The sequence below is a fragment of the Corvus hawaiiensis genome, chromosome 1 (assembly GCF_020740725.1).
Source record: "Corvus hawaiiensis isolate bCorHaw1 chromosome 1, bCorHaw1.pri.cur, whole genome shotgun sequence".
NCBI lineage: Eukaryota > Metazoa > Chordata > Aves > Passeriformes > Corvidae > Corvus > Corvus hawaiiensis.
This window is the reverse complement of record NC_063213.1, coordinates 16178786-16436343: the sequence shown is the minus strand read 5'-3', so window position 1 is coordinate 16436343 and position 257558 is coordinate 16178786. Positions and strand designations below refer to the sequence as shown.

The 257558-nt window shown below is 40.3% G+C and overlaps 3 protein-coding genes, 1 long non-coding RNA gene and 1 other non-coding gene across 9 annotated transcripts; 1 reads left to right on the top strand and 4 right to left on the bottom strand.

Moving 5' to 3' along the window:
* The first annotated feature begins 39170 nt into the window (after window positions 1-39170).
* On the top strand, window positions 39171-53631 carry RAB18 (RAB18, member RAS oncogene family). Its single transcript, XM_048294629.1, has 7 exons — window positions 39171-39304; window positions 41930-41985; window positions 47207-47268; window positions 48998-49070; window positions 50585-50703; window positions 50784-50850; window positions 52370-53631. Exons 1-7 carry the CDS (start codon window positions 39237-39239, stop codon window positions 52546-52548), a joined length of 624 nt encoding a protein of 207 aa, XP_048150586.1. The 5' UTR covers window positions 39171-39236; the 3' UTR covers window positions 52549-53631.
* Window positions 53632-57690: 4059 nt separating this feature from the next.
* TRNAN-GUU lies at window positions 57691-57764 on the bottom strand. Its single transcript has one exon. It is a non-coding gene; the product is annotated as a tRNA-Asn (tRNA).
* Window positions 57765-113190: 55426 nt separating this feature from the next.
* On the bottom strand, window positions 113191-162731 carry MKX (mohawk homeobox). 4 transcript variants are annotated; one of them, XM_048294582.1, is made up of 7 exons: window positions 162547-162715; window positions 161789-162035; window positions 159596-159755; window positions 151268-151421; window positions 149698-150033; window positions 115911-115944; window positions 113191-115798 (listed from the first exon to the last, which is right to left on the bottom strand). In XM_048294582.1, the coding sequence occupies exons 2-7, from the start codon at window positions 161968-161970 to the stop codon at window positions 115612-115614; spliced, it is 1053 nt and encodes a 350-aa protein (XP_048150539.1). In that variant the 5' UTR covers window positions 161971-162035; window positions 162547-162715; the 3' UTR covers window positions 113191-115611. The 4 variants fall into 4 exon arrangements, with proteins under 4 accessions (XP_048150539.1, XP_048150559.1, XP_048150552.1 ...); XM_048294602.1 differs by lacking the exon at window positions 162547-162715 and adding an exon at window positions 162267-162370; XM_048294595.1 differs by having other exon boundaries at window positions 115708-115793; window positions 162547-162722.
* Window positions 162732-163212: 481 nt separating this feature from the next.
* Window positions 163213-165083, bottom strand: LOC125321583. The gene is made up of 2 exons (XR_007201602.1): window positions 164686-165083; window positions 163213-163922 (listed from the first exon to the last, which is right to left on the bottom strand). It is a non-coding gene; the product is annotated as an uncharacterized LOC125321583 (long non-coding RNA).
* Window positions 165084-181653: 16570 nt separating this feature from the next.
* ODAD2 (outer dynein arm docking complex subunit 2) lies at window positions 181654-256692 on the bottom strand. 2 transcript variants are annotated; one of them, XM_048294206.1, is made up of 20 exons: window positions 256644-256692; window positions 255829-256095; window positions 254512-254669; window positions 252953-253148; window positions 252283-252389; window positions 251691-251827; window positions 250545-250658; window positions 247511-247722; window positions 245956-246090; window positions 245608-245749; window positions 233428-233574; window positions 232933-233142; window positions 232547-232771; window positions 230210-230320; window positions 229566-229720; window positions 225963-226205; window positions 218328-218442; window positions 206753-206941; window positions 205944-206165; window positions 181654-183309 (listed from the first exon to the last, which is right to left on the bottom strand). In XM_048294206.1, the coding sequence occupies exons 2-20, from the start codon at window positions 256050-256052 to the stop codon at window positions 183196-183198; spliced, it is 3156 nt and encodes a 1051-aa protein (XP_048150163.1). In that variant the 5' UTR covers window positions 256053-256095; window positions 256644-256692; the 3' UTR covers window positions 181654-183195. The 2 variants fall into 2 exon arrangements, with proteins under 2 accessions (XP_048150163.1, XP_048150170.1); XM_048294213.1 differs by lacking the exons at window positions 205944-206165; window positions 206753-206941.
* Between the last annotated feature and the right edge of the window lie 866 nt (window positions 256693-257558).

The following is a 257558-nucleotide window of genomic DNA, read 5'->3' as shown; positions in this document are numbered from 1 at the left end:
GTCAGGTTTTCTGGTGCTTTTGGTTTTAGCACTCAGCAGAAGAAATGTCTGTCTTCATCTTTAAATGTCCCAGGTGCATTCCATAGCTTGAATCCACTACTAGAAACTATGGGAAAAGCTCCTGAATTTAAACATATAGGAGTGATTCCTCACTGCCTGGGGTTGCTGCTTCTGCAGAGGAGGTCACTGAGCAATGAATAAAAAACCTGAGGCTGTGTTGGTTTTAGGCAAGCAATAGCACAGAAATAGGAGAAAAAATGGGAATAAACACATCCTCAAGATTACATGATATATAATAGTCACTCTGCAGAAAATAAGGATTACACCTCCTCGTGCACTAACTCTGGATGTCACAAACCTGTTTGATCTGGGGTGTAATCCAGACTGGCAGCCCCTTTGTGCATCATTTGCTCTTTCCCTGAATCATTTCTCTGAGTGTCCCAGTGCCTGTTCCACAGTACCCATTTGATCACAAGAAACTCATGGCCTGGGACAATACAAACAAGGACTGATAAGAAACAAACTAGGATGTTTCAGGCAAAGGGTTAACTTGGTGTTATAGGGTCTGCACTGTGAAATTCAAGGGACACAGCTCCACTGGTCATGGCACCGTGGCTGTGCTTGTAGTCTAAAGGCATCAAGTTTCCCCATTCCTTTCAGTGGGGAGCTCCCAGTCCCCATTTTGAGAGGGGGATTTCTCCCTCATGAGAGCCATTTCTCTCTCATGAGAGCCATTTCTCAGCGATGGTGCCTCCTGTGAGCACTTCCCAAGGCTGACACCCCTGTGCTGTGCAGCTGGGCAGGGCCAAGTGCAGGAGGAAGCCCTCTGCCCATCCCGCCCCGTCGCCAGGGCTGGGTGCAGTGCCTTGTTTCCACCGACCGCAGGAGGTCCCTGCAGTACTGCAGTGGCTCAATGTCTTTGTACCCTTAATGTCTTCAATCCTGGCCCCAGGAGTGCCCTCAAGCTCAACCTGTCCCCCAGCTCTCCTCAGGTGGTCCTCCTTTCTCCCTGAGAGATGAGCAATGGGCTGCAGGGGACAGATACCAGATAAAACATACTTAGTCATGCAGGTTAATTTCCCTTCCCTTCCCTTCCCTTCCCTTCCCTTCCCTTCCCTTCCCTTCCCTTCCCTTCCCTTCCCTTCCCTTCCCTTCCCTTCCCTTCCCTTCCCTTCCCTTCCCTTCCCTTCCCGCAGAGGCCATGCTGGGTGAAGTGTCCCTGCCATGTTCCCTGCTTGGCTCCTGCCTTGGTCTGACAGTTCTGCACCTCTTCCTTGCACCAGCACCAGGCTGGGAGCCTGTCAGCCGGGCAGAAGGATGATGAGATGCCGGCTCCAGGAAACAGAGTTCCTCAAAAACTTCAGCAGCCAGCAGCCTGCTTTGTTTCCCTTTCCCCTTTTTCTTTCCATAAGGCTCATTTGCTGTTTTTAATTGCCATGTTTATTTGTTGCTGAAGCCTTGGCAGCACTTCATCTGATGGCTCAGGTTTGCAGTAACAGTCATGACCACAGTAGCCAGATGAAAAGTGAATACTGAAATGCTGGCTTGGGTCAGAAATGTCAAAACCAGGGAAGCAAAACCAAAATTTGAGCCTGACAGAGGCTTACAACTATGAAACCTCTAAGTGAAAGCAGTTAGCTCTGGACAGTGTGTAGGAAGGTAGGAGAGATTTGTTTGAGGATTTCTATTTCTGTTCAGCATATTGATCAAACTCAAAAAAAAAAAATGCTAAGAGATAATCCAAAGCAGGATGTATCCTCCCAAAACCTTTCTTGGCAAACACTTGTTTAGCGCGATCCTTGAAATATTCCAGCAATGACAATTCCACAGCACTCTTAAGTAACCTGCTTCGGTGCTTTGTTACGCTTAGTGTAAAGAAAGCTTTTCCTGATGCATTGCACTACTTCTTGATACTTCCCTCCTTCCTGTATTTTTGTTTGTTCTAGTGAAATATTTTGGTTCTTTCTTTATGTAGCTCTTCTGAAGCTCTGAAGCTCTTTTTTTGGTTTCTTAAAACTTTGAGGCAACTTGGTTTGTTTCATATTTATCACTTGCTCATGACTCAGTTCCAAAATATGTTTCTATTTTCCAGAATTATTTCACTGATATACATCCATTATGAAACTATTCAGTTTGCATATTTTTAAAGCTTCTCATTGATATAAATATTCTGCTATGAACTGGAGGCAGCTGTCTGTGAACCAGATTGATAAAATTAATACAGTAAAAGTTATCATGTAAGAATTGACCTTGGCTGTTACAGTCTGCACATGCTTACACTTTCCCCTAGTGACTTTCCTGATATTAGTTATAAATTCAGGGCTGGGTTAATATTTTGGAAAAATCTTCAGAGCTTCCCAACTTGGCTGACTAATGAGCACCAAAACCAGATGTTCATCCTGACATTTCAAAGAAGTAGCAAATACGCTTACTGCACAATTAGCAAAAGTGACAGAAATCAGTATTTTTTAACTGTACAATGGACAGTTGTAAAAAAAAAAAGGAAAAGGTGGGAGAGGACCTGTCTTCTTTTACCCAATGACAAGGTGAAATTTTTAGAATGTCCTCCCTTTCTGAAAAGCAGTGCAAAATATTCCCTTTGGCAATATGTGAGAAAAAAAGACCACTGGTTCTCTTCCCTGCAGACAGCTCACAAAGCAAAACAGAAGACATGCATGGAAAAGTTCTAAATATCCTACTTTCTGATGGTCACGGAAATACCTGGAATTTGCTTATGGTGAAGACAGAAGTCTAGTTCCAGATAGAAAGAGGAGTGCATCATGACCTTAGATGTACAATTAATGGCTTTGATTCTTCTGCTTTGAAGGAAAGGACCTAAATCACTGCCAAGTTAAACTGAAATCAGAGGACTTTCCACATCAGTTCATCAAGGAATGAACATGCTGCTGTCTGCTAGAGGCTGCTGGGTCCAGCACAGGGAGGAAACATCCATTTCTTTCTCATCCTTCCGGCTTTAAAATGACCCTGTAAGCAACACTTTTAACCAATTGCTACTTAAAATTTTCATCATGTAAGCCTGTGGGTTGAGTATTCTTTTGGCTTCTTGTTATTATCAGTCCTAATCCTGCCATATTGTTAAAGGCTCCACAGTGTTATTAAGCACTGTGCCAGTACCTCTCAAAAGCTACAACTCCCAGCTTTCCAAACACAGTGGTAAATTTTAAAGTAATGTTTTCAGTCATGCCAAAGTGACTAGGGGCCCTAAGCCAGAAATGACTTAGAGATGTATGTTTGTACTGGCAAAAGCACTTATTCCTTCATTCAGTCTCACTGAGTGTCTGCCTGTGCTTCTACATGCCAAAGGGCAAGAGACAAGGAGATACATCCTTGCAAAGCTTTCAGTTCATCCTTCTTTTAGCGTGCTGCTGAGTTACTTTGCATACATGGGGGAAGTCAAGTGGCAAGAATAGTGTTAGAAATACACACACATATCTATCTTTCCCTGACAGGAACACCCAATTCTTTTTAAGATTTACAGTGAGAAGAGCAAATGTTTTTGGACAGTGACTTCTGGCTTTTCCCTGCCTAGTTCCTGGTGCCTAAGTCATTTATTTACAGAGCAGATCTCTCAAAGCTGTCAGATCCTGATTGCACTAAGCCGATGAAATAAATGCACTTTCCTGCCAGCTAAGAAGATATTTTCCAGATAATCCAGTCTACTGGCAGGACAGTGTCTCTCAAGAATTGTTTCCCAAAGGCATTCCAGTGGATTCTGTGCAGGAACTTGCATGAGCTTCAGGTGGCAGCTGAGACAGGGCAAATCAGCACCATCGGAGCCACATTGTGAGCTAACAGCCCCACAGAGCTGGTGCCCCAAGGCCGACACAGAGAGGTTCAGCTGGGTGTGGGGGGATGCTGAGAACAGCAGCTGGAGAAACAGCTCAGCTTCACTGTATTCAAATGTCTCTTCCCATTCCATGCCACAGTGCCTGAAGTCCCCCCAGTATGCTCCTACCCTAGGAAAGCAAGGTACATGGATATTAGCAAAGGTGCAAGAAGTGAGCTTCTGACACTGTTTTGAGCTATTTTCCAAGAGTAACTGGATCTGTTTTACTTCTCAGCTGCACATACTTCAGTGCAAGTTTATGCGCGAACATTCACTTAGGAGTAAGAATTTCCTATCTTGACTTAATTAAATTTACTTAATTAAAATTACTTAAAAAAAATAAATCTCCTTAAATTAAGTCAGGGGTCTTATTTTTGTCCTCATATAGCTTTGTACCAAGGTTGCTGGAAGCGTAAATTAGACCGGATGTAGTCAGTTCAGTACCAGTATGTGTGAAGAGGAAATGCTCCTGTGAACTGATCATCTGAGGATTTTGCAATACATTTCTTGTCAGCAGTCACAAGCAGCAAAACACTTCAAGGGCTAAGACCACAGTAGCATGGCTGGACAATAGAATCCATAAAAAGCTTACCATGGCCTGTGATTAAAATAGAAAATGGCTTGTTTAACTTCAGGCACAAATCCCATCACAGAACTTGACCCAAACCCACAGGAGTTTTTCCTGGGACTGGGGAGAACTCACCTGGTTTGGGCACCAGTCACACCAATGCCTGGCTTCTTGCCATTACAGTTCATCAGAAAATAATTATAAAAGTCATGTTGGTGATGCTTACAAAGTGCCTGTAAAGACACATCAAGTAAGGTATTCTGCTCTCTCTCCTACTTACTTCTGTACACAGAGAGCTGCTATTTCTCAGCCCATTGGCTGCTCATTCTTTTACACAGAAAAAAGAAATTCCAGCTCTTAGTCTAAAGACAGCAAAAATTCTGGAGAAATGCAGCAACTAATATTTACTAATCTACTAGGAGCAGTTTTTCTTTGCTGGTCTCCAAAGGAAAGAGAGAGAAGATAGAAGGGCCAGCTTCTCAGGCCAGATTTAAAAATCACAATTCTCTTCACATGCCTACATAGGCATTTATGCTAGGAGATATTTCCATGTTTGGTCCTGGAACACCACGTGAACAGATATGTGCTTTTATACTTACAAATTCAACCCTTAGAGATTTCCATTAGGCATGCACACAGAAATGCAAGCCATTTTGAGGTGTAGATGGTAGAAAAGAAGCAAGTAAATAAGCTGTCTATTAATCTCTGATGGGGGAATCACTTTCAAGCCTATGTTCTGATAGGAGTAATTAGCAGTTAAATACAATGAAGGCACAGGGAAGATAGGAAAACTTTAACCCCCAGGAAAATATACATAACTTCTTGTCATGATTAATATGGAGGTTTCTTTGGCTGATATCTTCAACAGCAGAGTTACAATACTTATAGAAAGACATGTGCCATCTTTTAAGTGTTCTATAATTTAGCAAAGCCCCAGGACCTAGAAGCAGAGAATGGTCGATTCCTATTTACCTTCATGTATCATTCTGCCTCCTTTGCTGTTTGTTAAATTTTGAATTAAGATCAAATTACCTGACTTGCTTGGGGCTAAAGGCACCTCAGCAGTTATATTAAGACTCTCAAAACTAAACAAAACAGTCCGTGTTCCAAGAGGAATGAACAGAAGGCTGAATTAAATAATGACTACAGACTATCTTAAAGTGAATTAATGTTAAGAAATTATCAATGGCAAATTTTCTGGGCTTCCTTTTAGCTATTTGAGAAAAAGTTATCCCAGTTCTCTTAGAGAAGAAACTGGTTGTCAGTTGTTTGGCAGCACTTACTTAGAGGAGAGTCCTAGTTGAACATCATGTATTTATTTTCATTTTAAAACCTGTCTTTGTGGAAGGTGGCATTAGATGGTAGTTTCTTCTCAGACTACCTTAATGCCCTTTTCCTGCCATAACCAATCTCCTTCAGGTTCTCTTCTCATAATTCCTAGATCTCCCTTATGATTCATGCCTTCTCTCAAAGTCAAAAGGATTTTCCTTTCACAACTTTCCCTACCATTCTTTGATTAGCTAAATTGTATGATAACCTCTTGGGATTAAACTAGTCACCCAATTTACAAGACATAAGGCATAAGGTGCTTTTTCACTGTAAAATTGCAATTTTCTGGCAGCTGAAAAGGAATTCTCAGTGTCACACAAAGATCTGAAATTCTGAAAATAGGAATCTCTCTCTGCTTCAGACATCTCCATCACCCTGCCTTCCTAACTCACCTGATCAAGGTGCCATTTGCTGCTCACTTGCACAGACTGGTGACCATGGCACCTCAAACATTGCCACTATCACATCTTTGAGTTGAAAGTCAGGAGGCAGAGCTGAGAGAGAGATAAGAAAGAAGAAATAGATGTGAAAATGATTTATCCAACTAGGTTTCAATTCATTTCCTCTGTTGAGATTTTAGGAGGAAGCTGTGATTGCCATTCTCATCTGCCCACAGAGGAAGAAAACAGCAGTGCCACTGACAGTACAGCCAGTTTGATTGCCTGTAGGAACTGCTTCCTTGCAGGTGTTTTTCTTGATGTCTGCCAGACTAGAGCACTGGCACGGCCTTCCTTTTGGGCATTAGTTTATTTGAAATTATGTTCCAAAATGCATACCAAAAAAGAGCTGTGAAAGGGAAAAACTTCCCTTTACTTTCTTGATGTGGAGGAGAATCATTCCCTTTCCAGAGTCCTCATTGATGCTCTTCCCGAACATTGTTACCTTCTTTCCCCTTTTTTCTCTTGCTCTTTCTAAGGGTATGGTGAAATCTGCAATACCATCAAATGCTTTCTGAGTGTCCATGAATGATATTAGCAGCAGGAACACTTGTGAGGAGAGAACGGAAATGGTATGGAACAGGTTGGAGTAGGATCTATTGTCTCTGTTTCTGGCACTGGAAAAGAAGGAGTGGCAACAGCAAAGTTTCCTTACTTGGAGATTCCAGAAACATATATATATAGAGAGAAAGTGTTCATATTTAATTCTGGAAATGGAAGCCAGTCAGAGGATATGGAAGGAAAGAGCATGAGGTGGACAATGTCTTAAAACTTTGTATTGCCTTCAAGCACTTCAAATATGTTCTCATTAAGGGTACAGTAGAACTTTCCAAATCTGATACTGATTTTTGAACTTGCAAATTAATGTTTCAATGTCTATATGACACAGGTTATGATTTATTTAACAACCATTAGTTGTGAACTTCAAGTAGATATTGTTCCTGCTTTTATCACATATATCAAGCCATATAATTTTTTTTCCTTTTCTTAAGGGCCTGTGTTTCTTTAATTGTAAAGAATATGCGTGAATTTCAATTTTTGTAATAAAACAATATTCTAATACTTACCCTGAAAGCTTGAAAATCAAAACAAACACATGAATATCAGGAAGCAAAATTTTGAATAATGGTTTTTAATATTGTTTCTGGTGATGCTGGGACTGTAAATGGGAAACCAGGTTTCAAATCAGGTCTTTAAATCCACATCTATCCCCAAGAGTCTGTAGGTGGTAAGTGTTACCGAATAGAATCACTAAGGTTGGAAAAGACCTCTAAGATCATTGACTTTGACCATTAACCCAGCATTGCCCTGTTCATGACTAAACTGTGCCCCCAGGTGCCACATCTATATGTCTTTGTACACCGTCAGGAACGATGATTCCATCACTTCTACGGGTAGCCTCTTCCAGGGCCTGACCACCCTTTCAGTGAAGACATTTTTCCTTATATCCAAATTCTCCCCTGACGCTACTTGAGGCTGTTTCCTCTTGTCCTATTGCTTGTTACCCAGAGAAGAGGCAAATCCGCACCTGGCTGCACCCTCCTTTCAGGCAGTTGTAGAAGGCGATAAGGACCCCCCTGAGCCTCCTTTTCTCCAGGCTAAACTCCCCCAGCTCCATCAGCTGTTTCTCATCGGACTTGTGCTCCAGACCCTTCACCAGCCTCATTGCCCTTCTCTGGACATGAAAACATCGTATATAATTATTCTGCATATAAAGTCCTTTAGCAGTGAGTTTGTCCACTCAAAAGACGAAGGCTCTTTCCAATAACATCCCCTGAATCCGCGCTTGCCTTCCCGGCGCGATGCCGGCGCATTCCCGGCGCTCCCGTCGGGCAGCCGGGAGCGCTGCGGTACCGGCAGCGCGCGGCAGGAGGCGCGCGCAGGACGCGCTCGCCTGCTCGGCATTCCCAGCGCCAATCCCGGCAGGACAGCGGCGGCCGGGAGGGGCCGGGCACAGGCGGGGATGTTCATTCGCTGGGCTCAGTGTCGGCCACGCTGAGGATCATCATCAGCGCTGATGGTGTTGGGGGCACGTTTTGCTGCCGCTCAGGAGACCTGTCAGCTTTACTTCGGGCTTGATGATCTTAGAGGTCTTTTCCAGCCTAAATTATTCCGTGATTCGGTAGCACTGAAAGCTGGAGTGGCTGTTTCAAGGGCTGTATCACACACACCTGCGACACTGAGGGTGGGTTTTGGGAAAAAACTGGGCCCTGGGGAACTCCTTGCTATGGCCGGTTAAAAGGTCAGCGACTTTTTGCTTGCCAAGGGTGGTATAAAACCTTGAGCAGATCCTGTTGTGAAGCTCTTGCTCAGGCAATGTATAAAGTGTTTGGTTAATGTAAAACACATATTTATAGTGATTTCTTTTAAGTGTGCTATAATTTAGTAGTTAAGAGCCTGCCTAGTGATGACATGTGGGAATGGATGATAGCACACAAATATTAGAAAGACTATTGTAATAGCTGTGGAGGAATTATGAGGACCCTGAGTTCCTATAGCATTAAGTTTTATTTTAAGGGAAGGGTTTGATTTGTTGGCTTGTGTTTTTTTGTTGTTATTTTCCTTTTTTTTTTTTTTTAACAGACAGTATAGAATTCAAAATGGAAAATCTAAGATTAAATCTAAAGCTTCTAGCTTACAAGTGAGAGGTAAAAAAGTGTCAGTCTTCAAAGTAATACTATTCCACATGGCAACCAGCAATATTTTCCATTCCTGTTTTTCTTTTCAAATGTTTTTTTCTGGTGCTGCTGAACTTCTTGCCCTCTTGAATGCTTTGCTTTCTGAAACTAGAAGCACTGCAAGCTCATCCTTTTTGAAAAGGGCTATTTATTCAGTAAAGCTTTTATCAGACCACTTATGTAACTTCAAAACCAATTCCCAGTGCTTTCCTTTTGCTGCCTCTTTGTGAGAAGCATATGGATTCTTGGACTGAATGGATATTATATAAACACTGTACACTGTGCTGCCCTATCAACATCAAATGCTGCCGTTGGATTGCCGATGCTGTACAGATGCAGAAAGGAAATGGTCTTGACAAATAGGATACATGGGATTTTTCCAGTACAGTATTTCGAAAGAGCTGCCACATGAAATCCCCATTAGACAGCAGCATGACAAAGATACAGGCAAACTACATGAAGCACCACAGCAGCAAATGTGAATCTCTCCCTTTCTTACTGAATTGGTGCAATCATCACCATGCCTAAGCGTAGAAGAGCAAAATGTATTGCATTATTACGCATAGGAAAGCTGATGGCTGATAGAGAAAAGCAGCTTCACTCCAAGGCACAGATGGGAAGCACATACTGTCCTGAATTTGTCTGCTTTTCCTTTAGGAAATGACAGGTATTTAGCATTATACATCCCCTGGGTATCAGTGTTGAACCATGAGTGTTAGACACATATAACATTTCAAAGCAGTGGTACCGCTGGCACAGTTACAAACACACTTGATTAAACCATCCTACACTATGAAAAGAGGTTAAAAACAATAGATTCAGGGTCAGCTTTTCTTCTTGGCATAGACCTGCTCTGAAGGCTTCAAGTAGGTCAATTTACTGGCCTCTGAGAGAACTGGTGAAATGAACTGTTTTATTGAATGATTAAATTATATTCTGTTGTTAAATTATTTTTGCTCTTCCCTCTTTGTTTATCCTAGCACTAAGCAGTGAGGTTTGCATTATTTATACAAAATAGTAGGGAGACTTTGCAATACAAAAGTACTGACATTACTCAAACATGCAGTAATATGTTGAGATTATTCCATGCTCTTCCCACTAAGGATGATGGCACCCAACTCCATCAAATAAGCCATACATTGGCCCATTGCTAGTAAAAATACTCTTTTTCCGTTAATAGAACCTGACAGGAGGAAGACAAGACACAGCCCACAATCTGCTGTCTTGAGGTTGCCATTGACAAAACATTTTACCCAAATATTTTCAGGCATTTGATGAGGATCCAGTGTCAGATGGATTGGAAAAGGAAATGACAGGGAGATTGTGAAGATTTTTGGGACAGACCTGAAAAGTGAAAATGTCTTTTCCAGATCTTTCCAACATTCCTCAAGCTGGCCAAAAAAGGGAAGGCATTTTGCATCTAAAGGCTATTTTAGTAGAGAATCCAGAAAGTGCTACTGGAGGAAAAAAACTTACCTTTGAAAACATCTTGGCCATCAAAGGAAAGAATTAGACTGTCACTGGGCTATTAAATTATTTGAAATATGAAGGATACTATTGAAAGGGGTATTGGAAATGATGGATTATACCTATTTGCTAGACAGTGGCAAAATAGATGCATAGTAATACAGTTTCTAGTGTGCCTCTTTTTTATTTCTAGTGATTTATTGGCAGGAGGCCTGTAAAAGTAATGGAAAATCAAACAAAGCAACTGGTTAGTTTAAAAATGATAGCATTAATACTCTTAATCTGTTTGAAAGCCATATTTTCATTTTTAATAATAATAGTAACTTTTAAAATAGGGTATTGTATGCTGTGTCTGAGGTCAGAGCAGGTACATGGTGTTTGCATAACTCACGGGGTACAAAGATCTCTCTGCTATTTCGGGATGCTCAGAGCACCACTGAACCAAGACTGTGTACTTATAATGCACATTTTCTTATCGAAATTCATGTGTGTCTCTGATCATAATTCCTACATAATTACTTGAATGTCTCTGTGCAGTTTAAAGTCATGTGTCAGAGTCTTTTTAACAAAGTGATTTGCACAAAATGAAAATACACTAAGCCCTTTTATCTTAAACCTTATCCTCCTAGCAGAAGAAATGGATTTGAGTAGAAGAATACTTACTGTTCATATGAAAAACTGGAAAATGTATAAAAGGAAAAAAATACATTAGCTGTTAACATTGGCGATTTAAATCTTTTGGATGCTCTAATTCTGAGAACTAAGAGAATGTGTGTTCTGCTGATGAGGTATCTCCAGTGATGGAGAAGGAACAGCCTGAAAATGTATGAGAATTTACAGGGTACAGTCTAAAAATAATTTATCAGAAAAACAAATTTTGAAAAGCACCATTTCAAAAGTCTGTTTTTACAATGAAGGATACAAAATTACTCATCAAGTGCTTAATCACAATTTTCTATAGTTTCTTGGCTGCTTTCTAATATGAGTATTACCATCCAGACTGATTTAGTTGGCCTCTTCCCTTGATGGCTTAAATGATTTACTATCCATCCTTCTGAGAAAACAGACTCCAGGAACACTTGTTTCAATCTCTAGGACATGTCTGCTCTAAAGAAGGCTTTGGAGTTGCTTGGGGGTTTTTTGGGCATTGTTTGGTTTTTTGGGTGGGTTGGTTTTTTTTGGGGGGGCGGGGGGGAGGTGTTTGTTTTCTTGTTTCCTTTCTGTGTGTTTTTTGGTTTTGGTTTTTGGCTTTTTTTGGTTGGTTGGTTTGGTTTTTTTAGGTTTTATGTTTGGTTGGTTTTTTCTTTTTCTTTTGGTTGGTCAGTTTCATTTTTGGTTGTAGCATTTTTGCTGGGGTTTTTTTGGAGGGGAGGGAGAGGTTTGGATATGGTTTTTTTTGGTCTTCTTACCCTTTGGATGAAACTGCTGACAAAAACACACCCGTAGGTTGTGAGGTGGGTGTTGCACGTGCCATTTGGACCTGTTCAAATACTAGACACATAATAACTCTTGCTGAATACTGAATATCCTCTTGCATAAGGGAAGATGAGAGTAAAGAGACTGAGTAAATTTATCAACTTTTGCAACAGATAGTAGGTCAGTGATAGCTGAGATGGGAGAGCATGAATATAGTAGGGTATATATCATATTTTTTGAGAAATAAGTGCAACATGCTTACACATGTTCAGAAGCAACTCTAGTGTCTTCTCTGTCTCTTTAGCCATCCTTTGGTAGGTTTGTTTAATATTATAGAGTTCAAAAGACTTGAACTGTGTGTATCGGGTTAAAGTTTAAGCAGTCCCTACTCTGTGCTTGCCTTTCCCTGCCTGGAAACCTCCTAGTTTGCTCCAGACCACCCTGCCAGTATCTGTGCAGTGGGAATCACCAGGCAGCCTGGGCTCAGGTGACCATCTGCTGGGGAGGGGATTCCACTACCTCTAGGTGGAGGGATTTCTGCTCTATTCTCACTCTTGGTTTATGGTGCAGTGCCTTTGGTTTCAGTCCTCTTCTTCCCTTCAGTTGGGTAGAAACTGTGAGGAACAGAGGGAGCACGCAGATTTCTTTAATTGAAGCATTGTTTTGTATTGACAATAGCAGCATAATAACACGTAAGAGGAAAGGATTTTGAGTAGCAGTTTTATATCACATGTGTGCACCTGCCATCCTGATCTCAAGCAAGCTTGACTTCCCGAAAGACTGTGGGCTGTTGCCCTGCTCCAAATCACTCCACTCTGCCTGCCTTGCTTTTAACAGTCTCTAACCTGCTTATAGCATGTCCTTTCAATTTGCTGTGCTCATCAATTTGCTGATCTCTTTCTGCTGTGTCCACAAGAAAACCTATTTCAGTGAGTTCTGCAGGGGCTTAAGTGTAAAACACTCAAGTGAATACCCTTTCTATCAGTAGTTCTGTAGATTTGCAGTCTTCAGCCACTGTCATATGTCCTGCTTATTCTTCCAGGGTGCTGTTACACTAAATGGACAGAGTTTTGCAAAAATACACCAGCAATAGGCCCACAGCCATGCCCTACCCAGAAAATAGCAGAGAGCAGCTGTGATACAGGAAGATAACCTGAAACTGCTGGATCATTCTTTAACCTGAGGAATGAAATAACCAAACAATAACTCCTTTGGGCTGAATTTTGTGTTTTTCATAATTAAGACTTTTCTGTTTAATGGGAGTTTTGACTTAGGAGCCCAGTCCCACATCTTCACTTTATTAGAGAGAAAGTGAAATTTAATGTTGAAATAGAAGCAGATGGGTAACTGTAATGTTGGATTTTCTCCTCTAGACTTTGCTTTCCTGACTAACATGTCTGTATTTAGTTATTGAAATATAACGTATGTGTAAATACATATATAAATAATGTGTTATTCTGTACCATTTGAGTACATCCATTGTTTTGTCTTCTTTTTATCTTTTTTCATGTATTAGAGATGCTCAAAATGATACAGTCAGAAAAGCTAATCTGTTTTATATTTTATGTGTGTAACATAGGAGAGCCAAAGGCTATACCAGTTTTTCCACTTGCACACACTAATGTTTGAAGAATGTAGCCATAACATTTTCTTTGATCACTGTAATACATTTTGCATGCACACTGTTTGATATCAGCAGCAGAATACACTGCTTTTGTAACCAAGGCACCTTACATGCAGTCTCTAAGTAGCTCTTTCAATAGGCAGAATTAATCCAAGTTACTGTGTGACTGGAAAGATCTCTAGAGAACAAGCTTAGGCAATGGCACGGGTGATGTGATAGACTGGGCTCTACCAACAGAGCAGACTGAATGAGCACCCCAGTTCTATACTGAGAGGTCTTTTCTGAGGAAGGCCCTCACTGTATTTTAGATAAGACATAAAACTGAGACTCTCACTGCTTGTGGTCATCAGAGAGCTTAAACTACTTTTGTAGTGTCAACACTAGCACTGTGGGCAAGGGCCACATGTGTCATTGCTTTCCACCCAGTCAAGCCCCCCAGCTGTTTCAGTGTATGAGACCGTTTTTGATTTCCAACTCTCAGCTTGCATTCCAAATCATTCCAAATTCCAAATTCACTGTTAGGCAGCTGCTGTGCTCCTTCTTGGGGTGGGATCCCTAACTCTTGGGGCTACTGTACAACATTTAATATTTCATCCTCCATCATCTTCTGAAAGAAGGAGATACAGAAAGCCAGAAGTACATGAATGTGTATGTATTTGAAAGCTTGTTTCATAACTCCAGAAGTGAACGCCTCTCATGACTGGCAGTAGTTTAAATCTTGAGCAGAACTTTGCAGGAGACTCACAGTTGTGATACAAGAAAATTCTCTGAAACTTTGACAATGAGGCAAAGTTCTGGATTCTGCACCTGGGATGGGGCAACCCTGGTTGTTTGCATAGACTGGGGAATGAGAGGCTGGAGAGCAGTGACGGGGAAAGGGACCTGGGGGTCCTGGTCCACGGCAAGTTGAACATGAGCCAGCAGTGCCCTGGCAGCCAGGAGGGCCAGCTGTGTCCTGGGGTGCATCAGGCACAGCATCACCAGCCGGGCAAGGGAGGGATTGTCCTGCTCCGCTCTTTACTGGGGTGGCCTCACTCGAGGGCTGGGGGCAGTTTTGGGTGCCACAATACAAAAAAGACATTGAGCTGTTAGAGAGTGCCCAAAGCAGGCCCCTGAGCATGGTGAGGGGTCTGGAGGGGAAGCCGTGTGATGAGTGGCTGAAATCACTTGGTTTGTTCAGCTGGAGAAGAGGAGACTGAGGGGAGACCTCGCTGTGGTCTTCAACAACCTCACGAGGGGAAGCAGAGGGGCAGGTACTGATCTCTTCACTCTCATGACCAGTGACAGGACATGAGGGAAAGGCATGAGGCTGAGTCAGGGGAGGCTTAGGCTGGATATCTGGAAAAGTTTTTCATTAAGAGGGTGGTTGGGCACTGTAACAGGCTCTCCAGGGAAGTGGTCACAGCACCAAGCTTGACAGAGTTCCAGAAGCCTTTGGACATTGTTGTCAGGCATGTGGTGTGATACTTGGGGTGTCCTGCACAGGGTCAGGAGCTGGATTTGATGATCCTGATGGGTCCCTTCTAATTCAGGATATTCTATGATTCTCTGAAGTTTTAGCTATCAGGTAACTGATATTCAGGGGAAAACACTTTCATTCTTCAGGTAGATAGGGCTGCTATTAATTTCTCATTCCCTTTTTAGTCTCCAATTCTTTTGCCCTTTGCAGTTATTTATTTGTAATGGAAATAAACATTGGAGTAGATTTCTTTGCAAGAAGTAGCAATCCTTAGCAGCAATTACTTGGTTGGAAACTTAGATGGATACTTAGGAACCTTGCTTAAGTGGAATCCAGGATGGAAGACATCCAGGAAAATCTACTGGCGGCTCAGATTGTACTGAATAGTGTTAGAAGATTTAAGTCTCTCCAGAGAGACTTAAATCTCAACTAGATTCGACAGCTGCAGCATCTGCTATAGCTCTGGTTAAAATAAAATAAAAGAATAAAATAAGATAAAAGTTGAATAAAGTTAAGATACTAATATGCCATGCTAAAGTGCAGTATCCATACTCAAATGAAAGATGAAACTAGCAGCATGGAATCTAGAAAAAGAGATGTAACTGAAATCATATCAGAAACAAATGTCACCAATGTCAGTCACCAGGCAAAGATTTTCAAATAGCAGATCCCTGTACAGGTGCATGGGGTATTGGCAACAGAACAAGAAAAGTTCAGCTGTGACTCAATTTCACTGGAAAGGAATGAAAGTTATTGATATAATGAACTCAATGAAAATAGTTATGTTTCAAGACTGTCATTCACTTTTTTTTGTGCATCTGGAACATATTTTTCTTGGAACACAGGTAAAGATAAATCCTCATTTGAAGCCCAAAGAACTCAACAGAATTCTTTAAATTGACTTCAGTTGATTTTTCATCACACCTGTGACTTGCGCACAGTGTAAGCAGAAGCCATAAATGAGAATCAGGTTAATACTTTTGCCTTGCACTGTTGTGGATGCCATTGCAATCATTCTGGATGGGGGAGCAGAAAAAATTTTATTAAAGTATTTTGCTTTCTTGCAATGTTCATGAGGCATTGGTGACAAAACCAACACGAGAACCTTATGAACAGCAAGAAACAACAGGGCTCTGGAGGGATGTAACTCTACCAGAGCTAACCCATCCATTTAATTTAAACCTGGCTCATTTGCTAATCTGGAGCCAGAGTGCCCAATGCCAGGCATTAATAAACCCTCAATGCCCAGTCATCAAGAGGCTGCCACAGGGACTTAAGATACCAATTTCAGGAGCTCAGAGGTTTCATGGTATTTTTCACTATAGTTTTTCCTCATTCAGCAGTGTTTAAGTTTCTTTTGGGCATTCCATGAGTAGGCACTGACCCAGTATTTATCCTTTAATGAGGAACAGAAGCATTAAATGCTGTAAAGTTTTCCAATAAAGATGCAAACCATTACTGAAATTCACTGATTTTATCCTAATAACATTGCATTTCCTGCCAATAGCTTAAAATATGCCGTTATTCTGCCTGAAAAAGAAAAAGGTCTTAACTCTAAAATAAGACTGTGGAAATGATATAATATAAACATGTGCTGACATTAATTACTGTAATATTTATGTGTAAAACAGATGGTAGTGCTTTCAAAAACGTGTGAGCAATGATCAGAATGAATTCATTAGGCATTTGTACCGCTGTCATGTACTCACATAGGTGTTGCCTTGGACCCTGCTATATGCTAAGGGGCTCTTTCTTTTTAAGTGAGGTTTTACCAAACAGATGGAAAACATTATTAACTACTGTTTTCCTTTCTTGTCAAAGATGTTTTGTCTAATCATCACTATAATTACACATCCATATTGTAGTAAATCATGCTGTATAAACATTGAGAACAGAGTGGATTATTAGGGTGAAATGCAAAGTATTCCAGACATTAAAACAAAACAAACATGGACTGGGCTCTGCTGAATAATAACAATTTTTAACATCAAGGACAGACAAAACATAATTTAATAGCTTTGGCTTTTCTTTCTTCCATTTATGCCCCATTATTCTACATACAGTGTATCCTGGGTGCTTTTAAGTGCCTCCCTCCCCTTTCTTTGTGTGAATATTTTAACGAAGAGACATTTTCCTTTATACAGCAGCTTCCTTCCACATCTTGGTGTCACTGTTTTCTTCTTTCCATTTAATATACAACCACAAAAGCATTCAGGAAAAAAGTGGACAACAATGAAATCTGAGGGCCCTTTGTTTCCTGAGATAGCCATGAAATGTCCATTCTAGATGAAGCAAGTGTGTTTGATGAGGGTAACCAACTACTGCAGGACCAGAGCTGAAGTATTCAACTTCTCCATCTGCAGTGTCAGGTTCAGGATCACAAAATATCAGCAGAACAACTGCCTTTCTTTCAGGCTTGTGGCTCCACTCAAATGCTGCACAGCCCCTCTTCGGGTCACAGCCACAGCTTGGGAATGGCTGGCCTGGGTGCTGGTTTGGCACTGTTCACACCACGTGGCCGTGCTTGGCCCTACTTGGCCCTATTTGGCCAAGCAGTGAGTGCAGTGGGGATGGATTTGATTTAACATCTCTGGTGTAGGTGCCTATATTTGTGCTAGTCATCCTCTAAAGTCAGTGTAAAGAAATGAGCTTTTATGGCACTGGATTAATTGACTGTACTGACAGGGTCTGCTTCAAGGCTCTCTGAACTTCTAGGATTTAAAAGTCCTGTTTGAAACTAATATATTCCTATAATCCCAAAGGCTTGTGAATATTGCCTTACAGGGTCAGAAAATCGAGTTATTCTTCTATAGACATCCCGAAAGGCATCTGTTCAATTGTTACAGACAAAATTCAGATTCCATCAGAGACGGGAAAAACATTTATTGCATCTTACATATGGTTCCCACTTGGAAAACAACAAATACCCTGGCACTGTATACAATTCCAGGACAATTTTCACATCTTCTTTTCTAAGAGTCAGACTGCATCGATATTTTTCCCATCTAACTTATTTAAATGTTATTGCACCAGCTGTTTCTTGCAAGACCAAAAATTTATGATAGCTATAGGAGCTATGGCCAGACACTAAAACACAAAAAGGTTTCATTGGATTTAGACCTTTTTTTCATACTGGTACATCCAAAATAGAATAGTGCAGTGTCCTGCTATTTCTGAAAAGACACCATGGCAAGCTGTAGAACTAGCAGACTACCAGTGATACTGGTTAAATAAAATTGACTTATAGGGGAGCTGATATAGTGAAAAAAAAAAAAACCTTGAAAGAGAGATATAAGCAGTTTCTGTGAAAACCAAACTAACTATATTTAATGATAAAAGAATGTCTGTTCAGAATTGATTCAACAGCTTAATACCTTGGTCTTCTCTGATTCAATATCAAAAACTATTTAAAGGATAAACATGCTGGTGTATTTTTAGAAAAGAAAACCAAAATGGTGTAATTTTCCTTTTTGTATCAATGCTGATTTTATTAGTATGCAAAAAAATAATTAAGCAGTACAAAGCAATTTTTTTTCTGCTGCACATCAATATCTTTCTATCTACAAACATTTACATAAAATGTTCCAAGTTCATCATGCCTTAGATTTTATCAGCAACATTCTCTTTTTTGTAATTCCATATGTTGCCTGAGAAAACCAAGGGTACAGAGCTGGCTGTTTCTAGAAGCTGATTACAAAGTCTGCAAGAAATTGTGAGAGTTGGGGCTTGATTAGTGTCTGGTATGATCAAAAACTCATGCAAATTTTTGCTGTATCAAAACAGGTTGATCATAAGTAAATCCATTCCACAGATGCAATATTTTACAACTTCTTTGGGGCATACCTCAAAACCCAGCCTTCTCAGCTCTCCTAGGTGGGTGGCAGAGGATTTACTCAGCTTAATTTCGCTGTGTTGAAATGACCTCGCAGTCCTACCATGCCATTAGCTGGCAAGGCAATAGGTGTTTAATGGTGCTCTTTCAAAGCACATTAAGGCCACTGCAACTTTCCTGGCTCGGGAGATGCATTTCCAGCTGCTGCTTCGCCCTGCCAATACTGGGCAAGGACTGCCCCTGTGTTCACCCTCTGTGTCCAATACCGCACCAAGGTATGATCACAGAGTCACACACAATGTTCTGAGTTGGAAGGGGCCCACAAGGATCACTGAGGTGAGGCTGACCAGATGACAGCTCCTACTTAAATGCTGGTGCATGGTTAGGATCAGTCTGTTTGTAGTGGCACTCTAGGGCTGTATCAGAACACACTTGAACCTTTCATTAAGCACTGTTAAGGACTGCCATGCCATGCAGGGGCCTGGCACATTGTGCCTTCTGGAAAAAGTAGATATTCAGGATTCTTTGTGAAGAACCATGGAAGTCGTGAAAGGAAAGGCTAAGGAATGTCACACCTGGTACACAAATCCATGCCACATGAAGGGTCTCTCATGCTAAGAGAAAGTCAAAGACAAAACCAGACCTCTGGCTGCTTTGAAGCCACCTGTTTGCATTGGAACAGGCTGGAGAATTTGCAGAATCACCCTCGTGTCACATTTTAAAGCTGACATAAGTGAGCTGTCAAAGCTGTCAAGGGCACTGTGACAGAGTGATAACGGCAGGAACTCATTCCTTTCCAGAACATCTTTGATACAAAGTCTACAGCAAAAGGCAAAATCAGCCCTAACCCCTCAGCCGGGCACTCTGATGGGGAAGCCTCCTCTGGTACGTACTGTTTGTGTATCACATACTGGAGCAGATTGTTTGTTTTCCTGGTACTGTGGGAAAAGGATTTCTGTAATGCTCTTAGACTTTTCTATTAATTTGATCTTAAGAGGTAAGATGATGATATATGATGGTAAATATTATAATATATGACTGCTGTTTATGGCTAAAACTCAGGTTTTTGTCGGGGTTTTTTTGGTGCTACCTGGATGTTGTTGTTTTGAGCAGATTTGAGCCACTAAATAGCCCTTTCAATGTTGAAAGTATATAATGGAGGTATCACTTTAAAAAGGGCTGTGACAATGCTGCCTGGCTTTTCCTTTCCACAGACTTCTCCTCATTTCTTTCAGTCAGCTGTCAGCCATAGTGAACTCTTACCACCAAAATGTAGCTGGGCAGGTGGATCAAAAGAGATTACGGGGCAAGGAGCTGTTTAAGAACTGCTACTCAAAGAAACCAAATATCCTCAATCACCCAGCCATGTGTTCCTCTCTCAGTTTGCCATGGATGACACAAAATGGCACATACATTCTTCTTCTCTTCAGTGCACCAACTTCAGTAATATTACCTTACACTGAAAATATATTAAGGGTTGTGGTAATGAGACATATTTTCAGCTTGCTTGTTTAACAGTTGCACTAGTGTCCAACTCAACAGAGAAGGACAGGTTATTGAGTGTAAAAAGATGATCAGATAATCTTATAGATAACCTTCTCTGTAGCCCAAGCAAATATAGGAAAGAAATGGGAGATACTGAGCAAGGTCCTGGGACACAGGAGGATACAAACAGCCTTGACTGAAAACATGTTTGGACAGCACCTTCCTGCATTCATGGTACTTGCTTTACAGCCTGCAGAGTGTAGGTGCTGGGAGCAGCTTCTTCCCACACAGATTATGGAGTTTGGAGAAGAGAGACTCCTAGGGACAGACCTTTGCATTTCCAATCCTACAAAAGGGTTTATGCCTTGTCATTTTACCTTTTGAGTTTCCAGACAGATAGGAAGAAGGAAAACCTAGAGTAAAAGTACTCAGTGCATACACCTCAAATTTTCTAGTTCCGTTCTGCAGGGAGGAGAACCTGGAAGAGTTTAGCTGTTAACCAGAATTATCTGAGCAATGAGGGGGGCGCACCAGTGGCCACTGCAGAGGTGAATTCAGCACCCAGTGCAGCAGAGTGCCAGTGCTTCACTGTCATCAGCCACGTTGCTCCCGCCATGCCAGCAGCAGAGCCCTTTGCTGCCAGCTGAGGACCTCAAAAGTAGGATTACAGAAAAAGCAAGTGAATTAAAAATTATTTCCATACCAGTGTCCAGTCAATGCGCACTTTCCTCGTATTTTCATTACCATTTTCCTACTATTCCCGCTGCTGATGGAGTATGGTCTAGTACCACTGAAAAAACATTACAAACCCCAAACCCAGAAGGTTTTCTCTATTTGCAAAACTTTTGGCAGACTATCAAATACATTGTTAGAAACTGGCAGCTCCAAGAGTATTTTCTCCATGCTAGCCAGCAAGAGATCAATAGCAATGCTAATTATCAAAGCAAGCAGAGATCATAGGAGAGCAGTAAAACAAGGGAAACTGTGAGTTTCACCTGTCATTCCTGTTGATTCTGGATAGTTTCCGCTAGTAATTCCATAATGCATCATGAATTTCCATAAGGCAGAGGGCCCAGCACAAGCATAAAGAACGTTTGGAATTTTTGCCCATAGGGTTGAATGCTTAATAAAGAGAAAAGATTTGATCTATGGAAATACAGGCTGAGATTGCAGCAGGGGACAATTAGCCATCTGGACTCAGGCATTACAGGTTGTCTGGTAAGCCCCAGTGCAGTGCAGATAAATGTAACTTCCACACGGGAGCAGAAAGGTCCTGTGGCTGCTCCAGTAGCCTCTTCAGCTGCTGTTTAGTAACTCCTTAGCATCAGTAAATTGACTCCAAGCTTCTGCCAGTGTGAAACCAGGCACATGTCCTGACAAATGAGTTCAGAGCTTATCTGTACTTATCCTGTGAGTATGCCACGTCTGCAGGAGTCCAGCTCAATTTGCTGACAAAAGGAGATGAACTATGTTACACAGGATTAGACTTATATAGCTGCATTTCAGTATTGCACCAGTGTGTCATGATGCACTGCAGAGACACTGATTTTTCCCAGATGCCAGCCAGTGGGAGAACTGCAGGGACAAGGACATAATCAGGGAGAAGAAAGACTTCTTATTGCCCCTCAGCAGCCTCCTCCAACCTCCTGTACTCAGCATAAGTTGAGAGCAAAAGGTGAAAGACTCTTAAGTGTTTCTCTGCTGGAAGGAAACCTATCAGGAGTTGGGGTTTGTGCCAGGGCTGAGAGGAAGCAACCAGGAAAGAAGCTTCTAGACAGCAATTACAATACAATCCCAAAGAGCAGACTTTAGACAGATAGGTTTAGGTTATAGGAAACAATTTATGAACCTATCATGTTCTGTTTTTCACTAGACTGAATGCTGAGTACACAGACAGTCCATGGTCAGCTTTCTGCACCAATACATGTCTACACACCCCTTGCTGTGATGGAAGGGGATGTGCCGGGCAGCTGGGTTTCAGATGAGGCACATAAAAAAAAAAAAAAGGATGATACTGTTTATACAGTGAAAGGTTCATGAACTAGGAGTAAAAAGTCAGACTTTTAAAAGATAGGGTAGAAAAAGCTACATTATAGTGTTTTTGATAAAAGGATGTAGCACAGACTTTACAGAATTAAGAGGAATATCCCATGTATTTTCACTGAAATATCTTGTTACAGTGCAGATACTGTAACACGTATGTCAAACAACGAGGCCCGTGGAAAAGAAATATATGTGGACCGATTCTTGCTAGCTGTTTCAGAGAGATGTTTATTTCTCCAGCCGCATGGCCGGAGCTCTGCCCAGGAACTGTTCCAGTCACGGGACCAAGGGTCCTTCTGCCCGCGCAGGGAACACAAACCAACCAATGGGAACGAGGCTGAGCAGGGGCAGGGAAACCCCGTGTCTGTGCCCTCAGGGCCCCTCTCCCAGGGCTACACGGCAGGGGAGGGACCTCGACAATATCTTGTGTTGCACTTAATCTGTAATGAAACTAGAGGAACTATGGAAAAAAGTCCAGCCCTTGATTGCTTATTTAGTATTTATATACAGACTGTGTCTCATCGCAGACGTCTTATCTGTGGCATGATCAACATGCATATTGAACCAGCTTTGGAAGAAAAGTGCAAAGTCCAAAAGCTGTGAAAACAATAAATAAAACATGACACTACCAGAAAATGGCAATGCTTATTTTACTTGTTATCCATGCCTCAATTTTCCCCCCAAGAGTTCAAAAAGTGCAAGCAATTTCTATACTTTTAATACTTTTGGAGTCCTGCTGTAGCAGAAAATAATCTGTGACCTTTACAGAGGCTTATTAGTTCAAACTTTCTGAATTCTGTGTGCCTCCTAAACTTGAAATATTTAAATATTCATTGTGAAATTCTTCTTCTGACATCTTTTAGCAAAACAATAGTTAATGATCTAGTTCACAGTGGTGAGAAGTATCTGCATTCTTACCAAGTCATCAGATTTTATCAGTCTTAGAACAATTTTTATAAAAAACTTCTTTCTTTCCTTGAACAATCCTGTTTTGATTTGAATTGTATCAATCTCCACACCACCACTTCAGAAAAATTAAAAGAGACAGCACGCTTGGAGTTGTATATAACCCCCAAGTAATTTGAAAACAAGGGAAGATTGTATCGCCTGTGGATATGTGATCTGCTTGTTATGAACTCCCAGGACACCGCAGTGAACCCAGTAGTGCATGGGATGTCTGGAGAAGATGTCAACCACTATCCAAAGCTGCTAGTTCCTGTTTCATGAACACAAGGGTATTATTAGGCAATATAATTTTGATGATGTAATGTTTGCAATTTTGTATCCTGTTTCCCTGTTTCCATAGTGCTGGTGGGTGGAATTCCTAGACTGAAATTACCTGTGAAATGAATATCTCCCATGAAAAGAGGCTGGTTTCATCAGCTGTCTGCAGAATCTAAAATAGCGGTACTTGAAGCAGATGGCTATATTCTTTGTTACAAGCCAGATTCTGACTTACAGGTTCTGTTTATGAATCAAGATAGATCTTGGTGGTACCTATTTTCTTGTATAAATATTTTCACAAGTTTCCCCAGAAATAAAGCTAAAAGAAAATGGAAGAAAATTGGTAGAGATAGAAAGTCCTTTTTTTTTTTTCTGCTTCATTGACATAATTAACATGGAGAAGTGCAAGCTACTTTAATAACAGATTGCTATTGAAATGAAGGTATTTTCTTATAGACATAAAGCTTATCAATTTCCTGTTGTTTGCATAACCTGAAACAGCCTAAATTCACACTGAGTGGGGACTGTAGGAATGACTCAAGTGGACCTAAAACTTGGGGGGACCTCCTCACACCCTTTGGTTACGTGCGCCTCCCCTGCACCTGTGCCAGCTCTGCCCATACAGTGCAGTCTCAGGGAAGGGAGAACAGCTTGGTGATATGACAGAAACCTTCCTTCTGCACAGTTTTCAATCAGGAGCTGGAGCTTTCCCACTGCTCATGGTCAGGAGGCAGTGGGGGGTACGTAGCTGTAAGTGGGAATAAAGAAAAAGTCCCCGTTTTTGACGGCAGTGTGGTCTCAGAGAGGCTTCTGCAGGCTGTGACACACTCCCTGGGTGCCTGTGCTATGTTTGAGCAGCTGATAAAGCCACCCTTTAGCTTTAGTCAAAACAAGATTGTAGAAGCTATGCAAACTCTTTCCATTGTGTTGCAGCCCCTCAGCCATGTAACTCATTTGTTGTATTGACAAGTATATTTCTATCCTGAAAAAGTGCTGCTGAGTATTAATGGATTAGGAAGGAGGCCTTCATTTTGAGAGGTGAGAGAATAATAACATTACATGCTTCCTAAATTGTAGATGGTTATAATCTCAGCTTTTGCCCTGGACCTAATCAATCTCTTTTACACGTTAATAATTAATTTAGTTTTGGCTTTAGAGTCTATAACCCTTTGAAGCCTGTAGTTCCCTGTAACATCCAGGCAGAGCATGCCAGTTCCTTTAATGATACATATGAATATCTGAATGACAAAGCAGCAGCCTTTTGTTTATACCAGTTGAATCAATAGGATGTTTTTGCTAATAGCCACACATCTTAATTTAGCACATATTTATGAGACTAAGAAAAACGACTCTAATTTTTTTTATTGAAAGGGCAAATCCTGAAACCTACATTCAGCCTGATACCTAATCCTGGTGGAAGGGCCTTTTCATGGAAGCTGTGGGGAAAAAAAATGAACCTTTTCTATGTTGCTACTACAGTCTTGGGGTTACATTGGTTTGTGCAGGTAATCTAGGTAATCTAAAATTAGTTAGGGAATGGCAGCAGACTGGGGCTGCCCTCCCTAGTAGTAATAACATATAGCAGTGTGCCCCTGCACTGTCTGCTCCCAAAGCATAGAGACCATGTACAATCTCCTTTTGCTGTTCTTTAGATGCTACAGGCAGCACAGCAGGACCATGCCTTCAGCTTGGATTAAGGAAGAGGTAGGACCTGAATGAATTTGGCTGGAATATGATCTTAGCAGGCAATGCAACTTTAGAATAAAAGGAAGCTATGAAGTTGTGGACAGTACTGCTTTTGTCTGTAATACGGGAATTGCCTTTCCCATGTTGGCCAGTAATCTTATTACAATAATTAATTAATCTTATTGCAAGCAGAAATCTTATGGCATCTAAAGGTCAAAAGGAAGTTTTCTAATATCAACTTTGCTTCTGTAGTCCTTGTAAGACACAATGCAGCATGCAGAGTCAAAGTTTCACACTGTTTCTGCCTCACAGTATGGTTCTATAGCAATGTCTAGCTCTTCCATTATGCTTTCCATCACTAGAAATGTTCTGTAAAGGAGCTTATTTTTTTGTACTGAATTTACAGATGAAGAAAGGAATGTAACAATAACATAAATACATTGTTTAATTTTTATAGGTCATCCAACTAACTGCCTCAAAATTGCACCCTGGTCACCAAGTCACCATGGTGTGATCTAACTACATAATAGAGCACTGCCTGCGTGTACCCAGCCAGAGTGGTACACCTGTTGTTTGTATGGGAAGTTGTGTATCATGAAACATCCTGTAGCCATGCTCAGGGAGAGATTGTTTACATTGAACACAAAGGGTAACATCATAAGCTTTAAGCAATTTTAAGAGCTGTTGACTTGTACATGTATATAAAAGGTACTAGTATAGAACCTGTGCTTCTTTACTTGGCTAAAAGTTAGGCTGTTCCTAAGATTTCAAGGCAGGAGGAGTTTCTGATCTGTTCAGACCTTTCTGTGTGGCTGAAAAGCATCCTCTGGTTTCCTGACTAGCCTCCTCTGTTCTGTCTCCCCCCCACAAACTAATCTCGACAGACACTCTTGTATCCTGACCTAAGGTCACAACTCTCCCCATTTCCAAGATCCCTTCATCTAGGTGAACTCTGTCCCTGAGAACAGCTCTACACTAATTCTTTACCATGTTCCTATTTCTTTGTACTAAGAAGTTGACATTTTCTGATATATTACATCATCCTTCCTAAAAGAGTACAGGGAAATATTGGAGCATCTCAAATAGCTCAAGATGCTGACTGTTGGTTATCATTAATATATTAGTCTCCAGCCATTTCTGCCTACAGAAGCCCATGAACACATCCTGAATAGCAAAACATTACATAAAGATACTTTCTTTTGTATAGCCCTGAACATTCTCCACTCAACACAACACAACAAATCAGATTAAATGAATAAAAACTTACAGAAAATATAAAAGCTTGCAACTGCTTTTTCAGTGAGTCTTAAAAAACTAAGCAATGTAAGTGATGCACAAAGAAATCACAGCTGAGAACAAATTAAAAAATAGGGAAGACACAAAACCAACAGAAGACTAAAACCACCCAGGAATTCTGTTCAAGAAATCACTGCAGATTGTGAAGGAGGCAGAGCGCATGATTCATGAGAGGAAACCATTATGAATTAGTTCTGATTATACAGAAATTAGCATGAGATTAGTAGTTTTGCAGGAGCAGGACCAAACCCTGTCTAAGTGGGTAGTGAATGAAAACAAGAGATCTGGTACTGAACTGGTGGCAGTTTACATCCTCTCATGCTCAATGCCTGCATTCAGATATTATGGCATACATAGATGCAAAATAACAAAAGCTCATGGTTAAATAGCTCTATAAAAAGTTGCCAGGTTCCTGGAAGGCAATTTAACATCAAAGTTTTTTTGTCCCTATAGGGAAAAAAATCTAGTAATTTCTTAATACCATTTGAGGAATTTCTGTAATTTCACAAACTACACTTGCATATAAATGTATTGAAAGAGACTGTAAAGCTCAGAAATGATCTGCAAGTAAAAAAATCTATATGAACTTTATCATGCTGACATTTCACTGAAGATGAGATTATTTTCACTGATCTTAACAGGAGCTAAGAAAAAGCTAAAATATGAAGTGATCATAGCTGTTTATACTCAGCAATAAAGATGAAAAAGCACCTCTGAGTTGTCTACTAATAGCTAATAACACTATGGACACAAAACTCATGGAAAAACCAACAACCAAACAAACTCAAAAGTTCACAGAAGTCCAGATCCCTGACTGCCCATGGAAATGCCAAATAACATGTTTGCTGAAATGCAATAGTAATACGTATTTGTGCACTGTCAAGTATTAGTCAAGACAGGGACACAGGTGTTGCATCTTGAAAAACGATTTTGTTTGAAGGTGCACAGATTATTCAAAGGCCACCGAAAACAGGAAATTACTGCTGTCATGGGACTTCAGAATAGGGGTGAACATACTGTGCCTCACCAACTCAAATAGTAACAGAGGTGATTTAAACCTGTATTATCTTGTCAAAACAACTGTGAATGCAAGGATTCTTAAGATCAAAGGATCAAATATATATGAGATCTGCAAAAGTGCTTCCAAAGTTCAGTGCCCTTCTAAGACCTCAGGTGGAAAGCTCAAGTGACAAATGGAAACCAAAGGCTTTAAAGTCCTTAGCAAATACTAAGTATCACTTCATAATTGAAATGCATGTGGGAAAAACTACTTTGACACAATGGATGGCAGATGATGGAACAAAAGATCTTAAGGGTTGAATACAAGACCTTAGGGCCTCTAGTCTATCCAAAGACTCAATGACAGATCTAAAAACTGTAACTTCATTCAGGTTACCGGACGCTCCATAAACAGAGTTGAGCAGACGAAACCAGAGAATCAAGGGGAAGTATTACAGTGATGCAGGAAACCCAGTGGAAAAGTAATCTTTTAAAACTCATGGGAAACAAAAAACTACGTGTAACTATATATATTGTATAACAGAGGAGGATTAGGTGAAAGACAAGGAATAATCCTCTCATGCCAGGAAAATGCAGTCATCTAATTCAAACTCCTGATCCAGAAGAAAATATTTTGGTTTATTTGCAAGTGTTTTAGCTTACGTGTTGTCATGAGGAGACGACAGCAGATTATAATTAATGTTGCTATGCAGGACATGTAGCCTGATCACTATCACAAGAGAGATATCACCACAAAAAACTGTTATGTTATAGGAAAAATTCCTGCCTGAATAAGTAGGGATAGTTTTTCTTTTTCAACAGTTTCAGAAGCCTGTGATTTTGCAGAAATGAATACAGTTGGGCTCTGTTCTAATGAAAGTCTCCAGGCATTTGTGCAGTGGAAATATAGAAATAACAGGAAATCAGTACCTCATCTTGATATTAAGGAGATTTGCTCATTTACTGGCATTGTTTCGTATCAGATGAGAAATAGGAAAAAGATTATGAACATGAGCTGTAGATTCCCATTGCAATTTTTGTAACAGTAGAAGGGTACTATTAGCATCATTACATTTTGACTGTGTCCACCTATGTTTTGGCTTCAGTTTCAAATGGATATTGTGTTTTGCCTTGCTTTGTCTTCTAAACCAGACTTCAACGTTGATGTGTCCCACAGATTCTGGCTTCCACCTCAAAGAGCTGCACTTCAGTGGATGTCAAAGATCCTCCTACAAATTTTACAGATAACACTCAGGAGAAAGGGATTATACAAATATATTATATCATCACTGTAACTTTTTATTATAGACTTGATAGCAAGAAGAACCGACTACTACATCTCTTCTTAAAAGGGAGGTGCAATAGATTATCAGCATGTCTCAACAGAATGTTTCAAAATATTAGCATACTCTAAGTGCAAGAGAAACCTGATGAAAGTGCAAGAGAGCTACTCACACACACTGCTGCAAATTCTTCCCAAACTCAGCTGTAGTTCAGTTTTCATAAGGGAAGACCCTAATGATGCACAATGTTTGTTACCATGCTGCCATGGACACCTAGTAAGGAATATGCTACAACCAAAGTCAAATTACACAAAACTTGGCATGGGCCCTCTGTTGGACAAACAAACAAGGGTCCTCTGCCAAATATGTTGGTGGATGAAATAAACTGTGCTCATGAAGGAGGAAAGAATGTCACATTCTTTGTGCTGAATTTCTTTCTAATCCCATGCATTCACAGTGAAGCCCAAACTTAGAAGGTACTCCATCTGCTGGAGATAATGCCAGGGACAGATAGCCCAGCCTCTTCCAAATGGCCATTCCCACATTTGCCACATTCACCACATTCCCAATGTACCATTAAGGAATTGTTACGTGGCTTCTCTCCTAGGTTTGTAAATTCCTGTCTTATCAGCTGTCTTGGGTGTCAGAGCAACCTCTGAGCCACATGGTTATTATGAATATTAGTATTAAGACTTTTCCTGATTGGAAACTGATTAGTTAACAGGCAGACAACAACCATGTAGGATTAGGAGTGTACAATGGACTGCCTGACCAAGGTGACCACAGGGACAATGAAGTGAAGAGCTTCTCAGACATGTGGAAAGGACAAGAAAAATAATAATGAAAAGTTCAGTTAGCTCTAAAATATCATCTCTGGACATGGTCCTAGGAATAAAGGTTTAGATTTAAAAGCATAACTTTATAAACAAGTGAAGACTTGTTGGAATGACTGGTTTAGATCACTTAAAGAATTGATATTGAAGGAATTAGAAAAAGCAGGTTTAATATAAATTTAATGAAAGCACGACTTAACAAAAGGTTCACTCTATTACTTGCTACATGGATGAAACATACAAAGGAAAATCAGATTATAATCAATTTAGAATGGTTTACAGGGAGACCAGAGATGCAAAAGGGTAAAGGAGACCCTTCCACTGAATTATGAGGTTCAGAGGGGAGCCCTTGCTTCCTAAACTCCTGATGGAGTCTAAGTACAGCTACTTAGGTCCAATCTTAGTCTCACACTGTGTCAGTGGTTTATATTTAAAGGATTTAGCAGCACTTAATCAAGGATTAATTGAATGTTTACAAAGTGACTCAATAGGATTTACTACCTACTACTAACCACAACAGTGACTTATTATAGATCTGAGGTGGCAACATTCATACTATACTTGCTATAGGGTATTTAAATCAACTCACACACACATGCACCCAGGCACAAAAAAATATATACATAAATATATAAGGATATACCTGTTAAAAACTCCCTTTGAAATGCTCATATCAAATGCATTGTTATTTCTCAGTGGACAAGGGTTGAGCCTTGAGGACTGGTTGGGAGTATCAGCCCGGGACCTGTCTTCAACTTTCAGTGGCAGTCCTTCGAGTATTGTAAACGTGAGAGTTGGTGAGCTCAGAGATGTGTCCCACTCAGAGGGAGATGCTGGTCACAGTCCACTGCGCCTCGGGAAAACTCAAAGGGTGTCCCCTAGAACCACTGTTTATAGGCTCCCAAAACAATTTGCTTTAGTTATCAGTAAATTTCTATCCTGGCCTCAATACAGATCAATAATTACTGTAATATTCACAAGTCAGTCACAATGGTACCATTCCACTCAGGCTACAAATCGGGTACAGAATGACCCAAGGCTGTCATGGGGTGATGGATTATCTCTTTTCTCCCACCGTAGTCAGGCAACAGGAGTACCTGGTAAGATCAGTGCTGCCCCCACCTTAGCCCTGTAACAGCTCCTGCTGTGGTCAATGGACACTTCTCACAACTTAGGCCAAGGCCTAATGAGAATTCCTGAGATCGTAGAGCGGCCCCAAGGAGGGAGAAAAAGAATACACCACCACATCTCTAAACAGATAGCTATGCACAAGAGGAAGAACAACTATTGATATTGGCCTGGATGATGGGAACAGAATCATAGAATCATAAATGTAACTATGAAAAAGTCTTAGAGTAGCAATTGTATTCAGAGGTCTTGCAGAAATAACAAAAGGAGGAAAATCCTGCACCTAAAAAAAACCCCCCAAAAACCCCAATGAAGAGCACTTTAAAGATGACTAAAGGGTAGAATGGAGGCAAAATGCAGAGACTATATTAAGGACACCATACTTGAAGTTCAGAGTGACTGCATGCCACCTGTGAGTAGTAGCTTTTGAATTATTGAAAAGGCCAACATGGGCAAAGAGCAAGATAAAGGAGAGTTTTGAATCCCTCATGACATCCGTCGTGGCTGTTTACCCTGGAGAACAGATAGCTCAGGGTGGATCTTGTCAGTGTGGATTGACACCTGATGGGAGTGAAGAAGATAGAGCCAGACTCCCCTCAGCAGTACCTAGCAACAGGACAAGTGGCAATGAACAGTAATTAAAATGCAAGAAATTCTCTCCTTCTGCTCTGGGATCCTCTTTTAAAAATATCCTAAAAGTACATTTGTGATGAAGACCACTGACCTGGCTGCTACCACCCCAGAATGAATGGGAGGGCAGGATTTCGAACAGACAAATACTGTTTAAACTGTAGGAGTAAAAGGACAGGAATAAATAGACAAAGGAAGGATTTAGGAAACATTATAATGTACAGATCTATGAAAATCTCAGCTCAGGGCTTATTGGTAACCATTAAAACAAACAGACTACTAGAAAATATTTAAAAACTCTCATAGAATAAACCAGAAACATCTTATTTTCAGCCCCAAGAGCACTAATTTTTTCTGTACTTTCTCTAGTTTAGTCTTTTCATCTGAAAAATGATACATCAGGAAAGCAACTGTACAGCAAAGAGAAAAGATGATAATTAAAGTTTTAATGACTTCCATATGAGGAACCATTAAACAGATCACGATTCCTCTGGCTGAAAAAATTAGAACTATGGGACGGTATGCTGGAGAGCTACAAAACCATGTGTGGTACAGACTAAGCAAATAGACAGTTGCTCACAGTTGTGCCTAATCTGAGATGGGAAATCAAATGAAGGAAGTAGGCAGAAAGAATAAAACAAAATAAGGATGTATATGCAGTTAATCTGTGCAACTCTGCCACAGAAGGCTCTATGTTCTCTTTTGGGTTAAAAATACATGGATGAGAAATTACTTTCTATGAAGAGAAATACTGCTATTCTTTAAGAGAAATATAGCTACTATATATGAAGACACTGTCACAATGGGCTCAAAAAGGCCTGGGTCACAAGTTGCTCAAGTCTGCAGTAACATTCTTGGCAAGTGCTATTTCATGCTTGTCCTGTCTGTATGCTGTTGTCTAAGCAAAGCTAATGTCACTGGTGACAGATGGAGTTTTCTCTGACCTGATAAAACTGGTTGCCATAGTAGGCCCTGATTTGCCCCATATGAATTTACATTTCTGTGTGCATGTCTTCCAAAGATCATTATAGATTTAATACAAATTGTTTTTCAGCTTACTTGGCAATTCCTGCCTTGATATTATGTCTCTGTCCTTTGCCCACCAGATTCTCTGATTTACCAGAATTGCTTCACACAATGTTGTGCAAAGAGCAGGATACTGATGGCAGTGGTTAGTCAATCCACCCTGGCCCGTTCTCACAGCTAATCCTGCAGGCACGTGCAATCTAATGCTGGATGAGGTATGTTATCCCTTCAGAGGGGATTATAGATAAGATGGTCTCACAGCAGGGAAGGGGTTATTCCTTCCCTCCCCCCTTAACATTAACCATATTAAGTACTGAAAACAACTGGAGAAGGAGAAATAAGTTCTTTATTAAATGCAAACTCACTCCATTCCATATTTCCCCCCCTTGAAATGATAACTTAAAGTATATCCTCTTTGAAAACAGGAAGAGATCTTTCAGAACAGCTTTCTGAGAAGGAACCTGAGTTGTTTTGCTTGTGAGAAATACAGACCTTGCTTAATAAGAAAGGTACTGCACACAGATGCATGGCTACTGTGTCTCCTGTAGCAGGTTTATAGTATTCCTAAAAATCCATCTTTAGCTGTCCCTCCATCATAGGAAGTCCAAAGAAAATCCTAGAGTGGTTTTTGAAAAACTGAGACACCAACGTGGAAATAGTAAGATCTGGACATGTATTAGTAGTTTTTATTTCATTAAGATTGAGAGGAAACACTTCCTATTAACTTGGTCTGCCAGATAATCTGTGATTTCTGGTTGAGGGGATTGATTTGTTCACAGATGGCACCAAGTTGGGTGGGAGTGTTGATCTGCTGGGGGGCAGGAAGGCTCTGCAGGGAGATCTGGACAGGCTGTGACATGACCTCAGACTCTGCCAGGGAAGGTTTAGCTTGGACATAAGGAGGAATTTCTTCACAGAAAGGGTTGTTAAACACTGGAATGGGCTGCCCAGGGAGGTGGTAGAGTCCCCATCCCTGGAGGTATTTAAGGAAGACTGGATGTAGCACTCAGTGCCATGGTCTAGTTGACAAGGTGGTGATCACTCAAAGGTTGGACTCAATGATCTCAGAGGTCTTTTCCAATGTAAGTGATTCTGTGATGAGTGGTAAATATATTATAGATTGTGCTCCACTGGATACAATTACACTTGTTATTCACAAGACAAATTCACAGCACTCACAGTTCAGTATGTACATGAAGTGCACATGAAGTGCAACTGTGGGAAAACTTTAACATCCAAACTTTGTTGTTCTTATTGTGTCCTTTGAAATCTGTTGTCTTACCATTTTTATTGTTGATGTACAGTAGATGGTAGATTTAGTTCAGATATCAAAGCTGTTTTCTTATTGTTTAAAATGTAAGTAATGTTTCGTAAGGAATCTAACATTCCTAAACAGTAATCTACTTCTCTATCATTATTGTTTAGAGATTTCAATGGTTGCTTTAGAGACATTTAAAAAATAGTATCTAGGTCTTCCAGTATTAAAAGCTGTCCTTGGTATAAGGTTCATTACACAATGCAGAAAGATAAATTGTTGGTTTTAAGATTACTGCTTGCATTACTTAGGATTAAACGATTAGCCAATTTATCTGAACAAAATTTTATGTAAGTAGGAGGTGGCTAGCCTTTTTCATCATTTTCCAGCAGAGAAGCAAGATGTGGTGTCTCATAAGTTACACCTTGTTTCCAGCAAAATAAAATTCCAAAGCATGTAATAAGTTTTTTATATTATTTTCATCAATCACATTATTCTAGCACAAAACCAGCAATCTACTCATGGTCATTATGCAAGTCTCAGTTAATGATCTTCAAAATATATGTTGGTTTTCCCTGAAAAATACTGGCATATCATTCTCATATACAACCATGGCTCTTTCAGTGGCTGAAACAATATTTTTCTTTTGTTCTTCCCCAAACAGCCAATTCCAGTCACAGCCCCAATGCTTTTTTCAACTGTGTTGACTATAAGCAATGTATTTTAATTGCCCAGAGCTAATGCGCTTATAGTCTTAAATCCCCCTTACTGTTCACAGAAACCAAGCAGACACTGAGAAGATCAACAGATGGGAGAGCCCAACTCTGGCTGCTGTTGAAAGGGGGGAGACAAAGATTATTGTGTAGTTTCTTCATAAAAATAGGGTAGATTCTTTAGAAAAGGAGTGGCCAGACATAGCAGAATCATTTACATTGCAGTGTGGTCTCCAGAAGAATCCTGCCCAGAGTTCTGGGACTGCTGCAGCACTTTCACTCCTCGCTTTTATTAATTGAATGTAAAATCATATAGATATGCTGAGTGTGTTTAAGGATGTCACACAGAAAAGGAACCTCCCTTAATATGACACATATAGTAGTGCCAGTTTTACAAACCTTGCAAATTACTTCATGAAGCAGCAAAAAAGAATGAGCCTGTATATGTGTGTCATCTCTGCTGGGAGGGACGGGTGAGTTTAGCAATCATGCTTGTTTCACTGTGAATCATAACTCCTGACTCACTGCCACAACAACATATAGGTCAGCCTCACAATGTGGAAACGGGACAGCAGGATTAGTCTTTGCAGCAGGAGACCTGTAAATTGCTGTCAACTCCTCTCTGAAGTGGCTGAGCTTCTCAGCTTCTGCTGGACACTGTGCATGATTGGCCTAACTGAGAAAATCTTTGAGAATGCCAATGAATTAAGGACTTTGACACCTAGAGAGGTGCATGCTCCTGAGACTTGTGTGTACCTAGACAGCCCAAACAGAACCTATACATTTCAAGGCCTGTTTTCACTTGTGATGGCATAGAGAGATAGGAGGATAGCCATGTAGTTGAGGGGACACTCCCCCATCGTGAATTTCAGAGCTCATGCTAAACAAAGCAGTGCTGGCAGCTTAGTTCCCTTGACCCGTTGTTGTTTCTGCAGTCTTCTATAGCAAATACCATTATCCCCACATTTAAGCTGTGGAAGTAAGGCAGATGGTTCAAGTGTAATTACCAAAGGCTCCCAGGTGTCTTTCAGATACAGAATGAGACTGAGAGAGCTCTTTATTGTTTATTCCAGGTTGTCTCTCATGGTAATGACTGATTATTACTGACACACTCATCTCTGTTGCCAAGGTTACCCTGCAGCTGGTTCAGCAGGAACAAACTGGATGGAGGTCCTTCTCACCTTTACTCTCAGTGCTGTGTAAGGACACTGCAGTATGCAACTGCTCTACAGTCCCTTGAGGGTACATGAAGTGCAATGGTCCTTTCATTATAGATCCCAGCCCTAAGGGAGTGACTATAAATAGTTTCCCATCTTTTGAGAAAGGTAATCACAGTTACTCAGTCCCAATGACCTGTTTCCATAGTCAAGTATATAGCCAAGTCTGTAACACAGTGGACAGAGAATTTTAGTAGTGAGAGTACAGAATATAATTGTCAAGATGTCTTTCCTTCTTTGTCACATCCCTGAAGTAGTTAAAAGCTCAGGAAGACTGATTGCATACATTTGCATTTGCACAAGCTGAGATGGACCTGACATTTTTCTACTTGTCTGAGCCCTGTATCAAACCAGGAACCAGGCAGACTTCATACAAGAGTGTAAAGCACGAGGGGAAACTCTGAAGTGCAAAGTTGATGTCTGTCTGTCTGTCTCGGTCTCTCTCTCCCCGTAGCAGTGACCTGCCTTGGAATCAGTTATGCTAGTTTTCCACCATCAGACTGCTTCCCTTAGCAGTGTATGTAGAAAAAGGAAAGTATATATGCATAATTATTTATAAATATTATATAAATTGATCTGGTTCGCACCATTCTGTCAGAAATGAAGAGATCACTGAGAAGAAATCAAGAGGAAACAACATAGCATAGAAAGGAAGACTGATTATCAGGGAGGGCTAACCCCACTGCTATGGCTTCATCCTCCCACATCTGAGGTCAGGATCAAATGGAACAATGAATGGTACAAAGAGAAACCCTCCCAGCCTTATTCAAGGGATTGGGCTAGCTGTTAGGAGTAAGCAAGGACTTCTGATGAGTACTGAAAAGCAGGCAAGGAAAAAGGCACCTATGAATTACAACAGGTTAGATGTCTCTCCCAGTTCAGAGATGGCTTCAATGAAGAAACTATACAAAAGTTTGTTGAAAGATGTCCTTATCATTGTACATCTTTCAATGAATAAATAATATTCTTGTTTTGAAGGACTGAGACACCTTAATTCTCCAATGGCTGGTTCCTGCAATAGGCCTGGTTTTCCAGAGTTAAAATAGATGCAGACAGCAAACAGGCTGACTGCAGCACTCAGATCCAATCCCAAAGTGAAAGGACTACATAGTTCCACCTGAAGGAGGACAACCTGGAGAAATACCTGTTCTCAAAGAGCATGCCTAAGAAGGTCTAAAACATCACATCCATAAGCATGAGTTATGGAATTGTTCATTTAGGGCAGGTTTTCCCTCTTCTCTTGCATCTGCTCATCATTAAAGTCAAAGATATGAATGCCATCCTGACCAATCCTTCATTCTGAGTGAGATATAGGATTATGATCTGAATCAGGACTAATATCCAGATCGAATAGTTTAATTATATGGCTGCAGTGGAAAAAACATCAAATCCCAGAATACAAATACTCTCTGACTTCAAGAGATTCAGTAGCCTTAGTGGAATACTTTGCTGTTTGGATATACCTTCCAAATTCAAATCCTCATCCTGATCCACGCTAAGATCCCACAGTTCCTGTACACTTCAACAAAAACTAGGGAGTATAGACATTCTGCTTACTTGCGTGACTGCAAAGCACAATCCAAACTACAAAAACTGTCACACCTTCAACAATTTCAGATTATTCATTGCAAACAGGCACAGTGCTGTTGTAAACACAGCCAGCCATTTGCACATTTAATTATAGAATATGTCTCCAGAGTTTAATAGGATAATTACTGTTATTGTACTCATCTTGGGACTTCTTTTTCTGAGGTAACAGTGTCAGGAGGCCAGATCCTGAAAGTGGAAGGAGCCCGGCAACAGAGAGGTTTACCACAAAAACACAAGAACAGTGTTATGATCCAGTTTTAAGGTTCTTAGAAATGCCTCTGCCCGAATTAAGGTGCAAACGAGACCATATGCCAGTGACAACAGTAAGGGTTTTATTTGATGGTAAATATGAGAGAGAGAGAGAGAGAGAGAAAGAAAGAAAGGAAGAAAGAAGTAGAAGATAGGTGGGGGGGACAGAAAGAGTGACAGGGACAGAATAAGGAAAATATCACCACTCTGTGGATCCCAACAATGTTCATTGATCCTCTCCAGCTAGTCTTCTTGGTGGTGAAGGTCCCCCCAAAAGGTACAGAATCCGATGGGTATGTATGCTCAGGCTAGGTAGGCATGTCCCCTGGAGGTGGGGGGCTGTCTCACAGCAGACTCTGGGTCTGTTGCATCACGTGCAGACCTGTGGGGCAAATCCTCTCACATAAATGTCCTGTGGATGTGCCCTTTGGGGTTGGGGCTTCCACAGCTGGGCCGGTTTGTGTAATCGGAGGATGGGTGTTTATTGCCTCTCACCAGAGGTTGCACCATGCACCCAAACCCTCCTCCTCCGCCCTCGGTTGGGGGGAGTCTGTGTAAACCTGGCTTCTGTGAGTTGTGCTCTCCTCCCACCCTAAATTCAGCTGGGGACAGTTGTAGCTGGTGGCTTTGGCCTTTTGTGGATGCACACCTTTCCCTCAGCCTGAGATGATTGAACAATGCATTTCCCTTTATCTAATCAACAATTTGACTTTCAGTTCAAAGTCCCACTCTTCAGGGAGGCTTCTTCGGTTGTAGCTTCTTTATAATGAGCAAAGCTTTATATCAATGTTTGAGGTATGAACTATTTTCAGTCTCTGACAAACAGTATCTGTATTGACCCTGGAACTCAGGTGAAGGCAACTGCTCAGCAGTCAGGACTCTGCTAGAAGAGCTGTGCCCTCTGCAGCCATTGTTCTGACAGAAACCACGATGACCTCACAAGTGCACCTGCCTTGTACAAACTGCTGACATGGCCTGATCTCTTCCTTTAGTGTGACTGGTTGTGTGACTGATGTGATTATGGAAGAGCCTGAACTTGTTTATGTTTGATGGAGTCAGTCTCTGGCCTAGCCAGAGGCTGCCCAGCTGGGCCAAGGACTACAGCACTGGCCAAGGAATCTCAGACCCACATCTGACATGTACTCTGTTAATTTTAGAAGAGTTGCACTTGTTTACACGTGGCCTGAAGTAGGTTTCAAGCCATAATAACAGGTTAGCTGAATTGGTTATAAAGAGGCTTCCTCATAGGAATCGGTTAAAAAAAACCCAAACCATTTTGGGCTTTTAACGGAGAATGTAAGATGCTGGTAGAGAAGTACGTGGTGCCAGGGACCAACTGGCCTCCAGTGCTGGTTTGTGCCCAAATGAGCCCACATTTCGGTGGCAGGCTCCGGACCAGCTGCTCCCCACGGGAGGCGGCAGCTGGCTCTGCTCCCGCAGCGAGCGCTGGCCGACTGCCTTCGTGTGGCGCAAGAATCCAGAATCAGCGAGGCTGGAAAAGGCCTCTGAGCTCACCGAGCCCAACCTATGACCGATCACCACCGTGTCAACCGCACCGCGGCACTGCATGCCACGTCAAGTCTTTCCTGAAACACCTCCAGGGAAGGGGATTCCATCACCTCCCGGGCAGCCCATTCCAACGTCTAATAACCCGCTCCCATTTCATCTGGTTTCTTTTCTCCCCACGGCTCTCGATTCCGACACCGGTACCAGCTGCAAACCCCACCGGCGTCCCCCGCTCCCCTCAGGCCACGGCCAGGGCGCGCCGCACTCCCCGCGCCGGCCCCGCGCACGCGCACAGTGCCCGGCCCGCCCCTCCCGCTGTAAACAACCCGCGGGCGGCCCCGCGCAGGCGCAGCGCCGCTGCCGCAGCTGCGCAGGGAGCGTCGGGCGGTCGGGGCTGGGTCGGGGGCGCTGCCGGGATGGACGAGGACGTGCTGACCACCCTGAAGATTCTTATCATCGGCGAGAGCGGCGTTGGCAAGTCCAGGTGAGGGGGCGCCCACCAGCCTTCCACAGCTTCTCCTGGCCGGCCGGCCCCAGCCTAGGCCCCTTGTCGGACAACGCCGCCTGGGCGCGGCCTGGGCCCCGCAGGGCTGGGCCCGCGGGGGGAGCTCCTTCGCCCCTTCCCGGCCAGCCCTCCGGTGGGCGAGAGGTTCCCCCTCCTCCTCGTCCTCCCCTCCAGCGCTCCCGCTGCCGACGGCCCTGAGCTAGTGTCTGCCAGGCCCAGCTGCAAACAAATGAAGATGGGGTTCTGTCGGCCTGGCCAGGGTCACTTGGGCCGGCCTGTGCCCGGCGCAGCGTTGCGTCGTGGGGACATAGGTGCCCTTGTACATTTCCGTAGCGCTTTGGGGTCAATGTCTAGTCCCTAATATGTATATATAGAGTCACAAGTGACCCAGCATTGGATGTGTGCGGGGGAGCATGGGGACGCAGCGAAGTGGTTCTAACACAGCTTTTTTTGCTAATTACAGGCTTTATCAAGTACTTTGAGGTTGATTTCTTCCTCCCTGCCCTATTCATGGCTTTGGTTAAGCTGTAAATCCCAGCCCTAAAGGGTTGGGATTTTATTTGTGTGGGGATTTTTTTTTTTTTTTAATTTTTTTTTTGTTGTTTTTTTGTTTTTTTGGTAGTGACATAGTTCTTAGTAAAGGGAGTGGGATATAAATGCAGGAGGACATCTGGGAATGTACCACACCGGTAATTTTGTATTTGATCATTTTATGGCAGTAATCTGTGTCCTCTGCCGTGACCCTAAATTAGATACAGGCTGTTAATTTGGAAAAATAAACGCCTATATTTGTTAAAAATCTCTCAGTTACTCGTTTGAGTTAGCTACTGAATTGATAATTAGTACAGTAGGCCCCTGGTGACAGACATGATCTGAGCAAATTTCTTTTAGTTGAGGTCATCTCTTATATGTGAGTGGCCATACGGAAGAATTTTTCCTGGGGCAGATAAAACACATGGTGGTTTTGCATACCTATTAATATACATGTTTCTTTACATCAGAAAACTTGTTAAAAGAGGAATTACGTGGAGGAGATAAAAATGCTATTAAATGATAACAATGCAGTTGTTCAGGTACAGGAACTTAATATTGAACAATTCCTGAATTTGTGTCTCTTACCTCTTGGTTGACTAGGAAAGGTCACATGTTAAACTGGTATTAGCATGGTGTAGTAAGTGGCTGGAGTCCTGACTTCTGAACAAATGCTGTCTTAAATATAGTCCCTGTGAGGGTGCTGTGCTCTGTGGAAGATTATAGCTACATGTGGAAAAAAAGGTGGGGAAGATAGAAGTTGGCTGGGCTTGGCATGCATGACTGGTAAAGTGATGTTTTTATTCTAGTAGTAGTATAAGGGTTCCATAATTTGTCTGTTCTGAGTGAAACTAGTTTTGGTTGTAACTAAAAATAGCTGCTCTTAAATAGCATCCTGATACAACCATCTGAAAGTACTGGTAAAAACCTACGTGCTATGGTTTTAAAAAAATTACTATTATTTTAATTATTCTTTGATAAATAAAGCTACCATTTGGTTTGGGATTCTGGAGTAAGGAGAGAAAAAATGTTGGTCTTTGGAGTTGTCACTCATCCTTATTGAAATAAAGGAATTTCAGTGGTTACTGTTTTTGTCAAGGCAGGACAAATGCTAAAAAGCACTTGACTCCTGAATTCACATACAAAAAGAGTAGAAAAGAACAAGGCGGGGGAAGACCAAAAGGTAAATAAGGCTTTGTTTTGTTTCTCCAGCCTGGAAATGAGTAGAAGCTGTGGTCATAGCAAACAGCTGCCTGCCACGTGCACTTGCCACAGATACACAGATGATTTTAGAAACTGTGTGCTCAGAATCTTTGTCTCTCACAAAAATATTTGCATTTGACACCAGTGGCATTTTGGGCACTTTTTTAAGGGACGTTGCACTGCTATGGTGTGATGTGCTGTTAAAACTTAGTTGTAACTTTTTCTCTTGGTAGCAAATGCATTCATCAGGATTGGGGGAAATGTTGTGTGCATGAGTCCTTTTATATAAAAAGGTAGGAAATCATAAAACAGTGGGGAGCTAATTCTACTCCTCAGCTTCTGTGTCTTTATTTCTGATGGGTGTTGTCCTTGCTGTTCCTCTGTGTGCCCAGCTCAAGGAGTTATTTCTGGGATGAAAAGCTGACTTGGAATTTATTTCTCAAGCTTACAGAAATACTGCATGAAGCAATATTGAAACAAAACAAAAATTACTACTTTTGTACTGATTTCTGGAAGAAGAAAAATAGAATAAGGTTGAAGTAAAATGCTTTGCGAAGCAGATCACGTGACTGTTCAGGCAACTGATTTGACAACTTGTATGGTACTTTGTTTTCAAAGAGACATTCTGGGTGCTACATGCAGAGAAGAGACATGGGCTCAGGTAGCAGAGCATGTCTGCTCTGTTCTTTCCATGTTCTTCTCTTTTTCCCCTAATTTCTCTCCTACAAAAAAAAAAACAAACAACCCCAGATGTGAGTTTATTTAGCTATGTGGTCTTGCTGTTCCTTTCAGACTTGCAATTTATAGGCTTCCAGCAACGTATGGATATGCTGTAGTAATAGTATCTCTTATTTTTCCTTTCTCTATTAGCCTTCTGCTGCGGTTCACAGATGATACGTTTGACCCAGAACTTGCAGCAACAATTGGTAAGTATGTGCTGATACTACCTCAGAAAAATTGATAACATTTTCAGTGTAGAATTGTGGTTGTTCAGACTTGTCTAACACGTAGTGAAGTTCAGACTTCTGCCTTTCTGTAGGAACTACTACTCTCCTACTGATTTATCTGTGCAAAATAGCCATCAGATTTTTGACTAATAATACTGATGTCCAGACTTTGTGTCCATGTAATATGATAAGCGGTAGCTATCTTAAGACTCTGTAGCAGGTAGTATTAACTCTTCCAGCTTCTGACAGTGCTTGAGTGCACTGAGTTCTGTGTGGCTTCTGCTTTTCCTCCATGGGGAGGAAATTACAATGTGGCTTTTTTTCCTTCTACTTATAGCAATCAGTTCCTTGGCAGTTAGACTCCTGAGAAAAGTGGAAGAGAGCCAAGAATCTAGAGCTGCTTGGGAAAAAGGCAGTGATGTGTCATTGCTGTGCTGGTATTATACCTACCAGCATGGGTCAGTTCTGCTGGAGGAGAGTGACCCAGAATGCGGGATACACTGAGTGGATTGGTTCTCAAAGGAAACAAAATGGAACTTTTAGGAGTGTGGTGCAGCTCTGTGCCAATGTAATAACTGAAATTATGGAAGATAGATACTTTGTCACACCATCATTTCAATTGCATTTTTTACTTTCTCTGTAGGAAGAGGTCTGTCTAAGAGCTTATATAAAATTTTTTCTTTGAGCTCAGCTGTTGGTAAGCAAAACCAGCTCTGTCTAATTTACTAAGAATTAAAAAACTGATCTGTTTTTCATAAATGTTAATAAGATTCAGGAGTACTGTTGCATATAAAGCACTGAGAAGCCAAGGGGAGGAACGTGACCTATTTTTGTTCATTCCATTGCTCATAAAAAATGAAGTTGTGCAAGTAGCCGCACCTCAGTTTATGAGGGAGAATAGCATGGAAGGAAACAGGAATGAAATAGATCAGGTAGTGAAGATAGCAATCTTGGATTCTAATCTAATAGTTTTGGCACTGCATATATACTTCAGGTCCTATTACTTGATATGTCGACCATGTGAGCCGGGAAGTTAGTGCAGAATAGCTACTTCAGCTTTCACAATGTTTTGAATACTTAAAGACTATTTCAGTCTGTGTGGGCATCTTTATTGTTTCAGGATTTTTTTGTTTGTTTTTAATAGTGGGGTTTCTTTTCTTTCGTTCTGGTGTTTGTACATAATATTCTTTATCTGTGTCAAAAACTGGCATCAGTGCGCTGTTTGAGAAACTAAGGAATTACTTGCTGAAGTAATTGGTCTTTGCGTTTGTCAAACTACACAACAGCATGTGTGGTAGCTAATCACTGGTTGTTAAATAGCAACAATTCAAGGTTTACTGCTGGCAAATCTTACCTGGCAGGTCCTCCTCTGCTCTGTTTCTGGTGTGGAAAAGGAGGAAGAGTACTCATTGTAAGCATTATTTCAGATAGAGTTTGAGTTCTGAAACATATATACTAATGTGGAATGAATGTGATCATTTGGCAGGAAAAGTCAGTTTCTAGAGACTGAGCAAAAGCTGGCATAGATCACCCTGTTAGGCCCATCTAGCTGATGTTTGGGGTAGTGCTGTGCAGTAGAGCTGCTGTGACCCCAGCTGTGCAAGTCCTTACAGCATGGCGTGTGGGGCACTCATGGGGGATAGCAGATTCATTTTTTTCCCCACTTAACTGGAAGAGGATGGAATCTGGGTTTTTATTTATTTTCTTGTTTTTCTTTCTGAACTACTATCCAGTGGCATTGCCACTTTTCTGGTGAATGTATTTATGAGAAGCAACATGTTGACTTTAAATTCAGGGCATGATTTGTTGTTCATATAGATAAAGCAGTTGGAGTGAGTTCCTAGAGGTAACTATTCTGCTGCATGAAGACAGACCCTAGATGCCAATTTCAGGTACTTACAAGATGGTAAAGTCTCAAAACACTTTGTGAGTCTTGGCTTGGAGTTCTTCTTGTGCTAATTAAACACTATTTTGCTTTGAGATAGGGGACATAAGAGGTTTTAAAGGCTTTCCTGTTGAAACTGAAGAGTATGGTGCTTTTCCAAAATGAAAGGACTATAAATAATGTCTTCTTTCAGTGTCATCTACATACTGACTGCTGAACTGGCTAAAGTGACTATATTTTTTTTATTTGGATTAGAAAGTGAAGAGAACTGTGGTTGGTTTGGTTTTCTTTAACATATAGCAAGAACTGCACACAAACCCACATTACTGAAGAAAGCCTTGGCTGCAGCACAACTGGTCCCCTGTGATGACCTGTTGAGACATACCTTACCTTCATAGATTGCACAGACCTATTGGGTGCAATTTAAAAGAAACCCTAAATGATTGTTTTGTGTGGGTTTTTCTTCAGACTTACTAAAAATCCTTTGATATTCTCTGCAGAATAAGCTTCTTTTGGCAAATAGTTCAGCTTCAGTAGCTTCAGTTGGATTAAACATATTGTATTTAGTCTAACAAATTACCTGTCCTTGTATTCTCTTGAGGCTGGCTTGTTTGTTGGGCTTCATCACGTGGATCTTACCAGACTGCATGCACCCCAGTATTTTCTGTTGTCCTTATTGCTCGTGCTTGTCTTCACTTGCTTGCTCTTTGTATGAGAGATTCTAGATAAGTGTTCAGTGCAATCCCTTTCATAAATGAAGTGATGTATTGCACAGATCTGACGTCTCTTAACTTTTTTAGCTTTCCTTGCGTTTGGAGTCCTCAAACTCCTAAGCTGTCCAACTTGTCACTTATCTACAACCCAAGTACTACACTGTAGCTGATTGTGCACTTCCTATAAATACAGCGTGGCATTACTGGCCTGAATGTGAGAGCAGTATCAGTGGCAGAGCTGCTTCTTGCAGATTGTAAGTCCATAGTATGTTAGTGTGTAGTGCTGAGGAAGGGGGTGTTAACACACAGGAGTACAGTCTAGTAGTGCTGTCTTGTTTCTGGCTGCCTTCCAAGGCATGGTGGAAAGCACTGTCAGCTTTCTGCTGTCAAGGGTAGACACATCACTCCTGCAAGGTCAGAACTGACACCTGTCACAAACATGTCTGTATTTCACTGTTGGTTTTAGGAAATACAAGTATCCTGTTTGTCAATTCCACAAGATTTTCTTGAGCCTTAATTTTTTTTTTTCTACTTGTCTGCCATTATGGCAGATTGGCAACCAAAAACCTACGTATTTAAAAGCTTTCTTTTTGTTAATTGGCTTTTATATGTGTTGAGCTCCTTTGTTTGTTAGAATTATATTTGACATGCCTCAATCACTTTAAAGGGTATATTTTGGTATGCTATTATTTCATTTTCATACTTTTGCTTTTCAACAGTCCGTTTAACACATGGGGTTTAGTCACTATTTTAGTTTCTTATTTTACTTGCATTGCTCTTGCAAAATGTAAAGTGAATTTTAAACCAGCAGCAAGGCTAACATAAAGGTGTATATATTCATTTCCATTAAATGAAAATTGCAGAACTGTGCAGGCACAAGATAGTTGAATCTGTTTACTGAATGGGAGAAGGATACTGTGGCTTCAGAATACATATATTTATCTTGAGGAAGAAAGTTTTGTTTCTTGAAATTATTATGACGTATTTTGTCATGTTAAGTACCCAGTAGATTTGTAATATTTGCAGTTACAGGTTTGGTACCAGATTAATGGATAAAAGAATGCCCTGTGAACTGTTGGACAGGCTGACTGAACTGAAAATGGTGATTTTTGGAGTTCAGGGGGAGAAACATGCAATTACAGTGGAAGAAAGAAATTCTCTTAGTCTAAAAGTTACTGCTGAGTACTGAAAAGTGGGCAGAACAGAATGTTCTCTAGGATCAAATTGAGTCAAATTGCTAGCATAGCAGACTTCTGTGAACTAGGTAAAGTTCTAAGAACTGGTGTTTAAAATAAAGTTAATAGCAGCTGTTCTTTTCTGTGAACATAACTCTAGAATAATGTACCATCCTTGTACATGGTATCGAGCATTATATTACTGCTATGTTAGGGGCTAGGAGTCCAAGTACATGGAAAAAAATATAAGTTCTGTTCGGTTACTACGAAAGTTGATGTACTTTGAGAAAGTTTTGCTTGAAATAGAGTATGGTCTTCTTCCACTGCAGAATTTTGTCTGCAAAACACCTGACACTTCAGGGAACACTTCAGTGAGCTGAAGCTGTGAAGCACTGGAATAAAAATTGTGTTTATTTTTTTTGAAACAAAGCTCTTTTAAACTTCAGTGCAACTGAAGTCTAAAGCTGCTTATAATATGCACTTTCTTACTCATCCTATATATCCTCTGTGACTTTAAGTTGAATGTATTTTGGCAGCTGTTTGTATTTGTTTGTAATCTGCATAAATTTGGGAATGTAAATGCAGCGCACTCATCCTGAGGCTCTACTCATTTTTTATTAGAATAGTTAAATTCTTTTTCTGGTAAGGAGTGTGATGGTTGACATTGTAATTCCAAGTGCAAAAAGGTTGCTGTTGCACTTGAAAGTTGTTCTCATAAAAGTATCAACTTTCCACACTGCTACTTCATTTCAGAGCTGCTGCCTGGTGGGAAGTGAAAGTTGCTCCAAAATACTTGAAACATATTTCTACTTGCTACTAGTAACCCAAGGGTTAAATTAAAGGATAATGGATCATAACTGTGCTGAGCCTCTCAAACAGATGTGTGTCACTCTATCCTTTAAATTTGCAGTCACTAACATATTGTTCTCCTTGGCCTGAGTTTTGTGCAGCTTGTCCTTGAGCAATTGATAGGCTGCTAGTTCCTGGAGGTGGAGGATGCATGAAGGGGGAAGAGCTGTTACGTGTTGGAGTAGATGACTGAGCAGCAGAACCGTTACCTTGTTGTCTGTTTGGAGAACATGTTTGGAGTAATGAAGAGAAAGTTAATCCATTTGAATTACAAACTTGGAAACTTGTCCTGGCATATGTGCTTTAATACAAGAGATGTAGTATTTGCTTTACTTCCATAAAATATTTTCAGTCAATGACTTAAAAGGCCCTTAGGCTTTTGGAAAAGTCCGTCAGCAAGAAAACCTTGCATTTTGAGCAAGGTTCATAAATAGCTAATGGAACTTATTCTTCTTGCTCATGTCAAAACACAGATTTTTTTCAGAGTTTGATTTTATCTTTTTTACATTTCTCTTTATTTTCTTTTTAAAAGATAGCTGTAGTATGTTTGAAGAACTGAAATATTTTTCCTCCTCTAGGTGTGGACTTCAAGGTGAAAACTATTTCAGTTGATGGGAACAAAGCTAAACTGGCAATATGGGTAAGTCTCTCCTAAGTTCTTCATGTGTTGCTTTCCTTTAGGAATAGCTAGGGTTTGTATAATGTATAGTTTGTATAGAATCCTTTTCTGTTAATATGAAGGTGATTTGGAGAAGTGGGAGGTTAATACTGCAGCATTCAGAAGGTGCAATGAACTGTGGGACAACTGGCTGGTGGGGTGGTTCTGCTGCCTGTGAGCTTCTGCAGTACTAATTCCTGGTCTCGTTGGGATAGAAGTAGAGAAAAAGAGGAATTAAATGGTATTAAATCAGTAGAAGGTTGCACTTCTTTACTAAATTTTGCCTGTAACACTGAGGTTAATAGGTTAAGAATTACAATTCCATGCTCATACATTACCTCTTTAAACCCATTTTTAGTCTAAATTTCATAGCCCTCATACAAAGACTTTTATAGGCTCAATATCAGATTTATTTATAGCAGATGCATTTCAAAGAGAGAGGAGCAGTGTTTGTAATCGTATCTTTAGAGTGTTCAACTTCTGTTCTAGTTAAAAGTAGAACTTCTATTATGGTAAGTGAAGAAAAAGTACTTCCAAGCTTTTTAAAAATATTCTCCATTGTGTAAACCAGCCCCCAGACTTATGTGACTTGAAGCACCTTTTGAATAGCTAGACCCAGTTGTGTCTTCTTGTACCAAGCAAGATTAAAACCTTGTTTCTCATATAAGCAAGATACCAGACCTTCATTTCCTTGGGAAGCAGTAGTAGAACATGAAATGGTGTATTGCAGCGTTTCTGTAGCTTGGAGGGTGTTTCATACCTCACTAACAAACAGGACTTAGGTCTTAGTTATAGTAGTAATCATCCATGAAATAAACAGGTTTGACAAGGAAAATAAATGCAATAGCCTGACAGAAAATAAAAAAGGCATACAGGATGAAAACCAGACTGGTAGGAGAATGAGGAATGTTACATATTGGTAAATATAAAGAAATAATCCTGAGCTAAACTGGAAAATAAAAGCTTGTGAAGGTGCATCATAACACAAAACAAGTTTTAGATGTGTGTCATTGATTGAGTGGCTTGTAGAATGTTGAAGTCGAGTTTGCTTATTCATGTTCTTTGTCAGGGAATCCACAATGTTTCATGTGTCACTTGTAACCTGGGTAAATTGGATAAAGGTGTTTAAATATTCTATGCATAAAGTCTTCAATGAGTGTGCACTATAACTTAATCTCTGATAAGAAAACAGCGTTCTAATTTTAGGATGTAAACTCAACTTTGCTTAAAACCAGAAAAACCTCTTACTTATTTCTGCTTCTGCTGTGTTATGGCATGTTAGTGCATTTATCCAGATACCCAATCAAATTTAATTGGACCAAGTAATTGAAGTGAAGGAACTGGTTTTGTTGTCATGGGCTGTGATGCTTGTTAGAAAATCTTAGTACTGCAGCTGTGCTGCTTTCTTGCTGGTTGCTGCAGCACTAGCTGCAGATCAAATGCCTTTGCAGAAATGGCTATCTAACTGTTATATAATCCAGTTACATACTACATCTAGGTGTTTGTTCAAAGGTGTTTGCCAGGACAGACTACATAAAATCTCAAAGTTAATGTGTAGTAAAACAGCAGGGGATGGAATAAACTCAGCTAGTCTGCTAGCGGAATATAGTTTAAATCTTACTTTGTATGTTCATTAGGAGTAGAATACCTGAAAGCTAAACTACATTCTGCTCAAATTCTAAATAATGGGACTTTTTGAATGGCTTTTTAGGATACTGCAGGTCAGGAGCGGTTCAGAACATTAACCCCCAGTTACTACAGAGGTGCACAAGGTGTTATCCTAGGTAAGTATATTTTTGCATGCTAGTTCAAATGTTTGTGGTTTTCTCATGCATTGGAGTTACACCAACTCATATAGCCTTTATATAATATCTAATTGATATTAAAAATCTTTGTATCTGTGTTGAACAACTCATATTAAAGGATCTTGATGTCTCAACCTCTTTCTCATGTAGTCAGTCTTAACTGGCTTGAGAACTTCTTGATTTTTGCATGAGAATAAAAGCTACTGCTATCTGATAGGATAGCTTGGAGCTGTTGTCCTTGTGCCGTCATGAATTTGTCTTTTATTGCTTTTTGGTTTTGCCTGTGCTTACTAAGTGCAGAGTGGAAAAAAAATCATCACCTCAGTGGGGTCTCTCTGTATCAGTATGATACAGCTTTTTCTTTTTCTTCTCCCTGTTGTTTATTCCTAATGAGATTAATATAAACAGTGTGGAATCTGGCTGGGGTTTTTTATTATTTGTCTCCCAACTGATGGGATGTTACGCAGTCAGAATCACTTAGAAAAGGCTAGCTGGGCACATAGAAAGCACCAATCCGTGTGTGAGAGACCCGGGCAAAACCCATAATTGCAGCTTCACAGTGAAATCTCATTTGTGCTTTTTTTTCATATATGGGAGCCTGTTTGCTAGGCACTGAGCTCTGAAGTTCTGCTTCTCCATTGCTAGGAGTGAGGAGCTGACTGAAGTAAAGGCAGCGAAGTACATTTAATTTTCTTGACTTTAGAGAACCTTGCTAAGATATTGTGTCCCGTTAAATTGTTTAATGTGGAATAACATTTGTCATGTGACCTCCTGGTAGGTTTCTCAAGTCGTGAGTTGCATTATCTTCCTGGAATAGGAAGGTGCTGTCAAAGCATGTTGTGTCAAGTCACTTAGTTGCACTGAACCTGCCACTTACTGTTGAAAGCTGTAAACAAGCACTGTTCGGGAGGTAGAAGGTTCTGCTGTTGAGATTTGCTCTCCCATTTTATTCACTATCTCCTGACTGTTTCTTTGTTTCCTGTCTTCCAAAAAAGAAGGTTGTTCATGCAAGCCAAGTTACAGATTTGATTGAAAGAAGCTGTTTATGCCTGTCTTCACATGGGTTGTGAAAACAAAGGAAAAAACACTTTCATAGCTTCAGTACTGAAGGTCATGCCATCCTCTTTGCATAGCTGTTGTGTAGTGATTTTAAGTATCCTACATCAGGATGTGTAGAATTCCTTGGAGTGTAGAATTCCTGCAAGTGTAGAATTCCTTGGAGAATGATAGTCTCTAGTCTGTAAGCTAGGATGTATCAAGGTGTGTTAATCTGAGAACCGTAGGTGGCTGAAGCTTGGAGTTTTTCTGCATCAGTGATTTGAGCTGGTGGATGTCCTACTTTTTTTTCCAATTGTTCGTATAGAAGGTAAATTTGAATCCTTAGGACTCCTTCAATTTTCTGATTCAAAAAGCCATGATTTTTGCTCCTTCTGTAATGTAAGCTGTAATTCTTGGAAAAATATTGTGGAAATAATATCGCTAATATCTTTCAGTTTATGATGTCACGAGAAGAGATACTTTTGTCAAGCTGGATAACTGGTTAAATGAATTGGAAACATACTGCACAAGGAATGACATAGTGAAAATGTTAGTTGGAAACAAGATTGATAAGGTAAACCAAATTCAACTGCAGTAAGTCATTTGCTGGTGTATTTTGTTAATAATGAATACTAATGTTTTGTTTTATTATAGGAAAACCATGAAGTTGACAGAAATGAAGGCCTCAAATTTGCAAGAAAACATTCCATGTTGTTCATAGGTATGTTACAGATATTTGCAGAGATTTTTCTTGGTTTTTGTTACATAAGGAAAAGTACCACTTCTGTAAGGTTGATAGTCTTTACATGTCCAGTCCAGCTGATACTTCTCACCTGCAGTAGGCACAAAGGTAATGGGTAGTCATGTTTTTTAAAATTGTCCCTATGTTCAGATATCTGTTCTAACTGTAGATGATTATGTAGAAATTCATAAGGATGAAGGGCAGAGTACAGTCTTTCTGTAGCCTGATGAAACCTGTTTTGGGTTTGGGGTTTTGTCTGATTTCTTTTCCCAGCTGACTTGCTAAATTAATTACAGAAGCAAAATGAAAGAGGGAAAACTGGTGCTAGTGGCCAGCCTTCAATATAGCAAAACAGCTGGTACCTGAGAGATATCTGTATTAGAACTGGGATGTAAAAATAGGTAGGTATATAATTAACTTATAAATGGTGGGTGGGATTGAGTAATGACATAATTGTGACTGGAGAAAATATATTGGTCTCATCTTGCTGCAAAATGAAATGGGTCTTGTAGGCAAAGCCATATAATGATAAATTAAAATATGGGTGTAGAAGTGGCTCTTTATGCATATGTTTTTTACGTGTTTTACCTAAGGATCAGAAGGGATTATTTAACAGGATGATGCCAGTTGCAGAGCAGTTCATTGACATGTACTCATTCACTCCTGTACTTAAGACTTACATTCTTTATCTCTGACTAAAGACTTACTTTTGTTTAGTGTCCAGCTGTATTTCTTTTCAGCTACAGTGTCAGATGTGGAAATAAAAGCTCAAAGTTGAGGCACAAGCTATTAAGTGCATGGAAGATGAAAACAAAAATGAGAATTAGACTATAAGTGCACATATATATTTGTATATATGCATGCTGCATATATTAAGTATCTGCATGTCTGCATAGACAAGCAGGGCAAGCCCTTGTGGAAGTGAACAATTTCTGGTGGTGTCTGTTGTTCTCATAATATAACCTGTGGTTAGATGATTTCTTGGTCTTGGTCAAAGTAAGGATCCTGAGTGAAATTACCTAGAATTCTTCTAACTGCAAAAGGAATGAAATCCCTTACTGCTTCTTATCAGATGAGTTTTATCATGGAGATGGACCCAGAATGCTGCAGTATGGAGCCTTGGTTCTTATGGTCTGATGGTACTGCAGTTATGACTAATGTACAGAACTGAAATACAGAATAGCAACCAGGTTTTTCAGACAAGAATCCTAATTTTTCCTACTAGAGTACTTTTCCACAGAAAAATAAAGCTAAGCTATAGCTGTCTCTGTATGTTCTAGTGAAGTTCATCTTGAAAGCTCTTCTATTAGAAATACTTTGAGGTGCTACCTGTGTGGTGACAAATCTGCATACCTGCTCATTTTGGCACTGCTATATTTTTACAGAATATGTTGTAGAAGTTGTAAGTCTGTTGTAGGTTGAAACTTAACTGAAAGAGAAATATAAGCATGTTACCAGAAGTTAGGGTAATGCTTGACTTTTTGTGTCTCCTCTCCAGAGGCAAGTGCAAAAACATGTGATGGTGTGCAGTGCGCCTTTGAAGAACTTGTTGAAAAAATCATTCAGACTCCTGGACTGTGGGAGAGTGAAAGCCAAAACAGAGGTGTAAAGTTATCAAACAAGGAAGAAGGATATGGAGGAGGAGGAGCATGTGGTGGATATTGTTCTATGTTATAAACTTTGGGAAGCTTATTCTTTGCATATTTAAACAGATAGTTACATCTTTCTGTACATAAAGTCATTAAATGCTATTTTTAGGGACCTTGCAGTTTGCACATATTTGTTTTGTATCATGGCAGTGAACACTTGTAGAAAAAAGTTCTGCAGCTTTCCCAGTTTGAAAATGTTACGGTAAGCATGCCCAATTTGCAATCTTCAGGTTTTTATAAGTAGCATAAATAATGTGCAAGAACAAATGCACTAAAAATTTTACAACTGTATACATTAATTGTGTAACTATTCCAAACAAAGCCATCTAACAAACACATTACTGTATTGTCTGCTCTTCGTCTTATTTTTAAATTCTGTTGAAATTATAGAACTATAGTGTGCACAGATCTTGGAAACAGTATGAACTGTAAATGTTACATTTCATCTCTTCTAGTAAATGCTTTTTTAAGGTGTTAAAAGCAGCAGGATTATACAGTTCGTAGACAAATCTGCTAAAACTTTGTCTTACAGCAGTGGAGTCTAAAACACAAATTGGCACAGGCCCTAATTGTTATCAGCACTTTCTTGAAGAGATGCTTTGAAAGCTTCCTTTGCAAAGCTGGGAGATGCCATGTTTTCCTTTTAATCATCACTTCAGTTGATGGCTTAACTGGAGTTTTAATCCTGTGATATTTATATACTAAATGTGTGGTACTCTTGCTCTCTAGGTTATTATGATGGTCTGCTCTAGCTTGCTGCAGAAAGTCTTCATTATTGGCAAGGGGTGTGAGGGATGTCATTGTTCTTTCATTGTGAATCCATTTGCCACACTTCAGTATGGATTCTTAATTTTCTGAAATGTTTGTAATATAAGTTTATCTCAACTGTAGCTCACTGTGGCTGTGAGATCTCTTATCACGTCTGCTTTGTGCAGCTACTTATTCAGAAATAAAACTTCTGTCACAGACACTAAATGGGAAGCTATAGGGCTTCTTGATCTCTGTATGAAAAAATACTATTGCAATGAGTATTCACTTGAATTTACTGTATCAAAGCCAATGGTTTGTTTCAGAAGACTTGTATAGACTTAATAAATTTTTTTCCACAGTATTCAACTTTTTTAACATCTTTCTATTGCAGAGTTCTATATTTTCTAGCACATATGGTTTAAACAAGGTCATTTCGTACGTACAAATTATTTCTGAAGGACAAGATGCTGTGCTCTGTGGGTTTTTTAAAATAATCACTGTAGTGCAGTCGGTAACTGAACTATTAGGCAGTTTCTTGTAAATATAGTGAATGACAGTACCTTTTATTACTGCAGGGTTTTGTCTAAATGTCAGCATACATGATCTGTGTTTTGCAACAGGTCTTGGCTGCTTCTGTTAAAATATGCTTTCCTCTTCATGGTAACTTTGCTTTCTATTCTGTTTTATACTTGATAGAAAACTACCAAAATTTGAAGACTTAACCATGCTAGTTGTTTTTACTAAATATTGTATCTAGTACTGTTAATGTAGTAGGATAATTAAAATATGTAAATGTAATTAATATTAAATATGCATAAACATGATACTAAAAATCATAGATTTGTGTTACTGTTGCATGCAGAGTATGTGGGCTGAGCAAGTCTTGTTTGCTAGCATTGAGGTCAAAGGATTTTTGTTTTTGTAGGCTCACAGTAGAGGAAAGTTGTAGGTGAGTTAAAACTGAATAACTTTATTTTGTCAGCAATAGTTGGCAAGTATCATAGTGCTGGCAGATGCCTGGAATTTATTTCCGTATTTGTTTCCCCCTTAGTTTGGGTGCATCCTTATGCTGAGAAGAGACTTAACTTCTGGTTTCTCACAAAAGGTCCTTTTATCACAGGACCTGGATTCATCTTTTATTCTGCCTTTGCCAGATCTGACAGCTTTTGTCAGAGGAAGGGAATGGCAGAGCACTCTGAATAGTGGGTATTGTTCTGCAAAAGAATTAAGTCATTTATTCCTTGCAAAATATTTCTGGGAGAGAAGTATTCTTAAACAGCATAAGTAGTGAGACTGAGAGCAGTTAGAGGTTTGGTTTTCTTTTTTTTTTAAGTAGATGTTTTCTGATTGACTTGCAGCTAGCTTTTCTGTCTTCATCTTTTAAGCCTGTTTAGTTATGTCTCTGGGGAATGTTTTTCCTAGTGTGTCACTTCATCATTGCTCTGTCAAGAAGCTGTGCACTGGAAGGCTGGGTTCCTGTGCTTTCAGTATTTGTTGAAGCAAATTTAGCAACAGTTACTCTGCTACATTTTTAAATTCTTTCTCTCGCCTTTTTTTTTAATGCGGGGTTGGGTTCTGGAGCTGCCATCTTTCAAATAAATCTGTTCCCATGCTTCCCAAGATTTTTCCCCCCTTTGTAGGTCAGATTATCTCCAAGTGCATATCCACTGTTGTAGTTGTAATACAAGTGTATCTGAAACTGCTACGAGCTGTATCATAAGCTCTGCTCAAAACTGATTTAGCCTATTTGTGGAATAGTGGGTTTTGCATCCAGAGAAGTTACATGTAAGAGGTCCTTCACCATACCTCAGTAGGTTGCAGAGGGATAATGGAGAGAGCTGTTGTCTCTTCATCAAATGAGAATGTGTCCATGTCTGTGGCAGGGAGTTTTATACACTAAAGCACTAAACCACAATGAGGTAACTAAGAAATCTTTCATGATCGTGAAAGGCTGTTAAAACTGAAGTTGCTTCCAGTTCATTTACTCTAGTCAATAAAGTACTGATTAGCAGCTTAGTACTCAGGCCTGGCAGATGTTTTTTGTAGGCTTTACACTATCCTGGAAGAATATGGTACAGCACTTGCATCATCTTAAATTTACACTCGAGAATACTGCTAAGTGTTGTTAAGGTTTTGTCTTGCATTTCTTCTGCTGCTGTTTTAAAAAGGGAGGTGGGACAGGCTTCTGATGGAGGTTTGAAGATGCTGGGATTTTTATTGCTAGTGGGGCTTTTGTCCAAACTACAGCATCACTTTTCCTGTTCTCCTGCTGCAATAATGAGATCAACAGCTGGCTCAAAGTAAGTCTTAACTAAATGAAAACGAGAGTTCAGTGAGTCCCCAGACAATAACAATGATTGCCTCATCAGCCATGGCAGAACTTGAGGGCACGGTGGTCTTGCTGCCATTGTGTACCACAGCGATAACTGCTCTGTATAACTCCTTTTAGTTCCCTTGTTTGCCAGTAAACTGATATATAGTGAACTGTGATAACCCCTTTAATTTTGCCCTGTAGTTTGGTGCAGTAATTCTATGTTTTGAGGCCTAACTAATGCATTTTTTTGATCACTTGCAAAACTTGGGCAGCCTGTGTTGTGATCAGTACAAGTTACTGCTGTTTAGCTACTGGAGGATTGATACAAGTGTTCATGGTAGGAACAGCATGGTATGCATCCAGCCTGTAGGTGCCATCCTGTCCAAAGCCCCTGTGGTAGGTTTGTGTCTTGCTGTCCTTCTGTGTGCCTTGTTGATGCCTTAGTAATGCCTTATTGATGAAAGCATCAATAAGCAACACTAGCATGAGCAGGGCTTGTTCATGTTCCCAGACAAATCACTGCATACATTTCAGACCTAGCTGAGCCTCGAAGGGTGAAATATAAGGTGTTTTTCCTGGCCACTGTCCAGCACTCACTTAATGGAGAGAAAGAGCTCTCCATTAAAACTTCTGAGTTTTTTTTGTTTCTACATCCTTTGTTTGTGAGTACCTGTGGCACCTTAATTAAAAATTTATGAAGAGTCATATAGGCAAAGAACTGTGAAGATTGTGTTTTCAAGCTACTGCATGCATATATTTTGTGATTGATTTTAATGTAATGGAAGTTTTGTCCTTATCCTTGTGCCTGAGTAACATCTGGTCTGTTCTGTTAGAGTAAAAATGGTCACGGTGAGTAAATATTTTTCTTGTGCTCCCAGTTTCTGTAACATCTATGTGCATTTTATGTACAATGATAGCAAAATTCCCAGTCAAGTTCTAGAATTTCTGGGCTTTAGTTCTTTATTTTAGAAGCTTAAAACCACCTCAGAAGAGTTTTAAAATAGAAGTGTCAAATCACGATTGGAAGGAAACTCTTCTAGTATTTTCTGTGTCTCATCAGCTCTGGATTTACTAGCATCTGGTAATAAGTCTGCTTGGATCCTTTTGACAGGAGTGCTTGGTTCCCAGTTCTTAATGCTTGTCAGGCTGGACTTTCTGAGGAATGCAGCTATCCAGATGTTGTTGACAGCACGAAACTTGTTCTTTAACAGTAATGAGAAGGTCCAGATGTAGCTACTTAGGATTAGGAGCGAAGCTGTGTACTGGGGTTCAGGGAAGAGCAGTAGCAGCTCCCCAAACTGTGAAGACAGTTTAAGTAATGTGTAATATATTGTGTACACAAACCAGAAACTATTATAATGCACAGCATAGTAAGCATATTTAATATTGCTTACAACAATACTTTAATATAATTTAATAAAATACATAACTGTGTAAGTATTTTATATCAGGGATTATGTATCATCTCTTGAAATTCAGCTTTAGATGTAATTATCTTAGTTCAGGTTAGGTATGAGAAGATAGATAGATAGATGGATAGATGCATGCTAAGCCTGTGGGCAGGTGTCCTTCAGAAGAACAGGAGTAAGGATGCTTATGGAAGCAAGATGGAGGTAACTTGAGGGACTGGTGTAAAGTTGTCAGGGGAGGCTTAGGTTGGATTTTAGAAAAAGGCTCTTCACCTAGAGGGTGGTTGGGCACTGGAACAGGCTTTCCAGGGAAGTGGTCACAGCACCAAGCTTGACAGAGTTCAAGATGTGTTTGGACAATACTTTCAGGCACTTGGTGTGACTCTTGGGGCTGTCCTGTGCAAGGCAGGAGTTGGATTTTGATGAATCTTTTGGGTCCCTTCCAACTCAGAATATTCTCTGAAGAGCCGGAGTTGAGCTTTCCCCAGAAATGGACCTGGGGCTTCTGGCAGACACTAAGTGAACACAAGGCAGCAAAGTGCCATTGTGACAGGTCCATTTCTGTGAAGCTGCTGTCCAGTGGGGCGGCCACAGCATCTACTGGTGCCTGTGGTTGTTCCTTCCCTGGGGCAGAACTTGGCACTTCCCCTTACTGGGCTTCACAAGGTTCTTTTTGGCCCTTAAAAGAGATCTCTTTCGTCCCTGGGTGGGCTCGAACCACCAACCTTTCAGTTAACAGCCGAACGCGCTCTCCGATTGCGCCACAGAGACTGATGTGTTGTGCTTCCCAGAGGAGCTGAGTTTCTGACTGTGTTTGTTAAGTGCTGCTGGTGGTGCCTGTATGTGCTGAATAGCAACAGAGTGGTACTGCAGGCACGCTGCTGCAGCAAACCTGGTGTGCTATTGTGTCAGAATACAGAGGGAAGAAATGCTGTTACCTCCTGTGGGGAGTGGAAGATGAGATTCTTTTGATTTGAAGTAGCTGTTCCTCACTGCATACCTCTCAGGAGAGGAGGTCTTGGGGTCGTGTCATGCTAGGCCATCTGCTAGCAGTTCTCAGTTAACCTGTGCTTTTTGTGCTTCTGGAAATTTTAGCTATAAGAAGTCTGAAAACCCATGTGACTTGTTAATTGTATGTTAATGCGATTAAAACAAAACACAGGTATGCTTCAGAACATGGATTACAAGACATCAGGCTTACTGATGGGAAAACTCTCAGCAGCTGGGAATTGAGAGAGCTGTTGGGCAGATCTTAATGAACAGGAAAGATTTAATGGTGAAACTCGCATTTTTAAGCTTCATACCTCAAAGAAGCAAGATGTCATCTATGCTAGTTGTGTATATGTATTTTTTTACTGTCAGTCATTAGCCCGGAAAAGGTGGAGCCTCCTGCTCTGTGTGCCCTTTTGTATTGGTGGAAACAAAAGGATATGAACTACTGAGATACATGACAGGAGCTGAGTTCTGTTCAGCTAGTGAATTTGTACCTGGTTTGTCTAGTTTTCTGCCAGAACAAAACTGTTTCAGTATTCCAGCCTTTTTGTTGTTGTTCATTTGGTGAAGGAAATACAGCAAAATGTTGGCTTGAAAATGGTTGAATTGCTTTATGAATTTAGGAAGCTTAACCTCTGCAGGGCTGTGCTTTGAAGTGCTGCTGAGAGCATTGTTGGTGAAGTTCTCTTGTCACTGAGCTGCACAAGCATAGGAAGATGTATAAACTGTAGAAGGAATTACAGCAACTTTCTTTTTGAGAGATAGGAGTTATTAGGTGGAGAAAAACGTACTCTCAGTAGCAGCAGTAGATATAACCTTTCCTAGCGGGGAGTATGACAGCAAGCTTCTTCCTTTCCTGTCCTCAGGTATTTTAAGCTGTACTTTAAAGGAGTCTACACCATGTGCCTCAAAGCTGTGGGGCAGGTCTGTCCCACAGTGTGCACTGGGATCTTACTCCTCCAGCTGCTCCCCTCAGGAGCTAAAGGGGTGGTACTTGGCTGCTGTCTGCCGTGCACACTGGGTTACCTGCCAGGATTCCTCATATAAGACGCAGGTAGAGATCCAGGTTTCATCCTAAGCTTGATTTGGAGGGTAGCTGGGCTGTATGGACCTGGGTTGGCACGTTTAATGTTAGAGAGAATCTGCTCCTTTTTGCCTCCCCCACCCCTCAACTGCTTGCAAGTCAGATGGACATAAAGGTCTCTCTTCTGGACTACACCATTGCTCAAGTGCATGTGTGCACTGCATGAAAAGTGATACCTAATAATGTGTAAAATAACTTTCAGATGTGAGAGTTTGTGTGCGTTCTCGTGCTAACTTCTGCCTCCCTTGCAGCCGAGTCTCCTGTAGGCTTTGCAAGGGTTAGATGAGTTTGCTACTGAGCAGAACTCTTTCTTCCAGAGCTTTTATCTTTTAAATGACCTATTGAAAAACTCTCCCTTTGCCTGTGCACAACAGATTTCTGTCAAGTCCTGTCAAGTCTCCTAATCTGTTTTTATCTTATGGTGCAATTTACTTTTATCCCAAAACACAGCTCTCCAAATTTGCCAAAGAAAACACTGGGCACTATAGAAAGACTTTTTTAAATGAAGGTGTTTGGAGGAATCTGTTAGGGAAGTTAAAAAGTATAAGAAAACGTAAAAAAAAGGCAATGTGTTATATATGTTTAAAACAATCTTTTATGCTCTGATTAGAGACTAAGTGGACCCTTGAAACCACAGCCTCCTTCCTTATTTAAATTTTATATCTCTCAGTTAATAAGGGGCCATGAAAGTGCTGGAATTTTTATTTAAAGGCCAATGTGAACATTATATGATCTTTTCAGACATAACTGAGAAATGCTGCTAAACAAGACTTGCCAAGCTGATACAAGAGAAAGAGGATACTTATCTTGAGCACGTTCAGTTGGCCCTCTCCAAGGCTTGAGTTCTCCATAATCATTAGTCCTCTGCAGTGTGCAGAGAGAGGCTTGCAGAGGCACTGCAAGATGGGTCTTGATTGTTGGGGAAGCATTTAGGTGACAAACTCCATTTGAGTATTTGGGCACAAATTACTTCTGTGAAATCTTGCAAGGACACAGAAACCTGCAGCTTGAACTAACATGACTGCGTTCCCACTTAGTGTCCTTGATCCCTACCACTTATTTCCTCCCAGTTTGGTAGTTGTAGCTTTCCTGTAATAGTTCGCTGGTGCTCTATATAAACTTCATTTAGGTGCATATGGGGAAATAGGGATTATGGCTGTTACGTTGTAGGAGCCTTGGTTGCATAATACCCAAATCTAGCCAGTATAGCTTAATAATGTAAGGATATTGCGTTGTAGCTGTTCATTCCCAGTAGGACTTTTTTAACATCTTCCTTGGTTACTAGGGAGTTGAAAACTATTTCATGAGGAGGAAGAGGAAAAAGAAGAGCTCAGGTCAGATAAAATGAAGAGTGTTTGACCAGTGACTGTATTTTATGGCTTGGTGCAAGCCCCAGAAGGGCTGGAGAAGCTCAGGCTTGCTGGCAGAGTGTCAGTGTTAGCTGCTGTGAGAGGGATGAGGAGGACACTTGGCTCCTCTCGTACTGGTCATACGCCTTCAAAAAATGTTTATGATTTTTGGAATCTAATGATTTAGATGTTCAAGCCGAATATTGCATCCTAGGTCATGATAAGCGTGCTGAACTTGCAGGAGTCCTGTGTTCACACAAACACAGTATCTTGGCCTTGCTGAACACTCCTTTCACAGGCAATCCTTACCTGAAAACTTGCTTTCCTATAAAGCATAACATGGAAACTTGTGGAAGGATTTCCCTTTCAGTACAAAAGCAAAATCTCTCAGCAACTCTCTCCGGTGTTCTGCAAATGCAGTTCTTTGTGACTTACAGATGGAGAAATTGAACCTCTGTGCTGGCTTCAGGCTTAAACTGGCTTATTTTCATTTATTTTAGCATTTTAAAAGTCACACATTTTGTTAAACTGGTTAAAGCTGGCCATGTAGAGAAGTCCAGAGATGGAGCACACTAAATGACTGCCTTAAAACTGGGCAAAACTGATGACTCTCTCCTGTAGTGGCTGAATGGCTCCAGCTGGCTTTTGTTTTATCTTACAAGAAACCTCTGTCTGAGGCAGTGTCAGGATTAACAGCCTGGCTGCTTTGTTCCATTTCTTGGAAAACTACTCCATTTGACTTCCTGGATGTTGTGGAAGTTATTGTAAAATCAGAGGTAAAAGTTACTTCCCCAAAGAATACCTCATCACAACAGGCAGATTTTTGCAAGGCAAGGAAATTCTTAAAAAAAAAGAAGTCATTTATCACAGAGTAAACCAAGTAAGGTGAAGAAATGCAGGAAAGGAGGAAGAGCAGTATTGGTTTTGCACTAAGTGCTTTTCAAGTTCTCTTCCATAAGATGGCAGCAGCTTATTTTGTGAACTGCACTGGGAGACTGATGTGAAGGGGTATCTGCTGGAAGCTCTACAAAACAGGCATTCAGTGTAAGGCTTTAATTCTATTTTCTTGGTACACATCTCTTATAATTGTCCCAGTACAGATCAGTTGTGAGCCTTACTTTATGTGCAAAACCATTTTCTGTTGTTTGGTACAGTGGTAATTTTATTTTATTTTTTTCTAAATACAGTCACAGATGCATTTGCATTTGTAAAGGTTTGGTGTGGTCAGTGTGGATAGAGTGACAGGGTTGTTCGATCTATTTTGATACTTTAAAAGTGTTTCACTTTGTGTGGTTATTTTGCTAATAATTGCCCAAAGCAACTCTGAAGAGAAGAGATAGAAAAACAGTTGGGATTTTTCTCTCCTCAAATAATTGGAATTCAGTTTCATGACACAACTGTTCTCAGTGGAATCAGACACTCATTTTCTCTTGAAGAGGGAGACTGTGGAAAGAGAGGATTTTTTTTTTCCCCCCTAACAGAAAACAGTGGAAGGAAAAACATATGGGAAGAACTATTTTCTGAAGTCTTATGACATAAAGGATTTCATATTTCAGCTATTTCACTTTCCCTTCTAAAGGTTTTCCACATTTTCAGTGACACCCACAGTGGTGTGTGCAATACATTTGGGCAGTTTGACTGTCTCATGTTCTTTCATGTGTTTTTTTTCCTGCAGATGAATGTCAGACATTTATCCTGTTAGTACCAAGTACTTAACAGCCATAAACTGCTGTGATACCCACTAATAGAAGATTCTATTTAAGTACAAATTATGAATAGTCTTCTCAGTGTTTGTGTTTATTCTGAATAGCTGGATAACATGGGAGGAGCAAAAAGCAGCCTGTTTTTGCTTTCCCTGGTGCTTACACTTACTGGCTAAAGTTAGTCATCTGTTTTGGTTTCCTGTGGCCCATTAGTATCCAATCTATCAAGTGTGCAGGAGCCACAGTAACAAAGTTGTAAACTTGAAGACTCAAGGAACAAGACTCTGTGGTATTTGCCTTCTGTTAATCATTAAATGAAACTGTAAGTTCTGTGATTCTGATTTCTGGTGTTGATGTACTGTTGCAGTACAACCCAAATGGGGTCCACCACGAGCCAGTTCTGACATTGCTCCCCTGTCCTCTAGTTTGTGCTCTGGCTTGTTGAGGAACCCAGGTCTGGGTCTTGTCTGGAAGTGAGTGGGCCAAGCACAGCAAGTGTGAGTAGTTTCCACAGAACTGCTGGGACAGGGATGTGCCCAAATTCCTAATGACAGGAGTCTGATAATTTTAGTCCCAAAGGAGCATTTGGGTGTTTAGAGGCCAAGAGCATCTCTCTCTTAACTGTTGGACCTACTTTTCTATTGAAAACATCAAGTGAGATGAATTGCTTTAGCCCTTTTTTCCTTTCTCTGAACTGTGCCCCAAGTTGAACTAGGAAAAGAAGGACTTTGAACTCACAAATTTTGGCCAGTGGTGAAGTTTAAAGTCTTCAAAGAAGTTATGCTTGGCAAGAAATGCAGTATTTTAAGGGGTCATTTCATTGTTACTGGTGTGCAGTGCGTGTGTTGCCTGATTTATACCAAGGAGACTCCTGGAATGTGTGTCCTGGTGACTTCTTTCCTTCTTTCTTTCCAATTAACTTTAAAGAAATAAAAAGAGAGATGAAAGCAAGTTATTTGAATAATATTTGAAATGTATTTATTCTAGAAAGGTTCACATTCTTTTCAAGAGTCCACTTTCTTTCACTTTCAGAATGGAGTCTTTTACACCTCAGATTATTTGCCTTGTGATAGCATCCAGAGACTCTGGTCAGGATGGCTCCAGAGGGCTTGGGGAAACAAAATTGGGGAAATGAAAAGTAATGAGAGCAGTTTGGAGTGCATGAGGAACACTGGGTGTGCGGAGTCGGCTTGTGGCACTGAGCACAGGAACAGATCAACACAGAGCTGGAGCCTGGATAGGGAGGACCAAGTTAAAAGTAGAAAGGTTTATTCAGTTTAGGTGGAGGGAATGAGGCTGAGAGGGCTGGCCCAACATGTAGCTGAGTGTTAGCTTAAGGATGGGGCTTTTTGTGGCCACATACAGTGCCTTCTCTTTTATTTTCTTTCTTGCAAAGTTTTGTTACAGAACAAGTTAATGGCAATAATTTTGGTTAGTAACTAATTCCTTGGAGCAAATACCTTTAAGTCAATTGAGTATCAGATGTTGCCACATATTACTTTGTTTTGGTGTTTAGCCACAAATAACTCATGACAGTTTTTGTATTATAATACACCGTAATTTACTTTAAGCAAGCATGTAATTCTTAAGAGACAGAGTGGCATTGGGCTTATGTGTACTTTGGTCTGCTCTATATTGAATCCAACACAAGGGGTGCAGCTGACTGATTTAATGTCATCCTAAAAGAATTCACACAGGCTGCTGAAAAAGAAAGCAGGCCATGGAAATAAATTGTAACTAAATGTGTTCTTAAATATAGGGCTACAATGCACACAGAGTGTGTATAATGCTATCCCTTGCTGAACTTTTTCAACTGTCTTGAGGCCTTAACCTCCTGTGGGATAAGAGGAAAAAGAAGGAATCCAGTAGAGTAAATTCCATTAAACAGTAAATTCTGTAAAATGCTCCTTTCATGTCAGACAGGTGGAAGTTCAGGATTCCAGTGCAGTTCAGGAGAAATGTGAGATTCATACCAAGCATGAAGGTATTCTGTTTATTGGCACAATGGCTTAAGTAAGAGCGAGAAATTCAATAAATCTGTTAAAATCTCTCTACTAGATGGAGGTAACTTTTGGGGAGTTTTCAAGTCTACTGTATATCAAAGCAGTTTGCTACTTCACTGTCTGTTCATGGGCTGGGTGGGGAAAAAAAGTCATGGAGCTGATCAATAGGTTTAAAATAGGTTGGCCTGCAGTGGTATACATCAGAGCTGATACTTGGTGCAAATATACCTGTTCCTCTGACCAGATCCTGACATGACACTAGCACTAGGTGTTGGTTTGTGTTACAGAAAAACCAATAGAAATGCAGTGTTTTGCTCAATAAGCCCAATTATCTGGGAAACACATGAAGGGTTGATGCTTTTCCCATTAGAGTGGAGAAATAATATCCACAGTCACCTCTGGCTTGCACGACTTTCAGCAAATTGATTTTGTTTTGATTTTCGAGAGGTTGTGTTTTAAAAAGTGTCAGTATTCAACTGAGAGAGGCTATTTACCTTTTATTTACTAGGCAAACCATGTGATTCCTTGCATTAGGATGTTCATTAATTCTACTCTAACTATGTCAGAAATTTACTAAAAAGGGTTCAGAAAAATTCCATGCCAGATATTTCAATGTACTTTAGATGATTTATTTCCTTCTATTTCTAGCTTATTATATTTAAAATTATACTTGAATGCATTCCTGAACATGGGCCTAAATAAATCATTTTTATTTCAAAAACAATGCAAGTAACTTCAACCAATACACAGAAGGATGTCGCTGAGCAAGTGTAATGCTTACTACATGGCTTTGTATGCTGCTCTTGAAATAGTACCTATGGCAACTCTAAATCACATTTTTCTGGTACAATTGTCCCCAGTGCTGCAATAGGATCTGCCTGTTAGGAAGCTTACAGCCCTTGAATCCCGCTGAGCTCCGGGGGACTTTGTGGGAGCTTGAGGATCTGTGCCAGGGTGAACTTTGTTGCAAAGTGGGGGCTGTGGTGTTGAAAATGGAGTGACAAGATGGAATTGAGAAAATGTGAGTCCTCTTGTAGCATCTCCAGCCCAGGGAAATGACATCTTTGTGGCTGCAAGGGTTTAAGCAGGTTGTATTTACTAGTCTTCTAGTATTTAATTAAAATATGGTTAGAAGTGGACTAAAGAGGCAAAACAAACAGAAATTTTCCTTATGGGTTGGTGCAGGTTGATGTCATTTACCTTAGCCTGCCTGTTCTTGGAGAAACTGGTACCAATCAAATATGTACCAGTAAGAAGCCAATTTATGTACCAGAAATGACTACATGTGTTACATAATTAGAATACCTGCCCCAACTTCTGAAACCTATCATTGCTGGGCCTGCTTTTAATCTAGCATCGTCTCTTCAGCTTGCAGGATGAAATGTAGATGGGGAGCCTTATGAGAACCAGATGGGAAGCCTGGCTGGAGGGCTGCTGGGGATGGAGACTACCTTGGCCCACTCCGAGCCAAGTGTACTGTGTACCTTCGAATGATACCTTAATCCATGATAAAGACAGACAGCTCACTTTTCCAAAATCAAAACCATATTCATCAATGGTAGCTTCTTTCCAACACAGTACAGGCTACTGTTCTGAGAGATGCTGTCTGGAACAGCTTGCTACAGGCAGAACTAGATGATTACACATGGATAAGATAAAATCATTCAGCTACCTAATAAATAAAGTTGAAAGATGTTCGAAGATGATACAAATTCAAGTACTAACTTGATTTATTATACCAGAGGGATGTTTGCTCCACCTTTCAGTCACTGAATCCTAATTTATGGTGCACATTTTTAGGCTTGATTTTTTTCCCCCTTTTTAAGAAAGAAAACCTTTAAAATATGGTTAGCTGACCTAGTGCTCTCTGTCACTAGCTTTGTACTGCTTAAATTAATACAACTCATTCAAAACTGTTGTTGAATAGATGGGTTTTTAAGTCAGCAAGGATTCAGTTTTGGTAACTAAATGTTATTCATATATGATAGAATACCAGTAGAAGTAAAGTCAATAAACTCTAAAGGCAAATATATTAAAGAATTCTTATGCAGCATGATTTTCCTCTTGCCATTGAGGGAAAAGATTGTATTTTACACAGGAACTGAGATGTTTCCCTTTCTGTGGTCCTGTGTGGATTTAACTAAAGCAGCAACTAAGAGAAACAGGAGTTTCATAAAGAAAGCCTTGTTGATAATTATAGAGTGGTTGTAAGAGTATGTTCATAGCCTTTATTTTTCTTGTTCAGAACTTTATTATGGATCTTTAAGTTTCAGATGACTCTTGATACTTTGCATGTGGGAGACAGATTTTAGGTAAATAAACATAACTTATTATTTTGAGACAATACTTCCAATATATATTTTCAAGGGCGTGTTCTTTTTTTGACTACATATGACTTCTATAAATCTATAAACTAACTATTTAAACCAGATTATCAGACTGTAAATAGGGTAAGTTGGAGCTAGAGGGAGAAATAAATACCTTTTCTAGTTAACAGTTCTAGTTCTAGCAGATTGCCCATAAATGAAACAGGTATAAATGCTGAATTGGTTGTTCAAGGTTTTCATCATTGTTTGAGTTAAAAAAATTAACCACAAAAACATAAGCTATTGTGTTCATTTAAAAAATCAATTTATATTTGCAGAAAAGTAAGAATCTTTGACAGCCATCTTTTGAACGGCATGATGTGTTTTTCATCTACTTATTCCATCAGGAGCAAAAATTGATTGAGGAAAATGTGAAACTTAGTTTACCTTATGTCTACAAAGCTAAAATACTTTTTCATCTAGGATTCTGCCTGTTACTTTTTTAATATCTCTTGAACTCCAGTGGTAGAGCATTTTATAGCCCTGCACGTGTGAACAACTTGGTGGCACGAATAACCTTCAAAAGTAAGGCATTCATTGATCTGGAAGAAAAACTTTAAGTAACCTCTCTTTGTTGTAACCGTGTGACTCTGCCTAGCAGGCTGCAGCTCCCTGTGAGCACAGCGGGGCTTTCCTAGGGCTGTGCGATCAGTCGCATCCCGGAGTCCATTGCGGACAGCCCCGTGATCTGGCTCCGGCAGCCAGCAGCGTTACAATGCAGTGGTGATAAAAGAGGTAGAGAAGGGTCTCCCATGAAGGTGGTGACATGGCTTTATTCACATCTTGTCCCAGCGCCCTTGGAGGCAGAGAGACAGAGAGACCTCGTGGTCTGGGTGCGGGGTGGTTTTGTCAGGGGCCCAGGGGCGGTCCCTGGGCAGGGTTGGGGTACAGGAGCAAATAGGGAGAGTCTGAGGGAGTGGCCAAGGCTAGGGCAGGGAACAGGGGGAACATGGCATCGCAGAAGCAGTGGATTAACAAGCTACCACTTGTCTTCTTTCCAGGTAATGTTCTCCTTTGGCAAACAATTTGTATTAAACTCACAGCATCCTCAACACTAAGGCTATGATTGATACAGCCAGTACACTGTTATATACCATAGTGCTTGAGCCATTGTGTGTGTTGGTGAATTATTTCCACAAACCATTGATTCAAAAGGCTGTGGACTTCAGAACAGCATGTTTTGAAACTTTGAAGGCTTTACAAATGACTCTCAATCCACTAGAAGAGTGAGTCTTATGGGCACAGTTTGCAGTGCTGCTGCCTGCAGCAGTGGATGAATATCCAGATATAAGAATTGTAGTTCTGTCTTTGCTGTAATTTATTATGTCCACGTTTTGCTGGAACTGGTAGCAAAATTAATCATATCAGTCCTTTTTTTTCTTTTTTTTTTCTTACATTTAAAAGGTTAAGATTTCAGAGAGCCAGGCCTTAAGCTGTATTCCTTCTGTTTTGAACTCATAGTATCTCCATTTGCATATGACACCATTAATTTCTTTGATTTATTATTTTAGTCAAGGAATAAGAAAAACATTCAAAGCCTACTGTAGGTTCTGACAAATGAAATTACTGATTTCTTACATCTGAAAAGCCAAGTACCCATAGTCTGGCTGGTTCAGATTTGTCCAACTGCAAAGGTGTTAGACTGCCCCTTATTCATGCTTCATTTGAGATTCCAACCATTTAAAGAATGTTATCCTACTAGTATATACAATCCATTTATTTTATTGCACATACTTTGTTATTTAATGCCACCCAGAGTTTTCAAGGTGGCTTAGATTAAGTAAAAGGGCTGTGTCAACTACCAACATCTACAACTTAAACCAGACCTGATACAGTAAAGGGAAAAACATTAATCACAAGATGCCTGTGTGCCAACAGTGGAACTTGCCCTTGCATGTTAAGACAAATCCTGCAGCCTGGTAGAGCTTGGTTTTGGTCTGACTCCTCAGAGTACCTTGAGCAGCAATTGGCCATCTGGTACTACTGCACTGATAAAGGTGGTGGACAGTGGTGCCCAGACCCAAACCCAGTGATGGACAGGAGGAAGGGAGGGATGATGCCCTGTGCCAGAAGACCTAACAACAGAGGCACAGTCTTGGGAGTAAATTACACTTAAACCTGAGGCAGTGCAGAAAGAGGAGCTGTGAATGACATCAACTGCAGAGACTCGCAGGGCCAGAGCTAAAAATGGCCTGATTTTTAATTTGTAGCTGTACTGCCTGTGCCTCAAAGAGATGTTTTGCATGGCTCAAGACAATGCTGAAAGTGGGAGATGCTGAGGACATGGGTTAAGTCTCTTCTTCATTTGAGTCAATGTTCTCTGCCACTTTGCTTCATATACAATATGTTTCAGTACAAAGAACCCAGCTAGAGTGCATTGTTCCACAGAGGAAAGCTAAGCTTTTCACCATCTAATCAATATTTCCTGAAGAGTTGCCAATGTCTCCTGAGCAGAGTAATGATGTTTCTACAATAAATCATGCCGTTACTGACCTTAAACTTCCCCTGGACAAATGTCTTCCCTCTTGACAAGTGGCATTTCAAACAGGAATATAAGCATTTAGGACAAGGACAGTGTGTGCTACAAAGCACATTCTTGGTGTTCTGCAGATAATAATCTCTGAGTTACTTTTGATGATAATTTGGGGTGATTTCATAATGCTTCAGTACATATGACAGATTCCTGGATTTTGACCAAGAGGGTGTTATAAATAATAAACATCAGTAACATTGCCATCCACCATAGCTAACTACTGTCATGCATGCAGATTAGTTTGTGCACTTATATTGCACCCAGACATATACAAAGTTTAGATTTCTCTTGAAAACACTTGGTGTTTTGGTAACTATATGAATAAACATATAATCTTTCAGGAACTGGCAGAACAGCATCTAGTTCTCATTACCCTCTTTGTTTCTCTCCACTCTTTGGCTCTCACCATAATTGAAGACAACTGCTCTGGGCACTCAGCTCAGCATCTGCAAGATGAAGTTATACATCTTCCAGATGTGGCACCCAGTTGCCAGCACTTTTCTTACCCTTTGATATGCTTTGGGCCTCTGCTTTGGCCTCAGAGCTGTCTACCTGTCTCCAAGTCTGCTGCTGATGCTCTTTTAACCATGGTGTATAGTACTGGAGTCCTGTGTTGTTCTCTGTCATACTGTGGAAAAGAAAAAGAATGGGGAAATGCTGTGAGACACGATTACATGGAGTTAACAGTATGCTCATTTTATTTGCAAATATATCCAGAGCAATCTAGTTATTTCAGAGCTCATGTCCAGCTTTTTTCTGTGACAGAGATGCAAGCAGAGAAGTATTCTCTGCTATCATGCCATGGATCAGACTACCCGCATATTTCTCTAACAGCAGCAGATGATTTTCTATTTTGTTTTAAATAGAATGGTATTACCAGAAAATTGTTATTGTTAATATTTGCATAGAGCAGGTTAGTTCTTTTAAGTGGCTTCATGCCGTTAAGTACGAATGTAACCACAATATAGCAGTTTGTCCACAGAGAGGAAAAATAGCCCTTCAAACTCCTGGCACCAGTTCCACATTAGAGCTAAATTACTGTAGCAGATTGAAATGACAAGACTCACATTTTTAAATGAGCATGTAAACAAATCATGTGCCCAGACTGGCATGGGACAGGAATCCTAATTTGCACATATGCCTTGGGATTTGTGCACACACACAAAACCAATTGAAAAATAATCAGGCAAAGAATACATAATGCAAGACGGGAGGGATGAGTTTAATATTCTTACATCAGAAGTGTGTGAGAAGACCTACGCAGACTTTCAGTATCCAGTGTTTTCTCTAATAAGTAGTAGCAGGACAGCTCACCACAAATGCCCAAGTAAACCTGTTATGGCATGTATATATAGAGTCTGCCTAGTCGAGGATATTTATGCATAAAAATACTCTAGAACAGAGGCCTCTTAACTGAGTTTTTAAACTTTGTAGATGTGATGCAAGAGACTAGACAGTCTGCATTCATGGGACAGGTCCTTTCCTGTCTCAGCAGGTGGAACATGGGTTGTCAGTTTGTCCTGGACTGCAGCAGAGCAATTCATCAATTGAAACATTTCTTGTTCTCCATCTCAGGTGATGTATCCAGTAGGATTGTTTTATGAGCAGCACTTCAGGGGGCTGTTAGGTGCAGGCAGCCCAATTGTCCTCTCCCCCATGCTTGGTGTGAGAGAAGCAGGGTAACCTCAGCAAAGCTGAGGGTAGCTGGGCTTTGTCAGGCTGTGCCTAGCTGAGGCCACGGTATCCTGCTACACGTTGGGAAGGTTTCTTCTTGACTAGCAAATTCAGGCTTTGTAAAATTATTCGATTTTTCCAGCTGTGAATAAAACACCTGTTTGTGTGGTGGAGATCTGGCTGTCCTGGAGCACAGAGTGTGTGGTGGGGCACAGCGATGGCTGAGGCTGGATGATCAAAGGTTTGAGCCTGGTGCTGGTGCCCTTCTGCCACCACAGCCAGGCTCAGCTGCAATGGGTGTAGCAGTTATTTGGACTGCAATACCAGTGCTGGGGCTGGCTGTATGGCAGCCTCAAATACTAATGAGTTTCTTAGAGGTAGTTTCAGAACTGTACTGTCTTATTTCCACTCTGATTTCATGGAATGCTTTTACATATCTGAAACTTGGGTAATTGGCCAAGTTGAAAGCCCACTTTGAGGTGAAATCCATATATTTCTCAATGTAAAAATTGTGTTTTAATAGTTCACTAACATCATGCTGTCTGATATCATTACGCTTCATTGTTATAGTACCTGACTTTCAAATATGATGACGCTGTGAAGTAATTGTTTGTGTGAGTTAGTAGAAAACTATGAATAGGGGATGGGAGCTCATCAATCTGTGTCTAAGCACAGATGAAGTGACTGACCCTGATCCAAAGGCCTTTCAGTTGAGCAAATTCAAGGGTTGTACTCAGCTGCTGAAAACCAACTTATGTCTCATATTTATGCCTTTTTTTTTCTGTTTTGGGCAAAGTTGCAGATTTTGCTGTTAGTTAAGTGCATATGCATATTTTCACTTCCAGCCCAATTGCTGCCAGTGTTACAATGCACCTAATAATAATTTTTTTAAAGTTGCTTTTTGTTTAAAAAAAAAAAAAGGAAAATCCTCTTCCCCACCCCTGTCCCAAACCATATAAAATGTCATGGGGTGGCTTTTCCAATAACATCTTGAACTTGTAATTCTGCAGTGTTGTCTCTGAGCCATTAATGAAACCCATATTGCAGGGACGGCCTTGAAGTAATGGAGGAAGGAGGAAGCAGCTGTATTTGCTATCCTCAGGCTCTGTGTTTTTCATTATTTCTCTCTTATTTTTGTTTTGGGGTATATTTTCTGGAGAAAACAACCTCCCTGGGAATGGTCTGCTGCAGAGACCAGGTTGAATGCCTGTTGCTGGCTCTCCAAGGGGTGCCAGATGTGACACTACAACCTGTTAAGCAAAGCACCAAGGTGCTTGTAAAGGAGGAGCAGAATTTTCTGTGGGTGAAAGTTCTGGCACAAATATTTGACTGAATGACTGTGAGTATTGTTACTGAAAAACCAACCCAACCAGCATGATACTGCCAGAGTTAGCCTAAAAATCCCAGCACTTCACATAGCTGATGACCATGACAGGTTTATTCCCTCTCAAAATGACACATTGGAATAATATTAGCTAACTGTCTGTAGCCCGGCTGGAGCGTCTCCTTCCAGACACATAATTGGTACTGTCACCTCTCGTGTTGTATGGTATGCAAAGCTGATGCCTGTGAATTTTGCTCATTTGTTTTTTAAGTGCACTGGAGGCAGTCAGCCTTGAATTCTGAACAAATAGTGATGGATCAATTAATAATGGACTGAAAAAGCACAAAATTAAAGCATGTTAGAGTGCGTGCATTAGCAAGATGTTTTTTCAACAAGCTGTCAGCATATGTAAGAAAAGTAAAGCTACTATGGTAGAGATGAAGAGATTCCACTTAGATAACTAAAGCACAACTCATCTTTGATCAGGTTTGCAAAACTGGATTCACTTTGTTTTTTCCTTACTTCATGCAATCGGTGTCTGTGTATAGACATTGTGGTGGAGCAGAGGGTTGAAGATCATATGGATGAAAGACCCCCAGAGAAGGGTTTAATCCCATTGAGCCCTCTATAGTATGCAAAAAAATCTTCCCCCTAATGAAAGACTGCAAAGCTGAAAAAAATTATTAGATATTGGCTACATTTTTAAAGGATCAAAATAATATAGGCACATCACTGCTTGGTTTTTGGCTCTCTAGCAACTAATTTCTCCCAACATGTATCTGCACATTGGTAATGCAAAATGTTTTACTTCACATTAAAGTAAGAGTGTTTATTTATGCAGCTTCATTTCCAATAAAAGCTATGCTTTACAGTGCATTATGCAGAATGACAGCAGTGCACTGAATTGCAAGGTCACGCTATAGATCATACTCACTCTGCCAAACACCCATTAAGGAATTTTGGAGTAAGCTGTAATAAGGGGCTGAGCAGTGAGCAGAGCCAGAAACAATACAGGTTAGAAAAATGTTTGGTTTATTTAGTGAAAGAAGAAAGAGTTCAACTTATTAGAGAGACTTTTCCTACCATATTCATTCTGGGTCCAGGTCCTGGAAAGAAAGTTTGGGATGGAACTTCCTGAAGTTGACTCTAATCTCTCCTCAGAGCCTCATGCGTCTTCCTCTGAACTGAGGGTATGGGGTGTGTTTGAAGATCTAACCAGCAGTTTATGCTCTGAACTGTTACATTACCAGAAACTCTCCTTTTTCCATTTTGTATGTGAGGCTACGTGTCTGGTAAAAGGTGAAGTGTCATCCTCTGCACATAGATTAGGTGTGTGCTACTGTGCAGCTGAAAGTCTAAGTAGTAAGAATGCCTTATTCCAGATGTTTGCAGAAGTAATTTGTCCTACAGAAGAAAAATTTGCCCTTGGACAGAGAGGGTGACAGAAGAAACAATGCACAGTGCAATCACTGTATGGGTTAATGCATTTTCTGCCTGTGGACAATCATTTGAAGATAAAAGATGTCTAGAAGGCCAAGAAGTACCAATGCCAATGTGGCAAATAGCTTCTTTTTAGGAGGTATACAGTTTTCAGGCCCCATTTCAGATTTGGGACAAGAGAAGCAGCACCAATTATGAAAGCAGAGGGCCACAAGAGAAGTTATTGCCACATCCACACAAAACATGAGAGCAAAGTAGAATTTCAGTATGTCAGGCTGTTCTCCAAATGTTGTTGGTGAGCTGTACCAGAAGCATTGAGAATGCCTATAGTAAACTGGCCTCGCAACAAAATCAAAGCTGAGCAACAATGTGGTATTCCCCAGAAGACACGGCTGGTTATTTTGGGGGGACCATAAGTTATTGGTGTGGTTGTACTGCCTGAGGGGGCACATTTTGGACAGCACATAGGTGGTGGTGCCATTTTAGAACTCTTCACTTGTGCTTTACCAGGTTTTTTCTGCAGAAGAAGGAAACTGGTGAAGTGAGGAATATCCCTGGTACAGACCAACTTATGTATCTATTTATTTATGTATTTAGATGCAGAGAGAGCACAGGAAACTCATTTGCAGCAATGAAACAAATTGACAGCAGAAGACATTTCCAAGTCTCACTTACTGACTTTGACAGAACTGCCTGCTCCTTCAGACATACTTTCTTAGGGCTGTAACAGCACTGATTCGTTGACCAGAAGTTCGATTTGTTATTGTCTCTTTGTCTCTGTCAGGAAATCACATTCCTATGGGTGGTTATTATCATCAGGTGCCATTGTAACATGGGATTGATGGCCCCAGGGCCTTATCTCATGGTTAGCAGCACAAATCACTAGTGTGAATTCCTCATCCAGGGGACTTAGTATCTGCACTTAATGCAGATACTTAATGTTCCAGATGTATTTGCCTGAATATTGTCATCATTTTCAGATTAATTAAGGTCAGTCAACAGTGAAAAATGGAAAACTGGGATAGAGACAACCAAAACAGGGTATTAAATGGTTGGTGATGGAAGTCCATAACAATAGAGAAGTGGTAGACATGGGTTTCTTTACATGGGTCCATAAAGAAGCTAAGTGACTTCTGTAGTTGATCCAGAGGAAAGCTGGCTCTTTCACCCTGAACTTCAGCAAACACAAGAAATAGTGATACCAGTGGCCCAAAGTGAGGGGCTTTCATGAAAGTATTTTCTACCTCAGCCTTTCTTGCTATTGTAGTTCTTCACATGGGCTGCACATTGCATCTGTATCCTGAATACAGCAGTCTCCAGGGTGTTATACCAGGTCAGTCTCTCATTCTCCCTAGTCAATACACATCCCCACTCCTCTTGCACTGCAGTGCTTGTCTTCTGTTCAGAGCCTTTCAGTCTCATCATCCAGAAGGGTTCTGTTTATACCCAGCATAAGGGAACTTCAGAGTGTTATTGCTTTTATGGTAAGCATTGCTGCCAGCAGTCTGGTTCAAAGTTTATTTACAGCTCTTCATGGAACCTGTCTTTTAGTTGTTCTTGTTCCAGCCTACCAGATGACTGAGGACTACAATATCAGGTCAGATAAGACACAGCTTTGCTGTTTTAGTCCAGTCATGCTCTGGCAGATCATCATTGTGTCCACCAAGATTTTACATGAAATAACATTTACAGCTTAACACACTGAAGACATTTTCCATGCTGTCTGGCAATACAAGAAGCTATTAAGAAAGGGCAACCTCTGCTCTCTGTGCAGAGCTGGTGTCTCAGATCCATGCTGCAAAAATAGCTGCATTTCTCTCCTGGACCAGATAGTCAGGCTGTGACATTGCTCCCTCTGTGTTCAGCACTGCTGAGGCCTCAGCTTGAGTCCTGTCTCCAGTTCTGGGCCCCTCACCACAAGAAAGGCATTGGGGTGCTGGAGCATGTCCAGAGAAGGGCAACAGAGATGGTGAAGGGTTTGGAGAGTGAGTCGTATGAGGAACAGCTGAGAGAGCTGGGGGTGTTTAGCCTGGAGAAAAGGAGGCTCAGGGAAGACCTTTTCACTCTCTACAGCTGCATGAAAGGAGATCGTAGCCAAGTGGGGGTCAGCCTCTTCCCCCAGGCAACCAGTGACAGGACAAGAGAACATGGCCTCATGTTGTGCCAGGGAAAGTTCAGGAAGAATTTCTTCACTGAAAGGAGGGTTAAGCATTGGAGTGGACTGCCCAGGGAAGTGGTAGAGTCACCATCCTTGGAGGTGTTTAAGAATTATGGATGTGGCCCTCAGTGCTTTGGTTTAGTTGACATGGTGTTCGGTCATCGGTTGGACTTGATGGTCTTGGAAGTCTTTTCCAGTCTAAATGATTCTATGATTTTTATGGTCATTGCCCATCTATGCTGACCATCCCAATGTTGAGCTGTCTATTAATGTGTGACCTATCGAGATTAAGGCTGGTGTTAGGAGCAGCTGGACCCTACTGGATCCTGATTCAAAAGCAGTTGAAAAGTTATTGTTGATGGACTTGTCAGTGTGTACAAGGAAGTGTCTGAACTTTAATGCTTCACTGGGACCTCTGCTCTTGCACAATGTGTAAAGCAAAGGCAGTTAACACAGTGTGTTAACAGTCTGTGTACTGGTTAGGGATGGGTGGCTCTTGCTACTAGAAGTTTCCTTTTGAGGAAGAGTTTCTCTGGACAGATTCATGTTTAAGTCAGTGGTTACTGCTGTAATTTCATCACCTTTTAGTAAGTGAAGAAAAAGTGGATCTGACTGAAACTGAATAGATTGCTTTTATTGAATTCTTCTTTAATTAAAACTCTTACTGCCTTCATGCTATTTTCATGGCGTAGTGTAGATTTCTACATTGAATGACAGGAGAAGGGAGAAAAAAGAGGAAATGTTTATTTAATTCATGCTATAGAATGTAATGACAAGAGATTGTTTCCATACGTACTGTTTTTGTTGACCTTTTAACATTTGGAAATGTCAGGAAATACCATTACTGTAGGTCTATCCAGCTTTAATGCTACAATAACTTTATAGCTATTCACAAGGGAAATTATTATACATTGCCTGAAACAGTGAAGGTGTATGCAAGCATACACACAGATCTCTCTTTCTCCCTTCCTGCCAAGTAGATCTCTGTGGTTGCACGCAGTCTCTGTTAAGAATGCAACTTTTGTGTCCCTGCAATTTTGACTTTACCAGATTTACTGAGACAGCAAAGAGACATGTTTCTGGGAAGTTTAAAGAAGCTTAAAATAATGTATGATGCATTTTGAATTACTGTGATTAGACATTTGCCAAAATTTCACAGCCTCTTCAAACACAGATATTAACCTTTGCTTGGTTTGAATTTTTTTTGAGGGGGCCTGTTAAGATTCACAGAAGTTGAAAAGCTGGTACTTGGATCTATGCGTGTTGTCTTGCCTTTAGAACTGAGGAAGAGATTCTGGTCATGACTTTGCTACTCAAGTCCAAAGAACATGGAAGCAGTGCTGATGAAGCAGTGCTGTCCCTGGCTGTGTGAGCAGTGCAGCACCCAGTTGTGTTGAGTTGTGTGTCGTGGAGCAACCCTGGGTGCAGCCGAGCATGGCAGGATGCCATTACCTTGGACAGCACCAGGCAAACCGCTGATTTATGACGGTCCCCCTGTCTCCCACAGAAACAGATCAACAGAGAGACCCAAGAGAAAATGATTAACATCAAACACGTTGCTTGTCAGATTTTGGCCTAGAACCTGAACCTTCAGTGGTTTGAGAGGGATGGGGATTTTGTCCTTTGGTTAGAAAAAAAGAACACTCTAGCTGATGGGAATTGACTCTTTCCCCTCAAAATCTCAGCCGAGGATTTCAGGTACTAAACAAGGGAAACTGAAACTGACAAACAGAAATATATGTGTTTAAAAATACTCTAAAGTGTTAAAATGAATACTGAGAATGGGCATAATTATTGCATGTTTTACAGAATCAAACCAATAAAATGTTAGGGAATTACCTCTAAGTTTACAATTTACTTGATGCTCAGAAATATCCTGAGCCTTCAACTGGCTGGGGGAGGAAGCTCTTCTGTCTTCAACAGAATCAAAGTCAGTTGTGAATCTGGTTGATTTTACTTATCACATGAACAATTAAAAAACAGCGATAACTCAAACCATTCAAATAGAAATGCCCTACACAAAAATTGTAATCTGAAGTAATGACAAAGTACAGTTACTGCCACTTCACAAGCTTAATTTGATTTCTGAACAAAGCAATTTTGAAATGCAGCAAGTGAGTAGTAATTGTCAGATATCATTTATTACTTTGCAGAAGTTTGGAAATGAGAACTGTGAAAATGTCTACTTGGGAGTATAGACAAATCTCTTCCATTGGCTGAGCTCAAGCTCACAGCTGAAGTTTGTATGTTTTGTTCCAAAGAATACATTAAAAAAGATTTCGATTTTGACAGAATTTATTGAGATTTATTTGTACATAGTATTTTAACTAAACATATATATGTGTGTTTTCATAAATATAATCTCATTCACACAGAGTAATCTGACTATACTGTCTTCCTTTGCCATTCATTTGTATGATATCAGTATAAATAAAAGTTATCTTCCAGATATACTGACCAATAGGCTGAATTTAAGTGTATCGGTCATAATTTGCTAAATGTGTTTTAAAACTATGAATATTATTCAAAACTTTCAATGGTAGTGGATTACCCTGATAATGATTTAAATTGCTTTGTTTGTTATTCATTACATCCATTAGAGAAACATCTAAATAAGCTTTAGAAAATGTCAAAATAAAGAAATATTTTTGTTGGTCTTAGTATTTCTGCATACATACACATGCATGTATACCTATAGTGTGGATACTCACAAAAATACTCATATGGGATTCAGCTCTGTGCTTGATCTCAGCCAGTAGAAGAAATTTCTGCTACATGTGGATAGCCAGTTTTCACAGTTGTTGTTTCCAAAGTTTTGTGAAGTTGTAAACTATACCTGACAGTTTGGACTGCTGTAGTCATACTGGCTCTATGTTAGTCGCTTGCATGTGCTTTATTACTTCGGCTGCATAATTATTTATGGTCTTTAAACATAAACTCAGACACTGTGATGTGTGTGAACACTAACAGACATGCTTCATTTAGAGGTGTAATGTGCTTCCAAATTATTACATGTGATTGCTGGGAGTATCTGTTGTCTTTCTGACACTTCTCCCATCTACATATTGAAAAAGAACTTTCCACTATTTTTTAATCTGGCAGATTTCTGATGAGTAGAATTAAGCACAAAAATGGGCTTTAATACGTCTGATAATCAACCTAGTGGTGACCTACTTTGAGATAAGATTTCGTATGGGTTTTTCTGGTCGATTTTTCATTTGTAAAGGATAGAAGATTTATTGGCTCAGGTTGCTGCTGCTAGTGCCTAAAGCAGAAACAGTCCTTCAGTGTGTTGGCCTGTTGAGAGTCCCCATGTGCTAGGACTGGAGTGATTCCCAGGGTGGGCCTCCTGCTGCAAGATGACCTAAAGGGAAACTATATAAAATAATTGCTTGGTGTGGATGTCTGGTATTCCTTGTGAAAGAAGCTAAAAGTTGGGGTAAGCCTCTGGAGCCCTCCAAATCAGACAGGCAAAGTTTGAAGTTGGGTCATTTATAACATAAGCCAGCTGAGATAACTGCTGGGCTACAGACAGGGGGAGGGAGGGAAGAAGACAAGCCCTCCTTTTCCTCCCCTCTGGGATCCAGTTGATGAACCTTTGCTTCCATATGTGCCCACGCTACCGTGCAAAGAACTGCAGTAGATGTTTAATCATTTTGTACTATTTTGCTTGCTCCAAATCAAGGGGCTCCTTTTTCCTTTACAATCTGCTGAATTGAGCACTTGCTTAGCCATTTGCACAGCCTTGGTAATAGTTTTTGTAAAACTATGCCCAATTTATTGAGGTAACTGCAAAGCCCTTAATCGCACAGAACAAGTACATATCAAGCAGCAGATATATGGGTGAAGTTATCTAAATAGAAGTAGCCTTCAAAGGGTCAAAAAGGCTAATATATTTGAGGTACTCAGGCCTTGGTTTTTTGCACTTTTTTGCAAAAGTGTCAACAAAGTCTGCAGCTGGCTGTGGTGGCAGGGACTAAGTCAGCAATCCACAACAAGGTCATTAAACATGAGGCTTACTCCCTCCTCGCCTGCACTCTCTGTGCTAGTAGAAAAGAGAAGTCCTGCCTCTATGGCAGAAGCTTTGGTCAAGACCTGAACAGTCCTCAGGCACAAGTGGTAGGTGCTAAAAGAGAAAAATGTGCGTGATTTGATGCATACAGATCAGCAATGAGTGCAGTGTTGAAAATTCCTTGCTGTGGGTCAGTTTAGCAAAACATTTGGACAACATTTCCCTGAACTGACGTTTCTTAGTCTGGAAATCCAAACTGGTGATAACAATTAGTTGTTCCCTTTGCTTCTGTCCTTAATTAGATATCAGGGGTGGGGGTGGGGGGGGGGGGGGGGGCGGGGGTGGAGGTGGAGGAATAAATGAAAAACGAACAATCATTTTCAAACCTGTCAGAAGGTGAAGGTCAACCTAAATTTAAGCCATGGCTTATGGTTGATTCGTATTTGATCTGAACCACCACATACCCCTCAGACTTTAATACATCCTGGCAATCAGATGTTCCAGGCCTGCGTTTTTCCCATTACTTGCCAGAGAGTGGCAGGGTGGCTCCTTGCAGAAGGCTTTAAGGAACAGAGAAAGATGAGAGGTCATCAGTGACCACTAAAGGATCAAAGGCAGGGAAGCTGGGTGGTTTCATACAGTCAGTCTCCTATGGAAAATGATTTCATATTGCTCAAAGTCCAAGTCTGGTGCAGTCCATTGTTACTGCTTTTCTAAATATCCTGACTTGTTCAGAAATGCAGTAAAAGGCTTTCATCCCAGCCCATTCAACTTAAAAAATGGAAAACAAAATCCTCTTAATCCCTCCTTGGATCAGCCTGCACAATGAAGTAGCCAAACTGGTAGTCACAGTATTGCTATGGTGCTCAGCCTGCTGCAATTCCTCCACTGTGTCTCTCTCATATCACCAGTAGGATCAGTCATTCTCTATTAGGCTGGTAAAGCTCAGAAAATAAGAACAAGAAAAATGCTAAGCGTGCTGTGGAATTTCATTCCACTTCTATAATGAGCTTAGCAAACCCTCTAGCAGAGAATATGTAATTTTAAACAGATTTTTAAGTAGCTTTTTTGTCAACTCTCTTAGAAGAGAAGCAGAGCCAGATGATGATGCCTTTTTAGGAGCAGAAGCAGACTTTCTGGGCTTGATCCCCATGGTGCTGACTGCCCCTGGCTTCTCCTGCCAAGGGCTGAGCTGCACCTTGTGGGGTTGGTGAGGGAGTTCAGGGTGCTCCTGCTCCCACCCATAGTGCAGTGGTGGCAACACAAGAACTCCTGGTATTTGGGAGTGGAGACAGCCAGCTGGGCCTTGCAAAGGAACTGGCTCCTTTCCACTGGAGAATGACATTGCACAGCCGTAATTGTAGTTTCAATAATTCCTCCACCATCTTCAGCTTCATTTAATTCCCCCCTTAACAAGTGTCTGCTTTGAAGGAGAAGAGGCAAAAAGAGCTTTTCTATTACGGGATTTCATTTGGACACCTTCAAGAGTGGCTATAAAGTAAGGAGGAGGATTGCAACCCAAGACCATCACATCTTCTCTTTGTTCTTAATCTCGTTTGACTGGTAACAGCCCAACAGAGCAATAAGAAAAGCATTTGAAGAATGCCATCAATCCAGCACAGATTTTTAACACAGGCCAGTCCAATTAGACTATAATGGGTGGCTAAAATAAGATCCCCATGCTCTTGATAAGTCACATGAATAAAGTGCTGGATGATCATGCTGTACTGAGCAATTTGAAGCCAAAAGCAAGAACATTTCTGGTCTCAGTTTCTGTCTAGAGAAACAGACAACATGGAAAGGATCTGCTGTTCTTGATTTTAAAAAAATAGAGCTGGAAACGAAACAGATGAAACCATTAGTTTAATTCACTTGAAAGCTTCTGCTTTGAGGAGAGCTATGCCATATTGTTCTGTACAAGGACACCATATTAATCTCCTTTTCTCTCCTTCACCTTTTATAGTGATGCTGCACAAATGCTATCAAGCTGACAGAGAAAATTATAAATATACTGTGGCTGCAATTTAGCAGCATTAATCATACAAATTTAGTAGTTTTAGATGGTAGTAGGTCATCCATTAGCTGAAAAGTTGACAGTAGTAGCATAGGAGCCCGAGTTCAGGCCTCATCTTCCCCTTTCAGGCAATCTATTTCTTTCTCGGCAAAAACATCTGGTCATTTAAAAACTGTAATTTTCATACATTTTAGCTAACAGTGGAATGTTGAAAAGCTGTTCTGAAAAACATAGTTCTTTCCTGTGCCAAACCAGTTGGCCTAGAGTTAGCAAATGTTGTTATAAATCTTCCCTTTGCTTTTTCAACAGCTCTAAAACTACAGAATGAAATGCTTCATAAAGACTAGCCAGTGGACGCAAGTTAGTATGCTGAAGAAGTTGAGCATGCAAAGTCCACAAGACCTTTTGAATGCTGCCCCAGTCACCTCACAGAAAACCCAAGCTGTCTCCAACCCCAAGGAGATGGAGGATCCTTTTGCTTTATTTCCCTCCCCTCAAACATGGCTTAGTATAAGCCTCTGAGTATAGTTGCACTGAGTATAGGCTCAGAAAGAAAATGACAACAGAAAATATGCCTTCTGTCACATGTATCCACTCTTCCCTTAATGTGTATCACTGGAGATGGTCTTTCCCATTGCTTGTCCTCCAAATTTTACCCCAGCCTAGTGTGTAGACTCATAAGCAGTAGGCTGAGGGATTTCCCACCCCAGATCTCATCTATTTGCCCAAAAGAAGAAAAAATCCAGAGAGAAATAGCAGCACAGCGATTTTTGTCAACCCAAAAGAATTAGCAATATGAACTGGTGAGATAATTTTTAACCTTTCCATGGTAAATTTCATGCAGAGGGAACTGAGAACATCTGAGGTTTGTCAGCTGGTGTGCTGCTTTGTCCCACCAAACAACAATCAAAGAGTGTGGGAATGGCAAACCCAACTTCTTCCTCCTCCAACAGATATGTAATGACATATGTCAAATCCAAGGAGAGGGGATTCTGGAAGTGCTCTACCCCCATGGGTCCTATGGTGCATGGCTAGGGTGTGCTGCACACAAACCTGCTTTGGCTGGAAACCATGTTCTTCATTAGTCATAGCGATGTAAAATCCCACCTCCCCTCCTCATACAAACCTCCTGGCTTCAGCTCTGGAGGCTGCTGCAGGAGAGATGCCATCCCATGTGCTGTGAAAGGTGAATGGATCTGTGTTTCCATTGCTATTGCTATGTCTCAATGGCGCTATTTTAAAAAAAACACACTGGGAAACAAGACGACCCATTCAATCAGTGCAGGTTCTTGGTTTGCTGAAAATTCAAGAATTATTGAAACTCCAAGTCTGAGCCAAAGCAATTTTTAAAATTATCATTCCAGTTTTGTGGTCCTGACAAGGACAGCAGGAATGGAATGTTCTCCGCTACCGAGTCCTGACGTGCTAACAGCGCTAGCCCAGAGCAGCAGCCCTGGGACAAAGCAAGAGGAAAATACTGACTGCATGGGGTATTTTCTCAGAGCCATGACAAAATTCCTGGTCAGAGGCAGGCAGCTGTATTTCAGAGAAGCCCAGCAGGCCATAATAGTTGTTAAACATATGGAGGAGGAAAACTCAAATTACTCATCTGTGTGGCAAATCCCAAACAAGTTCTTGGCTGCCAGAAATGCTGGGGTTCACTCTCTCTCTGATGCTCATCATCTGCAGTTAAAGCTGTTCTGCTTTGTGTAAGGATTAGCCAGAGTAAAGATTAAAACTGAACTGCTAAGTTGCAAGCTGGGTGTCTGTGGAGCTGTTCACAAGAGGCACTAGCCAGCAAACAACTATTCTCTTGCTCAGTAGAAGGAGGCAAAGACTTCAAAACCTTTCATTTGACAAAGAACAGGGACTTCAAAATGTGTCTTTCTCAACGTAGGTGAACAGCCTCAAAACTGGTGTTCTGGATCAGAGATCTTGCAGGCTCATTTTTTCTGTTTCCACATAGAATGTGAAATAACCATCTTTTCTTCCTGCGAAAGACATTTTTAGATCTCCCTAAAGTAGTAGATGCTAGGAATCTGAGCAGTACTTTTTGTGGTCACAGAAGACAGGAACCAGTCACACATTGTGTTAAGAGGAAGCGCCATGCAGAAAAGTTATTTTTGGCCCCTTCTGCCACCCCTTAATATGTTGTCTAGCAGCCTGGTACCTAAGCCACTGGCCTGGGATGCTCAGCACACAACAGTGAGAGACCTCTTGAGGAAAACAGCACCAGCAACAAAAGTTGCCTGTTTCTTAACCCTGATATTATGATTTGCTTTCAGACAGATTCCCGCAGCTCAGCCAAGGCCTTCTCTAGTCTTAAAGCTATCAGATAGATAATACCCACCCTTGGCAGGACCAAGAAATAAAGGTACAGAAAGAAAGGTGTGAATCCCAGCCTTTGGCTGGACAAGCTTTCAGGCTCACGTTTCAATAGTGTCCATGTGTAAAAACACTTCTTATTTCCAAGTCCTTCAGCCAGTCATGGTTAAATTGCAAAATAGCTCCTTATGAGCCAATACCTCCTGTCATGTGCTGTCCAGGAATGTGGAAGCCCATTCAATTTCTAATGGAAATGAATTGAGCAATGCTGTTTGCCTTCCTCCAGTCCAGAACTCTCAACACACAGATAATGATATGGGAGAAGGGCTTCTCACCTTTCATTTCTTCTCAGCCTAAGTCAATGAAGCCCTTATGCCTGTACAAACCACTATAAAATATTATTTTGCTGTCATGGTGGTGTTTTATATCAAAACTACGCAGATATATGGTGACTTTGCAAGCTGTAAGTTAGATGGCAACCAGAGTTTTGGTTACCTAAACAACACTTCCGGATCCTAGTTTGCAGATCTGACCATGCAGAAGAGGGACAGGTAAGACATCTGTTATCCAGTCTCCCCCACACCATGCTCCAACTCCTCCACTCTGAAGGGTGGTGTTCAAGGAACTAGCAAAGTTATTTCAATACCACAAAAAGATCTGGCTTTGGTCTTAGCTTGCCACAATTCCCTTCTATCTGAACTAGTTACGCTGTTCTTTTGCGCTTCTGGGCTTTCTGCATGTTTACCTAAAACATGATGACATTGAGGCTGATAGTTATTCTGTAAGAAAAAGTGGTTTTCTGCTCGTCCATCTCACCTTTGCCTTTGCCAGCAGTAGCCACCAAGGCTCCCTTCCTTTTCCACACACTGCTCTTCTCTTAGAATTAAGGTCTCTGCATGCTCTATAGCCAGAAGACCTGCATTGAACTTTAAAAGTTGTATTTGGGAAGCATGGACTTTTTCCCCCCCTTGCTTCCCCAGTGGCTGTAGCCAGTGGCCCATCTATAGCCATATCTGTGCTGTAAGAGCCGTGCTGCCTTTGCCCCTTCTGGTCCGGGGCTGGGGTTTCCTGGCTGGTGCTCGGGGCTGGCAATCACACAGGCTGCAACTGGAAGAGCCAAGGCGCAAAAATTTAGAAAGCTACTTAACAAAGAGATCGCATATGTGTGGCTCAACCTGAGAAATGAACAATTACTTTCCTGACTGGTCTGAAAGGGGACTGCTTTATTTCAGTATTGGAAAAGACATTCTGGCTTTCTCCCCAAGTACAGGCAGAGCAATCCTTCATCAGTGACCCTGTGGGGAGACTTTTATCAGCCTCAGAGCAAGCTCAGCTCCTTCAGCTTCTTGAGCACGTCCCTGGTCATTGCAGTTTTCTCTTGATGCTCTCCATGAGCATGTAATGGCTGTCACAGTTGGTGAGACAGAGGAAGAGGAGAGCCCTTGCTCACATCCCAACACTGTCAGTCAAGGTGATCCAGGGAGGGTGGTCTCATGTGTTGCAAGGAAACTATTGTCACTCCTTTCTCCCGCTTTTTCAGCCATGACCCTACCCACATGGGCAGAGGACACGAAACAAAATCTATCAGACTCAAGGGAAGGAGGTGAAATTCCTTTTTTTCATTACATTTAAACCTGTCACTTTAAGATGTGCTGCTGCTTCTCTCCTCCCAGATTTCTCTGCTGCTCCTCAGGGCAGCTTCTCCCCTAGAGCAGGACACACAAGTGAAAGTGGCCTCAAATCCCAGCCACATCTTAGCATGAGCTATGGGTCCCCTTTTTGTTGGGTGCATCCTCCACCTCTGAACCTCTTGCCTCAGAGACCATCTGTTATACAGCAAATGCCCTGTGATGGGGTCTTGTTTATGGCCAAAGCTCCAAGAGATACTGTTGTGACACGTCAGTGAGAAGGGGCCTGTGGTGACTGCCAAAAAAGTTGTAAAGGTATTCTCTCTGCAAGAGGTGTTAGAAGGGGTGGAAACAGTAAAGAAAGGAGGCTGAAGGGGAAAAGACAGATGAAGTCATGCATTCAGACAATGCCGGAGCCCCTGCAATGAGCTCAGATTGCTTACAAGGCATTCTGTGCAAACTGTTTACAAAGGCCCAAAGTTTAAATTATGGTGATGTCAGCAACCATTAAAATTTGCTGCACTGGAAGTATTTTATACCTGTCAAAATTTACCTTCTGCTCTAATACACTTGAAAGAATTATAGGAATAAAAATAAAAGTAAGATGACTTTATTCTTTTCGTTTTATTACCCTACTCCCCCCCACCGCCAAAAAAAGAAAAAGAGAAAAAAGCATCAAAGAGGTCCTGCACACAAGTTAGTCTCATAATTATGCTTTCACTGATGAATCTACTTTTCCTGTAACAATTAGGCCTGGCTGTGCCATTTAAAGACTTACCTCCATGCTTTCTATGGGGATCTGACCTTTTTTCCTTACAATGACTTCTAAGCATTCCCTGAATGCTGTCAGACACTGTAGAGAGTGACTGCATAGAAAAAAACCCAAACCAAAGAACTAGGTAACTCTCTCAGTAGTTGTCCCGTAGCCCACACTGTTTTATGCAGAAAGAAAGCTGAGTAAACAAGCATTTAGGAACAAATAGTATTTGCATTGTAATAAAAAATGTGCATAATGCCCTCCCACCCCACTTCAAGCATGAAGAAATTGTTAATTAACTGTGCTGAACGGAATTAAGCAAAAACTGTAATTTTGATGTTGTTTTCTTCAGGCAGGATCACCGACCAGAGGATTTATTTGATACTGGAACCTTACTGGGGAGAGGCTGAAGGGCTCACCCTGCAGCACAGTGTTTTTATTAGACCAACATAGTGGGGTCACTGTTGCTCAAGGCTTAATTTTATTCCACTCAAAATGTCTTGAGGCAGGAAACTTTAGGTCTGGTCTCACTGCAGTTTCCAAAAGGCAGAACACAATTTGCCCTCTGGGGTTACTCCCAAACTGCACAGCAGCACAGTTAGACTTGGAGCCCCATCATGCAGGAAACACAGAGATGATTTTCAATACTGGTTCTCAGGTACCTGCCCTCTCCTGCCTAACAAAAGCAGTATTTTACTTCAGTTGACTTGTCCTCCTTTTGTAGAGTTCAAAAATAAACTTTTAGTGTAACTGGGTCTTCCCCAGGTAGCCAACAAGCCTCTCAGAAAATAAACATTTGTAATTATCCTCAGCTGCCACTGGATGTCAGTGATTGCTGGACTTTAGCAGTGGATTTGGTTAAAAAAAACCATAAAGGATAGCATTTTCAGACCTGCCTGAGCCAAACAGGGTCAGAACCAGGCAGTCCAAGTGCAACCAAATGATGGGGCAGCCAAGCTGGGGACCTGAGGAGCTGGTTTTTCTGAGACTGCATTGTTGCCTTTGCACCGACACATGCTTCTGGACACTCATTTGTAAAAATATATTTTAAGAGAGGTAGGAGACTGGTGAAAAAGAGGTGCTCTTTGAGCTGATAGACACATCAAATGGTCTCCATTTGATCTGCTCAGCTTCAGGCTCATGAAAGCTTTTCAGAAATTGTAATTTCTAAATGTGGCATTGGCATATAGAAACAAGGAACCCACTGAGAAAGGAAAGTCCATTAGTTCATGCTGACTGACCCTCCAGAGCAGAGCAAAGGGAGACAGGAGGGCCAAGAGAGAAATACCAAGTCTTAGACAGACAACGCTGGATTTTTGCAGGCATAGACAGCAAAGATATGTGGGCACTTGTGTGTGCTGGGTGCAGTCAGTGTTGATGGTTCCAGACTAAGTGGATCTGTTCCTACACACGAGCTGGTCACAGAAGCAAAACTCTCCACTCTACTGTGCTTTGTGGGCATGCTGGATGTTTCCCCTATAGATTGCTAAGTGTGTAACTGGGGAAAAAGAAGATGTAAATGGAAACACTTGAAGACCAATATGTTAACATGCTATAGCAGCCTTCAAGAGTGGGGAGAAAACCTCTAGAAGCAAACTGGATAACAGGAAGACGGAGAGAAAGGTTGACATGATAAATTTGTTCTGCTCCCATAGTTAAAACGTGAGGAATGTACATAAGGCATGAGTGATAAAGTAAATAACTGCATAAGGCAGTTGCAGTAAGCAGCTTCCCACTGGTGTGGGGAGCTCTGAAGAGGCCATCAGACAGTCCAGGCATGACAAACTCCATGGAGCTCTGCATTTGGCACATAGTCTTTGAGGCTACCAGCAGGCTACCAGCACTGGTTGGGACACTTTGCTGGGTGGGCTTCCCACCCTTCCTTTACAGGGAGTTTCCAGGGACAGGACATGACCGTTCTTTTCCCAGAACTGCTCACTGTCTTGTGCTCCCATTCCCTTCTACCTTTCTGCATCTCTCCTTCACAGACCCCCTCTGTACCTTCCTCTCACAGGGAATGCTCCATTTCAGCAGAAGGAACTGAGTGACCCTCCCAGCAGGGTGACCACACAGTGCTCTTGGTGATCCTGCATACTCATGGGAGAGAACGCAGCAGCATTGCAACTTGGTCCTCCAGTTCCCAGCAAAATGCTCTCACCACTGGACTAGATGGAAGTGTCAGTGGTCATATTGCTGGATATGTTTTAAAGAAAGAACTTCCCATGTTCTGGTATGCACATATGAGAGCCCATGGAATCCTCTGGGGACTTAGAAAAAGAAAAAAGTCAAGCCTGGGGTCCCAAATGGTTTTAGATTTAAGTTAGGACTGACCTAAGTTGGTTCCTTGAGGTACCAAAAAAACAAATGGGAGCTGAAGAGGAGACTTAGGCACTATGAGGGTCTCTTAATAAGGGACCATTTTCAAGATAACCTGTTTTAGACTTAGCTATTTAAATCTTCCTTGGCTTTAGATTTTAAAATAATAAAGTAATAAAGAATCCACCACAGCTTTAGGTAAGTTTCGGTGAAAAAATACCCAAACACTTAAAAAGGAAGTGTATTTTAGTACCTTAAATACATCTTCAGTGAATATCAGCAAATTTCATGGTGATTGGGTAGAAGAAGAAAATGGTTTCATAGCAGCAGCATAGAAGATACCACTGTTACCAGGCTGCTGTCAGTCCGCCTTTATAATTTAGGGCATTTGAGTAGACCTAGGAGATAAACTGATAAATCCACAAGGATCTAGTCACAGTATTCCACTGTCCTTCACAGAAGCTGAAGACTGTGCACACCACGGACCATGACTAGTAGGGCACTACAGTAGGCACCAGATGCCAGCTGTCACTGAGAAGGTAATGGAGGGATCCTATAACAAGTGCCAAGTATGGTGAAGTAACCCACATCCTATGTCAGCTGCCTCTGGGGGTTTCAACCCAGCCAGATACAGAAATTTCACAGTTGTTCCCATACTGTGAAGAACCACATGCTTGAGGCAACATTGAGTGTGCTGCATATGGGACTGCAGGTGAAGAAAATGAAGTAGAGTGAAGGAACTTCAGGCCCTTGCAGCTCCCATCTGAGCAGCTGCTTTACCCTTAAGTGGTGGCCTTGCACTGTACCACAGTTTCCAGCCACATCCTATAGCACAGTGGAACAGCCATGAGAAGCTGAGCTTGCTCCCCTCCATCCTCCCACTGCTGCAACCCCCGCAGGTGAGGTGATGTGCAGGGATGCTGCTGGCAGGCTCCAGGAGCCCAGTACCAGGGCAGTGTGGGGGCTGGCTCTTGGCTCCATGTGCTACCCCATTGGAAAGCCAGCTCGGGCAGCACTGCCTGACACTGCTGTCACTTGAGGGAAGGAGGCCCCAGAACAGCCCTTAAGCTCCTGCTCTACCTACAGAGAACATGTTCTTAATGTTAATTGTAATTCATGCTGAAAAGACCCCTAAAAGCCCATTACAGAAGAAGCCACTGGGGGCACCTAATTTGGGGTAGATAAATATTTCATAACTTACTAGGAAAGCAGGAATAGAGGGTAAAAGTCCTTTGCTCAATCCTGTTCCTGAAAATAAAGGCTTCTTTCACTCTATTGTTAATGTAAGTATTGAGATAGTTGTCTCTTTCTAGAGTCTGGTTTTCCCAGCCCATAGGGGCCTGCAATAGGTCAGTACCCTCCCTTCACCCACCCTCGCTTGCCACCACACCTTTGATACTGTCATTGGTAAGTGCTTTCATTAGATAAGAAACTGTTTGGATTATTTGCCACAATCATGTGCTCAAAATTGCTTGTTTTAAAACTAAGAGTGATCCCTTGTCCTAGCTGTCATCATCTTGCTTGTGAAGCATTTAGAGTGATTATCATGGAATGTGAATGAATGTTGGGCTTGACTTGAGTGCAGGCTCTGCAGAACTTTGTAGCCATGAGGAAACACTCCTGCACTGATGGCCAGCTCTCTCTCACACCAGGTACTGCAAACACAGCAAAATCAGTGGGGACACGTAGATTTCCAGCCTGTCACACGAGGTGTGACTGCTTTGCCTTGAAAAGATAGCTGTAACAAATGAAGTAGTTTTCCTTCATGAGTGTATGCTTTCTGCTTTAATTTTTTGTGAGCAGTATTTTATATTTTCACATATATCCAGAAGCACATTTTAAAAGTCCCTTGGAAAAATGACACACATACTTTATTTCACATTCAGTAATTTTATGTCACGCTACACAGAAACTTCGGTACTTTATAGCAACCGTATTTCTCTGGATGCATTTACCATCACTATTAGTAGGCTAGGGAAAGAAGAGTGAAGAAAGCTGGCAGGTGTAAGGCTAAGAGGAACACACTTCAGAAGGTCTTTTTCAGACTACCAGGCAAAATTCTTATATAAACCCTAATCTTAAAGCTAAAAAATCCAGCATGAAAGAATTTCTCTCCAACATCCCCCAGATAGCCCATGGAGGTAATTACTGCCTTTATCCTTATGGTCAGAGAGCTCTGAAAAAGGGCAGCAGATTAATTTTAGATCTGTCTACTCTGTCCTATCCAACAGCTCATAAAAAATAAAGTTTCCTTTGAAAGCTCTTGCACTCCTTAGCTCTTGGGCAGCTTTAGGAGGCAATATAACAAAAAGGGCTAGGAGCACCTGTACTATTTCAGCAGTGCTCCAGCCAGGTTTTTGGATAAGCTGTTCAACTCACAACAAGAAACATGCCCTAAACCAAGCCAAAGCCCCTAGGCTTAGCTTGATTCTCCATGTGAACTGATTTCACAACCACACATCTTCCAGCCCGGGTGGCAGCATAGGTTTCCTACTGCAGCTGGAGCCCAACAGCAGTGCCAGAGAGAGCTGGAGCAGGCAGGCCTGTTGCTTTCACACAGCAGCTGATTTATTATCTGCTGGGCACACATTGCAGATAATAGACACCACTGGCACAGTGAGAGAAAATAGACTCCCAAAACCGCTGCTGACATTCGCTTGCCTACTGCTCACTGTATCCCATGTGCTTCTCTTGGTCTCCATCATACCCTGCTTAAGCACTTTGCAGTCATTATGAGCATGATTCTCCACTACCCCTCAGCTTGTGCAGTCATTTGCACCTGTGTAAAGTGAGTGCAAAGTGAGTTTACATCTACTTTGCACAGGTGTAAATGATTACACATCTCTGGAAGCTACAACTCTGTATTGAAGCTGCTCTGCCAGAAGTAGCATCTCTGTTAACCATAAAGAATCTGTAGAGGGCAGATGATATAGTTACTCAGTAGGGGAGAATAATGGATATGCCATGGAGAGAGTGTCCTTTTGTTTTAGCATGAACTTGCCACATCTTATAGCACACAACCATCATTCTCAGAGGCACAAAGGTAATATGTAAGTTTGTATTTTATTTTTTTAAAGCAACTCTGACACTTGGTGCTTTGTTACAGGGGAAGGGAGGTGAAGCTGGAAATAAAGGAGCTTATTGAAAGAATTTCAGTGGCTTGAAAGAATTTCTAGATAACACAGTTACTGTCAGCACACAGATGCACATCGCCTCATTTTGGAAAAGGACAGGTTCCTGCCGTGCCTCAGTTAGTGCTACAGAAAACAGGGCTTGGCTGTTCTTTTTGATGGGAAAAAAAGTGAATGGTAGTTCTATCAGCAACCAGTTCATTTTATAATAGAGATTGATTGGTTTGAGGGAGTTTGACATTGAGTTATGTACCTGAAGAGGGTTTTTAAAGACAATGTTATAAATAAGTCTGCTGAATACTTGCATGCAAAGTTCATATATGAACTTTAATGATACTGTAAAAATGTTTAAGAAAAAAATAGGACTATTCCCTTTTAACCTGAGTGGTTGCAACTCACAGTCCTGCAGGTGGGATCTGTTTGGAAAAGAAATTGCTCACTAAATAATGTGGGCTTTATGCTAGCCTCTTTATTCATAGTGATCACTCAAAATTTTTTCTCCTCAACACAGGAGGAATTAAACAGCAAGTGGTCAGCATTCTGCTCATAGTTCCTTTCCCCTTTTTCAGGACACTTGGCCAAAAAATTTCTCTTTTTTTGAGCTTTTCACCTAGTTTTTTTAGTCAAGATATTTCTTTTCTTGTTCTGCTACACGCTGTCCCTGCTAACACCCAAGTTTCACAAAATAGACCAAGAGAGACTTGTCTTTCCATAGATGCCTGTGTAGCATTTTCCATGGTTCATATGGAGGCTGTTGAGGCTTGAGTTCCACAGAAACCTGTCCACAGAAACCTGTTGGAAGACAGCAGCTAGATTTAATCCATTAAAAGCACCTTTGAATCATTCTCACCAGTGTCATGAGTCTATAATGGTAGTAGTCTAAAGAGTATATTCTGGACAAACAGAACAATTGCATCTATCTCAATCATATTTGAAGCAGTTATAGTTAAATAACACATTTTTACATAACTAAGCAACTCTTGTCAGAGTATTTTCATTGTTACTCCACAGTTATTTTATTCCCACCCAATCAGTCTTGAAAATATACAAATAAAACTTTTAAGCCAAGGTGTACTTCAGTAATACAATAAATCAACTCAGAAGCCTGAAATTTTTGCTGCAATCTCTAAACTAGAAGTTCAGTATCTCTTAACATCTGTTTTCTGTATAAAAGGCATTTTAAAATCCAGAAAACAAACTGTGAGTGGTCACAAGAGTCTTAGCAACTCCACAAACACTAAATTATGTTCTGGTGACCATTGCAATTGTTTTCTGCCACAAGCTCACCCAAACCCAGATGTTGTGCAATATCTGCAAGATTAGAAGTAAAGTTCTCGTTAGGAAGCAAAGTCCTCCCTGAACCTGCACATCCAGGAGGAGTGGCTGTTTCAGGACCTCTCCACTGTCATTCTGTCAGCAGAAACTTCTCCTTCACTCCCCATCTGCCCAAAGCAAACTGCTCTTTCATTAGGAAATACTCCCTTTCTTTGGAGTTTTATTGCAGCCTGATAGGCTTAAGCTTGTCTCAGACATCTGCACATCCGCTAGGTAGAGACCATGGGTTTTGATGTGTGCAGCAGAACCGCCCTACCGAGGAGCCAGCGAGGCAGCTCCCTCAGGGCACCTGACCACAAGATGATGGATGTGCCAGTGCCATGTGGAGGTGCTTAGAAGTGGTTTGTGCTTCTGCAGGGCTGTGCTCAAGCTATAACCCCTTGCCCTATGGCAGTGGGGGAGAAGCTACATTCAGTGGCCACTGAGGGATTCATTCTGCCACTGTGTAACAGATCTTCCTGCTGAGGTCCACAGCTGTTTGTCAGATCCAGAGTGGAAAACTAGGCTGCAGTGGTCCTTGCAGACTTGAACAGGATGTGGAGCTGCCCTCCTTCCTCTGAACAACTGGTGATACCCAAGGCAATGTCAGAGCTCAGTCTCACCTTCCTGAAATTCCCAACTGCTCGGAATATCTCCTGTACTTGGCTTCAGTTAAGCAGTGAAGTGGCTGCTCTGTGGCCACCTTTCTATATTACGATCCTGTGCTGCTTTGGCACAAAAGAGGGAGGACAACTCCAGAAACCTCAGCAGCAGAGGTTTGTAAGCCATCCTCACTCAGCACTGAGCACCAAGCTCCCTGCATTTTTCTCCACTCTTCTTTCCCTGCTAGTTTTCATCTGTATATTTGCTACATCTGTTTACTTTATCACTCTTCCTGGCACTTATTCTCTTTTTTCCTCTTTTATTTGCTCATCATCAGAAATGTCTGGCACACAAGGGGGAACAGACTCCTGCTTCCCATATACCAACACTTGAGCAGCTAAAATCCCTTTGAGATCCTAGTCTCAAAACCAGTTTCAGCCTCTGGGAAGCGATTTTTTTGTTTGAAAAGCCCCCATGGCATGTCACTTATAATGATGCCGTTCCCTGCTCTGTGCAAAACAGTTGTCTACATGTCATTTTACTCACCTGTGATTCATATTTTAAAAGAATTTTCACAGGCAGGCTTTGTAAGACATGGTTTCCTGGCACTTACTCAGCTATTAGGCATAATGAAATCCAAACTGTTTATTAGCTCATCCACTATCTTGATTATCCAGAAATAAAGCTCAAATTCCAGATGTCCAATTTTCAAACCCAACTTTCCCAACTGTTGGACAAATGCACATTTCTCTGTCACTGTCTCCATTTGAGACCAATTAGTTGGCTCACTTTTGGACAGTCTACCCCTTGCTGTTTTTAGCATGTCTGCTCTATTAATGGTTATCCTTGAGGCTGTGTCCACTTTTTTCCATGCATTTCACAGATACCCGCAGATGATTTGTAACCAGCCTCCTCCTCCTGTTCTTCAACTGTGAGGATCCAAACAAAAACCTAGGGCCTCATTTGTGTATCTCTGGTATTCAGTGGCATAATGTGGTGTCCTTGCAATCCTCAGACTGGGAAAGAGGCTTTTTAATAGGCTCTTGTGATGTTTTGTTCTGGCCCAGATTCCAATTATAACAAGCTGACATTTTATAGCAAATTTTTTCACTGTACCAGCACTTAACTGCTTTCTTTAGTTTTTGCATTATTGCCAACTTCTCTTGTTTTACAAACCAAATCTATCACTATTTTTAATTGTTCCAAAATGCCACAGACCAGACTAGAGTCACCTTTTCCATTTGACATATCTGTGCTTATGGGGTTCATGGCAATTAATGTCCATCTTGCTAGCAGCTGCTTCCTCTCCTGATTGGCTGCTGCAGAGAAAAACTCAACTGATGGGGCAAATTTCCCAAGCCCTTGGGGCATCTGATTTCCTTTCACTGATGTGACCGTGCAAGCTGAAGTCCAGCTAAATGTGTATGAGTTGTTCCACTGCCCGTTTATCCTGGGAGTCCTTGTTTGCACCAGATTATGCCAAGAACAGGTCTTGTCTGGTCCTCAGCCAGGCCAGAGGATTCAGCTTTCTCCTTGCTGCTAATTTGCTGATCTGGCTCTCTCTGCCTCATGGCTGCCTGTGCACCACATCTCAACAGTTCCTGCAAACTTGGAGCGCTCGGTTGTCTGTCGTGGGCTGCTCTGTAGCACGGACAGGGCTGGCGTGCACAGGCTGCCTGCTGGAAACCTCTCCTGTTCCTCCTCCTGGCCACTCACTTTGGTGAGACGCTGAGCAGAGCCAAGAAGCCTGTCAAGGAGTTTTCTCTCAAAGAAATCAAGTTTTGCATTATTTGAACTGGACAATCTCTCCTCTCCCTGATTGGCCTCTGAGGGTTACAAATGAAGTAGAAAATAGTTTTACTGAGGCCATTTGGCTAACCCACTTGTGCAGCCAGGTGGCTGAGTGAGGTCTGCTCTGACCTCTGCCCCTTTCATTGCTTTCTCAACACACTTTTTGAGATCTGTCATTCCTTGCTGCTGCTCATGTCGTTAGCAGGTTTTGGGTTGTCAGGACACCTTTGAGTCTCCTGGCTCCATGGAAATCCTCCTTATTCACAGCAGACAGGTCTCTGCTTCCAACTATGGGGCTTCCCAGTCTGGCTAGACACTGTATGCAGCATGTGCAGATGTTGCTTCAAAAGCAGTTCCATCTCCATAACCTACAAGTTATCTCTCCACCCATTATCAAGAGACTTCTTGATGATTCTCCCTTCTTTATTTGATACTTTCTCCTTCAATGATGCCTCATGCTTCTGGCTCTAGGCCAAGGAAGACCTTTTTCCTGGGGGAGTTGAATGAGTTCAAATGTGCTGAGGCTTGTCCCAGTCCTTTTCCAGCACCACACTGGAAATACAGGTAACATTTACAGACACACTGACAGCAGAGATGGAGGTGATGATAGAGTCAGGCTTCTTTTATTATGGTTCTCTGTCTACAAGGAATGTGCAGTGACCTCAGACACAGGAGGAATTAGGAGCTGTTTTTTTCAGGTTAAAATTGCCTTTTAATCAGCTTAGTCAAAATTTCTCTCTTCCCCCACCCTGCCTCTGTTCTTGGAGCCATAATCCTGATGTTTGTTTAGGCCAAGTCCTTGGCTTCTCTGATCTGCTCTGCCTTCTTTCCATGAACACACAAAACCGATAACCAGTGAGATATGAGACACCAGTAAGTAGAGGTAATTTCTTTATATTATTTTTGCAGGAATGCATGTGTCTGTGTGGAGGCCGCTTCGCTTTTTCTGGTTACACAAAGCATCTTGAAGGCTTTTGTCTCTTGTATTTATCCCAAAGTCATGGTGGCTCTTACAGGCCTCCTTGACTTGTCTGAGGACAATCTCAGTGCTCATCTGACTGTACAACTGGCACTTTAAAGAAAGGCATGGTTGTGGTTTTTTAGGTTACAGCCATTTAGCTCAGTGTTGCTAATTTCCTTTAGCACTAATTAAAACCGCACAAGGTTAGTACACAGTCAGGCATCTTCATGGTGGCCTTAGTCTAGGGTGGTTAGTTTGATGTCTGCAGACAAATTACTGCCCTAGCTGAGAACTGTCTCGGCACCATTAACAGAAAGCCACAGGGATGTGTAGGTCTTGGCGAAGGAGTACCCTCCTCCACCTGTCTGAGATGGATTAGCACATCACCATCCAAAAGGCAGCTCAGAGGCTTCTTGTGCCTGCTGTGGGCAGCAAATGGAGCCTTCAGTACTTCTGAAGTACTTCTGCCAATGGTAAATTCAATCATTAGGTAAAACGTACTCACTGGAGACCTGTTCAAGTGTGATGCAAAGTAGCTTGGGTGGGAAAGAGAGGTAGAGAACCAAAGAGTGGCTTAATCAAGGCTCTGGCTTTGTAATTCAAATGGAATGAGCTCAAGTCCTTTGAAAGTTGTCCATTTGAAAACATTTCTGCTAACTTTTTTCCTCACATCAATTTGCTTATAGATTAATTTTCATAAGCTTTCCATAGGAGGAAAATTGATAATGTGACCCAAAATATTTCTTTTCCAAAAAATGTCCAAGTTACAGTGGAAAAAAACAGTTCAGCCACATAAAGATGTGATAGTTATAAAAACAATGTGAGGGACTTGCACAGCTCTCCACCTGCAGCAGCTAATTAAGAAGCAGAGGCTGAAGCCAGGTCTTTCCCCTTGCTCGGAAAGGACTGCTTCCTGTCCTCTGGCACGGCAAGAATTGGGGTTTGTTTCTGTGATTATCCATTGCCTCCAGCAGACAGCCAGCATGGGGGAGACTTAAAAGCCCTTTCCCAACAATGATTGTGCTTTCCTGGAGGCAGCAAATAATTGCAGAATTAAGTCCTGATTCTGTTTTTCTCAGAGGGTTGCAGCTAGGTGAGCAATCAAAGCAGCAGAGTCTTAGGAAAGGGTTAAGTATTTATACAGTCAAATAAACTGTATAAAGAATCCACACCAGTGCTTCCATGTTAGGTCTTATATGTGGAGGGACAAAGAAAGAGGAGCTTGTCCTTGGCCGTGCCTCTCTTGTGGTTCATTTCTTCCATCACAGCTGCACTGTCCAGAGTATCACAGAGTCATAGAATTGTTTGGGTTGGAAAGGCCCTTAAGTTCATCTAGCTCTGACCCCCCTGCCATGGGCAGGGAACCTTCCACTAGACCAGGTTACTCAGAGCCCCGTCCAACCTGATCTTGAACGCTTCCAGGGATGGGGCATCCACATCTTCCCTGGGCAACCTGTTCAGTGCCTCACCTCCCTCCCAGTAAAGCATTTCTTCTTAATATGTAATCTAAACTTAACCTCCTGTGTTGCCCTCTTTAACCTTCCATGTACCTCTGTAGGCACATGCTGGTTTCTCATGTTTGATTCTCATACGTCTTTAAGATCAAAGCTAAAGCAGGCCTGCATGCCTTTCCACTTCTCTCTCTGTGCAACATACCTCAAGCTATAACCTAAAGAAAGTCTCTGTGTACAACAATGCAGAATGATCCATCCCAACTCATTTCTCAGCCAGGGTGACCTGAAATGACTGAAATGAAAGAACTTTATAGCTCTGAACACCAAAATTTTGAGGAAGGTTTGCTAGTCCCAGGGGGAAGGGTGTCTGCTCCTTCTTGCCCTGCTCTGGGTGTTGATATCCCTTGCTTCTGCAGCCAGCAGTGCTCAGAGGGCTCTTTTCTTTGTTGGATAGAGCTGGGTGGTACAGGTGATTTGCTGTCACGAGGGGATGGACATGTCCCATCCAAGGGGCAGCACAGGTCTGGGCAGAGCAGCCAGTTTACAGCTGTGATCACAGAGGTGCTGGAAACAGCCTGCTGCTGTGCTGTACCTGTCATGCACCTCTAAGGGCAGGGTTTCACCTGGTGACTGACACCTAAGTGGGGGTTTCCGATAGTAGGTGTCCACAGGTGTCTGAGGTACAGGGGAGGCGTAGGCAGTTTAACAAGAGAACTGTGCTTTAGAGGGGCAGAATCTCTCTGCGTCCTTGCCTGGCGATTTTGGTGAGATCTCCATCATGTCAGTGGAGTTTAGCTGCCTGGTTCACATGGAAAGCTGCATCTTGACTCACAGATCTGAAGTCTTGAACTGAATCACATCTGCAGGGTTCATCAGGATCTGCTCTCAGAAGGAGATGCTCATCCATCTTCGAGTTGCCTCATGGACCTGGAAGCCATTCCCAGAAGTGCTGTGAAAGCCAGACTGCTATCTGTGGTTTGCAGTCAGCCTGCCTTCATAGCTTGGGTTTGGGATATTTGTAGTCCAAGCTTCTTCTGGGCAGGTTCCTAGGAAAATCCTGATGAAGCATGCTTCGTTGGTGATCCAAGCACTCAGTAAATGCCCTGTAAAACTGGTTTGAAGTGTTCCTGTGGGTAAGCAACATGGGATAGCATCAGATTTGGGCTGACTCTTCTATGCAGTCTGCTCTACATGGCAGACTAGTGCAACTAAACCAAAATCTGAGTTCATTTCCTGCCTGAATCAAGCCATTGATTTGAACCTGTCCTTCCCACCTATCCCCTGCAGGCCTTAAACATTAGCATTCATCACTACTTTTGTCCTCATCCCAATGACATTCAGTTGCCTTTAGACAGAGTCTAAAGAGAAAGATGCTACATGGTAGGCTGAGATGTTAGGCTGAACTTAAGTGATGTCCCACAGAGACAGCTTCAGCAGCTGGTCCTGGGGCTGTGTCAGGTCTGTTGCCAACATCTGCCTGGCAGCAGGAGAAAGCACAGTGACAGCTTCCTCCTTCCCATCTTGGGGTTGAACCTGAAGTTCAGCACATGCCCTTGAACTTAGAGAACATATTTCTTGAAAGCTCCAACTGAGCTGCCACAGCTGTGCATGAAAGAGTTGTCCTTGCTGGTTACTGTGGTTCCAGTGTGCAGCACTAGTGTAGGTTTGTTCCTCACTGTCTGCAGGCGCTGTCCCAGTGTGTCCCGGTGCCTTGCACAAAACCAGGCATGACCTCTGCCCAAAGGAATTCCACCAGGCAGCTAGATGTCTAGCTGCTAGAAAATCACCTGCAATTATTCACACCTTCAAAATTGCAGGAGCAAAATGAGAGCCTGCTTTTCAAAATCAGGTCCATTATGTGTCTGCAAAGTATATAATCTCCACATAATTCATCAACACCATTAATCTAAACTCCTAGGTACTGAGCTCAATAGAGCATGTGTTTTCCATGTGTGTGTAATATCAAACAAACCCGTGTTTAACTTGTCAGAATATAATCAACTTCCATTAATTACTTCAGTATGAAGTCTCCAGTACCAACGGCTCTTCATATAATCACTCAAAAAGCTTTTATTGGGGAGCTAAACAGCTCAATAACACTAATTAATTGTGTTTCTTGGACAACTGAGATTGTATAAGTGGAAAGGTGGTTTTGGTACATTTCCCACTACATTGATTTTCACATTTCTGGAACACATTTCCCCATAATAGTCATTAGAGCACAGAGAGAAGAGTTGGAAAGGTGCGGTAGAAGCACGGCATTCCTAAAATATGATTTGAGATTTGTACTGGATCGGTGCTGTTTGCCAGAAATTCAAACTCTGGCAAATAACTTAGCCTTTCTAGGCTGTTTGCCCAATAGGCTGAGTGAAAAAAGCAGCAAACCTAAAAATCTGCCAATATTTATGTACCAGCATGTGATTCAATTGTTTTATTGCAGAGTAAAAGTGACACAAGAAAAAGAGAAGTAGGACAGAAAGTCTGCAAGTCCAAGGGAAAAATAGGAAGCATTTGAATATTAAAGAATTTTAAGACTTTAATTAAACCGCCCCAAAATTCACAAGTTCAACAAAACAAAAAACAAAACAAAACAAAAAAAAAAGAAAAAGGAAAGAAAAACCACAGTTGCTCTCCTGGGGTTTTCAGGGCTTTACTTCTACACATATTTTTCTAATTCCACATAGAGGAACAAAGAATGTGTTTTTCCCACCTGAGAAGTGTTGTTTGGTGATTCATGAAGCCTTCTCCCTTGTCTGAAGCAGAGGTTTCTCAGTTACATACCCCAGGGCTGTGCTGCTGCAGAGTGGAAGAGAACTGGCTGGGAGGGGGATTGCCAGTGGGGAGGGTGTGAGGCCAGGGGAGCATTTCAGATCAGCAGGATATTACTTGGTGCCGTGTGTGCATATATTTATATATAAGGAGTAAATGAATTGTTGCTCTCAATGGCAGGGAAAAGTAAATAAAAAGCCTTTCTCAGCAGGATTGTGAATGCTGGCTGTGGGTTTAGATTCATGTTTCATGACTCCATTCACAACTAGGTTTTATGTTTTCAGGCCCTCTCTGCAGCTCCAGTGTTATCTCAAAAGCACCATCTTTTTGTCTACTGAAATAGCAGCACTCAAATGCAAATCTACTTATCCAGCAGTTCCAGTATCATTTCATAGCTTTTTGCCTTAGAAGTGTTGGCTCCCCCCAACATCACAAAATACAGATACCACTCAGTGGAAGTGGGTGGCACAGCCAGTGGCTTCATAAATCAAGATCAAAATGTGCTTAAACCCTACAAGATTATTCTTATTCAAGATTATTCTTATTCTTATTCAGTAGCTGCTTCTTCTTTGGTAGTAAACATTGTCAAAAAGAAGCTATAACTTAGTCCTGTGCCTATTGAGCCAGACCCCGAACAAGACATGTTATCCCCGAAAAACTTCATCTTCTAGGTGGCAAGGACATACTGGGAAGTGCAAGGAGGGAGGGAGAAAAGTTGCAGACAAAGGTATTGTGATAGTTTAGGACTTCACATTTGCCCTTAGTCTAAAGGGCAGAGTTGATTCCAACCTGAAGGAATGAGGAATGAAGTTCGCATTTTAATTCAGTTCAAAGAAAATAATTAAATAATTAATAATAGTGATTGTTTGGAACTGGAACATCGACTGCTGTGTTGCTTTTGCTGGTAATTTGAAAAGTATCTGGTCTGGCAATTCTAAGAAATAGAGAAAAATACTGTCTTTACATACAATCAGACTATAATTTCTGAAAAGACATGTTCTAATTCTTCATGTTTCATTCTCTTTTATTCAGACTACAGAGTTAATACTTTATTCTCCAGGAAGACCTCTCAAAAGCCATTTGATAAAAAGTTAGTGCCAAAAGACAGACAACAGTATCAGTATTATGCGTTGCTCCTGCAAGGATCTCATGAGACATTTCTGCCATTTCCTTAAGTAAGTAGTTTTCACAAGTCAGTTTTTGCAACATGTGTTAAAGGAGCAGAATCTTAATATAAGAAAATAGATGTTGGTCTAAATAAAGAACTAGACTTGTAGTCTCACTGCAGTATTGGCAAGTGGCAATCAGGGTCTCTTTAATCACTGGCACCATGTGAAGGTAGAGGGAGGAATTCATGTTCTGTCGCTAACAGGTAATTTATTATGTTGGTCCGATCTTTCAGATTTAGGACATTTGACTGGTTTCCATCCTTCAGAGATCAGTAGTTTAGTTTAATAACCAGTTAGCAGTATCTCTGATATTCTTCTTTCCTACCTTGAGAGCCAAAGCCTGTTTCTATTATGCTGTACTTGGATACATTTCAGGTTTCATCATCCTCCTGAACATTTCTGTCCATATATGTAAGTTCTTTGCAACCAGAATAGCTTATTCGGCACAGACAAACAGAGGGACTGTCAGTCTTTTTAGTGAACACCTTGTGAATCATGTAGCTGGCAGAGAAAGGGGATTGAATTTGCTGTATTCACTGGATTTGATACAATGGTAATAAACTTCTTGTCTCTTTTGTATCAAAAGTGACTGTGTATCTCTTTGGCTAATGGAATTGCTGGTGCTTGCAGGAAAAAAACCCTTATCATAATGAATATATGCAAGACTCTTAAATTCTGGTTTACTTTTCCCCCTTTCTACTTCTGGCTCAGTCTCCATCTTTGTATATAGCTTGCTTTGCCTCCTACTTGTATTTCCCCATTTCCCTGTCCCCTAGTTTCTTTCTGAAGTGAGCTGCTCATTCATACCTAGGAATGTATTCAAAGTGTCCCTTTGAGTCAATATACCAAATCTTTACATTCCAAGCAGTCTTCCTTCTGAATGATCCACCTTGTCACATAAGGAACATTCCTGATGTTTTTTCACACATCCTGCCAGCCTGTGTGCACTCGCTGAGCAGTTCTGGGGATTCTCCGGCAGCAATTTCCTTGGCTTTGTGGTGCAGAGTGTGAATCCCTGCTTGGACTATAGGCATTTGTTTTCCTGTTCGTTAGCGGCAGTGACCACAAACCAGCCTGTCCAAAAGGGTGTTGGTTAACATGTTCAGCAACCCCTTTGAAGCTTGAGGCAAACTGTGAAATAATTTCTTCCCCTGTTGGCATCTTTTGTGAAACTAGAATTTCTCAGCATTCACCAGATGCTCTGGAGCAAGCGCTATTTGAAGAAGCTTATAGGATCTGTTCCCGTGTTTTTCTTTGTGGTCTGTCTGCCTGTGTCAGGCTCCAGAAAACAGTGAAAACATTCAGTCTCCCATGACATTGAGTAGAGAGAATATGGGCTAATCCTGCAACACAGCCTTCAGAGAGCTCTGTGCAGGAACTCCAGGTTCTGCTCAAAACAAACATATCTTCTGGAGGGTTTCTGCCCAAGTATTTTCTGTGGAGGCCAAAAGCACTTACAGATCCTTCAGGAGCTGTTCCATTGCACCTAGTTGGAAATTTCCTTGCTTTCGTCTGGCAATTTGAACTAACATGTTAAATGCACATCCCTCTCTGTCAAACTTTCATGTTTTTCAAGTCTGTTGTCTTCCATCTGGGAGCCACCTTTGTCCCTTATGTTAGGCTCTGAAAGGCTGTGAAATTTAAACTGCCGCCAATGGATGGCTGCCCGGTCTCCTCTGCTGGCTGGCTGGTGGGATCAGAACTTGCTGTCCTTCCCCTTCACTCTTACGCCTGGAATGTAAACACACCTCACAAAAACAGAGGAATAAACCAGCTGCTATTCACTCTTTTAATCGTCTATTGAGCAACAGACCATGCCATGTTTATAAGGCAGACTGCTGAAATGGAAAATCAGGGTGGAGAGGTGACCTCAAGAGGCCATGCTGTCTCAAAGTAGGATCAATGATACCTATTTAATTCCTGATTAATACATCTCTAACTTGTTCTTTAAAAGCTTCATTGATGGAAGGTCTGCTACCCACACAGAATATGTATTCCAGTGCTTCCCTATCTGATCCCCCTTCTGTTGGCATGTCCTACCCAGGAACTCACCTACCATCTCCTTTGCTGCAATTAAAACCCATTATTACTCAAGTGTACTACTGTACAAAGAAGAGATTATTCCCTTTGGGTCTCTGCTGGCCACATATACCTGAAGTTCATTATCTTTTCTCCACTTAATAACCCCAGATCAATCAGATTTCCTGTCCAGAACATGTTCACTCCTAGTATGTTAACTGGGTGCCTCCAGTTGGTCCTTATTTCTTGTAAGTGCAGCCCCAACAGAGCTCAGCAGAGCAGAAGACATTCAATTACACATCATATAGTCCAACACCTTCATATATATATACAGCTCAGCGTGTCATTTCGTTTTGCACAATAACAGAATAGTTTTGGATCATCTTGATCAGCCTTCATCTTCTACAGAACTCCTGTCATGGTTTTAAGGAAACCAGGACACTACCTTACCATGCTCTGTGTAGTTCACCACTTTTGTTCACAGGTCCTTGCAATACAGTTGATGAATTCTGTTATTTTTCAGGCCATTTCTCCAATGTATCGAGGTAATTTAGAATTCTAACCCTAGCCTCTGATATACTTACAAGGAGAACCAAGCTGACAACAAAAAATGTATCAGGATTCTGCACTGCAAGAGTTCCACTTTTTTTCTGCTCGAGACCACCATGAAGAACAGTGGAGGCAGGGGGAGCACGCCCCAGCAGCAGCAGCCAGGCGCCTTGTCTGGGCTATATGCCCCCTAGGAACTGGTTGTATAAAGCTAATAGCACATATTGTACAGCTGGGGAACCTTTCCTTTATTCCTTTAGACAAACTATTGATGAAAATACTGAACACAAACTGCCAAGGACAAACCCCAGTGGAAGTCCTTGATGGATACTTTCACTTTGACAATGAGTCCCTAATAATTTCCCTGAATTTTCCATGTTTTTTACACATTCTCAATGGTAATTTTAGCTCCATGATATTTCCTCTGCTTATTTATAATGTCATATAAGAAGTTGCCAGAAGTCTAGCTAGAGTCCCAGTAGCTGTCTGATCTATTGTGTATCTTCCATACATGCAGTTTGCTCTACTGTCACAGAAGGAAATCAAATTGGTTTATGTGATATGTTTATAAGAAGTTCATCCTGACTGTTACTTTCAGTACCTTCCTGCCTTGTGCACAGCTTGACTGGCTGTTCCTGCAGATCCCTGAGATGTCAGCCAACTGCCTGGAATTCCACAATTTGTCCCTTATATGGCTGGGCAGCACATGTTTTGGTGGATCAGTTGACACCCCTGTACAGTGCAAATATCCAGAAATGGGGCTGCCTATCCTGCCCTATGCGATCAAGAGCAGCTGTGCCTCTTACTGCCCTGCTATGGTGAAGAATGTGTGGCCAGGATCAAGGCACAAGTGAGCCTCAAGTGTTTGTTTTGGTGGTTTCCTGGTTGATTTACAGGCCCTGGAGAAGTGGGTAAAAGACACGTACCTTGCTTGTGTCTTAGAACACTCTGCCCTTCTGTCTGGGTTGGTGTAGCAGTGTCTCAGGCTAGAGCAGTGCTGAATCACCAGCACCCCAGGGCTCAGTGTGTCTGAGCTACAGTTTCTCTGAAGTTTACTTCCTACCTGAGCAACAGGAGCCATCATGACAAACTACTGAAAGCAAGACATTGGAGTACGTTGCCAGGATTCTCAGTAAAAGGTGAAAAATGAAGTCTCTGGGATCTTTCATGCTTGAGTGAAAACCGGTATCAAAGCTCCACTGGTTTTGATGAAAGCAGAGTTCGGCCCAGGGTCTGTGACATTTAAGACTTCACAGATGAAAAAGTAATGGCTTCTCCTGGTTCAGCATGGAACAGGTTTTTTTTCCTTCTCACAGAACAAGCTAAAAAATTACACTTGGCCTTTGGTTTCCATGCTACTATTTTGTTGCTGTTGAGGGAATGCAGCAAGAAGCAGCTCAGTATTAGTTTACATAATAATGTTTCCACATGCCTGTATTTAATTTCAAGTTGTAAATCCAGGTACCACCAAATTCCACTCTCATGCTGGTACAGGTCCTTGTGAAACAGATACAGGGAATATTTCATTTTATAAATTGTGTATAGAGTTCCCACCCCAGCTGCCCATTAGGAAATCTCAAAAAGATTGCAACCTTCTTGTATTTTTGTTCCTGAAAGGGAATCTTATTGATGCTTTTTAGAAGATGTTTGATATTGACTGCATTATACAGCAATGCCTCTGTTGTTTTCATAGTAAACACTTGTTGCAAGTAGGCTTGTTTGAGATAGCAGTAAGAGAGATGTGGTTTTCCAGGAACTCAGACCATAAAGGAAAGGCTTTTAAATAAAAAGGTGAGAGAAGGTGGATAAATATAACTTGTAACTATGTAACACTTCACATACTTTAAAGTGACAAAAGCACCAGACTTTCCAGCCGAGTCTCGTCCAGTTTGGCACTGGGCATGGCCTGATGGGGTTACACCAGTCTGGGCAGGCTGCTCTTGAAAAGACTTTTCTGCTGCCCACCTACAGACACCCTGCTTAGCAGATGTCAGCTTCAGGACTGTAGTCAAGAGTTTAAAAGACTGGAAATTACTAAGATTTTCTTTGTTCTACATCTTGAAGTGTGGTGAGGCACTCTTGGCTGTTTGCTGGGTTTTTTCCTCACTTTTTTTTGCATGTGGTTTCACTGCCAGTAAAAGGTTGGTGCAAAACTTGGAGCACTCTGAGTTTTCTGGTTGCCATTACACTGCTCACTGAGAAATATATTATTATTGCTGTTGCAGTCTCTTTTTAAGTGATGGAGATACCTTTTTCAGTCTGATCCCCTTGCTTTCTCTTGCTTGCTCTATTATTTGTAATCAACATGCATGAATGAACAACATAGATTCTTCCGTTACTGTAGTGGATATCTGCTCTCCAAGGCTGAGAAGTACCAGCTAATGCTATGCTTGCTAGCTTCATTTTCCATCTGAATGCAAATTCCTTTCAATATCCCAGACAGCAGAATAAACCTCACAGTTTATCTTAAACCCTATTTTTTTTGAAGGCAACAGAACACTGATACAATGGTGACCTACAGCATTGTGCTGGCTGAAATGACTCAGCATAAAAACTAGTACTCTCAGATGAAGTACTGAGACACAGACTTTTATATCCACAAGTCATCATGCAAAAGTACTCTTGTTTCCAAGACAATGAGCATTAAAAGTTCTTCAGTGCAACTATGGAGAATGTATTTTCCCAGCCTGTAGATATTTTTGAGACCGTAAAACTTTATTTTTTGGTTATTTTAAAATGGGTTAGAAAGTGTAAATACATAAACAAATGAAGATAAATAGCCAAAATGACACTTTCAAAAAGTCAGTAAACATCATTTGGAAACCTCAATATTTTTGAAAGTTTCAATCATTTCTATTTTGGTGTTGATTTCAATCTTTTTTACTATAATTATCTTACATTTCAAGACAACAAAAGTAAATCTGAAAAACTAGGCTTCTTCATTAAAAAAAAAAATATAAATTGGGGATTTGATCATCTCCAAGATTTCTTAAAAGAAATCCAAAGAAATTAAACACAGTTGTCCTGTTCCACAAAATTTTTCCAATTTGCTGACGTGGCATTTAATTCACAAAGATTTAGCTGAAATGCTGCTGACCATTTTTCATGACTACACTGGCTGCCACTGAGTACTTGGAACATTTTAAAATCCGGCCACATATTTTGTGGCCATTTCACAAGATTCCCAAAGTTAAGATTAACATTTTAAGTGCTGCCCAAAGCATTTAACCATGTACTTCAGTTATACACTCTCACTCTCCCCTATGAATAGAATTTTTTCTCTGTGTGTGAAGGCAGCAAACATGAATAGGGAATTTACTGTTGAAAAGGAACCCATTTGTGCAGTGCAGTGAGGGCACTGAAGACCCCAGCATGGTGTCTATGTGTCTGCTGTCCTTTTCCACCTTGACAACACAGGGCAGGGTTTCTTTGTGCTGCCTGACTTCTGGATTTCTTCTGATCCTTATGAGCACATTCTCCAGTTCTCAGACCTGGGAGAAAAATTCTTTAAAAGGTGCAAAACTAGAGCTTTAAACCCTTTAGAGTGAAGATTCTCATGCCTGCACCAGTTAATATGAGGAAAATCAGACTGCTCTTATGAACATTCCCAAGTCACAGGGATGGTCCTAAATGAAACATCTTATCTTACACCTGAACTTGTACATCCACGAATTCCCAGACTGCAGGAAGTCTTTCTTAAAGACAAATTTCACACTTCCTAGGATGAGGTTATCCATGTGCTTCAGTGTGGTCCTCAGCTGATAATGCAAAGGTAGTAGTGGTGGCCTGGGCCCACCAGGAGCCTTCGTGGTGTGGGTCCCAATGGCTTGTTTCTTGAGAGTGTAGTTTGTCTTCCCCAACTTTAGCTGTGTCAGATTTGGGCTTTCGTTCTCAGTAGTTCAGTCTGCTGCTGCAGTCAGTGAAGAGCTGGAAGTGCTGCAGAAGGTGATGCCTGCACTGGGACATGTGACTAGATGAAATTTTAAATTACACTTAACATCAGATCCTACAGTTCCTTAAGTGCATCAAACAGAGTGTGTCACTTATGAAACAGCACTGCTGTCTCCTACGGCAGTGAGGGACATCTCAAGATGGGATCCTCATCCCACATTCCCTGGTGTTTAGAGCATTCCCAGGGAAGAGTCAGCTTTTCTGCATGGACCAAACTCAGGATAAGGCTTACCTGGACTCACACAGGAAGCCTGTGGCAGAAAAGGGCCTGCACTCCAGTTCTTTACCAACAAACTATCTTTCTTATGCTCAAGATAATGTGCCTTTACTGTAAAGAAAGAAATGTCCTTAATTTGTGGTTATTTACAGCACTGTAAATCAGGCACATGCCACGAAGTACCAATAAAAATTGTTTAAAATCAGCCTTAAATAGCTAAACTCTCAAAAGCAGCTCATAAAATGAGACTTGGCAGTTCTTAGGTAGTTATGGTTAAATTGACAGTCCTTCTGGGAGTTAAGATAGCCAAAAGCAGTAGTAGTTAGGAGTGAAGTGATGGTGAGCTTGTTGGTTGAAGAGCCTCTATTGCACATTCCTGAGGCTTCATATATTCATTGGCCCTGGACTGTGAGAAGGAAGATACCAAACTTTGTCATTGAACACCAGCTTGTTGAATCATACATCGTTCACCTATATGGCCCTAGAAACTGCGAAGCCAGAAGAATGAGCTTTGGTGTGAAGGATCCCATTGCTGTCTGCATGTAACAGGAGACTTTTCAGGCAGGCAGGAAGACAGAAGGACAATCAAGTCCAAAGCAGGCTGAAAGGAAAGTTAAGGAAATCTGGAGAAGGGACCGATACCATGAACAAAAAAAGCCCATCCATACAGAAACCAGATCTCAGCTCCTTTTAAAAAGTCAGGTGCACAAGTTATATTAGCCTTGAGCCAGGTCTAACTTCCGCTGCCAATAACCACTTCCACTGCCAATAACCCAAGCTGACATAACAGCAACATTAAGGAGGCTTGGGGCTTTTTTTTCTGTTGCATTAGGCATTCATGTCTCTTTTCCACTTCTTCTTTTTTTTCCTCTTCATTTTTTTCCCCCGCAAGGTACTTGTATTTTAGCCAACTGCCTCCCTTCTTGTTAAACAAGAGGAGTTTCAAGATGGGGCCCAAACCTAAACACTGGCTCAGCAACCCAGCACTGTGAAAGCTTTGGGTTTGGGTCTCAATTCTGCTGCTAATGAGAATCAAGCACACCTAGGCACTTGCAAATCAGCTCGTAAGACATGAACTGGCATCAAGGCTGGATTCCTGTAGCTTCCCTTGCAGTGCGTCAGTGCAGTGCTCTCAGGCAATTCAGCCCTTTGCATCATGCTTCATCTTCCTTTCCTGCCCTACCTAACTAGGCTGGGCAGGGGTGTCACCAGAGCACCTTCCAACTATTAACATCCTCCTACACACAACAACTCAGCCACACAAAGCTGCATTATTGTCCTCTTTGAAATACTGCACTAAAGCACAAAGAAATTTGTGGACATTGTGAATAAGACATAGAACAATCAATGACCCCAAAGCTGCACAGACATAGTCACACAATACTAAGTCCAGTTCATGCTCTGTGGAGGATCTCGGTATGGCAGCTCAGACTTGATGCCAAACTTGGTTACCCAAGTTTCTGTCCAGCTGGCTCAGAGCAGGCAAGCAACTGCCTGCACTTGGCCATGGAAACATGATTTGGCCCTTGGACCTTCAGAAGTGCTTTGATTTGTTAGGTTAGGATCCTGAAACCCTCTGAGGTTCTTTCTGATTCCCTAAGAGTCTCACAGATTGTTCATAGTAGCACAGGAATGAGAACAGGGAGCTGTCATGCTTAAAGCTGTCACTGTGACCACTGAACTTGTGCCCACTGAACTTCAGAGCTGGTTGTGGAACACTGGAGAATCTGGTATTCTCAGTCTGTGCCAACTCCAGGCTCTATTTTCCTGCAAGTACCTGGCTCAGGTTTAAGAAAGTGTGGTCACACGAGGGACTGAATGGAAGCACATTTTTCTTGAAGGTTTCATAGAAGAACATGAGGTTTCACAGCAAGAAAAGTTGGTTTGTGTGAGAAAACCATTGAATCTGGCCAGAACTGTGAGGGACACTAAAAAGATTTTTGCAAATATATTAATGGTAATAGACAGTGCAAAACCAACAATGGCCCATTACAGGATGAGGATGTTCACCTCACAAACAGGGAGGGACATGGAAAAGGCAGAGGTGTTTAATGCATTCTTTGCTTCTATCTTCAACACAGATGGTGGGCCAAGGGGGTCTCAGTGCCCTGAGCTGGAGGACCCTGATTGCAAGAATTATCAATTCCCAGTCAACCCCAAAACTGTGCCGGTTTTGCTTCTCCAGCTGGATCCCTACAAATCTATGGAATCTGATGGGATTCATCCAAGAATCCTGAAAGAGCTGGCTGGTGTCACTGCAAAACCTCTCTAGATGATGTTTGAGCAGTCTTGGGAATCTGGAGAGGTCCCAGCTGATTGGAAGCTGGTGAACATTGTCCCAGTTTTCAAGAAGAGCTAGGAGAAGGACCCCGGAAACTACAGGCCTGTCAGTCTCACTTCAGTGCCCGATAAAGTTAGGGAGATCATTCTGGGAGGTATTGAAAAACACCTGAAAGACAACATAATCATTTGGTCACAGCATGAAGTCTGACAGAGTTCAAGAAGTGTTTGGACAACGCTTTCGGGCACATGGTGTGATTCTTGGGAATGGTGCTGTGCAGGGATGGGACCTGGACTCAATCCTTGTGGGTCCCTCCCAACTTAACTTACTCTGTGATTCTGTGATTCTGTGAAAGTCAAACATGATAGAAACAGCTGCACATACTCTCATCTTCAACCCCAGACAGGGGATTCACCAGCAGATACAGTCATATTCTCCAGCACTTAGAAGCCATGTGGGGAATATGGCCCAGGACTTCTGCAAGACTGAAAGATACAGAGGCATGATGGAACCTGAAAGCCTCTGGAAGGATTCCTGAAGGAGGATCTGAGCTTGGTGGCTGTAGTCCCACTACTTGGCAGTGCCTTAGTAGGCAGGGTGAATTGTGCCCCACCTGCATGCTCCCTGACTGGGCCTGAGTAATTTCTCATGCCAGTGATTTCTCATTCACCACTCACTGTGAGCATCCAGGGCAGCCACCAAGTCCTTTCCCTGGTGCAGGGCCCCTTTTTACTAATGCAAAACAATTCCCACACTCTCTCCTATTGCTGGGGATGACACAGGGAGTAAAAAGAAGGACTTTCTGAGCATTAAGAGTACAGTGAATTACAGAAGCTCATGATTATTTTTATAATCAAAGCTGCTTCCTGTAATAGCATCTCACATTTGGTGGTGTTGATCTCCACTGATGGATAATTTAGGTAGATAAAAACATAATTCATCAAAGCCAGGGAACATAATGAAAATCTGAGTAAAGAGAGAATGAAGAAACGGGTTTAAGCCCACATAGCCATTCGAGTAGCCAAAGCTAAATCCATTCTTCCTTTCACAGTACAGATGTATTATCAACCTCCTTCCCCATCTTCTCCTTCTAGCTCATAGTGCAGTGGCTACTTCATGCACTTGCGTGTGGGTATCCAAGCCTAGCCGCCATCCTTTGCCAAACTCTGTCAAAACTTAAGCCACCAAGTTATCAAATGTACTCAAAATGGTCTATGTATTGTCCTGGGACTTGCTCTCAGTCTCCCTGGTGGAATGCGTCACCTGGCACAGGTATTTATTATACATGAGGCCACCAATGGAGGATATAAGGCTACAAAGTGAGAGCTATAGCTCAGTGGTTGCTGCAGTTGTGTGGTGCTAGGAGAGGAGACTGCAATCCTGAGCCCAATGTATATTCTAACTACTGAAGTGAAAATTGGAGCTCCTCTTACTCAGTGGTTTATAAGAGTTTGTGAGTGCTCAGCTCTGGAAAATGATGTGACAGAGTAGGTGGGAGCAGATTGAGTTGGTGTCTTCATGTCAGACTCGGGTACAAAGTAGGTGCCAAGTAGCTCAGCGTCATTAAGATGTGGGTGTTTTTACACATTCCCAACAGCAAAAGTCAGGCTGTACATACTCCCTCAGGAACTCACGTATCAGCTGAATATCCAGATCCCTACTGACACGTTGGATGGCCCGAGGTGTTGCAGCACCATGTTTATCACAGATCAGCAGGACATAAAACCTTGAAGTGCTGATTGCCCACCAAATCTTAGCTATCACCCTCCCATGCAAGTGCAGTAGCTTTGCGGAGGCACAAAAGTTAACAGACCACTTGCACTGGGCTCTCTACTATGAGCACTGAGCTTCTGGATGGGCTGATTGCATCTCCTCCACCAAGGTTCCACAGCCAAGCATCCGCACAGGGTAATGTACGTAAATGTAGCCTGTAGTGCCAAAAAACCCTAAATGACCAAAGTCTTTCCCAACTGATAGACCTTCTCCAGTGACTCAGGTCAGTGATTAGCTATGGCTTCCCCCTGCGCTCCTCCAGTGTGGAGGATTTATTATCATCATGCCATAGCATGTCATCATGACATAGCAGTCATTCCTCAAACCTTGCTGCAGTTATTTTCACTGGGGATGAGCTGAACTACTTCACACAACTATGTACCACGAGGTGTATTGATCAGACTAACTTTTCTGTTTCGTCCTTGCCTATCACATGCTTGTGTCCCCGTACAAGGAAACCCTGACTATTACAGGAAACCAGAAATGCAAATGCCTAAGGACAGATAAATGAATATTTAATTCAAACCAGCAAAACGTTGTTTGCAGTTATTTATTTTACTAAAATGGTTACATATGTTGAAACAAAGAGCAATAGTAATAATGTTTGTTTTTCCAATATCATAAATAATTACTGAGTTTTCATTAGCTGTTGGCTCAGCACTGATCATGACTTTTGTTATTTAAAAAAGACACACACATATTTCATCAGAACTTGTGTTTTCAGAAAACTCTAAAGCAGCAGTAGAAAAAAAAATAAATTAAAGGAAACAGTAACAAGAAATTAGGCCAAGTATTTCTTAAATTTAAAACCCATTTGATATGTTTTACAGATTATTCTTGTGCTTTGATCATTGGAAAGGAGAACCATTAGCAAATTGTTTATACAATGGCTTGCCTTCTCCAGTTCTACTTCAGAGGAGTCCCCAAAAGTACCCTTTTTACAAGACAAATTTTGTTGTTGCTTATACAGACAAAAACACTGAATATTTCTAACAGAAGAGTTTGTCAAAACCATGAATTTATTGTCACAAAATATTTAATACCAGAATAACTTACAATAGTATGAACGAAAGTGAAGTATTAACTCTCTGCTATTAGTTATAAACTCACATTATTATGCCAAAATCCAGTAAAGTATTAAAAATTAATGTCACAGAATCTTAAGACATATAATGATGCAAGTCAGTAAAACATACTTCAACTGTTCATACAGTCACAACATACATTTCTTGCTTGGCACTTTAAGTCAATGCAAATCAGCAATTTAGAAAACAAAGTAAAAATATATATGTACAAAATATTTTCATATCAAATAATTTTCATTGTACACTAAATAAAACCAACAACGTTATGTTACATCAAGAAGTTTCCTAAGAAGTCACACCAAGGCTGATATTTGCAATGTGTCTTGACTATTTTAGTGCAACTGAAACAGCCTCTATTTGCAAGTTAGTTACATCATTAGCATAGTCCTGCTTCCATTGATGTGGGAGTTCTGCCATTACACTCAGCAGGAGCAGAACTAAACTCTTGCCTTGTTCATTGATGGCTCACCACAAAGAGAAGCAAGGAAAGGGATAAGTAGGAAAAAACCTGACAGGATACCCACAGGAAAAAATCCAAATCCTAGCAACAATCAGCTCTTTTCCAGTTTTCTGTAACTGATTCAGCATAAATTGGTTTTGGCTTTGCCACTGTTTATTCAAGCACTGTAAACTTCATTAGACTATTGTTATATGACTTAAGAATAACTTGTACACCTCCAGATAAAATTTAAAAATAAACCTGCTTTTATGATAGTTATTACACTCAATAGCAGTCAATTTTAGAGACATGACATTTAATACATGGTTTAGTATCTTCTTAAAACCCTCCTGCCTTAAATGCTGAGATTTTTCAATGTTTCAGTTCCCTTGTGATTCTTGTTTGGGCTTTGATAGTTTATATTATAGACTTTTCTTACTGAAATGTGAAATGTCAATCAACTGTCCTCATTTATGCAGTACATACAAAATAAAAATGTTTAAACCACGATAAAGTAATAAGTTCCACCATGGAAACATTTCTGAATGGCATTATAGTTTTAGTTTTGTACAAGAAGAAACCAATTTTACTTCTATCAAAACTTCAGTAAATCACTAGTAAAGCTTTAAATTTATAGAAATTCAACTTGAATTTACAGCTAGTCTGGCTAAAACCTTCTCAACTAGAAATTTTTAAAGAGCAACACAGCTGAGATCATATGTATAAGTTCAAAATAATCTGAACAATTAACTTATTTCCTAAATTTGTGTGTTCTAGAGTATTGCACTTTTCAAAGGAATGATTTTGGTATTTTAATATACTGCATATACAGGTAAGAAACATGCATTAACAACCTTATCGTCACTTTGACAAAACATACTGTACAATTTTTATAACACTGTTGATTAAAAAAAGAGAGTGAGAATGATGTAACAATTTCATTAAGACTCATCAATTTGTACAAGTCAAATAAGCACAACTCTCCAGGGCCTTCAGCAGTAATGTGTTTAGCCCTCGGCTGCTTAAGCCCACTTGGAATAATATACAAAGTTTAAGCATTATGGCATTGTCATTTTGAGGCATAACACTGTTGTACTATGCCCACGTTATAGCTTATTTTTTCAAAGCAAGGCACTTACTGTAATAGCAATGCAAACATCTTATGCGCACTTTGATTAACATAAAATAAGTTAATGTTTTGATAAAAACAGGGTTTTTATAATTTACATGACTTTTATAGAAGCAATTGAACATTTCATTTAATACAATGAAAACATCTGGGTCAGAAGGGACCTTAATTTTTTTAACTGACCATTCTGTAAAAGGGGACCTATTTTCCACATTTTCCTCATATCAGTGAATCTGATTTTGCTGAAAACCAATCCTGTGAGGAAAATGTCCGTTTGATGTGAAAAAGAAAGAGGACCCATCTCTTAAAACTGCTGAACTAATGGCACTTTAACAGTCTTTACTTCTGATATATGTGATGATTTCTGAATGATGCAGCTGGTAGTTCCCTGAAGTTTATCCTTCCCCTGGGCAAGGTTCGTTAGGGCCATAGCTGCGTTGATCTCCTTCCAGTATGTTTCATCTTTGCTGGATCCCTTTCTGTTAGCTGCGCTAGATACAAGCAACAACAAATATTTACGCACACATCTTACATAGCTACATGGTATCAGGAAAACTGTAATAACAGCAATAATTTTGGAAAATTGTGAAGTCCCTTACTCACCTTTCACACTTATTTGGTCCATTCTCCAGATTTTCTGTAAACAGGAAAAAAAAAGTCTATTTTATTTTAATAGTTTTAAAAACAAGCATGTTCAGGGAATAGGCATATTGAAAAATAACGCAAGGCTTATTCCAAAATTGATACCAGATTTAAAACAAAATCTTTGCTTTGACACATACAAAGGACAAGCTTCATGCAGGCATCTGCCTAGAGAAAGCTACACTGAAGGTGTAGCTGTTCTTGAAGGTTCACCTACATTTGGCAGGGTAATAGAGCTGTGTTTCAAAACATAAATACCAAAGACATAAGTAATTGCAAAACCTAAAAATAAAAATCTGCTTCATTGCCTTTCAGTGAATGCCTTTCAGTATGCACTAAAAATAGGACTCTCACCCATGCACACATGATGTGTGGGAGTTTTAATGTGCCCCTTGCCCAAGCAGTGCCTCAGTCACAGGGGCAGCTGAGAGGGACACAAGTAACAAGCACACCTGGTTAACAGCCCTCAAAGATGAAATTGCATCACAGGCATAAACTGCACTTCCTCATCAAGAGTCATATTTGTTCATTCACTAAGTCCTCACGTCCCAGAGAAGCCAAAAATATTTACCAGGCAGAAATGTATAAGCTTTATTCAGTGGGTTTGCTATCCTGACACAGAAATACATTATAGAGGAGCAAGAAGCCGCTGCCCAAATGCAATACCTATGCAAAACAAGTCAACCAAAGAAACAGCAATGGCATGAGCGCTAATGACTACAAGACCCAAAAAGCATCTAAACACAACATAAATCTCATCAAGGAATGCACATCTTTGCAACACCAGATTCCCAAATACAAATCAACCTTATTGCTAGATTTCCATCAGATTATTAAAGTTGATCTTGTCTTTAAACAGAGCTTCCAGTGGAATAACCGTTGGTAGCCCTCCACTTAGGAGCAACCTTGCCCACCACAACCAGCAGCCCATTGTCTCCTACAGCCAATAATTCAGCTCAGCTGCACTGCACAGTACTTGGAAGTGACTGCTGGAGACCACAGTCCCACTAAAGAAATGCAGGGACACCAGCTGTAATTTCAGAGATCAGCTGTTTGTCAAACTGTTTGATCTAGCAGGCCTCCATCCTTTCGCAAAATAGCTTTATAAATAAATGCTCACAGGTGACCAAGGTTTAAGTTTTGTTCCAAAAGTGCACATCTTAAATCAGTATCTCTTAAGCTCTCCTAGATCAATGCTTGAATGGGATTCAAGATGGGAAGTCCAGCCTATGCAGAGGACAAGGAACCAAGGAAAAAAGAAACATTTGATCCAGAAAGAGGTACTGAATGACACAAAAATTCTCCTTCTTCATGCCATACTTGGCTATGAAGAATTCTTCAGCCCTGCTTCATTGTTTTCTTAATTAGAGACAATTTTAAAGAAGAGGTTGAGGACTGAATAGGTCAGTAGGTATAGAAATGGAAATGGCAAGTAATAGAGAACATCATTGCCAGAGCAAACCTGGATATAAATACACCTCTCTCAAGCATTTGTCAGTTTCTTTTGCAGTTGGAAAATATTTCCTATGAACAAAAAAATTGCTTGTACAAACTTCTGAGGGAAGTAGGTGTGAATGGTGACACACATTCCAATTCCAGCGTTTATTTGAAGGAGTATTTGCAAATATTTTTTACTGGTGTTTAGCCAGCTCTAAAAGAAAGCATCTTGCCCATGGTATATAATAGCAGTAGCAAAGCTAAAAAATAAAATCCAGGAGGAAAGAGCTGCCCATTCTTTAACTTTGCTGAAGATTTTTCCTGAATCACACATATTTTCTTATTCTGTTCAGATTTTATGTTTTTTTCAAACAAATAATTTATGTCAAAGAAACTCAAAACTGGGTTACAATAAAACCATCACTGACAATTTGCAAAAGCGCTTGCTAATAACTGCTCTAAAAGCACATTAGTACAATGAAGTCTGAAAATCCATCATTTCAAAGCACAGGCCTTTTTTCCTTGCCAAAAATCCTTTTCTCCTATACCAAACCTCTGACAGCATATCCCAGTTTGCATTACCATAGCATCCAAGCAGCTCCCACGTGTCTGAACAGCTCTTAGCAAAGGAAGTAAGTATTACCATATTTTTTTGGTTGGGGATAACCACAGTGAGAGACACAACGACCTTTCCTTATGCTCTCCTTGACATCTTGCCAGTCAAACCAACCTAATGTGACTCAAAGCAAAAGTGAGGTTCACTTCACATGCCATGAATCTGCCATCTAAGTTATGTATCTTTGTATCTTGTCCAGACTCCATTCATAAACAACAGATATCTCCTCCAAGAAGTGGTTTCAGCCATTCTATTTAACACTGCAGTCCAATGTCCCTGACTGCTGCTGTGAAGCCAAATACATAGGTTCTGTTCTATGGTCCCTTCCCCACACTTTGTCCTTGGACAGCATTATCATCCATGTGGATATGCTGAGAGCTGGATGAGGAGAGGACCATATCTCTCCTTTGGATATTCAGTATGTCTATGATTCATATCTATATTTATTTAGAGAGATTTAGTACACTGCTAGCATAACTACAGCCTTAATGGCTTAGCTCAGCCTGGAAGAAATGCGGGCTGGTCATGTCTGGTTCTTCACTGGCCAAAGAACATAGATGACAAAATGTTATCAAATGTATAAAAAACCCCACAAAATTCTGAGTCTTACCCAGTATTTTGCTCTTTCTTCATCTTTTGTAATCTATCCGCTCTGCCCCCAACTACTAATTAAAGATTTTGATAATTAAAGCATTTGATATTTGAGATATCTGCACAAGAATTGCAAGGTATATTTCAACTGTAAAAGCAATATTTTCGTGAGATTGCTTCATGGAAGTGATCAAAGAACTTCATTCTCAAAATGGAAAGTGTTCAGTTTCTTGACCATCACACATGTTCCTAGATTTCATCTCTGAGGCAATAAGGAAATGGCACTGGGGCTGGGTAACCTCTCTGGCAATGGGGTTGGAAGGAATGGAAAAACGATGGAGCATACTGAATCTCACTGAGTAGCTTCATCTGAGGACTAGCCCCAGAGTAAGTGCTGATGGGCACTCCACTCATGACTCACTCCACTCTACTACATGAGAAGCAGCACTTTACCAGCCTTGAGGTACCAAGGTTGCTGCAGAGCTGTTCTCTCCAAGCACTGTGGTTACCTTTAATCTCACACACCTTTGGTGGCAGCACCTCTGGTCTCCTCTTAAAGAGTGTGGCTCTTTCAGTAGTTGGATCAAGGCAGGCTGTCACACAAATTTAAACCCCTACAGACTTGCCAAGCTTAGATCAGTGTGTCAAGTGACTCTAGGGAAAGCCAACGCTGATGAATTACTGTATTCCACATCGTTCCCAAGACTCATTTGATAGGTTAAACAATGATGTTTACCCTACTGCATACAGACATAAATACATTTCAACAGCATACAACTGGCCAGCACAAATAATTTTGCTAAACAAACAACAGTAGTGTTCAATATCATATTTAGTAATTGAAACCAAGCTGCTGCTGAAAGTGTTTTGTAGTGTCTCAGAAAGGATTACGCTTCTTGTCAAAGGATGGTAGTAGGCTTTTAATGTATATTGAGATTGTATAATAAATATATTTAATACTAAACATCAGAAATACCTATTTGCTCCAGGTCTGGAAATCACTTAAAACAGTGGTCATTGCTCTGTAACCATAAAGTTTTAAACACTGTGAAAATGGAAACTCAGTCATTTAAAATTAGGGGTTGTCATTTATACTTCACTTTCTGGTGCTTCATTCTGCTCCCAGTTGCAAGCATCCAGAGAATCAGCTTTTGCCTACCCAAGAATGTCTCATTCTGCTCTCAACATCCGCCCAAAGAAACCAGCAAGGCAGGATATTTGTTCCCTCTTGTTTATAATAGGAAGTCACTATAAATCACCTACCAATGGAATCCTGTATACCTTTCCATTAGTATGAGTTTTCAGTATACAGTTTACTGTAGGACATAGTGCCAAGAGTGTAGACACCAGACAATACCAGCTTTGTGATACATGGTATTTTAGCATGGTATTTTTCAGGACTCACATTATTAATAATATACATGGCATCTTTTTTTCACCATGAAATTTCCTCATAAATATTAACTGGCTGATCCTGACAACTCTCTTGCAAGGTAGCCTGCAGTCCCTTTTTAGTAGAGACGGAAATGAGTCTCAGAAATCCAAAGACAAAATACTGCCTAGGCAATATTTTGATAATTTCAGAAGCATTTAAAAACAGATTTTTCCAGGATTTCTCTTATATTTAAAATGTTTTCCTTTGTTCTTCTGCTATCAGAAAGGACCAGCCAAAGAAAATTAACCCCAGGGTTCTTGCAGGCAAACCATCCTTAAACTGCACAATAGCATCACACACCTCTAATTTACTGTGCACAAAGGCTGTCTGGCTACACAGAGCTTGCAGCACATCCAGATATTTCAGAACAGTTCAGATGCTTACTGCTCACTGCACCCAGACTAATAACTTTTATATACTTGGACAACTTCAGAGGTGTGCTAAATAATGTTAATTACATTTTATCCTTTGGATATAAGAATTCTGACCTAAGAATATCATGTGTGTGGTGATGAACCAACTTCACCCAAGGCCCTGCAGGGAACAGCGAAGGCAAGACTGACCCCTTACGTGGCACCAAGCAGCCTCCACATTGCTCCCCCACTCACTGTGGTATCTGGCTCAAGCTGAGCCACAGTAACTGGCTTAAACCCTGCTTTGTGTTATCAGGTAACACTGACAAAGCAAAGATGGCTTGAAACCAATAGGGGAAAGAATGTGTGAATGAGGGAACAAGACAGAGAGGGAAGGGTACAGAACATTATGTAGTGGGGAAAAAATGGGAATGCAAGTCAAGACACAGTAGGTCAGTCTCACATGACCGTCATACTTTTTGAAGCTACTTAAACATGTACAGATTCCTGATGAATTACACATCTTCTAGTCTAGCTTAAAATGGAGAGAAAGAAAAGAACTGCTGGCCTCAAATGGTGAACACCATAAAACATTTGTTGGTTCAATAAAAGGTCCTGTATAACTTATCTTCATTTTAAAATTGGCAACATTATTCAGTTGTTTCTCTCACTGCCTCTCCTGAACTTTCTTTTGTTGGTTTTGGAGACTCTGGCTTAACATGTGTTGACCAGCATTTTCAAAACAAGCAAGAAGAGGAAAAAGAAGGAGAAACAGGAAATAAACTGGGGCAGCTGAAAAGAAAAATGAACATTACATGTGTGAGTAAATTAGTGGTGAGATGAGGTATTTCTGTAGGTCACATACTTACACACACCTTGACTCCAGTATTTTCCAAACCACAATTTCAGGGCACGTAAGACTTTCAGATCTCTGTTTCTCCAAGGAAAAAGCTAGGTTAATTTGAGTTAATATTCCTTTACTCTTCTGCATTGATACAGCTCCTTTACCCCAAAGGATCCCAAAGTAAACCATGAATCACACAACACCACTAATACTCACCCACATCTGGGGAGGGAACGTGGCTTAGCCCAGGCTGCTCAGCGATGCAAGGGAGGGGAAACTGTAGCCCAGAGCTGCAGGCCAGGCCCTTTGCTCTTATAAAAAATGTCATTTAATCTTGGTGCAAAGACTGTAGCATCAAGAAAACCTCAGCTTCTCTAACCTTAATTGGAGGCAGCAGGAGCTGGCCATCCCAAATTTACACTCGCAGGCTCCCGTTTTGAGCCTGATGTAAACAGACAAATGAGTTTGTAAACATGGATACTGCTCAGCCAGTGACCCACACTACCACAGGCTTTCTACACACAGGCAGGACTCATCCCACCTAGCACTGAAACTCCTAAAATCCTTTTCCTTTTGCACCATCCTCCCTGTTTCCTCCTCAGGGACAATAGACCTATTAAGGATGAATTACGGAGAAGTGCAGACAGGAAAGCTCATGCTGGAAGAGACTCCAAACCGCAGAGTCTCTTACAGAAAAATTCCCCAAACACGCCCCGGTGGCTGATCTCCTGCTGACCCCAGGCCACCTCCACATGGGATCCCTTCACTGTTGTCCCTTGTGAGGCCACTCCTGCCCAAAGCAGGTCCTGGACTGGGAAGGTCTGTGTGAAACCATCTGGTTGGGACTGGCAGCACTCATGCAGCAGAACCTTTTGGTGGAGGAATGAAAGTCCCTGTTGGAGTTTCAGGTGACCTGTGGCTGCAGACACAGCATGGCAGTGTGACCTGGGAGACTGCATGATACCAATCTCAGCTGGTCTGATCTCAGGGGCGTACTGGATTTCTACTGACAAAGATTTATTACCATGTCCTTTAGCTGGGTGGGAGGAGGAAGCTGTCAGAAACTTGCAGGAATGAGCTCTGGGCCCAGGCTCTAGAGAAAGCTCCTTTTCAGCAAAGCTTTATTTTACCACTGCTCTCTTTCTTCCAGGAGGAGGTTACAGAGCAGCTTGTAATGAAGTCAACCCCACAACTCTGTTACCTCACTCTTTGGCTTCACAGGGACACCAAGTATAACAACTGACCTGTCATCAGCTGTTACGCCCTTTCAGATGAACAAACTGCATAATGACAATTTATGTTCACAGTGACCGCCAGAGAGAATATTTTTTTTCCCTGTTCACCCCGTGGGTTTTTTTCCAGGAACAGCTATAGCCCTGGTCTGACATCTTCTATTAAGATCCATACAGTGGGTCTTGCCAGTGTTAGAAACATCCCTTTGCCATCATGCCCTAGACCAAACCTTTTCTGTGAAAACACTTCACTGCAATTTGTTTCTTGCATCAAACTTCACATATAAGCTTTAAGTGTGAAGGACTGCTATCACTCAAGTTATTTCCTGAATACCTGAGAACCTGAAGACATTTTTACCTCATGCAGCCTGGAGCCTGATGCAGTGGGAGTAGGCATCTAATTACATTTTAATACATGTGATTTTTATAAAATGAGTGTACAAGCCCACAGAGACTGTGATAGGTATATTTTATAAATCGTAAAAGAGAACTTGAGTTTGCAAGTCTATATTAATATTTGCATTAATAAGTGCACTGAAAGCCCCACATAATAGTAGGCATGGTGCAAATGGTCTTACAGTCTTGAACTATGCACATGAATGTAAGAATTCATGAGTTAGCAAAATAGATAAAAACCTGGTGTAAATCGCTTCACTGTTCAGTCACAGCTGACTCTAAATTTCTCCTGACCACTGACAGTGTGTTCTCCTTGGTGAGATTCAGGGCACTGTGTGAGTCTTGTTTTCTTAGCCAGAACTTAGCAGAGCCTAAAATGGGAGCTGGGGCTGTGAGCACTGAGGTGAGCTGTTAACAAACTGGTGCTTATATGGTTTTATTTTCTTTTCATGTTTGCCGCAAAGCTGACTGAAATCAAATTTTTTCTTATTGAGCTGGCATGTTTCTCGTTGAGTCGTGCAATGTTGTCAGATTCCTTGGTGAGAGTCTCCCACATGCATTTCAGAATGCATAAAGAAACATCTGACCTAGGCTTCTTTTTTTTTTGTGTGTGTGTGTGTGTGTGTGTGTTATTTGGGAAGGGATTTACAACATGTGCTGTGCTGACTCATCAGATGAAGTGGTTTGCCCTTCTGTTGCAAACCATTAGGGGTTAACACTGAAAACCATGTTAGGCAGCAGGTAAGGGGGAGGCTGAAATAAAGAAAAGAGGAGAAAGGAGAAGGGGAAGAGAAAAAATAAATAAAGAGTATGGGAGATGTTACAAAAAAAGAAAATGACAAAATGGAAAATGAAGATTCACCAGGAAAAAGAAGAGTAAGTAATATGAAGGGAGAAAACATACCACTATGTCAATTTTCTTTATTTTTAATACAAAAATATCCTTTTCCCACCCAGGAAAGTTGCTGTTGTGCAGGCAGGCACGTTCAGTCTTTCACTCTGGATCTAAAGAGTTTAATTGGGAGCTCTTAAAGACTAAAATAAGGCTTTAAAAATAAAAAGCTAAAGTCAAATGCAGCCAGGGTAAGCACTACTACACTCCAGCACGATTGTTTTTCATTAAAAAAGCAGGGTGAAAGGGAGGGTTTCAAAGCCGTATTTCAACCCTAGGCTGACACGACAGCAGTAAAATCTGATTTTGTTATGCTAGTTGGCTGTGGGTTTGGGAGCAGACCCTATATATGCAGTGTAATGTTATGATATGAATGCATGCACACAGGATATTTTCAGAAGCCTCTTGCAGAATATAGAGGAACATGCCACCCATTCCTGTGGCCCCACTTGCAGGAGCCAGCTCCTCTCCTGCTCCTGGGAGCCAAGCAGGCTCAGACATGGCATGTGCTGTACAACGAAAATTTAAATTATAAGGTGCTGTATTTTCAGGCAAGTGGAGGAACTTCTTAGTGAATGTCAGAACTGATTTCCATGGCATGTTTAGCCAGAAGCATGGAGTAAAGAATGGGTAAGTCTATCTGAGAGACAAAATCCAGTTTCTTTCCCTTGCCTGTAAGATAAAGAACTAACAAATATGGTCTCTTTAAACATCCACTTTCTTCCATCCACTGCATGGGGTACTGAAATGTGCACAAAACTTCCCACAGAATCATAGAATACCCTGAGCTGCATCCACAAGGATCATCAAAGTTCAACTCCTGGCCCTGAACAGGCAGCCCCAAGAACTGCACCATGAGCCTGAGAGCATTGTCCAAATGCTTCTGGAACTTCAGCAGGCTTGGTGCTGTGACCGCTTCCCTGGGGAGCCTGTTCCAGTGCTCAGCCACCCTCTGGGTGAAGAACCTTTTCCTAATATCCAACCTTAACCACCCTGACACCTGTGCAAATACTAAACCCCAGATACCTAAGTAGTGTCCCAAACTTACTGTGCTCTGTGAGATCATAAGCACACAAATTCAAGCAGCTTGTAAGAAAAGTGCATCATCAGGGCTCCAGCAATCAAATAGCCATAAAAATGACTGTAAGCTGCAAAAGACCCTCACGGTAACCCAGACAACTGTTGCACAACAGATCCTGCAAATCCAGGGATTACATGTGAAATTTAAAACATTGTTTATATCTCCAGGGAGATACAGATATTTTCAAATATATACCTACCTGTATCTGCTTCTAAATTATGTTTGTATAAAAATGGGAATGGCTAAGCAATCTGCCTTCACACTAAGTATACTATGAGATACAGCAGTACAATCACACATGGTATTTTCTGTGGTCACCACTTCCTGAAGGGACATGATGAAGCTGTGCCAGGGCTGAACCTGGAGCAGTTGGTGACACCTTTCCCTGCACAACCTCGGTGCCATGACACAGCAGCTCTGATGCTGTTGCCGGAAGAGGACACAAGAAGAGAAAAGACAGGTGGACATAGCACATTAAGTAAATCACGTTAGTGACTGACAGTCTCTCTGCTTGTGCTACAGGTTTGCGTGGGGCTCAATAAGTCATTCTAACTGACCTTTTCACAGTACAGTGCCACAGTACATTCTTCGGTCTCTAGACTCTGACTTGAGAGCCTGAGCTTTCAACTTCAGCAGTGCTGAGCACTCACAGGTGCAAAGGAGGTTAAATGAGGTTTTTATGCTGCTTTACATGCATAAAAAGCCATGAAATCATGAGCATCCACAAGGTCTTACGTATCTAAAATTAATTTAAATTGTAATTGTTTGGTGCCTTACTTATCCATTTGTGAAATCCTACAGATGTCTTATGGAAACACCTTCATTAAAGTTTGAAACGGGCCAGATAGAATGTATCAAGTTGCACTGAACAGCACATCATGAAAACAATCATCCTGTCCTCAGAGGGGGTCAGATGTGTTCATGCTATGGCTTTGGTGGTACAGAACCAGCACTGAGCACCCAATGAGGATATAAGATGGGTTTTGAGGCATCTTTCCAACCAGGCCAGGTTACATATGTCAGAAAAGTATCTCTTTCCTCATCTAGCTTGAAATGTGATGGGAACCCCTTTATTCAGCATCCTGAGGAATTACCACAACATACATAGAAAGCTGTCGTCACACACCTCCCTGACCATATGCAGAATAACCACAGAAAGAAGTTGCTGATTGAGCTGCAGGAAAAAGAGCTGCCTGTGGATTATTCTCATCTCCAGCTGCACAAAAGTGATTTTAGTGTTTGATAACATTATTTTTGAGTCAACTCTTCAGTTCTGTTTCCTCTGCTTTACCTTGTAAAGCTATTGCAGTCTTCATGCTCCTGCTCACCACAACTTGCACTGTTATTATTTCCATTATGGGATTTCTTCCGAAACCTAAATATTCCCTGGCAGCTTTTAAACAGGCCCTCAGAGATTCTAGTAAATTGGGAGGTATCTCAGGAAGGGTTGTGTTTTCAGTTTTCCTATTCACCGAGTGAGTGAGAGGCAGCGCACCAAAAGGCAGAAGGCTCTTGGAGCAGAACTGCATGCCCAGAATTATTCAGGAAGATGTACCTATTTGCCAAGAGCTTTTGAAGAAGCAGAAACACCTCCTTCTACTCCAAACATCATGTTGTGTTTAAAATGGTTTGAGTCCCAGTGCAGTGCAATTCCAGTAACTCTGCAGAAGAATCATACTTAGAAGAGCTGAAAGCCTGTGCGGGATATCATGGAGAATGATGCAGTGTAATGAATCAGCCAGACTGTGCTTGAATTCTCAAGGAGCAGCTAAACCTGAACACTGCAGATGCTCACTAACTGAAAGTTGTAAGCGCCCTTCACAGCAGAGTCTTTGCCTAAGACAGATGAGGCTCCTGCACTCTGAAGGAGCACGTGTGGGAGGTCTGAAACAGTAGTAGGCCAGCACTTAACATTGCAAAGGCCTTGGATGTGAACAGCTTTGTGGAAGAAGGAGGAATTGCTTCTCTGGCAAAAGGTATGAAACAGTCTGTGATAACAGGAATGAGAGCAAGGATGACTGAACAAATATTTGCACTGAATGCCTTGTCAGGATAGGGGAATTGCTACTGATATGATCTTTACTTTCAATGTTACTGTTTCTGACAGTCTTACAGACTTTGCAGATGTTTATTGGCCACTAAATCATTCTTCAAGAATGTTGGCTCTGTTCCCAAACCTGAAGAGCCTGAATGTGAAGGGGTTTGTTATTCAACACACACTGCTGCTTTTGGAGACAGTGATTTTCAAGAGACCAGCAGGGAAGCATCGTCAACTGATAACAAGACAGGGACTGGATTCAGATTTCCCTGCACTCCGGGCCTCAGCTGCTAAGGCAGGCTGAGTAAATGAGCACCACGTAGCAGGGCACTGAGTATCCACGTGGCAGAGAGCACTGCCTGAGCCGTGACAGCAACGCTGCGCCACAAGAATGGACCTGCATTGCAACAAACATTGCTGCTGAGAGACAGGGCTTACCAGCTCATCCCGACCTTGACGTACTGCCTGCTCTTCTTGGTATAGCACAGTTGCATGAATTTTAGAGCCTTTATAAAGCTCGCTCCATGGTGCTGCAGAGATTAGTTCTGTTCTGCTCGGCTCCTCTAACTGCAGGACACGCTGCATAACAACGAGGCTCATTCAAACCCTTTGCCATTCATCTCAGGAAGAGCAGCTCGCAAAGACGCAATTGCTGAGCTGTGGAGGACCCTAAGCCACTTTATTTCAAGGCAAACAGATTTGCTTTCAAACAGAGTTTTTGAACTACAGGCAATATGCTCAGGCTAGTTTCTCTTGAGTGAAGATGCTGATTCTCTGAGATCACTGCCAACAGTTCTCACCTGAAAAAGCTACACTAGCCACTGGAAGCTGTACCTAAATAGAGACTGGACTAAAATAGTAGTAATAATAATTGTGACAGTAATAATACATATCTTTTAAATAACGAGTGATAAAAAGTAATCCATTCCCTTTGTATGAATAAAATTATGAATTATTGGCACACAGTGTATTATTACCAAAGGAAAGATGTACTATCCATAGGTATTAAATATATTTCTCCCAAAAAGGCACCAACACATTGACCAGTGCATGTGATCTAAAAGCATTTAAAGCCAATTCCCTCCTCTAAAACCTAATTGAATTGCTGGCTATCAGCTTCCAAGATGAAAGACAGTGGTATCCAAAATAGCCCCTAGTAACATTTTCCCCCCAAATAGGGCAAATATTGTTTAAAAATGTCAGGTTGCTGCAGAGATAATGTGCTTCAAAAATATGTAAGACAGGTGCAGAAAGCAATAATGTCATCTTTACTATGTATTTGTTTTACATTAGCTCATACATGTTTTCCTGGAAGCCAGGAGATTTCTGCTGGGGAATTCTCTCCTGCAACTGTTTGCTGTATCAGACATAAAACACATACATATTTATGGCAAAGCCACATGGTATCTATGGTTAAATCAACTGACATACTTCAAAAAATATGACTTTTGATTAATTTGGAAGCTCTATAGGTCAAAACCAGCTCAGAAGCTTTATTAGCATGTATAAATCACTGGTCTTCCCTCATGTTACCATTAAAAAAAAAACCGAACAACCCTTCACCCAACAAGGTTTGCAATGGGAAACTGAGCTATAGATATATGTGAATAAAAATTTGGAAAATACCTGCATTCTTACAAAGCAATTCCTTACACAGATGCAGTTGGAAATCACTGTGAACTTCTTGTTCAAGGAGCAATTTAATTAATTTTATCTCAGAGTAATTCACACTTAAGGAATTTTTATATGGGTCTTCCCTGACCTACTTAGATGTTTTCCTAAGCATCTGCAACAATCATATATTTGTACAGATACCCTCGCATTCTCACCTGCTTTTTAAGAATTAAGATCCTGAATTTCCACTTCTATAGAGAAAATCAGTAAGACAGGAAGCCACGGTTCCAGACATAAAGAACATCCACATTTCTCAGAAAATAACTATGGTGAAAGAAAGAGAGATCCTTTGATCCCTCCAACACAGTTCAACTCTAAGCTTTGAGCTTTTGGATGGAGGATAAAGGGAAGACTCTTAGCAGCCAAGCAAGCCAGGCAGCTACAACACAAACTCTCTAAGCTCTGTGAACTGTTTCATGTTTTCTAATTAACTTGCTGCTATTATTAGTAGTACTTCTGTTTCCACTTCTATAACAACAAAGGCTTTTTCTTTCATTTCACAAGAATTTTTTATTTTTGCCCGTGAGCCAAAGCTTTACCATAGAACGATTGCGTATACATCACAGTCTGTGAAGTTTATGGGGATCTGCAGAGGGCCTGCAAAGCAGACACAGCAAATCCCATGTGTGGACAGCCGCCTGCATTCCTGCCCACCATCCTTCTCCAGCAATGAGCAAACAGACATTGCACCACCAGCTGTATTTGAAAGTACAGGTTTCATCAGGATGCACAAACACCACCCTAGCTGGGTGGCACCGTCATGTTACTTCAGACAAACTAGTAAGGTGTTGGCAAAACCAGCCCCGCTGAGCACCACTGGGAGGGGCTCATCCAGCTCTCAGGCAGGGCTTGGCTAGTGTTGGCAGACACCATCAACCCCAACTGCAACTCCAGGTTCAGCAAATCTTTTTAAAATACTCTCTGGACAGCACTTCCTAGGCAACTACTGTCTCAGGTAGGAGCATCCTGAGAGCTGCTCAAAGCACCCTGAAGGCTGCTGACCACCCAAAGCCCCATCTGCAGAGACACTCTCCCTTCCTCTCACACCTCAAACACAGCTGGCTGCCTCAAGCTGTTACAACACGAGCCTTGCACCCTTCAAACACCCAGAGGCCCAATTTGGGGCTTAAATGACACCTGCCCCATTCCTTTATTTTTGTTTTTATAAGACTCATTAGCCTTTGTGCTGAAGCAGAAATTCCAGAATACAAACCAGGACACTGACAATGTATCTGTACCCTCAGATTCCAAGGAGGAACTGCCTACAAGAAACAACAAAATGTCTAAAAACCCTGGCATCAAGGACTTTTCCATTTGATTTTGGTTAATGTTAGGAAGCCACATTACTCAGATAGGCCTGGGTGAAACACCCTCTGCTTCATTTGTGAAATCTGCATTTCAGTAGAGAGAACAAAGTATAGGAACATATAGGAATGTTCAGCCATATCCAGTGATTGCAATTCTCAATCAAAATTGCTTCTCAATCGTGTTGTCTTCTTTTCTATCATATCTGTCTTTTTCCACTTCCTCCCCATTTCCAACTGGATCCTCATTTTTCTTTCTCTGCTATGACAGGGGATGAGAAAAGCAAGAAGAGACTTTGCTGCAGTTCTTTCAAGAAACATTCAAGACTACCCATTGGGAAGGCACTTGGCTTGCAAAGCCAAAGTCACACTGTAGCAACCCATCAAATATGAGGTGCTGTGTGTGTTCAACTGCTGGCATTAAACTCTTGTTCTGTAAGATTTGGGTAGAAATTGGTAGTTGCTGCCCCCCAAAGAGGCAGACTGGGAAGTATGACTTGTGAATACGAAGCACAAAGACTTTGGGGAAGTTTCCCCTGGCCACAATTGTGTGCACATATCCTACCCCTGAGTTTAGTAAGCTGGTTTCTATACAGCACTTAAAATGGAAAAAAAAAAAATCCCTTTGAAAGAAGTGCCTTGAAACACTGATATTGGCAAGGGATGACACTCACTTGCTGTAATTACTGAAAGACAAAATTTTTGATCAGGACTCCTTATTCAATTCTCTCCAAAGCCTCTCCGAGCTCCAAGTGCCGTGACCTTTAAAATCAAGGGAGCAAAATGTTCTCTGTTCTAATGACTGGTACTGTAAAAGCAGAAAATCCACATGCTAAAACTGAGATTTAAATTGTACTGTTTGGCAATAAAATCAGACTTGTTTCTTTTTGGGTATCAGAGTAAAACATGGTCTGTATAAAATGTTTAGAAGGATACTAAACTTTAGAAAAATTGGCTAAAGTTATAAACAGGGGTCCTACATTTTCAAGGATGGTGAAAACAGTATCTATGTAATGGCACAAAATCTATTGCTTAAATTCTACATTTACTTGCACAGAACACAAAAAAAAAAAAAAAAGGAAAATTTTCTCTGATTATATAATGAAGTTTCAGATGAGTTTACAGCTCTATCTCTAACTTTTGTTCTTTTTCTCAAAGACACATGCAGGAAACACTTCTGTACAAAACATCCCTACCTTCTAAGCAGCAGAAAGGATGCCCTACTTCGGACAAATACACACTTTTCATTTATTTGGACAAAAATATTAAAATTAAACAGAACAAATTTTCAATCAACACTTGTTAATTTGAAACACTAAAACTTCTCCCATATTGAAAGCAGATTGCTCTGAAAAAACATTCATTTTCAAGGTCATAATGGTGCTGGCAGAACTCAAAAAATTGTAGTCCAACTTGCTTGTGTTCAGCTGTGTTTACTTAGTCTCAATTTGACAAAAGTCTGCCTCTGATTATACATAGCAGTCATCTGCCCACAGATAAATAGATATTACACAAACGTTTGGAGGGAATGACATTTGGCTACCATTATTTTTGGAATAATTTAGCCTGCATCCTGAACTTAAAACACCAAAATGATTCATAATGGTTTCTGGACCCAAGTATTTCCACTTAATAAATAAATTTACCTCTATGACCTTTGTGGACTTTATATTGTACATGTTAGTGATTAAAAAAAAAAGGACAATTTATTGTTAAATAGTCTGTATGCTTGGGAAGGGTGGATTTACCCAGAACTCAGACCCAAGTCAGTGGCAAACCTAGTGCAACTCACTGCAGCAGCTCAGAGCCAGCACATGCAGTGCAAAGGGCTCAGGGTGCTGCTGGAGACAGGGCTCTAACTCAGCTCTACAAGACATCCCACCCCATGACCACCTGCAAGCACAGGGGCATTGCTCAGCTCTCTGCAGAGCACGCACCTGCAGTGGAAGCCCACACTAGCAGAAACTATAACAGCACTGCCTGAGATAGAAACGTGTTTTCTATTTCAAATGTACCTACCTCAAATGTAAACTTAATAGTTCTCTGCCTATTATTTTTAGGAGAGAAAGTTAATACCTATTGGATGCCAAACTGAAATTTTGCTTTATCCAAGGGAAACAGTTGTTTTGTGACATTTATGGAATAGCTTATATTTTAAAGGAGACATGCAGTATTTCTCTGATGTGGATAGAAATTTCATCCAGTTAAAGATACTACTTAGTCTAGGGTATTTTGTGTTATAAATTATCCATGAATAAGGCAAAAAACTTATGAATAAATTATAGTCCCTACTCCCATTCCTTCCCTCATGCCTCTTCCTAATTCTCTCCCGTTTAAGCAACCTGCTGTCAGTTCCCCAACATCAACTACCCCAAATGATGTTTCCACATCACACACTGGAAGTATTGAGGACAATTCAAAGTCCATGAGGGATATTGTTACTGTTGCACGTTTAAAGTGGAAAATGTTTCCAGAGTGTGGGGATAGATGGAAGAATAAAGCCTAGACCCGACAGAGTCAGATAGATTAGTTTCTGTGAAGTTAGCATGCTTTCAAATTGTCTCTTCAATTAGAACACCAAAATTAAGAAAGCCCCTGATGCAATAGGAACCATATGTGTTTGATGTACTCAGCTTCTCTAACATAACATCTAAATATTCAGTTTAAAGAAAATTAGGAGACTTGTTTACAAAGAACTAGTTTATGTATTTACAAGACTAAGCCGAATATTTTTAGATAGAACGATTGCATACAAGTCATTTCCCCTCATTTTCCCTTGTTTCATGAAGGAATATTACTGTGAAGAAGGAATGTGTTTTTAATGTGGACAGCTGGAGGTATAGAAAACAGATTTCTGCCACATGAAACAAATGCAGCAAATTTCTTCTTTACAGGGTGTTTCCTTACAGAGATTAAATATTAGAGGTCATCACACTATGATGCAAAGCCCCACTCATTCAGAAGTGTGCTAATGACTGTGACCCAAAGAAGAGTTAATTCAGATGGAATCCAGGAAAATAAGGCAGCACAGAAACCTCATCAGCAGTCCAATCACATGACAAAATGCGACGCATCTCCAAAGCCACTGCCTGCCAAAAAAAGAAAGGCTGCTGCAAGAAAAATACTTTCACAGCTTGATATCTGGGTCTTGTGACTGCTATCCAAACAAGGAGTAGAAGTGGTACTATATAATGTGGCAGGGCAAACAGAACCACCCACTCACCATCACCAATTATGTTTTTAATTCAGATAAATTCTGTTTCTTTAAAAAATGATGAGGGAAAAAGAAACAAAACCTTTTGTTGAACTTGAAAATTATATGTGTAATTATCAGATCTGGCATGACATATTTTAGATTCATATATACCATGAACTGTATAGGAACACATGTTTTGACATACAGGATCAAACTATCAGTCCATCCCAGGTGATGTCCTTTCTACACTACTGACAGCTACTCATCTCGAGGAGCACAAAGACACTGCCCCCAGCCAACTATGCATTAGGTTAAGAAGATTTCTCTCTGTAACTTACAGATGATGACTTGAAAAATTTTCAAAGAGAGTATCTGATTTGAAAAATTTACAGAAAGGAGCAGACCTAAAAGAAGTTAAAACTTTCAGGAACACTGGGCCAAGGAAGCCTCCACACTTGGCCAGTTGTCTCACAGTAGCCTGAAAACTACTTAGAGTTTTCAAAACAGGTCTTGGTGGAATCTGCCAAAGTCTGGATTGGGTATGATTAAGCCAAAGTATGAGAAGCATTCTATACTTTTGTGTCCAGCTTAGTCAGGGATTGTGGATGCACCAAGAGACTGGGTAATTAATAACCACATACCTCACACAGACACCTCCATCACTACCACCACTGCCACCAGCACTAGAGTATTTCCCAGTGCCAGACTAAGCTGTCTTTTTGCCCTAAATTGTGGAGCAACGGTTAGGATTAATTTGCTTGTACTCTAAGCAAGGTCATACTCTTTTCTGGAAGTGTACTTTCTCTTAGCCTGTGTAACATGGAAAAAAATGCCAAGACACAGTAATTAGACTCAAAGGTTCCTTCCAAGAAGGGTGGCAGTATCTTGAATGCTTATCTACCCTCATTTCTCAAACACTTTGAAAAGGTAAATATGAAACTTCTAATTTTGGACTGTGAAAAATGCTAGTATTTCCTATACTTCTCTAATTTATTCTAGAACCCTTCCCTGTTACGCTCCAGATTCCTACCATTATTTCCATACCTGCTTCCTCAGTATTTTATCTTCTTGCCTTCATCCCTTTGATCCCTTTTCTTTCCTTTTCCTTTTTGTTCTTGTCCTGCATTCCCCTTTCCGCGTCTCTCCCAGCACTATCTTCTCATTACAATCTTCTAAAAGTTTCCGCTCTTTTATTTTCCTACCTGTATTTATTTCCTGGCTGTGAGTTTTTATTTTTCCCTTCAATCCCCCTCCTTTCTTAGATCTTTTCCCTTCTCGAGCTAAAATGATACTCCAGCTATGACCTACCTGAAAAGAGAGTTACATCTTTTAAGTCCATTGTCAGTACTAAAGGGATGGAAAATATCTCAAAAAGAGCTAAATGACTATTCCAGTCACTGTCCTGGACAAACAAGTGTAACTCCCATCAACAGCTGGAGGAGTTCAGCACCTGAGTCAAGTTATTTCCCATCTGCCACCAGTGACTGCTTGGGGTGGGAGTCCTGCTATAGCAATCTGTCCTCACACTAGGGCAGGGAGACAGACAGAATTTCATGCAGTGGCTGCAGGGTGTTGGTGATGAGAAAAACAACTCTGATAACAGAAGTCCTTTCTTCACTCTTAACTGAGAACAGCACCTAACTGAAGTGAAAACTTTGTTGAAACTTAAAAAGTAAGGAAGAGGCCTGTATAAATACGGAGACGGCTATGCACCACTTCACCCCAGTATTCTGCTGAATCTCTAACAAAATACCAAAACATCACAAGGAAAGTTCCTTGCATGGCATAAACTGTGTAATCAATATCACTAGTAATGAAAGTCTTTCTCCTGGCTTCAAATGAAGTGGTGTAACATCCTGTGTAAGGACAGAATTACCACACAAGCAATTAGATCGAGAGGATAAAAAGACTAAGAAGCATTATTCCCTGAACTTCTTCAGATCTGCCCCTCAAAACAGTAAATGCTTGCTTCTCAAGACAAAACAAGCTAACAGAAACATGCACTAGAAATCATCTTTATGGCCAACACTACAGAGAAGATACTGGGGAACACTTTTGTTTTTCATGGTGAATGAATTGCCCCTGTAACACTCCCTAGTCGAAAGCCTAGTTTCCCCTCCAGCTGGTGTTGCCTGGACAAGCTGGAGCTGTCTGTGCAGGGCTCAATCTAACTTGCACACCAGATCTTACAAAATATTCTCTGTTTTCTTTGTCTCACTCTTTTTATATTGCTTCTGGTGGTTTTCTCTGTGTGTTTTTGTTGCTGCTTGCTTCCCACCCTTACCACTCTCCAACTGCTTGCTGGGCAGGCACAGCAATTCCATGTAAGGAACGCAGGAAAGAGAAGCATTCCTTGATTTTTCTGTGCACAGTAACTTGCACGACATTTGATCATAGACAGAGATTAAGTCATTCATGAACAGGGCCCAAAGGGAGGAACAACTCCAGAAAAACAACCCTCCTCACTGTTAGTGAAGCATCCAGGACTCCACAATCATTACTGCCACACTTACAGTTCATAGCCGATCTGGCAAAGCAAGGAATCCAACTGCAGGCTCTGTGGTTTAAATAAAATGTATCTACAGCAGCCTGGACCAATGTTTAAAAAAGTTCCATGTTGTTTTAGTCCAAGGACAAGCTTTTAAAACTAAAAGAAAACTTTGGCTTTAATTACAGATTAAAAGTGAAAGTTGTTTAAAAAGAATGCATATTCTAAGAACAGTAATATAAGTTATTTAATATTTAAAACTCATTTTTCTCTCTTCCAGAGTGTGACAAGTCTCCTTGTAAATATTTAAAACACAAGTTTGAAAGCTATTAATTTGTGGACAATATTTAGGGTGCTTCTGCCTTGCTGTTGTGAATCTTTGGCATAGCTCAACTTTTTCCTACATTTATATTTTCAATCTAAAATAAGTGTCAGATTTTGATACATGTTTCAATGGCCAAAAAATAACTACAACTGTAACTTTTACCGCCTTTTCCCCTAAATTTTGTCACCACATATGTGTGATGCAGCAAATGTCACCACCCTATATATAAATGCAAAGGGTTTATTCCAGAGCAGCTACAAGCAATGTGATCCCAAAGTGGTGAGGTGCTACACTGGAGAAGCTGCTGCTCTTGGGATGATTTTCAGCAACAATTGCCCATCTGAAAATCATTAGTGCATAGCAGTGGATTTTCCACATGTTCATATGCTGGACAAGCAGGTTGCCCTTGAAGTATGGTTCCCCGGGGGAAGAAGGAAAGCCCAGAGAAAAGTATTGTATTGTCAGATCACGGTTTCACTAGAGCCAGACAAAAATATGGTCAAGCATTCACTTGGCTGCTCTGCTGGCAAAACGATAGGGTACCGAAATGGAGACAGCTAATGAGGAAGGCAAAGAATGAATCTCAGGAAGAAGACCTTAAAGGAGTACAGATTTTTTTTTCATTTAAAAACTCAGAAATAGGGGTAAGTATGCAAATGTAATGACATTCAGATTACTGACCTTTATTTTTATAAGGTCAAAAAGGTTTAGAAAGGGTAGTATTTTCCCAACAAAACATCTCATCTTTTAATTCAGCTGTTTGAAGCATCAATAAGAAAGTATTGAAAGAGCCTAAGCAAAAAAGTGTATGATTCTAACTAGGCAGTATTTGTTATTTAATGCCCCATTAATCGATAATTTGGCCTGAAGGAAGAAAAAAAAGCTGGCAAAAGGGAATGGAATTCTTTAGCTCCTTGTTTTACTTAAGAAAAATTCCCAACGGGCTTCACTTAAACAAAGAACTTTAGTTTTCCACTGGAAAGACAAAAAGAAAATCTTGGTCTAGCATGTCCTGCCACATGCTTTAACTACACAGTAAAAGAGTATGTACTTGGATCCCAGGCACATTTCAAAAGTGCAGTATTTATTAGCTGCTCTGTTGCCAAGTTCCACTATTATCATTTTATTATAACTAAGGTATATTTTTACTAACTAAATTATATTTAGGTTTTTAGTTTAAGTATTTTAAGGTCTTGGAGTGTCACGTACAGATGACATACAATATATCAAAGGCCTTTGTTGATTTTCTCTCTCCTCTCCTCTCCTCTCCTCTCCTCTCCTCTCCTCTCCTCTCCTCTCCTCTCCTCTCCTCTCCTCTCCTCTCCTCTCCTCTCCTCTCCTCTCCTCTCCTCTCCTCACAGTTACCCTGTATTTGTGAACTCAGGGCGTCTGATTTACCTAAACCCATATTCCAGCTGCAAAGATATGCACGGGCCAAGAGAGCAAAATCCTTGGATGAAGCAGAGCTCGCCAAGGATGAAGGTGAGCCCTGTTACCGGATAACCCACCGCACGCATGTCCCTCACACCCTGAGGGGCAGGACAATTCCCTCTCTCCCTACTACTCCCTTCAGACACCTTGCTCCAACACTCCTCTCCCGCCCTTTGGCCAGCTCACCTAGACCTGGCTTTATGCCAAGACCTCCTGTTCCCAGCTGGGCCTGGAGGCGTTACGTGGTGGGACATGGGCTCCCCATGGCCAAGGGTGGGCAGGAGCCAGCGGCTCATGGGGAGTTTACTTCAGAAGACCCATCTCCCACACCACCTGTAAAAGGATTTTTGTCCTGTGGGGAATGTGGAGCCTCTGTCTGGAGGGTGTCCAGACAGGATGGAAAGATGACATGGCCATGAGGCAGGAGAGGGTTTTGGTCACATCAGGCTGGGTACTGCCACTGCTCTGGACAGGGAAGGGGTGTTTCTGAGCAGCCATAAAGCCCATGGAGAGATGACAGAGCTCCTCAAACCTCAGCAAATGCAGCAGTACCGCAGCACTGAACACAGCCTTTATTCTTCCTATTTTGTGCAAGGAATGAAGGATGAGGAGTACCCAAATATGACCAGTTACATTCTCCGAGGGTCACAGTCTTTGATGTGTGAGCAAAGATCCCACTGAAAGCAGCAGGAGTTCACAAAATGAAGTTTGGAAAGCCTTGCAAATACATGAACATTGTGTGTCAAATCATGTAGCATGATTTGGGGCCAAAACACTTAAAACCCAGACCACATCTTGGCAGATTGGATTTTTGCACTTGCAAGCACTTCGAAAGGGTTGGTTTTAAAACATATCTGAGTGTCTGTCCATCACTTATCAGGTGAAGGTAAAGGCACTTTGACTTGGGTATCAGATATAATTATTGGCCCCTTCTGAAATAAGAGGGAAAGAGAATCAGGGGTGTGAATCTTTGAGTCGAATGAGGTATAGAGGAATGAGAAATATTAATGACCTTTTCCCTATGTAGATTCACAGCAAAGGCAATAAACACAAATTAATGCTCATGTGCCCTTGTAGCAAGGAGGAATTATCACTCAGTCTCATTAGACAAGGAGTGAAAACAGCAGTAGAAAGGCTGTGACACAATATTAAAAGGAAAACAGGCTTATAAAGACACATGCTATTTTTATTCACTTAAAATGTTTAAACAAGCATTTCTTCATTTTGGCTTAGACAGCAAAAATAAGCCTTTGCATAAAACAAAGGATTACTGGGATCAATACCTGCAGGTCAGCCTTGTCTTCTCTGCTGACTTCTGTGAAAAGGATTTTCAGCTTTGCAGGGGCAATCTGGAGTAAGCAAGTCAGTGAGGTATGGGATTTGAAAGTAAGATATGTCACTGTTTGTAGACAACAGAGCTGGGAGCCTCTTTTCCTCTGCCTTTGCAAAGGTCACTGCCATGGTGAGCTACTGCACAGCTCTGAGCTGAAGGAGTAAGCATAGCAAAACAGCAAGAGAACGCAATTGTATTCCACAGATATCATCATCGTAATAGAGCACTAAGGAAATATATGTGTGTCTCTGTGTATATACAGTTGAAAGACTGCATGTCTTACAAACACCACTACAATCTCAGGTGCTGGCCCTTCAAAAAGTGTCACTAAACATCCAGCACTACTGAGATTCAACAAGCAGGAAGCCCAGAACTATTGTAATTATGATATTGCAGACAGAGAAAGGCTCCAGGCTTCACCCAGCACCCCTGCTCCCGCAGCTGACGTAAGTTTCACAGGCTGCACTGGGCTCTCTCTGACAGTGCTGGCACAAACAGTGCTGCAGACACTCAGAGCTCTCTCTGACAAAGGAACAAAGACTGTTGTCTTCTGGAGGAAGCTCCTGTTTGAAGATGACCCTGGGGAAATGAATTAGTGACACAGAAATCAACAAGTACACCAGCTAGACAGCATAAGAGGGAGAAAAGCAGGACAATGAATTTTAGTGTGTCTGTGTAATGGACAATCCACCACAGTACAAAGCTGCCATAAATAGTCAGGAGCAGACCATTTAATTTGCACACCAGTTCCAGAACCGGCTCCCTGAGCAGCTGCCAGTTCAGACCCCTTATGGTGCAGCCTGCAATGGGAATAGCCAGACCCTGCTCCTTGGGGTAGGAAGAGCAATTAGACAAACAGGGACCTGGGATGAAAGTCTCCCTGAAATCAATGGCTGAGACAAATTCTCCAGCACACCAAGACCTCATTAAAACTGCCCGCAGTGTCTAGCCCACAAAGTACATCTAGTGAAAGGAGAGCGATCCTGCTGGTGTTTTGCAACACATTACAAAATACCTTGGCTAGCAGAAAGAATTTGAGGCAATTTGCTCCTGAAGAGCCAGGTCGTGAGGAGCCTTCATTTTTCCAGCAAACTGGATTTAAGTTGACAAATAGTAACTGAGACAGAAAAAAACCCCTGACAAAGTTAGGGGAGATGGAGAAACCGACAACATTTAACTTGATCTTCAAGGGTGTAAATCTGTCAATACCCACAAATGACCACAAGGCCACATGCCAGTTTTCACTCTGAGATATCGTAACTACGACATTTGGCTGGTACCTCACATTGGAAAGAAAGTTTTTACATTTAGAAATGTAAAACATTGTAACATTTAAGGAATTTTGGCTACAGCCCACTAGCCAGCCTTCCCCCAGCCTCAGCTAAGGGATTATTTTGAATATTGCTTTGCTTTTCACGCATCTGTTGCCTAAATCAATGTGGAGGCATGAGGGAGGGACTGAAAATTGGCTCTTGAAATAGCGGTATATTTTAGTGTCATAACTGAGAGTCTTGGCAATCCCTTTTAACTTGAAATGTCAGTGCCATACCAAACGATCTGGTCATCATAACCTCAATTTCTGGCCATCAGTGAAAGAACAGAGATAGAGTCTCTGACATCAGGTTTCAAGGCCACTGTGAAAAATTAAGGAAAACAAATTTCATGGCTCACTGGAATTTTGCTTTACCTACTTTTGTGTGTTTCTTTTCAGCTGTTCCAGCTTCAGCTGTTTATCTGATCTCTTTCTGTTTGAATTCTTTTTACGCTTTTCCAGATTTTCTACAATGTAGTTTACCTCTCCAACTTTCTTCCCTGCTTTAAACTCCTGCTCCTTTTTTTTTTTTTTTTTTTTTTGTAGCTCACATAAAACTCACTCATACAAGCCTTTTGCATGTTTTGACTGTTAGGACATATTTCTCCTTTAGCAGATCTAAATTGGTGATTTGATGCCAATTTAATGCCATAAAGCATAAAAGACCTCAACAGGTCTTCAGTAATCACTGGTTACTTCCACATCTGCCTCTTTATCTCATACCCAAATTTTTAAGTCTGTAGTGAAGTGGATTTAATATTACTGAATCCAACTCTGCTTTTCTGGATAATTAGAAATTGAATTTTACAGATGAACATTAGACAAGGTTTTCCAGAACAGGTGTTTCTCCTTCAAGATGACAAAACTCTCATTCACAAAGAGTATCTGGAAGTTCCTGACATTTCCTGAATTGCAGGTGCAAACTCATCCACAGCCCAGCATTAGTCCATGCAGATATCCCTTCAGCTCACTTCTCAAATTGTGTCAAAACCCTCCCAAAAGCTTCTCTGTGAATACACATGGAAGATCAGAAGTCTGGTCTCACTAAAACTGCTTTCATCATTATGTTTCTGGTATTCACATTACAGACAAATGACCTAAAAAAATTTCAGTTAAACACACAAAGGAGTTTTGGGGTTTTTTTTCAAATTACAGAATTACTTTCAAAACCCACAAACCTGCAAAGGGAAATAGGATTTGCTGCATCAGATAAGATTACTAGTCTATCTGGTCAGCCACATTCAGTGTGTAGCTTTTTAGAAAAGAAAATTAAAATGGAAGGAAGAAATGGTGAATAAAACTAATTTTGCAGTTCAATACTGTATCAGTTTTTACAGTAGTTTAAGAAGAATAAAAAAAAAAATCTCACCCAAAAGAAAGCAATCCGGTCTTCTTATTTCCCTAACTTTTTCTATTACAATCAAGAGATAAATTCTACCATTTGCACCAGCATGAATACAATTTCTTAACCTACTTGAGAATCATCAAACACTGCTTTGGTGCAAGACCCTGAAGACTTTCAAATGTTCATATCAAAATTTGCCATGGTAAGGAAAATGCATGTGCTTGTGCATATAAGCAAACACAGAAAGACCCAAACACTTTCCTTTATTTACTGCTGTATGACTGAACACAAACAAGCTGCTTTTCACTAGTTTCACCACAGGCATAAAATATTTCAAACTCCAGGACTACTGAGAAGCTCACAGTTTTTTTCACCAGTCATCATGCTCCAAATTTACAAGCCTAACTCAGATGGTTATTACTGGGATGTACCTGCTTAAATCCCTTCCACAGATGGGAGAGTGAACACTGTTCATGCCAAGTTTCAGTCTGGATTGAATTTTTACAGCTGGGTCATAAATTTGCAGATTAAAAGGGTTCTAATGGAAACACAGGTACAACCTTAACTACAGCAACATGAACAGCAGCAATGTAACACTGCACGAGGGACAGTCTGTGCTACAAGCAGAATCCATCAGGAGTTACCCAAAGTCGCATTATTTCTCCCCAGCAGTGGCGGAAGGAGGCTGGGACATGCGGAAAACCCATGCCAGGTGTGAAGTTTCAATTCAGATGTTTTTCCAGAAAGAAGTGAAACTTTTATGGGCTTGCCATTCCTTTAAGTTTACTGCCCCAGCCAGAATGTGAAAAGTCCAGCTCTTTTTTTCCTCCTGCTACTACCCTGTCTCGCCTGTGCCTGCCTTGTCTGCACCCTGTCCTCTTGTGGTCACATTTCTTGCACTGCACACAGATTAATATATTAGTAAGAATCACCAAAGGCAGTGGTTACTAGTGATGAAGATTATAGATTTTGTATGTAAAAGTGATCCACTGGGCAATAAAGAAGAAGTTTGTCCCTGTAATTTCTTTTTCTTCATGCAGGTACCATGGGCAGATGTCTTGGTGCAGGAGCAGAGTCAGCTGCAGTCGCACAAGAGCTCTGAGGAGCAGAACAGGCACATTTCAGCGTTGGAGCCAGCACAAGTCTTGCTCGCAACTCAGTGATCTGCCTCCAGCCATGGCTTTGTCTGCTCAAAAGTGCTTCCCCATCACTGATATATAAATTTAGGTGTGGACTTCAAAGCCACATCTAATGAGGTGACAGCCCACATCCCTGTCTTTGCAAACACTCTTGTGTTTTGTTCCTCTTTTTTGCTCTTCCATGTATAAAATCATCCCATATTTTTCAAGTTCATTGGCCCCTATCTCCTCTTTGGCACTAACAGCTGATACTCGCATTTTGCCACTGGGTTTCCTGGGTAGGGGACAGAGCAGATACACGCTCCTTTGTGCTTTCAGAAGCATGCTGGGGTACAGCTGCAGTGCCAAGGCCCCTCTGCATGCACACCAAGGCAGCGTGAGGCAGCCAGGCTACAGAGACATTCCACAGGATGCAAACCACTGCTCCTGCCTGGTGCTGCCCCACTCTGTCCCTGGCTCTTACACCAGCGCTGCAGCACCCAGGGCTTTCTGATGCTGTGCTTGAGCTGGTACATTGCTGGTTACCTCATCTCATTATGTCCTCTGAGCCCCACTCTGCCCTCCTCTCTGAGCAGTGTTTCTTTTTGCAACACATGCAGTGCTTCTTTTTGCAGCAATGGCTGCAGCTGGCTGACGTTCAGGCTGAGGGACCCCTGAATCAGGGCAGAAGCCATGGCAAGGCAGCACGTGAGCCGGGTTTCTCCTGCAAGAGATGTGCACACAAATTTGGCTACTGGGGAAAATCCTGCTCAGGCAATGGAAGGGGAGAAGGAGTCCTCCATTTTACTTAATGAGTTTTCCCAAGCTGTAGTTTCACACTCTTTAAATATACTTAAATTAACTGCTAATTTTCTAACTAATTTCCCTATTATATTCATTACTAACCATGCAGTCTACAGCTAAAACTGGAAAACATTCTGATTTATGACTATGTGCTTTTCCATGCACATAATTTCCTGAAACATTCACATTTTGGCTGGCCCCAGGTTTTAAGACCAAGCATAATTCTGAAGACATTCAGAACAATGGGAAAATGGGGATAAATATTTTTTTCTCCTTGAAAACACCTTCACTAAATGAGTGAGGCCTAAGGCTTGTCAGGGAACAGCCCTTGCTGAGGCCTGGAGCATTGACTAACTCTAAAGAGGAATATTAAAATATATAGTTGTTAGAGATTGGTGACAGCACCACACATTTTTCCTGCTGTGTCTGAGAGAGGTCTTGGGCAAGCACAGGGGTCTGATGCTTTTTTGGCCACTGCTGTGAATATTTACATCGGGAAAATTTTAATGGTCTTGGAGAAACAAAGGCAGGCTTGCTGCATTGGCATGGACAGTGACAACATGTGGCCATGGAAACATGGCTGGTGCCCTGATTTTTTTGGTGTCTCTGATTTTTCAGTCAGATGTTGTAATCTTTTCCATTTCAAATCATTCATGCAAGAACACCTCATTCTCTACAATGATAAAGCTATCAGGAGTCCTGACACGTGCTGCTCTGAAGCAAGCTGATTTGAAGAAAATCCTCTGAAGCCAAACAACTGGCTCAAGATAGTTTTTACTGAAGCATATGGAAAATTTGCCATGACATCAACAGAAGCAAAACCAGAAGACATGCCCACAGTCTCTGCTCTGCGGGTTCTCCACAGCAATGATACCTGAATTATAGAACAGGCACAAATATGCTGCTATTTGAAGCACATCTTACCTGCATAGAGGCCAGTCTCTGGGATCTTCAGTATTTTGGGTTTAAAGGGGAAAAAAAGCCTTAAACATTCATAACCTTTTGCATCTGAAAACAAATAGATAAAACAAGGAAGCATAGTTTGTGCATCCAGCACCTGTGAGAAAACAAATACTCTCTTTTCCCATAACACTAACCACTAAAAGAAGGGAGTGGAGAGAAGTGGCACAGGAAAGTTGACACTGCTGGGAGTGCTGCTTCCCCTCTCAGCAGGGCTCGCTCCAGGCAAAGCTCTTCCTAGCCGGCTGGCAGTCCCTGGGTGCCCAGGCTTTTGGGACAGTGCTCTACCCTCAGCTGTTGTTGTTCCCAGCCTACCCAGTGCTCTCTTCCTCCATCCCCCAACGTGAAAGAGGTTGGAACTTCTACCTTCCCACAAAAAAGATTCAGTTCAGATGAAGCACTGTTTTTCAGGGTCATGTGGAAATAATCCTGACCAATTCCCCTTGCAACTCAGATACTGAGAAACCAAGAAACTAAAGAGAATTAAAAAAATAGCTTATTTGATTTTTGGTGTTTGAACTGAAAGAAATGCAGAAAGTGAACCAAACTAGCAGGGAATGGGTAGGATCTTTAAAGTTCTCAGGTTTGGGCTATCACATCTGGTATATTAAACCTGACACTTCCTGTGTTGTAAAGACATTTCCTTTTATTCTTTCTTTAGAAAAAACAACAGAACAGTAAATTAAACATAATCTTCTCCTCAATTCTCAATTCCATGCTATTTTAGTGTTGACAAATCAGGTCATGTAATAATAAAATTCCTGCAGAAATACGATCTTAACTGTGTAACCTTCAAATTGCAGTTATGCTGCTGTGTGCATTTAACACTGTACTTGACATTCACCTTTTACATTTCACTTCTGGATGATATTAGGATCTGCAAAAAAGACCTCCTTCAGCTCTCCCAGGTTACCGTTTATTTCAAAGTATCCCCAAGGTCTCCAGCACCGTTTAGATCAAACTTACAAAAGTCACTGCTGTGAGCACTATTTGCGGGTCCCTTGAGTTGTTTCTGAAAACAGGTTCCATTGTGTTTGTATTACGCTCTCAAATTTTACGGCTTATTTTTAAATTACATGTTAATTTCTAAAAATGTTCAGTTGTGAGGAAAAGTTGGCAAGGACCACACAAAATCACAGCACTGTTCTGCAGCTCGTGTGTCTCTCAATAGTACTTATGTGCATGGCTACACCCTTACATTTAAGTGCTCTGTAGAAATGTGGGCCTGATCCTGCAGTATGCCAAAGGTCTCATCAGAGGTGCTCAGCATGCTGGAATAAACGACCCAGGATCATGCCTTATGAATCACCAACTTTGCAGGCTCCAAAGGAAAGAAAGAAAGGAAGGTGAGAGGAAAGAAAAAGTCAGTAGTAATGAAAACATCAGAAACAGAGCGCACTCCTGAGTATAAATGTCTAAAAATAGAGATCAAACATCTTCAAAAATCAGCCAGTCATTCAAGCATTTGTTTAAAACCACCCTCTCTTCCAGGCCTGCAAGTCTTTAGTTTCCTCACTGTTTTTATTTGTCCTGGCTTTTCTACTGTGCTAAATAACATATAAAGTGAAATTAATGAAAAATCTGCCTAGAGAAAAAGGACTTCCTGTCCTGCCATTTCGTCTCTTTTTCTCGTTTTAATTTTTGCTTTCCTTCACTAGACAACAGTATGCCAGAGAGCTGCTAATTTTTCATTTCCTTGTGCTACAATGATGCAGGACATTTTGTTTCTGCAGGTGACTGATGATAGGGTACTCAGGGAGCACTGCAGCGTGATTACAGAAAAGCCAGCGTTTCAGTGTTCTGTAAACCAAAGACTGACATTGCCTCTTTAGATTTATATTCAGCCTCACTACAAACATTATTAGATCTTTTCCTTGTAGATTTCTGGAGTGCCCGTTGCAGTCAAGACTGTTGTTTCTGCATGCATTTGTACAACAAATAAAGGTAGACAAGTCTGGTTTCAGTTATTCCTGTCACACAGAGAACCCGCTGTGAGTGACAGCATGGCAAGCAGTCAGTGAAAACTACTTCTCCGACACAGCTTTTTAACTAAACAAAAACACTGAACCAAGCCTTTCACTCATCAGTTTAAGATGCACATTTGACCAACTATATCTATTTATATTATACCTGCACCAGGATTAATCTGAACTGAAATTTTCTGCTTTAAGTGAATACACCTGTGTATATGTTATATACATAAGAGTATCAGCTTACGACAGAAAGACTTGCAGAAACCTGTGACACACCCGAGGGCAGCTGCACTCTTCCCTGGCTGCTCTGCTCTCCCTGCACTGTCTGCCCACGCCGCCTCCCGCAGCAGCTCCCTGGCTGCCCAGGCCCGGGGGAATGGCAGCGAGGGCACCGCACCTGCGAGGGCTCCGACTCGGGGGTTTGCTGCCCCTCTCCAGCACTGAAACTCTTTCCCATGAGCTCACCATAATTGTGTGGAGGTAGAAAACGAGGCTGCTCTGCCGACAGTCAGTTATATAGCCTGTCCTTGATCTTTATGTGGGATTTCCCAGTTGCATGAAGCTGGAGTAGCATATGGTCCCGTGTTTATAAGCATGTTAATGACTGAAATGGGAAATTCTACAACCCGTTTTCCTTATAAACTTTAAACTGCAATTTCTTGTTTTTGTTATTGGACACTGCCCTCGTATGCTGTTAATTTGACGCAGGCTGTTGAGACACACATGGCCACACTGACCCCGGGTGCTGTGTGAACAAAGTAGCTCCAGACACACTGATGTACCTGAAATCAGGGTCCAGCCCATAATCAGAACCAGACAGGGTGAGTAAGCTTTCTACTTATGATCTGCCACGGAAAGTTACCCTTCCAGGGAAGTACAATAAAGAATTAGTTTAAACTCCAGTGACTGCCCGTCCTTAGAGGCACAACGACCTTGCCAAAAGTTTCTCAAAAATAAAACATCAATCAGTTTTCACTCTGTGCTTTTTGAAATACTGCTTAAAATGTCTTCATAAATGAAAACATCTAGTAGGGACTTGACAATCCTGCAACATCTCCTTTGTGTTAAAAATCAGCCGTTTTGCTCTACAAAAAATTGCCATGGCGAACTCCTTCTAAGAGGAGACATCTCACTTAAAAATACACTTGCCACTTTCAGGAGGGTAAGGGTGGTAAAGTCAGCCATACCCCATTATTTGCTTAATCAAAATGTATTACAGCTATTTTTGAAAACACAGATACAGGTCTGGTTCACAACTGCACTGAGAACTGCCAACCCAGGTATTCAAATTACAAATAAAAAACATTTTAAGAAGTAAATCATCCTTATTTATCTCTCCCTAACATTCATGTCAATAATTTCATCTATTTGAAGGTAAGTTTCATAAATGGACAATAACTTGAAAATATCTGCTTAGTTCATGAAAAGCTTAATTCCTGCGCGTTATAAGATCATCAGAAAATCATTAATGGGAACTGTAATCTTGTAACTGAAAAAAAGCCCATTTTTACCTATATTTCCTGAATGTACGCACATATATAGCAATGATATAACAAAAAATATCACGTATACACATGATCTTTTTTTCTTTCTATATACTACATCTCTAATTTCGAAGTGCAAAAAGAATAAAACTATAACCTAAGAGCTGCTGGTCTGTTCTCAACATTTGTGAAAATGTTAAGGAAGATATTTAGGAACTGACTTAAATACAGTCTCAAGAGGAGTTCCAGGAATGTCACGAACTTAAGGACAAATATACTAGGTTTTTAGTCATTCCAGCACAGCTGGTGAATTTACACAGTTACAATGGGCCTCTCTCAGCCTTCACATTAATGACCATATTTTTCAGTGCAGCTTGAAACTTGTCAAGAAGAACTTAATCCAGTAGCAAATTTATTATAAATTTTAAAAAGTCATTTTGTCCATTTCTAGGTTATGGTATAAAGTACAGAAAAACAGAAGTTTACATATCTGAGCTGCTGCATCTGTTCTTGAGTAACTTCTCACTTAAAAATAAAAATTGGCAGACAATATGCTTGTAATGAAGACCAAATGCATTTGGTATGTTGAGAAAAACGAAATTAAATGAACGGAGAAAGTTAATTTTGAAATTTATGAATTGTGCATGCACTATTCTTCCTCCCCACGAGACCCCATTTCTCTACAGGGCCCCCACTATCTCCTTGGTCATTTCCAACAACCTGTGCACACAAACATCCTCCTAATCCCCACCACAGAACTCAGCCTTGTGGCCTCTCCACATGGACAAAAAAACCCCACAGGAAACGTGCCAGAAAAGAGAGAGCAAAGGCTGAAAACTTGAGAGGTTGCAAAGGCACCCGAACCTGCCTGCCAGGGAAGCCAAGGGGAGCCAAGTACAAAATCTAAATCTGTGTTAACTTTATGGCAAAATCCTCCAGTACTTTTCAGCAATATCCATCCCTAAGTGATGCTCACCTCAGGGGGGTCCCTGGCAGAATAACCTGACAAGAAAGGCCCAGAACAACACACGGGTTGCTGCACTGGGTGGAAACCCTGAGACACTGGTGGAGACCTTCAGAGACTGGGGTGCAAAACTTCATTTTTTTCAATTTTTTTTTTTTGCCTTATGTCCCAAAGAAATACAGAAGAAGCTTCACAAGAGGAGCCTTCCAGCATTCCCTGCCCCACAGGGACTTGAGCAAGTCCTGATCTTGCCCTGATTTACAGCAATTTACTGGCATAAACCAGGCAGTCCCATGTGCCTTGCTCTGACTGGTAACACAGTGGATGATATTACATCATGTTTTTATGTTTTTATTGATAAGATTAAAATAATAAACTATGTGTAACCCTTCAAAAACCAGTAAGACAAGGTATTTAATGGCCAAGTCTGTGTCCCCTTAGCTCAGTGCACTGTATCTGGAGAGTGATGCAGAAATTAGTCTACAGCAATGCCTATATTCCTAAGAGATGCATGAGCACCAAAGGGTCACATACTGGACAAGGCACTCTGAGGACAGAAAAGGTGCAGTACAACAGGGCAAGGGGTTCACATGCACTCCATTGAAGAGCATATAACTCATGTAAGTGCCACAAACAGCCACCTTGAAATTTCAAAGCCCTCCTCTTCCTCCCAGCTGGGGCCATGAAGAACTTCAGTCCTTCTCTTCTAGTCCCCACATATTTTAATAGAATGCTGAAGAGTTTTCTCCTTCCTTAGGCTCGTCTTAGTGCTGGCAAAAGGTGCCCTGTAAATGTCATTTCAAAAACTATCCCCATTGCTCCATTTGAAAAGCAAACCAGCTTCATTAGTGGTCAGTAACAGCACTCAACTGTTATACTGCAGGTAGAACTTCTCCAGAGAATGAAAGGGCGGACAGGATTTATCCACTCTGATATGAGAGGATGTATAGGAATCATCTACTCTCATGCAAGAAGACAGACAGGAATTATCCACTGTCATATAAGAGAATGGACAGAAGTTACCCAGTCTCATAAAAGGCACAATCAGGTGACACTTATTCCAGGAGACACTGTCTACTGAAGTTCTCTGTAATAGAAATCAAGCAGAAAAATATCCCTTACCTGTCCGATAGACAAAATTGCCTTCTGTCTCTGATGATGATGGAGACACCAGTTCTTCCTCAAATTCATTGGAACTAAATGAACCGGAATGATTCCTTTGCCTTGTTTTTTCCATCATAGCTGCATTAGTAGCCATGACATGTCTCAGTGAGTCATTTAGGTAACGATTCAGTAAGCTGCTTTTGTATTTGGGGGGTGACACATAATCCTCATTGGCACTTGTTTCTGGTCTCACTCCTGTTTTTATTACTGAACTTTCAGTTTTAATCACAGTGTGATGAACTGGTTTGTTATATCCCCCTTCATTCATAAGGTTTCTTGGAGGATTTTCTCCATCTGAAAACAAAAGAACAAAGATACAGTAATACACTGAGTACCTAATATTTAACATGAGGCTTTCTTTACGTATTTTGAATTGTGATAAATATAACTAAAACTAGACAGTAACTTCAGCATTAGACAGCGATTTTCATTTTCTTCTGTTCACACATTGCTCATAGTAGCTCCCATGGCTCTCAGATGTTACAGCTATTCTAAATTAATTAGCTGTAGAAAGCAGTCTTTGAGTCTAATTTGTTCATGAGTAACACAAGGCGGGTAGAAAAAATCTGAAAAGTGCCCTAACTCAACAATAAGCATTTAAAAAGCTGTGTGAATAAGCTGAATTCTTACTATCATATCTTGTAATCTGGTTCGCCTGAATACCACAGCATATTTAGGTGCATCGTCTTAAACTGTACTCTTTAAATTGTTCTGCAAGCAATCTTTTCAAGGGAAGTGAGTAGAAATGTGAATATATTCTCACATTTTTCAAGAAATGTGAGTACAGACTGAAATTGGAACAAAGATATTTGAAACTGAGTACAAATTGAGACATACTCTTCTAAAAATTCACATACAGATTTCTGACAATGTTCTGTAGGATTTGTTCTTGTCATTGTATCTCCATGTCACAACTGTCTAAAAAAAGTACCCACAGACATAATTAATACAAGAGCTCTATTAAAAATACAGGGTACTTTAAAAAAAAATCCTGCATTTGTTAATTTGAGTAAGAAAGAGAATTCCAGTGCACCGTTTATGGAAAACAGTTGCTAGCAAAATACATTAAATAAATAACAGTAATATTCTGTTTACCATCTAATAAGCCCTGCTGAAGTTAATCAGATTGTCCTGTTAAAGATGTATATTGCTATAACACTTCCATCAAGGAAAGTAGCAGTCAAGTGATTTCTCATTTCTTTATACCAACAAATGTAATCAGTCTTTTTCCTTTGATACAGATTAAAGGAACAGGCTTGTAGAATGTAATGAACTAACAATTATCTTTCTAGCAAAAATGAAATATAACAACATGCAGCCAGATTGTCACCTTGAACAACTTACACAATCCTGCTTTGCAAGGCTGCATAGTAGTTGGGAGCCAATATAGGCACCTAATTCACAAAAGAAATAAAGGCAGATCCACTGAGGGTATTTTGTGATTAAAAATTAGAGCTAACTCAGGGTATCTAATACTTTCTAAATATATTTTAATCAGTTCAAAATCGATAAAAGAGCATCAACAAACCTTCAGAGCATGAGTCATCGCTGCTCACGCTGAGTCGCTCAGCATTTCCCTGAACATATTTGTTGTACAGTTTTATTCGTAAAGCCCAGCTAAGATCTGGTTGCCTGACAGTGTTCTTCAGGCGACGTCTTGCATTGGCAAACCAGTTTGATACCTGCATACAAATGAGTGTATTAGTTTCCCTTGAAAATGACACAAATAAAAAAATCTATAGAGCTCTCAAGAGTTTTATGTATGATTCAAGGATACAGCAAATGAGAAATATGAACAGAAGTCCATGAAATTACCACTGAGCAGAGCAGGAACCTCATACAAGAAGGCAAGCTCAGGCATCCCACCCTTCCCAAGTGTTAGCAAAACCACATTATCACAAGATTTCAATTAAGATGTCCCAAATACTGGTTCTGTATTCTTCTTCTTTTTTTTTTTTTTAAAGATAAAGCCCTGAACTTTCAATATGAACCTTCAATATATCACCAACTTTCTAAATTAAAACTATTATCTAATATTCAGGAGTTTCCTTGGGTATTTATATAGGCTACAATAAGGCTGTGGAAGAGAAAAAGACATTCTGAATCTGTATATTAAAAAGCCCGAATTTTCCCTTGTACTTTAACAGAACTCTGACAAGCCATGGGCATCAGGAAAGTCTTACAGAGTACAACATACTTTGACTCACTGCAGATATCAACCCCTTGGTCTACAGAGCAGCAGATTTTACAAACTCTTTTTGTTGTGGACACCCTAAAAACCAGTGAAGATGCAGACTCCTCTCAAGGTGACTATTAAACAATAGTCTGGTTTGTCTTCCTTCCCAGCTGCAGAGCATTTTCTAGAGTTTGACATAGCAAAATGGATACATGTTAGTACCCCTCTAGCATACAGGCTCATCACAAAGTCAGGCTCAAACACAAGTATTTCACAGTGCTTTAGGCACTGAATGAGCAAAAGGGCACACTCTACCCTTCTGTGCCAGCAGTGCTAATTAAATCACTAAATGGGATGCATGTTCTTGCAGTGACTTTGCATGAAAGCACACCTAAGAAAATGATGGCCTTGATTCTACTTCAACTCAAAAAGATAGAAAATAGAAAATATTGACAACTGTATCTTTACTATGAGCAAGAACAGAGGCAAGCGACCTACATTCTAACAATGTTTGCTTAATGATAAATAAGGTGTTAAAAGTGCTATTTACCCCCTTGCAGGAGTAAGTGCATTTTGACATGACCTCTGCAAGAAGGGGGCAGAGTAGCACCACTTGCAAAGGAGAATGTAAAGGATGTTAGCAGCCTACAGCCCTGCTCACATCTTTGTGTTGTAAACATGCACGCAGAGGAAGCCAGACTAGGGTCATCATATTCTGACCTGGGAATGATCATACCATTTAATTTACATCAACCTGCAAAGCAAGTTCATACACGTTTTATCAATACATGCTACCTCACCTAGAAGAGAGCCAGACTATAGACCTTAGTGTCGGATTTTGGCCCTAGTTTTGTCATCTGTCTATTGTAGCTAAGGTTACTGTATAAATCACACAGAAGTATGTCTAATTATTCTGGATCAATAATCTCTTCTAAAGTGATTATGAGAAAAATAAACACTATCTGCCTAAAAAAAAAGCAAAGCTTCAGTTCAGAATCCCAGCTAAAACTTAGCAGTGGTGCCTTATGCCTGTCACTTTGATTTTACTTAAAATCACATTTACATGAAACAGGGTTCCACTGAGAATACAGTGAGCCCTGGATCAGTGCTCAGATGCCAAACACGTAACTTTATAAGCCTTGTAGTTTACTACAACAGGTTAGAAAACCAAAAATGTAGCTGGCAGAGTAAGTAATTTTCATTCTTTTCTGAGGCTACTTGCTTATAATCATCATATTGACACAGAAATTTTTACAGTATATGAGATTGGGTGGGCTGGAATCCATGCACTTTCTAATGCTGTTAACAAACTCACTCCAGACTGCTCATCTGAAGCAGCAGTCACCTGCTGCATGACAGTGTAATTCTGAAATCAAGTGTTTAACAGCAGAGATGGATCAATCCAGGGTCCCAGTGAACAGGATTACAGTTACTGCAGCATTTTACCAAACTGACAGCTTTCCAACCTCTCACAAGAAAGATTTCATTATGCTTCATTTTATTACATACTGAAATTTTTCATCAGTGAAATGCCACTTACAGAAAAGAAAGATAGGGTAGTATTAGTGTGATTCATACACAAAAGCAATTAAATTTAGCAGGAGTGATTTCTGCATGGTACTCTTGGTTTATTTTGAGCTCATTCTTCCCATGCCATTGCTTTGCTTTCTGCATATCAATATGAAAATATGAGTCATATTTTAAGTCTTCTGCTATGAGAGAAGGGAATAGTAGTATTTGATTGTTATTTCATAATGAGATAAATATATTGCACCTTGTTCTCCTGCTCTTTATAGAGCAGATGATTTTAAGTGCCATCACACAGCATGTACAAGACAATCAGGGGATCAGGCCCAGGCAGCAAGGATGTGTGAAAGACAGGTCCTGCTTGACCAACTTGATCTTCACCTATGACAGTGTGACTCACTTAGTAGATGAGGGAAAAGGCTGTAGATGCGTCTACCTGGACATCAGTAAAACCTTTGACACCATTTCCCACAGCATCTCCTGGAGAAACTGGCTGCTCGTGGCTTGGATGAGTGTGCTCTTTGCTGGGTAAAAACCAGTTTGGGTGGCTGGGCCAAGAGAGTGTTGGTGAATGGAATTACATCCAGCTGGTCACCGGTCACTAGTGGTGTCCCCCAGGGCTTGGTACTGAGGCCAGTCCTGTTTAGTATCTTTATCATTAATCTGGAGGGGATTAAGGGCACCCTCAGTCAGTTTGCAGAGACACCAAGTTGGGTGGGAGGGTTGATCTGCTGGAGGGAAGGAAGGCTCCACGAGGGATCTGGACAGGCTGAATCCATGGGCCAAGGCCAGTGGTATGAGGCTCAACAAGGCCAAGAGCCTGCCCCTGGGTCACAACAATTCCTGCAATGCTACAGGCTGGGGGAAGAGTGGCTGGAAAGATGCCTGGTGGAAAAGGACCCGAGGGTACTGGTTGACATCAGCTGAACGTGAGCCACGTGCCCAGGTGGCCAAGAAGGCCAATGGCATCCTGGCCTGGATCAGGAAGTGTGATGTCAGAGACTGGAATCCTTTGGCATATGGTCTCGTTTGCACCTTAATTCAGGCAGAGGAATTTCTAATAATTTTAAGAACTGGACCGTAACATGTGGCCAGCAGGAGCAGGGCAGTGATTGTACCTTTGCACTTACTCAGCACTGGTGAGGTCACAACTCGAATGCTGTGTTCTGGGCCCCTCAATTCAGGAAGGACACTGAGATGCTGGATAGAGTCCAGAGAAGGGCAGCAAAGCTGGTGAAGGGTCTGGAACACAAGTCTGATGAGGAGCAGCTGAGGGAGCTGAGGGGGTTTATCCTGGAGTAAAGGAGGCTCAGGGAAGACCTTACTGCTCTCTACAACTACCTGAAAGGAGGCTGTAGCCAGATGGAGTCAGTCTGTTCTCCCAAGTGACAAGTGATAGGACAAGAGGAAATGGCCTCAGGTTGAATCAGGGGAGGTTTAGATTAGATATTAGGAAAAATTTCTTTACAGAAAGGATTGCCAGGCATTGGAACAAGCTGCCCAGTGAAAGTCACCATGGTTGACTCACTGTCCGTGGAGGTATTTAAAGAAATGTAGACGTGGTGCTCAGGAACATGGTTTAGCAGTGGACTTGGCAGTGCTGGGTTAATGGCTGGACTTGATGATTATAAAGGTCTTTTCCAACCTGAACGACTCTATGATTTTGAAAGAACCTCAAGTCAGCTATACTAAAGCACAAAGCAGCAAATCCACTCTAGAAACTCTGATCTCAAATGCAATTACAACAAGGCTCACTAAAGCCTTGGATGAAAGGAAAGTTAGTCCAATCCATTTAAGAGATTTTTAGGCTTAATCTATGATGTGGTAATCTCTAGGTGCTTTCCTGCTCTTGGGCACTGGTGCATGTTGCTGGAAAATCCTGATTTCTAAGACATCATGAGATTCAACACCTCTCTCACTCCTCAGTCTCGGACAACCTCCAGGTGTGTGGACTGGAACAGGCTGCACGGCCACAGGCTGCACCAGTCAGCACGCTCACCCTGACCTCCAGCCACCACCTGTCTCCTTCAAAGACAACAACAGTTTTACCACCCATTTCAACCAGCCCCAAATGTTACATTGTCTATCCATGTGGTCTTTAAAAACTTGCCTACTGCTGTAGGTCCCACTCACAAAGAGTGCCAGTTTGCACCACTTACCTAAACCATTACAAAAAGAAACAACCAAAGCTGCCAAAAACATCCAACCTTTCCCACAGTCCCAAGCTGAGCTACTCTGATCTCCAAAAATAATTTAAAAAAACCCCAATAAATGATTTAGATAAAAGCCAGTGGGAAAATCTTTGTCACATAAACCTCCCAAGATCTAAGAATCTTGAAAAAACACATGATGAAACTCACTATTCTTGTAAAGTAACAATCCTGTAGTTCTTTGAGAAGTAAAAAGACAAAACCCAAGGGGAACAATAATAGATGTGCTTTCCAGCATTCATTTTTTTACAGCAGTTCAGTCGTTCCCTAAGAGCATCAGGTACTTATATCAACATCATGAAAATACTGACCCTCTGGCTTTACTTCTGAAGACACATCTTCAATTTTATTGTAATTTGTTCTGCTTCAGTGGTTAAGAGTGGCCAAACTTTCAGAAAGGGAACAGACATCAAGCGATTCTCCTCCTCCAGTAATCCAGATATGCCTTTATAAATCTGAATACTATTAAATCCATAGCAGCACATGACTGATATATTAATTCTTGTATTGAAAAAACCTTCTTTTCAACAATATACCCATTCATATTTCTTTCTGGAAGGAATATACAGCCATTTTTCTTTTTTATTTCACAAGAACATCTAAACAAAAATTTAAAATAAAATAAATGAAGCACTGTGGTAATAATACAAATGAAAATGTAGCATATTAATAGGACAAATTATTGGATTCTGAATTGAAATCTAATTGGAGTAAAATATAAAATGCCTTTTCAAACTATATTGCTTTTTTGGTTTCCTGCTTTGGCAGTTGTGGAAGTAGAAAACTTTGGACTGTTGGACTGAAATCTGCAATAACATTTGCCTTGAGGACTCCCAAAGACCTTGTTGGCCTGCATAGGAGTAAGTCAGCCCAGAATTTGCCCCAAGTTTTGCTCCTACTACTCAAAAAACAAGATGATTTATGATTCCTGCAAAATCCTTGGAAGAGTCTTGACTTTTCTTTGACTGAGCACTGCAGTCGGACATGCATCTGGAACAGTCCCCTTGCTGTCCCACTGCACCGAAGAACAGGGGGGTAGGCTGAAGTATTACTGAAGTAGAACAAATTAATTTAAAATCAGTCAACTGCGTGATAGCAAAACTAACAAAAATAAAGTTGTGGAAGATTTGACATGCAGATACTAATAACAACAATTATTAGTATCTGCATGTTATTAGTTTGTCCCAGTAACAAAAGTAAAAAACAGAGCTGGATGTTCACCTCTTTGTCTCACAGAAGAATTGGCTTTATCTACACCATGGTCCCGAAAAAGCTCCTTTGGATAGATGGTACATATTGGAATAAGGTTCATTAGATGAAAGAAAAGCATAGGGAGAAGAGTTACATCTGTATTACCAATATTACTGTGACCAACATCATCTTCCTGGCAGCTGCTGAAGACCTTTTCCAAGGTCATCAGTCAGGTGAAAAACAAAAAAAACCCCAACCATTCATTCCCTAAATGGCATTTTGTCAGAAACTCAAACGGATATTCAACAGTATCTTTTGCCTTTCCTAGGGCTTGTGACGACAAGGTGTCAGCACATGAGGGATGCTGGGAAGAGGTAGCAGCTGTCAGCAGACAACAGCCTCCACAGGAGTGGAAATCTGTGGGAGCAAACACCACGGGACAGCACTGAGAAATGTAAAAAGTGTGGTAAATATGAGACAGGTCAGCAAACATGAAGGCATTTAACCCAGAGGAAACATCATACACTGGTTCCTGGTTCTCCAACAATGTCTAACAATATTACTAGATTAGAAAAACAATTTATAGGCAACCCTCGTTGATGCTTTTGCTAAGTGCCCCTCCTGGGACAGAAGTAAAGCTTTCCAACAGACACCAAAGCCCAGTCCCAAACCTGCTCTTGGTTATACCACTTGTCTGAAAGAGCACAGCCTTCAGGAAAGCTATGTCAGATGTACCCAGCGTGACTGAGATCACACCCTGGCATGCTCTCTCTCACTCTTAGAGAACAAAAATTTTGAACTGGATTACAATCTTGTTCTTTTTTGAGCATCCAAAAAGTAGGTGTGGGGTGTGTGTTGTTCAGCTCTTTGAGACTCAGGAATTAGTGCTGGTGCCAGAGATATGTATTTACATCTCCTACAGATGCTATCGTATTCCTGGATTAAAAGAGCATTGCACACAAATGATGGAAAAAACAACTGGGATTTCTCTTTGATGTTGTGCTTCTGTAAATGAAGATAGATGTGCCTGTTTGCACAGTTCTTTCAAATATTACAGTTCATAGAAACAGAACTGGTCAAATTCAGGTTCAGCGTAAACCCACTAGAGTCACAGGGGTCTAACAGAGCTAAAGGCAGCCCTTCCTGATTCTTCTTAATTTTATTCTACACCTTACATAGATCATAAAACTCTGTGGAGTAGTGGCCATGGCTCACTTGATGCTTTTATAAAGGCTAATACATCTTATCCCTATCAGGATTTATCAAAGCTGCCACAAGAGAAATTCTGCAAAAACCCACCAGATTTTTTCCCTTCTCTGTTCATTCTAATGCATTTTTAAAAGAACAGCAGAACTCCTCAAGATGTTGTTAATGTGAAAGTGTCCCAACACACATTCTGGATATATATTTTAAATCTCATGTAAAAATACAGGGATATTCTAAGAGCCATAGTCCAATAAAGTACTCCTACTGAATTGTGCCATTGACGGGACAGTGTTTATTTAATCATAGTTAAACCTTTCTAGTATATTTTTTAAAGCAAGAGAAGTTTTTTTAACTATATCTTCCAGTTATAACTGGCATTTTCTGAGACATGAATATTATTTTTGTCAAAGCTATAGTGTTTTTCCTAGTGCAATATGTTCATAGTGAGGTACTGAAGTGTAAAAATTTCCCATTTTGCCATTACTAGAATTGAAGTTCATAGCACAGGTTTTTTTGAAGGAGCACTCAAAATAATAAAGTTGAATTACCACCTGCTTTTTTCTAATACTTTAGTTTACTTTGATCTCTTCGTGTCCTTTGCAAAGTGACACATAATGTGTTAGGCAGAGTGATGAGGACCCAACCTGCAAACACATGGGTTTCATTTTACACACCTACCAGTAGCTTGCAGTAAGGAAATTAGATTATTCACAATGCATAAATCTTTGCAGCATCCAGACCTGAGATAGCATCACTCGGCAACTGATAGCATTGAACCACATATTTCAGTAGAGTGCCAGATGGCAAAGAGAACAAAGAAGTGAGATTTATAAACATTTGCAGCAAACTTTATGCCTCTTATGGCAAGACAATTGCCAGTCACTTCAGGGGAGTATTACCTGAGAACAAAACAATTACTCCCCATGTCTAATTACATTACAATAATTCCTGCAAGACTGTGAAGCACATCCACCGTGAGCTGAGCCACTGCACACAGTGTGTATGGTAATGCTGATATCTGTGCAACAGGTGATGACAATTACTATCAGAACAGTAGAACAGTTTCCATCCTAGCCCCTTTTCAAAAGGAAAGAGTAGCTCCCTGCAATTTCCTCAACAATTCCTATTCTGTGCTGAAATCTCCTACGACTGACTTTTTTTACTTGAGAATTTTTAAAGACTAAGCAAAAATGCTTTCATTGTATTTATTAATGAGATGAAAGGATGAGGGCATCTATTCCTAAGAGGGCAAGCACACACTTTTTGCTGATTGTCTGTAGCACTTCTCCACCCACAATAGCTCAGATGCAGTAATTCTTGCTTGAGGGAGACAGTCCTGCTGGGGTGGGGGAGCCCATGGGAGAGTGGAAGAAGGATGTGCACAGGACCCTTCGTCTGGCTGGCTGCACGGATGCTCCCCAACACCCAGCACTGTCCCTTGCTCAGCTCACAGAGGAGCTTTGGCGGATGTTGTCCCCATCCCTCCCGTCCATGAAACGTCTCAGAGCGGCGTTTGGAGGTGCGGGTAAGGGGTTCCCCTCCTTACCTGCACCAGGGTCATCTGGGAGCCGAGGGCCAGCAGAATCTTCTCGGTCTTGGTGGGGTATGGGTTGTCGCGGTGCTTGTAGAGCCACTGCTTGAGCGGCCGCGCCATGTCCTGCAGCGCCTGTCGCTTGTGCCGCACCTTCCCGCCGCTCTGCCGCGCCCTGCCGCGGAGAAGGGGCGCTGAGGACCGGAGCGGCGGGACACCCGCCTGCTCCCCGCCCCCGGCCCCGGGCCCTGCCCGCTCCCCCCGCCTGGCCCCGGGCTCCCCTGCGCGGGTGCGGTAGATGCGCCCTGTTCGAGGGGGGACCCAGCTCGGGGGTGCCGCAGCTCCGGGGTGCGCCCTGCCTGGAGGAGCCGAGCCCCGTCCTCGCGGGGGACGTTCAGGGACTTTCCACAGCCGCAACCCTCGGCGCAGACGACTGCTCAAGAGAAGGTGATGCCACCAGCTCCCCGAACTCCCCGTGGAGGGTCTGGGCGAGCGGACCCAGAGCTGGTGAATGGCCGCGATAATGCTGCGGACCCGCGCGGCGGCCCCACGAGTCTTTCAGCGGGGCCAGGGCTTCGCCGGTGCGAGTGTCCCGATGTTTTCGGTGCTCGGCACCTGACAGGCGTGTGGCCAGTCTGTTTACAGAGGAGCTTTCCAGCGCGGCCAGGCCGCACCTCGCTCGGCCGGCCCCGCATCCCGCAGCGGTGGTGCGCGCTGCCCCGGGGCCAGCCCAGCCTGATTCCCCATCCCGGATTTATTTCCCGTCGATACTCAAGAGATACCCGCGTCACCTAGCAGCTCCTGGACCATTTCGCTCCTCGGAGCCGGTGGCGAGCGGTGCTCCTGGAGGAGCCGGCGTGCCGCTCCCAACGCCGCCAGCAGCGATGCGAGGCAGCGCGCAAAGCCCCGCGCCTGCCGAGGGAAACAGCGGATGCCGGGGGAACGAAACCCGGGTCCCGTTAAGAAAAAAAAAAAAGGTGTCCCTTTGTAAATAAAGGCCTACAATAAAAAGTGAGTGAACAAAATCGGGGGAATCCTAAGAAAAGGCCGGCGGCGGGCTGGGGCCGGCGGCGGCGCTGCGCGGAGGAGGCTGCGGGCGGCGCTGGGTGCCGGTGGCGGCGGCAGGGGGCGCCCCGGGGCCGCGCCGGGCTGGGCTGGGCCGAGCGGCCGCGCCGCTGCCGCCCCGGGGCTCCCGCTGCAGCCCCGCTCCGCCGCGATCGCCGGCAGTAACATCTCGGTGACACACACCTGCGTCGTCTCGGCCAGCACCGCCGGTAAAACTGCGAGCTGATGCAATCGCTAGGGTGGAAATTCGTCAGTACAAGCAGCTCCCCCGGACTTGTCGGTTTCGCAGCCGCCTGACTGTACTCCTCGATCTTTACTTTGTAACACTGACCCGAAATGTCTGGTCAGCGCTCGCCCGTTCAACCCTCCGAGCTACGGCTGACAACACGCCGGAGCTCGCACGTCCTTTCATCACCTTCTATTTCACCTGTTCCAGCATAAAAAAAAAAAAAAAAAACCTAACCCCCAAAAACCAACAAACCAAAAAAAAGTCCCCCCTCCAAAAAAAACCAGCTTCGGGCGGCTTAGCCTCAGCTGCCGTTTTAGCGAACCCGATCTTAACATCACGTTATCCAGCCCCTGACTGACATCGCGCTAGTCCGTTCTAAATCCCATCCCTGGGAACGCACTGACAACACCGCTCCTTCCCGCCCGCTCGCTCGGCGCGCTGCGAAGCCGCGGGGACGGCGGAACAAGTGCCGGGGCCGCGCACTGCCCGCCCGCCTCAGCCCCGGCGGGGATCGGCCGCGCCGCCGCCCCGTCCCCGAGGTCTCACACGTCCCGCCTGGCGCCTCCGTTTTGGAGACTTTAATTGCATGAAGCTCCCGAACAAGCCGGCGGAGCCCCGGTATTCCCGGCTTGTTTTTGTTTGGAGGCAGAGGGGGAAGTCAAGCGCAGCAGGACAGGAGCGCTCTGTCTGGCACATTCCAATCGGACGCCCCTGCATCACCTATTGCCGGAATTTCCCACCGTAGATGCGGAATGAGAATCCCAGAGAATATGGACCCGGGGGTGCGGGGAAGGACCCAGCTAGAAACCCATCTTGCAACCCCAGATCGGCGACGCGGCGGCCGGTAGCGCCGGCAGCGCAGGCAGGGCCGACCCCGAAGCCGGTGCGCGGCGCGGAGACGAGCGCACGCATACCCCGTCCGCCGATTGCGCAGGCTGAGGCTCTCCTTGATGGACGGGCTGTCGGGGAGCAGCACCTCGGCGTGGTGTGGGCCCTCCACCACCCCCACGTAGGACCGGCTGCTCCGCTCCCGCTCCTTGGCGTCCTCCTCGAAAAGCACCTGGCCGCTGAGCTTGCTGAAGACGATGGTGTTCATGGTGGGGGGCTGGGGGCCGCCGTCGTGCTGGCCGCGGGCTCCGAGGTGCGGGGGCTCGCTGTGCGCTGCGGGGAGGCGGCAGCGGTCACCGGGCAGCCGCGCCGAACCGCCGAGACCCGCCCGGCGCGACCGGCGGGGGGGGCAGCGCGGCGGCACCGGGCGCCGCCTGCCCACCCACGGGGGGAGGCAGCCCGCTCCTCCCACGGCCCGGCCCGCTCTCACGGCCCCCCCACCCAACCCCGGTCCGCTTCCTCGGCCCGGCCCGCTCCCACGGCCCGGCCCGCTCCCACTCGCACCTCGCCGCCAGCCTTCGCCACGCTCCTCGCTCCGTGTCGCAATAGTTCGGAGCGCGGGTTTTCTGTCGGGTTTGGTGTTTCTGCCTCGCTTGCTCTCTCTCTCACTCTTCCCCCCCCCCCCCCCCCCTTTTCCCTTCCCTTTCCCTCCCCTCCCCTCCCCTCCCCCGGAATGATTTTCCCCTTCCCCCTCCCCAAACGGGGAGGGAAGCAAATTGTTTTTAACGACCACCAAATGCGCAGAGCTGGCGCCCGGAGGCACAGCCGCTGCGCAGCCACTCACACTGTCGGGACTGCCGCTCCCCATCCCTGGGGGGAGACACCGCCGGCGAGGGGACCCCAGGAGCCCCAGCCAGGGCACGGGCCCCGCCTGGGCAGAGCGGCGTCGAGGGGCGGTGCGTGGAGAGGCGGTAGGAGTCCGGCCAGGGGCATCTGAGGGTACGGCAGTGCACGGCTGGGCAGTTCACCGTCTGTATGGGGGAGTCCCCCGGGGAAGGCGGCTGAGGACACCGGCTGGTGTCACGCTGACCGCGGGAGAGACTCCCGTCGGGGACGCGGGGCGCAGCCGCAGCCCCGTGCCACTCATTAACACCGGCGTTTAATGATGCCAAACCAGGAACCATCTCCCACCACGCTTCTCCGTCTTCTCTTGTGTGTCGTGCGTCCCCCTCTCCCCCCCGCCCAAGGGTTATAAATTAGCCCCCAGTCCAAGCGGGGAGACAGCCCGCTGCTTTTTGCATCCTCGGCGCGCTCCCACGGAGATACGATGCTCAGTTGCCGGCGATGTCTGCGGGCGTCCCCGGCCCGCTCTCACAGGTGTGCCCCTGTTCCCCCGGCCCCGCCGCTCCACACGCCCCGCACCCCACGCAGCCCTGCGGCGCAGCAGCCCGGCCCCGCCGGGCTTAAAATTTTGGTTTTCTGTGCGCAGAAACGAAGAAGATGGCCACAGTCAATATTTACAAGGATGTAATTCAGACGTTATTTGACCGCCGCGGGTGAACGGGAGCAGCCGTCTGCGCCTGCGGGCCCGGCGGGACGTGCGCGGCGCGGATCCCTCGTGCAGGCACCACCCGCGACTCCACGCTATCCATGGCACCGCTCTGTCCCCGTCCTTGTCCCGGCAAGCGTGACCCCAAAGGACCTGAGTCTGCATTCCGCTACCACTTGTATCCCCCCGCCCCCTACCATCATCTTGGCCTCGTGCCCTCCCGTCTTCCCCGGCTGCAGAGGCCACCGCGGAGGGGTACGCGGTTCTCCACTGGCTTGGCGCTGGAGCGGTGGGGACGGAGGGGGCAGGTTCCTGCTGCGGCCCGAGGACCCCCCGCCCCCCGCCGCCCCCCGCCGCCCCTCAGGGCTCAGCCACCGTGGTGTCCTTCCTGGGGCTCGCCCCCATCCCCGCACCCCGCTGTCACGGGTGCCTGGCGTCACGGCCTCTCTCCGCGACGTCACACAGCCACACACATTGGGGAAAGGGTTCCTGGAAGAGGAGCACCTTGGTATCGGGATTCACCGATCTGAATGTAATTTCTGCATTTGCTGACGGGAAGCAGGGGAGCGGTTGGGGAAGGGCAATGCACCGAAGACGCCCCATTGCCCAGGGAGAAAAACTACTGTCCCCAGAGCGGGAGGAAAAGACATGAACATCTTGCTGCCAGTCCCCTGCCGAGAAAACAGAGGGTAGAAAAAAGTAAATAACCACGGGAGTGCTTCTGTGCAGGCTGTGCATCCTGTACTTTCACGGACTTTTGGGCAAAGCCCTGGTAACGCTGCCCCTCAGGACGTGCCATGGCCAGAGCATTCAAGAACCAACTGGGGGAAGGGGGCATAAGGGAGCAGTGTGGGACAAATGCCTCCTGTTAGGCTGTGCTAACATGCTGATTAGGAGCTTCCTGCACAACATGCAGCTCTGATCATTACCATGCCCAGATGAACTGTTTAGGACCCGGGAAATATTGCTATAATTATATCACAGCAAAAGGAATCTTAGAAAGTGACAGGTTTGACCAAAACCAAGCTCCTGCAGGAAGGTCATCTCAGTCCTTTGCAGTCTTAGACAATTGTTTGCTCTGTTGTCATCCCACTCCCCGCTCCCAACCCCTCTGGCAAGGCAGGGGTGATCCCCTCTAGTAGGCCAGCACAGGTTCTGGTCCCCAGAGCCTCAGGGGAGGTGCAGATGGGGCATGGCAGGTTTCTGTAGGCCCTGCAGGCTGAGGCAGCCTCTGGAGCAGCGGAAATCCGTGCACTGGCAGAGTACTGAGCAAGTGCTTGGAAGAGCCTCCCCTCTTGCCTTGTCCACTGTGGTGGAATGGATGCTCATTCCCTGTGTGGTGGCTCAGGAGGATCTGGGAAGGCAAAAATAATCCTTCCCTAGGTCTACTGATGATTAGGAGTTTCCTGCAAAACATGCAGCTCTGATCATTACCTGTTTGGGCCTGGGCTTGGAGGATCGCTGCACTTGCAGGGTATGTGGCTGTCCTCAAGGGCGTGCATGGTCCCCAGCAGCAGTGGAAATGTGCACTGCTCCCCTGCCTGCCTGTCCAGAGCTGGGCAGGGCATGGGCAGCCAGGGCAGCAGGTTGCTGAGGGCCTGGCAGATCCCACACCCACACCCAGAATAAATCACAGCAGCAGAAGCTGAGGGCAGAAGTCACCATTTGGAAAGCAGTTCTGGAAAAAAACAAAAGTCTGTGTGGGGCAGGCATTGCCAAACGCGGTGAGGCAGTGGCAGGAGCAGTTGGCACTGTGGCGCCTCACAAGCCTCTAAAGCAGTGAGATCTCCCAAATCATCACATGTAAATCTCACACACGCCCGCCCCCTCCATATTTCATTACATAGATCACAGTTGAAAAGCTTAAATGAAAACAGTGTTTCTATTTCCAGAGCTTGTTTAACATCGTGAATGTGATACAAACTGTGGGCTTCATGTTTTTAATTAAGGTTACTTACCCGGCCATGCACGGAAAAAGAAGTCAATAGTTGCTGGCTGCATACCGCAGCCTGCAGCCGGCTCCCCTGAGGATGCAGCTCTGGCTGATGGGAGCACTGTGGCTCCCCTGCATCCCACAGTGGGACAGGGGCCCAGGGCACAGCGGGACTTCAGGCACCTGCCAGGCTGGAGCTGCAAGCAGCTCCTTGCCATTCTTTGCAACACCCCTCTATTGGCCCATGCTTGTGTGCCAGCTCCAGACAGCTGGTAGGCCAGGTTGGCATGCCAAAAAGTGGCAGCAAGGCACAATTCCAAGGGATATCGTGCAGAAAGAGCCTAAAAGTGGTGCTTTGGGTCCTAATGTGTCTCACTGGAGGAGCCAGGAAAAAATCAACTGTGCTGTCAAGCTGAGAGGAGAATTTGCTCCGGAGGCTGCAAGTGACGGAGCTCCTCAGTGCCAGCCCTGCTCCAGGCCTTGGAGAGGCTGCAGCCCCAGCCCTACTGCCTGGGGTGGACAGCCATGCCAGAGAGCTCAGACGGCACCACTGGGGCTGGCTGTGAGCACTGTTGTGTCTGTTCCCCCCTTCTCCAGCCATGAGTGGGTGAAAATCCCAAACCAGTTCAGTAGGGTCCCATCTATGCTCCTAAATACAATCCTTGTTTCTGGTGTCCACTTCCAGCAAAATGTTGCTTTTGTCCATTGTTCTGGCTATTTTTTATGTGCTATCATCAAACATTTCCTTGGTGTTGCGTTCTCACAGCTCCTCCCTCCAGCCACAGATTCCTTCACAGTAAACATATATGTTTGAAATTCAAAGCATTTCTTCACGTCCTTGGCACGCTCTGTGCTATGGCAGGCTGGGTGGCTAAATAACTATGGCCATGTATGTTGAAAGGCCTGAAGTCGTGTAGGTGAGAAATTGTTTAGGATTATGCCGAATTGGGTGTTATCCAAACTACAAACCAGCCACACTCACAGGGAAAACAGCTGCAGAGACCTGTTGTCATCCCTCACAGCAGCTGGATCACTGCTGAGCAAAGTCCTGAGGCACATATAGACAAGGATGAACCTGCTTTTAACCATGTGGCTAAAAGGGGTTTGGTCTGCTTCTGTGAGGAGCCAGAGATGGCAGAGTAGCTTTAGAATGGGCTCTTCATGCTCAGTCTGGCAGCCCCCAGATCCCTGGGATGAGATAATGTAGGGATGAAGTTAAATCTTGTAGTATGGAGTTTTGTTAAGTAGAGTCCTAAGAAAGGAAGAACTGTCTCCTTTGAAGATTTTGCTGGACCAGTGCCAATAGCCACTGTCTTATAAGGAGCAAGCGGGGGCTCAGTGCTCCATCCTTGGGATCAGCGAGGTCATCATTCTGGGCATACAACATCTGCGAGGGGAGACAATTATGTTGGGTCACTAGAAAGCAAAGATAGGTTCTGAAGTTGCCACCTGATTACAGGTCTTTTTGCATGCAAAGACTTGTGAAGAAACGAGCTTTGGAAGGTTTCTCAACCGGAGTGAAGGAGCACTTGGAAGACAAAATATGTTCTTATTTATTTACTTTATGGATATTTGGTTTGGTGGAACCAAATATTTGGCAATAAGGTGTGTTGGAATGATGTATGCAGGAAGCAAACACATCAATGTCATCTGTGACCATCCCTAAAGCAGCCTTGGTGGTGGTGCTCCAGCAGGTAATATTGTCAAACTGCAGATCCAGAGACTGTGGGGACTTCTGTGAGCAAGGAGGGCAACAACAGCACAAAGGTGAAATGAGGAGGTTGTCAAGAGGATGTTCTGAAACCTGGCTGATGTGACCATTAATCAAACCCTGGCTTCAATTCCAAGTAAAATGAGACTGGACTGAGATAAAATTATAGACTGTAACTCCAGTGTAGCACTCAGCACAACTCAGGTATTTCCTTACCATGCATACCTGGGAAGTGTGTCCACCAAGGGAGCTGGTCTGCTGTCTCCAGGCTGCTGAATGCTGCAGAAAGGTGGACCAGACGTCACCCGATGAGAACGCCAGAAAACAAGCCCTGCACAAATGCAGGAGATGACCTTGTGTGAAGGTCCAGTTCTTGCCTTCCACAAATCAGGAAGTTTTGCATGCTATTTGTGTTTGGGAAAGAGTAGGTTGAGGGCATGGGCTGGGTTGTAGAGAGGACTTGTGCTACAACATATAATATTGTAAGGGGAAGTGGCCAGCGTGCTTCAGCTGCAGGAAGAGGTTAACCATGAAGCTGTAAACATGGTTTTAGTCATGGCTGTCAGGTGTGGTGGGGCTGAGACCACTCTGAAGTCAGGGAGCCGAGCCTGCAAACACGAGGAGGGGGCAGGTGCCTCTTCAGAAGCTGCGGCTGGCCCCTGTTTCTTTTAAGAAGCACGGGATCCTATGGGTGGCCTCCCTGATAATGCCCTCAAACTGGGGTTGGTGGCAGCAAAAGCCCCAGACAAACTGCAAACCTGGAAGCCCCCAACAGAAAAGCTGTTGCTTTATCTAGAAGGGTGGATCTAGATACATACGTGCTTTGTCTTAAGAATTAATAAACAAAACCAAAACAAGGTCTCCAACCAAGGATCTCAGTTATTTCTACTTCCATGTAAACACATCCCCAAAGAGCCAGAAAAACAGTCTCCCAACTTGTGCTCAAGGTCTTTATTTTTTCTCACTTCTCTGCCCCACCTCCATTTTTTACTGCATTTTTTAGGTTTCCATCCCCTTGGGCCATGTAAAACAAAACTCCTTCCATAAGGCCTCTGCTGTGCATCAGCTGCTGTGTGCAGTGGGCACAGGGAGGAGGAGGAGGGCCATGGTGTTTGCAAGAGACGTGTTTTCCCAGCATCCCATAAGCTGAGGCTCAGCTGGGGCTCTGTGACCAGCCACAAGAGCAAAAGGGCTCCAGAGAGGGGCCAGATGTTTCCCTGGGTATGGAAATGGTGTGCAATGCAGTGTTAATTAGGAGGAAACGTGATCAGCAGGAGAAGTTCTGCAGTTTGGCCTGGAACAGAGTCATTGTCCTGAGATCAGGCCTCTTGGTTATTAAGCTTCATTTATGTGTGTGAGCTGTTCTCCATTTTGTGCTTAGGAGCCAGGTGGGGTCTGTGTGTGCCCCATTGGAGACTCCACTGATGGCACTGGTGGCCTGCCTGGTTTCTTCAGTTCTGTGCCCTCTGTGGAGCCAAGCTGTACGTGTGGCTCCAGTCTATACCATCACCTCTCAGTTAGAGCTTTTTGCTTTAACCCCAAGGAATACAAAGCCAGAGACTCAAGCCTTAAATACATACATGAGCTCTTTTTTTCTGTAAAAAAAACCACCAGTAGTTCGAACATCCCCAAAGAAGATGATGTTCTTAATTACATGTAATGTATCAATATAATCAAAATCAGTAATTTTGCTATGTTTTATACATTTTATTCATTTAAGTGAGCTTTAAATTCTGCACTTAATATTCTCAGAGGAAAATCACATCTTTGGTGTCTGTACTGGCCAGGGAATGATTCAGTTCCATTTGATGTAGTATCTCAGATGGGTGATGTCTGTTCTACGTTTGGAAAACAAATGTGGATTTGCTTGGATTTAACATTAATGGTACAGGTCACGTTGCAGAAATCACTGCTCTGAAAAGTTAAGCATAAATGCTGAACAGTTGATAACAATAATAATTATAAATCTAATTTTTCTTCAGCCACCTGTGCAAAAATAAACACACCATGCTGTTCTATTGAATTCCCTACTTTTTATGCCTGTTCTCCCACCTAGCTCCACTGGAAAGCATAAAGTCAGGTAATTTTGCCACCAGTATTTTTCAGTATTACAGATACAGAGATCAATCCATAACTTGAAATTATTATCTGCAGAATGGTTCAAACCATGATGAATTTTTGCTCAAATTTGTCTTTTTTGGGCAGGAAGAGAAAAGGATGTGCACATGTTTAAGAGCAAAGGTAGCGCAGCAATGTGCAAGGACACTGTGATTCATGTGGTGTCTGCCTAGGACCAACCCCCAGGGACTTACTCCATCAGCCCCAGGTCTTGAGTATCCCCAAATACCCAGGAATGTCAACCAGCCCAGCAAGGCAGGGAGACACGCGTGGGCTGAGGGGACGGACGGGGCAGCTGTGAGGGTCTGACTCCCTTCCCTGCTTGAGCTGCATGCGGTTTTGTGTGACCTCGAGGATTTCACAATCCCCATGCTTCTCTTCTGCAGCTGTAACACAGGAATAATAACGCTTCCTCCCCTTTCTCTGCTTCCTACTCTGCTTTTGGCACACTGCTAATACAAGAAGGCTTGATCTCAGTTGGAATCTATCACTGCTACTGACATGTTAATAATACCAGTAGAAACGTTTCCTCTTTCCTTTGTACTGACAGAGCTCTGCACGGGGTAGCAGCTCCCAACATGTCAGCCCAAAGCGTATTCATTTTCAACCCCAAATCTGAGGCATTTTCCGGACACAAGACAGAGAGGATGCAAGATTCAAGCTGACTTTTAGGATTTTAAACAGGGAGTAGTCATCACATGCTTCAGTTTGATGGCCCTCCAGTTATTGCATAAAATACCTCTGAATTATCCTCAGCCTCTTGGCTGCTTGCATGGCGTTAAACCTCGTGTGGTTGAGTCAGGGTTTCGATGATTTTCTGTCTAGAAGCTCCTCTGGTAGATACCGGGTCCTGGAGAGGACAGGAAGAGTTGGAGTGTGTTGCCTTGGCAACACAGATGTGATTGAGGGGATTTTGTGTCCTGAAGGAAAACCCCAAAGTTAGTGCCAGTTTCTATAAAGACTCTGTGGAGTCAGGCACCCGGAGCTGTCTGGGGAGAGCTTCCTCTGGGACACAGGATCCCACTCTCTCTGGCTCTGCTTGGGAGTCACATAGTGGGGAGTTGGTTTCCTGCAAAGGAAGCCTGAGAAAATCTGAAGGTAAAACAAGGTTGCGGGAAGATTCTTCTGAAGATGGCTTGCAATTAATGTTTTTGGCCTGAATTTGAAAATCTCCTTTCTCATTGCTTGCAGTCATACATAAACATCTCCCTAGCTGCTCTAGTTCTTACATAATTGATAATTTATAAACCTCTAATGATTTAGAAGTTTTCTGAAAGTTGTCCAGTAATAATAAATATGTTTATTCAAGCAGATAAAAAAGTCAGGCCAATGATATTAATCTGTTTAACCAGTCCTGATAGCTGTATTATCTCCTTTTTAGCAGAACTGAGGTTAAACCTCTGTAAATAGCTGTAAAATACACAAATGCTATTTTAGCAGAGGCTAAAGCCAGAGACTCAAAATGCAATTTGGTTTTGATAGCTACTGCCAGCCTCAAATGTGGATACCCAAGGAGAGACAACAAACTCGCACTCTGTCTGTGCTTTCCTGCTTGTGTACAGAATAGATGGATTCTGCAGGGTGCAAAACATGAGGTGTAACAGCATAACTCATGTACACACTGTTACTATTTATTATTGGTGAGGCTGAGGCATGCAAGCCAGCAAAGGAAATAGCTGGCACATCTTCATTAATTCCTTCTGGTTCTAAAGTAAGTAGTTTTCAGGAAATAATTCTCCAAGACCTTGGCTACACACATGGTGTATTTATTCAGAGTTGGCAGGGGCACCAGAAAACATATAGTTCATAGAGCCCCCATTTCTTTGGATCCTGAAGGTGTTTATCAAAAATGATTTTTAGACAGATTAGAGCCACACACATGCACAGAACCATGCCTATGACAGTTGCTGTGTCTCCAAGCACTTTAGGTTTAATCATAACCTCTGTCCACCCTATGAACAAACTTCAGAAATTCCCCGATGGCATTAAGGGTTATTTTGAGAATGAGGAGACATCCACCTTAGCTTGGCAAGTGAATATTAGCTTCACAGGATTTTTTTCCCTCAAGTTACTTGAATATAACTATTATACTTTCTTCTGAGTTGTAACTATTTGACTTGTGACCTCACAGATACTTTACTTGTTGCTTTGAGATCTAGTCATGACTAAACCCAGAAATTTAGATATATATTCAGACTTTTTTATCTGAAAAATGGACTGAAAATCTTGAATATCAGTCTCTCTCATGAGATGTCCTGATTTCATGCATTACAACAGGGCCAGAAATAACACAAGAACAGCTTTTCTCACAGTATTTCAGTAGTTCTTTTCTGGCCATTGCCAAAAGCAGGATGTGAAGACATGCATGAACATTAAAGCAAACTCTTATTAGAATAGTTCAAGTTCCTTTTGCATTGTGGTAAAAATTCATGTCAATTTTCATTCTATTCAGACTATTTCAACCCTTTCAGTACTTCAAAAATCTGTGTTTTTTCTTAATAAATCATTCTGCTATCTTAAATGTGATTTGTGGGTTTTCATCTTTTTTCTTTTTCTTTTTAAACACAGGCCAAGGATATGACCAAGTGCTCAGACCCAAATTGCACATTTGAATGTACACATAAATGTTGGCTATCCCACTGGCTCTCCCATTGACTTTGCAAGAATTCCTCATTGGTGTAATATTAAGCCTCCAGTAAGTGTTTGCAGGATTGGGACAGAAGGTGCCCTAGGATGCCCACGGAAAGACTGCAACTGCCATCAGTGGGGATGTGCCCCAGGGATACGGACAGATTCAGTTTCAGGTTTGCATAATTAAATTGCTTCCTTCAAAGCTGTCAACAGACTCAGGTGCTGGTCACCTCACAGTCTTTCCACAAAGTATCGAGATGGTATAAAGTTGCCTGCTTCAGCTGCCAGGGTAAATGCTGGGATTAAGTGCAAGCACAAAGCAGGGCCGTAGCCTGCTCCTGCGGGCTCCTCCAGTGTGGGATGTGCACTGGGCTGACAGCCGTAGCAGGCACGGGGCAGATCCTGGTGCTGTGCCTGCCCCATGCCGGCAGTGCCCGTGCAGTACTTGCAGCGCTGCGCTGAGGTGCCCCTGGCCCTTTCACAGTGATGGGCTGAATATGTGCTCTGCCACATGGCAGGTTGGCCTCTCCCAGAGAGGGGCTGTCCACCCACTCTGGAGTTGTGGTGGCATCAGGTGAGGTTACAAATCTCTCGGAAGAACAAGGCTGACACTGTTGGGGCTGTCCGAGGCAGCACAGCGTCCAGCTGCAGACGTCCTTGGCTTCTGCTGCTGCAGGCAGGGGTCAGCTGCAGCCTGCAGGGAAAGCTGTCAGCTGCAGCTTGCAGGGAAAGCTGGCTCCTTTGCAAGGAGCAAGCCCCAAACAAAGGTGGTGTAAAAGCATCGGCGGAGGCAAAGGATGAGAGAGGGGTCTTTGTGTAGGTGCCAGCTGGATTACGGCCAGTGGAGGATCCAGGGACAAAGACAGGAAAAAGGGGAGAGCACAGCATTTTATATGAGGTGGAACAAAGAGAAACAACCAATGGGGATCGACTGAGGAGGAGGAGATAACAGGGGAATAACCAATGGGGATAACTTAAGGGGGGGAATTATATGAACCAACCAATGGGGCATCAAAGAAGGGAGAACTTTCCAGAACTAATACATAAGCAACTAGGGGAAATACATAAACATGAACTTATACATAAAACTGGCTGGAAAATTCCTGAACCCATAAACTTAAAACATGTAAACCAAGAACCACTAGGAACATGGGAACTCGCTGTAACCAAGGGGTGAGAATCAGACCTCTTGTGTTCTGGAGGCGTGTCCACCAGTCCTCTGACTGCTCTGCTGTAGTGGCCACTGCCACCTGCACTGCAACACAAGGTTTTCCAGATGTCTGAGCATGGGTGCTTCCCAGGGCACAGAGGAGGTCAGCTAATCCGTTTGGACTTTACCTTCTCCAGCAGGCATATCCCAGCCTGTTTGAATAGACTGGTGCATCCCTTACTTGCCTATGTTTTCTCTTCACCCATTCAGTAAGGAAAGGAATGCAGGGATGTGGTGAGCAACCTGTCCATGCAGCACCTGCAGGGATACCTTGCTGCCACTGGTGAGGAGCTGACAACCTTGCCCATGAACTAGTCTCTAACCAGAGGGAAAGTGAACAGAATTTTGGACTGCCCAGGGCAGCAATGAAAGCGCAGGTCTCCTGAACTGATCTGTTCACTAACCTCGCATCACCACATAGCACCAGGCAGTTAGCTCAAACACTTGGTGTCCTTAGGAGAGCTGTCACCCTGTCAGGTCCTGGCTGGAGAGGGTCAAGTCAGTGCTATAACAGAGAGAAGACTTCTAGTTTTTTGCTGATACTCTCCGCAAGGACAGCTGAGATCTTACTGTCTTACTGCAGATGGGTGAATTGGAATGTGAAAATATCTGCCTGGCAAGCCAAGAGCTGTCAGACCATTTACAAGATATAGTACAGGGTTTGCAGATCCAGCCCTGGGATTGTGAATCCTAGGATCTCAAACCAAGAGGGCACTTCAGGAGCAGCCAAATCCAAGAAGAGGATTTTGCTGTTCACCTTTCAAGGGACAATAACAGGACTAAAAACACCTGGCTACATAGTATTTGAATTAAAAATTGATTCCTTCTCAACATCTGTTGATTCTCCTTCAGTGGTCTGTAACACCTGCCTCCATTGGTTGGGATACAGATATCTGGGAAGGAACAGATGGCTTTCTGCAGCGCACAAGTGACATACTGCTGGTTTTATTGAAGAAGCCTTGAGGACGACACCCACTGGGCCTCCTGTAGTTCAGAGAACTCAATTCTGAGATCTTTTTCAATGTTGTTTCAGCTACTGTCCTGTAAAAGGCTGCAACTGGGATGCCTGGGCCCACTTGGAGCACTGTCTCTCAAAAAAAAGGCACTTTGATTTGTGCCTGTGTTTATGTGGGAGACTCTCCATGGATTGAGCCATAAAGTCCCAGTTAAGGTAATTCTGTCTGGCAGCAGCACTAGATAGTTTGCAATGAACATTTACAAACTGTCCAAGGAATATGATTTCTTACACAAAAGATCCAGCTTTTTAAGGCTTTTACTCATGGAGCTGCTTCAAGCAGTCCTCATACCTCAGTCCTCCCTTGGACGGACTCTGAAGCCCTGGATCAGGCGGCTGATAATACAGAAATGCTCGAAATGCCTGGAAAGGACACAGTCATGTCAATTGTCTCCAATGAAGGTAGCAGTCACAAACACATGGGTTTGCCAGAAGTCGCTGGCTGGTTCCAAGACGCTTGCGTTTGTTTGGATTGCTAATCTACCAGAGACTGAGACTGCTCATAGAGATACCAAGCCTTTTGTGAGCTTTTTTTCACCCTGCTTCTGTTGGGATCTGCCGGACAGCAGCCATCTGAGAAGGTTTTGGGAGACTGCATGGTTATCAGACTGAGACAGAAGGAAACAGTCTGAGCTGGAGGCAGGACAGCCTGTGCACGTATTCATTCTTCAAGTCCTTTTGCTTCTCTCATGTCTCAGCAACTTGTCTGGGCTGTCAAACTCAAGGTCTCGCTGCAGCAGGATCTGGATAGGCTGGAGTAATGCCCTCATGAGATGCATCCCCATAAAATTCAGCTAATGCTGTAACAGACAGAAGGCATTCGGCTCACAGGGATGGGATGATGGGATCCCCACTAGAAAAAATTTCTTTAAAACTTTCTGAAGCTCTCTTCTCATAGCAGAGTGCCATGCACTTTTGTGTATTTATGGAAAACGGAGCAGCATGAGAGTAGTATAGGCCATATACCCCTTTTCTGAGTAGGTGCAGCATTGATTCATGTCCCTTGTTGTCCAGAATGATTTCCCAAAAGAGGGCCTGGCTTTGGATCCGGGCAGCCTGGGTTGCCTGGGTGCAGGATCCCAAAATCTGTGTTTATCAAGCTAAGAAACCACATCATCTTTCCTTGCTTCTTACTAAGGTCTTTCCTTAATAAAACCTTTCTTTCCACCTCACTTTCTTCCATACAGCAGTGTGACTGACCAGCACCTCCCCTGCAGCTGATGGTGCAGCTGCTCTCACCTGGGCCCTGCAGCAAAAAGCCAGGTGAGAGGTAGAGAGCATGAATGCAGTTGTGCTGCCCTGGTTCTCCCAGGGCTGGAGCACACTGGGTGCTTGCACATCAGCTCAGCAAGTGGGAGTCACTGAAACTGACTCCTCTATCCCTCCCCTTAAAGTTTCCTTGGACAAGAGTGATATCCTACAATCCATGTCTGGAATTTTTATGCTGTTACTTATCACCCAGGGCTGCCCAGGGCAGTGTTCCTGCCACAGCAGGCTGGGTTTGCAGCACATCCTCAGCCAACAGGAGCTCTCCAGGGGTAGCCTGCAGCCTCCCTTTGGCTCTCACTCAGCTGTTTTGCCACCATTTCATTTGCAGTTATTCAAGACATATTTACCCAAATCATTCTTGCTACTGGCCAAAGCAAAATGTTACCTGTCTCAGCAAAGTGAGATTTCACCTATTTTTCCACAGACTTTCTTGACTGAAACCTTTAAGGGGTATCTGCAGGTGGCAGCCACATTTAGTAACTGAATTCCCTCCACATTTTCCCTAATTTGTAAAATTGCTACTAGTTGATTACAGAAGCACAATCTTGTTACTTCGTTGGCCTGTTTAATTTAGAAATGTAAATCTCATGGACTTCTGACAATTACTAACTTTCTCATTGGATTAAATTTTTAGACAGTTTTATTGATTCATTCTGCAGGGCTTTCCAAGGTTTTCTTTGGCTGGGTAAGTTTTTCTGAACTGCCACTTAGATTTGCTATGAAAATATATGCCTCTGCACCCAGTGCACTCCCTGCCAGATGGCACGGTGGAAGCCCTGAGCCCAGGCTGCCTGTCAGCCCCCTGCCCAATGCTGCAGGGTGCTAACACCTCTATTGGGGCTGCTGGTACTGGGAAACCCCATGGAGAAGCTCTGTGCTTGAGCTCAGCTTCTCAGGACTTATACACTTGAGGTTGCAAAAAGGTGTTTCACATCCCTAAAACTGCTTGTGGAGTTCAGTGTTTTGGCCAGCACTTTGTGAGGCCCCAGCATGACAGTTGTGTTTGGTCCTAGTTGTAATGGTTGTCCATGATACGGAATAGCTGTTTCAAGGTCACAAGGGTCCTTGCTCATGTTTGCTTTCTCTGATGGGGACTCTGAGTCTTGCAGTTTCTGAGGGTGCTGTGGGACACTTGAGCCTGCATTTCCCATCTCCCTGAGCAAGAATGTACATGGTAGAGTACAGAGTATTTTCCTCTTAAAGCTGAAATACATTTCAGCTGTTTTGGGATGGTGGGTATGGATGTGACAGTCCTGCAGGAGAGACACACAATTCAAATGCAGTTCTAGCAAAAGTTGAAGTGGTTTCTATTACACATTCCTACAAAGTTCAGAACAGATTAAGTGGTAATTAGGTATCAGTAACTGCCAGTGGAACTAAAATCATAACATTGACCTCAGTAACTGTTGATGTAGAAATGTCCACAGTAGGGAGTACACAGCCATACTTGTAGAGCCCCAAGACTGGTGAAAAGAGCATGTCCACACCATGGAAGTGTCTTAAAGATACGCAAAAATCTGAAAAGCAACTTGAAGGGATTGGAAAGAATTCTGTTTTGCATTGCTAGTTTTTTAATGCTGAGTTTGGAAATAATTAGGCCTCAGTTTCTTCAGACAAATCATTCCTCTTTGTTTTGTAGTGCTTTTTTTTAATGCCAAGTTTGGAAATAATTAAACCTCACTTTCTTCAGACAAATCACTCCTCTTTGTTTCGTACCTCTTCACACCACATCAGATCCAGCGCTTGGCAGTCACCTATATTCCTCAGTTGCTGTGCTGAAAAACATTCACCTAGTCATTACATTCTGGGAAGCATACCAAGGCTGGCCCACAGATGTCCGCTTTCCCAAATATTTTTACTTTTACATGACACCCCACCACAGACAGTTGTGGAACGGGTTGGAAGGAGGCATCAATCTGACCATAACTTCTTTTTCTGAACATATTTTGCCCCTCATCTGCAAGTGCATATGGAATAGTTCTCTCCAAGAGTTGCTCCAGCTTCACTTTGAATATTTTCCTGCCTAACCTCATGCATGGGTAAGGACTAGGTAGTCTGCTTTCCAAATGGTGTAGTTAAAAAGAAGAGTCAGCCATAAATGAGTTCAATGAAGGCCTGCAGATCAAGACTGGCAGCCATGGGGACAGAGATCTTCCCTATACTGGACAAAGAAAGCACAAAAAAAGGCAATCCTAGAGCCTCTGACTACTGCAACCATTGTGACTGAGCAGTTATCAAGGAGAGCACGACTTTGGTTATGAGAATGAAGCAATACTGATCTCTTCTCTCCGAACATTAGGAACTGCTTTTATTTTGGGCTGATCACCCCCTAGGAAAGCAGGCAGAGAAGACCCATGGTTTCATACATGATGTTGTCCTCCAGTGTGTCTCAGCTCGGCCCTAATCAACCCCAGTCCCATAACTAAGGTTTACATAACTGCTGACCATCTACCACCAGCCTCCTTCTCCTCTTTCTTTTTGACTTTTTGAGTGTCTGTTTGTCCCAATATGTGTTCCCCCACCCTTCCGTCACTGGAAGGTTTAATGCTGAGTGAAAAACCACGAACAGCCTTTGAATGTGTTCTGCCAAGTCTCTTTACAGTACAATACTGGCAGGAGTAAAACTCTGGAGCCAGGCAAATATGCAAGCTTCATCACATTAAAGGAAGCAGAGCTGTACGGTTATTGCATCATTCTATGGCTTCCCAGACGTTGTTGTTATGTTTTCATTAGAGCAACAGAACTGCACTTGGTGCTTTCTGCTGAGGAGCCAAGGAGGCCCCAAAAGGCTGTCAACTGGGGAAGAGAATGTGGCAACGGGAAAGATGAGTGGTTTACTGCACTAATTTTATAGTGCAGCCTTTACCAGTTAGTGGTAGAGGGAACCAGCAACATGATCTGTGTTCACTTTTTTTAAAAAAGACACACAGCCAAATACTTATAACTATTTGCTTGTTCAAGACAAGTTATTTGGAAGTTTAACTACTACTGAATCAACCAACATTTTTCAGCACTAAATCATTTCAACTCCATAACATGTGTTTTTAATTTTATCAGCATCTGTATTTTTTTAATTACCATTTTTATTAAAGCCTCTTTTTTTTTCCTTCAGAAACAGGACACAAATCCCTAGCTATTTAATCTGGATATTAGAAGGTACGGTTCAAGGCTCAGCCATTGAAGGAAAACTCTGCTGCCAGATGCACCCACTGGAGCACAGGTGCTCAGCTTTGCTTTCTTGCCTTCACCAAGCCCTTGCAGAAGTGGGGTGTGATACAGCATGGCTGGACAAAAACTTAACCGTCATTACCAATTGCAAAGAACAATTTGGACCCCCAAAAGCTTCTTGGCCACTTCTCACCTACTGAAGGATGGAACAGCTTTAAAGGCATTCAGCATCCTGGTGCAATGGGGAGTTGACCAAAAACTGTTGTTTTATGACCTCTTGTTTCATGGTTCAGTATTAGTACAATGTCATTCTTATGCTCCTTTTCCAATACAGACTCAAAGTAACAACAAGCAAAGGTTTTGACTGGCCAGGTAGTATCTTGTCACCATGTCGGGATTCTCAAATGATGGAAGAAAACATTGCAAATTAGTGAAGATGTCTTTGTGTCATGGCAGGATTAGGCCACATCATATTGTATGGCAGCCAGAGTCAACTTCCTTACATGCATTGATGAGCCTTTCAGAAGGAAAACATTTGTGTTTAAAGTAGAATTGAGTGTGATTGTAAAAGATCAAGCAACTGAAGGGTCCTGTGCTCTATGTAGACCAGGATAAAAACACATAACTTGCCAATGACAACAACTGGAAAAGAGAAAGGAACTTGCCAACTGAAAGGTGTCTGGCAGATAACACAAAAAACAAGTCAAGAGGATAAACACAAGCCATGATGATGTCCATGGAAATACTTCCCAGAAAGTTGTATTACTGAACTGATAACTAGGCAAAGCACAAGTTACAATGAAAATTGCACTCAAGGAAAAGGTTCATGAAAATGGGTGACTTTTGGCTGCTTTCAATAGCCAAAGCAGCTAAGATATATAGCACTGAGGAACATCACTGTTAAAGCAAGGGTGAGAACGATAAGTGTCAAAATTAATCCCTTTAGAAATGGTGCAATGTAACTTGCCACTGCAATGGCCATGGCTGAAATATGCTGGTCCTGGTCTGTGCTAGATCACTGAACAGTCCACAATTAGGTTGTCTGAACTAAAGAGTGCCCAAGATGCAGCACAGCCTCCTTCTGTTGTTCTGGATCCTGAGCACTGTGTGGAAAAGCTTAAGTGGCTAAAGAAGAGGCAAACCACAATTTACAGTTGGGGAGCAGTGAGCTTCTGACTCTGGAAATAAGCACTGCAAACAGCCTGCATGGAAACTTGAATTCCACTGCCGAAGAAACACATTACATGTTTCCCTCACAGTCTTCCTGCTGTCACGTGTAAAACAAAGATTATTTTGGTGGAAATGTGCAAGGAACAACCATTTAATTTATTATGAGATGAAATTCTTAAACTAACATATTATCTAGTTCAGCCTCCTGGGATGATTCACATCTGACCCCCAGTGTCAGCAGCTCACTCAACTCATTTTAGGAGAAATGGAATGAAAGAGGTACCACACTTTCACACAAAGCGATCTGTTACCCTAGAGCAAATTACTGAGTCAAATCTTGAGACAGTCCTGTGAGTCTCAAGCTCATTTACTTTCCAAAGGAAAGTTTTGGTGATGGAGCAGAATAACAAAGCCTGTAATACATCACAGATTCCTTGCACCCAGGCCGTGAAGTTTATACTTCTCTTACAACTTGGAGACAATACCGTGTGTCAGAGCACATGCACTTGTCATTAGCATGAACACTAAAAGGAAATGAACATAAATCCCAGATTCAAATGTATAGTTTGAACATCCTGGGACAACTAAATTATTGATAATGGTTATCTGTCACCAAGCAATAAATCATAAAGTCATGGTGTGGTAGAAGAAAAGCTACCCTGCTGCTGACAGATGTGTAGACTGAAAGATGTGGTGGGCCTATAAGGTTCTAGAAATAATTGCATAAAGGTGAAAGATTTCTTTTGCTTTTTTCTCATCAACTCTAGTATTTCCATACTCAAAACAACACTTTCTTGTGACAACTTTTCTTACTTGGACTCTGTGTTTTCTGACATTTTAATGTAATTGAGGAACAAAGCTGACGATGAGCAGCCGGTGAAGAGCAGGCCTGGCGTTGCGGCTGCCAGTTGGAGCATGGTGCTCTGTGCAGAGCTGGGAGCTGGCTCCCGAAACTGTGACAAGCGATGGATACTCCCTGCTGATGGTAACATCAATGTAAATAAACTGGAAAAAAGGACATATTACAAGACAGTGAAACTACAGGAATCACATAGAGAAAATGAGAAGGAAGCAGACTGAGCAGATGTTAGTAAATGAACAGGACAAAGCCTGATTCCCCCTTCTAAATCACTACATTTTTGCAGCTAAGATAATTTGTACATCAAATTGCTCTGTGTTGAAGATAATACTGAGTCCCCTATATAGTACAACCATATTTCCTAAGAGGCTACAGGTTTACATGGAGAAGTAGCAGGTGGTGGAAAGAGCAGAGTGAAGGCATTTCCCTTCCAAGCATGGGAGCCAGGGAGCGGGAGCCGGCTGGTGCCTGGTTATACCCGGTGGGAATGCTGGGCCTGGGCGGCGGCAGCGCCTTGGGTTGATGCCAGGGCTTGAATAGGCCGGCGGGCACTGCCAGGAGGGGTGGAGGGCTGTGTGAGTAGCATGGGGGACCCAGCTTTGTGAGGATCCCTTTTCAGAGGGCTGCAGCACTGTGAAACTCAGTGCAGATCTGTGGACAATGTGGGAGCTTTTCAAATGTACACACTCTACTGCACTGCTCAGAGGGGCCAGGGATCACATTAATTTATTCATTTTCCAGAAACTAAATCTCTTTATATTAATTACATGGCATCCACCAGTTTTGGCCAAAAAAGATGTATTTTTTAAATACTGGTTCTTTGCCTGTGTGGTGATCTGTATCTATTTCAACAGTTCTTCTCCTTGTAGAGAACTTAAAAACTGCAGGCATGGTAAAGGAAAAGAAAACAGCACAAGTAAATTATATTAAGTCTGGGATTAACTGTCTGAGGTCTTAAAATAAAGGTTTCAGATTAACTACTTGGAGGCGTAAGGGCTACCAGTGTGAGTGAGAATGGCAAACTGAGGCCATTTCATTGTCAGAAATGTGACATTTATTGCCCTGACACCTGTATCATAAAATTAAGCTTGCTTTAGAACTTACTCTATTTGAAATCCACGCTAAACAGTCAAGTGTTCCTTGAGAGGTCATGTTAAGGACAAGAGTTATTTTCGGGGAGTTTTTTTCCCCTCAACAGTTAGAAAAATAAGCTACCATTTTACATGTTATTCATAAGTGAGACTGTGATAAACTATTTGTATCCACAGCTTCTCTCACAGAAAAGACAAAAATAAAATCAAGCCTCTTCTCTTTCAAATGAATTTGGCAAATAGCATTTATTTTAGAAGTATTTTTGGGTATAACAATGAAGCATATGATACTACTACAGCTGTGACGTCAGTATAATAATATAGACACATTTATTCAAAATAATATACCAGGCCTGTGAGGCAGAGCTGGAAAATACCTAAAATAGCATGGTGGTCACTGGATGCTGATGGAGCTTGTGATGGACCCCATGACTATGTTGGTGTTTGCACTGATCAAAAAATACTACTTGGATTGACATTTTTATTTCCACACTGCCAGCATCTGTCCATAGCTGGCTTCCTTTAAAATAGCCTCTATACCTTCCCTAAGGGGCCAATGCAATTCTCCTTTTTCAGAATTGCACGAATCTTCCAAAATGAAATTTTAAATGAATCTTCATGTCTGCTTCAGAGAAAACGCAAATAAAAAGGTGGATTGGCATTATGTCTTCCTTAGAAAGTTCTGTCAGTAAGGAAATTAGTCTCCTTGAGAAGTCTTGCTAGTTGGAGGAAAATAATGAAGTTACAAAATGCTTCTAAACCAAGAAAATTGTTCATTATTAAGGGAAATAAAAAAATAATTCAGAAGCAAGTCTTTGACAAATGCAAGTCATTTAAACATTTGCTTTTTTTCATTTTTGTCAGCAGTCTGTGCTTGTAATTAAGGCATTACTGCTGTCAAAGAAATACCTCAGCATTATTTGTTTAGCATGGTATGTACAGTGGGTCTGCAATTTATAATATCAATAATAATTTCTGTGGTTTTTTGAAAGCAACTGTAATTCCGAACATAATTTTATATAGAAAAAAAGTAACTACATCAATACAATGTTGTCTTGAAAAAATGAAAAAAAACCCGCAAAAAGATAATGTGCAAATCTAAATCTAATATTGGATTTTTTATTTAGAGCTGAGTTAAACGTGTTAATTAAAATACATTTCACCACTACTTATAAAATTAAGCACTATTTTGTTTGATGTTGGTAGAAATGGGAAATTTGGAGCGATGTCTATTGCTACAGCTGTTTGCAGTCTTAATATAACACCAGATGTGAGATTCATGTATCTGCATTTTCTGCTCTCCCGTGACTCACAAGTGATCAAACATGCAAAAGCTTAATGAGAGGATGACTGGGCAAGTTTATAATGCAGGGAATTTTTCAAGACATTCATAAATTGCTGCATAATCACACACGCAGAGAAGGAAAATTTATTGTTATGTCACAGATAAGCAAAAATATTTATATCCACAATGAATTAAAATTAAAGCATATCAAAAGTAGAAAATGTTTTTGACATGTCTTAACTGATAGTCTTTTGATGGATTTAATGCTAAAAGACACAGAAAATTAGGTATAAGTATTTTATCAAACCTAGGGGTGACAAACCAGTAACTTAGAAACAAACCTAAGTTTCCACAGATTTGTTTTTATTAAATTATCCTCAGCTAGATGAGCTCTGCTATGAAATACAGATTCTAGAAGGAGTAATCATGTATTTAAATGTAGCTGAATTGCTAAACAAGTGTGTTGGTAAAAGCTGCTGAAGCATCAGCCATATTTTGCTTTTTCTGTTGCCAGAGCCAATCTGCGAATGTTTGCTATGCAACCAGCTGCTGCCTCCTGCAGAGTGTCATCTGTAGAGCCTACCATGGCCAGTAGGAGCTAGCAAAAACACAGAGCAGAAAAAAACAAATCAGTGTGCTTCTGTTTCAGTGATGTTCAAATCATATCTAGAACAATGCATGAATTTACCCACACTCCTGGTAAATAAAATACCAACAGTCATATTAACAACACTGCATTAGATATAGGCATGTATCTACTGCATGTATACTTTTGTAAACATATATGTATTAACATCCACATAAAAGTGCAATGCATTATATTTTATCATATTTGTCCAGTGAATTGATATTTTCATGTCTTATTTTTTGGTTATTGTAACATGTCTGTCTATTGGTTGTGACTTGTTTTTTTTTATTATAAGGAGAAATTGCACGTGTTTTATATGAGTCACAATTCTCCCCCCAAGGTACACCAATATAATTGTACATGCTCAAGATTTTTAATAAACAAAGCCATGATTTTTTTTTTTTTTTGGTCTTGATCATGAAACTGGTTTCATGATCCTTGTGTCCCATTGACTGCAGTAGGTTTCTTTATTGTCACAGAAAAACACTCATGTTAAACATCTTGAGGGATATAGATCTGGGCATATCAGTCTTAAACATTTGCATGTAGAAGTGAAAAACAAAAGCTCAAGCAAGAAAGGCACCAAACTTCTGGAGTTGCTTTAGCTTTTCAGTCATGTGTAGTAGACCCTTTACTCTGGAAATCATTCAAATTTTTCAGTGGAAAGTCCCTGGGAGTAAGGTACTGTTCAACATTAGTATGACAGAAGACAGGCCTTGGTGATAAAACATTTTTACATATCAGAAAACCATTAATAATGGGTTTGGCTCTCACTTCACTGTGTTGCAAGTCAGTGATGCAACTGCAAATGCAATAGAGCTGGAAAAGAAAAGACTCTTGCTTAGCTTAAATCAGCTCCACGCAACCCCCAGATTTCTGAAAATTTGCCAGGCTTAATGTGCGTTCAGGTATTTTGAAGCTCAGACAACTCTAATTAAAACCTGTATTTTCAGTCTGCAATACTTAGGAATCTGTATTCACCCAAACAATGTTGAGTTAAACCACAGAGAAATCTGTTATCACTCAACTCTGGTGCATATTTTTCATACAGCTAAAATATTACACAAAATTATGAACTGCTAAATATAAAAGCATAAATTGAATGCAGACATCAAATTCATATGCTACCTTTTCCTAACCTTCCAGCAGTCGTGAGGCATGGGCCACAGCTGCACACATATGGCATTTACTTAGGGAGATCAAAGCATTTTGTACTTGAGGAAGTATTTGTGTTAGCCAAATGTACAAAACAAGCATCTTTCCAGTCACCTTTCACCCTTTGACCCCTCCATGCAACATGTAAGAGTGCCTGTGATAGGCTTGAATTACATCAGAGAGAGTATTATGTCAATTAAGCATCAATGATAATTTTTTCTAGCAATCCTTCTTAAAATTTCCATTTAATCAGATGTCTAGGTCCAAGTAGCTAGGTAGAATTCTTAAAATATGAACACTTCTGAAAGGATATGCCAGAGTTAAAATGACATGAGAAGAAATGATACGAGAAAGGTTTATGTTCCTATACTTTATTTTGTGTGCAAAACGTGGGCCAGGGTCAGCAACCAGAGAAGTCAGTGGACATAAGACCAAGGAGACCCCAGGTCTACCTGTAATAATAAAGCTGCTCTACAAAGCACAAAGACCAGAATGCAAGTCTTATCAAATGCCTAACTTGATTTTTTTCTTCAGAAATACTGCTGGATGAAGATCTTTCTTTTTTGCCATTTGCCATGAGCTGATTTCTCACCAGCTTAAATTACCAAGTGATTCCTTGGGTGCCTCATAACTTTCTTGTGCAATTTACAGAAGAAAACTGCTATAAATCCTTCATATCCCTGACTCAAACCCAAAAATATGTATGCACATGCTGTTCATATGGTGGTTTTGGTAAGGTTTTAAATTTGGGGGCAAGGAAACTATCTGCCTTATGCGATTATTCATTGCATCTTCACAGATCTAATGCAAGGCTTTTGCAGTGTAGTGAGTGTGGAACTCTAACAACATCCATAATAATTTCATATATGACTTGTATCCATGTGGAAGAGCAGATGTTCATCACAAAAATAATGTTTCGGAGATACATATCTAGTAGAAACATAGGAAAAAACAAAAATTGACCTTTGCCTTTATTATGACTACACATTAGGTAGGACTCAATTCAAGCTTAATTATCTCTTATTTTAGCCATCAGTTCTTCCTAGGCTCAAAAGACATAGGAGAATAGGTATTTTTCTGTCTCTTTCCACAGAGAATTCAATATTAAGCAATGACAATAGCTGTAGGGGAGGGTCCGTGCTCTTTGTTGCAGGTGCATTTTGGAAAATCAGGGTGAGGCATCAAAGAACAGAATCCTGCATGACACTGGTTCCAAGGACCCAAATAGATGCCTAAAGAATTAGTGCTACAAATGCAATCAATGCAAACACCAATTTTTACAAAGGTATCAAATACTTGTTTTTTCCTTCTGTGTTCAGGGGATCAAGGATCAGTTTCTCTCTAATTTGCTGCTCTTCTAAATCACTTGCCAGTGGTAACTAACATCTGCAAGAACTGCCACGTCATACAAAATCCAGTACTACACTGTTTCTCAGGATTTGCACAGTGAGACTTCAAAGGACTATTCTTGGAAACACTGCCCAATACAGTAGCTGCCTCTAAGGACGGAGGATATACAGCAACATTTGTCAGTTAACCTATTCCTTTTGTACTAACAAAAAGACAGCTGAAGAGAAGATTATAAAAAATGCAAAATATTTCAATAGAAGTAGGTAATTCTGTATTTAGGAATCCAACTTGGAAGATTTTGATATAAATCCTACCTTAAATGAAATAAAAAATTATTATTTTTTTTAATAAACCGAGACATTTATAATTCTTTCACCTCCTGATTATCACTCCTTGACCCTTTCATGGGTTCAGTTCCATTTATTGGCCATTTGGGTCATCCAGTTCAGGTATGGAAATGTGTTCTTAGATAGTATATACAAACTACACCTATGTATTAAGTGTATTTGACAAGAAATCTTTTTCCTTTTTTTTTATTCCAAAGTATTAGTGCAATATGGCACGTCATTTTTCTTGATATAACACCCTTGAACTTCATGTATCCCTTCCCTTTACTGTTCAGGTATTGTTTTCTGACACATGTAAATGTTAACAGATGTGAGAAGCAGTAAAAAAAGCATGTGGTATAAATGCTTCTTTCTGGCACACAAAAGGCACTTTCCATAGACAGAGAAAGCATTTGCAGCACCATGTAGCCTTCATTTTCTGTTGGCAGGTATCTCTATTCTAAGGCTAAAGTCCAATATTTTTGCACAGTTTGCACGTCACACCAGTAAATAAGCACAAATACAAGCTGTTTGGAGAACGTACAGGGCATATGTAGCATTTCTGGATTCCAAAAGCAATGCACAGCCAAATCATTAAAATACTCAGAACAATTAAGATTTTGCCATTACTACTCCAGAATTGTGATACTATGTTTTGACAACACAATCACAGAGTAATTCAGAATGGAGGTGATCTCAGGTGGTCTCTAGCCTTGTGTCAGGCTCAAAGCAGAGTCAGATACAAAGTTCGACTGGGTTGCCCAGAGTTTTTAAGTCTGATCTTGAAAAACTTCAAGGCTAGAGATGGTGCAACATCTTTGGCAACCTAGTGCAGTGTTTGACTGACCTGGTAGGGCAAAAGGTTTTCCCTGTGCTCAGTCAGTTACTCTTGATTTAGTTTATGCTCATTGTTTCTCATCCTCCTGCCATGCATCACTGTGAAAAGCCTAGCCCATCTTTTTGATGACTCAAGTCCCTGTAGGAACTGCAACGCTGCTACTGAGTCCACTTAAAGCTCTCTCTTCTCCAGGCTGAAAAGGCCCAGTTTCCTTAGTTTCTCCTCATAGAGCAAGTGCTCCAGGTCCTGACCATCCTGGTGGTCCTCTGCTGAACCTATTATGGTTTATCTTTCCTACGTCGAAGGCCAAAGCTGGGTGCAGTATTCTAGGTGTGATCTAATAAGTACTGAGGGGAACAATCACTTCCCTCAACCTGCTGGCTGTGCTCCTGCTGTAAGCCCAGTGTTGTGACTTCTTTGCTGTCAGTACACATTGCTGGCTAATGTTCTGCTTTTTGTCTACAAAATCTCCATACCCTTTTCAGTGAAACTGCTCCTCAGCATGGTGGTCTCTAGCCTGTATCACTGCAAACAGTGATGTCTTTCTAGAATTTTTCACTTCTATGAAGAAGTAGCCCAAGGGGATTTAAAAGCAGAAAAAGCAGAGGTAAGTAGTGTATCAACAAACCCTAAATCTGAAAAAATCTCAGATGGTCTCCATGTACTGGTTACAATAACTTAGAATTACTCACTTTCCTTCAGCCACAGTCACTGCAGCTTCCAGACTTGGAGTGGGGAAGCAGGAAGCATAGGGTGTCCTGTTTTCAGGAAGTATAGAGGTTTGCATGGAATAATCTCTAAATAAGGGGTTAGTCATGGGATGTGTCCACAACAAGTTTTCTAAAACAATGGAAAGTGTAAAACAAAGCTGTAGTAAAGAGGCTCCCCTGCTCACACAAAACAGATAAAAGATCAGCCTATTCAATACTCCAGAGTCTTGTGAACATGAAAGAAAATTATGAATAAAGAATAACTATATAAAAAAATATTTATGCCCTTTTTGTCCTGGCTTCTTTAGGTTTTCTTCCCTGTAAAGCAAATCTTATTTGAATTTTTCTAATCAGAAGGAAATATGGACAAACTCCTTCAACAAGATTCATATCTATACTGGGAAGCTACTCAGAGTTCAGATAGAGCTTAAAATTCCTGGAACTAAAGACATATACTTCAGTACAACATCTTGTAGATTGACATAGCATTTCCAGTTAGTGGTAGGACTCGCCTTCTTTTTTTTTTTTCTTTTTTAAATTTAGATTTAGTATCTGGCTTCTTTTACATGCAACATTTCCTGAAGGATACTAAATTTCTAGTGCTGTGATTTTCTAATTGCGTAACACTTCTTTTACAAAAAAAGACATAAAAAAGACATTTTTCACGTGTTTTTTATAAATCTAACCTAAAAGAAAAAAAGAATGCTTTAAATAAAAGCATATGGTAGAAGCTTATCCAAGAAAGTATCAGTCTAGATCCAGCCAGCATTTTCTAACTTTCAACACCATATTGCACACTGGAAAATATTAAAGCACCTAGTTTGAGTGTTACGTTACACATATTCCTATGAAAATACTTCTCATAAAATTAAATTATAAATAATAAAACATACTCCACAATCAAAGCATAATGAAGGTTAAGCTAAGTCACTGTTTCTAAACTAAAATTCAGGCCAATTTCCTGATTTCCCCTTTCAGCTGAATGAAAGGGTAAGACAACATGTACCATACCCAGACTCTTAAGAAGAAGATGCTCATGTAAGTTCTGAGGTGTTTTTGTTTTCTTTTTCATTTCTTAGGGGGTGCAAAGAAAACAGATTTCAAACTAAAGTCCCATGCACTAGGTAACACTCTAAGCTAGCAGCTGTACAAAATCCAGTACCAAGAAACTCCAGTAAAGGGGAAGGATGGGCAGGGCTGACACTCACTGTGCTGATTCCCCCTTGCACAGGGTCTCTCCTCTCCAGGACTAAAGTCAGAGCAACCTCTAGTGCAGCCTAGTTCACTCATTCTGAACATAAAGAGGTAAAACTGAAGCTCTCTGGCTGGTGTGGGAGAAATTCTGGGAAGATTACACCTGGTTTCTTTTCCTTTCTTGTCCTATTTCTGTCTTTTCTCTCTCCCATGAAGCACATCTCCATTCTGGCAGCCACAGGAAAAGGACAACAACTTTTCTGAATCACTCAAGAATGGCTGGGGGGTATGAGGAGGTCCAAAGGATGCAGCTTGGGCTAAGGTACACCTGAACGCGGTGGCAGCTGGCAGGCTGGCCAGGAACTGTCTCTTCTTTCTCATCTTTCCCTTCCTCCCTCAGGAAGAGTACAGGAGCCAGAAAACCTGTGCACTTCCTGCAAAGAGGTGCAGGACTTTGAGTTATGATGAGAATAAACTTGTCTGCAGTTTGTTGTGCACTTAAACCATCTCAACTTTCTCAGGACTTAGGACAGGTGACTCATCCTTGGCACGTCATTTTTCCTATGTGACTGCCTGTGACGAAACGACTGTTGGCAAGATGAATCCCACAAAATACCAGGAAATGAGGGAAGAAGAAGAGTAGGGCTTGATAGTCTCAGTAAAGGATTCTGAATATATGATTACTGGTACTTTACCATGAGATGTTTACTATTTTGTTAGAATAAAGAGCTTCAGTGAGCTACAACTGATTTTACACCATGATAGATCTGAAGTTTAAAATCCTTCTGGGTACAGCTTCATTTTTCCATTTTTCCTACCTGCTGTCCATTTTTGTCTATTTTGTTTAGTCCCCTCTTTTGTTACAACTAAACTGAAAGGCATTTGGGACAAGGGCCATATTTCTTCAACATCTGAATCGTAACAGCACTCTTGAAAAGAAATCTCTTGACCACAAAATAATAACACACAAAATAAGAATATAGTTGTCATACTCACTAATAAGGTTAAATGTTGCATTGCATTACTTTGGAGAAATACATACAACCCGAACGCCTAAAGGGAATTACAATACGGTACACACACACATACTTGCAAATGTTTATACAGCTACAAAATATGAATAAACTCTACAGCTCTTTCTCCACCTCATCTATTTTACTGTCCATTTCTTACATAGTTATTTAGAGAAGGATTCCCTCCTTCTCTGCAAAGACATAATAAATGGGCAAAGAACTGTGAATATCAGTGTCAAGGAGAAAGTCAACAAAATGCCAAATGGTGAAATATAGAATAGTTTAAAAACTGCAAATTTGCAGACAACTTTAAAATATACTAAATTTAAAGGTTTTCCCATCTCAGTTGGCTACTTACAGGATTTCAGAGGAATATTGACAACTATTCCAGGTGTAAATCTAACTACACATAAACATATAATGCAAAGATGAAGTAACTAAATAAAAGTAGTGATCAAAATAATTTCTAATCTTTGTTTAAAAGGTACAATTATATGTAACTAATTGAAGACCTTAAAGGCAGACAGCTTGAATCTACATTCAGCTGTAAGATGTTTGGTGTGATATTAAGAAAGAATTCAATCATCATGAACATTCCAGTGTACAAAAAGTCTTACAGGATATAAAATTCATCCCATAAAAAAACAATTGGCAGATATGATAATCCAAAAGTGATGAAGCCAAGGGTCTCACAGCATATTTTTATTTGAACCACTTTCTGTATTTTATTTTTATTTCATTGTTGTTTTCAAAAGAAGATTAACATATAAAAGGCTTTTGGTGGCATAGAGAGAATAAATAACTTTTTTTGTATTTTCAATAGAGTGACAGTTCAATTTTTTTTTTTAATTTCATGGGAAATTAACTTTATTAAGATTAAATTATGAGCCTGCTTACTTATTATATGGAATGAACATTCAAAAAAGTGAACTTATGTCATGGATGTCCCTTTCCTTTCATAATTTACTTTGGCTCAGGAACATGTTGGGGACTATCCTTCCTTTATATCATTGCAAGCCTGATCAATTTTTCTTTTTTGTATTTCCTGCTCCTTTTCCATACTTACCTTCTTTTTCACTCTTTGCTTTCCTTTTCATTTTGCAGGAGCATGACTTTTACCTTTCCCTTCCTTCTCAAACATTACTGAAGAGGTAGTATAGGACATGGAGAAAGAATTGTTAATTCAGTTTTGTTTCAAATTTGTTAACATTACTATGGATAGAAATACTATAATTTTGCCTATCTCTAGCAATCATACGAAGATTATATAAACCTTAATCAGGGGAAGTTGCAAATAAACTATCAGCTGCAAGTCAGAGGAAAAAAATGAGGTTTAAGCTGTCCTTAACCCTGACATTCTGAATGGTTCTGCCTGATTTCTCAGCAATGCCCTGAAAACATGATGTGAGTTTTTTTCCTTCTGGTTTGTCTGATATTCCTGAAATGCACTCTAACTATTCTGTCTTTGAAGACAACACTGAACTGCAGTAAAGGGACACTACAGTTTTCAGACTTTTAACAAATTTTGCCGTGTTTCTCTCAAGTGCATCTTATCCTGAGAAGAGGGGTCAGAGAACATAATCTGACTGCACCAGTATTTTAAAAGTGTGTTAGATCTATTGGTATGCATGAACTGACTTGAAACTCTCTTCTGTATTCAATTGCAGGTGCTGATTTTGATCTCTAAAGTTAATATAGCTTTAGGTCCAATGGTCTAAGGGTCTGTCTCTCTTCCTATATACAATCATTATAATCAAAACCAGTGAGCTGCTTTTGCTAGTAAACCTTACATATCAAAGTCTGGGGATAAAAGCAGGATGTTCTCCTTGTGAATTTGTACAATAGCATTTATTTGAAATAAGGAGCCAGGGTATTTTAAAATTGTTTGGTTTTTTTTTTGTGGCACACAAGAAGACTGTTCTATAGTCTTATGTTTTAAGATGTGGGGGTGGCAACAGTGCATACATTTACATAAACTGGAAGATGAGTGGTACTGTTCAACATATAATCTGATTTTAGACAAGTAAATGTACTAGAAAATGTTCAATTAGAACTCAGGGTAAATAAATGTATGGATGGTATGAGCACAGATCTGCTCTATTCATACAAATGTGAAACTGAATGTGATGAAGCAAGAAAAGATCTGGGGCTGTTCATGGGCAAAGGTACATGTATAGTCCATGAACATGAATAGGTTCATTCATACTGGTAAGTCTAAATGTACGATATCAGAAAATTAAATGTATGATACCATTTATTTGCCAAGATTCTCAAACTGCTTTTTTTGTTACTAGAGAAAACCAGATTATTTTATACTACGGAGTCAACTTCCTATAATCAACCCAAATTTCTTTATGAACAGTCTGGTCAGTTGTCATAGATATATTTACAAGTGCTGGAAATTTGTGTGCTTTTTAAAAGTCTGTGTAGTGGAAAAACGTTACCATGTACACTTACTGTGTCAGATACATACTTTGGTTTTTTGGTGATTAAAACAAAGGGAGTTGCTTGAATTAGCACTCCATTCAGGCCATAGTCAACCAAAGTATTTTTGATTTGCATACAGTTCTTTAGAGGGGAGTTAGATATTTTTTCAAAAATAAGCAAAACATCTCTCCAAAGCCACTCAAGGACTCTGTCCACAAAGTGCTTGAATGGCTGCTGGTTTTTGGAAGCTTTGTGAGATCAGAGACTTTTAAAAATACTGCGTAGCATGCAAACAAGCAAGCAATAATACCTGTCTGACTTGTGTATGTCAGCCAGGAAATATTAGAGAGCTTGACTGCTTCCTTCCCTCTCTAAAGTTGTAACTGTGAAGTAGAGAATGAAAAATTAATTAATAGAGGTTAAATTTAAAACTTTCTCTGATTAGAGCAAAAGCCTCTTTCTCAATTTTTTTATTAAATTTTCAACTTCAATTCCAAGCTTCAGGTTTTGGAAATGTTTTTGGCTTATTCATTTGCTTGAGCTTTTTTAGTTCTATAAAAAGAAAGTTATAGTTGTGCTTGGGCAAGTGGAGGTTGTACCACATGCGTAAAAGCTTTGCTAAAGCTGGTTAAAGCATGCGGGGGAAGATGTGAAAACTAATTTTCTAAAACCATGCAACTCTGTGCTTTGACACAGGGAAAAAAAAATCATGTGAACCTTCCACCTGAATGCTACTGCAGAAGGTAAAAAGAATCACAATTTAAACCTGGTGTGGTGGTTACTTTGTCTCTCAGGGAGGATGAAATGGTTGGAGTTAACCAGCTACCCAAGACATTATTTCAAAACACTGGGCAAGCACAAGAACATTACTGACCACATGTTGGACTTTCTTGGGTGAGTATGTTTGGGGCATTCTGCCACCTAATAAAAACAATATGTGGAAGTTGGTTTAAGAGAAAGTACTACTCCCACATGGGGAATGTACTCTCTACTTCACCAGCTCCCCACTCAAACATGCTACTTTTTCATTTAAACAGTGCATCATGGGCTTGATTCATGATGACAATTAAGAAACTTAACATCCTTCCCTGAACAGAAGTATCTTTATGCAGAATATTATAAATTTTGTGAAAGAGTGGTTTCTCAAAATACAATTCCCTCATGTGAATTTCTGATGCTGAAGAATTAAACAGACTATCAGTTTCTCCCCCCATACTCCAGGATGTCAACAAAAATTTAAAGATAAATAACACCTATATTTAACTGCAAGTTTTATGAGGATTCTTGGATTATGAGACCAAGAGCAGAAAGATTAACAGAAACAGCCTGATCAATCAAAGTCAGGGCTTCATAGTGTCCCCAACTGTATCCTACATTGAACATTTTTCTGTCCAAATTGTTTGCAAGGACTTTATTGCCTCACCCAAACATTTGGACATCTTTTCAGTTCTAACCAATAACTACTGGCAGTCCTTCTGCATCCACTGCACATGCAGTATGCAAAACTGTTCAGTGTAGCAAATCCATGAAAGGGAAAATCTTTGCACTGAGCTGTGACGTATTTGCACAGGAGATTTGACCTCCATGGCTCTGCACTGTGAATTGCAGTTTGCAATTGTCTCTGCACTACCATGGAGAACTGTACTGTCAGCAGTTTGCGACCTCACCATTTACCACCCTTCCCATTATCATTTATGAAATACTAAATGACAAGATCCCCTGGCTCCAAAACTTCATCCTAATTCTTACACTTTGATTCCTCAATTTTAAAGAGTTATTTATCCTCTTTAGGACTGTGCCTTCTCACCACATAGCATTTTAACATCTTTAACAGTTTGTGGTGAAGAGTGCTGCTCAATGCTTTCTTAAAATCCAAGCATGGTCAATTCCATCCTTCCAAACAGTAACAGGATTATTGCACACAAATAGAGTAATCAACTGATGGAAAGACAACATGCTCTGAGAAGCAAAAGACTAATAAAATATTCTCTATACCATGAATGTTCAGTAGATCCAGTGCAAAAGTATGACAGACCTTTTTTTGGATATATACACAGTCCCTTAGCTTATAATGCCTCTAGAGTCCAGCAATTACGCCTCTCTGGAATTCTGAGAAGGAGCTAATCAAGTCTAATTAATGTTTTATTTGTGCAGATTGCACAGATACAATGTAAGAGATAAAAAGAGCAAATAAACCTGGACTCATCCCACACACCTGTGGTCAGGGTAGACAGTAGACAAGAACTGGTGAAAGACAGGACCTTCAGAGGGGCAATTTTTATTTAAAGTGTTCTAAAGACCTTCTTGATATTTTAAACTTTTCTCTATTTCCACAGAACCCTAATTATGTGTCTTAGCCTGAGTCCAGTATTTGGAATTGTCATACCTATATAGCAGTATGGAAGCACCTTTTTGAGTTGCTGCTCTCCCAATTCTATGTCATGGAGAGGTTTTTTATTTTTATCTATACCTTCAACACAAATGCAATGAGTAGACTAGAACGAACCCAAAGGCACCATCTATCTAGCTTTACAGTTTCCCTAAATCCAAAGGTAGCATATAATTTGCAGTGCATCAGACTCTTTTGGTAATTAAATAGTGTTACTGGCTAATATTCTCTCACTTTAACATTACAATTTTTTCTTCAAAGCTTCCAGAGATCAAGAATTGTCATAAACCATGGCAAGAAATTCTGCACTGACTAGCAGCTGATAAATACAGCCAGTAATTATCTTTGCAGATAAAAGCACCATTAATTAAAATAAAATTTTCAATAAAATGAAATCATATGGACTTTCACTCATAGTCCAGGAGAAGATACATTTTAGCTTTTACATGCTACTGATTGTTAAATGAGCATAATTGCATCAGCAATTCATATCCTGTCCCTGCCCTCACTCAAGTCAGGACAGAATTCTCATCAGCCTCGTGCCACCTGGCAGCCTTGTCAGGTGTTTAGATTTGATGCCAAAGTACAGAACACTGACTAGGAACATTAACACTAGAGCCCATCCCATAATCCACACACTTGAAATGGACTTTTCCTTAGTATCTTTACCTTGAAAGCAACATCAGTAAGATGTGCCCTATCACTTAAAAGATACCACAGAGCGCTCTTTGAAATGGCGACATAAGAGAGATTACAATGAGCAGGGCTTGAAGCCAAGCTGAACTGAGTGATTGATTCTACAGGAAGAACTTTGTTCTTGGTATTTCTTATGTTCAGATTCTTTGAATAGCTCCTTACATTCAAGGAAACTATTTTTGATCAGCTGAATGTCAAAAATAATTACCTGGCATTCTGTCTTTACACATTAAGCTCAGTGTCTCTCAATTAAGAAAACTAATTTTATATCTGACAGTTCAGCCATTTTTCCATAAACATAAAAATATTTTAATGCTTTTTTTTCTTATTATTGCCAAATTAGAAAGAAATGATTCACACAGTCACAAGGATAAGACTGGTGCAGGGAGCTAAACAATTGCAAGAAGCTGCTCTGTGTATTTCTGTGGTTTGGAAATAGTGCCAAGTCGGAAGGAAAAGACATTCTCTGCATTTTCTAAAGCAAGATAAATACAGAAAAGAAATATAGATGAAAGATGGAACTGCTATCTGTGGATTCTGCCAGATTCCTTGGCTTTTTGGCACACCTATTGAAGCTGGCAGACTTAGCCAGTAGCAATCTTTTCCATTAAAAGGAGCAGCATATATTTTGATTTAACATACTTTGTTTGTGCATTTTTAAGCTTCAAAAATGTCTATTCAAATTTTTTTTAATGCTTCCTTCTGCACAGTTGGCTGCAATTGCCCTTATTTGAAATGGCTCATTTATCACTAAAAGAGCTGCAGGGCACAGCTACTGTTAAACAGCTCCAACAAACGTACAGCTTAGTGGGACAAGCTTCTTTTTATAAGACTAAAAGATGTTTAAAATGTGCCAAGAGGAGCTTTATGCCAGCCTCTAGGTTTGTTATCCAAATGTTACAAAATTAGAGATCTCCTGAAGCACAGAGTTTGGGCAAAAAAAAGCTGATCTCCCTTAGGCTGCTGTTTTTTCCCATCCACAGTCAGCCAGATTTTAACAGAACACTTGCTACATATCGTAAACTTCAGTAATGTGAAATTTTGAAAAAAGTAATCTAAAGTCTGAAGCTTAATCTATACTAAAGCCAAACTTCATTACCTTTGTCAGTGGTGCAAAAGCAGAATGTTTTACATAAAAGTACCCTTATTTTATGAATGGTGACATTTTGCTTATTATAAAGGTAGAACAGCTACTGATTTCTGTTTCCTGGAGCTGAAACTGTAAGCAAAATGTTTCAAGCAACCTGGCAGTTGCTAACACAATAGAAACTGGTGTAACACTGTCAATTTACATTAATCCTTCTGAAATGGAATAAAATATGCTACTGTGGGACTTAGTTTATAAAATCTCTTATATCCAAAATTTAAGTGTGATGTGATCAATACATCTGTGGGTGAAGGGATTTGGCATATTTTCTGTAGACAACAGACATGCAGAAATTTTGGAATCTAGTGCCCTCTTTCTTGATGTCCAAGAACTGTAACAACTGTTACAAAAAGCAACAGGCATCAGCTTGGAGTATGTGCCAGACACGCCATATCTCCAGCCTGAACTGTGGAGCCTGAACAGAGCAAACCATTACAGTTACAAAGGGGGTTCTTCTAAACTTAAAATTACAACATAAATATGTAAATTGCAAATACATACTATTATACCACAATAGTACTATTGCATAGATATTAAATGAAATATTTTGGATTGATTTATGAAGATATCTTAAACCTTGCTTTATAATGTAAAACTCCACATTGTGTATTTAATGTTCTCACCAAAGGTCCTCACAAGAAAACAATCAAACCTGTTGCCAAATAGTTGTAAAGAAGTAGGTGCCAGTGCTTTTGCATTTCATATTCTATACTCCAGATAAATACAGTATGTGATAAAAGGTTGGCTTTAGAATGTTTTCAGTAGAAATTACCAGTAACTGTCTTCCATGTTTTGTAATTCACATCTATTTATTTCAGAAAGATGGTCTTATGAAAGTCTTTGCACATAAAATGGTTAGCCAAAACTTCTTGTAGGGATTTATGACTTTAGCAAACAATGACCAGTTTTCTGGAAGCTCTGCACAATAAATTACAGAAATTGTATTTTTTAACACAGTCATTATAAAAAACCTTCCAAATATGAAATCTTCGTTTTCCAATAACTTTCAGAAATTGTGGTTAAACAAACTGGTTTTATATCTTGGAATATTACAAGGGAATAGAAGAGCCTAACCTTCCTGCCACGAAGAACTGAACTCAAAAAGCACTAATATCTCCTATTAACTCCACACAGGGTTCAGAAGATACATTATAGCTGTTATGCCTTCTTTGCCAAATAAACCAAAACCAACCAACCAACAAGCTCAAGCTGAACACATCCACCCTCTCCCCACGTCCCCTCCCACGCATCTCTTGAGGCTCTAGTCTGATGAAAAGACAAATCTGATGGACTAATTAAAAAAAAAATATTAAGAGGTATGATTATACAACAAGTCCCATTCTTAAGGCATGAGTGTCTTCTTTGTCCACTTTATTGTACCAAGAAGTTGAAATTTGTTTTTCAGTATCCCTGGTGATGTTCTTATAAGCTACCACAACTGATATTCTAGAAGGCATCTATTATTATTTTGTAGTATTAAGAAAACGGAGCACTTCCATGTAGGGCAAATAATAGCATAAACCAGACCACAGAGTAAAGCAGTTTTATGCATGGGTAGGTTGGATAGACACTTTCAAGAATAAAAAAATATCAGAACATGAACGAATAGTCTGATCATCTGCATTTCGGGTATGTACCTCAATCATTAAGTTAATGGTTCCTCTAGCCCAAAAATAATTAGTTCTGTATGTACAATGGAACAAGAACAGGAGAAAATAGACTTTTTCATAGTGCAGCATAGAAAAATATCTTTAAATAAATTTGGAAAAAAAAGCTGCTCAGAACAATGCAAAGCTCAACAGAGACTAATTTACTTTGACTTCATGTAGCCTTCAGCACAGGCACACACATGCAAAAACCTGCCAACAGCACCAGTTATGGTTCCCATATGGTGTGAGTGCCTTAAAGTCTGGGTGACTGGCTACCATCCAGTTGTTCTAGATTTTTACAAAAAGCTTACAGTCAGTATTCGTTATTTACTTTTTACTGAAGATGACCGAGTTGCAGCTACGAATTAGCAGTAATTGTATCCTGGTTTTCTTGAACTATGAAATATGACCATTTAAATATTTTACATAATTTTTCTAGCACTCCATTCCTATCTGTTTGTTCACCTCCACCTCGTTGTGTGTTACATTTAAATTGAAAGCTTTCTGGAGTCATCTTCTCATGTGGGTACACATTCCTCCCTAGTGAAGTGAACTACTTATCTGTGGTCAATGCCTTTAAGCATCATCACAGTACACAGAAATAAATGCATAAATAGAAAAATTAATAACTTTACTATTTCTTAGTTAATTAGTTCAGAATTCAAGCAGAAACTTCAAGTCAAAATATCAAGGGATCATCATACTGGAAATCAACTCACTGGGAAGATCTCCTTAAATCTTTTAGAATATTTATGTGCCATCTGATCGGGTACCTGCAAAGGTAGAATTTCATTGGCAGGCAGAACAGGTGTTTTTTAGCTTCAAAGCCACTGGTATTCTTTTCACAGGCCTTAATACACTTATGTCTCTATAATTCAAAAGTATCTACCACTTTCTCAGCCAGTAAACTCCTTCAGTTTTCTAATGAATCTTATCTCTGCTAAACCTGCAATCGTCTACTGTGGAAAGGCAGTATTTTGTTTTAAAGACATTACAAGAAGAGTCAGTATATTGGTCTCTGAAAATTTTCCTTTCTAAAACAATAAAATGCTTGAATATATTTTGTGGCTGGTTTTGAATTGTGAATTATTCTTAAAAAAATGAGAGCTAAGTCATCTGACATTTATTAAGTGTTTTGACAAAAATTAAAACATTATTTAATCACCTGAAAAAAAAAATCAGCTTACATCACAAGGTCTAAATTCACTGGTGATTTTTACTCGTGTGCATGAAGGCCAACAGTATAGCGTGCAAAGATTTAACCTGGGGATCCATTTCCAAAAAGACATGAAAATCAAAGTACAAAATTGGCCAAATATGAACTTTGAGGGCAATACTGTGGCCAAACAGAATAATGAAAATCTCTGATGTTCAAGCAGAGCTTACACAGAAACAGGGAAGTTATTTTACCTGATTTAAGTATTCATACAGGTATTACTGGAATACTGAATTTTTTTCTAAGTATGTTGCAATTCAGTCCAAAAAGGGAGCTCAAAAACAAAAAATTCAGAACTGACATACAAATATAATTAAAGAATTAAAAAGATAGAAATTCCATCAGTGATTACACTTGCTTAGCTAATTAAAAATACGACACTGAGATAAGCAATTTAATTTTTTTCAATAAGAATGTATATGAGAACAGAAGTTATATAGGGCTTGTCAGTTTACCAAGAAAATGTGTCATACATGTAACTGTATAAGATAAAGCTAGACAAACCTTAGCCTACAAACAAGGTGCAAATGTTTTTATGGGGAAGGTATTTAACTACTGGAACAAGTTATGATGTCTCTGGTGGATTTTCCATCGCTGGAATTTTTTAAGTAAAGAGTCAGTGTTTTTCTAAAAGATATACTCTATTCCAAACAGAAAAAAATGAAGCAATGTCTCTGGTTTGCATGAGCAAGGCTAGTCAGACTGGGTCATTAAAATGATCCTTCCAGTATTATAATGTATGGACCTACAACTATGTAACGTGAGAACAGTGTCCAGTTTACCAGACTATAATAAATATTTTAAATATTGGCACATTACCAGCACTGCAACTTCCCCTGTGCCACCAGCTTGTCAAAAATCAACATCCAGGAGGATATTAATTTAAATTCAGCTGTCTGAAAGCTGGCTGTTTAGTCTGAGCTCGTCACCTAAGTCCTTTCTATATTCAGTGGAGAAAATTAGGCACTTTCATGAGTCTATTCCTTGCAGATATCTTGGGCATCTATTTTCAGCTAGGATAAGTCTGCAGGTGTCTCTCTCTTTCCATTGACTACAGAAGGTGTCTTAGTTTAGACTACTTAAACTCCATACCTAAAAGTGGCCAAAGTTAGATGAAAGGAATCCATCCTTAATACTCCAAAGATCTCTTTCAAAATCCTTGGATTCAAGTTAGTTAGATCCACTAATTTAAAACATCTGGCAATATTAGATCATACTCAAAGTGTGCTTCAGTTACAGCTGGGATTGAGTTTCATCACCACCATAGCAATATAAATTCAACTCATCTGTATTCTTCTAGGAGAAGAAAAATTAATATTTTTAATAGCTCTTTCTTATTGCACTATTAGTCAGAATTCTTTCATTCCTATCTAATAATGAAATGGACTGTAAGCTCATTTTTAAGTTCTCCACTGCCTTGGATGGGATTCACCCCATTAAACATAGATACCTACAGCATAGATGTGCAGATCTGACCTTTGAACCTGCACTGCAACTACAGCTGAAGGAGACCACAAAATATTGCCAGTAGAAACCAAGGTGCCTTATCTTTGCATAAATGTCCAAATTAAGAGAGATGAAACAGTAAAAACCTATTCGTCTTCCTTGACTATTTTAAGAATTGGGATGACTATTGCACTTTGGCATGTGCACAGTGTAAACATTTAAAGTTAAGATGAATTACTAATTTGATAAATTTTGTTTTTCCACAGCCTGACTTTGGCTGCTTATTTTCTCTTGTTCTTACTTTTTTCATTACTTTAATAATCTCCTCAGAGACTCCTCAGAGTCTCATTAGCCTCATAATAAAAGACTTGCCTCAACTCTGTAGGTGATGAGGCCATTCAAACATCCTAGGCCTTCTCTACAAAGAAATAATAATCATCATGATCGTGATCATCATCATCATTCACAAAAACAAATCCTTTATATCACTTAAAAAGTGAGAAATTAACTTCTGCAATAGCAGAAATTAACTTCCATAACAGATTATCTTTCATCTTTCTTCATTTGCAAAGGAAGAATGACCAGGAATAATCAGCTACATATTTTTCAACTGTATATACTTTGCATCTTTTTTAATCTCTGAAGCCTTTTAGAAGGTATGTGATGAACAGTTGCATGAGTGCCCATCCGACCACACCACCATCCTCACTTGCTCACTTCCGAAACAATCCAAGTCTACATCTTGCCAACATAACCAAGAAAAAGAGTGACTCTAGCACAGAGTAGCATTGTATTAGCTTGACATGGTCTGTAGGATACAGATTTAAATATTTTTTTAGCATCTTCTGATGACTTTAATTCTTCCTTTAAAACATGTTTACACACATCTTTTCACTACTCAATTATCTGCACTTCCTCAGTCTCCCATTTCTTCCCCAGTCTTTTTACAATTCATCTTACAAGGGCATCCCTATAACAAACCTGTACTCTTTAGCTCACAGTTAGACATGTTCATGAACGAGCTTGATTGTTCTAAGATTCAGCAGCAGGCAAATATAGGTGGACATATTTGTTCCCTTGCAATAGCCTTAAGGGTAATGTTCTGCTGTTTTCCTGAAGACTGTGGTGATGGCTTGGTGATACTTCCAGTTGCCTGTGAATTTTCCTACTTCTCTTGTCTGTAACAGTGACGGACTCCAAGGGTAAAGAATGTTGCCTGATATTCCTGCTTATCTCAGCTGTAAACTGCCAAATCCTCACTGGATTTCTCTTCTCCCTTGGTTTGTGGATGGCTATCTCCCAGTTTTGAATTCAAATTCATACTTGTTCCTTAGTTTGATGTCTATCAATTTCTCCTGCTGTCTACTGTCCCACATGTCATTACTGGATCTTTGAAAATGCAAATCTATTTTCCAGCACAGCCATGAATTTTTACTTCAGAAAGAGGAAATACGTTCTGATGTTTGGCAGAAAGAAAGCATTGATTCATCTGTCACAGGTCATAACCATTGTTCCATTCTCAGTCATAAGAACATTGATCGTGGAATTGAACATAAAAGAAAAATTTCATAAACTGCCTTTCTAAACATTCTCAAAAATCCCCCTGTTTGTCTCCTCAGAATTTCACATGGTAGCTGACATACACCAGTGATCCCAAGCTTTTTATATAGACTCACTTGAGAAAACTGAATGTATTTTGGGTGCAGTTACAAATAGGTGAAAACTTACAACACTGGTTCTCTCACAACTGTTGTTTTGCAATTAGCAAATACTGTTTGAAGCAGTGGCAAAATGTGAAATACAAGAATCTGATTGAAATTACTTTCTGTTTATAATTTTATTACTGGTTTCCTGGACAAAAGCATGTATATACACATTGAGTAGGGAATGGTCAGAAAGTCTAACGCTTTGAGAAAGTCTCTGGCCAACTGTTCAAGCACTCAGCAACTGTGTCATTCACACAGGCTAAATGTTTCCCTGAAGCATCACACATTCTTTGTATGTGAACACAGCACATGAACATGTGCTGAAGAACACCTGGGAATAGGCATGTATTGCAACCTAGTCAGAACTACAGAGGCTGTGACAAAAATCCAACTGGGCATGATCACTGAAACACCAGATAACTGGTAAAAGATGAAAAAATATCAAACAAATCCAAACAAGTTTCCTAGAAAAAATATGATTGGTCCTGGAATAACCTGTACATAACAACTTCTATACAAATACAAAGTATGCTTCCAGTCAACTACTCACTGGAGAGACTAGAAGAATGAAAACACCCAGACATTCTGTCATCACTGCAAAGCACTGAGTAAAGACATCCAATGGTGCAGACACAGTGCTGCAACTACTGTCTCCCCTGTGCTGGGCAGACCAACTGCATAGGCCAGGCAAGACTCAGCACTGTACTAACTCTTGCATTTGAGCAACTAAATCTCCTCCACCCACTCTCCTTGCCATCTGGGAAAGCCTCTCTAGCCTTTCTGAAACTCCAGTTATTGATTCGTGATGGCAATTCCAACAGTGCCAGCAAGGGAGTCAAGCTTGTAAGTGTTGGATTGGTCATCTGTGCCCTGAGCTGTCATGGTGCATGTGCTGATTTGCTTCACGATCTGCTCAGCTCTGGCAACACAGAACAAAAGCACTTGGACTAGCACATCTAGAAAAACGATCATAGGTCCAACAGAACATAGTGTCTCAGACTGCCCACCCCATTTCATTTACTTGTCCTCACTGGACAGGAAACACTATGTCTCACTGGTCTGGTGTATCTTTCAAAAAGGCCTATTTGTTTCTTCACTTTGCCTTGCCGTTTTACGTATAACACAACACATAAACATCAGGAAGTGCTTGGAAACATCACAGCAGGATAATTGCAAATTAAATCAGACTTTATTTAGAGTTAGAAACTCTAAATGACCATAGGTGTTGTCCTCTTGTGGGTAGGAGAATTCCATACCCTGAAAACCAAAGACAAACCGAACGAAATACTTTTTGTAAAATGGATATGCCTATGCTGCAGTTGTAGTACTAGAAAGCAAATCATCTGACACTGATCTCCATGCTATCAAAGCTAGACAGGTAAGAAAGCTCAAGACAGCTCAAGAGACCTAGCTCGATGACTCTCACTGCACTTCTGTCACTTTATGATCTAGGGAGAAGAGGCTGAGGTATAGGTTTTTCACAGACTATTAACCTGAATCTCTGAACTCCTGACCTACTGGCTATGTTCACTCTACCATGGCCCAAGATCCTGTTAGCCTTCACCTCTCCCAGGGCACCAGGCTCATGTTCAACTTGCTTAACCTCCACTCCAGGTCTTTTTCCGAAGAACTGCTACCCTGGCTGAGAGTCTCAACATGCAGCTGCTTCCTGTCACGCTACTAATGCACATCTGCTTGTATGACACAAATACATGTGTGTACTGGCAAACATGAGATTCAGCCATATATTCTCTCGTGTTCAGGCCATCCATCAGTTATGAGAGGCACTTCCACTTTGGTTTTGTAATGAACCACATACAACACATTCAAACACTTGTCCACCCTAGTACAAAAACACAAGTTTCTTGTACATAAGAAGTGCACCCTGGATAAAAAGTTTAGATGTAACAAACATGATCCAGGTTTCTTTATTTTGCAGCTTTTGTCTTTCTTTTTTCTGTTTTCAGTTATGTTTTCTCTTCCATATCATATTATAGGCAATCCAGAATATTGTGAATAATCAAAAACATTAAACACTTGTTATACTTTTCTGTACATCCCTATTTATCTGGAAGTACAAATTAATGTTTTTTATTAGTCTAAATGCTTTAACTAGGACGGAAAAGTGAAGGTGACTCTAGAGTGAGATGGAATTATTCTAAAAGTGATCAACAGAATCTGCCTAATGTCCAGTGTGCTACGACTTATGAAACCTGAAATCTGCGTAAAAAAATGAAAGAAGATCAGAAAATGGGTTGTGCCAGCTGAATGGAGAGAGAAGCAAGATCAAAAAGTCAACAAATGCTGGTGGTGTAGTACAGCATATATTCATTCCTCTGTGCTGTATATATGTTGCCAATATAATGCAACTGTGATAGGAAGGTGTTACTCTCCAGTGCTGAAAGGGTAGCTTAGATTTGAGTAAGTTCAAAAACTGAATATTTAAGTATTTTTGACCAGTCAATCCTGTAGTTTAAAGCCAACTACAGATAAAAGCATGACAATTCAGGACCATTAACTGTGCTAGAATTGAAACTGCTCACAATACACTACACTATCATAAATGCAGGCATAAACTCAACATTAATAAAAATACTACATTGTAAGTCAACTCTTACTGAGAATACATTTACCTGAACATCAAGTAAAATGAAAAGTCTGCATATAGTGAATCTTTCAGGGAATTTATGAGAATTGAGAACTCCTACTACCTCAATCTCTAAAGCCATAATGCTCACCTCTCCTGTGCCAAAGGAATAACTCTTCTGCTTTCAACTAGTGAGACAAAACTTTGCTAGAAAAATCTTTATGAGAGAAAATTTTGTTCTAGGATAAGGTCTTTGCAGAATGTGCTTGTGCTTAACTCCTAACATAAAAATTTTTATAAGTAAATGCAGAATTCACCGAAACAGCTCCAGGTAAGCCTTCGTATTATTCTATTTTAATTTGTAACCAAATCCAGTTACACTCAGTTCCTAGGTGATTTTCTGCAATATTAGGCAACCATCCATTAAGATAACCCAACTTCTTTAGCAAATGTCACTCGAGAATGTCAAAGTCTGATGCCATGTCACTACCAGCCTAGGTCAGAGACAAGTAAACGTGAATGTCCACATCATACTTCTATTCCCAAAACCCACCTAGCGGTAATATTTTTAGCACCAAAATCCTGTTTCCTAATTCACTAATTAGCTGAACATTTTTAGGATAAAGTTTAGAAAATTTGAGGTACACAGCAGTATTAAAGAAATATTTCAAATTAAAGATCTTTTTTTTTTTTTTTGACCATGCCACACCCCTTCAATAGTTTGACCCCCAAATAAGACAAATCTTCCACCTCACCTTCACCACTCCATTTTCATTCATGGTGATACAGTTGTTGGGATCCTCTGAAAGTTGATACAAAGCCTGAGCTGTAGCTCTATGAACTAATGGATCCTTTGCCTTCAAGTAACGTACTAAAGGAGCCACAGCCTTGGTCTCTCCAAAGGCAACTCTATTGCTGCTCCACATGCAACAGTGGGCAATGGCCTCTGCTAAGTGACGTCTTAATTTGTTACTGTTCTGAAGAAGGTAAAAACATAATAAATTTAAGTCAACACACACAACAAAAAAGTCATTGGAAAGCAGAATTGTATTCTCACACATCTTTAAGGCATCCCAATTTAACTGCAGTACAATTAAAACTGGAGAGAGCTGTAAGGGATACAGCTATTAAAGTCCCTTAATATTCTTTTTATAGCAAGTGCTGTGAATTTTTATGTTATTTCAAAGGTACTTTTAGACTGACTGTAAATTAGATAAGACAGCATTAAAATGTAAAATATAGCCCCATCATTGAGATTTTCTGTATGTTCGGATTTACTGTTTTCTCAACCCTTTGTGCTTTTTTCATATGGCAGCTGCACCTCTCAAAAGCAATATTCTGCAACAGTAACTATTAAAATGAAGCTCATCTTCCAAAACAATTTTAGTAGCAGACACAGACTGTTTTGATGTCCAATATATGTCCCATAGAGGAATGATTATACAGCTCTTCCTTGTAGCTGCTGCAAAATCCACTGCTCTTGTGATAACCTTTTAGTTGGGCATAATGCAGTCTGATGTAAGAAATTCCAATGCTCTGTATGATATGTTTAAATGTTACTTACTGTGTTTGCTAGCTTGGACAACAGAGGGACGACTCCATGATCTGTCATAACAGCTAAGTTTTCTTCATCTTTAGCTATATTTGCAATGGCTGCACATACACTTGTTAAAACTTCCTTATCCTTTGATTTTAGCAAATTGACTATCAGTTCCAAGCCACCAACAAATGATCGAACCATTTCCCCAGAATTCTAAATGAGAATCAAAAGAAACGTAGTTTTAAAATATTCAATCAGTATTTATATGCAAATGTTTAAAAAAGAGATTGGCATGACATATTTATTCAAAACTTCAGCTATTGCTGTGTTGCCTTCACCAAGAAATCTGGCTAATTTGGAACTTGGAGCTCTTTTGATTGACATGAGAGTTAGACTGTTTTGCATACCACCATCCAGGCAGAAATTCAATGCCTCAATAAAGCTATCTATCATTTTTCATACCCTGGGATATAAAAGTCTCAAGCTGTCACTTTAGAAGGGTGCAAGTCTCTCTTATCAGTAGTATCAAAGTGGCCAGATGGGTGCCTTGCACACCTTAGGACATCTAACGCACCAACACACACTCCTGTTTAGGCTCTCAAAGTGTCTCCTGTTTCCTACACTTAGTCTGACATCTAAGACAAAGGAGCAACAATACCATTTTCTTGTATCAATGCAAATGAGTATTCAGGAATATTTAAGAGGGGGTATTACACCAGTCATGACTGCAACAGTGGGAGAACCATGGTGCACCTCAGAGTATGAAAAATCAATGTAAAATGTCACTAAAGGACATGAAAATTACCCTGGAAAAATGTCTAAGTTTGCCCATAAAAATGAAATAGGAAACAGCGTGCCTTGATCTTGAATACAGTGGGCAGACCTGGTCTATTTTTACCATCTTCAAAAAGTTACCATAAAATTAAAAATGGTTTAGAAAGACAACAAGAATAATCAGTGATAGGTAACTGCTCTGTAGAAGGAATGACTAACCAACTAGGACACTCAAGGTGATAAAAGAAAAAGAAGGAACAGTGTGATATAGATGTACAGAACCTTGAGTAGAGTAGGAAGAGCACACCAGGATTTCTCCTCTAGGAGAAGATCTGGGATCATCAGAAGAAATTAGTAGGTGGCATTTTTGTTCAAAATCAAAGTTGTTTTTAAACAATGTGCAGTTGAGAAGTTGGAAGTCCTTGGAGCAGGATTGCAGTGGCTCTCAAAAAATTTACATGTTAGACAAATTCAAAGAAAAAAAGAAAATCCCCTAAGGTTATTCAATATGAAAGTATTCACTCTGATTTAGAAATTTCCTGAGCACAGAAGTCCTGAAGTGATGTTATGGTGGCACATCTGAGGGTGGCATTGGACGGTCTAGTGTCAAACTGTTACTACACTGGAACGAGAGTCAAGTTGGTTGTAACTTCGTAGGATAAATTCCAGCCTGTGCTTCTCAGTGGTGATAAATGTGGAGCAATGAAAAGAAAGGTCTGCAAGTGGAATTACTTTGTTTCTTTCAACAGGTCAATAGGAGTATTTTGAATAAAAATTAACAGACACTCCTGAAACCCTTTGGACTTCATGTAAGTGCAAACATGGATTGTATGAACTTTCCTAGGGCTAGGGAGCGACCCTGAAGACCAAGCATGGTTTTGATTATATTTATTTCTTTTTGGGAGCTGATTTATGGACAGAGTAGGGTCCAACTGTATTGTGTTAGCTTTGCTGAGCAAATCCATCAAATCACGCATGGACTTGGTAAATGAAGATTTCTTAAGATGCTGCAGTTTCATCTTTTTTTTAGTTCGGGGTCTAAATGTCAAACAGAACTCTTAGCTGTGATGTTTCCTTCTCACAGAAAGCAAAAGCAGTGGGTAGGCCCATTGGGAATGAAACACTTTTTGCCACAGGCAGAACAAATCTTGAGACTGGAAGGGAGAGGTTAAAGCCAAACTGTGTAATGGTGAAAAACAGAAGTCACAGCATGTGGGAAAAGGGCAGTATCCAAGAGCAAACTTCATGCAGAAGTCCTAAAACCCCCAAAATGAACAAACAAGAGGTCCTTATAGAAATTAAAATAGAATCTAAATGCAGAAGAACAACAATAAAGGTTTGTGGCTCAGAAAAGCAGTTGAGAAAGAGAAGGAAGGGCAATGCTCTGCCACTTCTATCACCATGTGAGCTGCATGTAGAGGCAGGTGGGCTTAACAGAGGGTTTCCCATGGATACACCAGCATAAATGTTCCTCTATCATTGCTAGTGGATGCATACCACAATATAATGCATCTACAGACAACCACCTGAATTAAAACACTGCTTCTCCACATCAGTTTTCATGTTTGTCTTGAAATTTTAAAATTTGACCCAAGGCAATATATAATGGGTTACTGAGAAAGCTTTCTACACAAAAATTTCTTACCTACATATATTCATGTAGAAGCTAAATGACAAGACATGGGAGGAGGAAAGAAAATGAGATATTTTACATTTACTTTCATTCTTTGAAAGTCACTACAGCATTATCTTGGGTATAAATATTGGCTCAACAGATGAGAAAGGCTTCTGTTCAACAGTTAAATGCTACAGCACAAGGTCTAAGATTTGAACGGGACCCTGAACATGATTCTGTGTTTCTGCATTGTTCCGATATCTATGTATTATTATTCCTGCTTTTGAAAGATGTTCCATGAAGCCTTTATCTCATCTTAATGAACCAATACCAACCTTTTTTATTTTTCTACCTGTACATATTTTCTTTCCAGGTGATTATAACCCTATTTGTTTAATTTCTCTTCTGACAAGCTTATACTTTCCACATTTTGTAATGGAGTACATCCAACTAAAGTCATGGAATAACATATAAACAATCCAGCAGTAAGAAAAAGGAAAGAGTTTCAATAATCATCTGTGAAACCAACTAAACACGAGGATTGAACTTTCTACCAATGATGAAAAGCAGAGGGAAACTGCAAAAACCACATGTCAGGGAAGTTTCCCAAATGTGATTGTGGGTGTAGTCTGGTGGTCTGTGCAAGACAAAGAGAAAAGCAAAACAGCAAGAAATTTGAACAACAATGAGTGGAAAGAAAGACCAAAATGAGAGCTTTAAAACCCATGATGTTATGTACAAGATTTCTTTTTTTTCAGAGAAATTTAAACAACAAACATGATCTTTTTTGTATCATGTAAGCAAAACCACACACTTCCTTTGTATGATAGATTTCTAGATTTCTTTTTTTAAACTTAAGTATTTGTATGTATTATATTTAATTGCTATATCTCAATATTTAAAAAAGAATTTATATGAAGTTGTGCCTGTGATTGCAGAGGCCTAGACTTAATTCTTTTGAATCTAAGTTCTTTGAGTATACTTGTATTAATGATCAGATACTGCTCATAGTGTAAAGTCTAAAGTAACTTCTGTGACTTCAGTTTTCAAATACTCTCAGGCATTTTCATTTATAATTTTTTTATTAAAATAAAAGAAAAAAGAATATATAGCATGTCTTTGGAAATACTCCTTTACTTTTTGTTTCAATTAGAAAAAAATGCTATCCTTAAATTCCACCTTCTGAATTAATTGACAAACAACTTACTTTGTCCGACAACCTAAAGGGTTTGTAATTTCCAGCTATTGGTGTGTGTTAAGCTTTCATATTTATCTGTATTATATTTTATCCATGTGTTCCACTCCCTTACCTCTTGTGACAAAATCTTATTTCTTGGTCGTCCTAATAAGGTTATTCAGGTAGAATTAGGCAGGAAAAAAATTCTAGAATAAAGCTTAAGAAACTGTCATTAAAGAGAAAAACATTGATAAAATCACTGAAAAGCAATGAAATAGAAAATTTCATTGTATATCTGAGTGCATGTCTTAACAATAGGCTGAATGCATCTGTTTTAACAATAATATTTCCTGAGCTGAACAAAGTAAGAGGCCAAATTCAAAGATAGCTAAAGAAGTAATAAAAATGTAAAAAAAAACTGAAAGGGGGAAGAGAGCTTTATTGTATTAACAGGAGGAAACTTCGTTTTGTATCTTCATCCTTATTATAGTTTTTAATGCAACACTTAACCTGAGGTGACATATGAAAAAACATGGATTGTTAAATTACATTTTAAATGGCTAAAAAAAGAGATAACAGAATCTTTCATGACTTCATGTCACCTCATCTTCTAAGTATTGGAGAGCAAAGGTTTTGTCCTCAGAAAGTATGAAAAATACTATTTTAAAATTAGATTTAAGAGGAGGAGTTTGCAATCTCAAGCAGTAAAAAACCACTTATCTGGCATAGATGCTGAGGCCAGAAAGTTACCTGCTGTGTTAATAAAAGCCTCATCCCACTACTCTTATTACATACTTGCATCTTGCTGGCCTGCATGACTATTAACAAGATCCAGTTAACTTTGCCTTTTCACTTATTTCTGTATTAGCTTCAGCCAAGAAAAAAAATACTGTGAGACAGACCAGCTTTGCATATTTTTTTAAAATAAGAGCAGAAACTGTTATGGTATTTGCAGGACTTGATCTTTGTGGTATTTATACAAGGAGAACATTTGCAATTTTTGAGTTTTCTCATCGTCATATTCTGTGTTTTTTGTGTTTATTTTCATTAAGTAAATAAAGTTCATCAGTCTTAAGTTGAGACATAAAGGTCTCATAGAGGAACTACAGGATTCTTTTGTAACATAATTCCTTTCTTATTTCTTCCAAAGCAAAAAGTGTTTTCTTTATTTGAAAGATTTAAAGCTAAACACCTTATTACAAAAACACATTGTGTTTATCTTTAAAATATACTCCACTTGAAAGATAAAAGTTTCTCCACTAAAGAGAAGTAATATATCACTCTTAGGACATCTTAAAAAGCTTAAGGTGTCAAAGCTAATTTGTCAGATTGAATTACTTTTGGCCAAAAAAGTGATGGTGTGGCTATGCAAACAAACTTTAGTTATCAAGAGTCATCTTTAAACTACCTTTTCTTTAATGAAGGAAGCTTTTCCTTTCCATTTTCTATTTCTAACTGAATAACTTCTCATTCTAGTGCACAAGGCAATTTAAAGTTCAAAATAAAGAAACGCAAAAAAGTGTCTATATCATAGCTGCTTAGTGAAAATGGGAAATGCAATTTGTACATGGTAGTTTCTATTCATTGTTCTTATTAAATAACTCAGTGGTAATATTGATCAAATTACTTTATATTTTAAGGCTAATCTTATTCCCGCCTATACAAACTTGGAGGCTTCCACTGTAGCAGAACAGATGAAGAAACTGTAAGATGAAACTACTTCCCAACATCTCACAACTTTTCTTCTGTGTGAAAATGCAATGTATTGGGAAATGCAATGTGTTGGGAGAAGAAGAGCAGACAATGAACATGGATTTTCCTCTCCTCTTTACTTCACAGAACCAACTAAAGACAAAGCAACACAGCAGAGTTGCTTTAATATGGTTCCAATGCTACTCTATAGCCTATAAGAGCAGGATTCCTCTTCAGAATTCCTCTCTCTCTTCAGGGATTTGATCATTGGCAACTGTATTGCTATCGACAGTTTCAGGAAGCCAAAGCAAAGTCAATTATCCAAGCATACAGCCCAAGAAGGCATGCAATGCATGTTCTCTAAAAAATGGCAGGGGTAAAACAGTACCTAGTGACTAATGCAACTTTTAGTAGTCCTTCTGTCTGTTGTTTTCCTTACTTTTCAGTCTGGCAGACTATACCTGAAGTTCAGTCCTGGGTAATTGCCAAAATCCTATTATTTTTTTTTTTTTTCACAGAAGCAGTGAAACAATGAATATCAAAGTCCTTTGAGGCTACAGTTGTCTCAATTATTTTAGATTATTTTGAGGAGCATTTAAGTAATGGAAGTAGGAGAAACAGGTAACATTGAGTAACTGGAAAAACCGGGAAAACATCATTTCTATTGCTTTTGTGTTGAATTGAATTCAAACACATCTAAGCAAACTTCTTATAATCATTAATACATTTATGAGATAGTCATCACTAATATATAATTTAATATTGTAGAGATGCAAGACAGCAATATTAGGATGTTCTGAGGACAGTCTAACTAAACAATCAGTGCAGTGACAACACAAACTGAGAAGTTGTTAAAATAGTTAATGTTTGTCTTTGCATGTCTGGCATGGTTCCAGAAACAGAGTGGGATATAAGAAGGCAATCATATCATATTGTACCACTCACCATTACAGACCACTGAGAATCTGAACAAGCAGCATAAAATATGTTTTAGTTCAATTAAAAGTTTCATCACTAGATAAAATGATTGCTTGAAATCTTCAGGTTTGTATTATGTAGCAAATGAAACACAATGATCTCCATGCTCTTTTCTTGCTTTAAGACCAATGGAAGTCCCACGTGGCAAGTGAGAGGGTAAAGACAGGAAAAGAGTGACATGGACAAAAAGGAAAAGCAAAGAAGGGAGGAAAAAAATTAGAGAAGATGGGGTTTAATCCTCTTCTGGATTTTAAAAATTGAATTAGTGAGTCAGACTTAAAAGTAAAGAAACTACACAATATGCTGTTGACTAGCATGTGTAGCTGTTAATAAACCAAGCTACAAGAAAAGCTGGTCAAGTATTTTCCAGTGGAACAGTATTCCATCAGAAAATGCTAATGGAATGGAACCAAAACCTTCCATAAGAACACAACGACTTCTTGAAAAGTTTTGACAGAAACCAGGCAGAAAGGCAGGCTAAATAACCAATGTGTCTCTTCATCTTTTCTCTTGTCAGCCAGATGGCTGGTGAGTAGCCTGCCAGGCTGCTCGGCTTCTAGTTTTCATAGAATCCCTGACTTCTTGCCTGATGGGCTGCCAAACAGCTGGAAATCCAGGTCTCCAGGAGCTCCTAAGCTTTCTGACATCTCGTGGTCTCCAAGCTCTCAGGCAGCTGCTTTGCATGGAACTTAGGGCCCAAGGCTCCTGTGTGAGGGAGATACAGGCTACACCCTTTGCTTCCCGGCTTCCACGTTATGTGTTTTACAGAAACTGGACTCCTATATTTGTAGACATTAAAGACCTCAGGGTAATTTATGTCAGTCCATTCAAGATCTCAAGCATGTCTGCAGGAGGCTCAAATAATTCCTGAGAGTTGGTTCACTAAACTAGGCAGCCTGTGTCAAGAGTCATTGGATGAGCTGGTTCTGTATGTACCCTGTAAGCACTGCAGTCACTCATGGATTCACCAAGCCAGGTCTGGATTCCTGGGCTTCCTAAATCTCTGAGGATCCTGGTTCTCTGGAAGGCTTCAGGTGCAAGCCAAAATTTCCTTTTTGTCTCTCTTATGGTACGCTTGTAATGCTTAGTTAATAAAAAATGCTTAAAAATTTGGAAGATCTAAATCCAGATATCAGGGATTAAAAACTGCATAAAATGAGAGCAAATATAGAGAAGTAGGTATGACAGATGTAAAAAATCTGAATGTCTAGAGAAAACAAATAGAAAAATGGAAGGAGAGCAGTAAGAGCACTAAGTTTGAACCACGAAGGTTTCTGTGGAAAATTGCAAGAAGCACAGCAAGGCAAACAAAGAAACTGGAAAATGCTGTACATGTGCAAGAAGGTAATTTTGACATTTTAGGCTTAACCCAAGAATGGTACATAAACAAAAATGCATTGGTAGTAGTTAACTAAAATATTTAAATGTAAAACAAAGGAACAACAGTGTGCAGTATGGAGCATGATTATACACTATAGTTTTAAATTAGTAAAATGTGTAATCAAAGCATTTTAATGTATTTAAAACAGCAAATAGTTTTACTATTTTTTAAATATTGTAAGAATTTCCAACTTCAACTACATTTCTTTGTTATTCTTAGAAAAGAAATGCTTTCTGTGGTTTTACACATATGGTTATGTTAAACTTTCCATAACAAGCAAAATCCATGTAAGAATAGGCCATCAGCAGCATATTTTCGACCCATAGGTTAACTCCAGGCTGATGACTACAAAACTCACTTCCTCATTACATAATACTGTTGCAGGACTGAAGACTAATTGACCTTCACATGAACCCATTTTGTGACCCTTCCCTCTTAAACCTGGTTTAGTTTTGATTTGGTTTGGGGTCTTTTTGTGTCAGCATGGGCATTCTCTATCCCCTTATGAAAGAAATACACAGATAGCTTCAGATGTCTCATGATCTTTCATCACACCCATGATACTCCCCTGTAGAACTGAAATCACAATTTATCAGAAAGGGTGAGATGTCATTCTACAATATTTTAAGAAAACAGAATAACTTTCTCACTCTTGTTTTTCAAATGCCTGGTTTCTGACTCTTTACTTGAATTATTTTGACAGACAAAACACAGCACTGTGACAGCTACTGAAAAATGATTAACTCTACCCTAGCTGAAACCAGGACAACTATATGCACAGATGGCTTAATGAAGTTCTTTAAGAAAGCGTCTCAGTTGTAGCTACAAAAAGGCTAAAACTGAAAGTTGAAAGCTGATACACAGGCACATGGGACAGAAAACCACGATGCCTGACGTTACCATTCATGTTCTAATGTTTGTACCCAAAACTCTACTAAATATGAGGACAGAAAATAACCCCTAGAATTTTTTTCCCTTTTCTCTTTTTTCTTTTAATTTATTTAAAGATTCTAGTAGAAAGTTCCTCTGTGAGGAAACAGGAATTTTCATACAGACTCAAGCTGGCAGTGTTCCTCTTATTGGCACAATACATTTGGGTGATTTTTATAATAGCCCAAATTATATCTTTGCAGAATTTCTCCAAATGTTTATGTTTGGGCTGATGTATGTTGGGAGAACATTACAAATACTGTTTTTCAAAGGAGCATCATAACTAAATATTGCTGTTCCAACATCAACAGGGTTGAATAGACATCTCTTATTCATTTTTCATAATCATTTGTGTTTCTTGGACAGCGCACTTACACTTCGCCACTAGCAATGTGCCTGCAGTAGCAACTTTTCCTTTTGGAAGTAAGGAACTAATTAATAAGAATCTGCTACTATTAAGATAATTCCTTTGAATAAATGACATTCGTGACTCTTTATGTCTTGTATTTTAAAGAAAGGTATGAACTAATTTATCCAAAATCATGAGATAGTTGTCTAAAACTCCCAAGCAGCACTTTCAGGTACTGTGCAAATTTTCTCAGGAGAGTTTTATTACACAAATTATACCACTGACAGCAAGATCTTCACTCTACAAGAAATTCATCAAGCTAAAAATATTTAGAACTAATGCTGGCATATGAGGTGATGATTGACATGAAACCAATATTGTGGTTGTCAGAGCTCTAACAGTCTATGTACCAGAGTGTACAATTTATATCCTCTATTTAAAAAGTCGTAGATCTGTCATGGACCAAATATCACTGACCTTTATCATATTTCTGTAATAAACAATATCACTTAGCTACATCACACTGATAAAATTCCATTCTGTGGGAAGTACTCTTAAACAGATTATGGTGAGAGTAAGCATGAAAGAGAAACATGTAATCACATACTATGACAATAACCATCCTATCAGAATGATTGATTAGCTTCTAAGATTTTATAAACACAGAAAATAACTTTTAACTTGGTTGTAAAATGAAAATGTCTGTGCAGAAAAATGGATGCTGCATTACGTTGTTATAAAAATTTGTTTATGATACTACTAACAAGTTCAATTTCATCTGTGAACCTCCACAACACAGAAGAGAACCACTACAGCTTCCACAAAAGAACACAAAAAGAAAACAGACTCCATTCTCACAGCTATTGGAAACACAGTTTGCAGTCCCAAGTACAGGCTTAGAAAGGCCAGAACACACATAACCCTTTAAAGTCATGTCCTTATTACCACTTTTGAATCAAGCACTGCATAAACCAAACTTCTTTGTGGAAGATCATGTAATTTGTTGAATAATATTAACTTTGACCAAAAAAATCCCAAATTCTCTTTAGATAGAAATAGTTGCTGCACTTTGTCAGTGTGGGTGTAGTTGCTGCTTTATACATATTTCTTTCTATTCAGTGTCAGCGGAAAGGGTATTATTGGTAGGTTTGTTTCAGTGAGACACTTGGTCTCAGTGGCACACAAAGAACTCTTTGTGGGATCACAGATTAGCATTAGGGCAGGCAGCCAAGAGAGATGAAAGGAGGGTAGCTACACTAAGGGTGTACATAGCTTGCACTCATCAAACGCCCCAGGGAAAAAAATGAAGAAAAAAAATCCATGTAATGCATTATTTCAGTAGTTGTACTCTATTCCCTTAGTTTCTAAAAAGTGCTTTTAGTGGAAGTTCTAGCAATGTGCAGTTCTACTCTGGCCCTTCAAGTCACAGAGTCTTACCTACAGGAAGTATCACCTCAGTACTGAGATCAAGTAGTATTTTAACATTCAGTTATAGCAATATTGTTCAAGAGAGAGGCAGGTATATTCGTATCTTGACAGAGGAGACATGTTTAGACTGTACCATTAGGTACCAAAAAACTTTACTGCACTAGAGTGTACATTTAGATAAAAGCATGAAAAGATAATTCAGAATAACTAGCATGTGCAAAAAATGACAAGCAAGCTGCCATTTTAGAAATCATTGTGAAGAAATATAAAATGCTTAAGTTATAAAAATCAAGACCAAATATTCTCACAATATATCCATATATCTCTATATCCATATATCTCTAACTACACCAAATCATCTACATAAATTAATAGCAGCCAACTGAGCAGTGCTCAATTCTGAACAGGAAACTGCCTGCGAAGGATGCTATGGATATCTAGCACTCTGAAGGAATTACTATTCTTTACATAGTCAGGATCTCCAATTTTGTGTGGAAGGATATATATATTTTAGTATAGTAGAGAAAAGATGCAAATGTTGCATTAAATACAGAGGTAAATCAGAAGTGGAATCTAGTACTGTACAAGGATTAAGGAATAAAGTTAGTACTCTAGGAAACCTCTAATGGGAAACAAAACCTTGCCCATTTATTTTACCACATGTCAGTGCTAAGAATACATAGAAGATGACATGCAGATTATCCTCACTATTTTATCTCTATTTGGAAACTGACATGAAATAAATGAATAGCTCAGTCTTCTGTGCACAAATGACCTGCACAACTACCACTATTCACAACTGGCACTTTTTGTTGGCAGTCTGAGCAGAAAACCTGAAGATTACATTGGCACCGAGTCTAAAATACACTCTGAAACCAAATGATGGTCTCTTGAGAACACAGCTGAAGTTCCTCACAGTGGAGAACAACTAGAACTACCCATGCTATTCATAGCCTGTGAGTAGAAGCTTTCTGTTTTCAGCATTCTCAGATTTTCATCATGCTTTATTTGGCAACAGTAAGGTTAGGTCCTGGTAAATTATTAAAATATATTTGCCAATCCAGAAAACACTGTAAAGGCAAAACAGATTATATAATGGGTGCTAGATGGAGGACTATTCACTTTTGAAAAGTAAATACGTATGTTTTTTAGGCAGCTAACAGAATTAAAAGAGTGTAAGTAGCAAACAGCAAAGTATTACTGGAAATTATCCAAATATAAAAATTATACATTAGTATATATATAACAAAACTGCTACTTCAAATACTTTCTTACCTTAGCATTTTCAATGCAAGGACAAAGAGCCCAAGCTGCACTTGCTTGAACATCTGGGTCAGGATTTTTCAACAATGACCAGAGTAGGCGAACTCCATCTAGACTGTCAATTATCCTATTGCAGAAACAGACCAAAAAGGGAAAATTAATTATGGAGTATACAATGCTGAATCTCAAATTATATCAGTTTGTTTGGAACACTGCTCTAAGAAACACTGGCATGATTTTGACACACTGTTTTGCTTTACGCAAGTGCTTGTGTTTTATTGTCAGCTAATCACCATCAACATGCTCAGTAAACAGTGCCCACTACAACGGATGGGTGTGAACAAATGATGTAAAGACAGAATGTTTTCTAACTAAATCTCATTAATGTTATTCATTTTTTTCCAACGCTGTCATTCAGAGCTCTTATAGAAGATAAAGTAAACTACATTATAACCAGAACTCATAAATGTGAAAACAAGCATGTGACTTTTTAACGATCTGCATGCAAAGTGAAATCTGAATTTGAGTATACTGGCTTCTTTCATATAGTAACAAATACTCTCCAAAACAAATATTTATGCCCAAAACTGTGTACTTAACTTTTTATTCAGTCTATGCTTAATGTATTTACCTTGCTCTATGACATATTTTAAAATACTATGTTTCTAATCAAGCATTAGAAATTAAAATGGTCACACCACAGAGCATCCTTTGTTGGGCACGAATAACGTGCAACTTGTTTCCTATATGTTCCTTACTAACAAGACCAACACTGAGCACTATGTTATAACTACTTAAACATACTGTAATCAAAGTATCTTCATGACTAGCTGAGAAATGAATTATCATCAGAATCATCTCTACACCATCTGTGTTATGTTTACATATTGATCAGGCTTGGGGATCATAATTTCACATTAGGTTCCAGTGAATACCCTAAATGGAAAGGAAGGTCAAACAAAACTTAATAGCCTTTACTAACATGCCTTTTTTCAAAAAACTGTGTTAAACTCAAAGCAGATGAGCTGAAGAAAAGCAAGCACACCTTAATTGTCTAACCTCAAAAGTAAAAAATTCAGTTGCATACAACATGTTTGTATCTTTAACTGTAAATGCAAGAGAATTCAAAACACATTTTTAAGAGAGCTTAAAAACAGCAGATAAAGCATTTCATTTGTGTTCACTATTTATGCTTTGCCAGGAAATTTTCAAACTAACTATAAAATGAACTTTGTATGTAATTCTATCATCATTTGAAGCAGAAAAAATAAATACGGACATGAAGCCTGTCTAAAATAAGCAAGGACTTTATTCACAACATTTTTATGCAAACTGGTTAAACAACTATGATTTTCAAAATAATACTTTTTCAACAAAACTTTGGTTAAGCTAAAAAACCCTAAGTTTTTTAAGATCTGCCAGTTTCAGTATCGCTTATTTTACACGCTCAGCTCCAAATCAACTGCCAGAAAATCGTCATTCAAAGGACAAATTCAGAAGTCTTAACAAAATACAACAACATGAGCACAAACTACACAACTACACATATACGTTCACATAGTAAGGATGACTTAAGTAAAAGCTTCAAAATGAACTTTTAAGTCCCTCTGAACCCCAAACACTTTTAAGCAATTTTAACATTATTCTCCTGTCATTTCAGAAAGTACAAGGAATTTTTTCCTATATTGGAATTAATTAAAAAAGAACTCATGAATCTTTCCTCTAGTCAAGCAGACTACTGATCATTTACCAACATGAGGTACTTCCTCCCAAGAGGGACTAAATATAAATGACCCAGCTCCAACAAGTATATAAAAATCAAGAGATAGAAGCCAAATACTGAGCTCAGATTTTTCCACCACACTTAAAAAAACAACCTCTAGGCTGATTTATCTTTCCTTTCTATTTTTTTTAAAGCTCATTTTCAATTGAAGGTTTACTTTCATTTTCTTTTCAGTTTTCTTGTCTTCTCTTCAGTGTTTCAAGGTAAAATAGACTCACTCTATCGTTAATTTTCTGAAGTGTTTTGCCTTTCCCTTAAGGACCAGAAAGACCAGTTGTCTTAGATCAACAGAACCCAGCTCAGAATACCTGGAAGTATAGTTCTCTGACCATTCAACATGCATAATTTTAAACTAGGAAACAGTAGAGACAAAATAATAAAATCTCCAAATTACATTGCTCATCTCTGATTACTTGCAGTTACACCAGATTAACAAAAATAAAAAACACTCCACATACAGGAATGATGCTCTTAAATTCTCATTCTGGAAGAATTATTATTGTGTAATCATCATGCAAGCACAAATTTTGCTATTTTCATCTTGCTGAGAATATACATTTGCCAATCTAGAAAGCACTGCTAAAGAGTTCAATTTTTTAATCTCCCTATGGTTTCACTGCACAATCCAGCAGATGAAGAAAATGGGTGCTGAATGAGTGTATTTGCCTTAACAGCAAAGGGAACACTAAAATAAATGGTCCTGAACAATGTTTCCTCTATAAAAGGGCTTAGACATTAAAGTCCTTCCTATGTAAAAATTCCTTTTTAAAGCTGACAAAAATACACATTCAGTTTTCTTTACAAATAAACAAAGAGAGGAAAATAGTCCTGTAATCTTGAAAATTGTAGCTTTGATGACATATGGTAAACAATATTATGATTTGCTTTTGTATATAGTTTTTGTATCCAATTTTCTTCTCAAAATGTATTATAATATTATTAGCAGGATGCGGTAATAAAGCTTCTTACCACAATAAATACAAACAAATATAAAATTTACTTTGGTTGGCATTCAATTCTGTATTCATTCATAGTTAGCACATTATTCACTCTGTGGTTTCAGGCTGTTAAATTATGTATTTTATAATAATTTTTTGATATTCTGATGATAAAATTAAACTGCAGTAGAATCTGGAGCAAGGAACTACTCATGGGACTGTTAAAAGATGGTTTTTTTAATAAAAATGTAAAACATTTTCTTTGAAAACGGAATGAAATCTCATAAAAGCTGAAATAATACAATATTTAGTTGATATAAAAATCTTTATTTAATACTTTAATATTCAAATATTTAACTGCTTTATAGAATAGTTGATCTGCTATTGTATGTACATATGTATGTAATGTATCTAATGTACAGGACATTATTAATAGTCAAAATCTTAACAGGAATGAAACTCACCCAAAGTAGAAATGTAAACTTTATTATAAGTAATTGCCACTTGTTCCTTCACTGTAAATACATAACAATATATAAATATGTGGAATTCAAAAGCAAGAATCCAGTTTCTATTCCTTAGTATAGCAAAGGCATCTCACAACAGAACCGGACCACCTCTTTTAATTCAAAGCCCTCTATCACATTATTTGATCACTGATATAATTTAGAATAGGTGTAGATTATTCTGCTCCTCAAAATAACTACAAGAAGTTGCAATGGCAGTTAGAACTGGCTGAAGAGGCACTCCTGTCGTGTACTCCTGCGCTGGCCAGACATAGTAGAGGTGAAGGGATATATTCAGCTGGCATCATCACTCCTACCAAAAGGCAACTGCAAGGTGTAGGACCAAAACATCTCCCTGCTTCCAACACAGAACATACGTATGGTGTACACAGAATAGGTTTTATGGGCAAATAATTTTAATGCAGTTAAACCCATTCAGAGATGACTGCAATTTTTAGGTTAAGTGAATTGGTATTTGCTATTTGACCAGTGCAGATTGGTCAATTTAAGATAATTTTCTTAATTACTTTTATTGTCTATTCACAGGCAAAAGTTGCTTAATGAAGATTTTCCACATTATTTAAGAATCTCAATATCATTAAATCATTGAACAGTATGAGCAAGATGTGGCTTAAAATTCTAGAAATTTACTTTGCTTTTTAAAATATATCTGAAATTACCAAAGCCTTTAATCTGAAATAGTACTTCTCTTTCAAATTAAAACTTAATATTGAACATTTCCAGTAGAAATGTCAACATGAATTGCTTAAATACACATGCGTACGCACAGCCTAGACATCTGTTTGTCATATCTATCATCTTTCTCTGCTACAATGTTACTTACCAGAACTTTGAGAACTTCAGTTTAATTGCCTGTCAATTTAGACCACAAATACAAATGTAAATAAATAAAGTTATACGGACTCTGTATTGTGCTCACTGGTAAGATTACAGGGTTTAATTCTGTCAGAATGTAATCTCATCTTTTTTGAAACCACAATTTAGCATTTTTCTTAAAACTTTCACTAGTTTCTGCTGACTGCTTTGATAAATAGTATTATATACCAATGACTAAAACTCCATCTGCTTGGCTAAAATAATTGTACATTTTAGTTTATAAGATTCTAAGCCCTCAGTTTTGAATGCTAATGATGCAGTCTATGGATTTTCAAATGGAAAGGGCAAATGAATAAATCTAGAGTCAGTTGAAGAATAAGCACTAGTCCTTTGTTTTTAGTAAAAGAAAATGAGTAACTTATAAAAAGTTCCTCAAAACGATAAATATACATGAAAATGTACAGCAGCATCTCTGTCAGTGTTAGTACAGCAGACCAAGTATGGAGAACAGCTTCATGCTGTCTACATAACAGTAAGGGAGTTCAGTCACATAATTATGTTGGGTTTTTTAGATAAGCGAACTTATTTTTGGCTGTGAGAGAAGCTGGCTGCTGTTTTTTTAATTTTAAATAGCTCAATAGAGTCAGTAAGAATCATTTAATTGTTTCAAGTTGCCTTGAAGTAAAGGATTGGTGCAGAAAAGTAACACTAGTGTACCTCCCATTCAGTAGTTGCAAGAGTCACAGTGTCAACTAGGAAACATAGCAGAAATAAAATACATAAAAGACATACAGAAGATGTAGATTCACCTATTCACCTATTAGTCTTTCTGTCAGTGCAAGCTTCCTCCATGGAACGTAAGATAATTGCATAGTACGTCCCTCAGAATTTAACTGCACTGCTTCACAGAATATTCTCAGCTTTTTCTACTCCATAATGATGTTTTATTTCTTATATTAATCACAACCTCTTCATTATATACCCTTGAATCATTTACAGAAATTATGTGAGCTCCACTCTTGGTCTGTGTGGTCTTCACATACCTGCTGCTGCAAGGATAAGCACATTCAAAGTAGAAGACTGCTCAACTGAATATTTAGTCTCTAAGCCACACTTTCTTAAACACACTTGCAGCTAATGAAACTAAGAATATATCTGAAAATTCTCAATCCTTATGAGCGCTTCAATTTTTCTACATATGAAAGTCAATGATAGCAGAATCCAGGAAAATCATCATAATTTTCAAAGTTTCTATAATGCCAAACTGAAAAACGTTACACTGTAAAACAGAGCCTGTCTGTACCACATGACAAAAAACCCCCAAGCCTCAAGACCTGCCAGCCAAATTTGACAGGACAAAGGCAGTAGAGAAGAACTGATTACCTAGAACCTGTCAAACCATTCTGAGAAATAAGTGATTATGAAATAAAAAGTGTAATAGGGATCCAGTTACATGAATCTGAAAGACCATAAACAGCTAAGTATCAACCTGCTGCAATAGAAAGTTCTCATCACCTGTAAATACTTACAGGCTACAAGTGGCTTTGCTTCTTTCTAGAAAGCAATCTTGGCACATTTCCACACCCTTGTTAAGATGTGTCTTTTTGGTTAAGAACTCTAGAAAATGTTTACAGAAAGAGACTGAACTCCACAGTAGTTTCTAGCAAGGCTATTTATTGTTTTAGGCCCAAGTTTAGTAAATGGAAAAGAGCCATACTACAGACAGTGTGTGTATTTCATGTCTTTGGTGACTTGTTCTTCCCCAAAAGGAGAACACTTTGGATGAGGAGATGAGAAGATACAATTTCAACTTCTGCTGCACTGGTCTGAGAGGAGGAGAAGATAGAGGAATGAATATACTTCTTTTTCTTTTTTATTTTTTTTTTTTTGAGAGAGAAGTGGGGGTCAGTGATGGGTGGGGAGGTTGCTTGTAATTGGCCTGTGAGAGGCAGAGCATTCAATCAAGAAAATCATTTAAACATACGAACAGTTACACTGCTGTCAATGTTTTAACTAAGCAGTATTTTTAAACATTTTGCTAAATTAGTATCAAATTTATCCATACTTGGATGAATCATGCTTTGGGAAAAATAGAGCAGCATTATCTCTTCTAGTACTACAAGCATAGCTAGCACAATACATCAGGTACATGGCACAGTTTTGATAAAAATTTTTGTGTAACTTTTTTTTTTGCAGTAGCAAAAAGTATATTCTACACTTATTTAACATCTTGCTTACTTGCTAATGTTTTGAAATACTTTTAAAAACACTTCTAAAGTTGAGAACATCAACAGAGAATGTTTTATACAAATCAAATTCAGCATTTGACTCCTTTGTTCACTCTTTACAAACTCTAGAATATAAATTTTGTCCCAAACCTGTACTTTCTGCTTAAAGACAAGACAGACTTTGTTTTATCACAATTTAAGCAGCAACTCGGAATTTTTTTTATGCTTATACTGAACACATTCCAGTATGAAGCAGTCCATACTGGATACTACAAGTGACAGTTCTGAGTACTGGAGTATGTCTGAGGTTTTATAAATATCAATTTATATTTATTGGCATTTAAGTTTCTCAGTATTTGCAATGCTAATTCTCTTAGGTTAATACCTTATGCTAAAGGCTGATTTTTAGTGAGAAATGTCATTAAAATGATTTCATTTATTTATACTTTTATGCTACATGGCTAACTGCTCATACAACCCATGTTTACGGTTGTGTACCATCCAGCCTTTTGCCACTGGGTGACAGCCAAAGCATGAAAACAAAAGCCCTATTCAGGAAAAGAATTCCCTGCACTGCTATATGAATATCAAGTGAATTATGCAAATCAGAACAGGAGGAGCTTAATAAAACTCTCTTTCTGACCTCTCTTATGTATAAGGAGGGAAATATGCTGAGAATCTTGAAGTAAATATCCTTGTAAGAAAACAGTAAGTGCAGCAAATGCCGACCTCAACATTTAACTGAAACACTTAATCATAAAACTCAACAATATTCGTAATTTGTACAAATCTACATCACAAAATCAAAGACAGTCTTTTTCTTTGGTTTTGCAAAGGAGTAAGGAAAGAAAAGAGTCCCAAACTGTCTGACTTCACAGAAGGAATGATGGAGAGGGACAAAAGAGATATACAATGCAAGTAATACTCTACTACGAAAAAAATGAAGTATATTTTCATGACAGTAAATGTGCATGTTTCCTTTTAGAATAACTTTCTCTAATTTAGGCTATTTTTAATTACTTGAGAACAGATGTAGAAAGAGAAGGTAAAACATGGACCTATCATGCAGCACTTCAAAATGATGCTTTGTAACTTTGAGTTTCAACTTTAACAAAAATCAATTTCCTGAAGGTTTATTTGATTTTTCTCAAAATACAAAAGCTTTACGTTCTATATATTTCCTTAATATTTTTTTTATCTATAGCACATTTACAGTAGGATGTAACTGACCCACACAGTTCTGTAAAAAGCAAAAAAGTAAAATATCTTTTAAGTCAGATTAAAATTGACTATTTTTGCATCAGAATAACTAATTTTTTTCAATATTTAAAATTCTATTAATATTAACAACTTACATCATGTTTTCAGGTTCCATTGCACAAGCTCCCACTGCTTTGTTGACATTCACAAGTAGTGCCCGATCAGTTGTAGTCAGTAACTTCACTATAGGTGCGATTCCACCACATCTGCGGACAGTGCCTCGATTTTCTTGCTCTTGGCAACATTCTCCCAGTGCTCCAATGACATTTTTAAGGACCTCTTCAGGCTGATCAGTAAGCAGTGTTACCAAAGCTTCTACAGTTTTATATTCCTGAAATCTAAAAGACAACAATAAATCCAAAGCTATTATTTTCAGTATGTTACCACTACAAGCTTGATTTTATAATTTAAGTATTATTATAATTGAAGTATATGTTTTAATTTCTGAATGTAAATCATCTTGTTGAAGAAATCCCAATACGGGTAATCCATTCCAAACACTCTGTGACATACAGCCTAATTTCTTACTCTACCTTTCTAATTACTTTTCTCTAATTTAGCTGTCTAAGAATCTCCTGAGTAGTTTGAGAGTTTTTTTACACTTGACATATGCATGCAACAGCTACAAATAGCTGAAAACAAACCAGAAGACTGGCAATTACTGTGCTATCCTAACTTCCAGCACTTTTTCCTGCTGTGTTAACAATAGCTAGAGTAGTATTGTACCAGACCCTCCTCCACCTCTGTGAACCAAAGGATCACCCTTACTTTTCACTAAACATCAGCTTTTTAGAGAGTTTACCCTGACCAGTTTTATACTTAGTTCAGGCCTAATACATTGCATTTTCCTGAGGTCAGAACCATAGTTCTAGTACACTTCTATAGCACGCTGCTAGATTCCAACCTGTAATTAAAAATTAAGTTGACAGAAATTTGACTTGACTGCTATATTAATACTTTCCTCATTCTTCATGGAACTTTTGATACTGAGAATCAAAAACATGTTTTTTAAAATCTTGGAGGTCCTATCCTACAAAGAGATGTGTGCTAAACCTCAGGAGTTCATCACTCAGAACAGGACTTCTTCCTCGGTTCCGGAATCATCTTCTAAGTTGTTTTGTTTTTTGTTGTTCAAAACTTAAGAGGATTCTTAACACTTAACAAATACTGCATCTTCCTTTTATACACTTTCTGATACACCTTGACAGTCCCATGTGGTATATCAAGCTAGATCTAACCTGTATATAATCTAATTATCTGAGAAAATTTCTCTGAGGGTAGTGAATTCTCATTTGCGCTTTCCTCCAAGCCCCTAGCTTCTGGGAATGTCTACTTGAGCTACAAGAACTATTTTCCAGGAATCAGTTTCTTATGTGGCTTTTCTTTCATACAAAAAAATATTGGTATTTCTGAGATTTTTATGGCAGAACTAGATCTGTTTCAATAAAAACTAATCTTTTCAAGATGGATTATCAGCATAATAATTAAAGTAACTGAGAAATGAGAAACTTTTGTTTTTCATCATCCAAACCTCTGCTTAAAGAGAAATTTTCCTCTTTGTTCACTGTAATTTGGAAGTATCCCTACAAATATTTTTTTCAAGAGTAAACATCAACAGAATGAAAAAAAGAGCAATAAAGTAAGCAAATAATTTAAAAAAACAACAAAACAAAACGAATTTTTGCTGGCATTTCAACTGCTTCACAGATGGAATGACATGAGCTGGCTCTGCAACAGGCAGGCTGCAGTCTGACAGAGCTGTTGGCTCGGGCCATCTTGTGTCCAGGAGCAGTACGGCTGCTCCCACGCCCACTGCACCCGGAGCTACACGGGCACAGGCACCTGCACCAGTTCACGGCCGAGTCAGCACAACATCTCAGCAGTGAACCTCAGGCACAGGAAATACTCTGGAGCACTTTAGAGATAATTAAGTGCCGCTGCAAGAGCCAGCAGGATTTGTTATTTCTAGCTTCATGCCAGACAGGCTCATCCCTCCAGATCTACTTAGGTGTTTTCGTATTATCCTCGCTCCCTTTTCTTTAGTGCCCTCCCATCTTGAGTTTGGATAGGGTTTACTGCTTCAGACTCAGCACTGTGTAACACATGGATTCAGCTTGAGCTGCGCCGGGCTAGTAACCTTTGTGGAGCATCAAGCACTTGCCAAAGACATGTGAGTAGCCCAACAAAAATCTGTTTGCAGTTGGACAGAATTATTGCCTACAGCTATACTAATAAATAAAACAGGCTAGGGCTCATTCTCTAGCCCTGAGGACAAGAAGCACAACATAGCATCCACACAGCTAAAATCTCTTATCCTCACCATGCAGGGTGGCCTCGCCCATTCTGTCTAATGGGAACAATCTGTTGCCTGCACTGTTCCCAAAGAGTGTCTGGGCATTATCTGGGAGAGCGCTTGCTGGCACAGGCCAAACTGTATAAGGGACTGTGCTAGTAGTTAAACAGTATGGATAATCCTAACATAGAGCCTGCACCTTGAAACGTTTGGCCCTGTTTAGTTAACTAGTACAGAGAGAGCCATTCAGTCCATCTCATTACTGATTGATCCAAAATCAGGATACCTCTGCACATACTCAAAGTCCACAGAAAAGAAGGATACATCTTCATGAAAAGTTATTTTACTGTGCAATCAAGAATGCAAAAAAGCAGTAGAACAGCAGTAAAGGATGTAAAGACCATGGGTCTGTATGCCAACAGTTTGAGAACTCATTTAGGAGAGTAAAAAGACAGAATGCAAAACCTGGAAATCTTCCTAATTTTTATCCAGTCTTTATCTGTCATATGTGCTTATCCAGCAAGGTACACTAAAATTAGGGCAGCAGGAAGATGTTACTGCTTACGAATACTCTTTCTAACCTTTCTAATCCATCTTTCATTCTTTTGTACAGAGCAGCATAATTTCATCAGGAAACTTAGGACATATGCAGTGGAGCCAGATTCCTTTTTTTGGTAAGGTGCATGCATCTGATAAATTAATTTTAGATGAGAGGGTAAAGTCTTCTCAATCATTACGCTGCTCCATGGAAGGTGGAGAGTGACAACTCCTACTGTCACATTCTCAGATAATTACTCAGGACCCTGGTACTGAGGGGTTGCTGGTACCTACAGTAGGACTCTCATCAGCTAATTCCACTCATTTAGAAGCTGGGTCTCCAGACAAAGCTACTTTTCTGAGCCCCTTCTGTAGTCAAGAAGAGAGGCATGTAGGCTAATTATCCTAGACTTCAGTATATTTCTAATACATATTAGATATCTATCCTACAATGAGATAATTTGGTTTCTGCTTCTCTTGATGTAAAATGTTAAAGTTAAGTGTACTACATACTCTCTCTACCATGCAGCAGTGATTCTGGCTTGTAAGCTACAGACAGGAGGGCGATATCAGATATGGCCACGTGTCAAATGTTTGGTATGTGCTAGTACAGCTCCTGACTCATATCCTATAGCTTAACTAGAGGCACCACTTGTCTCCATTGACTGTTAAGATTCTAGGACCTTAACACTGTACCCTGATAAGGTCAGGTGACAATTTTTTAAGTACTATAAAACCTAAGTTGAAAGCCCAACTGATTATAAAGACTGATTATGAAGAAGCATGACACAACAGTTTTGAAAATAATAGAGGCCCATAAAATCAAAACATGATAATGTAATAAATGCTTGTAAAATTAAATTGTTACTTTAGCACATTTTCTCTACTGATTGCACATTTCCAGATTGCTCCTGTCACAGCTGCCAAAAGTTGCTTGTTTTCACTGTTATCAAGCAGAACAGATAGTGGTTGTAGACCTTCATGTTTTCTAACCAGGTCACGTATTTCTTCATCTTCTGCACACTATAAAAAAACAATTAAACATATATATGATGTAAAAATGTGTCAAATTATGTCTTCAAAAGCTAGCTGAATTACATTTTAACTAGTAAAAGCTAATAGAGAAGAAAACATAAATATTATATTCAAGCATCTGAATATGCTAACAACTCACTAAGTGAGTTTGACAGTAAACTGCTCCTGTATTTGCAGCAGTGCTTGTACTGTCACATTGTCCACTTTAGGGCCAAACAAACAAAAAACCCAAAACAGCTCTATGCACAGTATGCTTTACCTCTCTCCACTGGTTACCTATGCAACTTAAGGGTTGCACACAAGAAGAGCAAGTAGGAATCTAATTATAATATTAAATATGCAGCTAAAATATTCACAACATTTCCATAATTTTTTACGCATTAGAGAAATAGTGAAATTAAGAAAATTTAAAACTGCCAATGACATGAAAACAAAGGGCTAATGCTGGTTCTGATCTACTGATTATAATACAATTACCTTAAATATGGCACTTGCACAATGCATCTGGAGCTCCTCATGTTCACAACTCAGATTTTTCACTAGGTTCTCAATCATGCCTTCTGTCCTTATTGCAAGTCTGTAACTTGGCTAAAAAGATAAACTGCATCTTTTAGATCCTGCATATTAACAGTTAATAGGTCACAATAATAATACAATGCTACAATGCTAGGGTTTGATATTGAGAAGCCTTGTACTTTACGTAAGTACAAGTCATCATTGCCTTGAAAATACTACTGATGATCTCAAAGGTAAGCAGGTACATTCTCTGCAGTGCTCTTCAAATCACCTGTAAAACAAGGTACTGCACTGCCTATCTTGTAGCCACTTGGCTTACGCAGAATGCAGAATATTCTGAATGGTGTCCAGACTCCCTGCTCAGACCCAAGAAAGCAAAAGATGCTGCAGAATGGGATCAAGAAGTACCCACTCACTTCATCGAGAACCAGCAGCCAAAACAACAGATCTATTCCTAAAACAAGGTTAGAAAAACATGTTCTTAGGATTAACATTTTTTAGTGATATTTTAATCCAAATTTTAACCTACAGGCATTGTAACAGGATCATTTTTTAAGTGAGGGAAACATCTGTGTAAGAAATGCATTTAGTGTTCCTTCCAAGTTAGGCCATACAAGAAACCCTCAAAAATGACACCTTCTCAATATATACTTACTGAACCTAAAATCTGCCAGGTTTGTGTCTCATGGAACATGCATAAATTTGTGAAATTCAAGAAGCTAATTTTTAGTAGACAAAGTGTTTAATAATGTAAAATATCTTGAAGAATTATATCTTTAGTGCCTCAAATTCACCAAGACAAATTATATTTTTTTATCTGAAATGCAATATACCTCAAATTCAAATGAAGATACAGAATCATAAACAAATAGAATCATTTAGGTTGGAAAAGACCTTTAAGATCACTGAGTCCAACCATTATCCCAGCACTGCCAAGTCCACCACTAAACTGCATCCCTAAGTGCCACATCTGCACATCTTTTAAGTAATTCCAGGGATGGTGACTCAATCATTCCCCTGGGCAGCCTGCTCCAGTGCTTGACAATCCTTTTGGTGATAATATCCAATCTAAACCTCCCCTGATTCAACCTGAGGCCATTTCCTCTGATCCTATTGCTTGTTACGTGGGGGAAAAGAACAACCCCACCTGGCTCCAACTTTCTTTCAGGTAGTTGGAGGAAGTGATCAGGTCCCCTCTGAGCCGCCTTCTCTCCAGGCTAAACACCCCCAGTTCCCTCAGCTATTCCTCATCAGACTTGTGCTCCAGACCCTTCCCCAGCTCCATTGCCCTTCTCTGGACACACTCCAGCACCTCAAGATCCTTCCCAAATTGAGGGACCCAGAAGTGAACACAGGATTTGAGCAGTGCCAGGAGGATGATCACTGCCCTGGTCCTGCTGGCCACACTATTGCTGATACAGGCCCGGATGCCATTGGTTTTCTAGGCCACCTGGGCACTCACTGGCTCATGTTCAGCCCTCCAGGTCTTTTTCCACCAGGCAGTCTTCCAGCTACTCCTCCCCAGCCTGCAGTGCTGCAGGGCTTGTTGTGACCCAGGTGCAGGACTTGTCACTTGGCCTTGCTGAACTTCAGACCACCGGCCTTGGCCCGTTGATCCAGCCTGTGCAGATCCCTCTGCAGAGCCTTCCTTCCCTCTAGTACATTGACACTCCCACCCTTGGTGTGCCCTTGATCCCCTCAACCAGACCATTCATAAAGATATTAAACAGAACTGTCCCACTCCTGTAATCCCTTACATGGTCATGGTAAAAAATATTTGTATTCAAATTTAAAAACTGAATATACTCAAAGTTGCAAAATGTGTCATGGAAATCCGTAGAAAAATCACATATATTCCTTTCTTCTATTTGCAATGGTTCAGACCCAATGCACAAGGACACTGTAAACCACTCTGCCCTGCACTGCATTGGATCTTCTTGGCCACACCTGCAGGTTAGTTTTGTAGAATTTAAATGCATTGATTAACCAGAATACAGCATCTTAGGTTGCGAAATCTGTAAAGTATGATGAAAAAAATAATAACAAAAAGAAACTGATTAAGACTTTCATTTCTACATTTTTTCTTTCATGCATTACTCCTAGCCTTTTAAATAAAAAATATGTGGCTTTTACTTCAATCCAAGTTGTGACCTTCTCAAAACAACTTTGATTACACAAAGCATCTACTTTCTGAAGGCATAACTGATCTGATTTAAGTGACTGTAGAATGTAATACCTCTTTTTAGTGGCCAATTTCTTTAACGCTTAGAAATAACTTAGCTATGTATGTTTACTCACCTCTGAGGCACATTCTTGTAGTGTGCCCACTATTGGGATTAAGATGTTTGTGTGTGAGCATTTGAGCCATCTAGCTAGTAATGGAATGCCACCAGCTTTACGGATTGCTTTCTTGTTTTTGGTGCTTTTGCTGCAGCTCCAGAGTGCCAAAGCCCCACAGCGTGCTGTTTCAGTGTCTTTGGCTTGGTGTGATGATCCTGCTGAAATAGATTCCAACAGCTCAACCTAAAAAAAAATACGACTTTCTTAATATCTACAGGGAACTTTGATATCACGCTGCTTTCTAATTATGGTAAACACTACAATAATCATGTTCACAACACATGATGTGTTTTTTGAACAAAAATACGCATATGACAAGGGTAAAAATTCTAATGTCTGCTTACCAATTTCTTGATTCCTCCATGTTGCCTTACTGTCTTTCGTGCTCGTTTAAATCTAGCAACATTTGCAATTGTTTCAGCTGCCAAACATTTTAGATTGGTATCTGGAGAGTCCAATATTTTCACCATGATCTCTAAGCCTCCAAGATCTGCAATTGCATGTCTGATCAATACATTTTGACTAATTTCCTTCAGGATTTTTAATGAACCAGTCTAAATAATGGGAAATGATAGAAGTTAAACATTATTTAGGTATACAAAAGCATTAACATTATTTAAAATGACGGGTTATTTCATTTTTTTCTTTGTATTTAATCGGGAGAGGAAAAGGAAACTGAAAGTCGAAGAGAGATGTCTTTCTAAAAAATCTGAATAAAACAAGAAAGTACAGAAATGAGAAAAGAAATGAACTTTCTTTATACTCTGTAACTTTGAAACTTGAAAAAATATTCTGATAGAAAAGGCATATTCATTGCTCTTTTTGACAAAGCTAGTTACCTGACATTTAATTTCTTCTGTGTCAAGTAAATTAATTAACACTTCAAGACATCCAGTGTCTTTGATGGCCAGCTGACATGTTTCTTGAGACAGATTTAAATCTCTCATTGAACACAGTGCAATTACAGTAGCTGTTGGATCACCTCCCTAAAATAAAGCAATTAATTAACAGATGTGTAAAGTGCATTTAATATAAAATTCAATCACTTCTACTCGTGCTAGTAAAACTACTACTAAAGAAGAAACACGTACACCATTTTGTTTCTATGGTGTTCAATAACGCAAACATAGTAAGAAATTGAGCTCTTGATAAAGTCTGTAAATGGCATAAAGATTCAAATGAGTGCATAGCTCAGGTGGAAAATTACTAACATGGTTTGCTGAGAATAGACCAGATTGGATGTTTTTCTAAATGATAAGCTCTATTTCAGTCACTGCAACTAGACTAAAAGAAAGAAAAAATCAAAGAACACAACACAGAAAGTTAAACCATATGACAGTGGATTTTTTTGAGTCTACAATATAGGTTTACTGTCAATAAAATCAGGGATGAACCGACTTGCATGGAAATTAGGAGAGCTGAGCTACCATGTAGCTGCAACAGAAGCTGGAGTGCATAAACATTGCCAGCTGGTACTAACGTGGAAGATACAACTTAAGAGTACCTAGTAAATCAAACTACAGCATCCACCTCCTGCATTCCAGGGAAGCTTTGGCTCCCATCCCGATCCGAACTGTGCTGCCCAAGCCCATCTCTTTTAAATGAGAGTTTTGAATCTGTAAAAGATTTTTAGCCATCCATTCCCAGAGGAGTGTTCTGCTAAATTGTGGACATCATAATGAAACATAGAATATTCAAAAACTGAGTAATGTTTGCTAACATAAAACAGATCTAACAAAAACAGAACTTCTGAAGCATATTTTTCTTAAATGTAAACAGAAACAGTAAGACAAATACAGTACAAAAGGAATTTAAATTTAATATGCTCTTCAAGTTATGATAAATGTAGTAGAGAATCACAGGTGAGAAAAAACATCCAAAAATAATGTGAGAGAACTACTTCATAAAGTTTCAGACCAGTAATTTACATCAGACAAAACTGCTAATCAATAAAGTATATATTCATAGCACTTCATAATTTTTACTTAAATTTCTTGTAACAATAGATACCACAGAATTTCCCCCAAAACAGTGGTTAAATATAAAGGTAATTTTTAAACATCTGTAACAGAGTGTCCTAGAGGAAGATGCCTACAATTTTAAAAAATTATCTTTTTTTAATCTTTTTTAACATCTCGACTTCAGGAGAATGAAATGTATCTTTCCTTAACAACATATTTTCATCTACTTTGAAAATATGTCCTAGAGTATAAAATAATGTAACAATTTCTCAAGCAGTTTCCTAGAGAAATCAGTTTATCTCCACATATAAAACTCTAAATTATTTTTTTTTAAATCTGTAAAATATGATTACAAAACTACACAGAATATTCTGCAGCTCAAAAAAACTAACAGCTGTCCTTCTATGAAAGTTGTGGCCTTTTCACATAGATTTGACTTTGATTTTTACTTTGCCTTGCATGATAAAAAATTTACAACAGGTATTTTAAAAGAAAACTTGTCTTTTTATTATTTTACATAAGTGTAAGAAGTATACTGCTAACCTGAAAAGTGATGTCTCTTTTTCTGAGGACTGCTTCTCCTACACTGAAACTGCATTGACACATAACACAGTCATCAGTAATTCCCTTACCTTACATGTGTAAGGGTTGGCATATGACATTTAATATGGACCAGGTTTTTAAAAAATAAACAGCTTTTAATTTTCATATACTGAAAAAAAATACAACTGTATATATTAAAATATATATATATGCACGTTATTTTTTAAGCTTCAAAAACTAACACACCACTTCAAGGGTTTTTAATGTAAAACCACAATCAAATATTTTTCATGTGTGCTGAAGCATCCGTTCTACAAAATAAGAAATATTACTGATGGTTTCACCAATTATTATTCGTTTCTTGAAGTTATCATTACAGTAAGTCTTGCAGTAGTTACAGCATAGATTCTAACATGCATGGAAATAGTTACCTCTCCATTAAGTTGACATAAAATCTGCATCATGTTGCTATACCATTTGAAATCTGATATGTTGGAAGCAAAATAGACTCTATTGGCAGATCAACAATCAATTTTAAGGCTTGAAATTAAACACAGACTTAGTTAAAAATGTGTCTCTTTTCCTATATATTGGTATAACATATATATCCACAAATTAAATGAAAATAAACCAGTATCATTGTGACAGTACCAGTAGAACATCTGTGCACTGTATGTGTAATGTCTCTACTACAACACTCAAACTCACAACTGAGAACAGTTCGGAACTGAGAATTAAAGAACTACTGACAAGATGAAAAAAGAATGAAAAGAAAAGAAAAACACAAGCAAATACAGACACAAACCAAAATACAATTACCAAGGAACACACAAGTTCAAACCATCATTTTGTTTGGTACTTCTGTAATAATCAAGAGGAAAAACTCTGCTAGTCAATGGCAAGCTTTCAACAAATGGAACCAAGAAAGCAGAAACACTAAGGGGTCTTTTTTCTGCATTAACCTTTAATATATTCTGCTAAAGGTTACTTAATGCCACTGATGGCATAGTGAACACTCTGACTATGCTAAGGACATAACTAGTCAGTTAGTACTTAGACAACTTAGATGTTTTCATACTAGATGAGCTCAATGGACTCTGCTCTATGGTACTGAGAGAACTGGCTGATGCCAAGATTAGTTTGCAGAACTGTAGAAAGAAATCTGTTGTTATCAACAGAACACAACACTGATATTACCTATCAATATCACAGTGTTGCTAAACAAAAAAGCAAACTTTACAGAGAGACTTATAACCAGATCTGTAACCTGTAAGAGACAAGAAATCCTCCTTTGGTTTGGCACCAAATTTACGTATTACGTTCATTCTAGGTATTACACTTCAAAAAAGATACTGAGAAAGTTGATGAAGTCCAGAGGACACCAAAATATCTCAGAATTATGATCTCCACCAAAAAATGGAAGGAACTGGAGCTGTTTACTCTGGAGAATAAGAAGGTGGTTTAAAGAACACCTTCAATGCCAATCACCTGTTCTCCAGGTCCAGACAAGAAATAATGGGGTTTAATGGCATCAGGGTTGATCTATTCTAGGTAATAAAAAAGACTCAACAAAACCAGCTTTATTGGTAAGAACATTTGAATTCTTGAATATATTGCCTACAGCAGTCATAAAATCTCCATGACAGGAAAGAAAAGGTAGAGAAACATTTGTCCAGAAGACACACATTGATGCTGTTTCGCAAGCAGATGGAGTCAATGACTTCCTACATTCTGCTCTAGTCCTATTTTCTGTTATTTTTTTTTTTGTGAACTTTTACTACCATGAAATTTTGGAAATAATAAATGGTTTTGATATTTACTTCTTTTTTTAAAAAAATAGTAGACCCATAATGGATAATACAAGCATAGATACAGATAATAAATAATAAAATATACAAGCTTAAGTTCCAATAGCACATGTCCCATCCCAATTTAACCATTCCTAGTCAATACAAAGCTTTAATTTTTGAACTGATGATGTCAGTTTAGCAGGCTAGGAAAGAAAGATACAAAATTTCCTCTAGAGTCATCTCTTTCAGCTGAAACCTAAAGGCATTATAGGAGTACAAGTACAAGTAATAGAAGTATGAACAGGATTATAAAGAAGATTATTCCAAATTTGTAGCCCAAGTTGTAGCAACAGGAAGTCTATGCATAGAAATACATAAACATTACAACAAAGTTACAGTTTCCCAAGGCAAAGCAAAATTAAGTACAATGAAAATTATACAGCTTTTGGCTCACAAATATCTCTATAAATATGGCACCAATTTCATTTGGTTTACGATTTAGAGTGAACATGACTGAATGCTACCAGAAAATGAAATATTGTTTTACTCTGCATGGCAATGTCAAAGACTTTTTTTTTTTCTGTTTAGAGCAATGGCTGAAATATATTTTGCCAGAGTAAAAGTGTATTTTCTCTACTGTATTAAGTAAATCCTGGATAGATAGTTAAACGTGCATGTCTATGGTAACAAGCCTATGGCTGAATAACAGGAAAGAAAATTGCTGTTTGTGGGCAGTTTTTTCATTCTTCTGTATAATACCACTGTTTTGATTATGAGTATATATAATCTGAATGGAAATTACAATATACTTGACAAAATTAAGACCAAATATACCAAGTCAATATATTTTTTAAAAATACTGAACAAACAAAATAGCATAATGTGATAGCCTCAAAAAAGTAGGTATATTATTGTTATATCAGACTTCTTAAATTAGAATTCATTAAGGGAACAAAAAAAAACTCCTAGAAAAAAGAGCATTGTTTAAGTGGAATCCCAGTCCAAAGTAATATTGTAATTTTTATAAAACAAGAAATCCAAAACAAATAGTAAAGTATGAAACAGAATTCTTAGTTTAAAGGTTAGTGACTTTATTTTCTGTTGAACTTGACTCTCTTAAATCACAGACCCTTTTGTAATTTTCTGCTAGAAAATACTTCCACATCTAAATAAATTTTGATACAGCTCAATGAAAGACTGAGTATTGCAATATAAAATACATAATATGCTTCAGCAAGGCAAGTTTTCTATGCTAGTGAATCTCTAAACACTCTGAGTTTTGTTATGGTTTAAATACTAGTTCCAATTTTTCATCTTAGTTTATAAAACATACAAGCTGCAACTTGTTAAGACATGAGTTATGGACAAGTATAACTGAGTTATGGAATAATTCCCTGACCCACTTCCTGAATCTTCTGGTGTTCTTTAGCTCCAGCCTGGCAGTATGTAAACCATACAGATTAATATAAGTAAAGCCAGTGGAAAATCACAGGCATCACAAAGTTTCAAAACATTCACACTGGACTACAACAATGCACAGAAGCTGCACAGTTTTAGTTGCAGATTAATACCTTGACCTTGATCCTACACAGTGGCAGAAGTGACACATATATCATGACCCAGATACAGTTTAAATTGCCATATTTTATGAAATTAAAAATGAGTTTTCAAAAGAAAAAATGTCTACTATTTTCTGTGTAAACCAGGAGGTTTTGTTAGGCAAGCATTGATTCCCTCTTGAAAACTCTTCCAAGACATGTATCCATTCTGTAAGCTTTCCTTTTCTGATTCATAGAAATTGGATTCTGCTATAGAGGAGGTAAGAGTCTAACAGTTCATGTACAAACATATGAACTTTTACTTCACTGGACTAGGAATAATAGAATACTTTTCCTAGTAACTTCTCAAACCTCAGACTTGGAAAGAAGTGAAATGGTGACCCCAAAACCACAGAAAACCTGGCCAAGATAATATATAATATCTTAACAGTGCAAGTTTATCTTCTAGTCCATTGCGAAATTTTCGTTTTAGGGGGGCATTTCTTCCCCAGATGCATCTGGACAATTTTGTAAGGACACTTCATGTGAGGAAAATAAAGCATATATGTGTTTTAAAAGAACATGTAGAAATTAGAAGGAAATAGGATTGAATGAGAAAAAGGTCTAGAATAAATTCAAAAAAGAAAAAAACCCTATACAAACAGCACTACTGTCAACAGTAATTTAACATTGTAAACTCTGACTGCAGGCTTGGAGATGAGACATATGCTGTCCGTAACACAGGTGTGCTACTGACCTTGTGTGACAGTGTCAGACCTGCCTGAGCATTTCTGATTTTGCCTAGTACTTGGCTCACAAAGAGGATAAAAGCCTTAATGTTATTACAGCCATTTTAATTTTATGTATCCAACTAATTTAGAAAACCAGTGGATGTGAATCTGAGAAGAAAAGTTAATGAGGTTGAACCAGGAAGGACCTTTGCCTCTGCAGACTACTTGAGAGATTGCACACTGTTGAAGCTTTATAAGCACTGAACAGACAGAAGAGACAGTCTCATTTGAAACGGGCCAAAAAAAATTTTTGCAAGGAAAACAAAATTATAAAAATAGTTTATGAAAAACTGAGAGATAGGTGCTCTCTGGAGAAATAAAACAAACTTAGAAACGGGGCTTAGTGAGAGCATAGGAAAAACAAATATGGGTGAAGACATGGCTGAAGCACAGGCACGCTTCTGAGATAACTGTGTGTATAGTGAGCTGTGATTAAATTGAGCCTAGAATAATGCGGAACACTTAAAAACAATGCAGAATGTTGTTCTCACTACTTAAAACTCTTGCTACCTTTCGGACACAATCCCATTCTAATTATTTAGGAAACATAACAATTTGATTATCTACTTCATGAATATAAAACCTGAAGTCAGACTGAGACAACAGTGGTAATTTACTACTATTTTAGAGGTACTACAGTTATGGTGTCAAAACCATAGCTCATTAATTTCATTACCTGCTTTCATCATAGAATACAACCCTGCAGAAAGAGGAGAATCAAACTTAAGTTATTTTACATTCTTTTCCTCCATCCTTTATTTTTCATCTACAATCTCTTCTTTCCCCTTTTTTACTGAATTCTGTTTACTTTTTTTCTTCATTTATAGATTGTCTTTCATCTCATCAGGTATGAAACTCTAAGGAATGTGTGATCCTGTGAACATTAATTAAACTTCCACTACACAGAAATTCATCAGAGTTGGTGTTGGTGTTAATGGTCAAAATTCAACTGGTTATTATGAATTTTATATGTCTCTTGAGATGAAGAATGATTGTATGGTATTTTGAGGAGAGACCTATTCCAGTGCTTCAGAGTTGCCAATTATAATAATAAATTGAGAGTTCGCCATTTGCCAGTATTTCCTACCTAGTAAAGTGATCACAAAAATATTTCTTTTTCATGATCAGCACTATCTAGGTTTTTAGAAAATACATATCTTACCTACAAAACGCATTTTTCACATATTTTTATTTCCTTTTTTTTTCAGTAATCACATCCTTTACCAAATTTTAAAATAAAATCTTGGCTAGTACTGGAAGATGGGAGCAAGAGACATTCATGAGCACTAGAGAAGGGAGTGACAGGAAGGCTGATAGGTTTGCCAAGGCTGAAGGGTGAGCCAAACACGTGCCAGGAAACACTAGCAGGTGGCACACGATTATGTCACATACATTTGGTATTTGCTGAAAAGTAACAGCCTTAGCCAAACTAAAGAAAAATTTATTTTTCATCTTGATTTTTCTGTCCAGTTGAATAACCTCCTCCAGATTACCCCACCATATACTTTCATGAGGGAAAAGATTTGTTGTTAGACATTCTACTAATAAGGTGAGTTGGTCAAAGTTGATCACTCCTGAAAAAAGGCATTATACAGAGACAAAGTTATTACATGCACAAAAATATTTTGCATGCATTTACATATGCTTATTATGTATTTACCAGCTAAAATATAATCTGGTGCAAGTCTTGCCAATAAGATATTATAAAGAAAAACCAGTTAGCTCTTATCCACAGATTGTAGAAAAAACTGACGTGCAATATATGTCCTACAGAGATTAGGGACTTTTACTCCTCCTCTTAGATTCTAACATTGGCATCTATCATACATACAGGGCCAGATTTCAGGACTACAGGAACATCCATAAACAACAGAGATTTTAAGACTTCTGTGAGACTGAAAAAACTTTAAAAGTAGCATTACAATGTGCAAAATAAGCAACCAAATGTCTGGTACTTCAGTAGGTAAACTGTAACACTAACATTATTTTTCCTTGTCTTACTAAATTTGTAATTACTTTTTGTGTAATTTACTTTAAACAATTAGTACTTGAAGACTAATTACTTCTACTTATTCCTTTGGGTGGGATGTTCATGTCTTTTTCTGAGGTCCTGCACATTAGAATAAAATAGAATTACTTTTCTGCTAATCCCAAAATACAATCAATTTCTTAATGCATGGCTCATGAAGCTGATTTAAATTTTTATAATGAGCAGTAGTGTAATCCTAATAATATGGAATGTTTCCAATTCTATTACAACTTAAGAAAGCTATACTTTTCCATGATGCAGTTTAAAAATACCGTCTGTCCTCTATTGCACGTAAATTTTGAGAAAAATCTACAAGCCACATCAGTGTCTTCACAAGTGCTGTAAATTTATCACTGGCTCTTATAAAAGAGCTGCTGTATACATCAGCTGCTAAACCACACAATTTTCATTTGCACGTGGGCACCTGGGAGCTGCTGTCCAAGGCCACACCCAGGAACATCCCTCCTGGCACCTGTGCAGTGCCATCGCCTTTCTCCAGCTCCTGGGCCTGGCACAGGACACAAACAGCTAGGGAGGGACAGCAGATTTGTCCAGATATGATTCCAAAGTAGAAAAGAAACACAGTGCTGTTCTAGGAATGAGGTCTTTTGCACTGGAGTAATTCCAAACAGATATGAAATTAATGGATATTTTACACAAAGTGTGAGATTTGACTGGTTTCACTAGCACACTCCTGAAATACAGCCAAAAGTAGAATGACTTTCCACGTAAGAAACCAAATGGTGCTGCAGAACTCTCTTCATCCTCATCCTGGCATAGGTGTACGCATAAATCACGCCCTTGCAGGGAACCAAAATCAAACAGCACAAGTTCTTAAGGGATTAAAGACTTATTCTGGATATTGGCGTTATTCCTGGCACAGTCACCAGCCCCAATTCATCTCTCAGCATCTCAGTTTTATCATAAAACTGGCAATAGCCAGTGCTCAACAGTGGGCAGCACAAAGCCCAGCTCTCACCATTTTTTTCTTCTTTTTTTTTTCAGTGAACAGCCCCAGCTCTGCCACAAAGAATATTCTGCATTTCTACCTGATGTTCCCCATTTCTAGTAAAAGGAAAACTGAAAAAGATGACCCCTTCATCCTACTCCTAAAACTATTCCGATGTAAAATGTAGTCCTTCCTCTAGAAATCCAATTCCTCAGAAGCACCAATTTAATAAATAATGTCAAATCTGAAGTAAGCTGGGTGAATCTCACTGTTACAAATATCAACAGAGCTCTTCATTCCAATTTTATCTACTCTGGCCCCAAAGGATGCCTAACACAAGGCCATCACCAAGCTCACTGATCTATTTTTCTGCTCTCTGTTAAATCAATGGGGAAGCATGGCAGGAACACACATGCTCCATCTCCTACTTCACAGCCCTGGGAAGACTGAAGGTAGGACAAGGAGCCAGACCACAGAAGCAGCTGCTTCCCAGCGGAACAATTCCAACCTGATACTCTTTCCCAGAAAGGAAGGGGAGTGGAAAAGGGCAAAAAGTCAGAAGGGAATTTCCCCAGCGCTGGATTTTCTCTGCATGAAGAGGAATACAAGTACAGAGCCTACAGGCACAACTCACAGCATCTTGCAAGTTTGCTTTATACAAAGAGAAACCATCTTTTTAACATTTAATGACAATCTAACATCATAAAAAAAGTAGGTATCTTTCAGGTTTTATGGGAGTTTTTTGTTTGCAAATTGATTTATAGAGTCTTGCTGAATTGTGATTCACTTTAGCAGACATTTGAAAAATGACTGCATCTACAAATTACAGTATTTTCTTGGTATCTCAAACATCTATTATTTAAGGCATTTTATTAATTTTTTCAGATGGGCAAACAACACAAGCCCTTTGAAATTTGTGCTTCTATATAAATATGCTTGTAGATGCTTAAATAACACAGTCATAAATCTATTTTCTCTTATGTTGCATGTGTCATGAACAGTTGCCTACATGAACAACAAGAATGCCAAAAAATCTCCCAAGTCTGGCCAGAAGTGCAGTATTTATACTTGAATTAAAATGAATTCCATGTGCAAGCTAAAGTAGCACTCCATCAATAAAACATTTCAACCACTGTCTGTGGTATGGCACTGAAGCATCTCTTTTCAGCTTTATCTGACACTAGGGAGTTCTTGCTTTATGTAGCTAAGACTGAACACAGAACTATTTTAAGTATATCTTCAAATACTTAGTTTAATTTATATCTAACTTAAAAAACTATTGGAAGACCCAGGTGTGCGTGAATACATAAAGAAGTATATATTTGGATTTTCACAACAAAACCTTTTCATATTATGTAATTTTATATTATAAACTTCTTAATGGGTACTCACTATCTGATCAAAAATGCTGCCCTGTCATTTCCTAGTTCTAAACCATGATGTAATTTTGCTAGTTGACAGCTGGAACAAAATATACTCATTTCTAAAAGAGAGGTGCATGAAAAATATGCTTTCCTATTTGTCATTCTCACTCTCAGAATGGTTTTATGCAAATACAGATATGAATTTCAATACTGATTTAAGTTCAATACTAAAATATAAACATGACTATATGAAGATTCTAGAGAGGAAAGGGAGTTTGAGACTTAAGTAACCAGGAGACAAGAGCCTTGTCAGTAGAGGGTGGTACATAAATAGGCCAATGAAAAGATTAGTGGGAATTCATCAACAGTAATGAATTTCAAGTATCCTCTCCAGAAGGACCTTGAGTCTTTACTAAAAAGTAACATGGTTGTTTTTCTGAGCTCTCAGAAAAGTACAAAGAGTTGCTTCATAGACAGAAGCAAGCTGAAAGGTTATTAGCAAACTGAAAGGTTTGAAAACAACCTCTTGAACTGTAATTACATGCAAGTTGAGAGAATTCTGTAATGCAAAACGTATACATGCTGTGTTCAGCATTAGGAATAGCTGAGCAAGTTAACATGCTTGAAGTTACATTTGCAAAGGGTTATTTTACCATAGCCAAGATGACAAAAATAAAGAGGTCCAACCCAGAAAAGATAAATGTAGACAGGCTTGCATTATCCATGCTTGTCTGCGTCTCTTTGCCAGGTCCACTAGAAGGCCCCACAGACACGAACTGAGAACAAGCAGTTTGAGTACTCAATACATTTTGAAATACTGAGTTACTCTTCTACAATAGTTAAATGGACTGTGAGGAGCCAAAACTTTGCTTACTCCTCACAAGTATTTAATTGTAGAATCATAGAATCATAAAGGTTGGAAAAGATCTTCAGGATTATCGAGTCCAACCTTTGAGGCCCACCACGTCAACTAAACCACAGTACCAAGTGCCACATCCAGTCATTTCTTGAATACTTCCAAGGATGGTGACTCCACCACTTCTCTGGGCAGCCCGTTCCAAAGCTTAACAACCCCTTCAGCGAAAAATTCTTCCTGATGTCCAGCCTGAACCTCCCCTGGCACAGCTTGAGGCCAGGTCTTCGTGTCCGGTCTCTGGCTGCCTGGGAGAAAAGGCTGACCCCCACCTGGCTGCACCCTCCTTTCAGGCAGTTGAAGGGAGAGGTAAGATCGCCCCTGAGCCTCCTCTTCTCCAGACTCAACAAGCCCAGCTCCCTCAGCTGCTCCTCGTATGACTTACTCTTTCTGCTGTACCAAAAGCCAGCACCATCATTTTATCAGTCGGATGTGTATACTCTGTAGTTGTACTCAAAAAAATAAATAAGCCAGGGCTTTTATTAGCAACTTAACAGAACATAAATTCCAGTACAAACTTGTAAAGGAACTTCTCCTGAGGGAAAAAAATAATTCGAGTTTTCCAGAACAGTAAAGGGATGTTGGGTTTTTGATCTGTTTCAGACATATTCAGGATTCTAACTATCTATATTTACAGGTTCCAAAAGATTTTCAACAAGTCTCTGTAAAAACCTTTTTTTTGGTTTGTTTTAGAAGATGCCTGTTTATCATACATTTTCTTGTCCACTAAAGCATCTATCCAGACACAAGACCATGTTAGAATTATTTCAGACATGCATTAATTATAGTTGATGAAAGACTTTAGGCAACTATTCAGTTTTAATAAAAACTCTTGAAAGTTATTATCCACATAAAGAAATCTCTTTGGAAGTTTCATACAAAAAGAAAAGCAGAAACCAAATAATTAATAAAGAGATTATGCCATCTTACGTTTTAAATAACACTGAACAGATGGTTTAATCTAAAGGGCTATATAAGCCAAAAATAGCAGATTAAAAAGAAAGTGTGTGATAGGAAAGTCCACTATACTGCAGGACTATACGAAATAATGAATGTGGATAAGGATAAGGAACTGGTCTGGTGTCCTCAAACATAACTGTTTTATTTTTACTTTTTATACAATTTATCAGTGCTTACTTACTTTTACATATCTTGCAAGTTTCTGAACTCCCCAGTATTCTGGTGACAAATCGGTGCCGCCTTCCTGACGATGTACAGGCTGTTCATCTTCATCAGTCTCTGAGGAACTTTCACCAACATCTTCAAGGCTGCTTGATGTTTTACTAAAGTAAATAAACAGAATCACCAATCTCAAATAGTTATAAACTAATATGGACAAGCACATTTCAAACAGGTATGACAACACTGACTAATAAAAGAACTAGAAAAATACAATTCACATTACCAAATAGTAAGTATAGTGATAATTACTGTAGATAGGGAAAATAAAAATTTAAAACTGAAAGGAAGAAAAATAAGTAACCCATACCATTTTGAAGTCTGTTGAATTTTAACAGTTTTAGATTTGCCACTGGCTGTCTTTTTTGTAGTCAGAGGTACAGTACTACTTTTCTCTTCTTCTTCAGAGGTTTTTTTTGAAGCCTTTACACTACCGGATTTGGGTTTATTTAAAAGAAAAGAACACAGAAATTATTTTTTCCAGAATATTCTTCAGCATATTGTGATTCAGAAAACTCTTGATTGTCCATGCATTAACAGTTTTGGATGGATGAATAGTTCAGTGAATGTCTCTGGTTGCTTTTTGTACTCACATAAACAAGTGAATTTACTACCTTCTGGCACAGAATTCAAGTGCTTAACTATGTGGTGTATGAAGAAGTCTCTTCCTTTGTTCAGGACTGATCTCTCTGCCTCATTTTCATTTGATGTCCTTTATTTTTGTCCTAGAACTGACAGTGACTATGTGTTCCCTATTTACCATCCCCAGACATGATTTTCTGTATCTTTCTTCTTTAGTAATTTTATTTCCAGGCAGTTTTGGTCTACCTAGTTCTTCCACACATTGAGATGTTCCATAGCTTTGATCAGCTGAATACAATATATATTGCTTTCCTCGTATTCCAAAAATACTTCTAGTCCTAGTTGGCCACAATCTCTGGTGCTCCTTTTGTCCCTAAATTACAATGTCATGAAAGCAAAATGTCTTTTTGAGCCTAGGCTGGTCACTCTATCACAGTCACAAGAAAAAAAGAGAATATTATTTATGATTACAGTCAATTTCACTACATCAAGACTTTAACAATGACTGTAGAAATAGGTTAGCTCTTGCTCTGGAAAGCCAATTTTTTTTAACTGATAACCATAGGTCACATCCAAAACCTCTTTAAAATGTTTCTTGCAACTTGTTAAATTGGCAGACTTGAGAAAGATACTATTTTTTTTGTAGGATGACATTGAAAGGCTTTTCTGCAGATATTCTTCTTCCTCCACTAACACAAAATCAGGAAACATGAAATCATAACAGAGTTCTGATTTCAGAAGAAAAATCCAACAATATCCAATATATGTATACTCTATTTTGGGTGTTCAAACTTTGAGATAATCTCATTAGTGAATATCATGGCTAAGCAGAGCTAGAGAAGTAGCTCATACAATAAGAAATCATTATAAAGTGGTAGTAATAAGTAAGATTCATTCTGATTTTCCATCCTGGACCTCTTTTACCTCCCTCAGAAACTGTGGTTTAGATTAGGTTTTCTATTCTGTCTTGCCTTAAAAGGCATTTTACACCAAAAATACGATGGTATCACAGCCCTGGAGGACCAGTACTGCAGATGATTGCAAGTTTTCCTCCCTGCCTTGCTGTGGAAATGACCTAATGACATCAAAGTTGTTGCATGACAGAAAAAACTGAGAACTCTCTTTGGTGGTCCAAACTCTCTCTTTAGAAATTAACATGTAGTCAGCTTTGTTTTACTCCTCCTAACTTAAGACAATAATGGAAACCTACAACATGCAGCCCAACCATTACCACAGTTTAGAGAGATCTTTAAGAAAATTCCATTTTAAAGATAACTACTTATCTTTGGGAAGCAGAAAGCCCACTGCTCTTCCACTTCATACATGGTTTTAACCTCTGGCCAGTGGATCCTCCCCCTGCTGAAGAACTTTTCCCTTTCTCACATAAAGTCTTTTCTGCAAAATCATGAAGGCTCTGTGATTGGCCAGAAACCCCAGCACCTTCCACATGCTGATAATTCTTCTCCTGTGCTGGTTCTTTGAAAAAACTATATTCCTAATAAAAGGAGACATAGTTTGTCACTCATTGCTATATGAATAATGAGCACTAAAACAGTAAGTTATAAGCACAATTCTAGGATGCCGTGCTTAAAAATTGTATGCATTAAATGTAGAATTAGATGCTAAGCACAAAATTATATTGTCTTTAAAAGAACAAAACATTAATTTGGAAAGCTGCAGTTATCATGTGTAAATTGAAGTCTTTTAAGTAAATCAAGTTGACAAATTTGGAACATCCTTGAATATTTGGTGGTTTTGATTTCTAGTATGTCAAAAATCTGTGACACAAGCATTTTTACAGAACCTAGGTCCAAATGAGTTTTAAGATTTAGAATTGCGAAGTCAGCCATTCTGCTTTCAATGGATCATTTACATAAAAACTATTTCCCTGCATAAAGGATTTACAAAAAATTCCCACAAAAAAGTAATGAACATAAAACTGAAAATAGGCTATCATAAACTGCTAGATTTCAGTTCCAAGTAATTTAATTTGATATAGTTTAGAACTAATATAAACACATTCCTTTTTTTTTTTCATCTTCTGCGTCTCAGGAGAAAACATTGTTGAACAAGTCACATACAAGAATGGAGCTGAGTGGCACCTACCAATCCTTCAGCTGTCAGTGTCTAGTACCATGGCTGATCAATAATATACAGAACAGAAAAGACTCTTGTCAACTCTTATTCTCTATTGGAACACATTCAATTTTTACAGGAAAGTCAACATATGATCGTTACTTATTATTATTATTGTTATTGCAGCTGTCAGTATCAGATAGGTGAAGACATTCCTTTATGTGACTGATTCAGGGCAGTTTTAAGGAGACTGTCACAGTAGGGTCTGTTTTCTTGTCCCTGATGAGAATCGGCTGTTGACGCCTTGCCAACTCAAGTGTCTAATTCCAAACTAACTCATGCTAATTCTCTCATTCTGAAAATGTACTCTAGACAAGACAATTTAGCACATGATAAACTAGACAAACCACAGGGGAATAAGTGCTGTAGTTTGATCAGTTAAGCATACTTTTAAAAGTATGTTTGCGACAGCACTATATGCCAACACAGCAATTCTGAATGTTAGCTTAAACAAGGCCAGGCAGATATAAAAGTTAATTGGTATTGCAATATATGTGTATGTAATGAGCTTTCTGAAGCTCTCTTCTCTTCAGAAAATAAATCAAAACTAGTTCCACTCATATTTCACTTCATTTAGGGAAACTTGAAATTACAGTTATTCTCTGCATTTTCATAGTTCTAGAGCAGAGAAGATTTTCCCTCAGGTACAAATATGCTGCAGCTCTATGGTATCAACTTGTTCAAATTCTAGATTTAGAAAGCAAAATATACTAAACTAGCTCTTCAGCAAGGCAAGATGATATGAAATTCCTAAACCATTAAAAAGGTATAATGTATACTCTTCTGCATTAACTTGTTTACACAGCCAGGGAATACTCAGTATGTGATTTACATGAAAATTGAAGAAAAACAGGATAAATTCTATTTATTTGCTCTTATTTAATAAGTGCACACATTTCTTAAATAGTTACAACATATAAGGACAGAAAACTAGTAAATAAAGGTATGTTATCTCTATCACCAATAGTAACATTAATCTATATTAACATTTAGGATTAGAACAGAAAAGCCAGTAAAATATTACCATATTTTACCTTTTATGAGCATCAAATGAAGCCAAATCACTGCAAATACATTAAGCCAATGTCTAAAAACATTCATATGTTGTCCTATTTATAAAGTGTAAACCAATATCTAGGTATAACATTAAAAAAATACTTGCTTATGAGATAAATGAAAAAATTTGGAACTTAATACCCTTTCAAACAGAACAGCTCACAAATTCTTTTTCCATTAATTCCATCCCATTCCATTACTGTTAATATAAGCTAGTGTATTTATGTGCACAACTTGGAATGCTCTGTTCCTTCAAAACTGTCAAATTTCTGTTTCTCAAAAAAATAAGTATCAGCCCTACATCCCAGAAAATCAGAACTAGAGAATAATTAATTCCCCATTAATTACTTCCTTCTTTCAATAATTAAAATTGGATTAAAATAATCACAATGAAACTCCTGACAGGTTTTGGCCTGTGATGAATTTTACCACCAAGTTAATCTGTTAAAACCACACTAGAAATCTGAAAAAAAAAATAGTTTTATCAGGAACAATGAAACAACTAAAATTGTAGTGGTAATGTGTGATTCTAGCTAGTATAGAGTTCTAAATAAAAGCCAAAACACTTGCATTTTACAGTGTCTGAAGCAAGACAAAGTATATAAGCTGGATACTTAACTCTCAGAGCTCTGATATTTAAATCAGGCAGCTCTCATAAAAAAAGTTGGGCAATTATTTATGTTTGGGTTACAAAAAATGAAAATAAAACTTTAAGTGGTTTTGATCACAGAAAAATATTGTCATAAAAAGCTGACCTTTTCCATACAGATATCATATTTTCCTGCTTTAACATTTCCACTGCTCCATAAAGAACAATACCAGAAGACAGGCAAAACATTTCATGCAGAATTAGAAGCTGACCTCACATGCTGGATCAAACCCCACCATAAAGTATGATAGAACAATACATGAAATGGTGTATTATTTGCTATTTACAAAATAAACTTATTTATTAGAAACTGAAACAAATAATAATTTTAAAAAGCACTGCAGTCTTTAAAATTCTTCATTTAATCTTAGATTTATCTTTGATAAAGAACATAAAAGTTCAGCCAGGTTTACAAGGTAACTCTTACCAATGTATATTTGCACAAAGAAGTACACTCAGTACCAATAAATACATACCTGTTTAGCCATATTTTCTACAAATCTAGGTGATTTCTCCCTTAAAAATGTGACTATGTCTTTATAAAGATCACTTTTTCTTTCATAGTCAATATCTTTACCCTTTAGCTGACCCTTAAAAAGAGAATACATTTAAAATTGTTAATAGTTATGCCTTACACAGATAATTTAATCTGCATCATAAAATAGTGCAAAAGAGCACCAAGGTCATACTGTAATGGATTAGATAAAGAAGTCTCATGCTCAGCAGAGTTGACCAAACTTCAAAAATGCTTCATAAAGAGACGTGGATCATCTCCATGGACCCCAATGGACAAATGATCAAGATCTTACACAGAATTTTGCAGGCAATAACCATCAGTTAATTGTACACTGTGTAGTTCCACTGAAAAGAATTTATGGCTTATGGCAAACAATCAAGTAAATATGAGTTTCCTGTGCAGTATGGCAGATGTCTAAAAGGCACAGAAAATAACGTGACTTGACGGCCTGAGCTTTATGAGCTTCATCTATTAAAAATGGGCCAAGTCAAAACTTCCCTGGATTTTTCAACTCTTAGGAAATCAATCTGTGGAGTTATGCCTGACAGACATCAATCTCTCTTCAAAATTAATGTAAGAGCTCTGGTCACCACTTAACACACGTAAGGGACTAAATAAAACACATCTTTAGGTTTTAGGAAAAAGGTAGCCAAAAGGAAAAGAAGGAGAAAAGAGAGAAGCAATTTCTAAAAAACTTCTGCTGAAAGAAGGAGGAACGGCTTATCATTTATAAAAAGACCAAAGCAAGCTCTACTAGCCTCACATAATAATATCACACCTCAGATCAAGAGCAATGAGGCACCAGAGAGGCATCAAGTCCCACAGTACCTTTAAACAGGAATAGTGTGAAGAACTTTTATTTAGAGACTAATCAAACACTGCTAGCAAAGAGTGCAGAATACATTCTGAGTATAAAACTTATAGAAAAAGCACTTAGAACATATGGGCAAACTAGCATACATTTATTACTGTGGCTTTCCCTCCTGTACCAAAACACTAGCTCTGCAGGTCTTACAGCCCAATACAACCACCCTAACATGACTGAGTTTTGATTTTAGCACATAAAAATATTCATTACTCAATGGCATCCTTTATTATTACTTACTCCATTTAAAAACACTCCTGCTGTGCTGCAAGTGATATACAAAGGATCAGTGTCATGTGGTTTGATGACTAAATAACAAATTTCTCCGTGCACTTGTCTCCAGGGAGGAGCTCGGCATCCATTAGAGAACATGTAATCTGTAATCAATTAGCATTAGTGTTTGAATCCAGTTTAAAAATATTTTAATAGTTATGCTTGATGATTAATATTACACGTATGCAAATCAAATTCCAAAATCAATACCTTGCTCTTAAGAATTCATATTGTTAAGTATTAATCATCCAAAACTCTGTGACCCATGGCCCAATCCAACCAAGAACTATAACTGTGCTTAGCACTTTTCAGGATCAGGGACTCATATCTCTTCCTCTGCTTCCATTGAAAATATTCATATAATTGAGAGATTATTTCTGTATGTAAAGGCTGAGGAACAACACTGCATATCAGAAAATACTTCTTATTTTACTTTATAACTTCAAGGTAGAAATAAACACCTCAAATGTATTACTGAAATTAATTCAGAAAATTTCACACAGAATTCAAGTACTTAAATAAAGGTCTATGTAAACGTGAGATATGGTCAGATTGGTACCTGATGTATATTCCAGTGATTCCAGTACAGTATCTTCTCCTTGCCCAGAGAAATTCTTGAGAAGATTCACTTCATTATTTACAGCAGCTGGATTTAGTCTTACATCTCTGCAATTAATAGAAAATGGTCCGATATGTATTCATTGAAAAGGATGTACTCAGAGAATATTACACTTTTTTTTCGTTTACACCAAGTCTTAATAGAAGCAACAAAAATTTGAAAATGGGTTATCTTCCATCTTCTTAATTTTGTCCATAGGCTAGTGAAATTTTAGTTCCATACCTAATGCAAAGTCCTTGTAACTCTGAAACAGACTCGATGTAATACTTAATACAATTCCATGAAGAAATAAACAGTTCCTCGAAAATATTTAACTGTGACTTTGTTGTTTGCACAAATGACTTCAATTTGCTAACAAAATGCAAAACATATGCAATAAATGCAATAACACCCCCACACTTGTGGGCACACACTTACATACCCACATCTATAGAAAAAACTTCAGAAAAAAATGACTTTTCATTAACTTAGAAAACAGTGAAAATTATTTCAATAAATTTCTTTGTCACACCAAAAACACATGTTGTGGGTTGAAACCAATCTGATTTAAAAAAAAAACCAAAAAAATGTACTGCCTGAGATGCTTAGCTTCTACTTGAAATGCACTTACTGTGAAATCTGTTTCAAAGAACTATTAAGCAGTTGCAAATCCAGCTGATGAAGAAGAAGAACGATTTTCATTTTCAGTTCTGTTTCAAAATCAGATTCTTTTTTCACTTTGTCAAATAAATGCAAGATGGACGTATCTTCTCCTTCAACAGTCCCATATTCAGGGCCAAGAATTTTCACTATAGGATCTCTGTTAGCTGTAAACACGAAACAGAATCATGTTATGTGCTATTATGTTTAAAATGCTCAGGTAAGACAAACTCTTTTTATTTCAATTGCTCAATGATTTTGAGGCTATTAATTTTCAATAAAAAGTTTATAATGTGCATAGCTATTCATCAAACATTACTGTATGATGTATTTTTTCATATCCCTCTACTGTAATTTGAAATGTACTTTTAAGAATATGAAAACATTAAGAACAAAAGGACTTTTTTTCCTTAACAAACTAATTCCTTTTCAAAGCAAAGATTGTAAGATTCATTCAACCAAGGGGTGAATATTAAATAGCTCCTTTTATCAACACTCTCTCCTTATCCAAAAATATGGCTGGCTGATTTCCAAAACAGGAAATCAATGGGCTTAACTCACTGAAAACTGATCATTTTGGAAATACAATTCAGTGTTAAAGAACATCTTTAGGTTTTCTAGCAGCATTCCCAATGGCCCCATTACTTCCTCAGCTATGCCAGCTGTTCTTCTGGGTAAACAGTGACATAACTGCATATCAATGTGTTTTACAAAACCATTTTGCTCTGTTCCTGCAAATGAAGTCCCATGCATCTGTGAATGGCTCTGCATGATACACTGTCCATATTATTCTTCCCTAATATTCATGGTTGATCAATGACAGGACCCATAATTAGATGGCTCTGAAACTTGATCCAGTATGAGCATTTATATCTTATTAAGGCAGTTTCCACTACTACTATCAAAGAATACCACTGATTTCTTCTACCTCTAGGTAGGAGAATGATAAGTAGTTTAGCATATCAAGAGTCTTGTCAGTTTGAAAATCTAGGACTTGAAGATGACACAGTGGAAGTACTTGTACCTCTGTTTTAAAGCCATTGTGAGAAGGAATCTAGAAGTGCTCACAGTGAACCTTGTGCAGGTAAGAATGGCTTTAAGCATATTATTTTTTCTTTGGCTGTCTTTAAAGGATGTAGCATTTTAAAGGAGTATTAAACTACATACATAGGAAAATCTGTTATTAGCCTCAAATAAAACATTCCTTTTTTTTTCAAAATTTAAATCTACTGTCTGTTGCAATAGCTGGGATATTACTCAGTATACATGAATTTGTATATGAGATTCAACAGTTTTATTTAACTTTATTCCAAATTTCTGGGTTATTAATTTCTATGTAAATAAAAGAAGAAATAGAAACTCCATTACATTCTGGATCAGCACTTTTAGCCACCTTCATGAATTAACACCTTCTCATATACTTAAAATGAAGGCATATCTTCCTTCCCGGACATTTCATAAATATGAACTGAAGAAGACATATACTTCTGAAGAAAGAGGAGAGATGAAAAAAAAAAGAAGAAAGAAAACCTTCAAGGCATGCCTGTGCTTCCTTTAACTTTTTTTCCATAGCAACTCGTAGCAAACGGGACAGCTGGTCAAAACTGCGAACTCTGAGAGTTGATGCCGAGAGGATAAGCAATGGTTGGCCATCTTTACCTTTGGCTTCAGACTGAACAGTCGCTTCACTAGAAAAATTAAATTGTTATCTTTTTAAAATAAGAACTTGAATAGAGAAGAATCTTGAATGTTATTCAAGCATCACATAATAAAGCATGATATACAATTTCTTTAAACTGTATTTCAGAAAACTTCCAAGGTAAACCAATTTACTTACAGCATATCAGCAGATAGATAGGCCCAAAGCAAACTGTGACTCCATGGGAAGCCCACAATAAGCAGGGTCCTGGAAGGACCCATGAACCAATGGAGAAGGGAGACCACGCTGGAGCAGGTTTGCTGGCCGGACTTGGGACCCTGAGGGACAGCCACACTGGAGCAGCCTGTTCCTGATGGACTGCACCCCATAGAAGGGACCCATGCTGGAGCAGGCTGTGAAGACCTGCAGGCTTTGCAAAGGACTCACATTGGAGAAGTTCATAAAGGACTGTCCTGTGGGAGGGACCCCATGATGGAGCAGAAGAGTGTGAGGAGGAAGAAACATCAGAATAAAACTGACCTCAACCCTCATTCCCTGTCCCCTTGTGCCACTCGGGGGTAAGGAAGTAGAGAAAATCAGGAGTGAAGTTGAGCTTGGGAAGAGGTAGGTGTGGGACAAAGGTAGAAGGTCTTAAGATTTGTTTTATTTCTCATTATCCTACTCTGACTTTTGATTGGCAGTAGATTAAATTAATTTCCATGACTCAAGTCTGGTTTGCTGATGACAGTAACTGGTGAGTGATCTCTCCCTGTCCTTATCTCAGTCCATGGGCCTTTCATTGTACTTTTCTCTCCTGTCCATTACAGGAGGGGGAGCAGCTTACTGGACACCTGGCAACCAGCCAAGGTCAACCCACCAAACAGGAGTAACTCCTAACACCAAGAGAAATTACACAGTTAATCACTGTTACACATGTTGTAAAAAATCTTGGGACTAGACAGGGCAAGTTATATAGATCACTGGCTAAACAAGTCTGCATCACAAACCAGACAGAATTGTCTCAAACTCTCAAAAAGCAAGTTTTTACACTCTACTAATATTAGCTCAAAATTTTCAATATCTATCAAAAAAACCTCCACCTGTTTCAGCCTCCCAAATACAATAAGGTTTTGTTTGTGCTAAATGAGGACAATATTTCATCATAGTTCACCATCTGCATTTGAAAACACACCGCAGTTCAGACTTACTTGACCTCATAACCCTCTCCAAACACTGAAGAGTCCAACTGCGTTTTCCACTCAAGAGGCTCTCTGAAGACAAACGCTGCTTCCTGAGGATGCTTAGTGCTGAAGTCCTCTGCAAACTTAATAATTTGATTTAAAAGGGATTCGTTCAAAGGGGTGATTTCAAGTGTGCCAGTTCCAGAGCCAGCAGCAGTCCACTGAGCTGCTCTCGCCAATGCCACTCCCATGGTCTTGGTCAGTGTCACCGGAGCCCACCGTGGCAACGAGACCCTGTCACAGAACGACCAAACCGAGCTCTCAAATGGTTAAATATGCTGTGGCTGCTATGATTTGAAATAAACCTATCTAGGAACGACTGGGTTCTTTTAACTCATTTAAATCCCTGAAGAGGGGAAGGGGGACTTGATGAAGCCAACTCGCAAATTTTAAAGAAATGGGGAAATCAAGGGCAAACACTGATTATTTTTTCTTAATTGCTGGTGTTACTAGAAATCCTGCAGCCGGCAGCAGAAGGCCTCTGTTGAAGCTGCAGCAAAAGAATCCTACTGTTAAAGCCCCGTGTGCAGGCGGACAGACGCGGCCTCATGACCCCCGGCACTGCCGCTGAATGGCGGAAAGAGGGGCTCAGCCCCGCCCGGCCAGCCCAGGAGAGGCCGAGGGCCGCCCAAGCGAGCCCGGCTCGGGGCGGCCTCGGCCGTGTGGGGAGCACGGACCAGGGTCTGGGGTGGGAGCGGGAGGGAGCCGGGAGCCGAGGGCCCGGAGCAGGGACACAGGGAGCCCGGGGGTCGCACGCAGCCCGCCCCACGTTCGGCCCTCACCTCGCCCCGGGCCCGCCGCGCCGCGCCCCGCCCCGCCATGGCCGGCGGCGTTGCCGTGGGGACGGGCCGGCGTTACCGGGACAGCGGGGACAGCCGCGGCCCCGGCCGGCATTCCTCGTCGGAAGGGAAGGGAGCGGCGCTGGAAGTCGTAAAGCGGGCTGTGTGCTTTTTGTGTGGAGTTAAATAATGTAGTAACTAGAGTTACCTTGCACCGGAGGTTGAAGGAAGACCACCGAAAGGTTTTTAGCTTGACTTCTATCCAGTACAGCTTAAACCTTTCCCTGACTGTCAGTGGTTACAGGAAAACAGCTTTAATTAATAAAGGTTAAGATTGACCACTTTTAGTTCTTGAGGCAGCGTGACAGATCGTGCTTGAAATGCTTTTGGTTAAAGGAAATGTAATGTGTAATTAGTATTTCTTGAAAGTGAAGGAAGGAAATAGGTAGGGGTAGTGCCAGTGAATAAAGTCCTTTCACATACTGAGGACAACACAGCACTGTACACGCACAAATAGAAAGCCCCAAACACAGAATGGAAATTTACCCTATTTCCCCAATCCTATTATCAACTCATAAGTTGTTGAATGAGCCATCACTTTGGATAAATTTTTGTTAAAAGTTCCTACTGAACTCATCATGCACTGGGTCATCTTTTGTACCACTGAGCCAGTAAGAAACATATTCTCTGACTTCCCTTCCCACTTGTACATGACCCCTCCAGTTCCCCCTCCAGTTTGTCTCCATCAAAATCCCAATCAGATAAAAATTGGACTTAGATTTGACCTGGGAAGGAATTGCTACCTGCTGTACGCTGACTGAAGTTAGAAGCTGTGGTCAGCTTTCCAGTATATGTGTCCTTCTGAAGACACAGGAAAATAATCCTTCCAAGGACAGTCCAGCAGGAGTACCCAGCTTC

Coding starts and splice junctions, on each gene's coding strand:
- RAB18 (XM_048294629.1), top strand. CDS start 39,237: ATGGACGAGGACGTGCTGACCACCCTGAAGATTCTTATCATCGGCGAG. Junction 39,305..41,929: donor AGCGGCGTTGGCAAGTCCAG/GTGAGGGGGCGC, acceptor TTTCTCTATTAG/CCTTCTGCTGCGGTTCACAG. Junction 50,851..52,369: donor ACATTCCATGTTGTTCATAG/GTATGTTACAGA, acceptor TCTCCTCTCCAG/AGGCAAGTGCAAAAACATGT.
- MKX (XM_048294582.1), bottom strand. CDS start 161,970: ATGAACACCATCGTCTTCAGCAAGCTCAGCGGCCAGGTGCTTTTCGAG. Junction 151,422..159,595: donor CCCAGATGACCCTGGTGCAG/GTAAGGAGGGGA, acceptor ATTTGTATGCAG/GTATCAAACTGGTTTGCCAA. Junction 150,034..151,267: donor CGATGACTCATGCTCTGAAG/GTTTGTTGATGC, acceptor TTTTGTTTTCAG/ATGGAGAAAATCCTCCAAGA.
- ODAD2 (XM_048294206.1), bottom strand. CDS start 256,052: ATGGGAGTGGCATTGGCGAGAGCAGCTCAGTGGACTGCTGCTGGCTCT. Junction 229,721..230,209: donor GTGCAAGTGCCATATTTAAG/GTAATTGTATTA, acceptor GTTTTTTTATAG/TGTGCAGAAGATGAAGAAAT. Junction 226,206..229,565: donor AGTAGAGAAAATGTGCTAAA/GTAACAATTTAA, acceptor GTTGTCTTTTAG/ATTTCAGGAATATAAAACTG.